This window comes from Rana temporaria, chromosome 11, assembly GCF_905171775.1.
Source record: "Rana temporaria chromosome 11, aRanTem1.1, whole genome shotgun sequence".
NCBI classification, from domain to species: Eukaryota; Metazoa; Chordata; class Amphibia; order Anura; family Ranidae; genus Rana; species Rana temporaria.
In genome coordinates, this window is record NC_053499.1 from 117285683 (window position 1) to 117574040 (window position 288358).

A 288358-nucleotide genomic window follows, 5' to 3' on the forward strand; every position below is an offset into this window, starting at 1 on the left:
AAAAACTGAATAAACGTATATTGATTGGTTTGCGCAAAAGTTGTAGCGTCTACAAAATAGGGGATAGTTTTATTGCATTTTTTTTTTTTTTTTACTAGTAATGGCTGCGATTTATTTATTTATTTATTTATTTTATTTTTATTGTGACCGTGACATTGCGACAGACAGATGGGACACTTTTGACACATTTTTGGGACCATTCACATTTATACAATGACATAAGTGGTGAAACAGTGCGGCGCAAACAATACAATTGCAATAATTAAATATAATAAGAGTCAATGAGTGTCTATAAAAAAATATATATAAACAGTAAAAAAGTGAAAAAATCAAGTAATCCAAAAAGAAGTCCATCAGTGATGAAGTGAAATAGAAATCCAAATGAATTTCATTAAAAACGGTGCAGATTCCAATCTAGTGACCAAAGAAAGATCCTCCACCAAGAAGAAACAGATGGCCTCTCACCTCAATGATTGGACCCTCAAGGAGTCACACAGCGTTGTATAAAATCAGGAATCCAGATGAATGGCATTCAGCAAGTCAATGGACAGCTCCAGATGTCAATCATGAACTCAGAAAGATCACAACATGTGTGGACTCCTCTGCTGCCACTTCCAGCAATGTCTTCTCTCTACTTCCTCCCGCTATAAAACTGCACTGAATACTGTATAAATGTGACTGCGGGAAAGGGGTTAACAGTAAGGGCGCTGAAGGGGTTAAATATGTTCCCTAATGTGTGATTCTAACTGTAGGGGGAGGGGGACTCACAAGGGGAGGAGACCGATGTGTGTTCCTTTGTACTGGGAACACACATCAGTCTCCTCACCTGACAGGACCGTGGATCTGTGTGTTTACACACACAGATCCACAGTCCTGCCTTGATTGCGGGCAATCGCGGCTGCCGGGCACGCGCACCGGATCCCGCACGATGCTGCGGGCCTACGCCCCCTAGACAGCCGGGAAGCCCAGGACGTCATATGATGTCCACCCAGGATGGTAGATCCCATCTGTGGATGTCATGTGACAATGGGCGGTAGGGAAGTGGTTAAGCTGTGGCAGTAAAACCTGGAAGCTGAGCGCCACCTGATTTTGCACACTCCAGTGTTAGTAAATATCCCCCGCAGTGATTATTCGCTGGCAATAATCGCATTAAAAATTTAACAGGCTGGTTGTACCCAAGTTGATTGATCGATGAACTTGGGTACAATCAGCCTTCCCATACATGGGTCGAATCTTGGCCGGTCTCTGGTGAACCGGCTAAGATTTGAAACGTCTATGGCTGGCTTTAGGGGGTTGAGAGACAAACCATTTACCACTGACAGGCGTGCTTACAGTCATCAGCTTTTACGTGAAACTTTTATCACAAAAGGAAGAATCTGTTTGCTGTAACTGCTTATACATCTAACTCTAGTCTACTCCCAGACAGACAATGCTGCTGTCCAAAGTGTCTTTTGTTCCTTCATCCAGGGTGTAGGCACTCTACAGAAAGTGTGTTACTGACCAGATTACCAGGTGAAAATAGAGGGGAAAAATGCCAGAAAAGAAAACGAATGCAATCGCCACATCTAATGATTGATACATTTTTGGTTTTACTACAGCTTTAAAATAAATGAGTGCAAAGTCTAGTGGAGGCTATGTGGTCCTCGCTTGCTTTACCTGCCACAGGTGTCCATATGGGGAAGCCCAAACCCAATATTGACTTGGGATGATTTTGCTGTCTTCAGATTAAAATGACCCACCAAGCTTCCTTGGGTAGGTCCGGCCTTCAGAGGAAAGGGTTCCAACAAGATTTTTTGAGGTAGGTCAGGCTTTCAGAAAAAAGGGTTCCAACAAGCTTTATTGAGGTAGGTCCGGCCTTCAGCGGAAAGGGTTCCAACAAGCTTTATTGAGGTAGGTTCGGCCTTCAGAGGAAAGGGTTCCAACAAGCTTTATTGAGGTAGGTCAGGCTTTCAGAGGAAAGGGTTCCAACAAGCTTTATTGAGGTAGGTCAGGCTTTCAGAGGAAAGGGTTCCAACAAGCTTTATTGAGGTAGGTCCGGCCTTCAGAGGAAAGGGTTCCAACAAGCTTTATTGAGGTAGGTCAGGCTTTCAGAGGAAAGGGTTCCAACAAGCTTTATTGAGGTAGGTCCGGCCTTCAGCGGAAAGGGTTCCAACAAGCTTTATTGAGGTAGGTCCGGCCTTCAGAGGAAAGGGTTCCAACAAGCTTTATTGATGTAGGTCAGGCTTTCAGAGGAAAGGGTTCCAACAAGCTTTATTGAGGTAGGTCAGGCTTTCAGAGGAAAGGGTTCCAACAAGCTTTATTGAGGTAGGTCCGGCCTTCAGAGGAAAGGGTTCCAACAAGCTTTATTGAGGTAGGTCAGGCTTTCAGAGGAAAGGGATGACTAGGCTTCATTGAGGCGGGTCATGTCTTCAGATGAATGGGACCCACCAAGCTTTTATTAGGTGGGTCAGATCTTTAGAGGAAAAGAGACCCACCAAGTTTCATTAAAGTGGGTCAGGTCTTTAGCGGAAAGACACTCACCAAGCTTTATTGAGGTGGGTCAGGTATTTAGAGGAAAGGGGTTTCTAACAAGTTTTATTGAGGTGGCTCAGGTTTTCATAGTAAAGGGACTCATGAAGCTTTAACGAGGAGGGTAGGGTCTTCAAACTAAAGGGACCAACTAATCTTCATTGAGGTGGGTCAGGTCTTTAGAAGAAAGGGGCCCACCAAATTTCATTGAGGTGGGTCAACATTATTTTGCCCCTTCCATAACCATTATACTTCAAACTGTCAGGGTGATAGGCCACAGTTACACCATGTGAACCTTTTTGTTCAGTACTTACACTGAGCACTTTTTTTTGCACTTGTTTGATTTTTAGAGCATGCAATGGTGGCTTCAAAAAAATAAGTCAATATATATTTTTTTAATTATTCCTAAATATGCAAAGGATTGGTCCCTTTTGGGCTGAAGTTGGGAGTACATTTTAAGGTCTCCATAGTTAAAGAGTAGAATGCATGAGCCTGAGTACATGATTCCGTATAATATTCTTATATAAAGGGTTTTTTTCTGAATTGTTTTCCCCTTGTGCACTGGAGCTGTGTCTGCACTTTCACAGGTTTACTGCTCATTTTATTCTAGGGGAGAGGACAGCAGAGCTCTACTTACCTGAACCTCCAATCCAATTCCTGCACCCCCATGCTCCAGCAGTCATGAAAATGGACTGCTCCTGACATCAGCACACACAGAGCATGCTCCATAGATAGGAACAGTCCACCACTGGGCCATGGGAGCGTGATTTGTTTGGAGGATCAAAGGATCAGGTCAGTATAAAACTTTGTGCTCACCCCTAGAACAAACGAGCAGTTGACCCGTGTAATGTGGGCACAGCCCCACTGCATGGGAAAAAATGACTGGAGTTGGGCTTTAAATTTGTAAATTGTTGTGATGGGTAGTGGATGGCAAGAAAAAAAAAAATTATTATTGGAAAGACATGGTCTAGCTGTAGTGTGGTGTCTCTGGGGGTCTCGACTGTATTTTTGCAGTTTTATTTTTCTGCTGTAGTCAAATGTATGTAGCACTACCCCCCGGAGGAGCTGCTGGTTTGTTTTGGGTGGCACATTTACCTCGTGGCTCTCCGAATTCCTAGGGGTGAATGGTGCATATAGCAGAAGTAAAGGAATGTCCGCAACAGGTGTCTTTTGCTGTGCTCTTTATTACCCAGCCGGGTAAAAACAATAAAACTTGTGGTGAAGAAGGTAGAGTTGGAGAAAGAAGGAGAATAGCAAATTCAGGTGTAGCAATAGGGAAACAGTCCTGCTCCCACGTGTAACACTTCTTGCGCCACTCCTCCTTGAGTGGGAATAGCGTACCCGGACAGGCCTCTCTCACTGACCTGGCAGCCAGAGTATCGCTCGAACCTTTGAGGATAAGTCTTTGCCACAGACCCTCCTTAAATGACCTGGAACCTTTTGGGGAGAAGTCTCTGCCACAGACCCTCCTGGAATGGATTCAGTGAGAAACCTCTGCCACAGGCCCTCCTGATTGTGGGTACGGAGATGAACCTCCTTGGTAGAATTACGCCTGGATCTCCTTCAAGTTGCTTTCAGGTACCGACTGACAGGTGACCAGCCTCTCAGTGTCCGGATACCTCGATCCCTGGTGGATTGTCGAGACCCTATTGGATCACCAGTCTCTCATTGGTTCTCCTCAGATGGACTCCCCTGAACAGCTATACCGCTTGGGATCTTCGGGATTGGGAATTCAGTCAACCACTGGGCTCCCTGCCACAGCTCAAATGTTCCGCACCAACATGGTCCCGGAACCAGGAAGTCCGCGTGGCACTCCCGCCCCGGCCAGGTAGGCCATAACGCCGGGGCGCCGTGGTGCAGACACCCTAAAAAAGAAGAAGAACCAGAACCAATGGCATCTGCCCCACAAATACCCTCCCCCAGCATGCACAGCAAGGCTCAACCCTCCTGATTGGCGCTGGGGAAGAGCACCCAAACCTTGACTCCGCTGCTGCCATCTACTGCCCTGGGGTGGGAAGAACACCCCAGTACAACAGAATGAGCCCACAGCACAGGCAAGCTGAGACAGAGACCCAATTTGAACATATCAACCAGATCAGAGTTTAACTATACTCTGATCTCTCTCTAAATTTAAATAGCACCGGTACTTTGAAGTAACCAGTCGCTACATTTATAAAGAAATTCAGTAGCTGTTTGGGTGAATAAGAATGCATGAATTAGGCTTTGTAGCTATTCAGAGGGGATAAGGTACTTGAATTTTGTTATTCTCAGGTGGAGCCCAGGTTCACACTGGGTACGATTTGAGATGCGATTTCACATGTCAAATCGCATCTCAAATCGGCGGCAATTGTCGGCAATGGCACCGTCCTAATCGGTGCGACGCCGCATCTGCGGCGCTGCACCGATTTCAAAAAGTAGTTCCTGTACTACTTTTTGCGATTTTGGGCCGCGATTTACATTGAACCCTGCACAGATGTCTCTTAAATCGCGGCAAAACCGCAGCAGCGAAATCGTGGTAAAATCGCAGTGTGAACCTAGCCGGAAGAATTTCGTATTTAACAGCAGCAGACTCCCTTATCTGAATGTTAAAGTATATCAAAAGCTGTGTTTTTTTCATCATTTTGGACAGCCCTGTAATTTTTCGCCATCTGTGTCTAGTTGAGGAGATTTCCCTTCACTTCCTGTTGATGGAACATCCTCTCCTAAACAGGTGGCGCTGGAACAAACATCCCTATTGAAAGACAACTCAAAAATTTTGCTTTTTCTCTCACTATTAGACCTAGGCAAAAAGATTGTCAGGACTACTAGAGAGAACGAATCTCCCAAGCAGGCACAAGGAAAGCAAATTAGCTGACAAACGGTTTCTGCACTTTGCACAGTCACCATAATCCATGATACACAATCCAAGGGGATGGGCAGACCTTTATTCTCTATGGCAAGCACATATACAGAAATGCGCAAACCCCAGTCTGCAAGAAGGATGAAGAGTGCTTGATCCAGGGAGACAGTCAAGACCTTATTCTTTATGGCCAGTACAGCCCTAAACCAAAAGAAGTCTTCTAGAACAGGGGTCTCCAAACTTTCTAAACAAAGGGCCAGTTTACTGTCCCTCAGACTTTAGAAGGGCCAGACTGTTGCCAGTGAGGGTAGAAAATGCCCCAGCTTCAGTGGGAGAAGACATTGGGCCAGATTCACGTCCGATCGCGTATCTTTGTGCGGGCGTATCTGATTTACGTTACGCCTCCGCAACTTAGACGGGCAAGTGCTGTATTCTCAAAGCACTTGCTCCGTAAGTTGCGGCGGCGTAGCGTAAATCGGCCGGCGTAAGCCCGCCTAATTCAAATTTGGAACAGGGGGGCGTGTTTTATGTAAATGTTGTGTGACCCGACGTGATTGACGTTTTTCCCGAACGGCGCATGCACCGTCCGTGGAATTTCCCAGTGTGCATTGCTCCAAAGTACGCCGCAAGGACGTCATTGGTTTCGACGTGAACGTAAATGACGTCCAGCCCCATTCACGGATGACTTGCGCAAACAACGTAACTTTTTCAAATTTCGACGCGGGAACGACGGCCATACTTAACATTGGTACACCGCACTTACGCCACCATATAGCAGGGGTAACTATACGCCGGGAAAAGCCTAACGTAAACGGCGTAAATGTACTGCGTCGGCCGGGCGTACGTTCAGGAATTCGCGTAACTAGCTAATTTGCATACTCGATGTGGAATTCGACAGAAGCGCCACCTAGCGGCCAGTGTAAATATGCAGTTATGATACGACGGTGTAACACAGTTACGCCAGTCGGATCTACGGGAAATCTATGCGTAACTGATTCTAAGAATCAGGCGCATAGATACGACCGCGCAACTTAGAGATACGACGGCGTATCTTGAGATACGCCGTCGTATCTCGTTTGAGAATCTGGGCCAGTGTCTCAGACTTGGTGATCAGCAGGAGTAAAAAAAGAAGAAATAATTTCCCACTGTTTGTGTCAGTGGAAGGAGAATGGTGGCTCAGAAACGGTGCACAATGGGCAAGCAAAGGGCCACATCCAGCCAATGAGCCACAGTTTGGAGACCAGTGTTCTAGAAGAATAAAGGGGGATTGATCCAGGGAAATAGACAGTCCTCTATTCTTTATAGCCAGCAAATATACAGCAATACACAACCAAAAATCTGATATGATGAAGACTGCTCGACCCAGGGAGACATACAGGGCCAGATTCACATAGAACTGCGGCGGCGTAACATATCGTAGATACGTTACACCGCCGCAAGTTTTCATCGCAAGTGCCTGATTCACAAAGCACTTGCAATGAAAACCTACGCCGGCGTAAGCCCGCGTAATTCAAAGGGGCGTGTGCCATTTAAATTAGGCACACTCCCGCGCCGGACCTACTGCGCATGCTCCCTTTTAAATTTCCCGCCGTGCTTTGCGCGAAGTGACGTCATTTTTTCGATCGGCGACGTGCGTAGCGTACTTCCGCATTCCCGGACGTCTTACGCAAACAACGTGAATTTTTAAATTTCGATGCGGGAACGACGGCCATACTTTATACAGCACATACGTGTGCTGTGTATAGTTAAGGCACCAAAAACGACGACTAACTTTGCGACGGGAAACTAGACTAGCCGTGGATTGCCGTAACTCCTAATTTGCATACTCGCCGCTGGTTTACGACGTGGTACTGCATTTTAAGATCCGACAGTGTAAAACAATTACACCTGTCGGATCTTAGGGATATCTATGCGTAACTGGTTCTATGAATCCGTCGCATAGATACTCTGAGAGATACTCCGTCGTATCTCCGTTGTGAATCTGGGACACAGGTCTTTATTTTCTATGACCTGCACGTATACTGTATATATCAAACATCTCAGTGGAGTTAAAGGGGTTGTAAACCCTTCGTGTTTTTTTCACCTTAATGCATCCTATGTGTTGTCCTGTTGCAATTTGCTGCCATTAGGTCCCATGTTGCCCTCTTCTTGCTCTTATAATTCGAGATTTTCCTAGCTTGTGACGGAAAATATTAATTATATGAAGACAGGAGGCGAGTATCTTATGCATTATCTTTCTTTAATAATGCCCATAGCAGAAATACAACTTTTTCAGTGATTTCAAATACAAAAAACGTTTTAACTGAAGAAAAACTACAATACCCAGCAGCCCTCAGGCTGGGTCTGCCAATCATGAGGCAGGACAGCCGGTATATAAGGGGCTGCCCCCTTAGAACCTTCCTCTTTCTTGAGGCGAATCGGCAGGGAACCTGGAACAGCAAACAGTTCGAAACACCGGGGCCTGACAAACTGGAACTTCGGTACAGGATTCAGCCGACGGCATCTCGACTCTGGATCTGGAACGCAGTAGGAGCCTCCATATTTGGTCTGCGGTGAACTAAAACCCGTGGATCGAAACGGGAACATCAATCCCAATGGGGATAGCGGAAAAACGAACTTCCGGGACGTAACAGCCTCCGACTTGCGGGGTGTGTGGTTCAACAGCCTAGAACAAGAGAGAAATAACATCGTGACAGGGTTGGGTCGGGAGGGAAGATACTCGCCTCCTGTCTTCATATAATTAATATTTTCCGTCACAAGCTAGGAAAATCTCGAATTATATATCAGACAGGAGGCTCATATCTTATGCAAGTTCAAAGCTATAACCATGTATATATATATATAAATGATAACGAATGAAACAACTACAAAACTGACATAGATATGTGTTCCTCCGGTCTGAAGCAGAATTGGCGGAAGATGGTCGGGACGACCAGTCCGCCGCTAGCCGCAGGTCCTAGAGGGAGCCGGCCGAGGTGACGACCGTAGTAGCCACCGCTCCACTGAAGGAGAGGGCAACCAACGGGGTTATGTCAAACCCTGCCATTTCCATGACCGACCGTAGCCCTCTGGCTAACATAGCCGAGGAATCCGGAAGCTGAGGTTTAACGTAGGAAATGAGGAGTTGGGAGAATGCGAAGATCGCAGCGGGGCCGTCAAGGACTCAGAAGCCTGTATACAGTGGAGCACGCACAGTTGTGGATGCGCGGAGAAGAACGGATAGAAACCGATTGAGTCCCGTCGCTGTCCCCCGCACAACGGAAAAGCCTGACTCTCCGAGGCGAGATCCGATGCCTGGATATGTCCAACGCCGAGACGCCTGACACACGTTTGACGGAATCAGACACGAGAGGATAGGAAGCTTAAAGGACAATAACCTCAAGACAGAGGGAGATTGTCCCCCCAGTCCGAGCGTGTGGTCAGGACCTCGATCACCTCCCAAGAGTGCTGAAACCTTGGGTGTGGTGGGCGTGGAAACTTAAACGCCTTTCCCAGTTGTTACACCAATGGATGTTTACCCACCGGTAGCAAGTCTACAAGGGAGCGGTAGGCTAAAATCGCAGAGCGATAGACGTTAAGGAGCTATAGGACCTCCTGACTACAAAAGAATCCGCCAGATAGGTGGTCACTACCGGTAGACGCCTGTATGGGATCAACCCGTCGTTGATCATACCACCTAACCTAGAGTCCCCAGGCTGATCGAGATGTCGATCTGGTCCCGGGGTCCAGGCCAAGGCAAGGAGATCCCCAGCCGTACATGAAAGGTCGCTGTCTGCGACCGGCACCCCGAAACCCGCCATGCGAGGAGAGGAAGGATGTGTGTCGTGAGTAGAGGGTGCAGATCCCCGTTCGGACTGGTGAGGAGACGAGGGGAGTGAGGAAGCAACCTGGGGAGATCCACAGTCATCCGGAACCATGGTTGTGTCGGCCACCACGGAATGAACCACACGACTGATGTTCTCAGGTTCGTAATGTAAAGGAGGACCCTGAGGATCAATGAGAACGGGGTAAACGCGTAATGTGTCCCCTGTGACCAGGTTGGCGGAGGGCGTCCAAAGCGTGTCCCTCCGAATCCGGCCGTAGGCCGTAAAAGCGTGGGAGTTGACGGTTAAGACGAGAGAAAGGATCCTATAAGTGAGCGGGGCCAAGAATGCTGACCGGCGCAGTCGGCAATCGCTGGAATCGGTCGGGTAACGAGAATTCCAATTTGCCACCATAGTGGGAATGCCAGGGGTGCATTCCGCAAGCGGAACAATGTTATGTCCCAGGCAGAAGTGTCAGAAGTCTTTGCCAGATCCGCTAGGATTTGGATCTGGGACCCCCCAAGCGACGGACGTACTGGACCGTGATAACGTTGCCCATACGCAAGAACACACCGTGGTAGGACGTGTGTGGCAGTAGACTCCTGATGGCGAGAAGGTCGCCAGGAGTTCCACGTGTAGACCTGCAGCAGGGACTCCACCGCGGACCACGTCCCTCCTGTGGACGCGGGACCACACCGAGCACCCCAGCCGAGGCGGTTGGCATCCAACTCTATGACGAATCCGTTGTGGAGTTGAAAGTGGTCTTGCCGTTCCGTTCGCCGGCCTAACGTAACCACCACCGTAGTTCCAGCATGGTTTCTGCGTCCAAGCGGTTTAGACTGCCCAGCGAAGCCCCTAGCGAAAACGCAGGGTTCTGAGTCTCTGAAGGGTTCTATAGCGAAAAGGGGGGACTGGAAAAATGGCCTGGATTAACGCCGATAACGAGCCGACCAGGCGAGCCAGTCCGCGTAAGGATCCCCGTCGTTTGCCCGGCACGATACTGATCTCTTGCAGATGGTGGCCAAATGGTCATAGGTTGCCGAAGGATCGCTCGGTTGGTGACCACCAAGAATCCCAAAACTCCATCACCTGAGATGGGGAGAGGATAGATTCCCCGTGATCTATGGGGAGTTGTCTGGGAGGCGTGTTCACTCGCCGGGCGAGGGGGGGACGAGCCATTAATAGTAGGTCGTTCGAATGGATAATCAACCTTGCCCCTCTGTTCCGCAGAGTACCGCCACCGGGTTCAAGAATTTGGTGAGGTTTCCCAAGTTACCTCTGGGCGATAACCGCCACCCTTTCCTGACCAGGAAGATGTTGCTGAGGAATCCCGGAGGGAGCGGGTCCGCCTCTACTATCGCTTGCTTGATCCAAAGGTCCTGCAATTCGCTGTTTATTAGGGCGGTGTTCAGGTTTGAAAACCGAGGGGAAGAGGGGCCAGGTCCGTGTCTGGCACTATAACTCTGATAGACAGTTACTGTACTGTGTAAGACTTATTAATGATGTTTGGGCTTTATCCTGGCTGGAATAGAGCCCTACCATCTAGAAATACGTGTAATCAGCGTGAACCCGAGTAACATGCCCTCGGTGGTCGGTCCGGGGTCTGATTCGGTTAGGTGGGGCAGCTGTTGATCAAGTCTCTTTAAGATTGATTGGCGGTGTCCTGTCGGGCACGTAGTGTTCGCGCATCCCAGGAGGCAACTGCCCGTTGGGCCCAGCCCCTAAGTTGGGATAGATCAATTGGTTGTTCAGCGTTGGTAGCCTGCTCACTAAGGCGTAGGATGTTGGTGCTAGGTCCAAAAGACCCAAGACCCTGGCCTGTATGGTCCGAAGGACCTCTCTATTCCCTTCTTGGGATACTTCCCGTGTTTGGTGAGATACCTCCAGAGTATGAGGACCACCCCGGGAGTGTGTACAATCTCATATGGCAATGGGAGGGGGTATTGCGCCCTCAATTTGTTGCGGTGGGCTTACCGACCGGTTTCTGGGTCCAGTATAGATATATGTTGGGCCACCTCGGGTAGAGGTGCCCAGTCACCGGAGTGTGGATGGCAAATCGCCCCCGGATCGACCATGGCTCTCCACGAAAGTCCAATAATGTGTCAGCCTGGTATACAGGGTTGGCGTCGTCATGAAGCGCCATGTGCCCACTGCCCTAACAATTATCATCATCCTCAGACTCAAAGGTGTTAGCCGCCTCGGACTTCGCGGGTGACTCTGGAAGAGCCCACGAATGGGTCTGGCTTAGTCCGTCTAACGGATCGCTGCCTCTGTATGCGCATCTCCCCGAGGCTCTGGGGTCGATTGGAGTCTGGGAGGGCAGTGGGTCGGCAGTCCTGGGAGGGTACTGCCTGGAGCATGTTATTTACTTCCCCTGCCGGGGAGTCGGGGCCACAGAACGTGGCGGTGTTTTGGGGCACCTCGCCCTTCTTAGGGGCGGTAGACCGTTGTCGGCTGGTCTGGACATAGGGGTTGCAGGCGGGTTGGTATAACCGACGCCATGGCCGCTGGACGGATCTACCGAACAATTTTGAACCCCTGCAGCCTTGTCGAGACTGGGTCTACTAGGATTGTGTCCACCACTTCAGGGACACAAGCAGGATAAGGTCCTGTCGTCAGTTATAGGAGAGGGTCTGCGAACAGCACAGTAACACAGCATAGTACCGGAACAATGCTGTGATTTATTTACGTATATGTATAATATATTTATATATATTTTGTATAATTTATATATTTATTTGTATAATCTATTTAATTATTCGTATAATTTATTTATACATTAATTTATTTATATATTCGAATAATTTATTTATATATATTTATATATTATGTATACTTTATATATTTATTTGTATACTCTATTTAATTATTTGTATAATTTATTTATACATTAATTTATTTATATATTCGAATAATTTATTTATATATATTTATAATTTATGTATTTATTTGTATATTATTGTTTTAATTTGTATTTATTAATTATTAATTAATTTATTTATTTATTAATTTATTTATTAATATTAATTTATTCATACAATTGTAATGTATTTATATATATATTTATATTAGTATATTATTTAATTTATTATTTATATATTATTTATGTGAAGCTAGATTCCAGGGGGGAATAAATTCCCAGAAACAAGAACCGATGTTTAGGAGGAGAAGGTGAGGGGAGATAGCCTATCACAAGTGAAGAGGACGTAGTCTCGCGAGACTACGGCCTCAACGTGATTTGAGTAGATCACCTGGATCTACACAGAGCGCTCCGACCCATACAGCCGCACGCTCACACTGGCGTAGCGGCGATGGGGAGCGACATCCTAGCTCATGGGAGCGTAATCTCGCGAGATTACGTCTCCCGAGCTGGGATAGGATGATGCGGGGCCTTCAGGACACGCCCGCACCAATCGCGCCGCCGAATCGCGCCGCTATAGCGCGATTGGTGGAGACAGGCCCGCACTGCCACGCCCCCCTCAGAGACGAGACGCTCTGAGGAGAGGGCGCGCGGCGTCCGGAGAACAAGAAGGAAGGTAGGAAAAGGCGCCAAGAAGGTAAGATGGCGCCGTCCTACCTTCAGTCAGAAACTGGGTAGAAGTGTCAGAGCGCACCGGATGGGGTGCGCAACGGCCGGAGCCCCCAGGGAGGCCGTGAATAGAGGGGGCAAACGAATGCAACGAAGCAGCGTTTTAGTTTTTGTTTAAGCAGCCTAAACAAGCGCATAAATAAGCACAATAACTGTACGAAAATGTACACATTAGTGGGGGGGGAAAGCGTCCCCCCCAAAGGATAGATAATAAACGATATATATATATATATCAGTAAATAAAATTAAAACAACAATTAAAATAAATCAACATAAGATTAATATTAAAATAAAATAAATAAGGCGCACCGCAGATAGTGAAATACTATCCACGATGCCACAAATGTCGATATTATAAAGTAAGACATTACCAGCATGAAAGAACAAACAATAACACATAGAAATACTTATCTCTGCCATGAGCAGAAAGAAAGAGGAAGGTTCTAAGGGGGCAGCCCCTTATATACCGGCTGTCCTGCCTCATGATTGGCAGACCCAGCCTGAGGGCTGCTGGGTATTGTAGTTTTTCTTCAGTTAAAACGTTTTTTGTATTTGAAATCACTGAAAAAGTTGTATTTCTGCTATGGGCATTATTAAAGAAAGATAATGCATAAGATATGAGCCTCCTGTCTGATATATAATTGGAATCCAGCTGTCTCTCTTCTGTGTTCTTACCGCCAGCCCCCAATGATATGCATCTGCAATAGATTGCCCGTTTCCTGGGATTCATAGATTGAGTATTCCAGGAAGCTGCCAGGCAGCTCATTCCCACCTAGGTGAAAAAGGCAGAAGCCCTAGCCAATTACGAATAAAAATTAAATCTCGTATTGGGTGAAAAAAGAAGGGAAGCAGCAGTTGCATGAAAAGTAGAAAAAGATGGTGAAATGTTAGTAAAGGAATTTTATTTTTGTTATTGTCCCACTTACCTGTGCAGTAGTTTTGCATAGATCAGCACCTATATTCCTCTTCTCTGGTCCCCCACCGGTGCTCTAGGGCCCTCCCCCTTGCCGAATGCCCCCATTGCAAGCCACTTGCTATGGGGGCACTCGTGCATGCTCACTCCTGACCTGCCTCTGTGTGTCCATAAGACACAGATAGTGTGGCTAAGGCCGACCCCTGCTCCTTCCTCACTGGCTATTATTGACAGCAGTGGGTTGCACCTCAGCCAATGAGAAGGGAGAGACCCAGGAGAGCCATGTGCATCGCTGGATTGAGACTAGGCTTAGGTAAGTAAGTATTAGTGGGGGCTGAAGGGGGAGCTGCACATAGAAGGTTTTTTACCTTCATGCATAATGAATGAAGCTAAAAAACATTCAGTTTTTAGAACCACTTTACTAAATAGGTCCGTGATCCTTTGCCACTTTGTCTGATCCAATATATGTCCTCGGTTTAGACGGTCTCATTGTTTATATGTTGCCATAGGAACAATTGCTCTGTGTCAGTACTCAGTGACACTTTCCTGAAGCTGGATGCAGTCAAAACAATAAAAGTATTTTAAATGCATTCTGATGTTGGCAAAAGATCAGTGAGGGCTTAAACCTGCATTTACTGTAGAATTGTTCATTAAGTTGAATTATTGAGGGCTCATTTTTAATCCAAATTATTTATAAAACTGTATAACTATATAACAGATCACACTCAGCTTTTCTTTTTTACCTTAAGATGACTTTTTCATGCGTTGCCAGTATCCGGCTCGGCTCACACGTGTGTTTGCAAGTGTAAAGTGCCTAGGAAGGCTGCATACTTTCATTGACATAAATAGCCGACATCTAGAGACCTGTGTCCATGTCTGGAAGTTGGTTATGCATCAGGACATTTGAAAAACTGAAACCGGTTATTATAAGCAAGCCTATCACTGGGCTTTGGCCTCACATGCCGTGACATACCTGAGGAGAAAGAAGCGAGACAGCGTGAGAATAACAAAAAATTGCACCTTATATAATATATGACAGAAAATAGTAACATATGGTTTTTGTGTGAATAGCAAAATACGTGTTATTGTTTTATATAGCATATGCACTGTGTAAACAGCAAAAAAAAGAAAATTGACCTTATCCTAACCAAGAAAAAAAACCATTACAGTCTCTTGTTGTTTTTAACGGTCTGTTTACACCATATCCATAAACGCGGAGTTCCACCCAAAAATGGAACTTCCGCTTTTGGCATGTCATTTTTTTGGGGGGTAGGGAGCTGGTACCCAGTTTGACAGGCACCCAGCTCTCACTTGCTCACCTGGCACTGCAGCGCCAAAAGGAAGTTCACCTCTCCCCCCCTCCCTCTCTGCAATCTTCTGGGACATGTCACAGGTTCCAGAATATTGAACGTCAATTCACAACGCGCAGTGCGGTTTGCGCATGGGCAGTGCGCGCCTGTCTGTGAAGCCACAGCCGGGCGCCCACAGTTACAGTGCTGGCACCACGGAGAGGAGCAAGGCTTCTTGCGCCCGCATCGCTAGACCATGGGACAGGTGAGTGTCTGTTTATTAAGAGTCAGCAGCTACACTTTCTGTAGGTGCTGACTTTTAAATGGGTGGTACTCCGCTTTAAGCTGCGTTTTACAGCACACCACCACACACGGACAGTTTTAACAGGGCACATTGTGGTGTGAACAAGCCCTCAAGGTGAACTTCAGAAGAAAAGGTTACCGCTCTAGGCAAGTGCGTTGTAGGTAACACGCTCCTCAGGGTGGAAGCAGCTGATCCGGCAGATGACAGGAGCGGTCCCTTTTGGGGGGATCGGATGAACACGGACTATCTGTCCGTGTTCATCCGATCCGCTCTGCAGACGGATGGAAAATAGGATTTTCCTCTGTCTGTAGAATCAGACCATAGCGGGGAACGATGACATCGGGTGTCAGCGGATGTTCATCTGCTGACACCCGCTATCCCATAGGGATTAATGTATGTCCGTATTTCATACAAAAAAGGATGGATGAAATACGGACATACTGTCCGCATGTATGAAAGGGCTCTTATCGTGTAAAATAACAAATTCATACAGCAGCAGGGTACAGGATGAAATAGCTGATGTTTTACACTCTCAATAGTGCTTAACCACCTGCCTACTGTGCACATACACCCCCTTCCTGCCCAGACATGATTTTAGCTTCCGGCACTGCGTCGCTTTAACTGACAATTGCGCGGTCGTGCAAAGTGGCTCCCAAACAAAATTGACGTCCTTTTTCCCCCCCACAAATAGAGCTTTCTTTTGGTGTTATTTGATCGCCTGTGCGGTTTTTATTTTTTGGGCTATAAATAAAAAAAGAGTGTCAATTTTGAAAAAAAAACACTATTTTTTACTTTTTGCTATAATAAATATCCCATTTGAAAAAAAAAAAAAAAAGAATTCTCAGTTTAGGCCGATACGTATTATTCTAGATATTTTTGATTAAAAAAAAAAAATCGCAATAACCAGGTTTGCACAAAAGTTATATTACATACAAAGTAGGGGACATAATGATTTTTTTTAATTTATTTTTTACTAGGAATGGCGGCGATCTTTGTTTTTTTTCGGGACTGCAACATTATAGCGGACACATCGGACACTTGACACATTTTTGGGACCATTCACATTTATACAGTGAACAGTGCTATAAATATGCATTGATTACTGTATAAATGTGACTGGCGGGAAAAGGGTTAAATGTGTAGCCTATTGAGTGTTCTAACTGTAGGGGGAGGGGGGTGACTGGGGGAGGTGACCGATCTGTGTCCCTATGTACAAGGGACACAGAACGGGGCACGCCGGGCACGTGCATTGTGTTCCCAGTGACGCGACGGGTGCGCGCACGTGCCACTGGCGGCGCGCACGCGTGCCCTAGAGGCTTTAAATGACAGGACGTCATATGACGTCCTGTCAGAAAAATAGGGTATTCCACCCGCCGTCATTTGACGGTGTGCGGTACCCTAGTGGTTAAAGAGGAGGTCCGGTAAAAAAAATATAAAAGCCAGCAGCTACACATACTGCAGCTGCTGGCTTTTAATAAATGGACACTTGCCTGTCCTGGAGTCCAGCTATGTCGGCAGTAGGGCTTCCGGCGTGAAACCGAAAGGCTATACTGCCACCGCGATTGCGGGTAAGGGAACCTGGCAGTGTAAGCTTTCAGCTTCATGCCGGGAACCCTACTGCACATGCGCGAGGCCCTGCTCCTCTCCCCTATTAGCCCGGTGGCCTAGGGAGGAGGAGGAGAAGGGAGTCCCGCAGTGACGTCACGGCCGGACTCCTGAAAGTGGGAAAGGATACCTGGTATCCTGTCCCCCCTCCCCCCGAAAGGTGCCAATTGTGGCACCGGAGGGGGGGGGGAGGAATCCGATGAGCCGAAGTTCCACTTTAGGGTGGAGCTCCGCTTTATAGCTACACAACCACAAAGGTTTGCCACAAAATATATACTAGTATGACATAGATCATGTGATCAATTATAAGGAATTAAATAGCAAACAGGTGTGGTTAGAAAAAAGAGCACACATAACCAGGAAAAAAAACATGGAAAAGAACCATGTACATATAACAACAAGAGTATAATAACTAACTTAAAGGGGTGGTTCACCCTAAAAACTACTTTTTTTTATTACACTGCCCCCCCACATTACAATACGATTAAGGCAATTTTTTTTTTTTTTTTATGCTGTACATACCTTTGTACAGCATATTCACCCGTTGCTTCCGGCTTGCGAGTCCCGCGGGAGTGGGCATTCCTAACATGTCTGTGATTGACATTTTGACCAGAAAAGAGCTCCCCCCCCCCCCCCGTCGCGTAAGCCGCGTCACGATTGGCGAAAGGAGCCGAACGGCGATGCGCAGTATATCGTCGACTCGCCATTCGGCTCCTTTCGCCAACCGTGAAGCGGCTTACGCGACGGGGGGAGCTCGTTTTTGGTCAAAATGTCAATCACAGACATGTTAGGAACGCCCACTCCCGTGGGACTCACAACCCCGAAGCAACGGGTGAATATGCTGTACAAAGGTATGTACAGCATCAAAAAAATAATAATAGCCTTAATCGTATTGTAATGTGGGGGGCCAGTGTAATAAAAAAAAGTAGTTTTTAGGGTGAACCACCCCTTTAAACAAATCAAAAAAGTTTTATATATAAAATTATATATAGCAACTCCTGGATTTAATGAGCATATATTATACCTTAAAAAGTGCTTATAAATAGACATTTTAAAACGTATTTTTAGTGGTATCCAAGGCCCGAAACAACTAATCGATTAATCGACAACTAATCGATTATGAAATTAATCGATTACAATTTTCATAATCGATTAATCGGCCAGTAACATATTGGGGTTAAAAAAAACTAAAATTAGCCCTCTATAGTACAAAAAAGCAAATCGCTACTGTAAATATTCTTTCACTATCCCACAGTAAAAAAATTAACCCCTTACAGTAGCGATTATTTGCTCTTTTTGTACTTATTTTTGTTTTTTTAACCCCATTATGTTACTAAACATCTCAGGCCTGGGTTCACACCTCCTGTTTTTTTTTGGTGCTTTTTGCAGAAACACACTACAGTTCATTTACATGGTTTCCTATGGGACACGTTCACATCCATGATTTTTTTTTCAGCTGCTGTATATTTGGAAAGGGCAAGGACTTTTTAACACAAAACTAATCGATTATGAAAATAATCGTTAGTTGCAGCCCTAGTGGTATCAATAATATATGGTGCATTTATGTGTGGAAGGAGGATATACATATAGGATTTTCCTCCGTCTGCAGAAACGGAGCATAGCGGAGACCGATGAGATCGTTCATCCGCTGACATTTGCAATAGGGAAACATGTATGTCCATTTTTCATCCAAAAACGGATGGATGAAAAACTGACATACGGCCCGCAGGTGTGAAAGGGGCCTTAGAATAACTGTGGTATTTATCTCAAAATGAATCTATTCACTAAAAAACATGCGTTGATTAACAAATACATTCAATATTTAGGTTATGCAATGTTTAGCACTTAAAAATTAGTATTATTTTGTTACATTTTTCACAACTTTTTTTAACATACCAGTGCTGCACCAGAGGAAGATAGTTCTGTAAATAAATGTACACCGAAACTGTGAAAACATTCTAGTGTGCTTTCATTTACAGAACCATCTCCCTCTGGTGAAATGTTACAATTTATTTTTATTCCTGAGCTCAGTGCAGAACATTTTCACACTGATACATTGTATACTGTACATTTAATTTCCTGGCCAGTGCAGAGTTCCTCTCCATTATTTTTGCTAAAATACCGTCTGCCTACAGTCAAGTGATGGATAACAAACGTGTGTGTTCTTTAGTTAGTTGACTGTAATGACTTATCGTATCTTTTTGCAGTATTTACCCCACCTTTAATATTTTACTTTTTTATTATCTCATGCAATTTTTTTGAAAAATTAGTCACGTGACCTTCATATCGCATGCAGAATCCTTTAGTGAATTGACCCCATTATCTGTTATCGTTTTTAAAAAAGTGGGTAAAAGGATTAAGCCTAGTACAGAGGGACCAAATGTTGCATGGAAGCCAGTCAGACAGCTTTGTTCGAAGGCTCCTGACCAAAAAAAGTCTGCCAACTGACTTCTGGTCAGTCTTGTACACGCGACCAGTTTTCCCGTCGGGAAAACTGCCATGACAGCTTTTGGCCGGGAAAACTGGCCATGTGTATGCTCCATGGCAGTTTTCCCGGCAGGAAAAGCATATGAAGCATATACATGGCCAGGATTCCCGACCAAAGCTCGCATGGCAATTTTCCTGTCGGGGAAACCCGGCCGTGTGTAGGGGGAAAGACTGACCAAGCAGGTTCTCGGGTTTACCCACGGTAAAAAGTCTGCCAGGAAACCTGTACGTGTGTACGAGGCTTCAGAGCGCTGACCGGAGTGTTTTGGCAGGGATGCCATTCCCCTGTCTTTTTTTTTTTTTTTCTTTCAAGCCAGTGGGTTGAACGAAAAAAAAAAAAAAACTAGTGGTGTGTACTAGGCTTTAGGATGCCTATACGGTTTCTATTGCTAGAGAGTGAGATTGATGTAATAGGATTTAGGATCTGATCAGTGTAGTTAAAAAGCGATTATCTTTATCCCTTCAGAAATAAAAGCTCCTGTTGAATAAATAATCTTAAATTTCCTTTTTGTTTTTTAATACATCAAAATAGCCAAAAACGAAAAACGCTCGTAAACTAAACTAAACTTTAGCTGCGTTTAGAAGCGATTGGCGCCTGAAAAATGCCTCCCAATTTAGCTTCTAAACCCATTTTTTTGCGTTCCGATCGTGTGTACGCAGCATTAGAAGTGCTATATGTGTAGTCTTGTAACCTCTAGGCCAGGGTTTCTCAACCAGGGTTCCATGAAACCCTAGGGTTCCTCTAAAGATTGCTAGGAGTTCCTTGAGCAATTTCTGCCTTTCGGATAAATTCCCACTAACACCAATGATCTTTTTAGCTATTTGTAAGGGGGTAAGTCTTCCCAATGAAGATATAGTATTTTTTTTTTCAGGGCTTCCCTGATACCAGAAAGGGTCCCTCTGTGTTTAAAAGGATAAAAAAGGCTGCTCTAGGCCTTTTGGGATACTAGCAGAACAGAGACAAACAACTCAACTATGCTTTCTTTATCAGCTAAAAAAAACAATAAAAGAGTGAAAGCTCTTCTTCCAACACTTTACCACTCTTTAACCACTTAAGACCCGGACCATTACGCAGGTAAAGGACCTGGCCAGTTTTTGCGATTCGGCACTGCGTCGCTTTAACTGACAATTGCGTGGTCGTGCGATGTGGCTCCGAAACAAAATTGCCGTCCTTTTTTTCCCACAAATAGAGCTTTATTTTGGTGGTATTTGATCACCTCTGCGGTTTTTATTTTTTGCGCTATAAACAAAAATAGAGCGACAATTTTGAAAAAAAAAAAAAGATTTTTTACCTTTTGCTATAATAAATACACCCCAAAAATATATAAAAAAACTATTTTTTTTCTCAGTTTAGGCCGATACGTATTCTTGTACATATTTTTGGTAAAAAAAAAACGCAATAAGCGTTTATCGATTGGTTTGCGCAAAATTTATAGCGTTTACAAAATAGGGGATAGTTTTATTGCATTTTTATAAATTTTTTTTTTTTTTACTACTAATGGCGGCGATCGGCGATTTTTTTCTTTTCGTGACTGCGACAATATGGTGGATACATCGGACAATTTTGACACATTTTTGGGACCATTGTCATTTTCACAGCAAAAAATTCTATAAAAATGCATTGTTTACTGTGAAAATGACAATTGCAGTTTGGGAGTTAACCACTAGGGGGCGCTGAAGGGGTTAAGTGTGACATATGTGTTTCTAACTGTAGGGGGGCGGGGCTGGACGTGTGATGTCATTGATCGCCTTTCCCTATATCAGGGAACAGACGATCAATGACAGCGCCACAGTGAAGAACGGGGAAGCTGTGTTTACAGGGAACGATCGCGGGACCCCGGCGGCGATCGGTTCCGCTGGTCCTGTGGTCACGGAGCTTTGGACTGGGTCGCGGGCGCGCGCCCGCGACCCACGGCTGGGCACTTAAAGAGGATGTTCAGGTACGTGCTTGTGCCCAGGCGTGCCATTCTGCCGACATATATGTGCAGGAGGCGGTCCTTAAGTGGTTAAGGAAAGTTTAGCTGGTTGACGAGAACAAAAATTAATTAATCAGCAGTGACCTGATTATCAGTGCAGGTTATCATTACCCATCAGTGCCGTCCCATCAGTGCAGTCTCATCTGCATACATCGGTGAAGAAGAAAGCTTTGTCTCAAAAAAATCACAAATATTTAATTTGGTTACAGCGTTGCATGACTGCCCAATTGTAGAATAGGGCACTGTCCCTGACTTCAGTCCTACTCAGGAGCTTCCTTATGACACAGAAACTGCCATTTATAGCACGTCGCCCCCCAAAATGGCTGCTGAAATCTCATGGCAACCCTGTGTCTCATGGCTCCCCATAGTGCCAGTGTCAAAGCGGCAGTCACTGGATCACACTGTCGAGGCTGCCTTAAGGGAAGAGACTGGGAGAAAAAGACCAGCACTCAACCCCCTCCTACCTGCTATATCGATTTTGTGTTAAATTTTACCGTTGGGACCATTCTTGCATTTGTTAATCTATAGCACTTGTGTGATGTCATAAATTAATGGGATGAGTGGGGATTACTTCCCAGAACACCAGGTTAACAATAGCCAGATCATTTTTTATTTTATTTTTAAGTTTAGTGTAATTGAGAAATGCCAGGATGAAAAAAAAAGCCCTCTTCAAGTAGGTTGAGTCCCATATATGAATCACTACTTTACATTTTAGGGTATGGTTGACAGTGTTTAAAGCAGACTTTGCATTTAAAGGAGGGTCCTGTACCATGCTGGGTTATAGAGCTTTCCCAGGAAACCGCGCTATAGCACAGTGATGTTACCAGCGCCTGCAGGAAAAAAACTGAAATTGGGATCCAGTTTAAATGCTTAAACTTTTATTTTTAACAGATTTTTTATTATTTTTTTTTAGATTTTCTCTTTATAATATAATTTGTGCAAACACCTCAAGCATTTGCATAGCTGTTACAAATATTTACCGTAATCTGTCTAATATGTTTGTCGCATGTTCATCAGTGCCATGCATTGACCATAATGTTGTATTTTTCTGAAACACTTCAATCAGGAAAGTACTTCAGTATGGCCACTAGATGGAGCTGATATAGGAAATAAACATATTGGCAATTTATAACAGCGAGCATTTGCACAGCAACATTTTTTGATAAATACTGTTAGTGTTGTTTGTTCAGGGGTGGGAGACTCCATAAAAAGAGAATCCTGTATATTCATTTAAAAGAAAAGTATAGCCAAAACTTTTTTAGCCATACTTCTCGTGGGTTACAGGGGTACACTTACTTGTGCTCTCCTGTGACTCAGAATCGGCCCAGGCTCTGGAAGGATCCTGACAATCCATCCAGAGACCTGATTTGCAGCTGACTCAGCTTCTCAGCACACAGCTGAGAGCCTGGGCCAGACCCTCCCCAACGTGGTATGCCAGTAAGCTTTTAGGCGGGGGGGGGGGGGGCAGAGCAGAGAGCCGATGATTGACAGTCATCGCACTCTGCTCTGAGCGGACCAAAAACTGAGCAATCGGCGGTCATGTGATTTTTGGGCTTAGAGAAAGTGGTGGACAGCTGCAGCATCATACTATAAAGATGTTTTTTTTTTTTTTTTTTTTTTTTGTATTCTCAAACTTTTCCTTTTAAGGTCTCATGGCAGTTTTCCTGCCAGGAAAACCGGGCATGTATAGGGGGAAAAAGCTGCTGAGCAGGTTCTTGGCTTTCCCCGGGCGGAATTTTTAACCGCCGGAAAAACTGATTGTGTGTGTATGGGGCATAAGAGAAGAGGCAATATACTAACCTTTTCAGTGGCTGATGTAGTAAAGCACTGCTGGCTTCTCCCTGTCACTTCCAAGTATTCAACTCTTCAAAGCTGTTGAAGGCATATATAGTGAAAATAGCGCCTATGGCAAGCACTGAAACTGCGCCCCTGTCGAAAAACATTTGAAACCCATCTTTCAGATAACCTTAAAGCGGAGGTTCACCCTTTAAAACATTTTTTGACATCACACAAAGTCGCGCCATCCTACCGACACAATGCCAGTGTTTTTTTTTGTCAGCACATGCCTCTTAATCCCAATTTTCACCTCACGGCGATCCCGCGGGAGTGGGCGTTCCCAAGCACTGCCTGTGATTGACAGGCTTACGAACGGCACATACTGCGCGTCACAGGTTGCCGAAAAAACCCGAACGTCGGTGCGGCTCTATACGGCTCCTGCTCACCGACGTTCGGGTTCTGTCGGCAACCTGTGACGCGCAGTATGCGCCGTTCGGAAGCCTGTCAATCACAGGCAGTGCTTGGGAACGCCCACTCCCGCGGGATCGCCGTGAGGTGAAAATCGGGAGTAAGAGCTATGTGCTGACAAAAAAAAAAAAACACTGGCATTGTGTCGGTAGGATGGCGCGACTTTGTGTGATGTCAAAAAATGTTTTAAAGGGTGAACCTCCGCTTTAACAAAAAAAACAGCTAATAAAACTAGTGATATGTATCATCCCTTGTGATACCTTGGGTAGTGACATATCCTCTTTATGGAGAAATCTGGGGTTTATTAGACCCCTGATGCCTCCTATGCCCTCCAAGGCCAGGTAAATGCAGAACCAATACTGGAAGTGATGAAATCTTCATCACTTAAGGTCTCAGTTTTCACAGAGGAGAGGGAGAATCTGATGGTCCTCCTTCTTCTTTGTGGGCTGCCAATCCAACCAGATGGAATAGGAGAGCCTGGGAGAACAGGGGAGGGCTGTGGCTGAACGCAGCAGGGATAGCGCTGCCATTGTCCATTAGCAAAGGTGCTGAAAAGGAGATCCTGCCTATGTTCGCTGTTGGGGAGGAAGGAAGAAGAGACCCTCAGACCCTGGTAAGTGCTTTGCTGCCCAGCCACTCAACAGCGCCCCCTTCATATGGCGCCCATGGCACTTGCCATACCATAGATACACCACTGAATACCTTCTTCCCCCACCAAATGCAGTGGTTGCTCCTGGCAGCTCAAAAGTCATGTAGTGATGTATGAGCCAGTGGGAGGAACCACTGCATGCAGCGGGGAGGAGATATTTCACACACGGAACTGTGGAGACTTGCTGTATCTGTGGGGAAGTGAAGCAGCATTTTTACACAGGGGTCGCTGAGAAGCTAAGTGTATTCTCTCTCTTTTTTTAGGGTGTTTATTTTGTACAAGTAAGTCTATGGTAACAGGGTTACTTTTAAACCTTGTTTCTGTTACTATTATTACATTTAAATCTTATATTTCAAAACAGAGGTAACTATAAATACCGTGTTGTTACTTGAAATTCAAGATGGCCTCTTATTTATTTTTAAGTCAAGCCGGCAATAGAACTGAGTTTGTATGAAAGTGCTGGACGGAAAAGCTGTCTACTTTGGCAATTTGGTTTACTAACCTCCAGTGTGTTATAAATGTGTTTTAATATATGTTTATGTATCATCTGCTGTATTACACACTATAGTTACTAGTTAATTGTACCCTATAAAACATTTCTTTGAAATTCCGCAAATGCATCTATTTTGTTCACTTCCTGTCAGTTATTTATATGTTGTATACATGTACAAATACAATATGTGTGCCAAAATACAACGCATACTACAAAAATGCTTTCAGAATTGTCTGAAGAGTATTCATATCCCATCCTTGTAAGGATCTCAGGAAATGAATGTAGGAAAAACATTCTACTTCTGTGTTCTCCATCATGTTGGGTATGTACAGTATATAGTTTGTTTCTGGAAAGCTCTGCTGTTCAGAAGTATTTTTTCAGCCAGGCTTTCCGTCTGAAATCCGCTCATAAGATTTGTGAGGTTACTACAAAGCCTGTAAGGTCTTCCTTTATTAATAGACCTGGACTGATTTTTTTTTTCTTGTGATAGACTAAGCTAGTTTAAAGCAAACCAATGTTTTTTTTAAACCTTGCAATTTGACAGTGGAGTACATGCATGTTCAGTGTTTTTTAGGGTGACCAGACATCCCCAGTTTCGGGGGTGAGTCCCTAGCAGGCTGTCCCTGGTCAAAAAGTGTCATTGTTTGTTACTCCAACCCCCCCCCCCCCCCAACACCTATGCTGACTAACCTGTGTTAAAAAAAAAAAAAAAATATATATATATATATATATATATATATATATATATATATATATATATATATATATATATATATAGTGGGGATCGAAAGTTTGGGCACCCCAGGTAAAAATTTGTATTAATGTGCATAACGAAGCCAAGGACAGATGGAAAAATCTCCAAAAGGCATCAAATTACAGATTAGACATTCTTATAATATGTCAACAAAAAGTTAGATTTTATTTTCATCATTTACACTTTCAAAATTACAGATAACAAAAAAATGGCGTCTGCAAAAGTTTGGGCACCCTGCAGAATTTATAGCATGCACTGCCCCCTTTGCAAAGCTGAGACCTGCCAGTGTCATGTATTGTTCTCAAACATCGTCTGGGAAGACCAGGTGATGTCAATCTCAAAGGTTTTAAATGCCCAGACTCATCTGACCTTGCCCCAACAATCAGCACCATGGGTTCTTCTAAGCAGTTGTCTAGAAAACTGAAAATAGTTGACGCTCACAAAGCTGGAAAAGGCTATATAAGAAGATGGCAAAGCGTTTTCAGATGTCAATATTCTCTGTTCGGAATGTAATTAAGAAATGGCAGTCATCAGGAACAGTGGAAGTTAAAGCAAGATCTGGAAGACCAAGAAAAATATCAGACAGAACAGCTTGCAGGATTGAGAGAAAAGCAATTCAAAACCTACGTTTGACTGCACGATCCCTCCAGAAAGATCTGGCAGACACTGGAGTTGTGGTACACTATTCCACTATAAAGAGATACTTGTACAAATATGGTCTTCATGGAAGAGTCATCAGATGAAAACCTCTTCTACGTCCTCACCACAAAAATCAGCGTTTGAACTTTGCAAATGAACATATAGACAAGCCTGATGCATTTTGGAAGCAAGTTCTGTGGACCGATGAGGTTAAAATAGAACTTTTGGGCCGGGAATGAGCAAAGGTACGTTTGGAGAAGAAAGGGCACAAAATTTAATGAAAAGAGCCTCTGTCCAATTGTTACGCATGGGGGTGGATCAATCATGCTTTGGGGTTGTATTGCAGCCAGTGGCACAGGGAACATTTCACGAGTAGAAGGAAAAATGGATTCAATAAAATTTCAGCAAATTTTGGATGGTAACTTGATGCCATCTGTGAAAAAGCTGAAGTTAGAGAGGATGGCTTCTACAAATGGATAATGATCCTAAACACACCTCAAAATCCACGGGGGATTACATCAAGAGGCGTAAACTGAAGGTTTTGCCATGGCCTTCACAATATCCTGACCTCAACATAATTGAAAATCTATGGATAGACCTTAAAAGAGCAGTGTGTGACAGACAGCCCAGAAATCTCAAAGAACTGGAAGACTTTTGTAAGGAAGAATGGGCAAAGATACCTCAAACAAGAATTGAAAGACTCTTGGCTGGCTACTAAAAGTGTTTACAAGCTGTGATACTTTCCAAAGGGGGCAGTACAAGATATTAACTCTGCAGGGCGCCCAAACTTTTGCAGACGCCATTTTTTTGTTTTCTGTAATTTTGAAAGTGTAAATGATGGAAATAAAATCTAACTTTTTTTGACATATTCTAAGAATGTCTAATCTGCAATTTGATGCCTTTTGGAGATTTTCCATCTTTCCTTGGCTTCGTTATGCATATTAATGCACATTTTTACCTGGGGTGCCCAAACTTTCGATCCCCCCTGGATATACTTCCTCAGCAACTGCAGTAGGGTGAAGAGGGTTCTCAACATCTGGGAATGCTTAGAGCGGAGACGTCACCTGTAAGTACCAATGGCCTATTCATTGTTGCCGCTCCCTTATCTCCCCTGCAGCCACTGCTGACTGACACAGGAGAGTCCCATCACATGACTGAAACAAGCTGAAAATAAGTATTTACATCTTTCTTACAAGGGTTGGTTAGCAGAGGTGTTATGAGGGGGCATTTTTAAAGTGGTTGTAAAGTCTACAAAAAAAATAATAAAAAATGCTTACCCATTATGAAAGACTTACCTTAAAACAAAGTCCTTCAGTGGGGCGCTGTCACCACTGATAGGGCTTCCATTTTCACATGGTCTTCCTTCCGGACTCGGTTCACGGACTCTGGCTGTTTGAATGGCTGAGCTGCAATGACGTCCCTTCTCAAGGAGAGGTATGTCTTGGGGGGGGGGAGGGAGTTGGGTCACAATGTCACCATGTATGCCATGATTAAAGTTTGCATAATAAGGCAACCTAGGTTTAGGGCCTTTGAGGTGCTATGAAAACCTTCACCCCACCCACTTTCCATCATTGTACTCCTTTCACACAATGTGACATTCATATTTTTTTCTAATACTAGCGTCCTGCATCCCACGAGGTCTTGGGGTACTTTTCATACAGAAGATGGGCCTTTGGATTGTTGCACACAGAGTTCCCATTTTTGTAATATCTCTATAAAACATTCCTGCTAGCAGCACTTGGTGCGTTTTTCTTTATCCCAGCAGTAGCTGTTTTTTTCTTTTTTTTCCATCTGGTGCATTTACCTATAAAACTTACCTATACCTATAGAACTGTATCTGTCTAGCTAGATGAGTCCTGACATTCATTGTATGGTTTGGGCACAAGTTTTTTTTCTAATACAATTTGGTCTTCAGCTTCAGAGATGTTTTTCTCCTGCTGTAAATCTCGCTGTGCTCCAGCAAGTGTTTCACTGTTTGATCCTAAAAGCTTGGCAATTGTTAGCAGAAGTTTCATGCAGTCTTTCTGCTCCAATGGGCTTATTTAGACAGGTGATAGGCTGTTGCGTTCAGAGGTGGCCAACCTCTGTCTCTGGGTGCAGCAGCAGTCTGTGCTGTGGGTGCAAACTGTCTGTGTCCATCCAGGGCCACTCAGAATCCCTAATTGTGTGAAACTGCTTGGATGAGCGGTTACATGCAAACAGTGGCGACCCCTGTCAGCCAGTCATTGATTTGTACAGGCCGCTGGCCAAGGCTGTGTGCATGCCTGATGGCGAGACTTGCAGGTTTTTGCCAGCATCCACCCCACATCATCAGCCTGAAAGAGCCCATTGTATTCTTATAATGGTGAAAGTCATAATATGAATTGTGTTATAGTAAGCATGAGGCTTTTTTCCCTGAATGCATTTTTTTTTTTTTTATATAACCTTGGTTTCAAAAAGGATTTGATGGTCCGGTTGTTTACATGTACATTGTAAGGCCACTCATTCACACCTGCATGAAAGGTGGGGCTGTAACTCATCCTCGCATGCAGCCAGACACCAGTACTTAGGTGCAGGGTGTCACAGATCCTTTAGCCCAAACCAGGGGCAGACTGACAACTCATGGGCCCCCCGGGCAATAGAAGATTATGGGGCCCCCGGGCTTACAGATGGCCACCATGCCAGGAGGCAGTGCAGAGGCGGGGCAGCTAAAATCTCCAAGATTTTCACATCAAAAGCATGTCGGTTTCGGACATATCAGGGACAGATGTAAAAAAAATAGGGCTGTTACTGATCAAAAATTTTCTGTTCGATTAATCGTTTTTTTTTATTATTTTTTTTATCGATTAATCGACTAATTTCGATTAATTATAACGCACATACAGATCCAACTACTTTTAGCTGATCTCCTTGCAGGCTGATTCCCAGTGCAGCTACCAACCACTGGAAAAATGGATAGCAGGATACAAAAAACACACAAAGGCAGCGCTCGATGGGAATATCATTAAAACTTTTATAGTCTTCAAGTAGGTAACCAAATAAATATTACACTGGAGATAAAATCGATGTAGCTACATAAACTGTAAAAATGGTGCGACTAATACCAAACAGTAGCAAAAGCAGTCATAAAAACATGTAGCTAAGTATGATACTGGTATAAAAATGTGTACAATACCACTGCTGAATGCAGATGAGGAGAGGTTAACATCAGTCCGTCGGCATGTAGATGTCCCATGAAGGGAACTATCACAACTCCCAGTGGATGGTTATAGAATCCCAGGTTGATAGAGGGAAGTGATAGAGAGAAGTGTAACAGCCCTTGCGTGTGGCGGATAGTAAGGTCCCGCCGGCAGGCAGATATGAAGGCACAGCAAAGGAGCCCTTCAGATGGAAACGGCAAGCCCCGCCGGTGTCCGTGACGTTTCTGAATCTCTGACGGGAACTCCCTGAAGGCCCAGAAGCCGGCGGAGAGGTGAGTACCAATCAAAAAAATTTTGATCGATCAAAAAAATTAAAGATTGATCGATTAATTAAAAGTTCATTTGCACAGCCCTAAAAAAGAACACAGATTTTTACATACTGAGCCTGGCAACCCTGATGGGGCCCCCTAGTGGCATGGGGCCCTCAGGCAGTGCCCGAGTGCCTCAATGGTCAGTCCGCCCCTGGCCCAAACCAATACTGCCCCGCGCACGAATGGTGACCTAGGCCTAAACTTCCTATCCTCCTAGCCATTGGACAGTTTGTGCAAGTAAATGCAACTCTTGCTCCATTCCCAGTTATTAGCTGTTGAAGGCACTTAACATTATCCGAATAATGGCTTGAGGTCAGAGATGCATGGCACCAGGTTCATTGTGGCTTCTGCTAGCTGACTAAGTCCCGTGATGTGTTTCCTGCACGGTTTATACTACTTCTCATTAGAGGGGAGGAAAAGGAGAAACGCCAAACATGGTTTCTCTACAGAATTCTGCCCCAGTCGCTCTCTCCTGTTGGCCCTTCCTGTAGCCGGTCTCCAGATTAGACTGACCCTGTGCCAAAGCTCCGTCCACCTTATATGAAAGCACTCTACAGTGGAAGGGGCAACCCTTCAGGGGATCTCTGCCTAACTTCACCTGCCTAGACGTGTGCCTGTCAAACGAGGGCAGACAGCTGTCGCGTCCCCATACACTTACATGGGCTGTCTGCATGCAGCACCTGGTGGCTCGCGCTGCAAAAACAAAGGGCCTGTTTATGGAATATAGGCCTCAGCGCCTGTGTGAATGAGGCCCAAGAGTGCAGCCTGCCATTGTAGTGGAAGAGTTCAGCTTGCTCATTTTTTTTATTGTAGTGCTCTTGATACACAGTAGACTTATTTTGATATGCGTGTGTTTTTCAAAAACTTGAGCTGAGTAGAACAGAGGCTGAGTTTTCTTCAGAAAATACTGGTTGCTTGGCGGTGACACTGTTCCAATGCCTTCAGTACTTTGAGCCGCTGACTCACTATGCCTTCACCTGCTTCATTATTCATTCCAGACCAGTGTCTAAGGCCCCGTACACACGACCGGATCGATCCGCTGGGATTGATCCGCGGATCAGTTCCAGCAGATAGATCCGGTCGTGTGTACGGCCTAGCGGACATTTTCAGGCGGACATTTGTCCACCCGACGGTTTTCAAGCGGATACAAATTTCTTAGCATGCTAAGAAATCTATCCGCTTGAAACCTGTCCAGCGGACTTATCCGGTCGTCTGTACAGACTCACCGGATAAGTCCGTCTGATCCCATCCCTCGCATGCGTCGTAATGATTTGACGCATGCGTGGGAGTATATACCTTCCAGGGTCGCGCACGTCGCCGCGTCATCGGCGCGGCCACGTCACCGCGGATGTATTCCGCTGGGATTTTGATCTGATGGTGTGTACAGCCATCAGATCAAAATCCGCCAGAGGATTTATCCGCTGGAAACGGTCCGGCGGACCGTTTCCAGCTGAAATCCTCTCGTGTGTACAAGGCCTAAGAAAGGCTCAGCACATATGCGAATGCCTTCTCAATCCCAGTTTAAAACCCTAATTTAAATTGCTTTAATTTTTTGCTGCAGTCTGTTAACCACTTAACAGACCCCGGACCATATTGCTGCCTAAAGACCCAAGGGGTTTTTACAGTTCAGGACTGCGTCGCTTTAACAGACAATTGCGCGGTCGTGCGACGTGGCTCCCAAACAAAATTGGCGTCCTTTTTTCCCCACAAATAGAGCTTTATTTTGGTGGTATTTGATCACCTCTGCGGTTTTTATTTTTTGCGCTATAAACAAAAATAGAGCGACAATTTTGAAAAAAATGCAATATTTTTTACTTGTTGCTGTAATAAATATCCCCCAAAAACATATATAAATTTTTTTTTTTCCTCAGTTTAGGCCGATACGTATTCTTCTACCTATTTTTGGTAAAAAAAAATCGCAATAATCGTTTATCGGTTGGTTTGCGCAAAATTTATAGCGTTTACAAAATAGGGGATAGTTTTTTTTGCATTTTTATTTTTTTTACTACTAATGGCGGCGATCAGCGATTTTTTTTCGTGACTGCGACATTATGGCGGACACTTCGGACAATTTTGACACATTTTTGGGACCATTGTCATTTTCACAGCAAAAAATGCATTTAAATTGCATTCTTTATTGTGAAAATGACAGTTGCAGTTTGGGAGTTAAACACAGGGGGCGCTGTAACATTTAGGGATCACCTAGTGTGTGTTTACTAGTGTAGGGGGGTGTGGCTGTAGGAATGACATCATCGATCGGGTCTTCCCTATAAAGGGAATCACCCGATCGATGCGCCGCCACAGTGAAGCACGGGGAAGCCGTGTTTACACACGGCTCTCCCCGTTCTTCAGCTCCGGGGAGCGATCGCGACGGAGCGGCTATAAACAAATAGCCGCGCCGTCGTCCCGGATCGCTCCCCGAGGGGACCCGACCGGCGCAAGTCGCGCGGGGGGGGTCCCGATCGGACCCCCCACCCACGTCTAGGCAGGGACGTACAGGTACGCCAATGTGCCTGTACGTGCCATTCTGCCGACGTATATGTACATGCGGCGGTCGGGAAGGGGTTAAAATGACCTGTGCCAGCAGCATGCTGCAGATTGGGACGAGGTCTAAACACAGAGGGCAGCGGACTGGCATTCTCCCTCCAACCAACCATGCTCATGCTTCCTGAGACTCATTAATATGTAAGCATTGAGAAGGACTCCATCCAAAGTGAGGGAAAATGTACTTATAGACAATTTTCAATGTGACGAATGTCCCTTTTAAAAATGTCTTCTCTACTTGAGATACGAAGAGAGGAAATGGATAGCCGCACTCCAATAATCAAAAAGGTTGTCTTTTTATTCAAACTAACAGCAAATACATCACTTCACAAGGTCACAGCAAAGGAACAGGGGAACACCGACGCGTTTCGCACTGAGCTAGTGCTTAATCATGGCTAGAGGTGGTTCAGTGACAACTTTATTGTATTTTTCCGATACTTTGTGACAACCGAGGTCAGGGTAATATCAAATTAAACCTCTATTTTGGGGTTTATTATAAGCTGAATTTTCTCTTTGCAAGAGAATTTTCCCTTAGTTTAGTGAATAAGGAGAGTAGCTTTATAAAATTTAATCATCCTGTTTTTTTTCTAGTGATTGGAAAATTCGTTTTCAGGAAAATTTCCTTGCTAGCAGTCCACTTTGTTGTTTATTGCCGAGTTTTGTGCATAAACGTTGGTGATGAGACCTGTAGTGATGTAGAGAAACTAAATGGTACACTTACAATGTGGAAAGGGCCAATGAAAGCTATGCGAGACTGTCTGAATGTATTCTTCTCATTTATCACACTTTAATACAAAAAAGTCTATGCAAGAGCTAAATAGCTTTACAGCCCTTAACCATCACTTACACATCACATTTCTGAAGGCCAAGTCATGGACAAGAGAGGATATTACAAGTGCATGAAACTGCATCCTGCTACTCTACTTCCTCCATGCTCTTCAAGGGGTCTTCTAAATCATTAAAGTCCTGCTCACAGCAATCATCTCTGAGTAACGCACTGATGTAAGCCTGTGCAAAGGTAGAAGCAGCAAACCTTGTTGCATTAAAAAGTAAGCTGCCATTTAAGCACAAGCTTCCCAGGCAGAAGCATGGCCACCTTGGGCAAAACCACAGCTAGATGTTCTTTAGAAAGGAAGGCATGAAGCAGCAGCCATAGTCAGAGGCGTATCTAGTGAAAATGGCACATATGGCAAGCAGTGAAACTGCGCCCCTGTCAAAATATTTGAAACCCATCTTTCAGATAACCTTAACAAAAAAAAAAAAAAATCACTGATGATCTGGCACACATTGCCATGCATAGAGAGACCGCTCCACATTGCCCTGCTCCACATTGCCCTGCACAACCACAGAGAAACAGACTGCTCCACATTGTCCTGCACAACCACAGAGAGACAGACTGCTCCACATTGTTCTACACACAGACTGCTCTGCATTGCTCTGCACATCCACAGAGAGACAGACTGCTCCACATTGCTCTGCACAACCACAGGGAGACAGACTGCTCCACATTGCTCTGCACAACCACAGGGAGACAGACTGCTCCGCACATCTACAGAGATTCAGACTGCTCCGCATTGCTCTGCACATCCACAGAAATTCAGACTGCTCCACATTGCTCTGCACATCCACAGAGAGACAGACTGCTCCGTATTGCTCTGCACATTCACAAAGACAGACTACTCCGCATTGCTCTGCACATCCACAGAGAGACAGACTGCTCCGCATTGCTCTGCACATCCACAGAGAGACAGACTGCTCCACATTGCCCTGCACAACCACAGAGAGACAGACTGCTCCGCATTGCCCTGCACATCCACAGAGAGACAGACTGCTCCACATTGCCCTGCACAACCACAGGGAGACAGACTGCTCCACATTGCTTTGCACATCCACAGAGAGACAGACTGCTCCGCATTGCCCTGCACAACCACAGAGAGACAGACTGCTGTGCCCCCCACAGACCACCCCCCCTCCAATAGTACAGACCTTCCTGAACAAAACACCCCCTACATAGAATATAGCTCTGTCCAGCAGCAAAAATAATTCAGCAACCCCCCCCTCGGGCAGCGGAGGACATTGATACTGCACCAGCAAGTGGCTTATATACACAGAACACCCAGGCAGCAGCTGGAGAGTAGAGGACAGTGTGCAGCTGTGCTGCCTGGGTGTAAAGCAGATTGTGACAGGCTTGGGAGTGAGAGACAGAAAGGAGGACACATGCAGGCACAAGCTGGAGGTGTGTTTCCAGCTGTAGAAAAGAAAAAACTGCCAAAGGTAACAATGCCACTGCTTACTTACTGGTGGTAAAGCACAGAAAATGGTTCAGACGTCAGCCCAGCGCTCCCCCCATACAGTACAGTCCAACTTTCAGCTATCCATATCTTCTTCATCAAATCTGGCGGGCTGTGGAATGAGGTGGGCAGGTTATAGCAGGCATCTGAATGCTGATTGGCTGATAGTCGGCTGGGGAGATCAATTTCTGCAGAGGCACAGATAGGATCATGTTGGATTGGCTAACCGTCAGGCATCCTCAGAACATCCTCAGCCACTCACGAGCGCCCCCTTCATGTTGCGCCCATGGCACTAGCCATATGAGCCATAGCCTAGATACGCCACTGGCCATAGTTGAGCTAGGAGTTTTGGAACAAGCTGCAGAAAAAAGTCCATAGTTTTATCCTGACCACCTCTGATGGCCCTACAGAACAAACATTGCAATGTGTTCTAAGCCAGAACTATGACAATGCAATCACACAGAAAGCTTCTAATCTTAGGCCTCATACACACGACCGTTTTCCTCGATAGAATCCATCAAAAAACTTGGTGGCAGAGCTTTTTTGCCGAGGAAACCGGTCGTGTGTACGTTTTTCATCGAGGAAACTGTCGACGGGAGTCTCAATTTCCTCGTTGCGTTCCTTGTCGGCCTGGTTTTCGATGAGAAACTCGATCGTGTGTATGCTAAGAAACCCGCGCATGCTTAGAATAAAGTATGAGACGGGAGCGCACCTTCAGTAAAAGTAGCGTTTGTAATGGAGATAACACATTTTTCACGCTGTAACAGACTGAAAAGTGCAAATCGTCTCTTACCAAACAAGGAACTCGTCGAGGAAAGCAATGTGTCTTTTCCGACGAGTTCCTCGGTCGTGTGTACGAGGTCTGACACACAATGTTACAGAACATCCATCGGTGCAAGCTACAAATTGTCTCAAAATCTCCTGTGACTAGGTGTATGAGTCGTGAGAGACACGCTACAAGACCCCCACATGCAAAAGCATTCCTGGACTGAACCCATCAGCTACTTTTTTCCTCCCAACACATCAGGTAGCCACTATCACTATTTACAGCAAAAGTGAATGAACAACTGTGATGACAAGGCCAGAGAGAATAGATATATTAGATCTTTTTGGAGGTCTGCGTTCAAGTAGTTTAAGACCTTGGCATCCCATCTATGCAAGAGCGTGATCTGTTCAATTAAATGGTTAGGCCCTCAATATTTAGACTGTTAAAAAACTTAAAAGTGTTCACGCCCATGAACCAAACTTGCATGGTCGAGATTAAAACTTTAAAGTCATTAAACCTGCTTTATTCAAATGCTATCAGGACTTTACTAAATTATCTATCAGGGACAATTTAAAGTTCCAGGATCTTCTTTCTTCTCAAACTGGAAATTGCAAAGAATGGGCCACACTTACCTCGGCCCTAGATACTTAAACACTGCACATGGTGTAAACCTAGTGGTTGCAAAATAGCTTTACTGCATTCAAAAAAAGTAAGCAAAAACAGGTTCAAGGTATGAAAGGCAACATCAAGTGTTCATTCCACCCTTTTCCTTTTTCTTTGAGTTCATCTGATTTATAGCTTAGGCCAAGAATGACCCAAGCTTCTCGGTTGTTGACATAAGGGCAGCAGTTTATCTTTCTGGCAGCTGTCCATTGCAGCTGTGGTAGAGGGAGGTGGGGTGCGTGATTCAGCCCTGAACATTAGAAGTGTCACTTTTGTACACTTCGAATAAAGACTTCTCAGCCAGGTTAAAATCTTGTCAGGTAAGCCATGAACAATCATCTGTGACGGTCACATTGATATGTAGTGAGTTACTTGATGGGGGACATCGGGGAAGACTCGTGCAAAAATATGTTTTTGTTTATGGTACTTTCCCCAAGAAAGTCGTTAAAATATATGCTCTCTTCGATGACCAAAGCAGTCATTCACTTGCAACTTCAGAATTGATTAACTTGTTGAGCATAAGGGGATGTTTTGTCCTATACACTGCAAACGTGCTGGCTCAGTGGAAATTTCAGGAAGAAAAACTTATACTTCTCATTATTGTGCCTGTTGGAGGAACTGAGTGGATTCCTTTACCTATATTGATCAAATGCACTCAATTGCCTAGTGGTAAGGAGGAAATGTCTACACTAGAAGAAGCGCTCTGTAACCTTACCTAAGCCATTTAGTTGACTGCATCCCACCACTTGACAATGATGCCATAATCATGCTGGGTGGAGACATGAAAGTATACAAGATAGGTCTTCAGTACAGTGGTTGTAACAACACTCTCTATGCCAAAAGACTGACCCAGGTTGGATAACTATTGGTACCTTCCAAAATGCAAACCTTAATTCTCGGATGATGTACTGTTCAATACAACTATCATACAGGGAATTCAAGGCTGCTTTAGAGGACAACTTTGTGATAGCCCTGGTGAGACTATACTCCAGACTGCCACCAACATTAGCAAGCCTGCCTCTTCTTCAGACGATCAAAGATCCACTGATCTAGAGATCCAAGTTAACACCACTGTACCTGGAATCTTGTGAACAACCAAATGGGCCCGGCAGAAATTTCTGGCCTAGTTATTGTGAAAGAACGTTAAAGTTTTGAAAATTAAACTTCACAAGGATGGACTATCTACGCCACTACGCCACATTTGCAGCCAAGAGACTATGCAAGTCTTTCCACCGTTTGAAGAAGTGACTTGATGTTTCTAAGAACTGCTCTGGGTATTTCAAGTCCTTCACTGATGAAGACTCATTGTAGACTTCACTATACGATGTACTGTATGCATTTATTTGTTTTGCGTGTTCCTGCTCTCTCTGTGTATTTTTAGGTCCAGGAGGAGAGTATCCATTGTGTCTTTGTGCGATGGAGTAAATTGCTCCCCCTCAGAGTTTAAAGGCAAATAAGGGTCTTTCACCTTCAGGAAATGTTTAAAAACTTCTTTATAACCTGATATGCCTTGAATGAGCTATACTGAAATTCACACTGAGGGCCAGATTCACAAATGAGATACTACGGCGTTTCTCCTGTTTCTATCTATGCGACTGATTCATAGACTCAGTTACGCATAGATAGCCAGAAGATCCGACAGGTGTAATTGTTTTACACTGTCGGATCTTAGGATGCAGTACCGTGGCCGCCGCTGGGGGGAGTTTGCTTCGTAAACCAGCGTCGGGTATGCAAATTAGGAGTTACGGCCGATCCACAACGGTTTTTCGCGTTCGCTACGTCACTGCTAGTATAGTTTCCCGTCGCTAAGTTACACTTTTTTTTGGTGCCTTAACTTTAGTCATTGCTGTCTAAAGTATGGCCGTCGTTCCCGCATCGAAATTTAAAAATCAACGTTGTTTGCGTAAGCCGTCCGGGAATACGGAAGTACGCTACGCGCGTCGCCGTTCAAAAAAATTACGTCACGGCGCGCAAAGCACGGCGGGAGTTAGGAAACAGAGCATGCGCAGTAGGTCCGGCGCGGGAGCGCGCCTAATTTAAATGGCACACGCCCATTTGAATTGGCCCGCCTTGCGCCAGAGGCCGCGGGCGTAGGTTTTCATCGCAAGTGCTTGGTGAATTGGGCACTTGCGATGAAAAATTGCGGCGGTGTAACTTATCTAGGATAAGTTACGCCGCTGCGATTCTACGTGAATCTGGCCCGGAGTCTTTTGCGAGTTGAAGCTGCCTGTGGATTCTGCCATATAATCAAGTTTTCATACTACCCATACAGACTGGGTTGTATGAAGTAACATTTGAAACCAAACACAAAGTGAACATCCTGCTCCACTATAGCACATACTGAGAAACACAGAGCTGACAGGTTTTGATGCCGCAAATACATGATCATTTTTCGGCATGAAAAAAAACTTTGTTTTTCAGCATGTCCAAAAAAACAAAGTTTTTCCAACCTTATCATTAAAAACAACGTAGCCCACACACCATCGTTTTAAAAAAAATTATGAACAAAGCGCGGTGACGTACAACACTCTGAAGGGGAAGTTCTATTCGCCTTTGTGCTGCTTTTAGCTGATTCCGTGTTAGTAAAAGACGATTCTCGCTTTTCTGTCTGTTACAGCGTGATGAATGTGCTTACTCCATTATGAACGGTAGTTTTACCAGAACGAGCGCTCCCGTCTCATAACTTGCTTCTGAGCATGCGTGGGTTTAAAACGTATTTTTATCCCACAGACGATCATTTTTTACAACCCGAAAAACTACATTTTTTAAAACGATGTTAAAAAATGCAGCATGTTCTAAAAAAATTGTTGTCGTTTTTCAGAAGCTGAAAAACTATGTGAAGCCCACACACCATCATTTTAAATTACGTTTTTAAAAACTTTTTTTTTAATGCCGAAAAATGATCGTGCGTACGCGGCATGACACTTCTCAGTCTCTATCAAAATACTTTGTTTGCCTTTTGATGCACTTTAAGGCCTCATGCACATCGGCTTCTGGTCTGAAAATAAGCAGCATTTTCTTTCTGCCAGAATCTAAAAATGTTGCAATATGCTTGCACATTTATGTGTGTATGGTGTTTGAGCGTAAATGCATTGGAATACATTTACGTGCATTTTTTCCAGCTTAAAAGCACCTCTAAAGCCACATGCACACGATCGGACTTCCATCAAACTTTTCTGTTGATTTTGCTCTAAATGGGCGTTGCCCGTGAACTTTAGTATGCATACACACGGCCAACAAACACAAACGTATTGACGTAATGGACGTACCACGTCGTTTTTCTGCTCTTTACCGCCACCCTTTGGACAACTTCTGCTATTGTTGTCTCTGATCTTTAGCTTTGGTTCTGAGCATGCGTGTTTGGACTTTAGTCCGATGGACTTGTGTACACACGATCAGATTAGCCGAGGTAGGACATTTGTTGCCGGACAGTTTGTCTGTTCTCACAGTGAACATTTGTCCGTTTGAAAAAGTGAAAAAGTTTGTCCGATAGAGCGTACACTATTTTTAATTTAATGACATGTATTCTATTGAAGAGGCTAGTAACTAATTTAGAGCGTACACACAGTCGGATTGTCTGATCAAATGGGTCCGTCTGACCATTGTTGTCAAAAAGTCTGATCTTGTGTATGGGCCTTTAGAATGTCCCTTTTTGTGTTTTTTTAGGTGTGCATTGCTGCATAGGTTAACCTAGAGGTGCTTTTACTGGCTAAACCCCCCCCCCCCCCCCAGAGGAATGCCTGTATAAGTGGCATTTTTTAAGCGGCTTGTGCATGAGGCCCAAAATATATATATATATATAACCTAGAAGCTGGCAGAAAAAAATTCCAACCAGTTTTGTGTTGATAATTTTTCAGGGGAGGAAGAATGTTCAGAAAAGCTGGTGGCTGTCTTTTATCCCTAGGAGCTGATGGTGACATCTGGGACAAATAGAAGGACAAGAAAATCTAGTCAGGGGGTGTGGTTATGTAATAAAACAGCTTCCTCTTGGATGCATAGCAAGGAACTTCTATAATAGAAGGGAAAATCATTTTTCTACAAATTAGAACATAGGACAGGACAATTCTAATAAGGCTACATTTGGCATTACTTTGTGTAGGCATCCTGCATGAATTCCTAGAATACAAAACTGACAAACACCCACATTATATTATCATTGTTGCCATAAAAAGTATCAAACTTTAATCAGAATGTATTGTATATTTCTTGTAATTTCACATTATTATGGTAAATGTTTGAAATCTGTTTTTATTGCTCATTTTTTTTTTAAATTATAGGATGGGCTGGTGTACTGGTCATAAGTAGATGGGAACATGGCAAGGGCTAGGTTTATAACCTGGTTTGGACCTGGCATTGTGGCCATACATGCTTCGATAAATTATCAATTTCAATTTTCTGACCAATCTCCCCCCAGTGGGAATAAACAATCTATAGTATCCAACCTATTCAAATGTTATGCTGGATTTTGGTTGATAGTTGAAAAATAGAGATTCTATTTTCACTATGCAATCTCGCAGTCCATTCGATTTTTAAATATGATCAAATTCATGACCAAAGCATCTCAATACTGCCAATTGATGTAAAGCAATCCAATAATTTTCCACCCAGGCTGAGCAACTTGAATTTAATCTAAATCAAGCCTAAGGCAGGCCAAAACATTTTTTTTGGGGAAGGGTTAGAAATTCTGTCAGGTTACTACATATTAACTTTGCCTCTCTAGCTTCCTGAAATACAACTTACCTCATTGCTTGTCATGCTCTCACAGGATAAGGAAGTGAGTCAAAATGTCCCTACCAGGGTCACAGTCGGCAATAAAAATTCAGAAAAAAATAAAATCATTTCATTTGCATCTTCCTTTGATTTGGAACAGGCCTGCAATCGTTGAAGTCTGCAAATTCTCATCTTCCTTGCTGCATACTTTTCCAGGTCACTAACTTATTAAAGCGGGGGTTCACCCTATTAACCACTTGACCACCAGGCCTATTCTGGCACTTCTCTCCTTCATGTGAAAATCACAATTTTTTTGCTAGAAAATTAATCGGAACCCCCAAACATTATATATTTTTTTTTTAGCAGATATCCTAGGGAATAAAATGGCAGTCATTGCAATACTTTTTGTCACACCGTATTTGCGCAGCGGTCTTACAAGCGCACTTTTTTTGGATAAAAATCACTTTTTTGAATTAAAAAATAAGACAACAATACATTTTGCCCAATTTTTTTATATATTGTGAAAGATAATGTTACGCCGAGTAAAATGATACCCAACATGTCACGCTTAAAAATTGCGCCCGCTCGTGGCATGGCGTCAAACTTTTACCCTTAAAAATCTCGATAGGCGACGTTTAAAAAATTCTACAGGTTGCATTTTTTGAGTTGCAGAGTAGGTCTAGGGCTAGAATTATTGCTCTCACTCTAACGATTGCGGCGATACCTCACTTGTGTGGTTTGAATACCGTTTTCATATGCGGGCGCTACTCGCGTATGCGTTTGCTTCTGCGTGCGAGCTCGTCGGGATGGGGCGCTTTAAAAAAAAAATTTTTGTTTTCTTATTTATTTTTATTTAGTTTTATAATTTTTTACACTGAAATAAAAAATAAATAAAAAAATTGATCACTTTTATTCCTATTACAAGGAATGTAAACATCCCTTGTAATAGAAAAAAGCATGACAGGTCCTCTTAAATATGAGATCTGGGGTCAAAAAGACCTCAGATCTCATATTTAGATTAAAATGCAAAAAAAATAAAAATGTCATTTTTTCAAATGACAAAAAAAAAAATGTTTCTTTAAGAGGCTGGGCGGGACTGACGTTTTGACGTCACTTCCGCCCAGCAGAGCTATGGGGACGGGCGAAGGAGATTTCTCCTTCAGTCCCGTCCCCGCTCAGCTGCCGGACACATCCGATCCCCTCCGCCGCTACCGACGGCTCCGGTAAGCGTCGGAGGGCGCGGGAGAGCGGCGGGAGGGGGGGGCCCCTCTCCCGCCACCAATAACGGCGATCTCGCGGCGAATCCGCCGCGGAGACCGCCGTTATCGTGTACACCACCGCCCCCTGAAAAGATGAATATCTCGGTTGTGGCAGCAGCTGCTGCCGTTATCGAGATATTCAACTTTAAAAACAGGACGTCTTTTTGACATGGGGCGGTGGTCAAGTGGTTAATAAAAAAAAAAAAAAAATTTCCTCTAGCATAAAATGAGGCATAGTAGCGCGAGCTACAGTATGCCTGTCTTTATTTTTTTATCCCCGTACTCACTGTGCACTCGTAGAGACAAGATTATGACTCCCAGCGGGGAATGGGCGTTCCTATGGAGAGAGAAGGTGATTGATGGCCGGCTCTGGCACGTCACGCTTCTCCGGAAATAGCCGAAATAGGACTTGGCGCTTCACGGCGCCTGCGCATAGTCTGTGCGCAGGCGCCGTATACCACCGTGAAGAGCCGAGACCTGTTCCGGCTGTCTTCGGGGGGCGTGACGTGCCAGAGCCGGCCGTCAATCACCTTCCCTCTCCATAGGAACGCCCATTCCCCGCGGGGAGTCGTAATTTTGTCTCTACGAGTGCACAGTGAGTACGGGGATAAAAAAATAAAGACAGGCATACTGTAGCTCGCGCTACTATGCCTCATTTTATGCTAAAAAGTTGTCATGGAGAGTGAACCACCGCTTTAAGTAGTGAAGGTATGAGCAGGATGAACGCCGCAGAACCAGCAGTATGTTTAATGATTCTGTCATTAGTGGGGACTATCATTTGATTTTTTTCCACTATCCACATCATATTTTACAAGTGAAATGCCAAATGTCAACATCTGTTGGATTTAGCCACATGTAATAAAGAACGACGCGGTATAAATTGGAGAACAAAACCGGATATAATAGGCCACCCAACAATCAAGCCAAAAGTCTCAATCTGGTTATTTATGACAATCTTAAAATAATCCATAATAATGTATGTGCTCCTCTACAGCCCTTACAGATGTTATGGTTTTACGTAATTAGATGGATTGTATTAAAAATTATGAACAAATGAAATGGACATTGTTGTTGAAGGATGAGAATATCCCTCATGATGAATGAAAGATAAGCCCATTATAACTCCACATCATATCTATCCCATTCTTTATCTTTTTATTGAGTATAAAACATACAAACCAAAAACAGTAGACCTGCCACAGCATTGGGACTAGACCCACGCAGGAGTCGGTAGCAGCCGGAAATTGGGCTTCTTTCATCATTCGTAGCATACAGCTGTAGCATGTCCACAAGAAAAAAAAAAACAACCTAGTGCCGTATTGGCTAATGCTCAATTGAAATGTCTAATGCCCTGTACACACGATCGGTTCGTCTGATGAAAACGGACCGATGGACCGTTTTCATCGGATGAGCCGATCGTGTGTGGGCCCAATTCGTTTTTTTCCCATCGGTGAAAAAAATAGAACCTGTTTTAAATTTTTCATATGGTTAAAAAACCGATAGAAAAAAACGATCGTCTGTGGGGAAATCCATCGGTCAAAAATCCATGCATGCTCCGAATCAAGACGACGCATGCTCAGAAGCATTGAACTTCATTTTTCTCTGCACGTCGTTGTGTTTTACGTCACCGTGTTGGACACGATCGGATTTTTTAACCGATGGTGTGTAGGCAAGACTGATGAAAGTCAGCTTCATCGGATATCTGATGAAAAAATCCATCGGTTCGTTTTCATCAGACGAACCGATCGTGTGTACAGGGCATTAGGATCAAATCTTTCAGTTGCGACCCATTATCTATCCCATTCTTTAATGGTTAATCACAATAAGCTTTAAAATCTACATACATTGGGGCAGATCCACAAAAGGATTACACCGGCGTAGCTACTGATACGCCGGCGTAAATTACACCGGCGTAATTTTAAATTTACCCCACGGACGGCGTATGCACAGTTAGATCTTAGATCCGACGGCGTACTAAGACGTACACCTGTCGGAACGATCCCAGATGCCGTCGTATCTTGTTTTGTGGATACAAAACAAAGATACGACGCGGGAAATTTAAAATGTGAAAAAAAATAAAAAATTATACTCACCCGAAATACCTGTTGCTATGCAGAAGTTCGTAATCTGCCTCTTCCGTAGCCGCGGTCAGTCTTCTTCTTTATCTTCTCCTAGTGAATGGGGCGTGCTGCTTTCTGGGAACTGTGTGTGTTCTCAGAGAGCAGCCGCCCATTCACAAGTCGGCGTGAGACTCGCGCATGCGCAGTAGGAAATGGGCAGGCGCGGGACTTGCATCGATCGTGGCATCGGCATCGGGGGGGCCATCAGCGCGGGCAAGTAGGACAGGTAAGTGTCCTTATTAAAAGTCAGCAGCTACACTGTTAGTAGCTGCTGACTTTAAAAAAAAAAATTTGCGGGTGGAATCCCGCTTTAAGTTTGGCTATCAGTTTTTGTAGACCATAGTTGGACATAGTCTGACTTTAACTTTAGAAATTCTGAGGTTTTGAGGCTTTGCAGATTTAGCAATTGTTTAGTAACAGTAACTCAGAACTTTAAATGTACTGTATGTATGTATCAATGTTGTTAGGCTTGCAATTTAAAAGAGTTTTTATTATGGGTTTTTGTGTACATGGTGACCATACAGTTACAGTATAGTTTGCCCAGAATCTTCACACTGTAAAGCAGGTTCATCATTTATGAAGAAATGTACCTGCCTCTATGAATGGTCAAATCGGGTAAGTGGATATTTTGGACTGAAGCGGTCTAGGCTGTCTAGGCAGTCTGGGATCATCAGTTACCAGAGTGTGAACATTTTATTATTTGTTTCCACTGCTAGAATGAAAATGAGGGCACAATTAAGGGCCCACCGGCTTGAGACTGTGGCCACCCTACCTCAGGTTTAGCTAGGAACATTGTTATATGTGTGTGTGTGTGTGTGTGTATATATATATATATATATATATATATATATATATATATATATACATATACAGGTTAGTTATTAGGGTTACTGTTTTTTTAACCAGTTCAATACCGGCGTATTGTAAAATGACGGCCGCAAGATGCCTCTGCCATCCTGGGCGGCCGTCATATGACTTCCTCGGGCCTCCCGCCCGCTAGGGGGCGCGCTTTCCATAGCGGTTGCGATGTCCGCCAGGCACCTGCGATCGGCAGTTACACAGCCAAGGACGTGGATCTGTGTGTGTTTGACCTGTCCTGTCAGGGACATCATTCGGTCACCTCCCCCAGTCAGTCCCCTCCCCCCACAGTTAGAATCACTTCCTAGGACACGCATTTAACCCCTTGATCGCCCCCTAGTGTTAACCCCTTCCCTGCCAGTCACATTTACACAGTAATCCATGCATTTTTATAGCACTGATCACTGTATAAATGCGAATGGTCCCAAAAATGTCCGATATGTATGTCGCAGTCACAATAAAAATCGCAGATTGCCGCCATTACTAATAAAAAAAAAAATGCCATAAATCTATCCCCTATTTTGTAGACACTATGGGCCAGATCCACATACAAATGGACAGGCGCAGCGTATCAGAGATACGCTACGCCGCCGTATCTTAGCTGGCTTTAAGTCAAATCGAGGAAGATTTTGCGCCGTAAGTTACGGCGGCGTAGTGTATTTCTGGCGTCGGAATTCAAATCGGCGGGTAGGGGGCGTGATTCATTTAAATGAAGCGCGTCCCCGCGCCGATTGCACTGCGCATGCTCCGTTTAGAAATTTCCCGGCGTGCTTTGCACGAAATGACGACGCAACGACGTAGAAGAATACATATCGGCCTAAACTTGGGGGGGGAAAAATATCCTATCCTATCTATCTATCTATCTATCTATCTATATATATATATATATATATATATATATATATATATATATATATATATATATAAATGGTCATATTTATTATAGCAAAAAGTAAAAAATATTGTGTTTTTTTTTCAAAATTGTCTCTCTTTTGTTTATAGCGCAAAAAATAAAAACCGCAGAGATGATCAAATACCACCAAAATAAAGCTCTATTTGTGGGGGGGTTCATTTGGGTACAGTTTTGCATGACTGCGCAATTATCATTCAAAGTCTGACAGCGCTGAAAACTAAAATTTGGTCTGGGCAGGAAGAGGGTAAAAATGCCCAGTATTGAAGTGGTTAAGAATGAGGTATGAAAATTCCAGGATCCAATGGGAAGCTTTGGAATTCTCTGGAAACCAGGATAGGCTATTTAAGAGACCAGAGCAGCAGCACAGGAACTCCCTCCCTCCCAGTCACTATTTATGTGATCGGGTCACCCAGTTTGTTTATGGTACAATGTTGATGCCTTGCTGCTCAGTTCTGATAACTGGGCAGCTTAATATTTGTTTTCATTAAAGTTATGCTAAAAGTTATTATTTACAATAAAATTGTAATGTTTTGAAATCTGTAAACCAATAAAGGTGCCGCGGCCAATCATTTTTCCAAAATTCAATCTTTAGTATTTATTTGGTGGTATCTGGGGAAAAGGTTTATTGAGGTGTGTGTGGCCTTCAGTCTCATGTTTTGTGGGCAGGATTTCATTGTAAGCCAAATCTGGCTCAACATTAGTGGAGAAAATTGGGTTCAAAGTATGTGTATCAATTATGTTAGTAGATAGGAGGGGTTGAAAATAAGTGCTCTAGCAACATAGAGTATATTGAAGATATTAGGCCAAGGGAGTGAGGGTCTTCTTCACACTACTCATTTGTGGTGATTGTTGTAGTATGGGATTTTTCGCAGAAGAAAATGATTAACCTGAAGGTATATGAATATTACAGTGTTTGGTAAATTATAGTGGTCTTTCGGGCTTTAAAAATGCTTTAAAGCCATTTAATGTGACCAGAGAATGCAGGTGGATGAGGCCCAGGGAAGAACAGATTTTTCATTTTTGTTTAAATTTTTAACACACGATCGGGTTTCCCCGGCGATAAAATGCCTTTTGGCTTTCCTGCACTTTGCACTTTGCAATAGACTTCTATTATATTCTGCAGGTTTGGTACACTTTCAGAAAGCTCACCAAACTCGCAAGTAATAAAAGAAGTCTATGGCTCAGTGCAGGGAACCCGCAGGTGCGCTGCTCTGCATCTGCGGATCAGTTTGAAAGCAGCCCAGTAACTACTGCAGAACCGATATGCCCATATATACACTGTGATTTTAGTAATAAAACTGACCTTTAATAACAGTATTCTATTTTATCCCAGAGCAGGAGGTCGCGGGCCACATCAGAAGGCTCCGCGGGCCACTGGTTGGGCACCCCTGAGAGAGGTTGGGCACACCTCTCTCTTTAGGCTAGGTTCCAGCACCCACAGAAAAAACGCGATGCAGTTTAATAGATGTGTGGGGTACCTAATGGTGTCCAAATGCACTGGAAACTGCAGCACGGTTTCCCGCACTGGGAACAACACTGCACTATGCAGTTTCCCTGTGGCCACATTTTCTGTAAAGGTGTAAGGACCTTTTTCCTGTATTTTACATGGGTATTGTAGTCCATTCAAATGACTGGGCTTCTGTGCCTGAGCAAATGCAGCTGCGGGATAACTGCATACAGTAGGTGTGAACCAAGTCTTCATGTGCTTCTAACATCATTATACCTTACAATTGCATATGGGACATACAAGGCCCAAAAGCAGTCCAATCCCATAGTAGCATATATAACAAGTACTTGCAAAGCTGCCTGATCATTTCACTCTGCAGTGCCACCAATTTCAGATCACAGTCACCTGGACAAATTTTCCCTCTTTTAAAACCAAATTCCTCTGTGCCTCTTTCTTTGGTTTGATATATGGAGCTACATAAAAATGTATTCTTTAAAGTGGAGTCCCACCCATAAATATAACATTACATCAGTAGTTTTAAAAAAATGTCATTAGTCCTTTACGATTTTTTTTTTTTTTTTAGATGCCTTTAAAGTGTTGTTGCTAGGCAGAATAGTTAATCTTCCCACTTCCTGCACATAGGTGCTTAATGCTTCCTAACCTACACCGCACAGACTCCTGGGAATGTAGTGGGTGTAACTTTCCAGGAGTCTGTGCACTCCCCAGTCTCAAAGAATCATGTGACTTGGACAGCACAGGTGCTGAAACCTGATCTGACACTGCTTGTGCAGCACTGAGCATGTGCTAGATCTGCAAGGCTGAAATCCAGGAAGTCATACAGTCTGGCTTCATGATGCCCTCACTTAAGATGGCCCCAGTCAATTTCTATTTTATAAAGTGTCTAAATTCTGTAACAACCTAACAAAACGGACCTTAGTTTACAGACTTACTTTACTAGAATACATTAAGCTTGTGTATTACAGGGGTATTTATATTTAAAAAGTGAAATTGTGGCCGGAACTCCGCTTTAACTTTGTTATACTGTTCTACTACACACAATTTGCCAGTCATTTTTGTGTATTAATTCTTCTATTTAGATGTATAATATATTTGTTCATAATATAATAGTAGGCTTTTTTCTTCTCTTAATATTACAATTTATTTTTAAAAACAATGTTACTTACTTTGCCTGAAATATGAAGTGATTCAGGCCATTGATTTCAAAACTTTTTTATATGTATTTTGTATTTCTTCTTTCTGATCTTTATGCACCTAGCCTCAAGAACTGTCAGGATTCTGCCACAAGATACATTGATGGTGTGAGATATTGTCTACATAAGTAGATATTTCCTCTAATATACTGATTGGTTACTACTACGTTTTATTTTCAACTGATCCTCATTTTGATATTTAAGTGGAAGTTAAAGTTAAAATTTACTAAGCTTGAAAACCGCCCTTGCCAACCCCCTCCCCCTTTCTAACACCTATACAAACTAACCAATAAAAGAAGGATGCATATACGTACCTATTCTCAGAGTGCTCTGGCTTACTATGGGCTATCCTTTGTCGAATGTCCTTCTCCTCTGAAGCTGGCAGCTGAGAACAGACTGTGACCGGAATTGTTCACTCTGAGAATAGGTAAGTTAGTATAGGTGTTAGAGGTGGGGGAGGAGGTCGTTGTGGGAGCTACTGTTTGCCCCCCCCCCCAAAAAAAAAACACCAGTAGTCACCGGACATAATCTCACCGGATGTAGTCATGTCATTTGTCTGAGGGGAGATAAAATCCTGATCTGATCTTCAATCACAACTGTCAAGAGTTACATAGCCCCTTTATAGCCCTGACAGATATTACAGACCTATTTATAATAATACATTTAATAGATTTGATTAAAGTTTATGAGCAAAGGAAATAGCCATGGGTATCTTGTAGGAAGATAAAATTGCTGAACCCTCTGGATTTTCTCTCATAATTGTATATTATTATTTGCGTGAAGTTGCTTCTATGCCCCAAAGGCCACTTAATAGTAAAGAGAGCACCAGACATATTGATGAGGATCCATTAATCATACGTTTTATGTGATAATAGGTTTACTGTGTCTCTTCTTTGGACCTTTCAAATCTTTAGAAAGAGGCTGCTTAAAGAGTAACTTCACTTTGTTGAGAAAAAGCATTCCCTTCTGGATGATCTGTGTTAATTTCAAGGGTTTTAACTAACTTTGTTGCAGATTCCTATCTTTTGTCATTCTGAAGCAATCCTTGTGTGTTTGTCTGTATCCATGTGGGAAAGTGAGTCTAATGGGAGCGGTTTCATAATTATGAACCAGCTGTGCACCTGCAGGGCTCTAATGAGGAAAATTGCAGGGCCTGCATCCCTTTAGAAGTGATTTCCTATTGGATGCCTGAAATCTGATTTGTATCTTAGGGCAAACTTCTGTCAAAATTGGTGAGCCAATCACACAAGCAGGAAATTATGTTTCTAGGGGTGCTCTATACATATTCTGTGTACAGAACAACTCCAGGTAGCCATATTACATTGCATTTTCAGAAAATTACAGAGCAGCAGATTGAAAAGGAAAGGATTTTTTTTATAATATTCAATTACAACATGACTTGTATCGCAATTGTATATGCTATATTTTTTCTTTATGTAGCACTACCCCCGGAGGAGCTGCTGGTTTGTTTTAGGTGGCACATTTACCTTGTGGCTCACCGAAATTCTTAGGGGTGTATGGTGCATATAGCAGAAGTAAAGGAATGTCCGCAACAGGAGTCTTTTGCTGTGCTCTTTATTACCCAGCCGGGTAAAAACAATTAAACTTGTGGTGAAGAAGGTAGAGTTGGAGAAAGAAGGAGAATAGCAAATTCAGTCGTAGCAATAGGGAAACAGTCCTGCTCCCACGTGTAACACTTCTTGCGCCACTCCTGCTTGAGTGGGAATAGCGTACCTGGACAGGCCTCTCTCACTGACCTGGCAGCCAGAGTATCGCTCAAACCTTTTGAGGATAAGTCTCTTCCACAGACCCTCCTGGAATGAACTGGAACCTTTGGGAGAAGTCTCTGCCACAGACTCTCCTGGAATGGATTCAATGAGAAACCTCTGCCACAGGCCCTCCTGATTGTGGTTAAGGGGATGAACCTCCTTGGTAGAATTACGCCTGGATCTCCTTCAAGTTGCTTTCAGGTACCGACTGACAGGTGACCAGCCTCTCAGTGTCCGGATACCTCGATCCCCGGTGGATTGTCGAGACCCTATTAGATCGCTAGCCTCATATTGGCTCTCCTCAGATGGACTCCCCACCGAACAGCTATACCACTTGGGATCTTCAGAATTGGGAACCCAGTCGACCACTGGGCTCCCTGCCACGGGTCAAATGTTCTGGACCAACATATTCCCGGAACCAGGAACTCCACGTGGCACGCACGCCCCCGGCCAGGTAGGCTATAATGCCGGGGGACCGTGGTGCAGACACCCTAAAGGTGGGTGCCGCACTTGAAGAAGAAGACCCAGAACTAATAGTGTCTGCCCCATAAATACCCTCCCCCAGCATGCACAGCGAGGCCCAACCCTCCTGATTGGCTGCCGGGGAAGAGCACCCAAACCTTGACTCCACTGCTGCCATCACGTCGGAAAAAATGCACGGTGCCATGTGGAGTCCCCCAAGGATCCCCCCTGTCACCGGTACTGTTCAACATCTATCTTCGCCCTCTCTTTGATATTATCAGTAGCCAAGAACTACTTTATCACTCTTATGCAGACGATACGCAATTGTATTTTCGCATCTGCAACAAAAAGGATCATCATCTTAGTTTAGAGAAATGTCTCTCTTCGATAGAACACTGGATGACTAAGAGTTATCTTAAACTCAACAGTTCCAAAACAGAACTTCTTATGTTTCACGCCAGCCGAAAGAGTCAACTGGCAACAACCTGGACACCGCCGCCCATTCTGGGCCAAAGCATCACCCCTAGCTCCAAAGTCAAAAGTCTCGGAGTCATTTTTGACACCTTCATGACAATGGACGCACAAATAGGGTCAGTAGTCAGCGGATCGCACCATTTGTTGCGCCTACTACGCAGACTTATTCCATTTATCCCCAAAGAAGACGTAGCAGTCGTGGTGGGAACAATCGTGAATTCCAGACTGGACTATGCAAATGCCCTTTACCTCGGGCTCCCAAAGTACCAAATCGCTCGTCTGCAAGTCGTACAGAATACGGCCGCCAGACTGGTGACTGGGAAAAGGACATGGGAATCAATCTCACCTTCGCTGAGAACCCTTCACTGGTTGCCAGTAAAAGACAGAATTGTATTTAAAGCACTCTGCCTGACACATAAGTGCATCCATGGGAAGGCACCGCAATATCTTTGCGACAAGATAGAACCTCACAATTCTAATCGCGTTCTGCGATCCACTGACCAAAATCTGGTCAAAGTGCCAAAAACCAAATACAAGTCCAAAGGAGAAAGAAGGTTTGCTTTTCAAGGTCCGAGACTATGGAACGCTTTACCAACCAGCGTTCGGTTGGAGGAAAACCACCTGACTTTCAGAAGACAGATTAAAACTCTGCTCTTTTGATGTCATGAGACACGAAACATCAAGCGCCCAGAGGCGATTCAGTTCGCATGTGCCGCGCTATATAAGTTTTTCATTCATTCATTCATTTAAGCCTCCAGTGAAGTTCATCTAATGCAGTTTAGTGTGACAACGATGCTGCACTGCTCATAAATTCAAAGCAAAGTTGCCACTCTTAATTAAGACTGTGCTGAAATATTGCAGGACATGGCTGTTGGCATTGTCACTGTTGAAATGCAAGCCTGTAGCTTGTCAATTAGCACCTGGCCACACCTAGTCCTGCCCACTATTTTCTGGATTGAAAGCACTCTGTTGCTGAAACCCTTCTACTGTAGGCTGCAGTGTCTGTGAGGGGAAGCATGGGAGACACAAATGAAGAAACATTTTGCTCAGTCAGGGAGGGTAAAGGAGATTTTTTTATTTTTTTTATGAGGCTTCTGCATCACATAGTAACTCGTTGTGGGACTTGGAAATGCTGTCATACGGGAACCTTTAGTTATATTTTAAAATAACAAGAAGTTTAAACTCCTACCAAAATCCTGATTTAGTGCCCCACCAACATAGCCACTTGACTCTGGTTCCTTTGGGGTAAAAGATTTTACCGACTGGTTTGAAAGTTGGGTATATTGTAGATACTGGGCCGGATTCAGATACATTGGCGTATCTGTCCGGCCCGCGTAACATATCTCCGATACGTTACGCCGCTCTAACTTTGGGCGCAAGTTCTTTATTCACAAAGAACTTGCGCCCTTAGTTAGAGTGGCGTAGTGTATGTTGCGGCGTAAGGCCGCGTAATTCAAATGGGGATGTAGGGGGCGTGTTTTATTTAAATTTATGTTGACCCCGCGTTTTTGACGTTTTAGTTGAACGGCGCATGCGCCGTCCGTAAAATATCCCAGTGTGCATTGCTCTAAATGACGTCGCAAGGACGTCATTGGTTTCGACGTGAACGTAAATTACGTCCATCCGTATTCGCGAACGACTTCCGCAAACGACGTAAAAAATGCAAAATTCGACCCGAGAACGACGGTCATACTTAACATAGGATACGCCGCATATAGCAGGGGTAACAATACGCCGGAAAAAGCCGAACGCAAACGTCGTAAAAAAAAAAGGTCGTTCGTTTCTGAATCGGCGTAACTCCTCATTTGCATATTCCTCGCGTATACAAACGGAAGCGCCACCTAGCGGCCAGCGTGAGATTGCAGCCTAAGATCTGACGGTGTAAGTCAATTACACCTGGCGGATCTTAGGGAGGTCTATGCGTAACTGCATAGATACGACGGACGAAACTCAGAGATACGACGGCGTATCAGGAGATACACCGTCGTATCTCTATCTGAATCTGGCCCACTGTGTGGTAGTGTGTGTTAGGAGATCAGTTATTGATCTATGTTATTAAAACATGTATTACCAGATAATGGGGCAAAGCTAGTAGACTTGGCACATGCAAAAAAACACCCATGTTGCAAATAAATATAATGCTGAATATAATGCATCCAATAGTAGGTGCTGTATTTGTATCCAGTATAGTTAAGAGACAAATCCATCAACTTTTCATTTTTTTTAGATTTGGATAGAATGAGGAAGGAATGGAACACCATTCAGATCTTTACCGCTGTGTTCCCTGTGGGGATATTTCTTCTCACATCTTGTGCGTGGCAGCAATAAAAGCACTTTTTGGATGCAGAAAAAAAATAAAAGCACTTTTTAGCAGAGTACAGAGAATCCCTGCCAGGAACATACAGCCTTTGGACACATGACTTTTTTTCTAGCTTTTGTTCACAAAAAAATTACAAACTAAAAGTTGAGCTCCAGGCAAATGGTTAACTACACAGCTGGAATGCAAATATGGGAGCTGTTGCCTGACGGCATTGCCAAGGTGCAGGGTGGATACAATTTGGTCACCTTCTTGCACCCAGTTGTAGTTTCCATAATTCACCCCAGCTATTGCAAAGGGGAGGTACTAAATGTCATGTAGCTGTATGTGATGTCATTAGGCAGCAGTAATTATTTATATTTCTCTTCTGAACATTGTGTTTTCAGAGTCTGCACCTGTACTCTTATGCCGCGTACACACCATCACTTTATGTGATGAAAAAAGACGACGTTTTTAAAAATGTCAATTAAAATGACCGTGTGTGGGGGAAAACGTCGTTTTATGTCTTGTGAAAAACGAAAAAAAAAATTGAAGCATGCTTCAATTTTTTGTGTCGTTTTTCAAAACGTTGTTTTTTGTTTCACAAAAAATCACTGTGTAGCAAAAACGACGTTTTTAAACCCGCGCATGCCCAGAAGCTAGTTATGAAGCGAGCTTCAATGGAAAAGAGTGGTGAACGTAACCTCGATTTGCTAGAGCATTGTGAAAAAACAATGGTGTGTAGGCAACGTCGTTTTTGAAAATTGAAGTTTCAAAAACTTTGCTTTTTACTTCACAAAAAATGTTTTTTTTCATCACATAAAGTGATGGTGTGTACGCGGCATTAGCCTATGTGGGGACGATTTCATCGAAGACTCAGTTTGCAATGAGTTACCCTAATGCAGTTTATTTAAGGAAGTGTCTCCTAAGGAATCTTCATTATCATCCTTGGTGCTTATGGGTTAATAATTCATGCAAAGATCACACAAAAAAAAATAGATTTTTTTTTAATTCCTCTCCTTTACACAGAACATTGAATTGTATCTAAAATTGTTTTTTTATTATTATTGTGTAGTAGAAAATGGGTTTTCTTCTTCTTCCTTTTTTTTTTGTAATAAGGTGTTGCTTAAAAATACACAGGTTTTGACAGTGACCTTATTAAAATATAACCCCCCCCCCTTTTTTTTGGACCACCTATTCAATGTGTCGGTTCATTTGGAAAGATCATAAAGATCTAAGAAGGCAATTCGAAAAACACATCTATTTCTGATTTTTAGCTTTGAATAACACGGGTATGGGTTACAACATATATCAGGTTTTACTGGTGTTGGGGAGGTTTACCTTTCGCCCCTGTGTCTGTGATACTGGGACAAAAAATAAATAGAAAATGGATGTCAACAAAACAGAAGAACAAAGGCCTCTTTCACACGGTCGGACCCTTCAGGTCCGACTGTCAGTTTTGTCGGTGGACCTGAACAGCCGCTCCATGCAGTCCTGTGGAGCGTCGGATGTCAGCGAAGACATGTCCACTGACATCTGACCCGATCTGATCCACCAAAATCAGACGGATGGCGATACGTCCCCATCCGTCCAGGCAGATCGGATCGGGTGAGATCTGATGAAAACAGACATGCTGTCTGTTTTCATCAGATCTCTCCATAGGAGACAGAAGCGCTGCACAAGCCCCTCCCCACTCAGTGAGCAGAGAGGGACTTGTCATCCGCTGGCTCAGCGGAAGAGGCCAAAGACGGCAGTATAAATTTAACACATCCAAGAACTTTTTTCCTACTCTGCTATAAAGAGTGTTTTTGTTGGTGAGTTTGTGAGAGATAATCATTCCAAAGGGGATACAGACTATAATAAAAACTTGACAGAAATTCTAGTGCATTCTCAATATTTTTATTGAGGTCTTCAAACAGTTGGTACTCAAAGATATTGAGGAATTACCTCTAAAAAAAGGGGTTAACCCCCGTTACATCAAAGAGGGTATTGAATCTTTGGAGGATAAGAAGGATATTGTGATCCGACCAGCGGACAAAGGGGGAGGGGTGGTAGTCCTGGACAAGGAGTTCTACTGTACCCAATTATCCCATATGTTGAGCGATACCTCCACATATAAAAAACTACCATCAGATCCTACTGAACCTTTTAAGGTACAACTTGATGCGTTGGTAGATTGGGGATATCACATTGGAGCTTTAAGTCTTAAAGAGAAAAAATACTTAGCTCCTTCAGCGTGCAGGATACCGGTGATCTATACTTTGCCGAAGATCCATAAGAATGAAACCATTCCACCTGCTCGTCCAATAGTCAACGGGATTGGATCAGTTACAGCCAGACTGGGAGAATATCTCGATAGGTTTCTTCAATTGAGTGTGCGGACCACCAAGGCATATCTGAAAGATACCACTGACCTGCTACAGTCCCTGGACAAAGTGAGCATCAAGCCTGATATAGACATCTTTTTGGTGACAGCCGACGTGGCGTCACTTTATACTATCATTCAGCATGATGATGCCGCACTGGCATTGAACTGGGCTCTTAGCAGGAGGGATGATTTATCGCACATTCAGAAGAGATTTATGGGACATGTATTAGAATTCTGCATGTCCCATAACTACTTCTGGTTCGATGGCTCTTTCTTTTCCCAGCAGGTTGGCGTGGCTATGGGGGCTAAGTTTGCCCCCAGCCTCGCCAACCTGTTTATGGCTGAGTGGGAGGACAGGCACGTTTTTTATAACCGGAGACCCCAATTATTATTTTATCGGAGGTTTATAGACGATATTTTATTTATATGGGAAGGATCACAACAAGAAGCACTCCAGTTCCTGGGAGAACTCAATAATAATTCCAATAATATTAAACTGGAATACACGATCAGTGGAAATACTGTCAATTTCTTGGATGTGACTATTCAAAGAGAAGGAAATAAATTAAAGACTAAAGTGTATTTTAAAACCACTGATCGGAACAGTTACCTGTCCATTAATAGTGGACACCATCCAGCGTGGATTAAAAATATCCCTAAGGGGCAATTTTTAAGAGTTCGACGCAACTGCTCAGATGTCACTGACTATCTCTCACAAGCACAAATACTCAAGAATAAATTTGTTCAAAAGGGATATGATGAGCCAGCTTTGAATACTATGATTGAAGACATTGCTGTTATCCCTAGAGATAAATGCTTGGAGAAGAAGGCAGAAGAGCCAAACAATAATCAACACCAATGCGGATTCCTGTCTGGGTTTCATGCCCAATATAGGGAGGTAGAGGCCATTTTTAAAAATCATTGGCACATCTTGGGCAAGGACAGACACCTTGCCGAAATTCTTCCGAGTCAACCACGATTCATCTACAGGAGGGCTCCTAATTTCGGTGATAAGGTGGTTCGTAAGATTTTAGATCCCCCAGACCAACAGGCCCTTAGAATAGATCTTAAAGGATTTTTCTCCTGTAGGAAATGCATCTGCTGTAGAACTGTACGAACAAGTAACAGGGGTAAACAACAGGTCATGAGTAGTGATGGGAAGAGTTTTTCTATTAAAGAATTTATTACGTGTAACTCTTCTTACGTAGTATACCTGATCTGGTGCCCCTGTGGGCTACTTTATGTAGGGAGAACCAAGCGGTTATTGCGGATTCGAGTGGCTGAACACCTTGCGAATATTAAGAAAGGCTTCGAGTATCATAGTGTGTCAGTCCACTTTAAAGAAAAACATAACCAAGACCCCTCGTTAGCTCAGTTCTGCGGCATTGACTGTGTGTACCCTTCGTGGAGAGGCTCAAATAGGGTGAGAGACCTGTCGCAGCGCGAAACTCAATGGATCTTCCTGTTAAAAAGCCATTTTCCGAGGGGACTAAACATAGAACTGGATGTGAATTGCTTCATTAGCAATGCCTAAATTATGAGCAATAGATTTGAGACATGCGTTTTTACATATATAGGATGATCATGAGCTATGTTTATATAAGGGGGCCAAACAACTGGGCTACCCGTCATGATCAGAGTTTTGATGAGTGCATGCATATGGGGATGATGTAGTACACCCACTTACGTCTAAACCAGAGCATTTATTTGTTTTACTAACGTATATTTATACACATGTCATTTACAGCTCATGGCCCAGTTTATTATCTTTTTCCAGTATTCATTTTAATATAATGTTTTTAAATAATTTTAACATTTTTAAAAATATATGTATTATTTTATATATATTGTTTATTCCTATTAATATCTTTTAACTAATATTTTTATGCATTTTTAATATGGATAACAATATCTGCAACTCTTTTATATACAATTTTTAAAATATCATTTATATTTTGTATATACACTTATTGTCTAGAGATGTGTTTGTAGATTTTAGAGTGCTATATAATATATATTTTATATATGTATACATGTCATTCATAACTATACACACCACTAATTGGCTGGCTCTTGTGCTTAAATAATGAGAGCCAATGTACTCTGTGTTTCTGAATTTATATTGCTATACTCTGTATGCATAGACCCTAGAGGTAACTTGTGGTCATAGGGACATCCGAAAAGCTGACAGTCAGCAATATTTGGTTTTCATCCCTCCATTATGGAATACACTGCAGGCAGGTTGAGTGTCATACCCCAGTTTAACCATCGGGGTTAGACATTACATTCGATACTAGGCAGTGGGATGTGGTGTAATACACCAACGTCGCCACTGAGGGCCTCCACCACGTTGGAAGAATGCCAGCTACAGCGTCATGACGATGATGCTGCTCTGATTGGATGAGCGGATCAGCTGCATGTTAGCATGGCTGGGAGGAACGCAAGTCCACTCAGCTGCAGCTTGTTATGATGCGTGACTACTGATTAACACAAGGGGGGAGGGAGGACCCTGGCAACTATATAAAGCGGCACTAGACAGCTGGTAAGTAACCCCATGAAGAAATCATTTCGATGAAACATGTCGGGGAGTGATTACTGAAGTCACAACCGCACACCTAACTTTCTAAGCTTGAACGTGGAATGGTCTAATCTGCCACCAGCTCAATTACCTAAGCAGCAGCTCCAGTACACCTGCACAAGGGCTGTGAGTAACACTTGGGCTATTCGTTGGTCCGCTGTGACCACTAGTTCACCTGGAGGATATCTTTATTTTTTGTTTTACACCGTGTCAGTTTTTGGATTTATACACTGCTTGTAACAAGAGTTACCTTTGTGAGTGCATTCTTTGGGAGATTTGTAGTGTGTTATTAAAAGTTGTGTTACAGTATCACACTATTGTGCTCTCTTTTTCTTATTTGCATATGGCTGTTATCTTGGAGTTTTCTTTTTGCTTCGGATCTCCATCTGTTTAACTGAATGCTCCACCCTATATGAAAAGAAGGAGTTCTATCAACTAAACTGAGGGGGTCAGTTAACAAGCCTGTGTGCCTAAACACGAAAGTGTCAGGCCATTTGTTGCGGTGAGTTTGCATTTCTGATGGGTGGTGGAAGCACGCAGTCACTGTGGTGTGGTGAAAGCACTTATTGAAGATCGGGAAGGATTTTTTCTTTTCCTTTGCTCTCCATTTATGAACTATTTATATATATTTTTTTGTTCACTTAGACAGTTCATGGACTTTATTTGCCAACCTGGTATTTTTTGATGCGATTTTTGCACGGATTTTTGGACACTTATATATTGACTCACTTAGAGGGTGGATTATTTATTTATTTTTCACTATGTCACTGTACCAATATTATATTTGTTGATATTTACATTTTCACATATTTTTTTGAGCGCTGTTTAATATCACATTTGGCACCTTATTTATAATAGGTATCACTGTATTTGCATATTAACTATTTTGGATTCTATAATTTTTAAAGCAGCAGCTCTTGCATATTTATTAATTTATTCATTTATTTTATAAATATCACTAGTGTTCACATTTATTCTCCAGCTACGCGCAGTGAGGGTGGCTCACATTAGACGGCCCTTATCTCCACCCCTTTTTTCTATAATAAAAACTTGACAGAAATTCTAGTGCATTCTCAATAAAGTGTGCCTTCAATTCTAGCGTGCCTAAAAAGTTTAAAACATTTCTTGAATTGGGTTGTAATAACTTACCTGGGTTCTTAAAAGTAAAAAAAATGGGGGGAAATTAATTTAGTACCTGTATCCAAAAAGTTGGCTTGTATGGTGATGGCCAGTAGGATAACATTTCTGCCCAACCTGACCCCAAAAAATGGGTCATGTAGGTAATGATCAGATTTTTAAGCCTGGTACATTTTCATCGGACAAATCGTAGGACTTTTGCCTGAAGGGCATTGGCTGTAAACTTGTATTGCATACAAATGGCAAAGAATTGTCGGTTAACAAACACCAAACTACGTGGTTTCTCAGCTCTTTAGCGCCACCCTTTGGGTAACTTCTGCTAATGTTGTGTTATGGTTAGCATTGCTTCTGAGCATGAGTGTTTGTACTTTGGAGTTTTGTGCAAAGGACTTCTGTACACACGATCGGATAATCTGACAACACACATTTGTTGGACAATTTTAAAGCATGCTATCCAACATTTGTTGGGGGGAAAATCCGGCAACAATTGTCCGATTGGAGCATACAAACGGTCAGGCCTCGTACACACGACCGAGTAACTCGTCGGGCGAAACACATAATTTTCCTTGTCGAGGAACTCGACAAGCTTGCTTTGCGTACACACTGTCAAGACAAAATCTCCTCGTTCTCAAACGCGGTGATGTACAACACATACAACGGCAGGGGAAGTTCGATTCCACTGGCACAACTCTTGGGGCTGGTTTTGCTAATCTCATGCGTGTTAAATAAAAGCTTGGTAAGAGACGATTTGCACTTTTCAGTCTGTTACAGCTTTAAAAATGTGTTGTCTCCATTACAAATGCTACTTTTACTCCCGTCTCATACTTTATTCTGAGCAAGCGCAGGTTTCTTAGCATACACACGCTCGAGCTTCTCATCGGAAACCAGCCAGACCAGGAACTCGACGAGCCAATTTGAGACTCTCGTCGAGGAAATGGAGAACTTGCTCTTTTTTTGGCTCGTCGAGTTCCTCGACAGTTTCCTCAAAAAAAAACGTACACACGACCAGTTTCCTCTGCAAAAAAGCTCTGCCACCAAGTTTCTTGATGGATTCTGCCGAGGAAACTGGTCGTGTGTACGAGGCTTTAGATTATCCGACAACAGCCTGCCATCACACAGTTCCCATTGGATAATCCGATCGTGTGTACGAGTCTTAATATTTACTATGTTGAGATAGCATAAGAAGGTTGTCAAAAAAAAATTGGGCTCAAATTAGATCCAGGTAGGATGTGGTTGTGGGGACAACATTTGGGTAAAACAAACTTTTTATTTAATCAACCATCTTTAAAATGTTATTTTAATTGCAAGATTTTATTTTTTGTACATTTAACCTAAACATTAGAGATTGTACAGTCAGATTGTAGCATGCAGTCAGATTGTAGCATGCATAGCTGACATACAAGAAGCAATATTAAAGTAACCGCTGTCCATAGGGACAGACAAGCAGCATCTTAAGTGATCTTGCTACTGGTGATTGACACTAGAGGTAGAATAGCCCACCTGACATCGGCAATCTAGAGCAACACAACAACATATACCAGTGATGGCGAACCTTGGCACCCCAGATGTTTTGGAACTACATTTCCTATGATGCTCATGCACTCTGCAGTGTAGTTGAGCATCTTGGGAAATGTAGTTCCAAAACATCTGGGGTGCCAAAGTTCGCCATCACTGAGGCCCCGTACACACGGCCGAGTTTCTCGGCAGAATTCAGCCAGAAACTCGGTCGGAGCTGGATTCTGCCGAGAAACTCGGTCGTGTGTACACTTTTCAGCGAGGAACCCGTCGAGGAACATGTTCTCTATTTTCTCGTTAGTCAATGGAAAAAGTCAGCCCGCCGAGTTCCTCGGCGGCTTCCACACTGAACTCGATGTGTTTGGCACGTCGAGTTCCTCGGTCGTGTGTACGGGGCCTGACATATACTATCAGCTGCAGAAAAAGCCTGATTCTGGTACTTTGGTATGTTTGGTGGTGGTTGGGGTAGGTGTGGTGGGAGGTTCTCTGCAGCTTACATTTGATTTGATCATCCATATGAAACAGAATTACAGGTCACGCTGTCCAGAGACTATTCTGAGCAACATACTGACTGCTGCGTAAACTTGTGATAATGTGATGTTGGGGCTTAATTAGCTTTCAGTGAAGTAATCGTACTGGAACCAGTAAGAGCAAGAGTTCTCTAAACAGGACACTTCTAGTTTGCATTATTATTTGTATAATATGCTGTTTTCTGAAAAGGGTTGGACCATTTTACAGCCTAAACAGTGTGGTGCTCTCTGCCGTGCATGCTATACTTGATTAAAGTATTCATGTTTAATGATTTAGAGAAAGCGGAGGCGGTTTACTTTTGCAGGAACAGCTGTTGATCTGGCCATTATTACTACTTAAGCCTCAGCAGGGGGTGCTTATAATGGAATAAAATAGTTTTAAAAATAAAAGTACACTTTTATATGGTGTAATTTAGCTTTGTAAAGCTGAGAGAAAAGTCTATTATCGTCCTTGGCAGTTGTAAATGTGATTGGGCATTATTTGAGAATAGCAGCATTTCGTGTGATACTGTTTTATCAAAACAATTCCACAAAATAACTTAAGTGGGACTAAAATGTATAGGTGTTTAATGCAAACACACTGAAATGTTATGTTAAAAATGGTGCATCCCTATTGTACTTGCAAATCTGTGTTTTGTGACTTTCACAGTAGGTTTTCTAGCTGCTGTGCAGGCATCATTGCAAGCTAATAGCTCCCACTGCTGCCTATGAGCCTTTTGCCCTGTACAAACGACCGGTTTTCCTGACATGCCAAAACCCGACGTTTTTCCCGACGTGATTCCTCTCAAGCCTGCCTTGCATATACAGGTTCAGTCAAAAAAACTCTTGACCAAAGCGCGGTGACGTTCCATTCAAATGGCGCCACCCTTGGGGCTGCTTTTGCTGATCCTCTTGTTAGTAAAAGTTTGGTGAGAGACAATTCGCGCTTTTCAGCCTTGTGCTTTTCAGTCCGTTACAACTTGACAAATGTGCCATCTCCATTACAAATGCTAGTTTTACCAGAACGAGTGCTCCCATCTCATACTTGATTCTGAGCATGCACAATTTTTCCCCTTGGAAAAGCATACACACGAGTGAGTGAGTGAGTGAGTAACTTGTATAGCGCAACAAATGCGAACTTAATCGTCTCAAGGCGCTTGACATCCAGAGTCGTAACGGTCCTTCAGAAGAGGTGGGTCTTTAGTTTTTTCCTAAAGGCCCGATGGTTTTCCTCCAAGCGGATGGTAGAGTGGTTTTCGGGACGAGAAAAAGACTGATGGGAAAAAATAGAGCAGTTCTAATGTTTTTGCGGGCAGTTCTCTTGTCGGGAAAACTGCTATGGAGCATACAATACACACGACCGGTTTTCCCGACCAATCTAAAAAATTGCATTTTTCGTGTTGGGAAAACCGGTCGTGTGTACGAGGCATTTGAGGTAGGAGGGTGCTGAGAGAGCTGCTGCTGGATCGAGATCAAGCTCAGGTAAGTAAAAGGGAGTGAAAGAGGGGGGGGGGGTGGCCCAGGAGGGTGGGCTACATACTGTTTTTTTTGTTTTTTTTTGCAGGGAATGCATTAAAGGAGTTGTAAAGGAATTATTTTTTAAATAACAAACATGTTATGTTATACTTAGCGCCACTGTGCAGTTCGTTGCATAGAATGCATTAAGGTGAAAACAATTTTTTCCTTTAAGGTAAAAAAACCTCCAGCCATTAGAACCACTTTAAGAACAAAATAATCAAATATTTTTGGGGAAAAAAAATGTTCATGTAATATTTTTTTCCATAGGAGCTTCTATCAGTGAATGGTGGGTGCACTGTTAGGCTCCCATACACTTCTTTAGCTCTCTGCCCATACCTCTGTATGGGCTTTTAGTTAGAAAGCTGGAGGAAGTCATCGGACTGAGCTTGCTGCACTCACAGTCTATTAACCGCTTCCTGTCATTAGGAAATACCCATATGTCCTTGGATTGAAAGGGTGATATCTTGGTCATGGCTGCAGCTGCAGCAACGATCAAGGTATCATTTTTTTAAACTTTTCTGGAAGGGGTGGTGGCCGATATTCACTCTATAGGCAAACTACGAGTTCCCTGTGACCCGCTACCATTGTTACTAGGTATTGTAGACACATTGGCGGCAACACAGGCTAAAAAACTGTTTGTATTCTACACAGCTTTCTATGTGAGGAGAGCGGTCCTCCTAAAATGGAATGACTCTGCTCCCCCAATGGTGCAACAATGGAGAGCCCTAGTGGATGCAGCCCTGCCACTCTATAAATTAACCTATCTAGGATTTACTTGCCCCAAGAAATTTGAAAAAATCTGGGTGCTGTGGATTTGGGAGAGGCGGCTCACTTTGGAATAAGGGTTGAGGTCATGTTATGATTGGGATGGGATTGACTGAAATCTCACTATTGGGGTGAACCTGACCCCCACCCCCCTTTTCAATGTCCGTATCACAATTGGAACATAGATCCTCCAGTTCACGGGGGATCAAACCCCCATTCCCTCCTGTGCCTTCTGTGTAATATGCACCACTGTTAAAATGTATCTGCTGTTCTACTTGTGGAATAGTTGATTTCACACAGGCAGGGAGATATTGTCCCGATGCTCGGCTGCAGAGATCGGGAAATGTCTCCCTGCATGTGGTTAGCGGAGCGCTGTGCAGACTTCCTGGTGGACTCTGCACATGGAGTGTGCGAACCCCTACTCCTCAGTGTACTATCTGCAGTCACAGCCATTTCTCAGTTTCACTGTTATCCCCAAAAAGAAAGGAGAGGAGTGGAGATTGCCACTGAGGAGTATACAGATGCGTGACTAGACCCACTGGGGTTTTAGATGGAGTTAAGAGGCTGGAGCACACTCTATGTGGATTGTAAAAGGGGATCTACCCTGAATTTACCCTGCACTTAGACACTTCATGCATCCTTTTTTTGCACATTTGGAGAGAATATTTTAAATTTTATTCTTATACACTTTTTTGCACTGGATTGATTGGATTATTTTTTTTTTTATCAATTTTTTCACATTCAGAAACTGCACTTAGTTCATGATATAAGCTTAATCCCAACATCACAGCTCTTTGCAGTCTTTGGGATAGACTTCTTTCTTTTTCCTATTGTTGTTCTTATCCACATACTGACCCAAACGAATATTGAACGGACAGTAAAGATATACAGGTGGTGTAACACTATATTTATGTTACGTAAAATAATTTTTCATGACCATTGGTGACTGTGTATTTAAGAGCGACATGCTAGGTATCCATTTACTCGGCGTAACATTATACTATGTTTGTGTTCACCTTAAATTATTTTAAGTGTTATTTTTTTTTTTTTTTTTTTTTCTGAAAATCTGGAAAACCGCTGCAGAAATATTGTGTGACATAAAAAAATTGCAGCAACAACAACCATTTTATTTTCCAAACTTAAAAAATATATAATGTTTGGGGGTTCTAAAAAAAATTCTAGTCAATAAATTCTGATATTTACATATAGGAGAGAAGTGTCAGAATTGGCCCTAGCTGGAAGTACAAGGCTGCCTGCTACAGTAGCGGACAGGACTTGAAGTCGGACATTGCCACCCCATCCTCCCTCCCGTTGTCGGTTATCCAGCCCCGCACTTACCCCATCTAGGTCGTGGGAAGGCAGCGCTCCTACAGGCATCGGCATCCATCGTGTCTCCTCCTCCTCTGCATCACAGCGGCTTCTGCTGTGCATCTTCTTCTCCTAGGTGTCCAATAGGATCACCTGTCCTTTCAGCCAATTGGGTGAGGGGTCTCAGGACCCTCTTCCTGATTGGCGGGGAGGAGAATTAGTGTGACAATAGCAAATATTCATTCACTATTGTCACACAAGTGTGTGTGCTCGGGGTGCAGTGCTCCTTCATCTTCCTGTTCAAATACACTCAACAACAGAAAATTCTGTAAATACATGGTATGGAGATGCACATGCTATTCCTCTCTTTATACAGGCCTCTCAGGAACAGCCATTTCTAGGTGGAAATTGAGCATATCATCTCTTCCGCTGTGTGTACAGTGATTCTGGCTTCCCTGAAATGCTGTGACCGGGCAGCACGCATTGGCATCTGCCCTACATTTTTGCTAGGAGTGTTTCTGTGGTTGTTTTTTTTTAAGGGAAAAGGGATATTAAGGCTATACAGAAAGGTAAGCTACCATTTTGGGGAAACTTTTATGGTGAAAATAGTTTTAGCTTTATAGTGGTAACAAAGAAGATCAATTCCCCTGTTGCTTTTCATTAACTCCATATTTGAAATGGCACTGCTTTTATGGGGTGGCTTTGTTGGATCTGCCATGTCACAGTCCAGTAGGACACATAAACCCCGCCTTGACTCATTACTGTTGTGTCTGCAGTTTAGCTTGGAGTCTGAAAGAGGTCAAACGAAGTGTGCATCTAGGATATCAGTGGAATACTTCACAACCACAACATTTTTTAAGGTACATTTGCTGCCAGACTCCTGGGGTTTGTCCAGCCCAGGGTTAAGTAAATGATGTCATTTTGCTTGACTAGAGAACCAGTCTTTGGTTGCCTTAAGTGGCTCATTGTCTGAGATAGAAGCAATCTAATGTACTGAAGAGGTCTCTAGCTGTATCAAATTAAATATTGCTTAATCAATACATTTTGGTGGGGCGCCGCACACATTCTTCACATGTGAATAAACAGTTTATGTTTAGCAGCTTGCCTCTGATTCAAGACCTTTGAGTGCCCGGTTATCCCGCTTTGCTTTATATTTTTCAAAATATTGTTTTGGGATTCGATCAGCTATAAGAATGTATTTTTTTTTTATATGTGCTGATTTTTTTTTTTAAACGAGCATTACATTTTGAGTTACAATGAGCTACTACCTCTTTTTAGATATGTAACCTTTACAGATACAAATCAAGGAAGGAAGATGGCATTAATTGGTTTAGTAATGAGCTGAAATATATTTAAATTTCATGTGGACGTTTTGTCTTAAAGCGGGATTCCACCCGCAATTTTAATTTTTTTTTAAAAGTCAGCAGCTACTAACACTGTAGCTGCTGACTTTTATTAAGGACACTTACCTGTCCTAGGCGTCCGCGATGATGGGCCCCCGACGGCGATTGCTCAGTCTGGCTCCTTTGTCCTGACTGAGGGAAACAGGAGGTGAAGCCTTACGGCTTCACTGCCCGTTTCCTACTCTGCATGGACGACTAGCGGAGGAGGGCGGAGGACAAAGAAGAAGAGGACCGCAGTGGAGGAAGAGGCAGAACAGCTACTTCCGCATAGCAACAGCCCTTTCTGGTGAGTATAATTTTTTTTTTTTAGGTTAAAAAAAATAAAAACAAGTGGAGCTCCACTTTAATTTAATACACATCTGGCATACTTGCTGCAGACTAAGGCACTGACAGGGTCTGTTATGTACTTGCCTTTCCTGAAGAGACTATTGCCCTGGGCTCTCTCTGACAGTGGGTCACATGACCAGTGGTATTGCGTGTATTCCACAAAAGCGGCTGATTGGTGAGCTTCACCTAACAATCTTCCTTTTGGAAGGGACAATGTGAGCAAGGACAAGGTGTTGGTTGTATAGTGACAGCTCTTTGGATCTCATATTAAGAGTTGACAGCAACAGATTCCAAATGCAAATAGCACACTTGAAATGAGCTCTGGACCTTTTTTTCTGCTCCTTGTAAATGGGATAATGAGGGAATAACACACACCTGCCATGGAACAGCTGAGCAGCCAATTGTCCCATTACTTTTGGTCCCTTAAAAAGTGGGAGGCACATATACAAACTGTTTTAATTCCTACACCGTTCATCTGATTTTGATGTAAATCCCCTCAAATTAAAGCTGAAAGTCTTCAGTTAAAGCACATCTTGTTCGTTTTCAAATCCATTGTGGTGGTGTATAGAGCCAAAAAGTTTAGAATTGTGTCGATTTGGCGTTATATAAATCCTGTATAATAATAATGATGATATTGGCCCATCTGTAGGCCTGTGCTGGTGACCCCCTAAGCCCTCCCCGTATACTTCCATATTGTTTACCTTGATTGTCCCTAATAGCTTCCAGGACACAGCAGAGCTTAAATTCTTGTTTTCCACATCACAGCAGCACGCTTTTTTTTCAAAGGCTCTTTTCCTATCCCGGCAGCGCTGAGCCTCTGGAGAGCGTGCACTGCAAATGCATCGGGGAAAGAGCACACTCTGCTTATGCGCTGCTTCTGAGAAAGCTTTTTGGCTGAAGTTCAGCTTTATGGTGGATAATGATTTGCTGCTCTCTTGTTTGAAAAATTGTCAAAAGGGGGTTTTATTCAACAACCGCAATGTGTGAAAAATACTTGCTGTCTGCTGAATGTCCCAATGAATTGAAAATCAGTAGTAGCACAATAAGACAAACTGTTATCCTTATATTGATGAACATTCCGTCTTACTGTAAATGTACAACAGTTTGGATGATCAGTTCTCAGTGTAAAACCACAAAATCTTCTTTCTGAGCATTTAGAACAGAGATACAGCTCTTGGGGTTTTGCAGCTTCCTGATAAAGAGGAAGTAGCAGCTAAAATGAAGCTGCTAAGGTGTGTGCAAAACTAAGGTCGCATAATTAACTGCTTCCATGCTAAACTAGTGTTGGCATTAATGGTTCAGTTTACTATTCCTTTGCTCCAAGACAGAAGGCTGAGAAAGATAGCAACTGGACATGCAGATTATAGCAGTCAATTTGCATGACTTGTTTTTAATGGGAAGTTCCAGACTTTTTTTATGTTTATTAAAAGTCGTCAGCTACCAAAAGTGTAGCTGCTGGCTTTTAATAAACATACACTTACCTGTTCCACGGTCCAGCGACGCACCGCCCGGAGCTTCGCTCCTCTCCCCCTCCTTTTCCGCCAGTGTAACTGTGGCACCCGGCCGTGACAGCTTATGGCTTCACGGCCGGGCACTCACTGCGCATGCGCGAACGGCGGGACAGGCGATCGCCTGGGGCCTGTCACGTGTCCCAGGTGATCGCTTACAGGGAGGGGCCACCAAAAGGCGATATGACGTATCGCCTAAGCAGTCCCTGGGCGGAAGGAGGACAGGAAGTCCCACTCCTACTGAAGCCCCCCCCCCAAAAAAAAAATTACATGCCATGTGGCATGTAAGGGGGCAAGGAGTGGTTTAAGCGGAAGTTCCACTTTTGGGTGGAACTCCGCTTTAAATTGTGAGAAATAATCAACACAGTTTTTGTTTGAAATGTACTGTTTGAAATGGGACATATTTCTGCCAATTCCAATGGCGGGTTACTATTTGCCAAATTTTTAATTCTGTATTTATGAACTATACTCAGTTAGTTTAACTAACTGTATTCTGCATGTTTTGTCTACTCTATCCATTCCCAGTCTGTCTTTTCCACTATTTTCCTACTCTGTCCTGTTAGTTTCTTCCTACTCAGTCCCCTCCGCTTTCCTTCTACTGTGTCCCCATTGCTTTCTCAATCCACTCATCTTCCTTCCTACTCTTTCCTGTCTACTTCATTCCTATTCTGTCCTTTCCACTTTCTTCCTATTCTGTTCTCCATGCTTCTTCTTACTCTGACCTCTCTGCTTTCTTTTTTGGTTGGCCATAAATGGCCAAATTTTAATCCATCTATAAGCACATAGCTCCCAACTGTCCCTGATTTCGAGGGACTGTCCCTGATTTGGAGCAATGTCCCTCTGTCCCTCTTTCCTCCTCATTTATCCCTCATTCTGGTCTGATCTATATTTTTGTATATAAAATGCACTTTTTATCTTTCAAAACGTGTTTCCCAGTGCTAAATCTTTCATCCAATTTCTAAATTGCTGCATTTGTACATTTTAAAACACAATATAAAGGAATAATAGGAGTAAAAAAAAAAAGCCATATGGATTTAATTAAAGTGGATGTAAACTCAATTTTTTTTCTTGCTGTCACAATGTAAAGTAAAATATTTCCTATCATCTGTGCCCAGTGTTGCCACAAAGAGTTAATCCAGCTCTAAGCAATCCTCTTTTCTTTTTTCAGTGAAATAAACGGACAAACAGGAGAAAACTTTTGTCCGTTCCTCCCTCTTGCTGTGAATGACAGGTTAAATTCCCACTCCCACTCCTTTTCTGAAGTCATGTGGTTACTGTTCTGGATTTTGACTGGATGTTAGTGATCATAGCAGATTTTAGTGTAAGGAATACACAGGAAAAAATGCATGTTGACAAGGGGAGTGTAAAGGTGGGCGGGGAGTCTGACATCACAACTCCACCCACAGATCTCCAGACAACAGATCCACCCACAGAATCTGCAGTTTTTTAGTTCTTATAACAGACAGAGGGAAGACATTTGACAGGTAAGGATACATGCAGGATTCATGTATATCCTTATAGATCAGCACTATGGCAGTAGTTTAGAAAGGATGAGAGTGGGTTTACATCCACTTTAACCTTTTTTTTGCTAATTCTCCTTTAAGGGGGTGTGGCAGGGTGTGTGTCCTATACCTACATACATTTCCTAGTAGGTGTCCCTCATTCCCATCTCAAAATTTTGGGAGGTATGTAGGCAGGCTGGTTGTACTCACGGAGATCTATTGACTATCCAGTACAATCAGCCTGTCAGGTTTTTCTCGTGCGATCAGTGCCGGGGGCTATAGCCACATGAGCACTGGCTTTAGTGATGAGGAATTGAGTGATTTTCTTTCCTTGAACCTGTGTTTTAAGGAAAGAAAATTGCAGTCAAAATTAGAAGCGGCGCGCCCCCCACAGTTGCGGAATTCCGGCCGCCCACATACCAGAAGTAGTGTGGCTACTTTATGGGGGCGCTAGACTAATTTGCCTCTCAGTCCAGTCCGCTCCTTAAAGCGGTGGTTCACCCTCCTTAACATCATTATACCATTACATTCGGCATCGTAGCGCGAGCTACGGTATGCCGGTCTTAAATTTTTAATCCCCGTACTCACTGTGCTATCGATCATTGAAGATTTCGGCTCCCGCGGGGAATGGGCGTGCCTATGGAGAGGGAGGATGATTGACGGCCGGCTCTGGCACGTCACGCTCCCCGAAGACAGCCGGAGTAGGTCTCGGCTCTTCACGGCGCCTGCGCACAGGCTATGCGCAGGCGCCGTGAAGAGCCAAGCCTATTTCGGCTATTTCCGGAGAAGCGTGACGTGCCAGGGCCGGCCGTCAATCACCTTCTCTCACCATAGGAACGCCCATTCCCCGGAATCTTCAATGATCCATAGCACAGTGAGTACGGGGATAAAAAATGTAAGACCGGCATACTGTAGCTCGCGCTACGATGCCGAATGTAATGGTATAATAAATTTTTTTTTTTTTTTTTTTTTTAATAGGGTGAACCCCCGCTTTAAGACTGGCGCTACACTAACAGTGTATTACAAGCCGATGGGACTCTTTCCGTGCTGCATCCCTGCAAAGTGCTGCCCTAGGCCTGGGCCTTGTCGACCTAGACCAGGATACAGCGTTGCTTGTGCCTACTTTATACTGTTTTCTCCACCTGACCACTCTGGCCTCTCTGCCTTAAGCTTATTTTGTCCACTCTTCCGTTGGCCTTCTTTGTTCTCTGTACATTCTGCCCACTTTGTCCTTTCCTCCCCCTGACTACTCTGTCCTCCCTACCGCCTGCTCACTGACCACTCTTTCTGCTCCACCTCCTGCCCAGTTCGTGAGCTATGCATTTTGCCCACTTTGTCCTCTCCACCTCCTGCCTGCTTTGTCCACTCTGCCTATTGCCCTCTCTGTCCTTCCTGACGTATGCTTACTCTGTCCTCATCACCTCCTGCCATCTCTGTCTTCTGCCAGGCTTGATTATGTCTTCTCTTCCTGCTGTTGTCCACCTTCTTACAAAAATGTTTGGGCACACAAGATAAATAAGCTGATCCTGCCCCAGAGAAATAATGACTCCTCTCCCTCACCTTCATAGAAGCAGCAAGTTGAGGCTGAACTAAACCCAGTGCTTCTGAATTTGACCTCTCAGCATGGTCACAATAAGCAAACTTCCCTGATATAAAGTGAAATATACACACAGCAGGCAGCATTCGACCACCAGTCTGTGTGGCCAGGCATGGAGCTTGCTTACACCACTCTTCTGCTCCTAAATGTCTCTTGTAACCAGCTAACAGTCTTTCTATTTTTGCTTTTGGATTTTTCCCACACCTTTTTTGTAGCAACTGTTTTAGTCTAGAAATGTTCTCAACCTAGCTTTGCATGCTCTGTATGTTTGACATCTACCCACAGGTTTCTAATAACTGATGATGCTCAATTGCTATGTTGATACGCAATTTAATTAACAGTTGCACACATATGCCAATGTTAGGTTTGTCACCTGCAGAAATAGTTTGTGTGTGTGTGTAGCGCACCCCACATAGGAGCTGCCGGTGAAATGGGATCCCCCACCCTGCACAGCCAGGCATACCAAATTTCCACAGTCTGCCAGGGTCAGAAAACAGGCCAGCATTTTTTTTTTTGTATTTTATTGAGAGGATAAAACTTGGATGGGGAGTAGGGGTATTATGGAATGCTCACTTGACTTCAGAGAACTTCAGGGACAACCTTCCTATATACAGTCTATATCCACTCCTCTTTAGTACACTTGCTTGCAGAACTCTACTGGCACACTTGATAAAAAAATGATCCTGACACAGCACTTTGTTAGATCTAAAGCCTCATACACACAATCGGACTTCCAATGGACTTTTCCGTGGATTTTGCTCCGAAGGGTGTCGTCCCTGAACTTGGTATGCATACACACGGCAGGACTTTTTCAGCCAACAAACATGAACGTAGTGACATAATAGATGAACTATGTGGTTTTTCTGTTCTTTACTGCCACCCTTTGGGCAACTTCTGCTATTGTTGTCTGATCTTTAGCATTGGTTCTGAGCATGCGTGTTTGTACTTTGGACTTTAGTTCGATGGACTTGTGTACACCCGATCGGATTAGCCGACGTAGGACATTTGTTGCCGGAAAGTTTGTCTGTTCAATAGTGCGCATGAAAGGGGTCAGCGCACCGGCAGCAGGCCGGGGTTCGGTTTTGGCAAGGGCCGGCGGAACACCTAGGCAGGGGCACGCTCAATCGCCGTGGCACATGGGAGTTTGTAAGGCACCACCTCCACTCCGCTGGTTACTCCCAGGTAGCCTGGCGCCCGGGGGCCGGGTGCATGTCACGGTCAGCGCCGTGTGTGGTGAGGAGGAGAACAGAGGATGACTGCGGGGAGGTGGGGAGCTAATACTGTGCCCCAGAGCAGATACCAATAGGTGAGAGGAGGGGGGGACCCCGCCACACAATACAGCACTCCGATGCTACACGGGATCGCCTGCTCTGATGGTGTCACAGGGGAACAGTGGTCAGTGTGAGCCTATGGGGGGGCGGGAGGCACTCGGGAGTGTACGGCATTCGGGTTATTCACGGTGGTCCTCTCCAGATGCAGCCCTGGGTCTTCTCCTACTCCTCTGCTGGCGTGGCTGCCCCGGAACTCGGTATACGAAGGGGCCCGATCTGCCGGCAGGTTGCGGGAGTGCCTGGAGCCAGTCTGGTACCGGAATCGGGTCTGTGTCCAGGAAGCAAAAGAGCGATGGGAGATCCGCCGGCGTCTGCAGGGTGAATGCGGATCCGTCCTTCCGAAACGACACCGCTAATGGGTATCCCCACCGGTAAGTGAACCTCTTCCTCTTCGCAAGCTCCAGGACCGGTCTAAGCAGGGCTTGGCGCCTTAATGTCGCCCTGGAAAGGTCAGGTAGAATTTTAATTTGTGCGCCCGCCATGGTCACCTCTCCCTGGTCCCAAGCTCTGCGCAGGATAGTGTCTTTTTGTGCATATCGGAGTAGCCTGCACACCACATCCCTAGGCCTGGCCGGGTCCATCGATCTGGGGCTGAGGGCCCTATGCACCCTGTCAATTTCGACTGCAACTGTCGGACTCTCCAGGACCTCCCGAAAGAGACCCTGGACTGCTTCCCCCAAATCCTCCACCGTCTCCGGTATCCCCCGGAGCCGCAGGTTGTTGTGGTGGCTCCGGTCCTCTATGTCCTCCAAATAAAGTTGTAGGGCAATGGCGGTGTCTCGATGCTGGTCTCTAGAACGCTCCAGTTCCGACACTCGGTGTTCCAATGCAGTAAAAGAGGTCTCCCCCGAGGTCACCCTGTCCGTCAGGCTGGAGACCTCAGCCCTCACCTCCTGGAAGTCCCGGGCGGTATGTCTCCTCCAGGCAAAGTATAAGCGCCTCAATGTCCGACCTAGTGGGGAGAGCCTGTAGCAGGGCACAGATGTCCTGGTCCACCGGATCACTCTCGGGGGACTGTGCAGGGGATGCCATGTCCCCGCTATGGCAGGCAGTCAGGAGAGGTGTGGGTGTCGAGTGACGAATCCCACTCACTTTGCTCCTGGGCCTCTGTAGGATCGCCACGTGGTGTGCCTCGTGGTGCCGCCGCTCTAGCCCCAGGTGAGTTTTTCTGTTTCAGCTTAAAGTAGCGCTGTATGTCGCTCGAGGTAACTGCTCTCGTCCTATGCTTTTTAGTCGATGGCATACCTATTTAAGTGGTATATTTGCCGGTGATAGAGGGTCGGGGCCAGGAGCTCCAAGAAAAAGCTGCTTTACTCAGCCATGTCCAGGACACGCCCCTCTAGACGTATGCTTTTGTAGAAGATCCTTATGTGCTTATTTTCTATATAGGGTGTTGTTTTTATATCTCCACCATGGTTCAGACCTAGTTGTTCCATGTAGGGTCTGTTGGGGCTTGTGTTTTTACTTGTTGCTGTCAAGTTATCACATGGCGTTCTTCACTTGTCCTGTTTCTTTGGCCATGCAGGCTTTAGGGGCATTTTACTATCATTAGTTGACCAGGGCCTCACTAGAGCTGTTTTTTTTATTACTGATATTGATTTTTTTTTGGAGTCAGTCCTGTGTAGCTTTGGGCTTTTATTGATATGGCTTAGTTTTTCTGTGTGCATGCTATAAATTCTGCAGGGTGCCCAAACTTTTGCAGACGCCATTTTTTTGTTTTCTGTAATTTCGAAAGTGTAAATGATGGAAATCTAACTTTTTTTTTTAAATATTATAAGAATGTATAATCTGTAATTTGATGCCTTTTGGAGATTTTTCCATCTTTCCTTGGCTTCGTTATGCACATTTAATACAATTTTTTTTTTTTTTACAAATTTTTACCTAGGGTGCCCAAACTTTCGATCCCCACTGTATATCTATGATGACAATTACAGGCCTCTCTCATCTTTTTAAGTGGGAGAACTTGTACAATTGGTGGCTGACTAAATACTTTTTTGCCCCACTGTAGATTTATTTTGTTTAGTCTGCAAGCTGAACAAAATAAATCTTATGCCACGTACACACGATTCCGACAACAAAACTGTGGATTGTTTTCCGACGGAATGTTCACTCAAACTTGTCTTGCATACACACAAATGTTGTCGGAAATTCGAACGTCAAGAACGCGGTCACGCATTCACACCTGAGTGTATTATTTTTTCTGTTGGAAAGTCGTGCGTTTATGGCAAGATTTTTACTGTGTTTTCGCAATTTTGTACAGGTAAAAATTTAATTAATTCCCTTTTATGAGAATTTGATCTATCGATCAACTTTTAATGAAAGAGCTTGTTGGAAAATGTAGTTTTGACTACAGTGCTGATCAGTATATTCTGAACAGAAAAAAAAAAAACGCTTTACAGATTCTGCCATCTACACCAAATAGTGTAAATAAATGAATTTCTTGCTTCAGCTACTGTACTTTATGACATGTTTGTTATTTAAAAAAAAACAAGCTTTACAATCGCTTTAAAGTGGTTGTAAACTCTCATGGTTTTTCACCTTAAGGCATACTATGCCTTAAGGTGAAAAAACTTCTGGCAGTCACCGGCCCCTCAGACCCCCTGTTTTACTTACCTGAGCCCTGGAATTCACTCAGCGGAGACGCGCTATCCCTCTCTGCATGGCTCTTGATTGGATAGATTAATAGCAGTGCAGCCATTGGCTCCCGCCACTGTCAAATCACATGATGCGGGTGCCAGGGGGCCGGGTCGGCATTCGTGTCTGGACGCAAATGCTGGTATTACGCCCGCAAGGTAACCCCCCGGGAGAGCGCTTCCCCTAGGGGGGTTATCTGATGTGGGGGAGGAGCCGCGAGAGCCGCCAGGGGACCCCAGAAGTCAAGGATCAGGGCCACTCTGTGCAAAATGAGCTGCACAGTGGAAGTAAGTATAACATGTTTGTTATTTAAAAAAAAAGAAAGCTTTACAATCACTTTAAGCAGATGGTTACCAGGGTGAGAATCTACATACTGTATTTATCGGCGTATAACACGCACAGGCGTATAACACGCACCCTAACTTTAAGAGGGAAGTTTCAGGAAAAACACTTTCCACAGCCTCCTGCGTATAACATGCAGGCACCGTTTACCCTATATTTTCAGGGTAAAAAAGTGAGTGTTATATGCCAATAAATACAGTATGTTTTAAGAAATTCTTTCAGAAAATATCACAGCAAAGTTGCATCAAAAATTAATTGATGTATATACAGGTCATTCTCAAAAAATTTGCATATTGTGATAAAGTTCATTATTTTCTGTAATGTACTGATAAACATTAGACTTTCATATATTTTAGATTTATTACACACAACTGAAGTAGTTCAAGCCTTTTATTGTTTTAATATTGATGATTTTGGCATACAGCTCATGAAAACCCCAAATTCCTATCTCAAAAAATTAGCATATCATGAAAAGGTTCTCTAAACGAGCTCTTAACCTAATCATCTAAATCAACTAATTTACTCTAAACACCTGAAAAAGATTCCTGAGGCTTTTAAAAACTCCCAGCCTGGTTCATTACTCCAAACCGCAATCATGGGTAAGACTGCCAACCTGACTGCTGTCCAGAAGGCCATCATTGACACCCTCAAGCAAGAGGGTAAGACACAGAAAGAAATTTCTGAATGAATAGGCTGTTCCCAGAGTGCTGTATCAAGGCACCTCAGTGGGAAGTCTGTGGGAAGGAAAAAGTGTGGCAGAAAACGCTGCACAACGAGAAGAGGTTACCGGACCCTGAGGAAGATTGTGGAGAAGGACCGATTCCAGACCTTGGGGGACCTGTGGAAGCAGTGGACTGAGTCTGGAGTAGAAACATCCAGAGCCACCGTGTACAGGCGTGTGCAGGAAATGGGCTACAGGTGCCGCATTCCCCAGGTCAAGCCACTTTTGAACCAGAAACAGCGGCAGAAGCGCATGACCTGGGCTACAGAGAAGCAACACTGGACTGTTGCTCAGTGGTCCAAAGTACTTTTTTCGGATGAAAGCAAATTTTGCATGTCATTCGGTAATCAAGGTGCCAGAGTCTGGAGGAAGACTGGGGAGAGGGAAATGCCAAAATGCCTGAAGTCCAGTGTCAAGTACCCACAGTCAGTGATGGTCTGGGGTGCCATGTCAGCTGCTGGTGTTGGTCCACTGTGTTTTATCAAGGGCAGGGTGAATGCAGCTAGCTATCAAGAGATTTTGGAGCACTTCATGCTTCCATCTGCTGAAAAGCTTTATGGAGATGAAGATTTCATTTTTCAGCACGACCTGGCACCTGCTCACAGTGCCAAAACCACTGGTAAATGGTTTACTGACCATGGTATTACTGTGCTCAATTGGCCTGCCAACTCTCCTGACCTGAACCCCATAGAGAATCTGTGGGATATTGGGAAGAGAAAGTTGAGAGACGCAAGACCCAACACTCTGGATGAGCTTAAGGCCGCTACTGAAGCATCCTGTGCCTCCATAACACCTCAGCAGTGCCACAGGCTGATTGCCTCCATGCCACGCCGCATTGAAGCAGTCATTTCTGCAAAAGGATTCCCGACCAAGTATTGAGTGCATAACTGAACATAATTATTTGAAGGTTGACATTTTTTTATTAAAAACACTTTTCTTTTATTGGTCGGATGAAATATGCAAATTTTTTGAGATAGGAATTTTGGGTTTTCATGAGCTGTATGCCAAAATCATCAATATTAAAACAATAAAAGGCTTGAACTATTTCAGTTGTGTGTAATGAATCTAAAATATATGAAAGTCTAATGTTTATCAGTACATTACAGAAAATAATGAACTTTATCACAATTTGCTAATTTTTTGAGAATGACCTGTACAGTATATGGCATTAACTAGAAAGAAAAATATTACCGTACATTAAATTCTCTACAATTTAGAAATGTCTTTATTGTCCCCATCAAGTGACTCCAGAATCTCCTTTCTGAGATTAACTGTTTTTTTCTCTTCTTCTCCAACTATAAAGAACGCCTAGTTGAAATGTCACACTATTGTAAATTACCAGCTTGACTACATAACTGCAATTATCTATCCCTGTAATCAGCAGTGCCATGACTAAAGCACCATCATCTGTCTCTCTGTTTTGTTATACTTTAGCAATGTGTCTTACAATCACAGTTTTTACACAAGTACTTTCATATTTTTTGCAGCTGTTTATGTTGAAGCAGTATAAGTAAAATGCACCCACGGAGCTGCTTATAGTATATTCTGAAGCTTTGAATTTTTATTTTAGTTTTTTCTCTTTGTTACCCACCCACAATAGCTTTTATTTTTTCATGGTAATTATTGTGATTTAACTGTAAACTCTTAGCCTTGGTTCACACTATAGAGAACACAGACATTGCATGTGATTCGCACCCGCACTGCGATGTCTGTGTGTGAGTTTAGCCATACAGTCGCATTGGATTTGAACAAAAAAGGTGCAGGGACTTTTTTCCCCTGCACTGCAATTGGATCGCATGGGTGTTAATGACACCCCCATGCAATCCGAATCCACTGTTCGCAATGCGATCTGGGGGTGTCATTAACATTGTATTGAAACCCGCAGCAGTTCGCAGAAGGCAGTGTGAACTGCGTGTGGGAGAGATGCGATGCGGGAACCGGCGCTGTAATCATGCTGGTTTCCGCATCGCTACAGTGTGAACCCAGGATTAAGGGTTTTGATCAAATATATATATATATTTCAAATGTTTCCAGGCCTTTTTTAAATGTTATTTTTATTGCTGAATAGCAAACTAAAACAAAAGGAAAATGATGAAGATTTTTTAAATAAATGTCTGTGTCTTTTACATGTTTTTAAGACTAAGTCACTATTGGCTTCTTTACGTGAAATTATTGTATATAATGTAACGCTGCTATAACATGCACTACATTAATTGTATTCTTTCCGAGAGCTTACTCAACAATCATATTGGAATATTTGGACCCCTTTCACACTGTTGTCACTATACCGCTTTCATTGTATTCTTTGTGTGTTCGCTATACTGTGGTTAGTGTGTCCCCTTAATGGTGGTCTGTTTGCCTCCTTTATGGTCTGTGTGTGTCCCCTATTACATAGGTGGTAAGTGGTTACTTTCAATGGTAATCACTGGATGGAGAGTGTATAAATGTACACTTACCTGAGTAACACTGCACAGGTCTACTGCAGAATAACATTGGGGCTTGAACGTTAGAACCAGTGTTGGACTGGATATTCCTCTGTCCAGTCTTGTTATTTAGAATAGAGGCGGGGTCGGCAACCCGTCGATCACGAGCTACTTCTCGAATCACGGGAAGCCGACAGGTAGATCTGGTTTAGGGCTGTGCCGATGCTTCTCCTAGGTTCCACCAGCATTTCTCTCCCTTAATTAGCGCAGAGGAGCGAGAGACAAAGCCATGTTGGATAGTGGGCGGGACCAGCAGCTGCTTTAGTTAACTTTGCAAGTTAACTGGCAGATTGGTTGCTAGGTGGCTCTAGCAACCAATGATTAGCTTGTTAACATAAAAAGTTAACTAAAGCAGCTCCCGGTCCTGCCCTCTATCCAGCATCATGCAGCCTCTCAACTCCTCTGTCCTGTACAAGCACTGTAAGGTAGGAGAGAGATACCTACAGCTGTGTGTTTGGGAGCGATAGGGGAAGCAGCTATAGAGGGTCGGAGAACACTATTTGGGGGGAAGAAACAGAGGATAGTGCTATTCATAGGGGGGGGGGGAGCAGAGAAACGTACTACAGCAGGGGGGCAAAATATACACTACTGGGGGGGTTTGGCACAGAGGACATTGCTATAGGGTGGCAGAGGGTACTACGGGGGGGGGGGGGGGGGAGTGATTACAGGTACGACACACTAAGGTTGGCCATACATTATTCCATTTTTTTGTGCAATCATCGGATTGAACAAAAGAAAATGCCTTGATTCCTCCATCCACACATTCAATGTGGATGGGGAATCCCTTCCACTGTGGTATTGTATTCGGACAGTGGGGAACCTTGTGGAAAAACCCTACAGGCTGTTTGTAAACAAGTCGATTGATAGATCAACTTGTTTACCACCAGCCTGCCCATACATGGATCAAAATGTGCTTATCCCCTGCTGAACAGGCTGAACGTATAGTATGGTGCTGAGCCAGCCACCTACTAGCTGCAATTAAGTTTTTTTTTTAATGAGACTACAGTCCATTGTTATGCAACCTCTGAGATCACAGACTACAGTAATATCTTATGTGTGCTGCTCTATTTAGAACTATTTGTAGTCAGTCTTCCTTTATAGCATACATTACCTAAGCTGGTTTAATCCAGGCAAAATATACAGCTTTGTTGTCTTAAATCAGTAGAGAGTTGATGCCAAAACAGGCTGCTGTTACTGCTACCTTTTGCATTCTTATGCCGCATACAAACAATCGGAAATTCCGACAAGAAAACCGACGGAATGTTGGCTCAAACTTGTGTTGCATGTACACAGTCACACAAAATTCCGACCGTCAAGAACGTAAAACACTACAACGAGCCGAGAAAAAATAAGTTTAGTGATTCCGAGCATGTGTTGAATTGATTCCGAGAATGCATGTTTTTTGTGCGTCGGAATTGCATTCAGACGATCGGAATTTCCGACGAGAACTTTTCCCATCTGAAAAATTGAGAACCAGCTCTCAAATTTTTGCTGTTGGAAATTCCGACAGAAAAAGTCAGCTGGAGCCTACACACGGTCGGAATTTCCGACCAAAAGCTCACATTAAACTTTTCTTGTCGGAAATTCCAACCGTGTGTACACGGCATTGCATTCTTAAATGCACAATAATCTTGTATTACTGAATCTTTAACTATTGGAATTAAAATGCTTCATTATTAACAAACAGTCCTGATTTTGTTCCTTGCATTGAATAAAGTGTTAGGGAGAATACAAGGTTCTTAACCCCATACAGCAAAAGTGTTAGGAAGAGCAAATGTTGGATATAGGGACAGGGGAAAGGGTATCCGCTGCACAACAGGCAGAGGCAATCTCCTGTTGTAACCTCAGGGGCAAGACCAGGTGGGAGGTTTGAAGACGGCCGTAATATAACTCAAGTCAGGCGATGCTCATTATGTAGCAAAAGCAGAAGGTCTGTGTTTGAGTGGTGGAGTTGATGACTTGACCAAGCTCCTATATATTGTCTGTTTCACAAATCAGTAGTCAGTGGAAGCACTTTCTCTGATAAAAATTTTTTGGAAATAGTGGCTCATACCATGTGTGTGTCTTTGTCTAAGGCCCCATGTACATGGGATGCTGCTAAACGTACGTTCAGAGGCAGTTGGACGCTTTTTTCAACTGCTCCTGAACTCATTCAATGTTATCCTATGTGACCATGTACACAGTCTCATTTATTGCCGTTTTCAGGCAGTTGCGTTTAACAGCGTTTCTTTGAAAGCAAAAAAAAATGGTATAGACGCAGAAGATTTCTAAATGCAAGCGCGGCTAAACGCGTCATGTAAACGATGCAAAACAGGCGTTTTAAACGCAGGGTTACTATCTGTCAAGTTTAATAATTTAGGAGCAGTTGTAAAAATGTCCTGTGTACATGGAGCCTAATGGCCCGTACACACGATCCGAATATCGAACAAAAACGATCGTCCGAGGAAGAATCGTACGATTTTCAGATTGTGTGTACACTACCTTTGAGAGCCGATCACGACAGTTCATCCGATATTATTCGGTCGGACAAGCATGAAAATTTTCCAGATCGTACGATTTTCGTTTTTAGTCAGTATAGTTGTCGTCCGAAAATACAATACAAATACAATACAAATACATTACAACACACAACATCACTTCTGATTTTTTTTTTTTTTTCTGTCATATGAGAATTTTCGTGACTTTAGTAACCTATTCAATTTCTATTTGCGACTATTAAGCGAAAAAAAGTTGTACAATCTGTCGTACGATATTCGAATCATGTGTACGGGCCATAAAGCTATTTTTACTTGCAACCCCTAGGTATCTTCCAGGCCCAAACTTCTGTATCCCTGATACAATTGTTTAAATAAGTATGCTACTACTTCCGCTTTCACTGCTTATGGCCACATTTCTACTGGTGCCCTCTAAGCAAGCTGCCCTGTCCCCCAGAAAATACATGGGATTACATTTTTTGTCCCAGAAATGCTAACATGTGAGGGGACTTTAAGATCTACTAGAAACTGATGCTTATTTTTCTCATTTCCCCAGAGTGTGTTACATTGTTCCATTTCATGGCTCCATTATATGATCAGACAGGGCTGCCAGGAACTTCATAAACCATTATATGCACTGTTACAACATTTGCAACTCGGTTTTTGGAGCCTGCCTTGGATTTTCATTGACTTGAATTGGATTTCCATTATGCAAGTTGAAAGCTTGACATTTTTCAAAGGTTCAAGAGGACCACAACTGATTGAACTCTTTTTAAACGTTTTCTGTAAACCAGTAGAAGGTTTTATTCTTGTTCATTATGTCAAATGAACCTGCAATTTACATAAGTTTCCCAACTTTCAGGTGTCCCAGAGCACCTTAGAAGATAAATAAAGGCAAACATGGGAAGCTCTCTAGTGATATCTGTTTACCAGCTCAATTCAGTAGAGGTGCACAGTTAGCTGTAGCGCCAAGCATTAAAAATAAACTAAAAATGTCCTTTAGGATGTGAAGCAGATGTACAGTGTTTATTTGTCTCGTAATTTAGTTGGAATATAGTGGAATGGCTGGACTTGGAGTATACAGAAAGTTATCTACTGAAAACCATTTCACGAAGACTTACAGCAGAAAGAGAAGATTTGTGAAAATGACTTGTGTTTTAATCACAGCTGTTTTTCTCTAAGAGTCATGTGTTCACTTTTTTGAACAGTGATTAAATATCACACATATCTGAAGTGCTGCTGCTTTTTTTTTTTTTTGTAAAATCCATTCTTCTAACAGCCGTTCTGTAAAGACTGATGCAATGATAACATCCTTCTACATTCCTGCATAGCAGCACACCCCATTTTCATTTGAAGCATGCTTCCCTATTCTATGACAATAATGGAATATCAATGGATAGTAGCATTGCACAGTTCTGTACAGAGGGCTACAAAAGAAGTTCTTAATACCTTTATTATAAGTTTTTGCTACCCAGTTCCAACATGATGGCTGCAAACATACTGTCCTCTGTAAGAAGACCTGTCTACCGTATGGACAGTTTACCAAGACAATAAATTAATTCTCATGGGAACCAGTTCAGATGAAAACCATAACATTCTGTTTTCCATTACTTCATGTTTGTCAGACCTCAAGGAGAAAAAACATTTGGCTGCTCTTCTGTGTTGTTCAGTACCAAATGTGTATTTGTTTGCTTTCTTTTTAAACTGAATGCTTATTTTTGGCTACAGAAACTTGAATGTAAGGTCATAGCTGCCTTCTCCATAAAAAGGAAAAAACTAAAATTAGAAATTTTCCACTGAAAAAGGAAATTCAAAGCTATATATGTCAGGACAATTGGTAGATTCTTTTTGAATTTAAATAAATATGAATAAGTTCCACATGCTTAGACACAAATGTCCCAACAGTGCTATAACTGGTTGGATTTAACTTGCTAGACCAAAAAATGCAAGGTGTAGGTGGGGGGTATATTTAGGTGAAATATTCACAAATCCACTTTATCAGCAGAATTCTTCTGATGTACCGTATTTGCCGGTGTATAAGGCGACCGGGCATATAAGACAACCCCCTAATTTTACATTTTTTAATATTTTTTTTGCCTGTACTCACCGTATAAGGCGACCCTTCCCCCCCCTTCCAAGGCTTCCGACGCTTCATATTTCTTCCTTCTGGAGCCATATTCTTCTTTCTTCTTTCTGGAGCCAATCACGGCAAGCAATGTATTCTATTAATGAATACAGAGCCTGCTTGAATAGGCAGAGACTGTAACATCATCAGCCCACGCCTCTCTGACTCTCAAAGCCAATCCGAGCAGGCTACTGTATGTAGCCTGCTCCGATTGGCAGAGGTTGTTACTTTTTTAATTCATGAAACCATTTTTTTTACAAAAAAAAAGGCGTTTGAAAAATTATTGCGCAAATACCGTGCAAGATAAAAAGTTGCAATGACCGCCATTTTATTTCCTAGGGCAGTGATGGCGAACCTTGGCACTCCAGATGTTTTGGAACTACATTTCCCATGATGCTCATGCACTCTGCAGTGTAGTGGAGCATCATGGGAAATGTAGTTCCAAAACATCTGGGGTGCCAAGGTTCGCCATCACTGCCCTAGGGTGTCTGCTAAAAAAACATATATAATGTTTGGGGGTTCTGAGTAATTTTCTAGCAAAAGAATGATGATTTGTACATGTAGGAGAGAAGTGCCAGAATAGGCCGCTATGGAGGTGGGTTTTAAAGCCCTGTATTGAAGTGGTTAATGATAGACATAGCCTCTTATTGTATGGTAGCTTTTTCTGTTTGATGATCAACCTATACTGATTTTTATCTGTTTGTTTTTTTATATAATTTTACATTTTTAATAATTTTAATTATTTTAACTATTTTTGTTTATAATGCATTTAATGTCACTGTTTTATATTTTTCAACTGCTTATTTTTCTAATTGATATTTCAAAATACTGTTTGATATGTACTCTTCTGGAAAAAAAATCAATAAAAATACAATTTAAAAAAACAAAAATGACACAAATAATTCATAGAACATAATCTTTAATGATATATTTAGATTTTTTTTCTACACAGCCACCAGATAATTGTGTAGATTTTTTTTAACAATTACCAAGTTACAAATGCCTATTCAATCAGTAATTTCTTGCTGGGTGATCCTGAAATTGTTCTTAGGGCCAGTTCACACCAGATGCAGTTCTGTGCAGTTCCGTTTTTTCTGCACCAATACAGTCAGTTCGGGAACTGACTGGAAACTGACTGCACTGGTGTGAACTAGAGCCATTGGAATACATGGAAGACACTGTGCCTCTTACTAAATACCTTGGACTGTCTACTTTCCAAAAATGGGTCATTTGGGGGAAATCTTTTCTTGGAGGAAAGAGAGAAGAGTAATAAAGACAGGGAAGAGGGAAAGGGGGAGGTGCTAGAAGTAAAAGAAAAGCCACAGGGATGCTGATGATGGCAACGGGTCTCCAGTATGGAGTTTTGGGTGGGTTTATTAAAGAAGCTGAAAGAGGTGGAGGGTTTGGTCGTTCGAACTCTTACAGGGAGTAATAGTGCACGTATGGGAGTTTATATTTCTGTTGGATGTCTTTGCTATTTTTGTCATCTCTTTGTTACACTGATTATGTGCTATGTTGCTTATTAACCAGTTCCCGACCCCCGCATGTACATATACGTCCACAATATGGCACGTACAGGCACATGGGCGTACACGTACGTCCTCGCCTATTAGCGGGTGGGGGGTCCGATCGGGACCCCCCCCCGCTACATGCGGAGGTCGGGTCCGCTCGGGGAGCGATCCGGGACCACGGCGCGGCTATTTGTTTATAGCTGCTCCGTCGCGATCGCTCCCCGGAGCTGAAGAACGGAGAGAGCCGTGTGTAAACACGGCTTCCCCGTCCTTCACTATGGCGGCGCATCGATCGCGTCATTCCCTTTATAGGGAAGACACGATCGATGACGTCATTCCTACAGCCACACCCCCAAACAGTTGTAAACACATACTAGGTGCACCCCAACTCCTACAGCGCCACCTGTGGTTAACTCCCAAACTGCAACTGTCATTTTCACAATAAAGAATGCAATTTAAATGCATTTTTTGCTGTGAAAATGACAATGGTCCCAAAAATGTGTCAAAATTGTCCGAAGTGTCTGCCATAATGTCGCAGTCACGAAAAAAATTGCTGATCGCCGCCATTAGTAGTAAAAAAAATAAAAATAATAAAAATGCAATAAAACTATCCCCTATTTTGTAAACACTATAAATTTTGCGCAAACCAATCGATAAACGCTTATTGCGATTTTTTTTACTAAAAATAGGTAGAAGAATACGTATCGGCCTAAACTGAGGAAAAAAAATGTTTTTATATATGTTTTTGGGGGATATTTATTACAGCAAAAAGTAAAAAATATTGCTTTTTTTTCAAAATTGACGCTCTATTTTTGTTTATAGCGCAAAAACTAAAAACCGCAGATGTGATCAAATACCACCAAAAGAAAGCTCTATTCGTGGGGAAAAAAGGACGCCAATTTTGTTTGGGAGCCACGTCGCACGACCGCGCAATTGTCTGTTAAAGCGACGCAGTCCCGAACTGTAAAAACACCTTGGGTCTTTAGGCTGCATATTGGTCCGGGGCTTAAGTGGTTAAACACAGTATAATGTCAGAGATACCAGTTTGCTCCTATTAGTGCAATATTGGAAGAGGTCTGATACATTCTAGAAAATGTTTCATGAATATTTTTTTAATATATATCTGTCGACATACTTCCATACATTTAGGAATTCAGAAAGTAGAGCAACCCAGGAAGGAAAGAAACATGCCACAGCAAAAAAAAATAAAATGGGCATGGCTAAAAAAAACAGGGTCTGAGCTTACTCATAGTACACTTAGATGCTGCACAGTTCTTGTGCCCACAAATGAATCACACACAAATTACTGTACCATATTCAAGGCATACATATACCTAAAGGATCTTTAAAAAAAAAAAAAGACTACAGACTATTAGCTATGGCTATGTTCACACGCGTCCTGATGCGGTTTGCAGTCAGTTTTTAAAAGGTGTCCGGTGTAGTTTTGTTTACCGGTTCAGGTGCATTTTTACTTGAATTTGCACCTGAACCAGATCTAAAATCTCTTTTTAAAAATGGACTGCAGCCACCCAGACATGTGAAACGGCAGCATTGCAACAACGCATCCCATTTGCATATACTGTGTGTGACGCTTTGTCTGAGCCTTAACTTAAATAAGAACTTCATCAAAACTATTGGAACTACTTGACGAGCAAGTGTTGAGACAGTAAACACTTGGGTCAGGAGTATGCAGAGGCCAGTACTATGTAATGGACAACACAATGCACAGAGTACAGTGGTCAGCGCAGCGGTATGTTTCATAGAACTCTTATATTGCTGGTCAGCAGCAGCAAAAATGTTCTGCGCCTGTGGTCAGTGGAAGTAAAAAAATTGTTGATCAGTGAGAGAAAAAATGTCACTGGGAGGGAAGGGAAAAAAAATAACAGTCTTATAGTGCTCCCCGATAATGCTTCTCTGTCTTTTAGTGCTCCACCATAGTGGTCATATTCACTGTCAGTGACAGTGCTCCTGCCATATTACTCTTATCTTGTTTGCAGTGACAACCGCCCCCAACACCACATCTATAGGTAGAGGAATATTTATTACCCCCCCTCCATCCTGCCCCACCTCTGACCACCAGTGCTCTCTGGCATGTGAGGAGAACCTCACCATCCTCGCATACAGTGCACTACTGATGATATCAGAATAGCTTTAAGTGAAGCAATGTAACTATGCATATATCATGCCTGTGGGATGCCTCCAGGAGCTGGAAATTACTGAATTAGACACCGCTACTCCAGTGATGTCCACTTCTAGGTCCTGTGCTGAGTGGCTGTCCTGCTCCATTGTGAACACAGAAGGTCCCTTACTAGGCAATGACCCTATTCAGAGAATGGTTTGCATTTTCTCAGTGAATGCAAAGGCGTGGTGTTCCCTACTTGCGTCTCCACCTTGTTCAATCAGAGTATGCTTTACATTCATTGAGGAAATGCAACGCAATCTCTGATTGGGGCCAGTGCAGAGTGGGGGACCTCCAGTGTTTACAATTCAGCAGGGCAGCCACTCAGCAAGTAGCTATGTCTACTACTAGGATTACCACCTTTTCTTCAAGCCAAACCCGAACACTTTAGCACCCTGGGACACCTTTGGGTGCCCCAAAGAGAGTAGTAATGTGGTTCTGCAGCGAACAGTGGGTGTAGCCAAATTGCTCTTGCTGACATCATCACCCTGCCCTCAGTGATGCCAAGCCTGCCCCCAGACAGCTGTCAGATTTGTGTGTAACTATCTTGGTTACTTGGGGAGCCACAGCCTGGTCTGAATAATGTGTCTGGGTTTCAGTCCGCCTAAAACCCGAACACATAATTCGAAATCTTGACTGTCGTGGAGGATCCCAGACAGGTGGCAACCTTATCTACTACAGTGATTTCCAGCTTCTGAAGGGATCCATGGGTATGGTATATGCATAGCTACATAGGACTAATTTAAACATGTAAAATAATTCATACAGTTAGGTCCATATGTATTTAGACACGGGCACAATTTTTTTTTCAAGGTATTTACCAAATTACATTCAAGCTATAGTTATATAATGGATATGGGCTGAAAGTGCACGCTCTCATGTTTAATTTGAGGGTTTGTACATCCAAATCGGAGGAAGTGTTTAGGAATTGTAACTATTAAGAATAGTCATCCCCCCTTTTTCAAGGGACCAAAAGTAATTGTACAATTGAATCAAAAGCTGTTTCATGGCCAGGTTTGGGCTACGCCTTTGTTATTTCTTCATCAATTTAGCAGGCAAAAGGTCTGGAGTTGATTCTAAGTGTGGTATTTGCATTTTGAATCTATTGCAGTGAACCTACATCATGCATTCAAAGGAACCGTCCATGCAAGTGAAACAGGCCATCGTAAGGCTTCTAAAATGAAACAAATCCATCAGAGAGATAGCAGCAATATTAGGAGTGGCTAAATCAACAGTTTGGTACATTCTGAGGAAAGAAGAACGCACTGGTGAGCTCAGCAACATAAAAAGGCCTGGACGTCCACAGAAGACAACAGTGGTGGATGATGGCAGGATCCCTTCTATCGTAAATAAAACCCATTCACAACATCCAGACAAGTGAAGAACATTCTCCAGGAGGTGGGCATGTTCTGCAATCAAGAAAAGACTTCACGAGAGCAAATGCAGAGGGTTTACTACAAGGTGCAAACCATTCAGAAGCCTAAAGAATAGAAAAGCCAGATTAGACTTTGCCAAAAAACATCTAAAAAAAGCCAGACCAGTTCTGGAAAAGCATTCTTTGGATGGATGCAACTAAGACTAATCTGTACCAGAAGAAAAAATAGTAGAAAAGGCTTGGAACAGCATATGATCCAAAGCACACAACGTCGCGTGCATGCTTGGCATCCAGTGGCACTGGGTAATTTGTGTTTATTGATGATGTGAAAGAAGCAGCTGGATGAATTATGCAGTGTTTTGAGATATACTATCAGCCTAGATTCAGCCAAATGCAGCAAAGTTGATTGGACGACGCGCCACAGTACAGATTGACAATGATCTAAAACACACTGCAAAAGCAACCCTAGAACTTTTGAAGGAAAATAAGTGAAATATTCGGCAATGGCCGAGTCAATCACCTGATCTCAACCCAATTGAGCATGCATTTTACTTGCTGAAGACAAAACTAAAGGCAGAAAGACCCACAAACAAAGAACAACTGAAGTTAGAGCCTGGCAAAGCATCAGAAAGGAGGAAACCTAGTCTTTGGTAATGTCTATGTGTTCCAGACTTCAGGCAGTCGTTGCCAATAAAGGAAAAAATGTACATTTTATTTATGATTATAATAGTTTATCCAATTACATTCGAGCCCCTGAAAATGGAGGGACTTTGTATAAAAATGGTTGTAGTTCCTAAAATTTGTACTTGATATTTATGTTCAACCCCTTGAATTAAACCTAAAATCTGCACTTCAAGTTCATTTGGATTGTTTTTATTTTATTCTGGTGGCATACAGAGCCAAAAGTATGAAAATTGTGCATGTGTCCTAATATATATGGAACTAACTGTACCTGGAATTTATTCTTTAAATTTTTTTTTATTCAATTGTAAAGGATAAAGCAATATTGCAGCTAGTATAATGTTTTCCACATAGTAAATAGAAAACTTAGGGCCAGATTCACAGAAGAAGTACGCCGGAGTATCTACTGATACTCCGACGTACTTTCAAATTTGCAGCGTCGTATCTTTAGTTTGAATCCTCAAACCAAGATACTTCGGCGCCCGCTGGGTGGAGTTCGCGTTGTTTTCAGCGTCGGGTATGCTAATTAGCTGTTTACGGCGATCGACGAAGGTACGCGCGGTCGTCGCATTTTCTTACGTCGTTGCTAGTCGGCTTTTCCCGGGGTATAGTCAAAGCTGCTATTTCTTGGCCTATCTTTAGACTTGCCATGTTAAAGTATGGCCGTCGTTCCCGAGTCGAATTAAAAATTTTTTTTTTTTTGCGTAAGTTGTCCGTGAATAGGAAAGGACGTAGCTCACGTCGACGTTCAAAAAATCACGTCAGTGCAACGTAATTTCGCACAAAGCACGGCGGGAAATTTCAAAACGGAGCATGCGCAGTCGGTTCGGCGCGGGAACGCGCCTAATTTAAATGATCCACGCCCCATTTGAATTAGGCGGGCTTGCGCTGGAGGGATTTACGCTACGCCGCCGCAACTTTACAGGCAAGTGCTTTGTGAATCAAGCACTTGCCCGTAAAACTTGCGGCGGTGTAATGTAAATGCTATACGTTATGCCGCCGCAAATGTACATGAATCTGGCCCTAACATTTTAATGTTTAGTGTAAAAACGTGTTCTAATGTTTCCTTCTCTATCTGATTTCACCTAAAAACATACTGGAAAGCATTAATGTGGTGTTCTATTTCACTTGTGGATAATGTGAAAACATTAACATCAACCATCAAGTCAAGCTGCATTTAATATTACCTATTAGCTCATGGTATTTTTAATTTGTGTTTCATTCAGACCCCCCTGGAGTCTCTTGACGAATCCTAGAACCGGCTGTATGCTCAAACCTTCCACAATTTTTCTTATGGACTGCAAGAAGCACAGGTATGGGTCTTGTATGTACCATGGCTTTTGTACTGTTTATTGGCATGGAAAGTTGGATCAGATTCTGAAAAGGGAGGCTGGATACCAAGGAGAAAAAATGTAAATGGCGTCATTAAGACTGGTTGCTGTTTCAAGATGTAAGTAGATTATTTATACACAAAATAGTTGTTTTAACCTCACAGACTGTAATGCCTGCAAGTTATTGGTAAATCTCGGTTTACACAGGGTCAACACAACTTCCAGCACGACTTTGGGAGGCAACTTGGACATGACTTGAGTATGAATCAGGCAACTTACAAGGCAACTTCAAGTTGCCTCCAGGACAGTACAAGGCAACTTCAAGTCGCCTCCAGGACAGGAGACTTTTTCAGTGGCCAATCAAACAACAATCAGCTCTGTGGAAGGGAGGGAGTGGTTTGCCTGAGAAATGTATGTTATCTTCCTGTATTGTTGCTTCAGTTAAGACAGTGATCAGACTTCTGAGGCAACTTCCATTGAAATCTATGGGTACAAGTTGCCTACAAGTCGGATTAAAGTAGTACAGGAATCTTTTCTGAAGTCGGAGCGACTTCAGTAGTGTACATTAAGACGGCTACATTCACTTCTATTGATTTTCTCAACCGCGCGACTTGGGACGACTTCGGGAGACTTCAAGTCGGATCCAAGGTCGCCCCTGTGCCAACCGGCTCTTTGACTTAATGAACAATAGACACATTACTGGTAACAACCTCAGTCATCATTAACCACTTAACACACGCCCGCCATCAAATGACGGCGGGCGGAATGCTCTATTGTTCCAAAAGGACGTCATATGACATCCTGTCATTTAAAGCCTCTATGGCGCGTGCGCACCCGTTGCGTCACTGGGAACACAGTGCGCGTGCCCGGCGGCCGCGATGGCCGCCGGGCACCCGCGATTGCCCAGTAACTGAGCAGGAACGTGGAGCTCTGTGTGTAAACTCAGAGCTCCACGTCCTGTCAGGAAGAGGAGACCGATCTGTGTCCCTTGTACATAGGGACACAGATCGGTCACCCCCCCTCCCCCTACAGTTAGAACACACAATAGGCTACACATTTAACCCCTTCCCGGCCCCCTAGTGGTTAACCCCTTCCCTGCCAGTCACATTTATACAGTAATCAATGCATATTTATAGCACTGTTCACTGTATAAATATGAATGGTCCCAAAAATGTGTCAGATGTGTCCGCTATAATGTTGCAGTCCCGAAAAAAATGCATATCGCCGCCATTCCTAGTAAAAAAAATAAATAAAAAAAAAATCATTATGTCCCCTATTTTGTAGGCAATATAACTTTTGCGCAAACCAGGTTGTTGCAATTTTTTTTTTTTTTACCAAAAATATGTAGAATAATACGTATCGGCCTAAACTAAGAAAAAATTATTATTTATTTTTTAAATGGGATATTTATTATAGCAAAAAGTAAAAAATATTGTGTTTTTTTTTTTTTTCAAAATGTACGCTCTTTTTTTGTTTATAGACCAAAAAATAAAAACCGCACAGGCGATCAAATACCACCAAAAGAAAGCTCGATTTGTGGGGGAAAAAAGGACGTCAATTTTGTTTGGGAGCCACGTCGCACGATCGCGCAATTGTCAGTTAAAGCGACGCAGTGCCGGAAGCTAAAATCTCGTCTGGGCAGGAAGGGGGTGTAGGTGCACAGTAGGCAAGTGGTTAAAGAGGAAAAATTACAAAGGAGGGAGGAAAAATAAAACTTAAATATAATATTAATAGTTTAATAATTAACACAGCATCAGGTAGAGCTATGGATTGCCACTGCCTTGTATAAAAAAATAAAAGCCTGTGAAGTACAACAGAAAAAGACTTGCAAAAATACAATGTTATAAATGGCAAAATCAACAATAACAGAATTTTTTTTTTCAAATATTTACGGTAATTTTTCTTTCCTGATGAGCCCCATGTCAGCACAGCTGGGTACAGGCTCTGCCCACCGCACGCCCACAGGACTTAACTCGTATACATTTTTCCCTCACCTCAGCCTCAGTCTTTCGTAACTATTACTACTTAACTAGGTGGGTTCTGTGCTGACATGGAGCTTGTCAGGAAAGGAAAATTACAGTAAGTATTTGAATTCAATTTTCCGTTTTTTCTGACAGCTCCATGTCAGCACGGCTGGGAATTCACTAGCAAAAACAGGGGAGGGATAATGATACATACTCCTCAAAGCCAAGAATCTGAATATTTTGGTGTCCACATAGCCGCATTGCAGATAGTTTGAAACACCCGGCCTGCTGTCACTCTCATGGTCTGGACCCTTCTAGTGAGAGTGCCGTGATTCTCCAGGCCAAGGAGATGAGGTTACCAACCAAGAGACAATAATCTTGCTGAAAGCCGTAAAATCATTATGTGTTCCACCTGAAAATGACAAACCGATGCACAGACTTGCTGATGGCAGGAGTCGCTTTGATTAAATATTTTAGAGCTTAGCCCACATCCGATGGGCTAACTTCTTGAGTACTCCCCAAAGGGAATGTAGGAGAAACACCTCTTGAGGCTAAGGTGAGGGAAAAATGTATACGAGTTAAGTCCTGTGGGCATGGGGTGGGTGGAGCCTGTACCCAGCTGTGCTGACATGGAGCCGTCAGGAAAAAGGTCAGTTCATGTGATCCAATTGAAAATTCAAACACTGCATTCATGTAATGTAATGACTTCACAAGCGCTTGACAGAAGCAAAAAACAAGCACCTGTGTACAAGTAGGTAGCTGATAAAAACAAGCAATAAATTACTTTTAAGCTGAATCTATTGTGCTTTTTTATATTTTATAGTGTTAAATAAATGTATATGTTTTTTTTTTTTTTTTAATTACCACATGCTGCAGTCAGATGAGCATGCTACTAATTTACTACAATGTTATAAATAGCCTGTATACGTTGATCTCTTGCCATTCACTTCTATTTACAACATGCACAATTGAATGAGCGAGTCCAAAGAGTGACACCTCCCACCCTTTCCTATCTGCTAGCTTGTACATACCCATGCTTCCTTATTGGAAAGTCCAATATGCTTTGCCAAATCATGGAAATACCTTTTTAATAAATGTTTATTTGTTAAAATAATGCAAAAAATAAAGTAAAAGAACAGTTTTAAAACCTAAATGGCAAAACCCCATTATAATTTCCTTTTTAAATATGATTTTGTCTGTGCAAAGTTATGTTGAGGAAGAAAACAATAAATGCACAAATAAAAAAAAAACACTCCAGTAGTAACATACCTGCAATTGTTGGTTATTATTTGGTGAAATTAAAATGCTTATAAAAGAACACACAAATGTGTTTTAGCAATCGCAGTATGGAAGTATTGCAGTTACCTTGGTATCAGTTTACAAAAGTCATTTTTTTTTTATAATTTGCTACCAATTTGTGCAGATACTATTTGTAGCTGTGTTCATTGTGAAGTAGAGACCGTAGACGGTGCAGGAAAGAAATTTGCACGATTCCCCCATCAACACGGACAGTGCTGACATGGTAGTCCCTCTTGCTGAGACATTGTATTCCCCCAGGGGGGGCCGCTAGCGATAATTGCAAATAAATCCAGCAGGCTGGTTGTACCCAAGTTGCTCGATCAATCAGCTTGGTACATTCAGCCTGCCCATTCATGGTTTGCATCTTGGCCGGTTCCTGCTGAACCGGAGAAGATTTGAACCATCTATGGCCGGCCTAAGTGTTCTGGTCCTACATGATTTCAGGAATTTGATTTAAATTATCCTGCTATTGAATGGTTAATTTGAACATGTCTCATATTAGAATAATGTTTAGTCATGCTTTGAAACTTTCACCCTTATTATTTTGATGTAACCTCCATTGGGCCCAATCATTTCAATGGCATCTTAACTGAAAAGAAAAACTGAACACTTTTAAATATTCAGCATGAGAATAATCATCCTCGTCCAGGCTCTTGTCAGTATATATAAGTGCTGCGTGGAATTTTGAATGTTTTCATTGTGTACACTTTCCAAACATTCATAAACAGTGTTTGCTTTTGTTTGATATTTGTGGGTTGCAGATGCTGAGCCTCCAGGCTGGCGCTATAGAGAGTGACTGTTATAACATTTGAACAGCTTGTGTACAGGGACACCAACAGAGTGCCCCACCTTCGCAAGGTCCAATCTGAAGCCATTGAAGTAAAGCCTACTATAGTAAATTTAAAGGAACCTTTTTTTGAGAGAAACACGTGCAGGCTGTCATTGCTGACATCTCTGATAATGCTTGAAATCTGGCTTCACCAGAACAATATGCAGATAAGGACTTAGTGACTCTGGGGTTGATTTACTAAAGGCAAATAGACTGTGCACTTTTAAAAATGCAGTTGCACTCTGCAAGTGCAGTTGCGCCAGAGCTTAGTAAATGAGGGGAAGCTCTGCTGTCTTTCATCATACAATCCTGTGCAAACAAAAATGCGCTTTGCCGGTAGTTCAGTCGCGCTGCCCATTCATTTCAATGGGCAGCTGTGGTGGAGGTGTACACCGCTCCTTCACCACTCCAAAGATGCTGCTTGCAGGATTTTTTTTTTAACATCCTGCCAGAGCATCGCCTCGGTGTGAAAGCCCTCAGGTTTTCACACTAACTCTGCAGGAGAGCCGTTTTTCAGGCGCTATTTTTAGCCCAAAAGCACCTGAAAAACGCCCCATTGTGAAAGGGGTCTTATGCACTCACCAGATGGCTAAAAACAATGGTGTGTATAATAGATAGTTCTGTTTTGCCAGACAATCCTCGGTACTCCACCTACAGGCCACAGCATCAAGCTCCTAGCCGTAAAAAAAGCTCACACCGTGAATCCCAGAGATGGAGCATATAGTGCAGTATTTTTATTGTAAATAAAATCGCCAGTACATAAAATATCCGCATGGTAAAACACAAAAAACAGTCCGACACCCGGAAATGGCGGTGTGATGTCCGCATGTAAAGGCCCTTTCCTTTTTTGCAAGCTAAATTTCATCCATTTAAAGTTTAGATCCACCTTAAAGCCCAACTTTGGGAAACTTAAAAAATTATCGCGCAGCTGCACTGCAAGTGTTATTTGCTCGTTTAAGTTTAGTGGACTTGTTAAAGGTGATTTACTTACACAATCCTCTGTGCTACTAGATGAGTCCCTGCAGTGTCTTTTCCCCTGCGCTACAGCGATCTAAGGTCCTAATGTCATCAAGACCAATGAAGGGTTCATAGTCCTGCACTGGATGTGATGATGCAGAGGGACAGTTCCCGCTGAAGCATGGGGAAGCACTATCTTCTAAGGGATCAGAGGATCAGGTAAATAAAAGTGCTACCCCCACTGTAAGGGATCATTTTCACAATTTGTGGAGGTAGGCTTTAGGTGTGCATATATAAAAAAAATTAGCGTGACAAGTGAGAAATATATTTCCTTTATGTACTAGAAATTCATAGATTGAATTTGGATTGTGATGTCCTAATTTCAACCAGAAAAAAAAAACCATACAATCTTATGCCCTCAGTTGATCCAGAGAAAACAGGGTTGGTGAGTTTTAAGAGTTGTAGTTGAATGTACAGTGTTTGAAAAGATTGAGAATGTAACATTTTTTTCGACTGTTTTGTACAGATATTCATCTTTCACCCTCCTTCTTTTTTTATTATTTTCTCTTTGTACTAATTCTTCTGTTTTGTACGTTATTTTAAATCAAGTTATGACAAATACAAAGCTTTTAATATGGGTTTTAAGTTATATTTGAGTTAATAGCATTTGGTTACTAATTATGCAACATATGCGTAGAAGGAAGGTGATTGGTAGGTAGTGATATTTTTAATTGTTGTATGTCCCAATGACTAAGCACTGTTACATGAAATGTATCCGAGTTGTTCTCAGCAGTTCTAAATAAATCTTTAAAGAGCAGCAGAAGTAATGTGTGGGGTGTTTCTATATTTGAAGCATTGCCCTCCTGCTTGATGTCACGGAGGGAGCTGACTGGACCGGCATTCTATTTGTAAATTGGAAGGATTGTTGTGTGTATTCATTTTTGTAAAATTCACTATGCCAATTGTTATTTTACTTTATTTATTTTGATAATTTGTGTTTAGTCAGAGCATTCATTTGTAGTGGTTTATTAGGGAATTTATTCGCTGTTGATTTCTCCTTTGCTCATTGGTGGACACAGCTGTTTGATAATCACCAACTGGGTATATTGCCACCTGCAGAAGTAGGGATGCTGTTTTCACTAAAAGCAAAAAACAGCCCACTGCTGTGTTAAGATACAGATTTTGTTTCCTCTTGGAAATACAAAGTTCCTTTTGTTTCTTTTCTTCAAACAAGTCGCTGGCTAGGTGGCAGACCAGATAATATATATCCTGGTAGCCCCCCCCCCATTACAGCCATCACCTGCATGCAGGTTCAGCTGTGATGGCCCAGTTTTTTTATGACCAGCCTGTGTGGTTTTTACCCTAGGCAGCACATGAATCGGCAGCCTGATGGTCTGTCAGTGTCTCCCTTACAGGCCTACAGTACCTCAGTTCCCACAGATGTTGGTATTCATTCACCATAACAGATGGCCATGGCTACTCCAATCCAGTGACGGCTGGTGTTCAAAATTTTTGGGGGGTGCAAACAAACTGAAAAAAAAAAAAAAAAAACATCAATTGCAGCCACTGTGCCCATCAAACGTAGTCACTGTGCCCATGAAATGTAGCCACTGTACCCATCAAACACAGCTACTGTACATATCAATTGCTGCCAGTGTGCCCATCAATTTTTTACACTGTGCCCATCAATTGCTCCTAGTGTGCCCATCAATTGCCACCAGTGTGCCCATCAATTGCCACTACTGTGCCCCAACAAATGCTGCCCGGCTTTTACCTGTCTCGCAGCGGGTCAGCGGCGGTGTCCTGCACGTCCTCCATGTCTTCTTCCATCCTCTCTCAGGCGTCCAATCACAGCACCTTACGTTTCAGCCAATTAAGTGACAGGTAACAGACCCGAGCACCTGATTGGCTGAGAGGCAGTTCAGTGTTAGCAAAGCGAATTCCTGAAAAGGGGGTGTCAGCGGCGACCATAAATAGATTCATGCATTGCATGAATCTATCTATGGTGATAGAGCAGTGCTAGGAGAGAGGGGGCGGCGCCCATGTGCCCCTTGTGGACGCACTGCCACTGTTCCAATCCAATCATCTACCTGCTCTCTTTTAATAAACAGGGGATGTTAACTACTTCCATACCGGGCATTTTCACCCCCTTCCTGCCCAGACCAATTTTTAGTTTTTCAGTGCTGTTGCACTTTGAATGACAATTTCGCGGTCGTGCGACGTGGCTCCCAAACAAAATTGACGCTCTTTTTTTCCCACTAATAGAGCTTTCTTTTGGTGGCATTTGATCACCTCTGCGGTTTTTATTTTTTTCCGCTAAAAACAAAAGAAGAGCAACAATTTTGAAAAAAAAAACACGTTTTACTTTTTGATTTAATAAATATCATAATTTTTTTTAAAAAAAAACAGTTTTTCCTCAGTTTAGGCCGATACGTATTCTTCTACATATTTTTGGTAAAAAAAAAAAAAAAATCGCAATAAGCATATTTGATCTGTTTGCGCAAAAGTTCTAGCATCTACAAAATAGGGAATAGAATTATGGCATTTTTATTTTTTTACTAGTAAGGGCAGCGATCTGCGATTTTTATTGAGACCGTGACATTGCGGCGGACACATCGGACACTTTTGACAATTTTTTTGGGACCATTCACATTTATACAGCGATTAGTGCTATAAAACTGCACTGATTACTATGTAAATGTGACTGGCAGGGAAGGGGTTAACACTAGGGGGCGTTGAAGGGGTTAATATGTTCCCTAAAGTGTGTTCTAACTGTAGGGGGAGGGGACCCCACAAGGGGAGGAGACCGATGTGTGTTCCTCTGTACTGGGAACACACATCGGTCTCCTCACCGCTGACAGGACATGGATCTGTGTGTTTACACACAGATCCACGGTCCTGCTGTGATTGCGGGCAATCGCGGCTACCCGGCGGACATTACGGCCTCCGGGCACGTGCACTGGGTCCCGAGCAATGCAGCAGGGGCGCGTGCGCGCCCCCTAGCCGCCCAGGAAGGCAAGGACGTCATATGACATCCACCCGGAGGGAGGGAGGGTTCCTGCCGACGTCATTTTAAAATGAAAGTGTTAATGTATGGGGAGTATGGAGGCTCCAGGGTTCCCATTAGTGGGGTGATTGTTGGAATTAGGGTCACTGTACTTTCGAGGCCTCTGCCCCTTGAAGTGACAGTGGTATTGCAGCGGATTTGATTTTGGTTGAGCGGTTCCCCCAAGTGAGGTTACTGTTGGGAGCTGATGCACTTTTGGGGTGCCTGCCCCTTTTAAGTCTTTGCTATTCAGACAGTAAGTGATCGCTCAATTTACAACAATCTGCTCTGTTTGATGGTGATAGGATGTGCAGCCATTATTACTGTCACTGAGGGTAGTGGGTCATTACTGTTTACTATTTTCTGGGGCTAGCAGTATGTAAGCTGAAGCTCCCAGCCATGTAGCATAAACTGCAGCCACCATGTTTGTACAGGGCGTATGCCCAAAGTACTGTCATCCTGTTGCTGGCTCTTAGGCTCCATTCACACCTCCGCGACAACGGCGTACGGCGTACGCGGCGTATTTTGCCGCGAGTGTGAAACTTTTTTTTTTTCAAATTCTTCCCATTGCTGTCAATGGGAGAACGCCAATGTCGCCTGAAAAAAAGAGTCCGGGACTTTTTTTCAGGCGACAGGCATACGGCGTCTATGAGATGTGAACCATCTCCATAGACAGCAATGGGAATTCCCCCCTCTAGCGGCACAAGCGTCCGGCGTCGGGCGTTTTGTCGCATAGATGTGAATGGAGCCTTAGTGTGCCTGTAGTCATGCCTGTTTACTAATGCTTAGAGGTGCTACAGAGTTTGGTGGGGTGCATTTGTTTCCCTTCTCTAGTGTTTGCTGGTCTCAAGAATGCTACAGGGTTAAAGAAATGGCACTACCTTTACTTATCTGGTCGCCAACTGCTGGGTCCAGGACCATGGGCTGTGATCAACCCCCTGCTGGAGGCTGAATCCTGCACTGTTACAGCTCATTGCCTTGAGGGGGTGACATGTCAGAGAATGGTATTCAGGCTTTCATGGGGCCCTGCATAACAGAGATCCCCTTTTTTGTCCCAAATGTACAGTGATAACAGGTGAGCCATTTTGAAATACCTGTAAACCATTACTTGCAGTATCATTGCTGTCATTCAGGTTACCTTCTCTCACTTTCAGGTAGGGATGGGCTGAACAAGCCCCTTTTCGGTTTGCACCAGAACTTTCGAACACCCCAAATGTTCAAACCTAAATAACAAATCCCATTAAAGTCAATGGAATCCGAACATCAAAAATTAAAAGTGCCCATTTAGAAGGCTTATATGCAAGTAATTGGGCATACAATGGTTATAGGGGTCCGGGTCCTGCCCGGGGGACATGCATCAATAAAAAAAAGTTTGTATAATATGTCATTTTTAAATGAGCAGTTATTTTTGGATTTTTAAAGTGAATACATGAAAATGAAAAATTCCTTCCAATATAGTGCCTGAGGGCCCCCTTAGTTTACCTGTAAAGTGGCAGATCTGTACCATGTCTAGAATCTGCTGCAGCAATAATTGCATTTATAAAGGCAAATAAAATATGATATTTGATCAGCAAAAGTTGGGGAGCCAGTGTGTATGATGAGGCCACAAGATAGTGCACTGGGAACAAGATTTGAGATATTTTGGATACATTCTGGTGTCACTTTGACTTTGGATAGAAGTAACGGGTAGGGTTGTCCCGATACCACTTTTTTAGGACCGAGTACAAGTACCGATACTTTTTTTCAAGTAGTCGCCGATACCGAATACCGATACTTTTTTTAATGTCATGTGACCGTTTTCAAACCACAATACAGACCAAAGATATTTTCTTTAGAATTATGAAGAACTGGTACATCATGGTGTGGGGCTGTTTTTTAGCATACGGTACTGGAAAACTACATCTCATTGAAGTAGTGATCACTGTCAGTGCAGCTCATCGGTGCCAGTGCCCAAAAGTGCAGCTAGCCAGTGCCACCTATCAGTGCAGATCAGTGCCCATTAGTGCATCAGTGCAGGGAGGCAGCTTATTAGTGCACCTATCAGTGCCATCCATTTATGAGTGCAATTCAATCAATGCCAGTGCCATCCAATGGTGCCATCCAATTTGTGTTCGATGTCACAAAAAAAATAAAAGTATTCTATTTTGGTATCGGGAGTATTTGCGCGAGTACGAGTACTAGCGCAAATACTCGGTATCGGTACCGATACTGGTATCGGTATCTGGACAACCCTAGTAATGGGTATAGAAAACTTGGTCTTTGGGTTTTGGTGGCGCCTTCCCACCGTAACCCTATAGAGGTACTCTTGATGAAAGCAAGAATTGACCTTGCTGTAAAAACTTGCAATGATATGCACCTGTCAAACAGGCGCTGACAAATTGGTCTTTGGGTGTTAGGGTCCTTTCACACTAGCGGACCGTTCGTCCGCTCATTAGAAGTCCGTTAACGGACTTGTAATGAATCCCTATGGGAACGCGTCCGTTAGCGGATGGAGCATCCGCTAGCGTCCGCGTCAGTCGGGATCCGCTTTTCCGAACGGAAGAAACCCTATTTTTCTTCCGTTCGGCGGAACGGACCGGATGCAGACGGACAGACGGTCCCATAGGGGACAGCGGAGCAGAGACAGGGCGGTCCCTGCACTGTGTGCGGGGACCGCCCTATCCGCCGACAGCTGAGCGGGGATCCCCGCGGACACACCGAGCGGACCCAGAAACGGTCCGCTCCGTGTGAAAGAGCCCTTAATTGTACTCATGAAACCTATACCAAAAACATTCTGCCAGATTAAATGATTAAACACCCTCAAAGCTAGGCAGCCTCAAAGTCCTGCAGAGATTTCACATCCAAAAAGACTTATGCCGCATACACACTTTCGGAATTTCTGATGGAAAAAGTCAGTTGGGAGCTTTCCATCGAATATTCTGACTGTGTGTATGCCCCATCTGACTTTTTCCATCTGAATTTCCGACAGACTTTAGATAGGAATAAAGGATCATGGGTTCAGATGCAATATGCACAATCCAGATCTTTTGTGATACTAGCAATGCAGTACTTTCACATACAATGGACATTCAATCGACTATACAATCAGGGTGGCTGAGGCGTAAGTTCTTGACAATTGCAGTGCTTGAAGTTTGGGTTCAACCAACTAGGCTAATTTATTGGCCCTGCAACCGAGCAATAAGAAACCACTATGAAATAGTGAGATTGTGTAGAAAAGGTTGAAGAACATCGACGCTGCTTTGCTGTAAAAATCAATAATGAAAGCATCTGAACCAAAGCAAGACATTTCAAATATACAATTTGAAGAAAAGGAAATTATCCAAATTGCCTTGTATGGACATCACCGCTGTCTGTTTAATGCAATACAGAATAGTTTATACATTTATGGTTGTGATTTAAGAGCTGACAGTTTAATTAAATAATGGTTTGGTGGCCATCATCTCTGGTTTCACCTTGCATAAAGATTACATCCAAACATGAATGCCTTCCTAAATAAGCTAATTTACTGGTGATGCTCTTGTGCATGGGTGCTCAACCTGTGGCTCTCCAGCTGTTGCAGAACTTCAAGTCCCATCATGCCTCTGCCTTTGGGAGTCATGCTTGTAACAGTCAGTAGCTTGCAATGCCTCATGGGAATTGTAGTTCTGAAACAGCTGGAGAGCCACAGGTTGAGCACCCATGCTCTTGTGATCTTTGATTTATTATGCAATATATTTATAAGCATGCTAAGGAATCCCATGATGAAGTAAGTGGAGGCAATGTCTTTCAGGCAGCCAGTGAGGATGCAAAGACCCAGGGGGGCAGCCGATCTCATGCATGGTGATCAGCTTCAGGTAAGTATTTTTTTGGAGGGGGAAGCTGCATCCTGAATGTTTTTACTTTCATACATGGAATAAAAAATAAGGTGGCAGGGTAGCTCTATTGCACGAAACAACGTATCTGTACATTCTTTCATGCAATAGGTAGTGTGGGCGCGTGCACCCTCCCGATGCACAAGGAGGAGCCAATGCGCGTGGCCGATGGCCACCCGCGATCGCTTTACAGAGAGGCAGAACGGGGACCTGCCTATGTAAACAAGGCTGATCCCCATTCTGACAGGGGAGAACATGGAGATTTTTTGTTCCTAGTAATCGGGAACAGCAATTTGTGTTCAAAACTTGAAGAGAAAATATGGACAGCCGCACACCAGAAAAACCTTAAAACTGACCGCGCAATTGTCAGTTAAAGCGACGCAGTGCCAAATCACAAAAAGTGGCCTGGTCTTTGACCAGCAATATGGTCCGGGGCTTAAGTGGTTAAACAGTGCCTACAGATGAAGATGGTATACTTGAATAAGAACATTAGAAAAATACACCTTTTTAAATCAGTTATTTAACAAAAACAAATTAACAAATGCTATAGTGTGCTGTGGAAAAAATAAGTACACAAATTAAACCAAATGCTAGTATTGCCCCCATGGCAGAAATTACCTTTGTAGGCAATTTGAAAAAACTGCCCACCAGTCTTTGATATTAAAACTTGAAGAGAAAATATGGACAGCCGCACACCAGAAAAACCTTAAAAAGGTGGCCTTTAATGGTAAAAGGAAAAAAGGCACTACAAAGCACAGCAAGCAGTGGGGTATGTAGCTGATGCATTTCGCACTAGGGTTCGGTGCTTAGTCATAGCTCTGTGAATGGTCTTCTGTGACCTGGCACGTGTCCCAGAAGTCTGTGGGAGGGAGAGGCAGGAGGAGAACTTCCACTTTCAATCGTCTAGTCGGGTTGAGGTGAAAGTGGGAAATCCTCCACCCCTCCTTCCCAAAAGCTCCATTCCACAAACAGGAGTGGGGAGGATGCCTTAAAGCGGAACTTCCTTTTTTGGGGAGAGCTCCGCTTTAACTCTTTAAAAGTCCATCATTCATCATCGTGTCAGTGATAAGTTAACAAACCTGTCACTGTATTTTTTTTTTTTTAGGTGCACCCAAACCAAAGACAAATAATAAAAGTAGTAAACAAAAAGCTCAAAAAACAAAAAAACTAAATGAATGCAGCTTGAGGGGCTATTTTTTTTTTCATTATTACATTTTTATTAGGATTAAACACATCCATTAAAATCAACATCATTTCACATATATTCCAATTTCTCAAAAATGAAAACCTATTTATGAACATCCTTATCGACATTACTTATCTCCCTCCCCAAACAAAACAAACAGACAAAAAAAATAAAAACATTAGTTATACATTTTCCCCTACTCATAGCCCTCCTCTCTCTCCCAAATATGCCATGTTCATTGTGCCTATATCCCCCTTTCTATCAATAAGCCCCCTTCACTCTATTACAAAAGTCTTTCAAAGGGTCCATCGTTAAACCCCCCCCAAAAAAAGACCAGAATAGTTTATAATTTCAAAGATTATGAGACTTCTGTAAGCCATATCTGAGTTCCATGGAATAGATAATTTAAGGGCGTTCATTCCATGGATAGCCTTTCAACCCATTGGTCGATCGCTTCCCAAAATATTTTAATCATGGGGCATGACCACCACAAGTGGAGAAAGGTACCTTTTTGCCCGCACCCCCTCCAGCATCTGGCATCTGCAGTCCGATACATTTGTGCCAATCTATAGGATAAGAAGAATGGATAGCCGCAGTCCGATGACCATTAAGGTTGTCTTTTATTCAAACGAACAGCAGGTACATCACATCACAAGGGTACAGCAATGGAAAAGGGAAACAGCCGACGTGTTTCGCACTGAACTAGTGCTTATTCTTGGCTAGAGGAGCGGTGATCTCTCTTTTCTCACTTTGTGCCAATCTAGCTGGAGTTCGGTACCACCTGACCTTGAGTTTGTATGACATCTCTTGGACCTGTGAACTTATAGACGTGGCGTGTGTAGATTCAATAAGCTTTTTATTCGTGCTGGGGTAAAGCCCTGATTTAGTTCTCCTTCCCATTCTCTAGTAAAATAGGGAACTGTATTGTTTTGTGTCCCGAGGACCAGTCTATACATTTGTGACAACAAATGTCTGGCACTTGATATATGCACACACATAGATTCAAATAGAGTGAAGGAGCTCAAAGGCCTTATTAAAGCTTGCAGCTTCTTAAAAAAACACACCAGTTGATGGTATCTCCGTTGAGGGGCTATTTAACCACTCGCGTGCCACAGGTTCGCCATCACTGGCCTAGGGAATAAAATGGCGGTTGTTACAATTTTTTATGTCGCACAGAATTTGCATGACAATTTTTCAAACGCGTTTTTTTCTAAAAAAAAAAAGTTTACGACTTAAAAAATAACAAAACTTTTTCTGTATGATGTGAAAGATGATGTTACACCAATTAACTAGATACCCAACATGTCACGCTCTAAAATTGTGCACCCTTGTGGAATGGCGCCAAACTTTGGTATTTAAAAATCTCTCAACAGGCGACAGTTTAATTTTAATTTTATTTTTTACAGTTTACCAGTTCAGAAGGTCTAGTGCTAAAATTGTTGCTCCCGCTCTATCGCACGTGGTGATACCTCACATGTGTGGTTTTAACAGCGTTTACATATGCAGGCGCGACTTACATGTGCATATGCATCTGTGTCGGCGCACACGGTGGGCGATTTACATTTTTTTATTTATTTATTTTACTTTAACTTTCTCTTTTATTCCTATTATTAGGAATGTAATCATCCCTTGTAATAGGAATGGTGCATGACAGGTCCTCTTTATGGAGAGATGTGGGGGTCTTTTTTCCGGGTCCCCCGATTGCATGGGGGCGAGCCCAGAGAAGCACCGGAGGGAGGGGGGATGTCCCCTCCCGCCGCCTGTAAGAACGATCAAGCGGCTGAACTGCCGCTATGATCATTCTTACAGTGCACAGAAGATATCTAAATGATGTCCTTAGGCTGGAAGTGGTGAACTGGAGTCTGCTCACATAATTGATTCTGTACTTGCCAAATATGCTGCAGAAATCTCCCTCCACTGAGTCTGGCTGCAACCATTTTAACTGAGCAGCTGAGGCTGCTGCCTGTTCACTTCCTGAATTTACAGAGGCACACTTCCAGCTCTGCAGTTCTCATTGGCCCCCTTATGACTCACCCCCCACCCTTCCTGGCAAACTCTCACGAGAGTGAGAGAGCTGTGCATGATGTCATAAGCCTAGACTTTTTACCAGACAAGAAACAGGAAGTGGGCTGTATAAGGTATTTACTGGCAGAATTTTTTTTTTCTACTATCGAAAGTTAAAACCACAAGGGCAGAGGATTTAATAGATGAAAAAATTACTGAAGTTACACTTTAAAGTCTTATGCAGCGTTAAAAACACTATAACTCTACCCTGTTACTATTTAAATAAATATATAAAATGAAGATTGCAAAGAAGATTGGTAAAAGTCATCTGTCTGGTGCTTGTAATGATAAACCCTGCTGCAATGAAGAAAAACTGTTACCCAAAAAATCTTCCTCTGCAAGGGTCGAATTCTTGACCACCACTGCACTCCCGGTTCCTCCCTGTCTCTGAGTAACTAGAGCACACTAGGGATGGGCAAACGGATTGGCTTGAGCATGAGTTTTTAGCCGAAGATTTGCCTGTTCGATCTTTCACGAAACACCTGAATTTGCAGTGTGTTCACCCCGACGAATACCCTGCAATGCATGGAGCACTGCACAGTGCATTCTGTTCCCTGATTGGGCAAAGCTTTGGTTGTTAAAGTGGAGTTCCACCCATTTTTTTATGTTTGTCTGTGCTGCATGCCCTAATCTCATAGGGCCAGATCCACAAAAGAGATACGCCGACTTAACTCGATTTTTCTAAATTTACACGGCGTGTATCTTTGCGCACGATCCTCAAAACGAGAAGCGCCTGAAATTCCGGCTTTTCCGTCCTACCTAAAAATATTACGCCGGCGCATTCTCGTGCGCAAATTACGCTAGGCACGCCGCTTTATTTGATAGGCAAAGATGCAAATGAGGGAGATAGGGCGATCCACAGAATTAAGTGTGTGCGCCGTAGATTACGCCCTGTGCGCACCTGTTAGTTTTCTGGTGGGAATTTACACTTTATAAAAGCAGCCCTAATTTTACACATGCCGTCTGAATGTCTGCTGAAGCAACACCATTGCTGAAGAGCTCAGCACACACACGTTCAGGACTGAAATCTCTCTGCCAAAATGCCAGGACCATCAATGATACTAGCTGCATTAGTCTCTATAGAGGCACAAAGAAGGATGAGGGCACAGAGGAGGAGGAGGAGGGCACAGGAGAGGGTATACCGCCCACGGCAAGATTTGTTTGGCATGCCTGCTTCTGAAGTTTACCGCAACTACAGATTTACCCGTGAGGCCATCCTGGAATTAACAACAATACTTCAGGATGATCTTACCAGCCCAACCCAACGCTCCCATGCACTGCAGCCACTCACCAAAGTACTTGCCACTTTGCATTTTCTGGCCACTGGCTCATTCCAACGCACAGGTGGAGGCGTGGCTGGGATGGCACAATCCTCCATCAGCAGGTGTGTGCACCAAGTGGTCCCTGCAATCCTGCGGCGCATGGGAAATCAGTTTCAAAAACCCACCCAGGAGGATCAGCGTTTAAAGACCATGACCGACTTTTATCACATTGCCAGATTTCCACGCACCATCGGGGCCATTGATTGTACCCATGTGGCACTACAACCACCCCATGATACTGAGCACATGTTCCGGAATCGTAAAGGCTGGCATTCCATCAATGTGCAAGTCATCGTAGATGCCCATGGCCTCATCTGGCACGTCTGTGCTAAATTTCCGGGATCCTGCCATGATAGTTATATTTACCGGCAGACCCAGATCTCAAGAGATTTTGACCAGAACATGTATGGAGACAGCTGGCTGATTGGTGAGTGACATGTGTGTCAGGTATGTCCCCCCCATGATGCTGACATCACAAGGGGCACATGCATGACTAATATCCTCCTGTCTTTTCCCTTACAGGTGACTCAGGATATGCCTTGGGACCTCATCTAATGACCCCATTCAGGAACCCCCAAACCCCAGGAGAGCAACGCTACAACCAGGCGCACATACGAACCCGGGGAGTGGTTGAACTGACCTTTGGGCTTATGAAGTCCCGCTTCAGATGCCTGGATAAGTCTGGGGGTACCCTGCTGTATTCCCCTGACTTTGTGTGCCAAATAATTGGGGCATGTTGTATACTCCACAACTTTGCCCTCAGAAGGGGACTGCATATTGACTTATGTGATGACCTGACCCCTGACCCAGGCAATACTCCCCCAACCAACTCTACCCGGTCTGCTGAGGGCACAGCAGCCAGGAGAGGCCTTGCCGAAGGCATTTTTTCCCAGTAAATGTACATGATTAATGTCACAATAAGAATGTATCTTTTCCCTGTAAATGCACATCAATAAAGTCACAATGATAATGCATGAATGCACACCACTGTGGTTCCTTGCACAGACACATCACATGCACATCGAATTGGATTAGATCCAAGTCCCCCCCCCCCCTTTGGGACTTGGGAGCAGTAACGCCACGCCACGGCTCCAATTATGTCACTGTGCATTCATACACCATTCAGGAACCTGGGATTGCACTTCTCCCTGGTCCTGGGGATCCCTTCTCCACCAAAACTGAGGGTGACACCCTTAATTAGGAATGCCACCCCCCCACATTCACACATCATTCACACACATAAATCAAATCATAAGTACAGAAGACCAAATTCAAAAAATAGAAAAAAAAAAAAAAATTGCAGAAACAAAAAAACAAAAGTATCCCAGCAAATTAATTAGCGCCGGCGATTGCTACGCCTTGGCTGGGCAGGGGCACGGGCAGGGGCACGGCCACGGGCACGGCCACGCCGTCGCGGAGGATGTCCATTGGGGGGGGGTGAGCTGGGGAAGGAGGAGCCTCCTGGGGGGGTAGAGCTGGGGAAGGAGGAGCCTCCTGGGGGGGTAGAGCTGGGGAAGGAGGAGCCTCCGGGGGGGGTTGAGCTGGGAAAGGAGGAGCCGCCCCTGCTGGCCTGCCCTCCATGGCCCCTGCAATGCGAGTGAGACAGGCAGTGAGGGCAGCCGCATTGGCCTGGCCAGACCTTGTATTGTCCTGCACAGCCTGGGTCAGGGCACTCAGCTCATGGGCCACGCGCGTTGTGGCGGTCTGTATGTCGTTCAAACATGTAATGACCGCCGTTGAGTTGGTGGCCACATCACCGAGTGCCTCCATCATTTCACCCTGGCTGTGCTCCATCTGCGTAAGTTTTTCCAGGATTTTTCCAAGAGTGCGGGTCTGCCGGGCATTGTCCTTCACCACACTGGCCGACAGACGCTCGCCCACAGCCACGGTCTCCTGGGTTGGCCCCCTGGCTGCCGCTGAGTCTTGCGGGCCTGGAGGAGGGGAGAGAGTGACCCTGGTGACTGGAGGCCTGTTGGGGGAGAAGTGGGAGGGGCTACCCCTGATGGTGGCCTGACTGGTGCCAGCCTCAGGGGTAGTCTCAGGGGAAGACTCAAAGGTCATCATATCAGTGGCCAGGAGGACTTCCCGGCCAATCTGCATATTTTCCTCCTCCTCCCCCTCATCATCCTCCTCCCACTCAACCTCCTCCCCCTCAACCTCCTCCCCCTCAACCCCCTCCCCCTCAACCTCCTCATGAGTGGAGGTTTGGCCAATCCCCTCCCCTGGGGAATCCTGCCCTTCTTGGGACTCATCATCAGCCTGTCTTGGGGGTGGTGCTGCAGCCTGGCCCGATGGGCCTGCAACCTCCTGGCCTCCAACCTCCTGGCCTCCAACCTCCTGGCGTGTAACCTCCTGGCGTGTAACCTCCTGGCCATCTGTGGAGGACAGAAAACAATCACATGTTTGAGGAACCACACACTTGGCACATCTTCTCTTCCCCCACCCACACATGCTAATCAACAGAGAATAAACAACAAAACCTACCTGTCCTCCTAGGAACATCTGACGTATAGCCAGGCAGGCCCACCACCTGCTGTGGGTGGAAACACTGGGCCACTGCCCATTCCTCCTCCGTCAGTCTGACTGGGCAGGGTCCCCCTCCTCCAGTGCCCCTGGTATGGGCGTCGATCCTTGCCATCTTATTCCGGACGACGCTTCTCAGATCATTTATTTTTTTCTGTATGCCAGCGGGGGTCCTAGTCTCCCCCCCCCCCCCCGCCGCATTGATCTGGTCGGTGATTTTTTTAAGAAGCTGCCTCCTCCTGGCCGGGGTGGTGTTCTGGCTCTCAGGGCCATGCAGAAATCGCCCATATTTCACAATGCCCCGAGCAAGAATTTGCTTCTCTCCCAGGGTGAAATTAAGCTTCCTGCGTTTGGGGGGCATCACATACACCACCCAGCAACAACAAACACACCCGACAATCAATCTACAATACACACCCAAAAACCAGACAAAATTATATACCACAAAAAACTAACCAAAATCTAAACACACAAGGACACAACTAATAGTAATTCAAAAACAAACACGCACCAACAAACAACCAAAAAACAATCACCAAAAAACAATCACCAAAAAACAAACACCAAAAAACAAACACCAAAAAACAAACACCAAAAAACAATCAGCAAAAACAATAACAAACAAATTAAATAAAGACACTTCTCAAAAACAAACAACAACTAGACTCTCCAACTCCTCAAACACTTTTCTCACAAACACAACTTACCAACACACAAACAAACAGAGCAGAAGCAAATTGCTCATGGAAGGGGAACAATGGGATATACTTTTGCAAGGGAAGAGTGTGTGTGTGGTGCTTTTTACACACAGGGCGATCCTCAAACTAAGTACACTTGGCCTTTTACCTATCTCACTGATTGCGCCGAGACCAGTTCTGCACATGCCCAGTGAGGTCCCGATTCGTGCGCGCATGCGCAGTACGGCCGGCGCCTCATTTGCATGGGGTCACGGCTCATTACAATGAAGCACGCCCACTTCCTTCCCACTTGCAAAAACCCCGCCTTACGCCTCTGAATTTAAGTTACGCTGGCGCACATTTAGACGCAAATGCGCTGTGGATACGGCACTTACGACACCAACTTAGGGCAACGTAACTTAAATGACATAAGTTAGGACAAACTAAATTTGCACCGCTGGCTGAGGATCTGGCCCATTGTGTTTAGAATGAACAATTTTTATTTATTTTATTGCTTGTAAATATCTTTATTTTGTAGTCCTTCATTACTTCCTCCTCTTTATTAGCCTAGGCTATTAAGTCACAAGGCTATTCGTAAGGGTTTCTGGGATAGGCATCATGTATCCCAGTAGTCCTTGCAAATAGCCTATTTGCATAGAGAAGGGGCGGCAACTTCCTCTGACACTCCCGTTGCTATGGAAACCTGACTGAAACCTATTACATCGCTTGTGCAGCACTGAGCATGTGCGAGATCTGCAAGGCTAAAATCCAGGAAGTCATACAGTCTGGCTTCATGATGCCCACACTTAAGATGGCCACGGTCTATTTCTAGATTATAAACTAACTAAATGCTCTAACAACCTAACAAAACTGACCTTGGTTTACAGACTAACTTTACTACACTACATTAAGCTTGTGTATTACAGGGGTATTTATATTTAAAAAGTGAAATTGTGGGTGGAACTCCCCTTTAAGGAACGGTGCCAGGAAGCCGGCTGCCATTTTCTTAACTGATGAGTCGTCATCTGTCAATGGGTTTCCCCCTGACAATTTCCCAAAATTCATACAAGCACCTTATCTGAGTATGCAGCCTGGCAGGTCAGGAAAAGGGTAGGGGACGAGCGAGCGCTCTCAACCCCCCCGAACCATACCAGGCCACATGCCCTTATGGTTGTTGGGAAGAGGCCATTGTCCCCAACATGGGCACAAGGTGCTTTGGGGTGGGGTGACAGCCCCCCTGCCCCAAAGCATCCACTCCCCCATGTTGAGGGCATGTGGCCTGGTATGGTTCAGGAGGGGGGAGGCCGCTCCCTTGTCCCCTCCTCCTTTTCCTAACTAGGGATGAGCTTCATGTTCTAGTCGAACGTATGTTCGACTCAAACATCGTATGTTCGATCGTTCATCGAAATACGAACAAAACGGGTCGTTTGTGCCAAATTCGAGTGACGCGCCACGGCCCATAATTCACTGCGGCATTGCGCGCTGATGATTGGCCAAGCATGCTCTATGACTCGCATGCTTGGCCAATCACATCGCTGTCAGTAAAGAGAGCCGTAATTGGCCAAAGCCAATTATTATGGCTCAGGGCTTTAGCACACGCCCCACACTATAAAAGGCAGCCTGCAGGGAAGCCTCGTGTAGTGTTCTGGGCTTGTTCTAGATCAGACAGAGAGAGAGAGATTGTGTTTGTCTTTTTCTCTAGCTAGATAGAGCAGGCAGGCTAGTCAGTTAAATTTACAGTGTGTAGAGGATATATATACATCCCAGGTGTTGTACATATATTTATACACTGTATAGTTTAGTTAGATTAGGTCTTCCTAATCTGTCAGGCAGTTGATTGTGCTAGCTGCAGTGTTCTCACGTGTTGTATTGCCCGTGTGCTCAGTGCACCTAAATCCACTTTCTGTATACTGCAAGTTTGCTCATTACTTTGCACCTAAACCCACTTGGTGTATAGTGCAAGTGTGCTCATTACTTTTCACCTAAACCCACTTGGTGTATAGTGCAAGTTTACTCATTACTTTTCACCTAAGGCCCCATGCACACGAGAAGCAAATGCAAACTCATCTAAACACAAGTTTTCAAACGCAAAAACCGGCGTTTACCGCGTTTTAACCCGTTTGCGTTTATAAGCATTTGGTTAAGAAACATCATAAGACCCTCCCTAAGCTCAAAAAACAATATTATTTAACCATTTCAGCTATTTTGTGAGACCAGAGCAGCTGAGAGCAGCAGTGTACGTGTATTTAGCGTGTCACTTGCCACGTCACCTGGCCACGTCACCTGCCACATCACCTGCCACGTCACCTGGCCACGTCACCTGCCACAAGTTGTGGATTGTCCACTGGCCACGTCACCTGCCACATCAACTGGCCACGTCACCTGCCAAGTTGTGAATTGTCCACTTGCCACATCACCTGGCCACGCCACCTGCCACAAGTTGTGGATTGTCCACTGGCCACGTCACCTGCCAAGTTGTGAATTGTCCACTTGCCACATCACCTGGCCACGCCACCTGCCACAAGTTGTGGATTGTCCACTGGCCACGTCACCTGGCTATGTCACCTGGCCACGTCACCTGGCCACGTCACCTGCCACAAGTTGTGGATTGTCCACTGGCCACGCCACCTGCCACGTCAACTGGCCACGTCACCTGCCACAAGTTGTGGATTGTCCACTGGCCACGTCACCTGGCCACATCACCTGCCACATCACCTGGCCACGTCACCTGCCTCAAGTTGTGTATTGTCCACTTGCCACGTCATCTGCCATGTCACCTGGCCACCCCACCTGCCACAAGTTGTGGATTGTCCACTGGCCACATCACCTGGCCACGTCACCTGCCGCAAGTTGTGGATTGTCCACTTGCCATATCACCTGCCACATCACCTGGCCACGTCACCTGCCACAAGTTGTGGATTGTCCACTGGCCACGTCACCTGCCACGTCACCTGGCCACGTCACCTGCCACAAGTTGTGGATTGTCCACTGGCCACGTCACCTGGCCACGTCACCTGCCACATCACCTGGCCACGTCACCTACAAGTTGTGGATTGTCCACTTGCCACATCACCTGCCTCAAGTTGTGTATTGTCCACTTGCCACGTCATCTGCCATGTCACCTGGCCACCCCACCTGCCACAAGTTGTGAATTGTCCACTGGCCACGTCACCTGCCACATCAACTGGCCACGTCACCTGCCACAAGTTGTGGATTGTCCACTGGCCACGTCACCTGGCCACATCACCTGCCACATCACCTGGCCACATCACCTGCCTCAAGTTGTGTATTGTCCACTTGCCACGTCATCTGCCATGTCACCTGGCCACCCCACCTGCCACAAGTTGTGGATTGTCCACTGGCCACGTCACCTGGCCACGTCACCTGCCACAAGTTGTGGATTGTCCACTGGCCACGTCACCTGCCACATCACCTGGCCACGTCACCTACAAGTTGTGGATTGTCCACTTGCCACGTCACCTGCCTCAAGTTGTGTATTGTCCACTTGCCACGTCATCTGCCATGTCACCTGGCCACCCCACCTGCCACAAGTTGTGGATTGTCCACTGGCCACTTCACCTGGCCACGTCACCTGCCGCAAGTTGTGGATTGTCCACTTGCCATGTCACCTGGCCACGTCACCTGCCACATCACCTGGCCACGTCACCTGCCACAAGTTGTGGATTGTCCACTGGCCACGTCACCTGCCACGTCAACTGGCCACGTCACCTGCCACAAGTTGTGGATTGTCCACTGGCCACGTCACCTGCCATGTCACCTGGCCACGTCACCTGGCCATGTCACCTGGCCACGTCACCTGCCACAAGTTGTGGATTGTCCACTAGCCACGTCACCTGGCCACGTCACCTGCCATGTCACCTGGCCACATCACCTGCCACGTCACCTGGCCACGTCACCTGCCACAAGTTGTGGATTGTCCACTGGCCACGTCACCTGCCACATCAACTGGCTACGTCACCTGCCAAGTTGTAAATTGTCCACTTGCCACGTCACCTGCCTCAAGTTGTGTATTGTCCACTTGCCACGTCATCTGCCATGTCACCTGGCCACCCCACCTGCCACAAGTTGTGGATTGTCCACTGGCCACGTCACCTGGCCACGTCACCTGCCGCAAGTTGTGGATTGTCCACTTGCCATGTCACCTGGCCACGTCACCTGCCACATCACCTGGTCACGTCACCTGCCACAAGTTGTGGATTGTCCACTGGCCACGTCACCTGCCACGTCAACTGGCCACGTCACCTGCCACAAGTTGTGGATTGTCCACTGGCCACGTCACCTGGCCACGTCACCTGCCATGTCACCTGCCACAAGTTGTGGATTGTCCACTTGCCATGTCACCTGCCACGTCACCTGGCCACGTCACCTGCCACAAGTTGTGGATTGTCCACTGGCCACATCACCTGCCACATCAACTGGCCACGTCACCTGCCACAAGTTGTGGATTGTCCACTTGCCACGTCACCTGACCACGACACCTGCCACAAGTTGTGGATTGTCCACTTGCCACGTCACCTGCCACAAGTGGATTATGCACTTGCCAAATCACCTGGCCACATCAACTGCCACAAGTTGTGGATTGTCCACTGGCCACGTCACCGAGCCACGTCACCTGCCATGTCACCTGGCCACGTTACCTGCCACAAGTTGGGGATTGTCCACTTGCCATGTCACCTGGCTATGTCACCTGCCACGTCACCTGGCCACATCACCTGCCACAAGTTGTGGATTGTCCACTGGCCACGTCAACTGGCCACGTCACCTGCCACAAGTTGTGGATTGTCCACTGGCCACGTCACCTGCCACATCACCTGGCCACGTCACCTACAACAAGTTGTGGATTGTCCACTTGCCACGTCACCTGCCTCAAGTTGTGTATTGTCCACTTGCCACGTCATCTGCCATGTCACCTGGCCACCCCACCTGCCACAAGTTGTGGATTGTCCACTGGCCACGTCACCTGGCCACGTCACCTGCCGCAAGTTGTGGATTGTCCACTTGCCATTTCACCTGGCCACGTCACCTGCCACATCACCTGGCCACGTCACCTGCCACAAGTTGTGGATTGTCCACTGGCCACGTCACCTTCCACGTCAACTGGCCATGTCACCTGCCACAAGTTGTGGATTGTCCACTGGCCACGTGACCTGACCACGTCACCTGCCACATCACCTGGCCACGTCACCTACCACAAGTTGTAGGTTGTCCACTTGCCACGTCACCTGGCCACGTCACCTGCCACAAGTTGTGGATTGTCCACTGGCCACGTCACCTGCCACAAGTTGTGGATTGTCCACAATGCAATACAAGCAATTACATTTTTTAGGTTTTTTTTATGGTTTTTCATCATTTGCCATCATTTTTGAGATTTCTAATGTAAAAAAATAGGTCACCTTTAAAAACGCCTATAGACGAAATCGCGGCAAAACGCCGGTACCGCGTTTTGCCGCGATTTGCGTCTAAAACGCGAAAGCTGAATGCTTCTGAACCCAAAATTTTGGGTTTGGAAAAACGGCCCTAAACCCAACTGCTTTGAAACGCCAAAAAACGTGATTGTGTGCATGGACACATAGGATAACATTAAATGTGTTCAGGGGCAGTTGAAAAAAATGCCCAAATGCCTCTGAACTCGAGTTTAGCAGCGTCTCGTGTGCATGGGGCCTTAACCTACTTGGTGTGTACTGCACGTGTCCTCTGCAGTTTGCACCTAAAGCTACAAGGTCTGTGTACTGACTTTGTCCTTTGCAGGCCATTATAATGTCTGGAAGGACAACAAAGAGAGGCAGAGGGTCACAAGGGCAAGCAGGCTCTGCGCTTAGAGGCAACAGTGCTGGTGGTGGACACCGTGCACCCTCTTCAGCACGTGGCTGTTTGACACGCTCTTGTTTTCGGGAGCTGGCCGTGATGAGCCTCAACATGCAGACAAATTGGTAGAGTGGATGCCCAAGCCATCCTCATCCTCCTCATCCTCTCTCACCCAGGCTGAGCTTACTTTGTCTGGCAAAGTACCTGCCAAGGCGTCCTCTTCCCTCTGCTCAATGGCATCACTAACTCCTTCCCTAGTCCCACCATGTCCTCCTGAGGAGTCCCCCGAACTGTTTGAACACAGTGTTGGGTACATGTTGCATGAAGATGCGCAGCGTTTTGAAGGCTCCGATGAGGGAACACAGATAGAGGAAGACAGTAATGTGAGCCCTGAGAGAGGGGGTGACAAAGAAGGACAGCAATCTGGCAGTCATGTTCCACCAGCTGCAGCATACTGCCAAGTTTTCGACAGTGATGAGGAGGGAGGGGATGATGAGGTCACTGACTGTACGTGGGTGCCTGATAGGAGAGAGGAGGAGGAGGCACAGGCACATCTCCAAAGAGGCAGCTTAAGGACAGCACACCAACTGCATTACATCGCAGAGCTACGCCTGTGCAGGGCGCTGCTGTGTCTCAGCGTTACTGCAAAAGTTCTTTGGTGTGGGCCTTTTTTGAGACGTGCATCAGATCGCACCATTGCTATTTGCAACATATGTCTTAAGCGTATCTCGCATGGCCAAAACATCACCCGCTTGGGCACCACATGCTTGACCAGACATATGTCGACCTGCCATGCAGTTCGTTGGCAAGCATACCTGAAAGACCCACACCAAAGAACAAAGCGGACCTCCCCTTGCCCCTCATCAGCTGGGATCTCCAACCCCACTATACCCTCAGTCCTCTCTGAAGCCTGCACTGATAGGACTGAAGGTGTAGAATTAGGTGTGTCACAACCTAGTAGTACATGCGGGCAATCTACTATCGGTACACTGATGGCAGATTGTACCAGCCAAATTTCCCTGCCCCAGCTGCTGCAGCGCCGAAAGAAGTACTCTTTGTGCTAGAGCTGGTGTGCTTGGGAGACAGGAGCCACACTGGGGCAGAGGTTCTGTCAGCTCTGCAGGGGCAGGCTCAGAGGTGGTTGATGCCACGCCAGCTTAAGCCAGGAATGGTGGTTAGCGACAATGGCACCAACCTCCTTTCTGCCCTGCTACAGGGACAACTGACCCATGTGCTTTGTTTTGCTCATGTTCTGAATTTGGTGGTGCAGCGGTTCTTGGGCAGGTACCCGGGCTTACAGGATGTCCTGAAGCAGGCCAGGAAAGTCTGTGTGCATTTCCGAAGGTCATATAATGCCAGTGCTCGGCTGACAGACCTCCAAAGGGAATACAACCTGCCCAAGAACCGCCTAATCTGTGACATGTCCACCAGGTGGAACGCTACGTTGGCCATGCTGCAGCGGCTGCACGCGCAGCAGAGGGCCATCAATAAGTATCTGTGCCAATATGGCAGCAGAACTGGGTCAGGGGAGCTTGGGTTTTTTCCCCCACGCAAGTGGGCCTTGATCAGGGATGCATGCACCGTCCTGTCACCATTTGAGGAGGCCACGAGGATGGTGAGCAGTGACAGTGCATTCATCAGTGAGACTGTCCCTCTTATTCACATGTTGGAGCACACGCTACGTGGAATAATGGACAGGGCCCTTGAGGCAGAACAGAGGGAGGAAGAGGAGGACTTCCTTACCTCTCAAGGCCCCCTTTATCCAGACAATGGTCCTGTTTGCCCGCCTAGCACACAGGAAGAGGAGGAGGAGGATTGAATCAGCAGCATGGAGGTGGAGCCTAGCACTCAGCATAAGCAGCAGCAGTCTTCAAGGGATCAATTACAGTCCCAAGGAACCCATGGACTTTTACGTGGCTGGGATGAAGTGGCTGCGGATCCTGTCGTCCTTAGTGACCCAGAGGACTCTGCCCCGAATGCCTCAGCAAACCTATGCTGCATGGCCTCCCTGATCCTGCAAAGCCTGCGTAAGGATCCTCGTATTCGTGGTATCAAGGAGAGGGATCATTACTGGCTGGCAACTCTCCTTGATCCACGTTACAAGGGTAAGGTTGCGGACCTTATCTTGCCCGTCACAGAGGGAGCAGAAGATGAAACATCTTCGGGAGGCCTTGCAGAAAGGTCTGTGCAACGCGTTCCCAGAGACTGGGGGGTTACCAAATCCTGGACAACGTGTTGCTGAGGCTTCAGTGAGTCACAGAAGGAGCGGTGGAGAAGGTGGCCGTCTGACTGATGCGTTCCGCCAATTTTTTAGTCCGCAGCCCCAAGGTATGACCGGTTCCAGCAACCATCGCCAGCGTCTGTTTTACATGGTGCCGGAATACCTAGGGGCAAGATAAGACTTGGACACCTTCCCCACCGAAAATCCTCTGGCTTACTGGGTCTTGAGGATTGATCACTGGCCAGAGCTTGCACAGTACGCAATTGAGCTACTGGCTTGTCCTGCATCCAGCGTTCTTTCAGAACGCACATTCAGTGCTGCTGGAGGCTTTGTGACCGATCACAGGGTGCGCCTCTCCACCGACTCCGTCGATCGACTGACCTTCATAAAAATGAATCAGGCTTGGATCAACACCAGCTTCCAAGCACCTGATGCTGTCAGATCCCTTTGAGACTGCCTATGCTGATGCTGAGTGACTGTCCTGTTATGCTGATTGAATATCCTTTTCCTCCTCAATGATCTTGCTAATAGCTAGTAAGAACATTGTTGGTTCTGGGCACCGCCACCAGGGCCTAAGGCCCAATTTTTCTGCCCCTGTTTATCAGGGGCAAATAATAAAAAATGTTGATGCAATACTTTGCATGTGGCTCTTTGCTGCACTCCAATTACAGTATCTGTGAGTGGTTGTAGTGTTGTGGCACCAGCACCAGTGCATAAGGCCCAATTTTACTGCTCCTTTTCAACAGGGGCATGTAATTACAATTCTTGATCTAATATTTCACAGCAGGGCGTTCCAGCACCCACCAAGACTAACTGTGAGGGCTTACAGTGTTGTGACAACACCAACACCTATGGCCCAAATTTATGCAGAGTATATAGGGGAGGCCCCTACTTTCAAACATCCAACTTACAAACGACTCCTACTTGCAAACGGAAGGAGACAACAGGAAGTGAGAGGAAATCTACCCCTAGAAAGGGAAATTCTCTTCTGTAAAAGGTGTCTCCTGTCCACTGATGCTTTATCACCAATCCTTGTTTCACAAAAAAAAAAAAAAAAAATTTTCATTGGGACAGAAAGTGAGGTGCAATCTTCTGAACAGATGCACACAGACAGCAAAACAAATGTTACAGGGGTGATAACCCTTCTCTATGTTTTCAGAAAAGCTTTAAAATAGATTTTATGGCTGAAGCTACACTTTAAAGAAGTACCAGTTGAAAATTACAAACAGATTCTACTTAACAACAAACCTACAGTCCCTGTCTTGTTTGCACCGCCTGTATACTGCTGTTCAAAGTATATATGGCCAAAGGGACTTGTAATGACCTGGGGGAGGGGGACGGGAAACCCATGCAATAGTGATTTTCATCCATATTGCAGGGACCAAACATTACATTAAAGCCGCAAGCAAAGACTTTTTTCTAGTAATCTCATTTTGTGAAGGGACAGTTCTAAACACGTGCCACCTCATAGGCATACTATAGACAGCCAGCAGGTATGATATTTAAAGGAATTTTTCTTATTTTTTTTTCACTTTAAGCATCAATAAAATCGCTGCTCCAGAAAAAACGACTGTTTTTAAAACTTTTTTTCCATTGATACATGTTCCCTGGGGCAAGACCCGGGTTCTCAAAGACATTTTACGACAATAACTTGCATATTAGGCTTTAAAATGAGCACTTTTGAATTTGAACGTTCGAGTCCCATAGACGTCAATGGGGTTCGATATGTTCGCGCGAACGTTCGGTTCGTTCGAAGGTTCTGGTGCGAACCCGACGGGGGGGGTGTTCGGCTCATCCCTATTCCTGACCTGCCAGGCTGCATGCTCAGATAAGGGCCTGATTTTTGGGGGCGATCCCACGCCTTTTTTTTCACATTTTGGCGTGGGGTTCCCCTTAATATCTATACTAGACCCAAAGGGCCTGGTATGGACTGGGGAGGGAGGGGACCTCGTGCCGTTTATTTCTTCATTTTTTAATAGCCGAGCACCGGCAATTGTAACCGTCATTTTACATGGGATGTTTGCTTTAGAAATGTCAGTTTTGCTGTAGCATGTTCTGTAAATGCTACAAATGCGCCACTTTACAGGTACATTAAGGGAACCCTCCCAGGCATGATATTTAGCCTAGGTTCACACTGCTGCGAATTCAAAATCGCGGTAAAATGCTAGATTTTACCGCGATTTCGCGGCTGCGATTTTGCCGCGATTTCGGCCGCAATTTAATGTAAATCGCGGCCCAAAATCGCAAAAAGTAGTACAGGAACTACTTTTTGAAATCGCAGATGCGGCGTCGCACTGATTAGGACAGTGCCATTGCCGACAATTGCCGCCGATTTGAGATGCGATTTGACATGTCAAATCGCATCTCAAATCGTTCCAAATCGTACCCAGTGTGAACCAGGGCTGAAAGGAATTTTTCATTTTCTTTGTTGCACTTTAAGCATCATTAAATTCACTGCTCCTAAAAAAATTATTGTTTAAAAAAATAAAAATAAATGATTGATACATGTCCACCAGGGCAGTACCCAGACCCCCATACCCCTTTTATGGCCAATTATTTGCATATAAGCCTTCAGAATGGGCATTTTAGATTTTTCTTGTTCGGCTCCCATAGACTTCAATGGGGTTAGCTATTCAGACACGATCATTTTTCGGGTTGTAATTTTTATTTTTTTTAAATGTCATTTAAAACGATTGTGTGTGGGCTTCAGAGCATTTTTCGGGTTCTGAAAAACGGGCAATTATTTTTTCGAATATGCTCTATTTTTTCACAACGTTTTAAACGTTGTCGTTTTTCGGGTTGTAAAAAATGATAATGTGTGGGCTTTAACGACGTGAAAAACCTGCGCATGCTCAGAAGCAAATTATGAGACAGGAGCGATCGTTCTGGTAAAACTACCGTTCGTGATGGAGTAAGCACATTCATCACGCTGTAACAGACAGAAAAGCGCGAATCGTCTTTTACTAACACAAAATCAGCTAAAGCAGCCCAAAGGGTAGCGTCATCCGAATGGAACTTCCCCTTTATAGTGCCGTTGTACGTGTTGAATGTCACCGCGCTTTGCTAGAGCATTTTTTTTTCACATGCAGAGTTCATTGCACACACTTGAAGGAAACCCAAGCTGTTATTGCTGACCTCCTACTGAAGTTACAAATTTACTGGCTGTAATGATCAATGGTTTCAGTATTTTTAAGTATTTGGCAAAGAGCAAATTATAGATAAGGCAGTCTGACTTCACTTTGAGTTTTGGCCAGTGGCTTAGAAAGTGTTGAAGCCACAAACAGGCAGGCAATTATCTTTTTCAAAAAGAGGTCAGCAATAGTAGCAAAAAAAAATCAAGTAGTGGACCAACTATTGCTCTTTTCAGAGATGAGGATTCTTGGTAGGGCAGTCTTAAATAAATTAGGGCATTCATGACTTATATTCAGAATGAGGAAAGAATGAGCTTACAGGAAACAAGAAGTACCTTACATCAGTAGATCTTCTGTGCATCAATTGAGTCACGGAGAACTGATGACACACAGTTTTTATATATATATTTTTTTAATTTCAGGTACTTGTATAGCGCAGTCAATTTATGCAGTGTTTTACACATTCATATTGTACATTGACATCAGATTTGTTCACCGAAAATTGCAGGTAAAAAAGTACCATACAGCGGAAATATCAACATGTTTCTGTGCATTATTAGCGTCCAGGGGCGGCCCATCCATTAAGAGTGCACAGGCGCCGCCCAATCTGTCACACCACTCCACTATATGACTTCTATGCATTGCATTAAACTATCCATGGACGCCGCTTCCACCCCCTATTCAAGCGTCTGGGCCCTTTTCAGACGCCGGATGCCTGAATTACAGTGGCAAGGGTGTTTTTTTTTTTTAAGCACCTGATTAGAGCCACTGGCTAATAGACTTAAAAAAAAGTGGACTCGGAGCGCAGAGCATTGCTCTCGGAGTCCACCCAGATGTGTTAGAAAAGCAAATTAATATTTGCTTTTCTAACACTGAACCGCCTATCAAGAAGCGTGGGTCTAATACCCGTCACCTGATTGGCTGAAGGCGCACGTGGCCATATTGGACAACTAGCAGAATGGAAGAACAGAGGACACAGGAGCTGTCCCACAGCTCGCCGCTGTCACCCGCTGCCTGAGCCACTACTAAGATGGGGTAAGTGCTGGGCAGACAGCGGGCAGGCGGGGGTCAAAGTGGCTGCATTTGATGGGGCACAAGTGGCTGCATTTGATGGGGCACAAGTGGCTGCATTTGATGGGGCACAAGTGGCGGAATTTGATGGGCACAGTAGCTGCATTTGATGGGCACAGTGAGGCTGCAATTGATGGGGATTTTTTTCAGTATATTTACAGTTTTTTTGCGCCCCCCCCCAAAAAAAATTGACCACCAGCCGCCACGGTTGGAGTGACAACTGATAACAGACATTATATAGATTTTTTTTAACTGAAAATTGATAGTAAAAAAGTCAAAGCATAGGGATAATGTATGGAAAACGCTTTCACACTGCTGTATGCAATGGCTTGACTGACTGCAAAATGACCAGCACCACAGCTGAAGAATAAACTGCCCCATCCCCGATTGTGGGCAGGAGTTCATATGTGTAAAATGCTTTGATGTGAACAAGCCCTCAGCCAAGATGTGCACAGTCCTTTTCACAGTTCTAAATTGATTAGCGGACTTTTGTTTAGTTCATCCCGTATTTTTGTCTTTGTTATAGTGAATAATTAGTCTGATGTGTATATAAAACCTTTACTTTGTATATGTTAGTACAGTTCAAGATTTTCTAGACAGATTTATGTGGTTTTACAGCCCTTTGTGAATCACTGGATGTGGATCATGTCATCATGGGAACTTTGTCCTGCACATTAAGCACAAAGTAGATGAAAGTCATTGCACGAGGCCTCCCTCCCCTTCTAGTCTCCATAAATGGCCGTCACATTGGAAATCGTCCCACACACATTTCTGTCCATTGAATCACACTGTCCACTTCCCAAACCTCTTATAAGCCATCTGAATAAAGAAGATGCAGGAATGAACTGATGCAGTAAATACAGCTTCCTGTATCGATTTTCTTTTTTTTGCTACATAAGGATGTGTACAAGCGAACAAAAAAAATAGTAGTTTGAGCAGCCCCTGACTATCATTGTAAATATACTGTATTAAACTGTATCTATATGCAAAAAATGCTAAGCTTTTTTCATTTTGCATACAGTGGAAAGGTTAGAGCCTCTGTCAGGTTTTTATTGTCCTCTGTGTCCCTTTTAAAGAAGTGCCCCCTTGTTATCTCAAGACAGGGAGTGATGCATAATGTCTTGAATGGGCACACAGGCAAAATACAAAAACATATTTTAGCTTAAGGGTCAGAATTGGTGTGCAAATATGAGAGCGCCATAGAGAGATGGCAGCACTAAACAGGGCACATGCATTGAGGGAGTCTGCCAGAGCCAGAAATAAGGTATTATACCTGATCCATACACCCCCTAGACCAGACCTGGGCAAACTACGGCCCGGCGGACCTTTTAATCCGGCCCCCCTCACCGCGGCGGGGAACATTACAGACAGCGTTCGTTTGAACAGCTGTTTTCCCCGCCGCGCATAAACACTCCCCCTTGGACGGATCTGTCCAATCGCGAGCAAGGGGGAGTCACATAGACACTCCCCCTTGCTCGCGATTGGACAGATCCGTCCAAGGGGGAGTGTCTATGCGCAGCGGGGAAAACAGCTGTTCAAACGAACGGCACCTAGCAAGCAGAGTGATCAGGACATCAGGAGGAGGAGCCGCGGACGCCCCAGCCAGCCAGCCTCTCAGACACTGAAAGAAAAGTAAGTATAGCTGTGGCATGTGTGCTGGGGGCCTGGGGCCTGGGCAGCTTTTACTTCCTCATGGTACTGTGCACTGTCTGTCTGCATTAGTTTGTCCAGTGGCCTGCGGCTGGTGCTCAAATTTTTTTTTGGGGGGGGGGGGGGGGGCAGACGAAAAAACAAACAAAAAAATTGAAGCCTCACTGTGCCCATCATATGCAGGCAGCCACTGGGCCCATCAATTGTCACCACTATGACATGCCATCAAACGCAGCCACTGTGCAATCAAACACAGCCACTGTGCCATGCCATCAAACGCAGCCACTGTGCCATCAATTGTCGCCACTGTGCCATGCCATCAAACGCAGCCACTGTGCCATCAATTGCCGCCACTGTGCCATGCCATCAAACGCAGCCACTGTGCCATCAATTGTCGCCACTGTGCCATGCCATCAAACGCAGCCACTGTGCCATCAATTGCCGCCACTGTGCCATGCCATCAAACGCAGCCACTGTGCCATCAATTGTCGCCACTGTGCCATGCCATCAAACGCAGCCACTGTGCCATCAATTGTCACCACTGTGACATGCCATCAAACGCAGCCACTGTGCAATCAAACACAGCCACTGTGCCATGCCATCAAACGCAGCCACTGTGCCATCAATTGTCGCCACTGTGCCATGCCATCAAACGCAGCCACTGTGCCATCAATTGTCGCCACTGTGCCCATCAAACGCAACCACTGTGCCATCACATGCAGCCACTGTGCCATCACATGCAGCCACTGTTTAATCAATTGTTATTGATTAAACAGTGGCTGCCTGTCCCCAGCGTCTGTCCCCCTCCTGTATCATGTCCCCAGCGTCTGTCCCCCTCCTGTGCCATGTCCCCAGCCTCTGTCCCCCTCCTGTGCCATGTCCCCAGCGTCTGTCCCCCTCCTGTGCCATGTCCCCAGCCTCTGTCCCCCTCCTGTGCCATGTCCCCAGCCTCTGTCCCCCTCCTGTGCCATGTCCCCAGCCTCTCTCCCCCTCCTGTGCCATGTCTATAACAAGTACTCGTACGAGTTGTCCAACAATGATATTTACTGCTTTTTATAAAGAAATACAATTGATTTTATGCAGTATTGAGTTTAGCCTTTTGGCCCGGCCCTCCAAAATATTTTTAGTTTCTCATGTGGCCCCATCGAAAAAATAATTGCCCACCCCTGCCCTAGACACTGACCCCTTGACCGTTGCAGTCCAGGGGCCCCACAGCAAGGGTACATTTTGTATAATTCCTAAAGTTCAGCTTTCTGTACACAATAAAAGTAGATTTTGTTAACAGAACAAACAGAATATGGCAGCTGCTTAGTCAGTTTAAAACCATCATTGGCAGCATATAATACAATAAAAAAAATTCTTGCATTTGGCTCTACTAGCCAGTAAACCGGGCTTATCTAGTCTGCTTCTAATTTTTAAAAAAACGTGCTCTCTGTTGCATACATTTTCAAATATATATCTGAAAGCAGCATACTGCCTCTGTATTGTGCAGTCCTTCTCTATTTGTCTGGGCTGTGCCATACTAGGGGTATTTTTTAATTAGGTTTTGATAATAATCGTGTTTTAGTTTGACGTTCCTATCGGCTAGCTTTGAGACTTTTTCTGCGCCCTCAGTATGCAAAAGCAGCATTTAATGGGCTGAGTTATTTATGCATGTGGTTGAAGGGAGGAAAGAAGCCTAGCAACAAGGCTGTGTGTGCAGAGTTTGGAGACGGCCCCTCCTAGAATAAATCAAGGCATCTCCTAACAGTGGATAGGACCATGTCTGCTAAGCTGTTTCCACTGAAAAAACAGTGCTTCACCAGAAGTGACTTCAGGACAGTGACCTGGCTTGTGGCTGTACAGGTCAGCTCTGTAAGAAAACAAAGTGACTTCTTATTAAAATAAATATACATGGAGCTACAGAGTTGTTGGGTCACTCTAATAAAGAACTTATATGACCCTAGGAAAGTAATACATTTAAGGGGTTAAAGTTTTGGAGTCGGACTCACTTAAACATAAAATTAAAAAGTCTGTTTGTGCCTGAGGTTTTTGGATTCCTTGCTGTGATGGATTACAGATCAGGAAGAAATAAGCTAACTTGGGAAATATCCAAACCACTGTGTATATTATACATTCATACATAGCTTTTCACAAGCAGTAGCTCTCTGTTGGCATCCATTCAAAGCACTGGCCAGCCATGATGTCATCCTTTGGAGATCTGGTTTGTCAGAGTCTCACCTAGTTTTAAGCTGCTCTTTGTGTTTATCTTCTTAGGGATAGGCCTGGATGGTTTCATGTAACTATTGTGACACTTTACTACAGTGTGTATAGCCTTGAGCAATGCCATGGCACACCTTATAAAACCAGTGAGGTTATATAATTAATTGGATTGGTAAATTCAGATTCAGAATACTTGATTAATATACATTCAAGAATGATAAATCTATGGCATCCTGTGCAGAACATAACCACCGCCATCCCTAGCTTAGATCAGGAGAAGGTGGAGTTGGGTTTCCTACATACTGTAGAAAAGAGAGAGAGGATTTTACCCCTATTTGAAAAGGCTTGGTCCATTGATAGCACAGAGAAAAGCAGATATTTTAATACCCTGACGGTTTAATAATAAACACCTAGGGGTAGATTCACAAAGGCGTATCTCCAGATACGCCGTTGTATCTCTGAGTCTGGCCGGTCGTATCTATGCGCCTGATTCATAGAATCAGTTACGCATAGATTTCTATTAGATCCGACCGGCGTAAGTCTCTTGCGCCATCGGATCTTAACTGCATATTTACGCTGGCCGCTAGGGGCGTGTACGCTGATTTACGCCTAGAATATGTAAATCCGCTAGATACGCGAATTCACGAACGTACGCCCGGCCGACGCAGTACAGTTACGCCGTTTACGTTCGGCTTTTCCCGGCGTAAAGTTACCCTGCTATATGAGGCGTATATGCGGCGTACCAATGTTAAGTATGGCCGTCGTTCCCGCGACGAAATTTGAAAAATTTACGTTGTTTGCGCAAGTCGTCCGTGAATGGGGCTGGATGTCATTTACGTTCACGTCGAAACCAATGACGTCCTTGCAGTGTACTTTGGAGCAATGTACACTGGGAAATTCCACGGACGGCGCATGCGCCGTTCGTGAAAAACGTCAATCACGTCGGGTCAGGGTTAATTTACATAACACACGCCCACCTCTTCACAATTTGAATTAGGCGGGCTTACGCCGGCCTATTTACGCTACGCCGCCGCAACTTTTTTTTGAGAGTACGGCACTTGCCTGTAAAAGTTGCGGAGGCGTAACGTAAATAGGATACGTTACACCTGCACAAACATACACCATTCTACGTGAATCTACCCCCTAGTGGTTGATTTATGAAAACTGGTTATTGCAAAAACCAGTGCAGCTCTGCATAGAAACCAATTCGCTTCCAGGTTATTTTTTTCAAAGCCTAATTGAACAAGTTAAAGTTAGAAGCTGATTGACTACCATGCACAGCTGCACTCGAGTTTGCACTCTCCAGTTTTAGTAAATCCACTCCACAGAATCCCCTTTGTCAGAATAGGATCAGGTGTGAAGATTTTTTTTTATACATAAGGGCCATTTATGAAAACCAGAGAAAATAATATTTTTTCTTCCCTGTCTATCTAGAATAATCATATAATGGAAGCGATGGGAAGAATATAAGCATCCAATGAATTTTGCAGAAAAGATGGGAGCATAAAATAGTATATCTTACGACAGACTCGGCGAGAGAGAAGAGAAAAGAGAAGTAGTTGGAGGTTCTTAGGGAAGGGAGGTGGTTGATAGATGTGTTTTGAGTACTAATTTTTGTATACTGTATTTATTTATTTATATATATATATATATATATATATATATATATAAATCTCAACGTGTGTGTGTGTGTGTGTGTGTGTATGTATGTTCCAGCATCACGTCCAAATGGCTAAAGATATTAACATGAAACTTGGCACACATGTTACTTATATGTCAGCAACAAACATAGGATAGGTGGTTTAACCCTTACCCACCCCCATTTGCCATGGTCGGGGTTTTTCTTTAAAGTCCCATTCAACTCTATGGGAAATACATGTTACTTCATAACTTCCAAACGGCTGTACATATTTCGATAACACTTGGTCACATGTTACTTATATGTCCACTTAAACTATAGGATAGTTAATTTATCCCTTAACTACCCCCATTTGTGAGGGTCGGGGTTTTTGTTTAAAGTCCCATGCAAATCAATGGGAAATGTATGTTCCCACATAACTTCTGTACGCCTGGAGAGATTTCAATAATACCTGGTACACATATTACTTATAAATAAAAATATATGACAGTTAAATTAACTCTCACCTACACCCTTATATAAAAGATGGGTATATTTATATTACAATGATTTTCCTCCCCAAAAGGTTAAGATAGGAAGACCGGGCAACGCCGGGTATTCAGCTAGTATATATATAGAAGTTGAAAAGAGAAAATCTTGTACAGTAAATATTTTGTACACTGGAAAAATCAATAAAGAAATATAAAAAAATAAAAATAAAACATATAGAATAATCAGAATACTACTTATATGATATATTTGTAGTTTCCTTTGCTAGATTGCTATGAATCCAGAGGATCAAGCAAATTCAGGTAGCCTCTACAAAATAATTATGAAATTCATAATTAATTTCCGAATGTGCAACATTGTTCTTTGAGGGACATATATGTTTTTAAAGTTGGCTTTCTGTGCAGTAAATGTGTTATATATGGTTCACGTATGTACATGGTCATCCAGCACAATTTTAAGCAGTTAACCATGCTACAATAAAGATAGTTTGTAGACAGCATAGATATTTCAAGCAATGCGGTGTTAAATATTTTGTTTATTGGTGACGAGTAAGGGCCCTTTCACACATGTGGACAGTATGTCCGGATTTCATCCATCCGTTTTTGGATGAAATACGGACATACATTAATCCCTATGGGATAGCGGGTGTCAGCGGATGAACATCCACTGACACCTGATCTCATGGGTCCCCGCTATGGTCCGATTCTGCAGATGGAGGAAAATCCTATTTTTCCATTTGTCTGCATAGTGGATCGGTGAACATGGACAGAGCGGAGATCTATCATCTGCCGGCTCAGCGGGGATCAATGGAGCGATCCCTGTTGAGCAAGCGGATAAGAAAGGTATGGATCCTCACAGGATCCGTATGTAGGAAAGGGCCCGAACTATAAAAAAAAATATTCAGGTGTCTATTATGAATGTGAATAATTTCTATTCTTGTTACTTGTTACTAGGCTTGTATTAATATGCTATCCTTTACTGCTTTAGTGAAAAAACACTATAATAGTGTAAGCTGAAAATAATACAGATGCAAGTAACGGCTCATACACACTATAATAAAATCGGGCGAACATTTACGTCCAAAGAATTTTTGTATGATTTTCATATAGTGTGTACACAACTTTTGACAGCGGATTCTGACTTTTTGTTCCAAAATTCCCGAAGGGACAAACTCCAAAAAATTATCGTATGGGAACAGAACAAACGATTTTCGTTTAATGTGTACTGATTTCTGATGATTTTTGTACAAGAAGAATCATAAAAGAAAGACTGCGCATGATCAGAAACAATAAAAAAAACTTTGTCATATAAGAATTTTCATTCATTGGTTCCGATTTGCTGTGAAACAAGAAGAAAAATCAGACGAGCGTTAGCTCGATTTTCTTCTAGTGTGTACCCCACTTAAATGAGTAAAAGCATGGACTTGTCTCCTCTCTCTCCCTCCATGGTTGCTATTGCTGTAATACTTACCTTCTCACTGGCATTGTCCCCAAGAGACACGCTCTGCTACAGGTTTCCAGTCTTCTACGTTAACCAGTTCCCGACCCCCGCATGTACATATACGTCCACAATATGGCACGTACAGGCACATGGGCGTACATGTACGTCCTCGCCTATTAGCGGGTGGGGGGTCCGATCGGGACCCCCCCCTGCTACATGCGGAGGTCGGGTCCGCTCGGGGAGCGATCCGGGACCACGGCGCGGCTATTTGTTTATAGCCGCTCCGTCGCGATCGCTCCCTGGAGCTGAAGAACGGGGAGAGCCGTGTGTAAACACGGCTTCCCCGTGCTTCACTGTGTCGGCGCATCGATCGCGTCATTCCCTTCATAGGGAAGACACGATCGATGACGTCATTCCTACAGCCACACCCCCCTACAGTTGTAAACACATACTAGGTGCACCCTAACTCCTACAGCGCCACCTGTGGTTAACTCCCAAACTGCAACTGTCATTTTCACAATAAAGAATGCAATTTAAATGCATTTTTTGCTGTGAAAATGACAATGGTCCCAAAAATGTGTCAAAATTGTCCGAAGTGTCCGCCATAATGTCGCAGTCACGAAAAAAATTGCTGATCGCCGCCATTAGTAGTAAAAAAAAAAAAATTAATAAAAATGCAATAAAACTATCCCCTATTTTGTAAACGCTATAAATTTTGCGCAAACCAATCGATAAACGCTTATTGTGATTTTTTTTACTAAAAATATGTAGAAGAATACGTATCGGCCTAAACTGAGGGAAAAAAATGTTTTTATATATGTTTTTGGGGGATATTTATTATAGCAAAAAGTAAAAAATATTGCATTTTTTTCAAAATTGTCGCTCTATTTTTGTTTATAGCGCAAAAACTAAAAACCGCAGATGTGATCAAATACCACCAAAAGAAAGCTCTATTTGTGGGGAAAAAAGGACGCCAATTTTGTTTGGGAGCCACGTCGCACGACCGCGCAATTGTCTGTTAAAGCGACGCAGTCCCGAACTGTAAAAACACCTTGGGTCTTTAGGCTGCATATTGGTCCGGGGCTTAAGTGGTTAAATGAATTCCAGAATTTTCTTTCAAAAAATTGGTTGCAAGTGGAGAAACCATCTATAAAAGAATGGATACAGAGAGTAGATCATATATGCCAGGTGGGAGTACCTCTGCAACAGGGAAAAGAGGAAAGATATCGGTTAATCTGGAAGAAATGGCGCGAGTTTAAGAGAACAGAGAAATATGCAATAGCTATGATAAAAACGGATGGGCCCGAAATAAGCTAAAAAGGCGAAAATATCAGATCGTGGGGGGGAGGTAAATAAATATAGGATGTTTGTAAGATTTTAAAATGTTTATGCATTCAGTAGTGTATCTAAAAACCTTCTTGGAATAAAATAAAGTTTAAATAGAAAAAAAAAGAAAAAGATCATGTATTAAAAAAAAAATAAAAAAAAATTGTCTTTTTATGTAAAGGACCATGCTGAGTAACACAGTCATATGGAATAACCCCAATAAGAAACATTTATTTTTCTTGGGCTTTTCTGGACGACCGTGTCCAGTTTTAGAAGTAGAAATAAAGGGGCAAAATGTTGAATTTTTTCCTGTAGCTCAAATAAAATAAAAAAACGAATTCCAGAATCATTCATGTGAGTCTGTTAAGTGTTGCTGTGTGGTGGATTACAGAACGATGATATCAATATTAAATTAGAAACTTATGCTAGTTCTAGATATGGAATCAAATTGAATAAATTCATGAAAGTAGCTCTTTATATCCGTCTGTAGATTACTTTTAATTCTGTTTCCACAACCTTTCCTCAACATAAGATTTATAGTTTACGCTCCTGGTGAGAGCCAGTTTTCCCATTCCCCATAGAACATGGCTCATTGTTGGGTGTGCAGCCTCTAAAGTGAAGGTGGTCATAGATGGCTTGAACTGGCTAAGCAGGGACTGGCTGAATTTCGATCAGTGTGTCACCATCCCTGTTCGACAGAAGTTGGTTGCTAGATTGACTGTCCAATGAAAAAGTTGGAAAAGTTTTATTGATCAATGGGTGTGGGGGGATCAGAAGATGAAGACTTCAAGGAATCCAGGAGCTAGCAGCACATGGGGCACATCTTATTTAATAGGAAGTCATGTTCCTTGTGCTGATTTTTTATTTTTTTTTGTCTAAACTTAGGCTTTAAGACCCCCTGTTTTTTTCTTTCTGTGTCTGATCTGGAATAATTCCTTAAATATTCTGATCGTGACAGACAATGGCAAGTGAAAGTAAATCTCTCCAAAGCCAGGCAAAATCCCCTCATTGACAGTTGTCCCTGGTACATGTGTGTAGGCAGCTCTCATTCCCTGCTAACAACGTTCATGCTGGCTGAGGCCCCACCGTCTGTCCTCTTGCAACAGGAATGAGATAGTGTATGCACACACAATCACCTGGCCTGAGGGCGTCCTCCAGAAATAAGGATTGTCTACACGTACAGCCTTTTAACATTCATATTGGCATATTGTACAGTCCATTACAACCTTCATCTTCACACTTCCAGTTCCAACATACATATTCTGCCTAGGTCATCTCCAACACAAACTTAGAATGGCTGCCCCACTCTTCTAGTGTCCTCACTGCAGGTCCCCCATAGGTGGGTTCTACAAATGAGCTTGTAAGGGCCCACCCTGAATTGTTCTTTTCCTCAGGCTACAGGCTCACATGCTAGTATACCAGGTGTAGCTTATTTCCATCACCCTCTGCCCCAGGCTTTTCCGGCTCTAGCTTTTAATACTAGCTCCACCCATTATACCCACCCAGGGGAGGGACTTCACTAAAAGGGGTACTCGCCTCTACGCACAAGTGGTTCTATTGGATGATTTCTCCACAACTCCTGTTACAATGATATCGCTAAAATCTCATGTCACGCTTTGTAAATATAGTCACCAGGAAAATATAGAGGGTGAATCTCCTTGGCACAAACACAGGGGGCAATAAAAACCTGACAGCGCTTTTATAACCTCTCTCAGGTTTAGATTGCTGTCAGGGCAGAGTCTAAATAAGTGTAGCGCTCGCCAAATCAATTAAACGGAAGGTCTCTGGTATGGAATTTTATTTCTGTCTAATCATTAGGGTGCTGTGGTGCTATTCAAAATAAGTGCCACCTCAGTACAAAGGTGTTTAAAGCAATATTAAACCCCAAACTAAAAATGTTTTATATTGCAGCTTACAAATTCTTAGATGTGGTGGTTGTATTGCTTTTCTTTTCTTAGGCATTTTTGCCTTTTATTATCCTGGTGTTCAAGTTAGTAAGGTCCTGTTCACATCTGGACATAGCGGAAACAAGCTTACAGTGGCATTATTTCTTAATAGCACCCCAAACGCAGGTAACAGTCACGCATCCTGTTGCGCATAAAACACACAAAAATGCGTGTTGCAAAACACACTTGGCTCATTGACAAAATTTGATACATGAATTTTTTTGGCATGTTTCTGGAGAAAAGAGTATGTAAATGAATAGTGCCACTACAAAAATGCGCAAAAACTCAACATGGAGCATTGCTCAGATGTGAACAGCACCGGAGTTCTTTTTCAACTTCCTTTCTAGCTGTCAAGCAAAAGTGGCAGTCAGGCCCCGTACACACGACCGAGTTTCTCGGCAGAATTCAGCCAGAAACTCGGTCGGAGCTGGATTCTGGCGAGAAACTCGGTCGTGTGTACACTTTTCAGCGAGGAAGCCGACGAGGAACTCGTCGGGCCGAAAAGAGAACATGTTCTCTATTTTCTCGTTAGTCAATGGGAAAAGTCGGCCCGCCGAGTTCCTCGGCGGCTTCCACACTGAACTCGACGAGGAACTCGATGTGTTTGGCACGTCGAGTTCCTCGGTCATGTGTACGGGGCCTTAGAGTTAAGACAAACCATTTAACATTGACAGGGGTGGTTACATTGGTCAGCCTTTATTCATAAAAAAAAAAAAAACCTTATCCCAGAAGAAAAACTGTTGCTGTAACTGCCTAAAAGTCATAGCAGGAGTTTGGCTTTAATCTGTTGGGCAGCCCACAAAATGAATCCAGTTTTTTTACTCTGAACACTAGATCAGAATAAATGTACTAAATTTCCCTATCCACAGACCTGATGTGGATGGGGGAATCCTCCCCCCTGAGCTATTGTATTCTGAAGCAGTGAGACGTTCCTGCTATCAGAATACACTGATAAATGTTGCAGGCTAAAGCCTGCAGTGCTGATCGAGCAGCAAAAATTAGACAGGGTGGTTGTACAGGAGCTGATCGGTAGATCAACTTCTGTACAACCACAGTACCCTTACAAGAGTCAAATATTCGGCCAGTTGCTGCTGAACCAGCTTAAGTCAAATCCATCTAACAGTACCCTTTCCCCAAACTGACAATTCTGCTGCCCAAGGGTGTTACTGGCTGAATCACCAGGTAAAATAAAAGGAAAAAAGCCTAACAAAAAACAAACGCAGTAACACAGCCATTATACTTTGGGTTTAGTTGTGTTTTAAACCCTAAGGCTACTTTCACACTCACGGCGCCCGGGTGTCGGTGGTAAAACACCGCTATTTTTCGACCAATAGCGGGGCGCTTTTAACCACCGCTAGCGCCCGAAAAAGGGTCGAAAGCGCCCGCAAAGCGATGCTACTGGTAGCGCTGCCCATTGATTTCAATTCACCGCTCCAAAAGCGCTGCAAAGAAGCTGCTGGCAGGACTTTTTTTAACACCCTGCCAGCGTAGAGCCCCAGTGTGAAAGCAGGGGCTTTACAGGCACTATTTTTAGTGCTATAGCGCCTGAAAAATGCCTCCAGTGTAAAAGGGTTCTAAATGTTTGTTATTTTTCAGTGGGTGCCTGATTTTATTTTTTCTGATCACTTTACTAAAAAAATCTTTTGGTGCAGTAGTGTTCTGTTCTAATACCTTCCATGATGAAAAATATAGCTATAGTGTGTTTATTTTATTTTTTTTGTTCATTATTAGACTCTGACATGAAGAAAGACATTGAAACTATAATAGCCCAAGAAAGAGCAGAAATCATCAGCAAATATGAGAAGGTATGTGTTAAAATATAAAGACAAGTGACATATATGTTATTGGTATTAATAGTAATCCTTTTATAAATGATATAATAACTGTTGGCTTTTAAAGGTTGAAAAAGCGCATGTACCAAAGGGAACCTGTCCTTAGTCCAGTAAATGAATATTGAAAGGCCCATTTGTGTTCCAGCACCCTCTCTTGCATTCTTCTAATATAAATGACAAATCTAACAGGTAGAGTTGGAGCCCCGCATAGCAGCAGGTGTGTAGACTAAAGAGGACTGTGGGTGCCTCTGAATACAACAACCAGCACTGGAGATTCCTCTATCCAAAAGAGAGAGAGAAATGTAGCCATGTGTGGGTAGCAGTAGGGACTCAGGAACAGAGATCTCTTTACTAGTGTCCCAGATAGGAACTGTCAGACGGTTTAAACTAGATGTAAACCCTCCATACACCCAGTGAAGTGAACAGTTTCAGACGATACACTGAGATGAACCAAAGCTCCCTACATAAGTTTTACATGTTAATCTGCTGTCTTCACATTTATATACTGTTTAGAAAGTTCAGAGCTTGTTAGGAGATTTTCTCTTCTTGTTTAACATAGAGTGTGATGTCTGAACATACAGCCAAGATAGCTAACATTGCTGATTGGAGGAAAGGCACACACCCCCTCTCCTCATAGACGGAGACTCTCAGAGGTGTTTTGTAACAGGGCCAGCTCCCTGCTAATATATTTTAGCAACCTCCTCTGACAGAAATTTCAGATTGCTTTTATCTGATGTGTCTGAGAATTTGTCAGGAGTTATCAGGCTGATAACAGAGGAATGGGCCAGGAGAGCGCTAAGGGACTTGGCTCTTTGAAGAGAGATAAAATACTGCAGATATATGTGCCCAGCTCATATTTCATGAATTGGGTTTACATCCACTTTAAGTCTCCAGGATCTGAATCCTGAGGTCGGGATCTCTATCACCGTGCTAATGATGTTTTATTAAAACCTTTCTGCTTTCAATATATACTTTATTTTGGATCCACTTGTCGTCACTAGGTCCCTCTGCTTTTCTATGCAATACAGGCAGGCAATGGCTTAGGGTAGGAGCTGTACTGCACATAGCTTCATGAAAGCATCTCAGCACCTTGCCTCATTACTTTTTGTAAAAACCATCAGCGCTGATGCACGCAGTGGGCTGGCTCTTGGAAGGAGTTTTAGAAATATAAAAATGCCCTGACGGGAGCATACTAGTCTGGAGGAAAGTTTCAAATGCAGATTTTTTTTGCATGTAGACTGCCCTAAGTAATACCCATGTATGATGTAGAAGAAGACATGAAGAAAATCTTGCATTGTAGCAAAAATGCAGTAAGCTAATTCAGTACAGAAGCTGAGTGAAGGTAAGGCTGGAGTTCAGCTTTAAAGGGGTTGTTTCACCTTAGTGCATCCTATGCATTAGGGTGAAAAAACTTCTGACACTGACCAGACCCCACACCCCCCCCTCCCCACCATGTTTTATTTATCTGAGCCTGTTCGTTCCCACAGCAGAGACACGCTCTACCTCTATGGCCGGGGTTCTCGGCTCTTGATTGGATAGATTGATGGCAGCGCAGCCATTGGCTGACGCTGCTGTCAATTCAATGATGTGAACGCCAGGGGGCAGGGCAGAGTCCGGCATTCTGTGTCTATGGACGCAAATGCTGGACAGGGAGAGCACTTCTCCTAGGGGGTTTACCGATGCGGGGAGGAGCTGTGAGAAATGTTGGGGGACCCCAGAAGTCGAAGTTAGGGGCAACTCTGTGCAAAACAAACTGCACAGCGGAGGTAAGTATGATATGTTTGTTATTTAAAATAATAATTAAAAAAACGAGGGTCTACAACCCCATTAAACCTATTTCACTTTACATAAGGTGGATGACCAAACTAGCATGCAGCCCACAAGTTAGAAAGTTGCTGCTGCCACTAGTGTTGAAGCCCAACTCGAGTTTTCATGCATCTCCGTTGCCCTTTTCCCAAATTTGAAGCAGAACTTGATGTTCACTCATTGCTCCATTGCACTGTGACCCTACCTCTCACACGGACTACATTTGACTGTCTGCAGCAGGTTTACTCTGATGGTCCAGTGTACTCCACACTAGGTGGTGCTTTGCAAGTGTCTCTGGATAGCCATGTGCATGTGCAAGCACCTGGTCCATATTGCCGTTGAGATATCGGACCATTCATCAAACTTTTTAGACACACCTCGTATCTCTCTCTGGACTCTAGAACACTCCACAAATGACAAAATCTCTAGACCCATCCTCTCTCCATATATATATTCTCCAGTCTGCCAATAGGTGATGCTAGTGATGCAAACATTGTAAAAAATCCCTTCGTATAGGTGGGTCTGAATAGATTGACAAGAGAAAATTGGACAGTGCTAACTGCCCTCAGTCCAAACAATGTGATGTGTTCTCAACTCAAAAACTGAGTTACTTTCTAGCAAATCAACCAGAATTTTTCTGTACTTGCAAGCTCTTTAAATTCATAACACATGGGTAAATTAGCATGTATTGCAGAGACATAGAGCATATGATTTTGTTGCCCTGGCATACACTTCAAAGAGGTTGTAACGTCTAAACATATTTTTTACCTTAATGCATTCCCTGGGGGCAGGACAGAGACAACACAGCTCAGGATCGAGCCCACAGGAGTGCCACCATAGGAAGCCACTTCCTATGGTGACACACCAAGAAGAGTTGGGGCTAGGAGTGCTGGCAGGGGACCCAAGAAGAGGAGGATCAGGACCCTCTGTGCAATACCATTGTGCAGAGCAGGTAAGTAGAACACTTGTAATTTTTAAGGAAAACAATTTACTTCTGAACACTTTAAGTTGATTGTTCTTTCTAAATGTATTCACTTTATGTAGTGTATTGCGTTTTCAAGCTGGTTTGTGGATAAAATGGATTCCTTTGCAGAGAGCTCAGCACCATTTGCCATAATATTTTAAATTTATGGTGCAGAAGTCAAAAACGGGCATGGGCATAAGGATAGGATCTTCTCTTTTGGACATCACATTGTTTGAGAAGCCAGAGGGGGTTTGAAGTAGCAGTATCCAATTAAAACAGATGACAAACCAAAAGGTGACATCCCAGTATATCATTCTTTTGTGAGAATTTTAAGATCACAATATATTGTACAATGTTGTGTTACTGTAACGTAATGCCCATCAACTCATCAAGCTCAGATGCAGACGCAGGCCCCTTTAACTCTATTTCCCACAACACCCTGGGTTTCTGGATATTCCCAGGGAAGATCTGTTTCTCTCTCCTCCCTTCCCCAAGAGTTATTCACACTTGATGAGATGGAGGTAGCTGGGCAAGTGATCTGCAGCAAGGTGAGATGCCCTTCACTATCAGAACAAACAGTCTAATAGCACAGCTTTTCTGGAAAACTCAGCTACTGGGGGAACATCTCCCTGATTGCTACCGGGACTGCAGTTCGAGTAGAGTGTCCCTCCTGCTCTTCACCTGTGTCACCAGATCTACCTTTGATGTCACTGTCTGTTGTTGGAGACTATGGGGGTTATTTACTAAAGGCAAATCCACTTTGTACTACAAGTGAAAAGTGCACTTGAAATTGCACTGAAAGTGCACTTGTAAGTGCAGTCGCTGTAGATCCGAGGGGGATATGCAAGGAAAATAAAAACCAGCATTTTAGCTTGCACAAGTTTGGATAGTAAAATCAGCAGAGCTTCCCCTGATTTCAGATCTATCCCTCAGATTACAGCGACTGCACTTCCAAGTGCACTTTCAGTGCAATTTCAATTTCTAGTTTGCACTTGTAGTGCAATGTGTATTTGCCTTTAGTAAATAACCCCCAATGTTATGCAGCCACATGTTGCCCTGATTGAGCCACATAGACATTGCTCTGAAGCATATATGTTTATGCAGATTATTAATCTATTTTGTATTATTCTGAATTGTAACCATGCTTATTGCTATCCTGAACCTGTTTTGCATTATTGCTTCTAACTTTGCACCTCTTTCTTAAACTGCAAGCTACAGTTACTTTGTATCTGATCATTTGATTGATTGCTGTAAATGTGGGTGGGTGATGATCCAAGACTCCTTGGAGGCAAGGTGAGAATTAAGAGCCCTTGGGCAATCATGCGAGGAAGCTCCTTAAAGAAACCTGGAATGAGAAAACCATGTTGACTTGCATTACTGACCTCTTTCTAAAAACGATCTACTGGCCTCCATACTTTGAGTCACTGACCTTGATTAATTATGAAACTACAGTCCTAATGTTCATATTTGTTCCAGATTTGTGTTCAAGGCAACTAACATTTATAGAGCAGGAGGTCAGCAGCTGGAGCCTCTGTGCTTCTGTTATGACAAGATTCCTATTATTGACTTCATGCAGAACAATTTTAGCAACTTTTAATAGGAAGAAACCAAGTTTCAGAAACAAAATGTATACATAACTCTGTTGGCATGGAAATACTTTAAGAGGAACTGAACTCTAGAAGTCTGTACCGAGAATAGCCTGTAGTCTCCTTTACCCATTACTGACTTACCATGCTTTGTTTTGCACCATGTCTCTGTATGGAGATGGCCATCTTGATAGAGACAGGATTGTGCTTCCTTGTGTCAAAACATCCAGCAAAGAGAACAGCAAAGAGAACAGTGAGCAACACAGTAGTGATTATAAAATCTCATTCCAAATATCCTACGAGTAGGAATCATTTGCAGCATTGACATTGTGATTTGCACTGCAGATATCTCTTAGGTGTAATTAACATGGCAGTCTAGTTCAGTTCCACTTTAAAATATATATTTAAAAGAGTCTACAGTAGGCAAAGTGAAGTGTTCTGGCCTTCTTTCTGTATGGTATTCAAATAAATGTTTGGAAAATTACGAATATTATAATTGCGTTACAGAAGAATTTTATTCACTCAAAATGGTATGCTTTTCTGATTTTGACACTGCCCAAAATTTGAGAAATGTCAGCTGGTGCAGAGTTGTAATCCAGCCAAACCTATTCATGGCTTTCATTCTGCACTATGTATGTTGTTGAATGTGCATCCGATAAAGCTTTTCATTCTTGAAAGTGCAATTGAAAAAGCATTGCATTCTCAAATGTACCACTGATAAGGTTTGCATTCTTGAGCGTGTGGTTCATAAAGCTTGGCATTCCTAAAGTCGTATAGCATATTGTGTACTTGCAAGTTCTAAAAAACAGATCTTGTGCTTCTTTCAACTTTTTTCCACTTTTTCCCTCTAGGGAAGGCAGCCAGGGACTCAGATTGACCCTTGGGAGGATGCAGACTTTGCTCTGTATAAAGTCACTGACAGATTTGGATTCTTACAGTAAGTTCAGTAAGCCTTTTTGTTAAAGAAGAAACAGACTAGATGACCTTTAATTTTCTTGAATGTAGAGTGATTATATTCATGCACAGAACAGCTATGCACAATTCATTAAAATCCCCAAAACAAAAATACCAGCTCTAAAAACATTAGGGCATCAAAGCCTTTAGTTGTAATCTAGTTAAAACCCAACTCCAGCTAAAACTGTTTTACCTAGCTTTGACTAGAGAGGGAAAGGGATGCTCTGTCTGGTTTGTATTGTTATTTGTGTAAATATTGGGGTTACTTATGTCCTGTAAGGACTGGAAGTTGGGGGAGCTCTCCAATGGGGGACACAAACAAAAGCACATTTTTTCCATCAAAAGGAAGGGTTAAATCTTCTGGCATTATGTTTATTGCCGTCTATGCCTTCCTGTCCTGCTGACAGTTGCTTAAGTGATTTCTTGTCCTGGTGTCACAAGTATAGACAGCGAGGGAAAGTCTACACAATGAAGTCCAATACAGTAAAATAAAAACCTAGAAAAAATGTAAGCGCTGATTTGTGCTTCTTTTTATTACTTTGAGAGAAGCTTTTATTTCTTTTAGATATTAAAGCCCAAGTTCATCACTGATACGAGCCATACATAAGAATGTCTATGCTGCAATGTGCTCCTATAATCATTCTGATAAACAAATGGCAGAAGAAGTCTGTTCCTGCATACATTTAGCTAAGCCCGGCATATTTCCAAATTACGTGCGATTCTAGACATCCAATTGTGGAAAGCAGAATGTACTGACTTCTAGAGGGATCCCTGATGCTTCCTTTTCTCAGTCCTGGTCGGGAGATGTACTCTCTACATTGCAGTTAACTTGTGCAAAGGCCATATAGGCTAGTATCATTGTCAGTAGAGTCACAAATAATGATAATAGGAGACATCGGGGTTGATTTACTAAAGGCAAATAGACTGTGCACTTTGCAAAGTGCAGATGCACTCTGCAAGAGAAGTTGCTCCAGTGCTTAGTAAATGAGTAAAAGCTCTGCTGACTTCCATCAGGGGGAAAAATAAGGTTGCACTAGGTGTGTGACAAAAAATTGTAAAGAAAAAACCATGAAGGATATCCTGCATCTGAACAATATAGCCCAGATATGGGGCACAAAAGGGTATAGATAATAAAAAGAAATGCAGCGCTGGATAATATAATTATGTAAAAAACATAACCATCATACAATATATAGTGTGTTCGTAGTGATCAAAATATATGAAAATATATGACCATAAAAACAATGGTTATATTGTGCCAAATAAATCCACAAAAGAATTACTCCATGTGTAATGAATGGTGCATATATGTAAAAAAAAACACAAATATAAAGTTCATAGATATAGATATCCAATAGATAATTTCCAGTGTAGATGTCCAATATGTGATTTCCAATGTATAAACATTCACCACTTGTGCTGCCCGTCACCTTTAATAAAGTTGGAGGCTTACGAGAAAGCCTCCAACCGCCCTTATTCAGGGGGGTCAGAACAGGCTTAGTAGAATGACAAAATCGCCAATGAGACGTCAGGAACAGCCTTTCATGGGTGACCAGCTGGCATCTATGGATACAACCTCAAAGGCACATTTCCTAGAAGCTATCTGTACACATCCGGTGGATTATCCCTTCCGCAAGTGAAGCCCAGGCATCCTATGAGTTTTCAGGTGTTTTATAAAAGGAAAAAGAGAACTCCAATCGTATAGAGGTTCCTTCAATTCTTTATTTTAAAGTTTTCCAAATAGGATCTAGTCCTAAGTACATAAAAATGTTCCTTGCAAGGAGTAAAAAAGCTCTATTCGTGTCAGTGACAATTACTTCCATCTTGATCATATATCCAGCAAATGATCTGATCTAAAACTTACTGATATCTAAATACAACCCCTATTCCAAGTTGGGACACTGTGTAAAATCTGCATAAAAGACAGACTGCAATGATCTCATAAACCCATGTTTTATTCACAATAGGAAATTCAAATCATCAAATGTTTAAACTGAGAAAATGTAGCATTGTAAGAAAACATAAGGTCATTTATAAATTGATGGCAGCAACATGTCTCAAAATAGTTGGAACATTGCAGCAAAAAGCTAGCGAAATAAGTGGTACTAACAAGGAGGAGGTGGAAGAACATTTTGCAACTAATTTGGTTAATGAGCAACAGGTCCGTAACATGATTGGGTATAAAAAGAGCATCTTAGAGAGTTAGAAGTAAAGGTGGGCAGAGGTTCACCAATCTGTAAAAAACCTGCATCCAAAAATGTTGAATTTCAGAATAATTTTCCTCAACGTAAAATTGCAAAGACTTTATCATCATCTACAGTACATAATATCAAAAGCTTCAGAGAATCTAGAGAAATCTCTGCCCAAGGAACAAGGCCTAAATGCAAAATGTGATCTTCAAGCTATTAAAAACATGATGGACATAACTGCATGGGCTCAGGAATACTTCCAAAAATCACTGTCTGTGAATGCAGTTCTCTGTGCCATCCAAAAATTCAAGTCAAAGCTCTATCATGCAAAGAAGAAGTCTGATATCTGAACATGATCCAGAAATGCCACCATCTTCTCTGGACCAAATCTCATTTAATGTGGTCTGTTGTAAAGTGGAAAACTGTTTTGTGGTGAGACAAATCAAAATTTGACACTCTTTTTTGGCAACCATGGGCGTCGCTTCCTCCGGACTAAAGTGGAGAGGGACCAGCTTGTTATCTGTGCTCAATTTAAAAGCCTACTGAAAAGGTGTGTGTAAAGGCCATGTTGTTCAGGTCCCAGGTCACCCATGCCATTTTGTCATAAAAAGAGACAGAGCAGCAGCAGTTTATACAATGGACAAACTTTTAACGACATGCCAAACACCCTTATCAGTACTTTGATACGATTAGCAGAATCTAACCCCAATACATGTCTCTGCTCTCATAAAACCGTCAAGTGTCAAGCTTGAGTAACTAGAATTTTAACAGATACCTGTCCTGGTTTCAGATGTATTAGTCGTAAATAGCTCAGCTGGTAGAATGGCCAATACACATTATTGACTGGTGTAATGGAACTATGTATTCTGCCGGGACATTTATAATCATCATGCAGTGAGGCATACCAAGGGTTAATTGTAGAGTGACCTTTGGGCACAGATTGAGCCAGGAGATGGGGTGGCAAGTGAATCATAATCCATGTTTGCAGGATGTCTGGAGATGTCACAAGTTGTGGGCTATTCAATGTGGGGACACATTCTTTTGAAAGGTGTTAATTGCATAGACTCCTAGACATTTCATTGTCCCTTGTGTAAAGGTGTTATGGATGCTAAATACTGTTTATGTGTGGAATGAACTTATCGGAGACAGAACGTCTGTTGTGGATTGGAAGGAGATCATTGTGTTTGAGTTCTGGTAATGAAGAAATGTTTATAATTGGCTCAAAGAATGTGATTGAAGCTTCCCCACGGTGTGATGTGTGGGTGGGGACAGTTTGATTGTTCATGTGCCTTGAATACTGTATAAAATCTCAGAGTGAACCATTAAAAATCAGTCCTGCTTGACTCTGCACAACGTAGCCTCGTCTCGTTCTTGGAAGGGCGTTCGATGGGATATACCGGCGGTACCTGCATATCGCAGCTTGCCAGGGAAAAGGACTTCTCCAACGGCTGATACCCTCTCACTACCTGGGTAGCCGTTACAACTGGTTATTAGCAAAGAATCGAAAAGTTCAGTTTATTTCATAACTCCTGAGATAATAACTGTACAGCCAGAATAAGGACGTAATTACCTATATCCATTAGATATCAGCATTTTAAGGCCAAACACCACTATACTAGGAGGTATGGGAAGCGGATTCCGACCATTACCTCTCCTAGGTGGAGTAGACATCTGACACCCTTCATATTTATATTCATTCAAAAGGTAATTTCACAATGATATACAAGTAAGAAGACTGCAACCTGGAGTTATTCAAACATAATACCTATAGAAAATGTACCTGTGGCATGGTGCTAAACACGGTGACATCCCAACAGTCACACCTTAGACCTGGTGATTGTCCAAATCAAAAAGAGGGGCTGCCCTTGGAGTTGCTTTATCATCAAAGCAGGGAACAACTATCAAGCTTTATGAGAGGCATTGCATCTTGCTTATTGATTGGACTCTGCTGAACAAAGATTTGATAAGTATTTTTCACTCTTCAACCCTTTGTGTCTTTTTTTGCATTATTGTCTCTTTGCTTCCTTGTAATAGCTTTTTTCTGTAAATATTTTATTTGCATTGTTTTTTTGTTTAACTGTCTTTTTTTTTAAACAATATTTTCAAAATCGTTAATATTGCCACTTATGCACTAAGACCGAACTTAAAGTATCCCTGTCTCTTTGAAGAGTGCTACTACATAGTAAATCTGTAGATATACCTGTCTGTGGTGACAATGTGTGTTACAGATGTTTATTTTTAAGTCATAATTGCTATTTCTAATATTGTGGACGTTTGAATTTGATAAGCCATTTGTCACAAGTTGGTGGTCTGCCGCTGCATCTTTCACACCTGTAGTCCAGACCTTTCACCAATTGAAAATATATGGCACATTTTGAAATGAAAAGCAGGACAAAGAAAACTCAGGACTGTTGAGCAGTTAGAATCATACTTTAGGCAAGAATGGGGCATCATTCCTCAAAACTCCAGAAACTGGTGTCCTTCGTTACCAGATGTTTACAGAGTGTTGATTAAAGAGAGGGGATGCTACACCGTGGTAAACATGCCCCTGTCTCAACTTTTTTTAGATACATTTCTGGCATCCATTTGAAAACTGCCATACCTTTTTCTTTAAAAAGGTACATGACAATGGATGCACAAATGGGGTCAGTAGTCAGCGGATCCCACCATCTGCTGCGTCTACCAAGCAGACTCACGCCCTTTATCCCGAAAGAGGACATTGCAGTCGTGGTGGGAACAATCATCAATTACAGACTCGACTACGCAAATGCCCTCTAACTAGGACTCCCCTAATACCAAATCACTAGTCTGCAAGTCGTTCAAAATACAGCCGCCCGACTAGTGACCAGAAAAAAACCATGGGAATCAATCTCACCTTCACTGAGATCCCTTCATTTGTTGCCAGTAAAATACAGAATCACTTTCAAGGCGCTCTGTCTAATACATAAGTGTATTCAAGGCAACGCCCCCCAATATCTATGCGGAAAAATAAAAGCCCATAACCCCATTCGCATTCTGTGATCCACCAATCAAAACCTCCTCCAGATACCCAAGGCCAGATACAAGTCCAAAGGAGATCGAAGATTTGCAGTCCAGGGACACCCCGCCTGTGGAATGCACTACCAACCACCATCCGACTGGAGTCGGATCACTTGGCCTTCAGGAGAAAGATTAAAACCCATCTCTTCTGAGGTCAAGGGGTTCCTTACCCATGAAATGGATACAGCGCCCAGTGGCGATTCAGTTCGCATGTGTTGCGCTTTACAAGTCTCTCACTCACTCACATTTTCTCAGTTTAAACATTTGATATTTCTATGTTTCTATTTTCTATTGTGAATATAATATGGGTTTATGAGATTTGCAAATCACTGCATTCTGTTTTTATGTAGACTTTACACAGCATCCCAACTTTTTTAAATTGGGGTTGTATATGAGCAGTGTCAATGCTTGTTCTCAATAGTCGTAATAAAACGTTTACCAGTTAAGAGAAAAAAAATGGCAGATGTTTAATTTATTTAAAATGAGTTGGTGCACAATTGGAGGTAATGCACCACACACACTGTATAAGACAAAGATCCCTGACGCTAGCCTTAATAACCAGCAAATAGGACGGGTATAATCTTCCTTTAAAAAAATGAGTTTTCAATTGCAAACTTTTGCAATTATATTTGAAAATTGTGCATCATACCTCTGTGACCTGAAAATCATATGCTCCTGATGACGTCATCTTTGACAAAACTAGTCCGAGCAGATGAAACACACGCCATTACACACGTGTGATCCCACCATGGCCAGCTTGGATTCTGGAATATGAGTTGTTTACTGTGCCTTTAAAAAAGTATTCACACCCTTGGAATTTTCCACATTTTGTCATGTTACACCAAAAACGTAAATGTATGTGATAGACCAACACAAAGTGACACACAATTGTAAAGGGGAAGGAAAATGATAAATGGTCTTCAATTTTTTTCTTATAAATAAATATCTGAAAAGTGTGGCATGCATTTGTATTCAGCTCTACTTTGAAGAATCACCTTTTCGCTGCAATTATAGCTGCAAGTCTTTTTGGATATGTCTCTACCCGCTTTGCACATATAGAGAGTGACATTTTTGCTCATTCTTCTCTGCAAAACAGCTCAAGCTGTCAGATTGTTTGGACAGCATCCGTGAACAGCAGTTTTTAAGTCTTGCCACAGAATTGGATTTGGGTCTGGACTGGGCCACGATCGGACATTCCCGACATCAAAACCGTGGTTTTTTTTTCAACGGATGTTCGCTCAAACTTGTCTTGCATACACACGCTCACACAAATGTCTGAAATTGTGAACGTCAAGAATGCAGTGACGTACAACCCTACGACGAGCCGAGGAAAAATAAGTTCAATGATTCCGAGCATGCGTCAAATTGATTCCGAGCATGCGTAGGATTTTTGTGTGTTGAATTGTTTACACACAGTCAGACTTTCCGACAAGAACTTTTGTTGTCGGAAAATTTGAGATCCAGCTCTCAAACATTTGTTGTCGGAATGTCCGACAGCAAATGTCCGATGGAGCATGCACACGATCAGATTTTCCGACAACAAGCTGACATTTTGTTGTTGGAATGTCCTATTGTGTGTACGCAGCATAACACATGAATATACTTTGATCTAAATCATTCTACTGTAGCCTTTGGCTGTATGTTTAGGGTCCTTGTCCTTGTCCGCCCCAGTCTCAAGTCTTTTGCAGACTCTGACAGGTTTTCTTCTAAGATCACCCTGTGTGGAAAAAACACACGCATGCTCACAATTAAGTCGACGCATGCTCGTAAGCATTGAACTTAATTTTTCTCGGGTCATCATAGTGTTTTACGTCACCGCATTTTGGACGGTCGGAATTTGGTCTGACAGTGTGTATGAAAGGCAGCTTGAACGGAATTCCGAGGGAAAATTCCATCTGATTTTATCCCATCGGAAATTCTGATCGTGTGTACAAGACATAATAGTTGTCCTGTCAACATATTCTCCCATCTGAGCTGTGGATCTCTGCAGCTCCCCCAGTTACCATTGCCTCTTGGCTGCTTCTTTGATTAATGCTTTTCTTGCCTGGCCTGTCAGTTTAGGTGGTTAGCCATATCTTGGTAGGTTTGCAGTTGTGCCATACTCTTTCCATTTTGTGTTGATGGATTGAACTGTTCTCCGTGAGATTTTCAAAGCTTGGGATATTTTTTTTAAAAATCACAATAAAAAAAAACTAAATTAGTGGGGTCCTGAGGACCAATACCGGTCAATTCAGGTTGCAGGTTACCGACTCACCTAATAGGGTGGTGTTCTTTATCAAAACAGGAGAAGTAGTCAAAATAAAATGGGAATGGGAATAGGACCCAAGGTGTCCTTGCCTTCAATGAAGGAAAAGGAACAAACTGCGGTTTAACCTGATATTACTATATTAGAACAATTAGTAGGATAAATATTTTATCATTGAAAGGAAAGCATAAACAATAGGAAATTTCACATGGTAAAAACTGACAACGTTGTCACTTAACCACTTAAGGACCGCCTCCTGCACATATACGTCGGCAGAATGGCACGGCTGGGCACATGTACGTACAGGTACGTACTGTACTAGTACCCAGCCGTGGGGCGCGCGCCCGCGACCCGGTCCGAAGCTCCGGGACCAGCAGACCCGATCGCCGCTGGAGTCCCGCGATCGGTCCCCGGAGCTGAAGAACGGGGAGAGCCGCGTGTAAACACGGCTTCCGTTCTTCACTGTGGCAGCAGCATCGATCGTGTCATCCCTTTTATAGGGGGACACAATCGATGTCACACCTACAGCCACACCCCCCTACAGTTGTAAACACACTTCAGGGAACACATAAACCCATCAGCGCCCCCTGGTGGTTAACTCCCAAACTGCAATTGTCATTTTTACAATAAACAATGCATTTTTTACTGTGAAAATTACAATGGTCCCAAAAATGTGTCAAAATTGTCCGAAGTGTCCGCCATAATGTCGCAGTCACGAAAAAAATCGCTGATCGCCGCCATTAGTAGTAAAAAAAACAATTAATAAAAATGCAATAAAACTATCCCCTATTTTGTAAACGCTATACATTTTGCACAAACCAACCGATAAACGCTTATTTTTGTTTATAGCGCAAAAAATAAAAACCGCAGAGGTGATCAAATACCACCAAAATAAAGCTCTATTTGTGGGGAAAAAAGGACACCAATTTTGTTTGGGAACCACGTCGCACGACCGCGCAATTGTCAGTTAAAGTGACGCAGTGCCGAATCGCAAAAAGGGGCAAGGTCCTTTAGCTGCATTTTGGTCCGGGTCTTAAGTGGTTAAAAACACATGCACATGAGCTCAGCCATATCCAAATCATCCACACGGGTCAATCACCTCACGTTATTTAGTGTGACTTAACATATGATGCTTACGTACATTAGGAGAGGTGAGTTCTGGGAAACCTTGGTAGCACAGACCGGTATCCGTATTGTGCTTAACCATGGACCTCCAGACTCCCTATATGCCTATAGAGCTGCTGCATTAGGTATTTACAGTATTGAAAAGGGCATTAATCATCACAGACAAATAAATGCAATTTTGGCTGGAAATTATCCCTGCTAGTCAGTAAACAAGGCAGGTTTAGCCACTTATGCCCCGTACACACGATCAGTTTTCCCATTGGAAAAAGTCTGATAAAAGCTTTAGGTCAGACTTTTTACCAACGAAAAAACTGCTATCGTTTGTACAAATTCCCACGCGCAAAATTCCGACGCATGCTCGGAAACAAATCGACGCATGCTCAGAAGCATAGAACTTCATTTTCTTGGCTCGTCGTAGTCTTTTACGTCACTGCATTCTTGGCAGTCAAAAGTTCACCAAACTTTTGTGTGACCGTGTGTATGCATGGCAGGCTTGAGCAGAATTCCGTCGGAAAAAACATCGCTTTTTTTTCCAATGGGAAAACCGCTTGTGTGTATGGGGCATTAGTGTAGCACTATCGGTCATAGAGATGGTAGAATGGTAGAATGCAGCACACAGTGACGTAGACATGCGTCTTGAGTCAAGGAGAAACAGTAGATCCACAGTAAGTTTCCATGAAACATTAAGGACAGCACCACATATAAGTTTGATAAAAGGTATAGTCAGTTGAGTCAAATCAAAAAGCCTCAAAAAGTGTTTAGGCTGTGATCGCTTGCTGGATATACCAGCTTGAAAAAGATTTACTGTTTAGACCAGGGGTGCCTAACCTTTTGAAGAGCGAGGGCCACTTAAGCAACTTGGTAACCAGTCATGGGCCACAATGAGCAGAGCGGACGGATGACAGGTCACGACGACTCTATAGGCCCTCTGATCTGCTCAGATGGAAGGGGATGAATTCCCTTTTGTTTTTCTGATTGGAGGTAGGCGGGCGTAAACTGACATCTGTCGTTCTATAGAGGTGAATTGAGGGTCCCATTTGGTCGGGCTGATCGTGTGAAAAGGGCCTAAGACTGCTTTCACACTGATGTGCTGCGGTTTACCCACACAATGGGTGCAGTGTAGGAAACCTGTGTCTATCCTGCGGGTTAGCTTTACTTTGCCATAGACTCCGCCTGTGGCAAAAGCCAGTGCTGTAGAGGAAGCATCGGCTTATGAGGCTCTGCTCCACTGCCACTTTCTTCCTCTACCACAGTGATGGCGAACCTTGGCACCCCAGATGTTTTGTAACTACATTTCCCATGATGCTCCACTACACTGCAGAGTGCATGAGCATCATGGGAAATGTAGTTCCAAAACATCTGGAGTGCCAAGGTTCGCCATCACTGCTCTACCACCAGCTTCATTCACAACACTGATGCTGTGGTATGGCGGGTTGGGCAACCTGCGATCTGGGCTTGCCAACCCGCCATTCCAGAGCAGGAGGTCGCGGGCCACATCAGAGGGCTCCCCCGGGCCACTGGTTGGCCACCCCTGGTTTAGACAATATTAAATTGGTCTTCAATTGCAGCGACAAGGTGGTGAATCCAAAGTCCTTTGCAGGGGTCCACGGGTATGCAGGATGCGAATCTCTGTATGCCTAGTCCTGGTGATCGGCACAGGATGTCATCCACTCAAAACCACTATTTCCAGTTTTCGGTTGTTCGTGGATTTACAGTTTGCGGAGATAGGATGAGGGCTAAAGAGTGATGAAAAGCCCAGACGGCTACCTTTTTAATATTATTATTATTAAACAAGTGTGATTTAACTATACTTCTGTCTCGGTCTGATTCATGGTTTCTGAGAGGTTCTCTAACAAACCTCTGAGGGCTTCACAGAACATCTGTATTTATATTAAGATTACATAACACACAGGTGGACTCTATATACTAATTAGGTGACTTCTGAAGGCAATTGGTTCCACTAGATTTTAGTTAGGGGTATCAGAGTAAAGGGGGCTGAATACAAATGCACACAACACTTTTCAGATATTTATTTAAAAAAAAAAAATTAAAACCGTTTATCATTTTCCTTCCGCTTCAAAATGTTATGCCACTTTGTGTTGGTCTCTCACAAGGATCTCCAAACTGCGACCTTTGAGCTGTTTTGCGGAACCACACATCCCATGAGACATTGTAAATCTCTGACATTCACAGACATAACTAGGCCTGATGTATATTTTAGTTCCTGAACAACTGGAGGGCCATAGTTTGGAGACCCCTGGTCTATCACACAAAATCCTAATAAAATACATTTACGTTTTAAGGTTGTAACATGACAAAATGTGGAAAATTTCTAGGGGTATGAATACGTTTTCAAGGCACTGTATATGATATGAAGTGCCTTCATTGTAAGTGCATTTTTATTTCAATTTGTGGTGACCAATAATAGTTTTTTTTTTTTATATTTGCATTACACTATTGTATTGCATATACTATTTAATTTATCTTAGTGTTGTACTATTGTTTTGTACTGTATGACAGCACTGACAGTGAGGAGGGAACACAGTTACTTGGAGACTTTAGATCCAGTTTGACAGGTCCTCTATACTGGCTAGTTGAGATTTTGTATTTTTTTTTTAATTGAAGTTGGTTGTGGCATTGGATCAGAATTAGCAATCAGGTATTTTTAATGACAACGTATCAATAACAATAACAAGCGCGGAGGATGTATCCGCTATCAAGCCCATCCAATTCTCCGGTTTTAACCTGACTACTTGTAAATAATTGAAAGTATTACTAAAAAAATCTTAAAGAATGACAGAATGCAGAGTGCAGTAAGAGTGAGATCCCCATTGCCTTTAGCAGGAAGGTGGCTGTGAAGAGTAGCAGATAATTAATGCAGCAAGGGTCTATTTGTGGAGCCTAAGATGTATTGGAATCCAGACACAAAGTCACACACACATATACAGTATGTGTTTGTTTATGATGAGCTAACCATTTATAAGGCCAAAGCCTGTTAAACCTAGCTATATAAAATATTATATGTAAGAATTATCATAAAACATTATTTGTTTGTTTCTCTGAAGCACTGCATTAAAACCAAAGAATTTTAGAAGAGCGCTTCAATGCTTTGGTTCTGTTCAGCAATACTTTTTGTGCCTAATATTAATGTCTCTTGGTCTCTGTTTTTGTCAGTGAAAATGAACTGCCTTCACGGACAGCAGCGGAGGAAAAGGTAAAATATAGCTTTTTTTTTTTTATGAAAATAATTTCCATTGATTACTGTAATTCTTGCTCCCTTATGATGTTTATATACATCCACTTCTTTTACTTATCGTATACTGTATGTTCCTTTTGGGGCGTCTCTCAAGGCAGATTGTGGATGTAGTTGAGCTGTTATCCATGCCATTCATTCAATGATTTTCTTCAAACAGCAAAAGCAGCAGGAAATTGAACGTGTGGACAAATGGTTGAAAATGCTGAAGAAATGGGCAAAATACAGGAACAGTGAGAAGGTGATGGCAATATTAATGTTAAAGTCAAATGGCATATCCTAAGGATTTTTTTTTAAATCATTGTAAAATCATTATTCCAACCCCATATAACTTAGCCCAATACCTACACACGCTGTTTTTGAATCACATTTTGCTTCCGTAGCACCAAAACATTTCTTTTAGTTTTAGATATAGTAGGAAACAGTCCCGTCACACGCTAAAATAGCACTTGTAAAGCACCTGAAAAATGTCTCATCTGCAATCCTGAGTGCTTTCACACTGGGGTGCTGCGCTGGCAGGACGTCAAAAAAAGTCCTGCAAGCAGCTTCTTTGAGGCCACACCCCTGAAGACAAAACTAGTAGGGAGGAGCCTGTAACGTGTGATGCAACACTTGTACTGGGACACAGCGGCCATCTTTATGGTTAGAAGCGCTGGACATTTCTTCCGATTTTTATCTGCTTGATATTCACTTCATAAATTTGAGTTTATCAACTTCTTTATCCATTATTAAACTACTTCTTGGGATGTCTGCACTATGAAGTGTTTTCTTTTCTTTGCTGAGTTCTGCGCTAACCAGGTCGATTAAGGGCCTAATTATGCTCATGCTGCTGAGGATCCTATCTTGGGAGGCATCCAGGATTGCTGACTTGTACTAAAGCTGCTGCCTTTTCTCTACACCCTTTGCTGTTGAAGAGCCGCTATTGATATTTTGTCTTGCAAGTTTTTATCTTCCTTTTGGTAAGAAGCAGTGTGTTTGGGTGATGGTGGCGGTGTCCGAACCAGTGATCTCCACAAGAATTTTTATATGGACTTTATTATTGTTCAATTACATTTAATGTTATGAGTGATTCAGTTCCCATATAAGCGCTGCACCATTTTCTACACAGCTTCTTTGAGGTGCTTGAGGAGCAGTGTATACACTGCTCCTCAAGCGCCCCTGCCCATTGAAATCAATGGGCAGCGCCGCCGAAGCGCCAGCAAAGTGCAGCAGCGCTTTTAACTCTTTATTGGGTCACTAGCGGGCCCTGTTAGTGTCCGAAAAGCGCCGCTAAAACAATGATGAAGTGCCCCACAAATCTCCCTATATAAGTTTTACATGCATATCTGCTGTCTTCAGCTTGCTATATTTTTTATATATGCTATATTTTTTACAATTCTTACATTGTGTTAGAATTTTTACTTCCTCATTCAGCAGTAGGAGTGGATTCTTGGCATACACTGTGTGGCAGCTGATTGGAGGAAAGGCACACACCCTCCCCCCTCCACATAGGCAGAGGAAGGAAGATACTTTCAGACAGTGGCGGCTGGTGAAGTTTTAGGATGGGGGTGCCAGACTCCGCCCTTTCTTTTTAACCCCTCCAACTTCTCATAAGCCCCACCCCTCATAGAATCCACTCACTCCGTCCCATGTATTCCACTTGCTTCCACCCATAGTGTTAGGAGTATACAGCCTGAGCATCACAGCCTCACATATCAGGGTATATAGCTCAGGGTATACAGATCAGGGTATACAGCTCATGGTATACAGCTCCGCATCACAGATCAGGGTATACAGCTCAGCCTCACAGATCAGGGTATACAGCTCAGCCTCACAGATCAGGGTATACAGCTCAGCCTCACAGATCAGGGTATACAGCTCAGCATCACAGATCAGGATACACAGCTAAGGGTATACAGCTCAGCCTCACAGACCAGGGTACACAGCTTAGCTTCACAGATCAGGGTATACAGCTCAGGCTATTCAGCTCAGCATCACAGATCAGGGTATACAGCTCAGCACAGAGTATACAGCCCCAGCCTCACAGATCAGGGTATACAGCTCAGCCTCACAGATCATGGTATACAGCTCAGAAACACAGATCATGGAATACAGCTCAGGGTATACAGCTCAGGGTACACAGCTTAGCCTCACAGATCAGGGTATACCACTCAGGGTACAGAAGGGGAGAACAGGGACGCACTGGAGCCCTGCTGTGAGCCGCTTCTGCACACAGTGTGAACCCAGCCTCAGTATCTCTACAAACAACACCTAAATCCTGACATTAAAGGGGTTGTAAAGGTATTTTTTTCCCATTACATTTTTATTAAGGTTTTCAAGTTTACAGAGATCACAAGAAAGGTTACAAAGGGTGAATGGTAACGTACAAAATATAACAGTCAGTATAACAATGACAATGGCATACAGTTTTAAAAAAACATTCAAAAAGAAATGAGTTTATGGTAAGACCAGTACATTAAAGCATTTCATATTCACATTGAGGACATTTCGTTGTTGAAGGCCAGAGTCGCATAGCATTCTCAAAGTCTCTGTGGCGAAGAGTGAGGTTTGTTATGTAATGTGAGTGGGGCTCCATGCACAATGGTGGTATAAACCAAAGTACGCCACCATAAAACCCAATCACCCCTGATGGGATCTATCTGTGAATGGATGGGGGCCATAAACGTTTAAAGCCTCGTACACATGATCAGTCCATCCGATGAGAACGGTCTGAAGGGCCGTTGTCATAGGTTAACCTATGAAGCTGACTGATGGTCCGTCGTGCCTACACACCATCAGTTAAAAAAACGATCGTGTCAGAACGCGGTGACGTAAAACACAGCGACGTGCTGAAAAAAAACGAAGTTCAATGCTTCCAAGCATGCGTCGACTTGATTCTGAGCATGCGTGGATTTTTAACCGATAGACGTGCCTACTAACGATTTTTTCTCATCGGTTAGGAATTCATAGGTTAATTTTAAAGCAAGCTTTTTTTTAACCTAAGGTTAAACAACCTATGGGGCCTACACACGATCGGTTTGGACTGATGAAAATGGTCCATCAGACCGTTGTCCTCTGGTTAACCTATCGTGTGTATGAGGCCTAAGAGTGTGTGCTGATTTTATTCAGTTTATTTGAAGCTGAGATGAGCCCCCTCTGAAGGGTATGTTAGCTATATATGGGTCCTCTTAGTGTCCTAGGAGGTTTATTAGGGCTAATTTAGTGTGTGAGTTGGTAAAGAACATCGTGGGATGGGGGTTTGGGTGTGGACAGTAGGTCGTTCAAGTAGCGAAGGGGGGACAGGCTAGGGAAGGGGGGTAGAGGATGGCAGAAGCAGCAGGGATCCGAGGTGTATTTTGACAGGGTCAAAAATGTTCACCCTTAATTGGGTGTGGCAGTGTTAGAAGTCGGATCTTTAGCATCTGCAGAAGCTCTATAATGAATCCAGCATGCCCATGTGTCCTTGTATTTCGTCGGGCCATCTTTGGCCTGGTGTATAAGGTTTTCCATTTCGGCTATTTTGTCTACTCTACGGACCCATTGCGGTATCATAGGAGGATTGGCACTCCTCCAGTGGGTAGGTACACATTGATTGGCTGCATTAATGAGGTTCAGGATGAGGGATTTGATGTAACGTGAATGAGGCAAGGATGTGTGGTGGAGTAAGTATTGTGCTGGGGTGAAGTCTGGGGTGTATGTTGTGATTAAAGCAATTAAGCGGTGAATTTCCACCCAGAATGGTTGTGTGAGCAGGCAATCCCACCATATGTGGAGTAGTGAGCCTGTGACCGAGTTGCTGTGCCAGCAAAGCGGAGAGACAGAGTGATGGAATTTATGGATCCGGTCGGGCGTCCTGTACCATCTGGAGTAGATTTTATATCTATTTTCTTGAGTAGAGAAGTTCATGGATCCTTTGTGGATATGCGTTCCCAGTCTTCTTTGGGAAGGTCTATATTCAGGTCATTTTCCCAACGTCGTATGATTTTATCTTGTTTTAGGTTGTAGTCCTGGAATAGAAGCGCATACACAGCCAAGATTAAATGCCTCGGGTTCTATAGTGTTGCATAACGCCTCAAATGGTGTGTGGTCACGGTGCCATTGAGCGTTTGGGGTGGTACTAAGGAAGAAATTTCTAAGTTGTAGGAATTAAAAAAAGGGGATGTGTCGATCAGGGAATTTAGAGGAAATCGCTGAATAGGGCAGGAGATCGCCATTGTGAAAGAATAGTTAAGATCTGGTCGGGGGGTCATTAGATATGTCACCTGGGTTGTGTAGGAATAGGCCAGGGTTTTTGTCCAGCGGGGTCATGGGGCCGCGCAACGAGGTCAGTCTGAGAGTTTTGCAAGCAGATCTAAAAGTCAGTATGGTGGGTCCTATTAACGGGTGAGTAGTGTATTCCTTATGGGTGGATTTATGATTGATCCACGGTAAGTGAGAGCTCAGTGTTTTCGCAAAAAGTAGTGTTCAAGTCAAGCCCAATGCTTGCTGCTTCTATGTACGTGCCAGTCAACAATTATGGTGAGGTGGCATGCCCAATGGTATTTTTGGAGATCAGGGAGTCCCAGTCCCCCTTTCAGTTTAGAAAGCACCAGTCTGTCCCAGCTTAGTCTGGGGGTTTTAGAATTCCAAATTACATTTCTGCATATCCTCTTATAAGAAGAAAGAAGGGGGAGATTAATGGGGATAGCCTGAAATAGATAGAGGAGTCTGGGGGAAAACATTCATTTTTAAGATGGCGATTCTGCCGAACCACAAGAAGGGGCCTGTATGCCATTTACGAAGGTCTCCCTGAATATTCTGGAGGACGGGTAGAAAGTTTACAGTATAAAGGTCGTTCAATTTGGTAGGGATTTGTGTGCCCAGGTATGTGATTTCCAAAGGGAAATTTGCTTGGCATTGTGTTACTAACTCTGTTGGGTGTGTAATGTTTAGGGCTTTCGATTTCGTAAAGTTAATTTTGAGATTCGATAGAGATTTAAAAAGCGATAAAGTCTTTGAGAAGGTTGGGGATAGTGGTAGGGTCGGAGAGAAAAAGCAGAATATCATCACAATAAGCTGCTATTTTATACTGTTTGCGATGAATATCAATGCCCTTGATATCTGGGTTCTCTCTCAATTTATGAAGCATTTGTTCCATGGTGAGGACGTAGACAAGGGGGGATAGGGGACATCCCTGGCGAGTTCCGTTCGAAATTGAGAAGGCATTCGACAGGCGGCTGTTAACTCTAATTCTGGCCGTAGGGAGGACAAGTATAATGCGAGTATCATTTGAATTAAGTGGTTTGGAAAGCCCATTACTTATAGTAACATGTAGTCCCAGGCCACTCTGTTGAACGCCTTCTCTGTGTCAAGGGAAAGGAAAGCCCTTAGTGGAGGATGTAGAGAGCCAGTGATGTATGTAAATGGCCTTTATGGTATTATCCCTGGCTTCCTTGCCAGGGATGAATCCAACTTGGTCCAGCGAGATTAGACTGGGTAGTAGGAGAAGAATGCGGTTTGCTAGGATCTTGGCATAAAGTTTGAGATCTACATTAAGTAGTGAAATTGGGCGGTAATTTGATACCATTGTAGCGTCCTTACCCGGTTTAGGAATGAGGGTTTCTATGTGGGAGGTCATTGAATGCCCGAACAAACTGAGGGATGAGAGTGTCAGCGAATGATTTGTAATAACTGACCGTTAGGCTGTCCGGGCCTGGGCTTTTACCCGTTTTCAGTTGTTTCAGGGCAGTCAAGGTCTAGGTTTGTCGATTCAGTGATGGTTAGTGGGGATGGGCAGTATTGTGATAGGAATTCGGTAATCTTCTGTGTTCGATCTGGGGTTGTACCCGACGGCGATGGGGGGTTGATTGAACAATCGTGAAAAATAACCTACAAATTGGTCAGCAATGTCTTCAGAGGTGGCTTTTATGTTGCCGGAGGGATCTTTAATGGTAGGAATGGTATACGCTGCTTTTTTGACTTAAAGGGCTCTTGCCAGCAAATATTCCTGACTTATTACCGAATTCGTAGAACAGTTTTTGGGTTAGGGCGTATTTTTGTTTTAGGGTTTTGTGTAATTCCTCTAGGAGTTCCCTAGCTTGTGGTAGTTTGAGTGAGGATGTGGCTAGTGATAGTTTATGTGCTTGTTCAAGCGAGCAAATGTGTGCTGTCAATTTCTTGATGCATGCTTTTCTAAGTTTGTGTCTTTTTGGCTGCCAAGGAAATAAGTTCGCCCCTGATCACACATTTATGGGCAGCCCAGATAGGTAAAGGTTTTTTAAATAACAAACATTTTACACTTACCTGTTTTGTGCAAGCGGTCCCGATCCTCTGAGTAAGCACTGATTGTAGTGCGAAACGTCAGCTGTATGCCCCTGTCTTTGCTGTGATGTGTGGTGTTTGAAAACTTTTATCAATAAAAGGCAACCAAGAAGGTTTTTCCAGAGTGCGGCTGTCCAAACATTTCTTTCTACTATTGCTTTGTGCATTGCCAGCACCTAGGTTTCTCTGAGAGGATACGGATTCATCCACATACCATATTGGAGCAGTGACTATCTTCTTTCGAATATTTTTTTGCCGTTATCAGAACCTGAAAAATGATGTGATCATTTTAAATGACGTTTTTTAAAAACAACGTTTTTTTCATGCTGAAAAATGATCGTGTGTACGCGGCATTAGAATCCAAGACAGAACCTTCAGATTTTTTCATAATCTTCCTAATTGAACTGATTCTTTTTCAGAGTGAAAATGGAGGACATTCACAATAAGGAGGGGGAGGGGACGACAAATGCTGAATCTTGGCAGTTTTCGAACTTCATCTAAACACAGCATTTTGCAAATTGTGTATTGTACAAAATATAAAGCCAGATGCATTTATGTATTATAAATGGTTATTTTCAAAAACAATATTTGTATAGGAAGCAGCAATTGCAATCTTTAGCCTGCACAAGTTTAAAAACATTTCCTGATGTGGGAAATGCAAATTTACTACTTTGGATTGACGGATTCTCATATTTTGTGTTAAGAGTTTTCCATTCTGTGCCTAATTTCCGTTGTATTGATGTGTGTATGGCGATGGCTGCCGGGCAATCGGTAATCCAGAACACTTGGTATTATAATTGAAAAATTAGCCCTTAAAGTCTGTTCTGTAAATTGATCCCCTGTTCAAGACAAGGGATGTTTTTTGTTTTATGGTTGCAAAAACAGTCTGCCTAGTTAGGTTTTCGGATAAAGAATACCAAAAGCAAAAAGCAACCTGGATATGCAATGTCTTGGCATTTTGCATGCTCCTAAAATCGGACCTCGTTTTTCCTTTTTATTAAAATAAACCGTCTTAATCATTACAGGTTTTCTTAAGGTTCTGTACCACATATTTAAAATGTGAATAGATGCATTGTATTGTATTTCCTGTGCCAGTTTAAAATTCAAGTGCCCCGAGGCTTTTTCAGTAAGCAACTACAGTATGTTCTGTGTTCAGATTCTTTGTCCATTCAAGACTCTTAACATAGAAATTTGTTCAGCTTCAGCACCCTCTGCTGCTCATTGCACCACAGCTTTCTCTTTTCTAGTTCAGTACTCAAATACAACTGATTTAAAGTCTAACTCCACCTGCTGCATGTACACAGCCACTGCTCACAATATGACATCTGTGCAGGTCTACGACATGGATGTTATATTGAGAGCTGTGTCTGTGTACATTCAGCCGCTGTATCCCAATAAACCGCAATGGGACTGACAAAGGGGATTCACACAAGACCTTACATTCTCTGTGCCGATAAAACGCAGCATGGGGTATGGATTAAATCGCACCATGTGAACAAGGCCTAATAAGAATTTGTAACCATCAGAAACATTTTCCCTTTTCCAAATGTTGGAATATCTCTGTCCTAGAGCACACAAATTGTTGCTTCTTCTATAAGGAAATAAGCGCAAGGTCTTGTGTGCAATAATCACCCTGGCCGAGTAAATGTCTCACCAACTTTACTGTCAATAAAACCGAGGCCTTGAGCTATTCTGTATAGCAGTGGTCATCAACCCTGTCCCACTAACAGGCCAGGTTTTATGTATTACCTTGGGTTGATGCAGACTAAGATACTGCAATAACTGAGCAGCAAATCATATCACCTGTGATGCATTTCAGTTATCTTGTAAACCTGGCCTGTTGGTGGGCCCTGATGACAGGGTTGATGACCACTGCTGTATTAGATGCACAGAGCAAGTGCTGGCTCAATCTGCACAGATGTGCTAATTTTAATGTGCATATTCTATTACCAGTGTTTGGAGCTGTTGCCATTTAGAGGTAAATCATGTGGAAGTCATCTGCCTTTCTCTCACTCCATTTTTGCTTTTTCAAAAAAGTAAACGATAAAAGGTGCACAGAATATTGTGTAGAATTTACAAAGATTATGTTCCTAGTTTTGAACTCCACATTGTCCAAAAACAAAATAAAACCCTTGAAATTTCGATTATGGTCCCAGACGTCACTTGATCTCCTGGATATATCATTTAGCCCAGGTTCACACTGGGCTGCGGGAGTGAAGCCGTGCGAGTTCAGCTGAACTCGCACAATTTCACTCCCGCTGGCAGTCCTGATTTTAGAGACATCTGTGCAGTAGTAAAGAAACTACTTTTCAAAATCGGTGCAGCGCTGCAGATGCGGCGTCGCACAGATTAGTACGGTGCCATTGCCGGCAATTTGCGGCAAATACCACCGTTTTGACATGCGATTTGAAATGCTAAATCGCATGTCAAAACGCACCAGTGTGAACCAGGCCTAACTGTGAGAGCAAAGGAGATCCTAAGCCTACATTTAAATAGAGATGAGAGCATGTTCTGAACATACCCATTTTCCAGTCCAGTGGAAGTCTGCTCTTTAACTTACAGCCTTTTCTAAATTCATTAGATACTTGATAGGGATCATGAGGAAAGTTAATCACACTTCTGATCTGGTAAACATCCCACAGTATATGCTTTAAAAAAATAGAATCTCTAATTCAATTGCCCAACTATAGATTGCATTATACCCTTTTTTCTGTGAACCCATTTAATTCCCATTAAAGAGTGTTAAAAAAAATCACTTGGTCCATTTGACTAAAGAATTTCTGCACATTTTATCTCAATAGTGCTGGTAAATAGTGTCCCTATTTCTATATTACAGTGACAACACTAAATTTGCTTTGGTGTACAGTCACTAAGCCAAATGTAGTGCTTTACCCCCCAAAGGAGCTGCTTGTTGGGTCCCCTATTGCTGTGCTCACAACTCTGCAAATGGTATCACATACTCTGACACACCTGGCTGGGTGGGGGTATTTAATGCAGATGTACAGATGATAAGAGATATGAGATCAAAGCCAAAACACAGCAAGGCGTGTGTATGTATGTTATGTGTACATACACACATATATATATATATATATATATATATATATATATACACACACACAGTTGTGCTCATAAGTTTACATACCCTGGCAGAATTTATGATTTATTGGCCATTTTTCAGAGAATATGAATGATAACACAAAAACATATTTTTTTTCACTCATGCTTCGTGTTGGTTATCAATCAACTGTTTTTTTTTTTTTTTTTAAATCATAATGGCAACATAAACTACCAAATACTGTGTATTGCCCCCTTTAACATCAATGACAGCTTGAAGTCTTTTGTGGTATTTGTGGATGAGGCTCTTTATCTTCTCAGATGGTAAAGCTGCCCATTCCATTTGGCAAAATGCCACCAGTTCCTGTAAATTCTTGGTCTGTTTTGCATGAACTGCACGTTTTGGGATCTCCCTAGAGTGGCTCAATGATATTGAGGTCAGGAGACTGAAATGGCCACTCCAGAACCTTCACTTTAGTCTCCTGTAGCCAATGACCGGTCGACATTGCCATGTGTTTTGGATCATTGTCATGTTGGAATGTCCAAGTATGCCCCATGCCCACCTTCCTGGCTGAAGAATGCAAACGTTCCTCCAGTATTTCTTGATAACATACTGCATTCATCTTGCCAACATTTTTGACCAAATTTCCTGTGCCTTTCCCAAAAACATCATCGATCCATCTCTGTGTTTCACAATAGGAATGGTGTACCTTTCATCATAGGCCTTGTTGTCTCCTCTCCAAATGTAGCATTTATGGTTGTGGCCAAAAAGCGAAATTTTGGTCTCATCACTCCAAATGACTTTGTGCCAGAAGGTTTGATGCTTGTCTCTGTGCTGTTTGGCGTATTGTAAGTGGGATACTTTAAGGCATTTGCGTAGTAATGGCTTTATTCTGGCGACTCGACCATGCAGCCCATCTTTCTTCAAGTGCCTCCTTATTGTGCATCTTGAAACAGCCACACCACATGTTTTCAGAGAGTACTGTATTTCACCTGAAGTTATTTGTAGGTTTTTCTTTGCATCCCAAACAATTTTCCTGGCAGTTGTGGCTGAGATCTTAGTTGGTCTACCTGACCGTGGTTTGTTTTCAACAGAACCTCTCATTTTCCACTTCTTGATTAGAGTTTGAACACTGCTGATTGGCATTCCTTATTCCTTGGATATCTTTTTATATCCCTTTCCTGTTTTATACAGTTCAACTACCTTTCCCAGCAGATCCTTTGACAATTTTTTTGCTTTCACTATGACTCAGAATCCAGAAAAGTCAGTGCAGTACTGGATGAAAGATGCAAGGGTCTGTCAGGAGTTCAGAAACGCATTGACCTTTTATACACACACAAAAATTACAAGCAAACAGATCACAGATGAGGATGGTTACCTTTTAACCGCTTAAGGACTGACAGAATGGCATGGGGGAAAATGGACGTACAGGTACGTCCCCTTTAATTTGCAGCTGTGTGGTCGCGCGTGCGGAGCTGAAGAACGGGGAGATGTCGGTGTTAACACAACCCCTCCCTTTGGAGACTGGGCCGCAGGGCAGTATTCCAACATAATGACCCGAGACACACCTCCAAAACAACCACTGCCTTGCTAAAGAAGCTGAGGGTAAAGGTGATGGACTGGCCAAGCATGTCTCCACACCTAAACTCTATTAAGCATCTGTGGAGCATCCTCAAATTGAAGGTGGAAGAGTGCAAGGTCTCTAACATCCACCAGCTCTGTGATGTCGTCATGGAGGAGTGGAAGAGGACTCCAATGGCAACCTGTGAAGCTCTGGTGAACTTCATGCCCAAGAGGGTTAAGGCAGTGCTGGAAAATAATGGTGGCCACTCAAAATATTGACACTTTGGGCCCAATTTGGGAATTTTCACCTAGGGGTGTACGCACTTTTGTTGCCAGCGGTTTAGACATTAATGGCTGTGTGTTGAGTTATTTTGAGGGGAAAGCAAATTTACACTGTTATACAAGCTGTACACACACTACTTTACATTGTAAATGTGAGTAACACTAAAAATACTGCACTGTGTGAATATAAAACCAAAAAGCAGCAACGGTAATGTGAGAGATAAACACAACAAACAATGAAGAAATAAAAAAAGTTGCGCTACATAAGCATAAATGTGAACACAGTCCAACACATAATTGTAAATAAGAACAGCAGTCTGGTAGATTGATCAATAAATACAACTATTCAGAACAAATGCTGTATAAAGTGCTTAGAGCAAATAGACTCCAACGATATCGTCCACCAAGTGCGTCGCCAACATAATGTAAGGATGTACTTCCGGGGCATATTCTTGCCCTGGAAGAAGTCTAATCGTGACGAAACCGGTCGGGCGAGGAGATGCTACACCAGTCACTGTGACTGTTTTTTTTTATCTTGTACTGCAGTTCTTTTATATTTGATACACTTTATGTATAGTGCTTATAATAAACACCTTCAGAGTTTTTTTTACACTATTGGAAGCCCCATTTGCTTTATTTGGGGTTTTTGCCCAGCTGACATGAAGTCTTGATTTGAGTGCGGGAGAAACGGCTGGAGAGACGTATATTACCTGTACATTGCCTTATTGATGTCTGGAGCTAACAAATTTTCAATGCGCATTTGACCATCCATAATAGAGGGTCCACCCTGTGTGGTAAGAGTACATCCTTACTTTATGTTGGTGTCACACTTGGTGGAAAATATTGTTGGAGTCTATTTGCACTAAGCACCTTATACAGCATTTGTTCTGAATAGTTGGATTTATGGACAATCTACTGGACTGCTGTTCTTATTTACACTTATGTGTTGGACTGTGTTCACAATTTTGCCTATTTAGCGCAACTTTTTTGCCTATTTAGCACACATTTTGTTTTGAGTGTTTGTACAGGCATTCTTGCAGGTGTCTGAAGGTTGATCATGTCTCTTTTTAACAGATTTCTAATCTACAGAAAGCTAGTTATTAGGGGAAAAAAATTTAAATATGTGTTCGTATGGTTTTTGGGTGATCACATTGAAGTCTATTTGAAACAAAAATGCTTGAAGCTTGTAGATCAGAAAAGCTCATATACATTTTTAAGCTACAAGCTTCAATCAATGCTATGTAAGGTTTCTGATTGCCCAGTTGTTTGTGCCAAATAACCCAATTTCCCGCCCTGCTTCTACTTGGAAAGGACTAAAACTCTCTGCTGATAGTTCTTAAACTTTGCCTCTTAGGCCCCTTTCACACACTTGGACCATTCAGGTTTGCCTGTCAGTTTTTTTAGGCGGACTTGAACGGACGATCAATGCAGGTCTTCGGAGTGACAGATGTCACCGGTGACATGTCCACCTACATCAGCTCCGATCCGCTGAATCCGATGGAAACCCTATTTTCAATCTATCTGTTGGATCGGATGAAAATGGACAGGCGGATCCGCTTTCATCCGATCCCCCAGAGGAGAGCGGCGCTCTGACAGGTCCGTCCTTGCACAGTGAGCGGAGACGGACCTGTCATCTGCTGGCTCAGCAGGGATCAACGAAACGATCCCCACTGAGCAGGCGGAGTCCGCTAAATTGGACGTGTGTGTGTGTGTGTGTGTGAAAGGGGCCTTAGATTGTAAGCGCTAACGAGCAGGGCCCTCTGATTCCTCCTGTGTTAAATTGTATTGTAATTTTACTGTCTACCCTAATGTTGTAAAGGGCTGCGCAAACTGTTGGTGCTATGTAAATCCTGTATATTAATACTATTGTTCCCACTCCTTGCCATAGACATGGACACTGCTATAATCTTTTTATATTGACTATATACTGAAGGACTTATGAATAAATGGTTGTGGAACGAATCATCTGAGTTTCCATTATTTCTTATGGGGAAATTTGCTTTGGATTATAGGCATGTTTCCGAAACGAACTATGCTTGTAGTCCTAAGGTTTTACTGTATTTATTTTGTGGTAAGACCTAGTCTTATTTAAAGGTAATCAGCAATGACAGGCTTCATGTTTGTTACCTGACAAGTTTTGCTTTAACTTTATATTTTGTGAACTGTGAATTGATATCCTTTCATTTTCTCACATTTACCTCACAGATGTATCGCAGAGTGTACAAAGGAATTCCTTTACAAGTCAGGGGGCAGGTCTGGTCACTGCTTTTGGATGTTGACACAATGAAGTCTGAAAATGGGGGGAAATATGAGGTATGTTTTTTTATTTAATTTAAATGTCCTGAATTAAAACTGTTTTTTTTTTCGTGGTCAAACATTCATTTTCTTCCTATGGGCAAATGATATCAAGTATTTTTAAATAATTAAATATTAATTTACATAATGAATAGGTTCCTTTATTGTACAAGTGAATTACATCCATTCACCATAACTGCACAACTTTTGTATGTCGTCCAGTATTGAAGATGAAAGGGTTACATTATTTACATCTGGTCAGTATCCTGGCAAATACTCAGCACAGATTATATGTAGAAGACTGCCCCCCTGTGGTAGAGTATGGGTTTCCATTCTCTACATCTACAGCATAAATAAAAACAACTCTCTGGCTGCCACAGTTCCATACTACAAATATAACCATCTAAAAATGTGTGTATATGTATATATATATATATATATATATATATATATATATATATATATATATATATATATATATATATATATATATATATAATATAAAAAAAATATTAATGATAATGCAGTATATAATCCTATATTTTATATAATATTCCATACATATACATACATTTTAAAAATCAAGAAAGCATAGCCAACATAAATGTATATGGACTCTGCTGTGTGGATTGTAAACTTTTTACTTCACTGCAACACTAGCAAATTATTTGGAGCAAGGAATAAAGAAATCTGCTAGTTTACAAATATTTAAATTTATGCCACTGGCTGGATGGCTACCTGAGATTTACAGTTTACACTTTCACTGAGAGCTGACAGTATAGCTTTTGTGATAGACTGCTCAAACAAATTAAAGCGACACTTTTTATTTAGAGTATAGCATCAAGCCAATTAAACTACTGGGCTATTGGTCTGGTCAGTTAAGTATCAGAGGGGGTTGTTAATCAGTTTCAGCTGCTTTGGTGGTAATGAAATTAACAACAGGTGCACCAGATTGGCAACAATGAGACAATTTACAAACCGGAATGGTTTTACAGGCCACAATTTGTTCCCTACTTCTCTTTTCTGTCAGTTTTTCATTAGTTTTGCATTTGGCTAGGGTCAATGTCAATATTGGCAGCATGGGGCGATACCTGGACCCCCTATAGAGGTTTCACAGGCAGTACAACCCATCCAGGATGGCACATCCAGGGCCAGATTAAGAACATCATGGGCCTGGTGCTGAGGATTTTGGTGGGGCCTTTTAGGCTGCATTCACACCTCCGCGACAAGTAACGCCGCGTACGCGGCGTATTTTGCCGCGAATAGTGTAACTTTTTTTTTACAAATCCTTCCTATTGCTTTGTATGGCCGAACGCCAATGCCGCCTGAAAAAAAGGGTCCGGGACTTTTTTTAATGCCGCAGGTGTACGGCGTCTATGAGATGTGAACCATCTCATAGACAGCAATGGGAATTCTCCCCTCCAGCGGCACGAGGGCGTTTTGTCGCAGAGGTGTGAATGGGGTGTAATAAATAATAAATAAATGCGTGGGAATGACATGAACGCAGCCCAGCCAAGGCAAGTGACCAAAGGCACAGAACCCAGAAGGAAGACCGGGTGAAGATGTAAGCGCCCGGGCCCCGCCTGATTCTTCGCAGCACTGGAGGGCTCAGTCTGAAAATTGAAGTGTACACTAATGTGCTAATATGCTGTGCATACTTGTACGTTGTGGCATAACCTACCCCAGGGCCTCTAAAAAGTAGTAATGTCAGGAAAGTTTACTACCGCTTTATTATCACAGGATCCCAGGAGCCTCTCATGGGGCCCCCTACTGACCCGGTGGACGGTGGACCTTGGGCGGTGCCTAAGTGCACAGTTGCCAACATTTAAAAAATATTTTCAGGGCCACTTTTTTATATAAGTGCTATATTTAGAGTAGCTGAGATCCCCGATGTTCCTCTATACATCATAGTAGTAATCACAAAATTAAATGAGTACTAATAATGGGGCAGAAAAAATATGAGAACTGAGATTTCCTTTAGTTGAACTAACAAAAGTGTGTCCATTCTAGAGCTGGTAACATTGAGGATATTCAGTATAATTTTAAAGAACTGTTTTTGTGGGTAAGTGACATAGGGGAGGAGTATGGACGGTATATAAGTGGGAAGTATGTGCAGGTGAGGGAGAGGAATGTGGAGGGTCTAACAGTGGGCACTATGTACAGGAGACGAGTACAAAGGGTACGGAAAAAAGCACTATGTACAGGAGAGGAGTGTGAAGGGTATGACAATGGGCAGTATGTACAGGAAGAGTGAGGGGGTATGACAGAGGGTAGTACGTACCAGAGAGAAGTGTGGAGGGTATGATGGGGCAGTATGTACAGGAGAGGAGTGTGGAGGGTATGACAGTGGGCAGTATGTACAGGAGAGGAATGTAGATGGTATGATAGTGGGCTCTATGTATAGGAGAGGAGTGTGGAGGGTATGACAGTGGGCACTATGTATAGGAGAGGAGTGTGGAGGGTAAGACAGTGAACGCTATGTATAGGAGAGGAGTGTGGAGGGTATGACAGTGGGCACTATGTATAGGAGAGGAGTGTGGAGGGTATGACAGTGAGCAGTATGTACAGGAGAGGAGTGTGGAGGGTGCGACAGTGGGCACTAAGTACAGGAGAGAAGTGTATGACAGCAGGCACTATGTACAGGAGAGGAGTGTGAAGGGTATGACAGTGGGCGCTATGTATAGGAGAGAAGTGTGGAGAGTATGACAGTGGGCACTATGTATAGTAGAGGAGTGTGGAGGGTATGACAGTGGGTACTATGTATAGGAGAGAAGTGTGTAGGGTATGACAGTGGGTACTATGTATAGGAGAGAAGTGTGGAGAGTATGACAGTGAGCACTATGTACAGGAGTGTAAGGATATTTAGGGACTGAGTAGTGGTTAAGCGGGTCATACATGGATTGAAATTACGCCAATTATGCAGAGACCAGCCATAGTCAATCTATGTATGGGCTAGCTGGTTTTACACAAGTCAATCTATTAATCAACTTGAGTACAACCAGCCTGTTTTTTTTTCTTAAAACAATCAGTGCTGCCAGCTAAAGTTAGCAACACTGATCATTGTACGCACTGGCAGAACACAATAACACTGCAGGAGTGATTCCCCCATCCACAGGTCAGCAGGTGAGAGGGTGTGTGGGGACAGGCTGGGGAGAGATACTAGTCAGTGGCTGGGTAGGCACTGGCTAGTATCAGAGCCAGATACACACAGGTTACATACGCCACGATCGTTAGAGCGAGAACAATAATTCTAGTACTAGACCTCCTCTGTAACTCTAAACATGTAACCTAAAAAAATTTAAAGCATCGCTTAGGATACCAAAAAAAATTGTGCTAACTTAACTAACTAACTGTTTTTTTAATGAATGAAATTTTTTTTTCCAAAAAAACATGTTTGAAAAATTGCTGCGCAAATACCGTGCTAGAGCTGCACAATTAATCGTTAAAAAAATCGTGATCTCGATTCAACCCCCCAGACGATCTTCAATGCAGAGTTTGCCGATTCTTTCATATAACAAGTGGAGATACTTTCAGCTGTCAAAAGAAAATATCTGGGCAGTCTGCCAAGTTTTTAACAGGAAACATTGGGCCAAATCCTCAAAAGAGATACGACGGAGTAACTGCTGTTACTCCGTCGTATCCCTGGTCCTAACTATGGAACTGATCCACAGAATCAGTTTCCCATAGTTAGGACGAAGATCCGACATGTGTAATTGAATTACACTGTCGGATCTTAGGATGCAGTACCGCATCCGCCGCTGGGGGCATTTCGCGTCGAAATGCCGCCTCGGATATGCAAATTAGGACTTACGGAGATCCACAAAGCTTTTCAGCTTCGTTTTTTCTCCGTAAGTTTTAGTTTGCAAACGCAAAATTAGGGCTGCTTTTACATGGTGTAAACTGTTTACACCTTGTAAAAACAGACTTTTCTTGCTCGCGATGCGATTTTTTTTAAATTTCACATTTTTTTTTGGCGCCGTATCTTTTTTTTTAACCGACGCAACTTTATTGTCCCGTCGCAATCCACAAAGCCCGACGTAACGTAATTTCGCGCTATGCACGTCAGGAAAATTACGTCACGAGCATGTGCAGTACGGCCGGTGCGGGAGCGCGCCTCATTTAAATGGTAATCGCCCCCTGGAGAAGAGGAACGCCTTGCGCCGGCCCGATTTAAGTTATACCGCTCAAAATTTCTAGGTAAGTGCTTTGTGGATCGGGCACTTAGTTAGAGATTTTGTGGCGGTGTAACTTAAATGGAAAAAGTTACGTTGCGCCAGTTTTTTGAGGATTAGGCCCATTGTAACTGACACTTCCTTCTTAGATCAAAGGGATACACTTCTGTGTGTAAAGAACAAATCTGGGCAGTCTGCGAAGTTTGTAAACAAAATGAAACATTGTAACTAACTAACATTGTAACTAAATGTAACCACTTAAAGTCCAACACTTGTTTCTTAAGTTAGAAAGCAATATTATTTGCTAGAAAATTACTTGGAACTGCCAAACATTATATATATTTTAGCAGAGACTCTAGGGAATACAATGGCTATTGCTGGAATATTTTATGTCACACTGCATTTTCCCACTTCAATGAATAATAAAAACCATAAAAACAAAACAGTGAAGTTAGCCCATTTTTTTTTTTTTTTTATGTGAAAGATTATGTTACGCCGCAACAATCGTGAGAGAATCGTGATCTATCTTCTAAGCAAAAAAATTGCAATTCTCATTTTAGCCAGAATCGTGCAGCTCTGTACCGTGCAACATAAAAAGTGCAAAGACCACCATAGAGTAATTTTCTAGCAAAAAACAAATGATGATTTTTACATGTAGTAGAGAAGTGTCAGAATTGGCCTGGGTGGCAAGGGGTTAATTACCATGAGTAATATACAAATAATTATTATAAGCCCTGTGATCCTATCAGTCTGCTGTAGTGTGTCAGCTTGTATTTATATTGGCCGCTCTGAATGTAGCTTCTGACAGGCTGTGCAAGCAGGCCCGTATCTCCGGAACCATAAATGATAGCCGTCCCATATTTTAACCAGTTGTGGGGTAGCTCTTCCCATGCCTACCCCCAAATGTGGGGTTTCTGTGACCTCTGGTCATCGAGCTACAACCCCCCAAATTCGATCTTAGAAAAAAAAAATCTTAAAAAAAAAAAAAAAAAATTTTTTTTTTTTTTTTTTGGGCAAATGGGCCTATCTTGAGAAAGGGGCCTGGAGCTGCAGCTCCATCAGCCCCATTGTTAATCCGGCCCTGGGCACATCAATACGTGCCATTCCCAGAAGGTTTGCTGTGTCTCCCAGCACAGTCTCAAGAGCATGGAGGAGATTCCAGGAGACAGGTAGTTACTCTAGGAGAGCTGGACAGGGCCGTAGAAGGTCCTTAACCCATCAGCAGGACCGTTCTCTGCTCCTTTGTGCAAGGAGGAACAGGCTGAGCACTGCCAGAGCCCTTCAAAATGACCTCCAGCAGACCACTGGTGTGAATGTCACTGACAAAACAATCAAACAGACTTCATGAGGGTGGCCTGAGGGCCCAACGTTTTTTAGTGGGTCCTGTGCTCACTGCCCAGCGCATTTAGCTCGATTGGCATTTGACACCAGAATTGGCAGGTCCACCACTGGTGCCCTGTGCTTTTCACAGATAAGAGTAGGTTTACCCTAAGCACATGTGACAGACATAAAAGGCTCTGGAGAAGCAGTGGAGAATGTTATTCTGCCTATAACATCGTTCAGCATGACCGGTTTGGTGGTGGGTCAGTGATTGTCTGGGGAGGCATATCCATGGAGGGATGCACAGACCTCTACAGGCTAGACAATGGCACCCTGACTGCCATTAGGTATCGTGATGAAATCCTTGGACCCATTGTCAGACCCTACGCTGGTGCAGTAAGTCCTGGGTTCCTCCTGGTGCATGACGATGCCCGGCCTCATGTGGCGAAAGTATGCAGACAGTTTCTGGGGGATGAAGGAATTGATACAATTGAATGGCCCCCACGCTTGCCTGACCTATAACCAATAGAACACCTCTGAGACAGGTTGCACCTCATTCTGTTCAGGAACTCAGTGATGCCCTGGTCCAGATCTTGGAGGAAATACCCCAGGACGCCATCCGTCATCTCATTAGGAGCATGCCCCGACATTGTCAGGCATGCATACAAGCAGGTGTGGGCCATAAAAACTACGGAATACCATTTTGAGTTGCTAAAATAAAATTTCTGCCAAATGGACTAGCTTGCTCCATAATTTGTCTTTGAATTCAGTCCTCTGTAAGTAATTTTTTTTTTCATTTCCATCAAACAATGTGGCATCCATTTGTTCCTAACACATTACCCAGTCCATATCAGTATAGATATCCAGCATGATATGTTTCCCCATTGAGATCTGATGTGTTTTTAAATTGTTCCTTTAATTTTTTTGAGCAGTGTACTTTTGGCACACCAACGGAAGACTAGCAGCTGTCCTGTCATTTTCCTTTCCCTTCTTTCCTCTTGTTCAGTCGCAGATGCTTTGTGTTCTATAAACCATTCCCAAAATACAATGTGTGCTACAGTGGGTATAGAAAATAATCACCCCCCCCCCCCCTCTTTAAAATAATCACATTTTGTTGCTCTGCAGCCTGAAATAAAGACAGACACGGTTTTTGTTTTATCCAGCTGTTTTTACAAGTGAAACTTATAACATCCAAATAAAATATATGACACCAACAACAGAAAAATAAAATAACATTGAAAAAAGAATCGCTGAGTTGGAAAAAGGATCACCCTCTTATGTCTGTATTTTGTTGGACCACTTTTTGCTTTAATTACAGCCTTTAGTCTGTTGAGATATGTCTCTACTAACTTTGCACATCTAGACGTCGCAATATTTGCATACTCTTCTGCTCAAGTTCAGTTAAATTTGATGGTGACTGTTTGTGTCTGGGCTCTGATTAAGCCATGAAAAGACAACCAACTTAGTGATTCAGTTTGTAAAAAAAAAAAAAAATGTCTGACATGTTGGTTTTATATCTTTCACTTGGATGTTATAAGTTATCACTAGTAAAAATAGCTGGCTAAAACAAAAACGGTATCTGTCTTCATTACAGGCTGCAAAGAAACAAAATGTGATTATTTTGAAGGGGGTGATTCTTCTTCATGCCCACTGTGTATTTGGATGGGGGGAGGCTTGCAGGAAAAGTGCTGCTCGTTTTAGCGGCGCTTTAGTGCTGCTTAAAATGCGCTTTTCTGGGGGTTAAAAACTCCCCCGTTGCGGCGCTTCAGAAGCGCTTTTCAGGCACTACGGAAGCGCTACCCATTCATTCCAATGGGCAGGGCGTTTTGGGAGCACTAAATACAGCGTTCCCAACCCAAAGATGCTGCTTGCAGGACTTTTCGGAACAGGTGCACTGCCCCAGTGTAAAAAGTCATACTTGAATGAATGGGAGGCGGTTTTCAGGCGCTTAGCAGAGGCTATTTCCAACCCTTGAAGCGCCTGGAAACCGTCCCAGTGTGAAAGGGGTCTAAGTGTGTTTGGCATTGATTAAATCAAAATAAGCAATACTTCTGTACCTTATTTTTTTTATATATATATATATGTATATATATATATATATATATATATGGTAAATAGAAGATTAAAAGAATTTGAGCAAGTGGCTCTAAAATATATTTTTTTAATGTTTTTAGACATTTGTGGCAGAATAAAGTACATTTTATTAACCCAGCATTTTGAGTATATATATTTGTTTTCAATAGTTATCTTTGTAATACAGAACTGTGAGAGAAGTTTCAAGTCGTCTCCAGGACAGGCGACTTTCCTGTGGCCAATCAAACAACAATCTGCTCTGTGGGAGGGAGGGGTTTGCCTGAGAAAACAATTTTCTCTTCCTATATTGTTGCTTCAGTTAAGACAGTGATCCGACTTTGGAGGCGACTTCCATTGAAATCAATGGGTACAAATCGCCTAGAAGTCGGATTGAAGTAGTACAGGAACCTTTTCTGAAGTCGAAGCAACTTCAGTAGTGTACATTACGAAGGCTCCATTCACTTCCATTGATTTTCTCAACAGCGCGACTTGGGGCGACTTCAAGTCGGATCCCAAGTCGCCCCTGTGTGAGCCGGCTCTTAAAGTCGCATATAGTGTTTGTTTTTTTCTTTGTTTTTTTGTTTTTTTATGCTGTAAGGCAATATCTGCTTACTTCAGTTCATATCATTTAATTTGTGAATAGGTATTGAGTGAATAAGTATAATGCATTTATTTTTCTCTACTGCAGTTTTTTATTTATTTATTTTTTTTATTTTTTTTGTATCATGCATTGCAAGACACCGTATACCGTTGTTATTCACTTTTAGTTTGTTCATTTACATGAACTTCTTTAAAAAATGGGTTTTGCTTTGTATACATAATTTACTAATGATTTTTGCTGTAATTTAATTAATATTGTGATATTGTATTCTTTTAACATCGCTGCTGTTCTGCGACATAGAAAATGAAAGATCTGGCCAAGATGTATTCAACAGAGATCAAGCAGATTGATTTAGATGTGAATCGTACATTCCGCAATCACATTATGTTTCGAGAGCGTTATGGAGTCAAGTGAGTAGTGAAGGCTTTGATGCACAGTATTCTTTTTAGTCTGATAGATCTGCATTTGAATTCTGTCTGTTACTTCAACTTGCTTCCATCTGCTTTTGTGTTCTCATTTTAAAGATGGGGAGAAAAGCCGTTCTGATGCTAATGAAAGTCACTCAATAGCGAACACCTTTGTCTGATCCTACCTTTACAAAAAAGCTTCAATAAAATAGCTAGGAACTACATGGCAACCTGCAATTATTGAGACAATAAACACCATGGTGAGGAGTATGTATCTATACAGCACAACTTACAGAGTGCAGGGAACTACATAACATACATCGCAGTGTTTACAGAGCAGTATTCAGGAGTATATAAGAAGAATATAGATAATAGAGTGCACACAGAACAAAATACAGAGAGAAAATGTCTGGAGTATGTAACACCGTTCTACCTGCAGTTCAGAGGAAGACAAAAAGTCACAGGGTTGGCAGTCAGAAAGAAAAAAAATGCAAGACCTTGGTAGTCCGTGGAAGGTAAAATGACTGTGTTCAGTGGGTAAAGAATTTGTCAATGAGATAAATAATTCCTCCCCTCCCAGTATCTGTATGTATAAGAATCCCCTGGTGTTCAGTGGATTGACCCCACTTCTCCCCTTCCCAGAGATTGGGGACACATTCTCCTGGTATGTGTATTGGTGCATTGCAGTGTTATTCACTGTGAGTTGCACCCCACATACTTCCCCAACACAACTGCTGGGCAGTAGACCACAATGCAGGATAACGCACTGCTGTGCAATTCAGTAGCCTGCACTCACAAAACTTGGTGTATGTCAGATTTTGGTCAATGCACTGCAGCAGTCCGCCGTGGTGTGAATGGGCCCTGAATGTTCCCACCATCCTGTACAGGCATTGGGGGTGAGTGATGTTTTACCCCCTTCCCCCAATGGCATTGGCGATCAGTAGTGTTTACTTCCATCCTCCTAATAGCATTGGTGCTCAATTATGTTTTCTCTTCTAATGGCATTAGTGGTCAATGATAACACTTGACTTCCCTATCTCCTGTGCTGTGTCCTGCACTACTGCCTGTGCAGTAAAATTCTTATGCTTATTTCTTCAGGCAAGAGATCACTTTGCCTGTAGTACTGTATATGCATAGGTGTGGTGCTGAATGCCAGAATGAGCATTCTGGCACTTGGCTGCAGGACTAAGCCCAGATTTGTGTGATGTTAAGATTTTTTTTAAATCCCAGGATAGAAACAAGAATGGGTGGGGGTATGCCTTATAAGGTGCTGGTCTCTTATCTTTGAAAACTTGCACTTAGGTAGCCCATAAGGGATGCGGCTGTGTTGTGTTTTATTGTTATTAGCATTTCACTATGTCTGGAAAGCTAGGGCTGCAGAAATTGTCCAGGGTGTATTAAACAGCCAGTATGGTATTATATTGGCCATTCTAAGCTTATTTAAATGACCTTTGATGGTGTATATGTGAACTTACACTTTAAGGGCACTAAGCTGACAAAACCTTTGTAAATGGTTGCTGTTCAGATTAATGTCAAGCTAAAACCTGTGTGAACTAGGCTGACTGTAGATGAACAGACTTATTTAAAAAAAAGATAGTCGGGAATTATCTTCCCCTTGTCATTGTCTCCTGCCCTCTGAAAGCAGTGATGTTGTGTTTTCTTTCACCTTTTTATAGGGAAGAATGAAGGTTCAGTCCTGCTTGCAAGAGGATGTAAAATCCCCTGTGCAATAACAAGAAGCTTTGCTGTTATTTATAGTGTTTATAGGTAACCTTAGAGCCCATTCACACAGGGGCAACACGACTTCCAGCACGACTTTGGGAGGCAACTTGGACACGACTTGAGTATGAATCATCAGGCAACTTACAAGGCAACTTCAAGTTGCCTCCAAGACAGTACAAGGCAACTTCAAGCCTCAAGGCTTTCCAGTGGCCAATCAAACAACAATCAACTCTGTGGGAGGGAGGGGGAAGGGAGGGGTTTGCCTGAGAAATGTATGTTATCTCCCTGTTTTGTTGCTTCAGTTAACTGCTTGCCGACTGCCCACCGTCATATTACGGCGGCAAGTCAGCTCTCCTGCGTGAGAGCCCGTATTTCTATGTCGGCTCTCGCGCAGGCCACTGGGGCACGCGCTCGCCCCCGACTCCCGTGCGCGTGCCCGGCAGGCGCGATCGCCGCCGGGCACCCACGATTGCTCTTTACAGAGCGGGGACCGGGAGCTGTGTGTGTAAACACACAGCTCCCGGTCCTGTCAGTGGGGGAAATGCTGATCTTCTGTTCATACAATGTATGAACAGAAGATCAGTGATTTCCCCTAGTGAGGCCACCCCCCCTACAGTTAGAACACACCCAGGGAACATAATTAACCCCTTCCCCACCCCCTAGTGTTAACCCCCTCACTGCCAGTGGCATTTTTATAGTAATCCAATGCATTTTTATAGCACTGATCGCTATAAAAATGCCAATGGTCCCAAAAATTTGTCAAAAGTGTCCGAAGTGTCCGCCATAATGTCGCAGTACCGAAAAAAAAAACGCTGATCGCCGCCATTACTAGTAAAAAAAAATATTAATAAAAATGCCATAAAAATGCCCCCTGTTTTGTAAACGCTATAACATTTGCGCAAACCAATCAATAAACGCTTATTGCAAATTTTTTTTACGAAAAATATGTAGAAGAATACGTATCGGCCTAAACTGAGGAAAAAAAACGTTTTTTTTTATATATTTTTGGGGGATATTTATTACAGCAAAAAAGTAAAAAATATAATTTTTTTTCAAAATTGTCGCTCTATTTTTGTTTATAGCGCAAAAACTAAAAACCGCAGAGGTGATCAAATACCACCAAAAGTAAGCTCTATTTGTGGGAAAAAAAGGACGCCAATTTTGTTTGGGAGCCACGTCGCACGACCACGCAATTGTCAGTTAAAGCGACGCAGTGCCGAATCACCAAAAGTGCTTTGGTCTTTGGGCAGCAATATGGTCCGGGGGTTAAGTGGTTAAGACAGTGATCCGACTTCTGAGGCGACTTTCATTGAAATTAATGGGTACAAGTTGCCTACAAGTTGCCTAGAAGTCGGATTGAAGTAGTACAGGAACCTTTTCTGAAGTCGGAGCAACTTCAGTAGTGTAGATTAAGACGGCTCCCATTCACTTTTCTCGACTGCGCAACTTGGGGCAACTTAAAGACGGATCCCAGGTCGCCCCGGTGTGAACCGCCTTACGTGCTGGTTCACACTACAGTTACTTGGGGTCCGACTTGTGTCGCCCCCCAAGTGGCGCGACATGAGAAATTCCTTTGAAGTGAATGAGAGCCGTCCTAATGTACACTACTGAAGTTGCTCCGACTTCAGAAAAGGTTCCTGTACTACTTCAAGGCGACTTCTAGGTAACTTGTAGGAAACTTGTACCCATTGATTTCAATGGAAGTTTCCTCCAAAGTCGGATCACTGTCTTAACTAAAGCAACTTTACAGGAAAAGAAAATGGTTTACTCAGGCAAACCCCTCCCTCCCACAGAGCTGATTATTCTGTAATTGGCCACAGCCAAAGTTGCGTGTCCTGGAGGCAACTTTAAGTCGTGTTGTAAGTTGCTCAAAGACGCTCTGAAGTCGCCTTGCAAAGTCGCGATGTAAGTTGGGTTGCCCCTGTGTGAACCGGCACTACCTGTGCTGAAGCTAGCCATCTATTATTGAAGTAGCATTATACCCTGTGCTATTACCTAGTGAATTGTGTTGTCATACAGCTGTATGGTGTGTTTATTACATTTATTGCATTTCTTTACAGGCAGAGGGCATTGTTTGATGTTTTATCAGCTTATTCTGTTTACAATACGGTAAGACAATATGTATATAATAAGTGCTTAATCTCTTGCTAATTACACTGTAAATAACAACCAGTTTGAGGCTTCATGTACATGAGACGTTGTTTAACCTCTCCTAAACGATTTAACTTGACAGCTAGAATCCGACATTTAAAAATGTCCGTTTAGCCATGTTTACATGCCACGTTTGCATTTAGGAGCATTTAAAAAAAAAAATATTGTTTTATTTTTTTATGAAAATGTCTGTAAACGAAATGCTGCTAAACACGAATTTCCGCATTTACCAGCATTTACAAGCTGTTAGACATTTGGCCTTTCAAATGCCTCTGAACATCGCTCCTGAACAGATTTTTTTGCATTTCAAAAAATGCTTCTTAAATCAACTGCCTACAAATGACTATAAACGACCCTGTGTACATGTACTGATAAGGTAACATAGAGGAGAGTTCAGGGGCAGCGTCCGTTTACCAACAGCAGTGTACATGAGGCCTAATTCTTGGCAAAAAATATATCTGAAAAAATTCTGATTATTTTGTAAGGCATATAAAAACTGCAGCACATGTTTTTATTACCTGTGGCAGCCGATAAGATTTTATTTTTATTCTTCCATTGAAGTTGAGAATAAAAGATAAGATTTGGTTCACAGCAGAACATGCGAACAGGCAAAAAATTTGTTCGAACACGCGAACACCGTTAAAGTCTATTGGACATGAACATGAAAAATCCAAAGTGCTCATTTTAAAGGTTAATATGCAAGTTATTGTCATAAAGTGTTTCGGGTCCTGCCCCAGGGGACATGTATCAATGCAAAAAATGTTTTAAAAACGTTAGTTTTTTCGGGAGCAGTGATTTTAATAATGCTGAACGTGAAACAATAAAAGTGAAATATTCCTGATGGGGACAAGAGCCTCCTCCCCACAACCCTTGCCCTTGCCCGGTGGTTGTGGGGGGTCTACGGGCAGGGGGCTTATCAGAATCTGGAAGCCCCCTTAAACAAAGGGGACCCCAGATGCCGACCCCCCCTATGTGAATTGGTAATGGGGTACATTGTACCCCTAACATTTCACCCAAAAAAGTAACAATAAAGGTAAACAAAACACACACAGCTTGGGACAAGTCCTTTAATAAAAAATCCCCAAAAAAATTCCAGTGCTGTAATCTTTCTACGACCTGGACCCTCCGCCATAAACGATACAGCCTCCACAGGAGGCGCCCGGCTGAATGACGCGTGACCCGTCTGACAGCTCTTAAATAACCGAGAGCGGGTCCACCCGTGATGTGGACAGATGACCCCCGCCCCCCTCTGATGCCACGGGGTTTCTGGTGGTTTCCCCGTAATACCTATACCAGACCTGAAGGACCTGGTAATGGATTTTCGGGGGACCCCCACACATTTTTTTTATATACTTTTTGGTTCTGGTTTCCCCTTAATATTCATACCAGACCCAAAGGGCCTGGTAATGGACGGGGGGGGGGGGGGACGTGGGCATGTCGTTTTTTTCAATCACTTTTATCTGTATTGCCGGAACCCGACAATTCATTATAGCCGCAAGTAGTTTTAAATTACTTTTTTTCCTTTAGAAGTGTAATTTTGTGCAGGGACTGGTATAAACATGCACTACTTTACAGGCATACTGTAGACACCCCCCCCCCGGGTGCGAAATTTAAATGAATATTTCACTTTTATTGTTTCACTTTAAGCATTATTAAAATCACTTCCGAAAAACTGGCCGTTTTTAAAACTTTTTTTGCATTGATACATGTCCCCTGGGGCTTTCTAATTTGCCACGAACACCCCAAATTGTTCGGTATTCGGCGAACGGGCGAACAGCCAATGTTCGAGTTAAACTCATGTTCGACCTGAACATAAAGCTCATGCCTATTATTAATCAATTAACAGACATTTTAACTTTCTCTTTGGTTTGGTACCCCTGTATCATTTATCGATATGAATGTCTTTCAATCCAGTTGTTTTTACTGGATTAGAAAACCAACAAATGCCCCTACCCCCCCTCCCCGTGGGGGGTCCGGCACTTGCCCCATCTAGATGACAGCGACTCCTGTGTCCTCTCCTCCAGCATGGCGACTCTTCTCTCCTCAACCTAGGTGCTAGGCATCCAATAGGATCGCCTGTCCTTTCAGCCGGGAGGAGGATTGGTGTGAGAATAGCGAATATTCATTCACTATTCTCACACAACTGGGTGGGCTCGGAGCGCAGTGCTCTTCGCCCGAGCCCAACCTTTTTTGAAGCCTATTAGAGACTCTGGCCCGGATTCAGATACAATTGCGTATTTATCGGCGGGCGTAACGTATCTCAGATACATTATGCCGCCGTAACTTAGGGCGCAAGTTCCGTATTCAGAAAGAACTTGCGCCCTAAGTGTAAATGTGTCGGCGTAAGCCCGCCTAATTCAAATGTGGATGATGTGGGCGTGTTTTTTATTTAAATTACTTGTGACCCCACGTATTTGACCTTTTTTACGAACGGCGCATGCGCCGTCCGTGAACGTTTCCAAGTGCGCATGCTCCAAATTACGCCGCAAACTTTCAATGCTTTGGACGTGAACGTAACTTACGGACAGCCCTATTCGCGAACGACTTACGTAAACAACGTAAAATACGACGCTGTTCGTGTGTTTCCGACGTCCATACCTAACATGACTTACCCCTGCTTTATGAGGGATAACATTACGCCGGAAAAAGCCTTACGCAAACAACTTAAAAAAATTCGCCGGTCGGACGTACGTTTCTGAATCGGCGTATCTACCTAATTTGCATATTCCTCGCGTAAATCTACGGAAGCGCCACCTAGCGGCCAGTGTAAATATGCAGCCTAAGTTACAACGGTTTAAGAGACTTACACCGGTCGGATCTTAGGGAAATCTATGTGTAACTGATTCTAAGAATCAGGCGCATAGATACGACCCCGCACACTCAGAGTTACGACGGAGTATCAGGAGATACGCCGTCGTAACTCGTCTCTGAATCCGGGCCTCTGCCTCTAATCACGTGCTTCAAACCCCCCATTAGAATCTATGGTCCGGCGCCCTGTATGTAGATCAGGGGGCCGGACACATGTATGGGGGGGGGGCGCCCATGCGCCCCTAATGGATGGGCCGCCACTGTACAGTATACCTGGCCAACTAATTGGATTATGGCACCGATGTTTGGCTTCACTCCCTCGACCTTAGAGCTATTTATGTTGTTTGACTCAACCTTATGTTACCTTGTCTGTTACAGTTCTTTTTTCACTATAACAGGACTTCTCTGATATCTACTTGTATTCACTTTTTACATCGCTTTGGTGCTTCTTGGGAACTTGTTGGGCCTTATTGGGTTTTAAAACATTTTCTTTGGCTACCAATCACATACCTAAGATTTGATTATCTTTCTGTGGACATCGAGGGTTGTACCTTTGGTGAAACTAGGATAGTCAGGGATCCCTGGATTATGTTTTATGCACTTTTTGATGCACATTTTTCACCTTTTGTTTGCACTATTGTTTTTGTATTATTATTATCAGTTACTGTCTCTTTTGACAAAAATAAGTCTCTCTGGGTTTACTTACATCTTCATCTTAAATCTCTAAAACTGGTGTATTTACACCCTTTATAGACCCTGCAATAAGGGAAGCATAAACATTTACCAACCCCTAACTTATAAAACCTTTAGCGACTGTGTTGGGTATACCATTTCATGTTTTATGCCTCTTATAAGGGATGGCTATATATGTTGTTTGTTTTACTCCATGTTGAAACAACCTGTTTCCTTTGCGATGGCACTTCAACACTTTATCTCATCCCCTATGGGACAAGTCAATTATGGTTTGTTTCCACTTCCCTAACCGGCTGTCTGGTTATTTGGCTGAACCCCCTGGTCAAGATTTTAATCCTGACCTATGGGAGGTTATTTAAACACAACCTGCTTCTCTCACTAGATAGGAAGCTTCTTTTTCTACCTTCACCACCTTCTTTCTGCTTATACATATAAATCCCTCCCCTCCACCTTTTTTTCTCTTTTCTTTATTTTACCCACATTCCTAACCCTTTTCCTTTTTTTTTTTTTTTTTTTTTTTTTCTCCATCCCTTTAACTTTCGTCACTATTTGCCTTTATTATGTTTTTGAGCTTTGGTTCAATCATTCTGATGTTGAATGTGTCCAGGAAACCTGCTTGGCTGCCTTCTTCCCACCTCAGTATTGCACGCTTGTTACCTGCAATTCTATACCCAAAGCGGGGGTACGACAATCGAGTGTACATAAACCCGTCAATGAGTCCTATTGTTTGCACTTGCAAAATAAAATATCTTACTCTGAGATATTTATTCCTAATGAGCAATATTTAAGATGTGACTGTCACTATAGTAACATATTATGATTTCAATTCTGACCAGCACCATCACACTTTGTGTATATTTAAATCTAACTTTGTTCCCAATTTTAACACCAAAAACTCCACAATCCTCATGTGGCAGAATCATTCTGCACAAAACTAGATTATTTTTATTGTTCACACCCCCACATGTACGGACTGACAACTCATGGGACCCCTAGACAATAGATCATGGGGTGCCCCAGGCAATAGGAGATCATGAGGCCCCCTGTCCCCCCACACTCAAGCCACATCCACACAAAGCCCCAGCTACATATTGCTCTGCCCACATTACATATGTCTGTGGCAGCCATCCTCCACATATTGCAGCTCAGCTGCACAGAAGGGCCCATCAGCAAACTGTGGAAGATGTTGGGCCCTCAAGTTAAAGAAATGGACCAATGCCAATTTTTTTGTCTGCCGCTTAGGCTCACAGAGATTCCTGTTGGCATTGCTTGGAAGCCACCTAACACCTAATAAATTCAAAGGTGGCGGTCGTCTAAGAACCTGTCGGGTGCCTGATGGCTTCCCAACCATGCTTCCAGGGACCTCCATGAGCCTAATTATTTAGTTATTGCAGCTCCGTTGCATAGAGGGGGCATTTTAAATATCTACCCCAGCATAGCCTGCATAAAAGTACCCAGATTCTTTCTGTAGAAGCCACTGAGCACTTCCATGTTTAAAGATGGCTCCCGCACAGCAGCTAACTTTATGATGCAACTGAGGTGTTTTATGAATGAAGTGGGCCTGTGTGCAAGATCATAATTTGGGCTCCAATGCCAGAGAAGTACGTGCAGTGCAACGCACCGCAGCAAACAGTGGGAGTGGTTTTCGGGGGCTGAAGGTATCACCTGCTGGTTACATAGTACAGTAAAGGTGCCTGATTACCTTAGTGGCTAATTGCCTTGTGCAGCTGCAGCTCCCACTCCGCTCCTTCCTGACAGGGTTGCAACAACTTTTTTTTCCCTCTTCCGTTCATGGACGGATACAGCAGCAATCTTGACTTGTGGGCATTAGCCTTCAATCAGGAGAGGACTAGGCAGAAAACATGTTAAAAAGTGTTAATCACATAAAAAACTGTACAGTACTGCCTAGGGGCCATCCCTCTGGGTACAACCCCTCTCTCTGCATCTCGCAGCTCAGTTTTTTTCTGCCTAGCATAGGAGAAGGACATGGCTCTCTTCGGGCACATGGGTCCTGGAGTTTTTTCTGTTTTTTCCTACTTTTCTTTTTGTTTCCTGAGATCTGCTGACTGGGCAACAGGCTGGACATCAGATCCTTGGAGTCTCCTCAGTTTCGGCCATCAAGCGTGTGTGTCGGTCTTTAGCTACGCGCTGGGCCTTCCATGCCATGCCCCGTTGCTCCAGGGGTGGCCCGGTGAGCTACATGCTCCTGGGCCAACATATGACCGGGCTACATGCACGAGTCACAGCGTGCCGGGCTGACAGCAACCTCCGTAACCGTACGGTAGATGGTCTGTCTGGGATGCTTCATGCAAGTCTACGCAGGAAGGGTAAGTAGCAGTACCCTTGCTTCGGCAGGGGGACATGGCTGGACATTCCTGGGGAGGTCAATTAGGGGGTTCCCACCCTTCCTTTCCTCTCTCCCTTCCTCCCCACATCCCTATGCTCTGGGTAGCTAGGCTGGCTGCGTCTGACGGGGGTCCACCTAGGGGGGCTCCATCCGCTGGTGGGGGCTGTGCTGTGTGTGTCCCCTCTCCTGGGGGTGCTATTAACTGCCTGTGTGGGGGGGGGCTCGGTGCGGGGGCTCCGGGTGTTCACTGCTGCGATGTATGTGTTTTGTTTTATTTGCATGCGGCCGGTGGCCATTTTGGTGGCTATGTTGTTCTCTATCTCTCATTGGCGGGCATTTTCTTGTAGCCGTGCACCTTTTTCTACAGGGCGGCCGCTCGGCGGCCATTGTGGGAGGGAGTTTGACCTATAGTGCTGGTCAATAAGGTGCGATCAGCTGGGATACATGCAGCAGAGCAGCAGAGTGACATGGGCGGCTGAGCACCTCGAGACAGATGGCGGCTGTTGCAGTGACCGGCTCAGGTGGCGAGTCCTCTGGGGGGGGCCCTCGTTCTCTGTGGCAGCTAGGAGGGTGGGCTGTGTGCTTATTTTACGTCCCTACTGGTGTCAGACACATGGGTCAGCATGGCGTCGGAAGCAGACGCCTCTTCCCCTGAAATCCCTAAGTTAGCAACTGGTGACCCTGCTGGTATCTGTGGATGCTATGTCGGCGGTCCTGGAGACCTTTGTTGCCAGTGTGGAAGCGGCGGTGGGAACACGGGGGTACAAAGCGTCCCCTCCCCTTGCCATTCTTCCAGGGACAACTCTGACGTGAAGGCCCTGATTCTGATGTGTCAGAGGATGCGGACCGTGACTGTTTGGACAGTGAGGATGACTCCAGGACCGGGTTGCTGTGTGATGAGAAACTTGTAGGAGCACTTATTACCGCAGTGCGGGATACTCTTAAAGCGGGGGTTCACCCGAAAAAAATGTTTTAACATTAGATTGAGGCTAATTGTGGGAAGCACAATCGGGTGTTTTTTTTTTTAAATCAATGCAGTACATACCGTTTTAGAGATAGATGTTCTCCGCGGCTTCTGGGTATGATCTGCGGGACTGGGCGTTCCTATTTGATTGACAGAATTCCGACCATCGCATACAGCGCGTCACGAGTTGCCGAAAGAAGCCGAACGTCAGTGCGGCTCTATACGGCGCCTGCGCACCGACGTTCGGCTACTTTCGGCAACTCGTGACGCGCTGTATGCGATGGTCTGAAGGCTGTCAATCAAATAGGAACGCCCAGTCCCGCAGACCATACCCGGAAGCCGCGGAGAACATCTATCTCTAAAACGGTATGTACTGCATTGATTTAAAAAAAAACACCCGATTGTGCTTCCCACAATTAGCCTCAATCTAATGTTAAAAATTTGTTTTTCGGGTGAACCCCCGCTTTAAGCTGGAGGATACGGCAGAGGCGACAGAGATGTCAGTCCTTTCGGATTCCGTAAGCCAAACCGCACTGCTAAGGTGTTTCCTTGTGTATCCTATTTGGATAAGCTTTTGTACAAGGAGTGGGATAGGCCGCAAAAGTTTTTTCGGCCCCAAAAAGTTTGTCGGTCCGTTACCCCTTTGAGGAGAGTTTCCTGAAGAAGTGGACTTCTCCCCCCGATAGTGGACCCCCTGTGTCCAGATTAAACAAGGTGACCACGCTTCCAGTGGAAGGAGCTCCTGCTTTCAAGGACCCCGTAGACAAGGCAGTGGCCCGCTACCTGTACATGGTGGTGGGCTCAGAAGTGCGTCCTGCTGTGGCTGGGGCCCTGGTGTCTCAGACACTTACTGAATGGGCAAAAATGTTACACCAAGGGTTAAAGGAGCATCAGGCTCCCACGAAATGTGTGGCTCTGGCTGACCAGTTGGTACAGGGCCTTAAGTTTGTCTGCGAGTCAGCCTTGGATACGATTCCCTTGCTGTCCAGAGCTTCAGTCTATACGGTGGTCTTACGCCGCCTGATCTGGCTAAAGTGTTGATCCGCGAACCAATCTTCTAAGAAGGCCCTGATAGATTTACCTTTTAAGGGCGACAGGCTTTTCTGAGCCTCTCTGGATGACATTATTAAAGATGCCACAGGGGGTTAGAGCACTCTACTTCCGCAATCCAAAGAGGTTAAGGAGCCACGCCGTAGGCAGGGGCCCTCCTTCACTGTGCACAAGCGTTTTTTTTTGTCCACCCGGTGCTGCAGGTAAATGCTCCCAGGCCTGCTGAGGGACAAAAGTGTCCCTGGTTTTTCGCAAACCCAACAAGCCTGCAGAAAGATCTGCGTCCGCATGAAGGTCTGCCCCGCCGGACACTTGGGTGGGGGGCCGTCTTCGCAGATTCGCGGCTCGGTGTACGTGTCTGCTTTCCGACCGGTGGGTTTGCAAAGTAGTTTCCTCAGGGTACAAGATAGTTTCTCTCTTGCCCCCTGTGACGGTATCGGTATGATATCCCCGTCAAGCATTCCCTCCTCTCCATACAAGAACATCACAGGATCATCACACATGAGTCAAGACTGAATGCTGGAACCAAGACTGATTTATTGGCAGCTTGCTGCTGGTTATAAATACAGTTTTACAAGCTAAATCCTTAATCAAGGAACAATGGGAGCTCCACCCCCTTTTCACCCACTCTAGGGTTTCTCATACAGAATATAGCCAGACAATTCGGAGCCGACCTGAGACACATTTTCTTTAAATAATGACATCAGGGAAGTTAATTACAAGGTGTACAGAACAGATTAGCTGGACAGCCTGGCACCGCATAATTAAGCAATCAGAATACATAACATGAGTCACCTCTAATCACAGTAACAGGTTTAACATCCCTTTGAAAGAAGGAGCTAGCTGCAGACGGGTCATTAACATGTCAATAGCTTGTAACACATGAATCCATTTTACCTCTAACCCACAATTTAACCAAGCAGGGAGATTTACACTGACATATCCTTCACAATGGCCCCCCTTTTTCTCCCTGCTCCGGCAAATCCGGTTGGACCTTCCCTGGTCCAGTAGGGTTGACGGGTTCAGAGCTTTTAGTCCGAGGTTAACTCCGTTTGGCGTGACTGACCTCCATTGGTAACTGCTTCCGACTCAGGTATGCCACCGGGTCGTCAGATCACACGCCGGTCAGTCCGCAAGTCTTTGTGCGATCTGCAGAGTCACCAGAAGTCAGTGTGAAGACGGCGAATGGGTCTGTGCGCCGCCGTCTAGGTGTCCCACTATAGGAGGGGCAGGTTATGGCTCTGAAGTGACAATCACAGGAGATTCATAAAAAGGAAAAGTTATATTTGTTGAAATGCTGTAGCACTGGTGCTCAGAGTCCGGGGGGGGGGAGGGGAATCAGAGCCCCATAAGGTCAGCCACCCCCTGCTCCCTCCGCAGCCGCCGGTTCTCCTCTTGGAGCTTCTCCAGCTCCATCTCCAGTTCATGAAGCCTGGGGGGGTCAGCCTGCTGTGACCTCAGGTGGTTGTTCTCCTCCTCCATGCGGCTTATGCACTCCTCCAGCTCTATGTATTCACGGATCAGCTCCTGCTTGCTCATGTCCTGCAGGCTTTCCACGTGGTCCTTCATCATCAGGAACTGGGTGGTGGTGTAAGGGGCCACCGGTGGGCCCTTGGCGAACATCTCGGCCCGCATCTGGGGCGCCCGCTGCGATTTCATCTCCTCCAGTCGCTTCTTCTCCTCCCAGGTCCGCTGGTTATACGGCTTCCAGGACCTCTTCTTCTTGGGGGTAGCCGGCGGTGCCTCTTTCTGCCCAGCTCCCTACAGGGCCCCTCCGGCTCATGGCTGTCACCCATGACCAGCTGACAATGGTGTTCCCTGTTGTCCGTAATAACAGATTGTACCATGAGGGCTTCGTAAGGGGTGCCCAATGGTCCTTCCTGACCCAGCTCCTGGGGATCCCAAGCCGAGTCTACACAATGGGCTGCTGCTGGTGGGCGGTACCCAGGTTGAGACCAATTTGATCTGGTGTTGTCATTCAGGGGGCAATTCTGCTTGAAGTGACCCAACTGTTTGCACCGGAAGCAGCGTTGTTCGTTGTCCTCCTGGCGTGGATAGCGAGGGCTCGATGTCATCGGTCTGTTAGGCGGTTGGTATCTAGCGGCTGGTGGGTGTGAGGGCGCCGTTGGTCGTGGAGGTTGTACCCGTGGTGTGACCTGGTTTGTCTTGCGAGTATCCGCATATTCATCCGCCAACTTAGCGGCCTCTGGTAGAGTCATGGGCCTGCGATCTCTCACCCAATCTTTGACGTCTGTCTGGATGTGATTGTAAAATTGCTCCAGGAGCATTAGTTGCAAAATGTCCTCTGCGGTGGTGGCCTGGCTGCTGTTAACCCAGTTAGAGGCCGACAGGGACAACTGGCATGCCCATTCCGCGTAAGAGTCTTTCGTGGTTTTGCGTGAGTCCCTGAACTTCTGTCGGTGGGACTCTGGGGTTACTGCATAACGAGCCAGGAGCACTTCTTTAACCCGGGCGTAGCTATGGATATCCTGATCTGGCACGGTCCGGAAAGCATCAGAAGCTTTGCCTGACAGTTTGCCTGACAATATTGCAACCCAGTCTCCTCTAGCTATTCGGTGCAGGTTACATTGTCGCTCAAAATCTGCCAGGTAGTTATCAATCTCATAGTCCTTTTCATCAAAAGCTTTAAAAGCGCTAAACGGAATCTTCCTTGTGTCTGCTGTGCTGTACTCACTGTTTGGAGGATGTGCGGCTGCTTGTTGGACTGCTGCCAGTTTTAACTGTAGCTCTGCATCTCTTATTTGTTTATCCTTCTGTAGCTCTGCGTCTCTTATTTGTTTATCCTCCTGTAGTTCTGCGTCTCTTATTTGTTTAGCCTCCTGTAGTTCTGCGTCTCTTATGTGTTTATCCTCCTTCGCTAACAGGTCCATCACTTTCAGCACCACATCCGGCGTTGGGTTCGGGCCGAACCACGCTAGCTTCTCTCTCATTAGCTTGTTGGTTGGTGACTCCTCCTGAATCACTGGTGTCTCCATCTCTTGTACTGCTGGCGTTGCTGCAATCCCGTCCTCCTGGTCCATCTCCATTAATTCTGCTATGATGACCCGCTTGGTTTTGTTGCTAGCAATCCTTCCACGAACTTCCAGTAGTTCTTTTAAGCAGGGTGTAGCAGCCTTCCATTCACTGTTCCCAGTGTCTGCTTGGAGTCCTGGTGTAAGGGAGAGTAGAAGGGAAGATCCCGCTGCTGCCAACCAATTGTGACGGTATCGGTATGATATCCCCGTCAAGCATTCCCTCCTCTCCATACAAGAACATCACAGGATCATCACACATGAGTCAAGACTGAATGCTGGAACCAAGACTGATTTATTGGCAGCTTGCTGCTGGTTATAAATACAGTTTTACAAGCTAAATCCTTAATCAAGGAACAATGGGAGCTCCACCCCCTTTTCACCCACTCTAGGGTTTCTCATACAGAATATAGCCAGACAATTCGGAGCCGACCTGAGACACATTTTCTTTAAATAATGACATCAGGGAAGTTAATTACAAGGTGTACAGAACAGATTAGCTGGACAGCCTGGCACCGCATAATGAAGCAATCAGAATACATAACATGAGTCACCTCTAATCACAGTAACAGGTTTAACATCCCTTTGAAAGAAGGAGCTAGCTGCAGACGGGTCATTAACATGTCAATAGCTTGTAACACATGAATCCATTTTACCTCTAACCCACAATTTAACCAAGCAGGGAGATTTACACTGACATATCCTTCACACCCCCCAAACAGATTTTTTCCCTCCAGCTTCCCCCGACCTGTCGGGAAGCCCTGTTTGGGGCAGTTCGGGATCTGCTGGTACGCGGGGTGATCATACCTGTTCCATTGCTGGAACGGTTTCAGGGTTTTTACTCAAATCTGTTTGTGGTACCCAAGAAGGATGGGGTCCGTCCAATCCTGGATCTTAAGGCCCTCAATTGCTTTGTGAAAGTACGAAGGTTCCGGATGGAATCGGTTCACTCTGTTGTCGCTACACTCCATCCTGGGGATTTTCTGGCATCCTTAGACATCAAGGACACATACTTGCATGTCCCCATATGCGCCAGCCATCAGAGATTCCTACACTTTGCGGTCGGGGAGGATCATTATCAATTTGTGGCCCTCCCTTTTGGTCTTTTGTTCACCAAGGTGCTCGCCCCGATTCTGGCCCTTCTGGGCTTCTGGGACAATGTTCTTCTGAGAGCCACTTCAAGCTTAGACTTAGAGGAGGGCGTGTCTATGACCTGTCAGATCCTCTGAGACTTTGGTTGGGTGCTGAACATTCAGAAGTCAGTATTGGTACCGACTCGCCGCTGATGGGACAAGCGCCCATTGTCCCTGGATTGGCAGATCCGGGTGAGCCACCTGGTCAGGGCCTCCCTGGTTTGGTGGCTGACATCACCGACACTTCTGTCCGGGAAGTCGTTCCTTCCTTTCCACTGGACGGTGATCATGACGGACATCAGCCTTGCCGGTTGGGGGGGAGTCTGGGGGGTTCAGTCGGCACATGATCGCTGAACTCTGGAAGAATCCCGACTGCCGATCAATGTTCTGGAACTTTCGGTCGATCAGGCTTTGCCTCTCCGCGTGGTCTCGGAGGCTACAGGGGCGTTCAGTCAGGATCCAGTCAGACAAGGCCACAGAAGTGATGTATGTCAACCATCAAGGAGGAACAAGAAGCGCGGCTGCTGCGTCTGAGGTCGCTCACATCCTGAGGTGGGCAGAGCGGAGCGGCTCTTTCGGCCATATACATTCCGGGTATGGAAAACTGGCAAGCGGACTACCTGAGTCGCCAGATGCTGGACCAAGGAGAATGGGGTCTACACCCGGATGTGTTTCAGCTCCTGTGCCTAAAATGGGGCACGCCAGACGTGGACCTACTGGCTTCTCGACTCAATCAGAAGGTATTGAGGTTTGTGGCCAAGTCAAAAGACCCCTGGGCGGACGCGTCAGACATGTTTGTGGCACTGTGGGGCCTGTATCGGCTAAACTATGCCTTCCCTTCCCTGAAGCTTCTTCCCCATCTGCTTCGCAGAGTGGAGGCCGAGGGGATTCCAATGATCCTAATTGCTCCGGATTGGCCTCGGCGTCCCTGGTACGCCGACCTAGGGCGTCTGGTAGCAGATGTCCCTTGGCGTCTGCCGATGCAAGAGGACCTGCTGTCGCAAGGTCCCATACTGCATCCTGCTTTACAGTCGCTGGCTTTGATGGCATGGCTATTGAAAGCCAGGTGCTATAAGACCGGGGCCTGTAAGATTCAGTGATTTCTACCATGCTTTTCCTCTAGGAAGATTTACCATCGCACTTGGAAGGCCTACATATCCATGTGTGAGGAGATGAGGTGGCATCCGCGTACTTATTTGGTTTACAGGGTGCTGCTGTTTTTGCAGCGTGGGGTGGACAAAAAGCTTGCCTCAAGTACGATTAAGGGGCAGATTTCTGCCTTGGCTGCTCACTCTTTGGTAAGTATGTTTGTGCAGGGGGTTCGGCATGTGGCCCCTCCGGTCCTTCCTCCACTACCTCCGTGGGACTTGAATCTGGTCCTCTCGGTGCTTCAGAACCCGCCATTGGAGATGATTAGGGAGATTCCCTTACTGACGCTTTTTTTTAGAAGGTGGCCTTTTTGGTGGCTATTATGTCAGTCAGACGGGTTTCTGAGCTGGCAGCCTTGTCCTGCAAGGCTCCATATCTGGTCTTCCACGAGGATAAGGTTGTGCTGCGTCCACAGCCTTCATTTCTCCCTAAGGTCGTTTCGGCTTTCCATCTCAATGAGGACATTGTACTTCCATCTTTTGTGTCCTCGTCCTTCGCACCCTAAGGAGGCTGCACTGCATTCCTTGGATGTTGTCCGAGCTCTGCGAGTGTACTTGTCTGCTACTGCTCCGTTACGGAGGTCGGACTCACTGTTTTTTTTGGTGGCTGGTCCTAAGAAGGGCCTGGCGGTCTCGTCTGCCACCATCTCTAGGTGGATCAGACAGGTCGTGATTCAGGCTTATGCCAAAATGGGGCGGGCGCCCCCCTTTCCTGTCACGGCGCATTCAACCAGGGTAATAGTTGCCTCTTGGGCTTTCCGACATCAAGTGCCTGTTTCCCTTGTGTGTAAGGCGGCGACCTGGTCGTCCGTTCACACTTTCACAAAATGTTACAAGTTATACAGTAAATGGATGTGACCTGACACACACACTAATAAAACACATAGCGGCCTCCATCCCTGATTTGGTATATAGAAAAGAGGGGTTTGTGGGACTTTAAATGAGGGCGTAATAACATAAAAATTAAGTTAAAGTACATGATTTATTTATTACAATCTTAAATACATGTCAGATATTTTGTATCAAATAGATAGGTAGTCACAATACTTACTCTAAATATGCTGCTCATAGCATGCAATGCAAAAATAAAAAACTGACATAGCAGATATACATGGTAAAATGAATCAATTAAATAACATATGTAATATAGACAGGTGACTGTTGGCATCTAGTGGCACTCTACGCGTTTCCTGGCATTTCAGCCATTCATCAGGAGTGTTTTAAAGTAGTATATTTACAGCCTCAAGACCTGGTCCAGTATCTGCCAAGGAGAAGGGGGGGGGGGTTCGGCATGATATCTCCCCCCGGGGTTGAGACAGGGAAACCCTTCAAGGACGGGGAACAGCGCCCGGAGCATAACACGGTGGTCACAGCTTGATCCAAAATACTATGTGTGCACGTTGAGTGCATAGTGTTCCAAGAGATGGTGACTAAGCTCCTAGCAATAAGGGTGACCTGTGTATAGGATCAAAAAAATGTTACAAGGTTGATGTGAGTGCATCTTCAGATGCTTCCTTCAGCCGCAAGGTTTTGCAGGCAGCTGTTTAAGGTTGCAACTCCTCCGTTGAGGAGCTCTGGTTGTTTGGGAGTGAAGTTTGTTTTAATGCTGTTTTCCCACCCCTCGTTTTTGACACTGCTTGGGGACGTCCTACAAATCCAGATTGCTGCTGTGTCTGTCCATGAACTGAAGAGAAAAAGGGATTTTTGTACTCACCGTAAAATCCTTTTCTCTGAGTTCATGGACGGACACAGCACCCACCCCTCCTTTTTTTGTTTGTACTGCTTTTTAACGAACTGAGCTGCGAGATGCAGGGAGAGGGGTTGTACCCAGAGGGACCAGAAATCATACAAAAACTACTGTTAGAAACAAAGAGGGGTGGAGGGATAGAGACAGAAGGAGGGAGGGGGAAATGGGTTGAGCAGGAGGAGAAATAGGAATATGAGGGAGAGAGAGATGGGGAGATGGGAAAGTAGGAAAGAGAGGGAGGAAGGGGGAAGAGGGGGCTGAGAGAGAGGGGTGAGAGAGAGAGAATTGCTACTCACAATTATGGCCCAGACTGCTCTCCCCTGGATTCAGGCAGCCAGGAGCTAGAGCTGCTGTATGCTCTGAATTTAAATCTGCTGCCTCCATAACCCATTTCACAGCAGTGTGTGTACTGTATGGGAGACCAATATTATTTTTCCCACATGATTTGCACTGTGTGTGTGTGTGGAGGCAAAATGCTTCCACACACAAGACCATCTCCATATCCTCCCAGCTGGAGACACAACAGAATGAATGGCAGATTAGGGCTGCAGAGGAGGCGATGGGCTTGCCATGCATGTCTCTCCTGGAGGGGTGTTCCCTGTTCTGTGGCTAGATACTGGGCTCTCCACTTTGAATGCTCTCCACTACCTCTGTCCTGTCCCCAGGAAAAAGGGGATGTGCGCGCGGGGAGGATGGGAGGACCAATCACATCACTGATCTACCGGGACTGACAGGAAACTAGATTGCTGAAGAGAACAGCATGTACAGGGACCGCTCTGCAGGTACTTTGCAACAAGTAAAGGTACAGTGACAGAGCCTCTCATGGGGCCCCCTACAGAGCCTCAGGCAGTGTGTGACTGTCCGAATGGTCAGTCTGCCCCTGCACCCCCCTGATACCCTAACTAAAGTGTATTCTGATAAAATCCTTCCCATCTCCTGGTCAGATCATAAATTTATTTTTGTCTCTCATATCATCTTTCATTCCAGAAAAAACCTGGTTACCACTAAACCTATAATGACTCACTATTCAGCAATCCCTCTACAAACTTTGCCATTCAGTCTGCTTTAACTGAATGCTTCAGTTAACACTTATTTTGTTAAATCCCTAGGCTTTCTGTGGGAAGCCCACAAAGCCACTATTGGGGGCAGGATCATTCAATTACCCCCCGAAAGGAAGAAAACATACAATGTTTAAATGGGGGGTGTGTGTTCGAAATTCCTGGTATGGATACAGCACCTCATCCCAAAGTTAATGTTAAAATTTCAGCCCTTGACCAAGAAAATAATAAATCCATGGCACAACACAAATTGACTTCTATTGCAGACTGTAAACTTGGCAACATATAAAAAAGTCTGGCTCAACACTTCAACTCGCAAGCCTAAACTCTTTTTCCACCATTTCCCTAATAATTTACAGACCCAACTTGATAATTATTATTTAGCTAAAAGAAACTCAAGAACCCTAAACCCCACAAACAACCTAGCCCAGGTGGTTTTAGCCTCTTATTACAAGAAATTTGTAATACTCAAGTGGCTTTTGTAACAGGGTTCAGGCAAGATTCCTTGACATCAACTAATAGCATGCTCCCAAAACCGGCCATGGATGGCACCAACTGATCTAACTATAGACTGATTGCACTCAATAACGTGTACTTCAAATTTCTGGCAAAAGTTCTTACCAAGTGGCAAAATTGTGTCCATGTCTCTCTCTTGATATTAAAATAGGCTATTTACTTTACATATTAAGAAAATGGGTATTTGACTTTAATTTTACCAGATGGGTTCAAGCCTTTTTGCTTTATATACGTTAAATTCAAAAGATTTCTAATATTCAGAGGAACTCAAAACGGTTGTCCCTTATTCCCCCTATATTCTGTTTTCGCCCCCAAGTCTTTGGGCATACTAATTAGGCACACACCTGACTCACTGAATTAGATGTGGTATGTGGGATACCAACACAAATTGTGTGCATGTATGACAATTAAATTCCCTTTTCCTAATTCAACACTTCAATACAATCTCTGCACTGCATATTAGCAATCAAAAATCTAAAATTTTAGATATTTCCAGCTCTGCTGACACTTTGCAGATCATAAAGAATAATTTTGATTTCAGTTAGTCCTCCAACAAGCTTAGTTATTTAGGCATCAACCCAACCAATGTTTACGATTCCCATTTCCAAACGAATCAACACACACTAATACATCACAACCAAACCTTTTAAGTGACTAGAAACCACATCCTATCTCCTGACTAGGAAGGATAGCTGCAGTCAAAATTACCATATTGCTCAAACTGCTATACGTTTTCTGCACCTTTCCAGCACATGTTCCTCCACACACATTCTCCATTTGCTACAATGCAATTTTTTTAAGTTTATCTGGTGTTCAATTAGACCTAGAGTAGTAAAAAAAAAAAAAAAAAAACAGATCTCAGAGAAGCCTGGGATTCCCCACTTTGAGTGGTTTCGTCCTGCTGTGCTGGAGTTTGGCTGCAGAGCAAGTGTATCTGCGGGTTTTGTGCAGTTAACCTGCCATTTCCCATGGACTTTCTATTATGTCCTGTGTTTTGGGTGCATTTTCTGAAAGCGCACCAAAGATGCAGCATGCAGGACTTTTGGTCCAATTTCAGAAAATAGAAAGTCTATGGGAAAGTGTGTGTAACCTGTACCAAGACTGCAGGTTAATCAGAGCTAATCAGAGCTGCAAAGTGAAACGGTCCTTAACCAACGTCTATCATGCAACACCAATCACTCAGTTGACACTTGTTCGGTATTTGGCTTTGGGCTAGCCTAAAGGCATACACCATTTCCTCTATTTCCAAAACTTCTATCTCCTAGACCCTCTTGCCTAAAGGAAACATTTACAGAGCCTTGTGATGCTACATTCCTATAAGCTCTGGAATAATGTCAAATTCCCAGGCAGATTTAATTCTTCTCATCTACCCATTTCTTTAACCCTAGAAAATCCCCCCAAATTAATGCTAGAATTTATGGCAAATATATATATATATATATATATATATATATACATACATACATACACACACATATATATATATATATATATAGTCGATCAATGTCTTGGCTGCCAAAACCAATTATAAACAACCTATGAGGTGGTAATTGTTCCTGACTCGCATCCCACATGCAATTTCAGGATACACCTCAGCAGGGGCGGACTGACCATTGAGTCACTCGGGCACTGCCCGAGGGCCCCATGCCACTAGGGGGCCCCATCCGGGTTGCCAGGCTCAGTAAAACCAGGGACAGTATGTTAAAATCTGTGTTTTTTTTAGATCTGTCCCTGATATGTCCGAAAATGACATGCTTTTAATGTGAATATCCCAAGATTTTAGCTGCCCGCCTCTGCACTACCTCCTGGCGTGGTGGTCATCTGTAAGCCAGAGGGGCCCCATAATCTTCTATTGCCCAGGGGCCCCATGAGTTGTCAGTCCGCCCCTGCACCTCAGTGTTTTAGGAGTTGCAATACAGAGGAATCAGTATAAGCTGATCAATACACTTCAAAATAGACCTGTGGAAAGGCCTGGTTAAAACTTCACTAAATGAAATGTACAAAAGTGGCATTCCACTTACTAATATATTCACAGCTGCAATGTAAATAATATCCAGGTCCTGAAAAAAACAAAAAACAGTCCATCTCTTTCAAGAAAATTGAACTAAAGGCAAAAAAAAATATTTTTAATTTGGATGAGTGAGGGAATCCCTGGTTGTCAATGGAGTCACCAGAACTAGTGTCCCCCTTAGAACTTTTCACTCCTATTGCTGTTTTGGTGACTCAAAATGTGGTGTTTACTTTCACTTTTGCTTATAATGGTAAACCATACAAAACGAGAGAGTGAATCTCCCTATCAGAAGCGCAGACAGCGATTAAACGTGATGCATCCTAATCTCTCTCAAATATATCCAAATTAAAATTTAAAAAAAATGTTGCTTTTAGTTATCATCTAAGTCCACTGTTAAGCTCTGTATGACATTTAAAAAATGCCAGCTATCCTTGATGAACAAATTCCCATATTTTGCAGGGTTTGAGACCCTTGGATTATACACTGCCTGCTTTGACAATTTAAATCTGCACCTTGATAGGTCAGCTATCCCCACCATGATTACAAATAGACCCTACTTTACCCTTACGTTCCCTGTTTCCTTCCTACCTGTTCTCATCTTCCTCCCACTGCCCTAGCTCCTCATTTTTCTTTCTTTCTCTCTTTTTTTTTCCTTTTTTTTCCAAATTGCTTCCACTTCTATCATTCCGCTTCCCACCCTCTATTCTATTCATTTGTTGTGTATGTCTGTGATCATACCATTTGTACTTCACATGTATTTTAATTGATCCTCTTATGTCTATACTGGATTCCTTGTAACTTTGTTAAAACTAGTAAAAATGTCAAAACAAACTTTGATCACTAAAACTATCCGCCTTAACTACCTTCTACAATTTTCATATTTACAAGCCTAAATACCACTTTTATTTGACTATTTTTGACTTGTATTGAAGTATATCTAAAGTCAAACCTGTGTTTTTTTTTTTTTTCTCATTTTGGATAGAGATGGGGAATGGTAAACTGGGTAAATTGGGGAGATTTCACTTCTTGTCCTGTACACAAATTGAGAACTGAAAGGAATCTCTCCTTGATGTCTACCACAACTCATGTTTTATTAACTGATAAAGTGTGCCTTGCAAGCAGTAACAGTGCTAGTGAGGTAGTAAGGTAATATGGTAGGTGAATTAAATCTGAAGTCTAAATTGCAGCCATATGGACCAGACACTTGGATATCTTTTGAGAGTGCATGGATCTTTCTGTACTGATCTACTATTTGTATCCTAAGAAATTTCTTAAACTTTCAATAGTTTTTTTATTGAATTTTTTCAGAGATAATAGAGCCATTGGTACATTCTTTTACATAGTGGAACATTAAATCCATAGTAAGGCAACATATAAAATATTGTGTTTCAAATATATATATATATACCTGTGGTTGGTGGGCACAGGGTCAACAATCAAACATAAGGATGGGAAGTGCCACCCATCTCCGGAAACATAGGGGGGAGGTTGAAGGATATAATTTTGCGAGTCTAGTGGGAACCAAGTACCATCTAGTTAGAACATTTAGGTTTGCCTCCATCAGAGATACGTTGAGTATACCTCGGTTTGACCATGTGATCACTCTGTGCCATTCGTCCAACTCCCATTCCTAAGAAATTTGTTTAAACTTTTGAATAAAAACCTATTGCAAATTAAATCTGAAGTGAGACAAGGTTATGTTGCCTTAGCATTTCTGTCGCTACACAGAAGTTTTATTAACAATGGTAGCTGTAGGCATGCTATGGTGCCTCCTTTTATCTGTAACATTAGTTGTAACATTTCAACGTATAAAAAAATGCTAAATTGGCCCTCCTTTCTTAGCACAGCTCAGCACTCAGGGGGTTAAAGTGTGCGTGATAAAACAGATATAGTTAAAAATGTCATATAGATGAACCCCTTAAATCACACCTGAATGTATAGCAGCCACTTAAGTTGTAAAAGATATGTATAAAAACAATGAGTAAAGAGCAAACAAAATGTCCAATAAATATTGTAGTAGCTCTTTGAGATGAACAAACTTCTTTATGCGTTAATCTTCATAAAGGAAATCAATTGAAAATGAAATGAAAGAGAGGTGCTCAAACAGTGCAGTTCATTAGTGACAGCGATGCAAGGATCTTCTTCACAATCCACCGTTCACCCATACAACACCTCGTGAACACAGCAAGCCCCTCTCGGGGATGCACTTACCCCAAGGATAAATATTTATTGCCTTGAAATCACAAAGACCTTCCTTCTCCCTTTTGAACCTCCGTACACCGTCATACAGGGCACATATATAGATAGGATCCAATGGGCTCATGCAAACAACAACAGAATAAACACCATAGCATAATATTGTTTAAAACTTTATTGTCCCGCATGCGCTCCCCTCTCAATATATACATACTATGTACAATTTTCAATCCAGCAAAAAAGTGCGTGTGCTTTGGTGCTCGTCATTCAAGAGACATAAATACCGATTAGGACAGCCGCCTGTGCGATGACAACCAAAACTTCCGGGTATCGCTCTATGGAGCGCAAACGTCACTTCCTGGTTTAGCGTAGAGACCACAACCTTGGCGTGTTTCATCACTTCTGGGTAAGTGCATCCCTGAGAGGGGCTTCCTGTGTTCACGAGGTGTTGTATGGGTGAACGGTGGATTGTGAAGAAGATCCTTGCATCGCTGTCACTAATGAACTGCACTGTTTGAGCACCTCTCTTTCATTTCAATTTCTATTGATTTCCTTTATGAAGATTAACGCATAAAAAAGTTTGTTCATCTCAACCAGAACAAAAAGCGATGTTACATTTCAACACCTGACAAGTTAGTTAATTGTAAAAATTTTAAAAAGTCTTTAAGTGGTGTTAAAAATTTTCATCTGCTGTATTTTCCGGCGTATAAGACGACTTTTTGGATGCAAAAAAATGCATCCAAAGTCGGGGGTTGTCTTATACGCCGCTGACAGTCTCCATCTGCTGCGAGCGTCCATGATTTAAAAGCCGCTCCTTCTCCTCAGAGTGTCCTGTGATAGGCGGAACACAAATCTTCCCAGCAGCGCCTCTGTTCTGTGTTCCTCCTATCACAGATGCCTTCTCATCCTCGGACGAGAGGACATCCGTGATAGGCGGAACACAGAACAGAGGCCCTGCTGGGAAAATTTGTGTTTCGCCTATCACAGGACAGTCTGAGGGGAAGGCACGGCTTTCAAATCATGGACGCTCGCAGCAGATGGAGACTGTCACCAGCCTGGAAGTCAGAATGAGCAAAACGTGAGTGATGGCACAGTGGGGGGAAGGTGATGGCACAGTGGGGGCAAGTGATGGCACAGTGGGGGCATGTAATGTAATGGCACAGTGAGGCATGTAATGTAATGGCACAGTGAGATTTGAAAAAAGCCTGTTTCTGTCAGCGGTTCTGGCTACCCCTCAGCTTCCAGAAAGACTAGTGGGAAGGGGGTAGTCTTATATGGCGAGTATATCCCAAAACCAACATTTTTCCTGGAAAATTAGGGGGTCGTCTTATACGCCGGCAAATACGGTATATTTCCAGACTGGTTTCATACTGTACAGTATTGACTTTCCCTGTCTGTCTTCTGCAGGAAGTCAGTTACTGCCAGGGGATGAGTCAAATTGCAGCAGTGCTGCTCATGTACCTGAATGAGGAGGATGCCTTTTGGGCTTTAGCTCAGCTGCTAACCAACCAGAGACATGCAATGCACGGTAAGTTGAAGAAATACCAAAACGGGACTGCTTAATTATTCATGTCCTTTTAATGAATGACAGAAAAATCAAATTTCTTATCACAGTGAAAATGAGAAGTGATGGCATCCTAGTAAGATGCATTCCCATGACCAAGTTATCAGTCATAAATAATAATTGTTTTATAACAAATATAAGTTAGATGTGTATGGGGCACTGGTAGTTTTAGTAGACAGATACAGTATCTATTTGAATATCATTTGGCCAGAATTTTTAATTATTCTGTTGGTTGAACTGGATGTGTCTTTTTTCAACTAGATGTAACCACAGTATATCATTCTGTTTAAATATTCATGAATATATATGCTTCAGTCCCTGCTGAACCATACAAAAGCATAGTTTGAGATCTAACCTACAGGGCCTTCCATGTGTATAGCTAAAATCTGTTAACATATCAGGCCAGTACAAACATTTCTGAAAAAAAATATGTTCCCAATTGTTGCATTTTCAGAGGTCTCTATTTTCTTGACATCCTAAGCAAACATTTAACATCCTGCTTTACTTTCCTGGGGTCAGATTCTCTGTGCAGAAGTCTCTGGTCTGACATCTCCTGAGCACACATTTATCAAGGTTGCTTACTAGAAAGCAGACAGCTTGGTCCTAGGGGGTCAATTCAGTTTTAGCAGAGGACATCCAAATACAGAAATTTACATTTCTCTGTAATCATATAGTCCCAACGTTGTCACACAGCGGTTTTAGACCGCGGTTTAGTGCCTCCTCTGATGTATTACTTGTAGATCTTGCTATTCTCTGCCAAAAACATCTTAAACAGTGAGTCTTTTGCTGAAATAAATATGTAGATGTATTGCAAATATATGTGGGCTTTGCAGTGTGTCAAGAGAGAATTTTATTGTGCATCATACGTGATTCTTTTAATTTTTTTATGTGATATGATTAATAAACCTGGAAATATTTATTTATATTCATTTATTGAATTTATATCCTTGGGTGCCATCCAAGAAAGTCCCTAGATCTGCTGTAATCATTTTACAAAGATGCAGTGTCAGGAATCTCCCTCTCAGAACATATAAACAAAAATAGTGTAGCACTCAAAATTATGAAACAAAGATATATAAATACCCGGATGACCCAAAGTACATTCAATAAGATCGCAAAAGGTGTGAATGATGAAAAAATATTAGTAGACAATTCATAAATGAATATATAAAGTGAAATGTGTTCATGAATACAAGTCATTCCTAATACATAAGTGAATGTCATGTGATAGTCCATCTTTACACTCTGAAGCCTGCCTTCTGAAGTTGGATCCTCTCATTCAACATTGGATGGGGCTTATTCTCCAAACGTTGGCCTTGCTATGTCGGATTTGCCGAGATAATTTCTCATGACTGCCTGTTTGACTCTTATGCTGTACAGTATACAAGTCCACCATTTCTGGAAAGTGTGCCAACCTTATCACATTGCACCTTTAAAGATCAAGTTTCGTCCACTTGAACAATATGGAAGTCTCTTTCTACATTTATGGGATCGATTTGTTTAAGATGGACTATCAAATGACATTCATATATGAATTTTGAATGACTTTTTTTTATTATTTATTCACTCTTTTCACTTTATATATTCATTTATGAATTGTCTACTAAAAATGTTTTCATCATTCACACCATTTGTGATCTTATTGTATGTACACTATTTTTGTTTATATGTTTTTTGCACTGTGTGTCTAGTGGAATGTTGGCAGCTTGTTAATTTCTAAGCACAGTTTTTTCTATTTTTTCCATCACCCTCTCAGAAGCCTTAAAGTGGAGGTTCACCCGGAAATGTTAATTTTTTACATTAGATTGAGGCTCATTTTGTCTAGGGGAATCGGGTAGTTTTTTTAAAATCGAAGCCGTACTTACCGTTTTAGAGAGAGATCTTCTCTCGCCGCTTCCGGGTATGGGCTGCGGGACTGGGCGTTCCTATTTGATTGACAGGCTTCCGACGGTCGCATCTATCGCGTCACGATTTTCCGAAAGTAGCCGAACGTCAGTGCGCAGGCGCCGTATAGAGCCGCACCGATGTTCGGCTTCTTTCGGCTACTCGTGACGCGATAGATGCGACCGTCGGAAGCCTGTCAATCAAATAGGAACGCCCAGTCCTGAAGACCATACGCGGAAGCGGCGGAGAAGATCTATCTCTAAAACGGTAAGTACTGCTTCGATTTTAAAAAAACTACCCGATTCCCCTTGACAAAATGAGCCTCAATCTAATGTTAAAAAAAAAATTTCGGGTGAACTCCCGCTTTAACGATAAGGAATTTTTTGTTTTTTGTGCTCTGCCAGGTACAGATGTATCATGCTTGTTCTAACATTTAATCGTATAGTGTAATAATCCAATCTACCAATGTTTTCTTTGAAGGTTTTTTTATTCCTGGGTTTCCAAAGCTCCAGAGGTTTCAGAGTCACCATGAACAAATTCTCAGCAAGTTCTTCCCAAAACTGAAGAAACACATGGTATTGCCATTTCCTGAACAACTAGCAGTTAAAATCTTCTTTTGTGTTTGAAATAGCACATGCTGGGAATATAACTATATATCACTGTAGATTTACACTTCTGTCTAGTTCATCCCAAAGTAGCTCCATGAGCTCTATGTCTGGAGACTATGCTAGCCATTCCTTGATTTTAAGGCCACTATCTTTATTTTGCAGTGAACCCCCTGACAAACTAGGCATAGACCATAGAATATAGCATGGCACTGCAAAATACTATAGTAGGTCTTGATGTTTAAGGGTGCCAGTCCCTCTGTACAAGCCACTACTCTGAATCCAGCAAAGAAGCCCAAGACCATCATGCTTCCCCCTTCAGGTTTAAAGGAGAAGTATGGGCAAAACAATTTTAAATGGATCACAGAAGCACAGTTTGTTATGCACTCCTGTGAAGCGTTTTCAGCTGACAAGGCCTTCTTTCAGTTTTAGTAGTCCACTAGAGGTCGTTTCTGGTACAGGAAAACCTATTTTTTCATTGTAGCAATGGATTTGTTACTGCCACCTGACCTGCCAAACATGCAGTGTGAGGTCTTCTCTTCAGAATGAAAGTTAGACCTGTTTATTTTACCACTGTGAAAGGAACACTAAAGATGAAAAAACAAAAAACAAACATGTTATACTTGCCTCCACTGTGCAGCTCGTTTTGCACAGAGTGGCCCCGAACCTGGTCTTCTGGGGTCCCTCGGCGGCTGTCTCGGCTCCTCCCCGCAAGAACTAACCACCTCTATGCGAGCGAGCATGATATAGCCGCTCACTGTATCACTCGCCCCCCCCGGCGCGCCGGGTCATTTGATGTGATTGACAGCAGTGTGAGCCAATGGCTGCGCTGCTTTCAATCAACCAATGAATGAGCCGAGAAGCCTGCACGTTCATGGGGCGGGATTTTTGAGGGGTGAAAAAGGTGAAAAAACAATTACCTTTACAACCCCTTTAAATTGTTATCCTGTGAGGTACCTATCATGCCTGTACTGTTAAAGTAGTGTTTCAGGAGAAATGTTATTTTTTTTTAAGTCGGCAGCTACAAACACTGTAGCTGCTGACATTTAATAAGGACACTTACCTGTCCAGGGAGCCTGAGATGTCGGCCCCCCAAGGCCGATCTGTTCAGCGCCGACATTCCAACTAAGGGAAACCGGTAGTAGAGCCTTGCAGCTTCACTGGCAGTTTCCTACTGCGCATGCTCGAGTCGCGCGGTGCTTTGTGAATGGCCAGCTTGCCAAAAATAGGTGAAACTCCGCTTAAATTATGTGGAATCAGGGCCGCTGATAAGCCAGTACAACTGGCCCTGTTGTAGGGGGCCCCAGGCCAGCAGGGGCCCGGATGGCAACCCCCTTTAAAAAAAAAAAAAATTTTATTTTTTTTTCCAGGGGTCCGTAGGTCCCCGGAGGCCCATAGGGTCCTAGATGACAACTCCCCTTTTTTTATTTATTTTTTATAAAAAAAAAATATATTTTTTTTAATATATTTTTATTTTAATTTGTATTAAAGGTCCCCAGGACCCCGGATGGCAATCCCCTTTTTTTTTATAAATTCTTTTTTTTTTTCATATTATTTTTCTCCATGTGGCAAACCCCCCCTTTTTTTTAATCAATGTTTTTTTATTTATTTTTTTAATTAAAGGGCCCAGAGGTCCCCAGGGCCCTGAATGGCAACCCTATTTATTAATAATTTGTAAAGGGCCCCCCTCCGCTTCTCAATTTGCGGCAGATCCCCTCCCCCCCCCTCCCGCTTCTCAATTTCAATTTCAGACGGCAGCCCCCCCCCCCCCGGTTCTCTGCTCCAGGTGCCTACCAATGCCACCAATCCCGTAACGTGCTGCAGAGACAGTTTCAAGGCGGGGCCAGGGGTGGAGCTAAAGGCGGGACCAGGGGTGGAGCTGAAGGGGGCTCCGTCAGGTAGGCTGTACGGGGCCCCATGATTTCCATCAGCGGCCCTGTGTGGAATCATAAAACATATGGGTGATACTGGAAAACTTTGCATTTTTCCAGCCATAAAACTGCGGTGTCATATATTGTGTGAAAAGCTAGGTAACATCACACCAATCGATTTGTTTAAGACTAATGCTTGACTTTGGGTGATTAAGCCCTATGAATTGTGCCACTTGTGAATCACTTCTACAATATGATATTGTGACTGTAGAAAATATAAGAACTTGCACTTAATTTATAGCAGTGCTTGTGGAGATTTAATACAACATGCCTATTTTTTCTTAGGACAAGGAAGATATGTCTACTGGCATTTATACAACAAAGTGGTTTTTGCAGTGCTTCTTAGACCGGGTAAGTACAAATAAATGTTCAGACTTTCCCATTAACGCATATAAGTACAGTAATAACCTTGGATTACGAGCATAATTAGTTCCAGGAGGAATGCTTGTAATCCAAAGCACTTGTATATAAAAGCCAGTTTCCCCATAATGGAAACTCCGAAAATCCATTTCACAGCCACTGCTTGTCTATTTTTAATCTATACAACGGTGATTGGTGCCCGTAACTTTCCCACGCACTGATCACCGCTGACAGTACAAGTATCGCGTGAAGCATCGGGAGCATTTGCCCCAGTACAAGTATTCGGGCAAATGCTTGGTATCGGCCCCATAACCATACTAGTATCGGGACAACCCTAGTTATAAAAACATTCAGATCTTTGCGAGAATCCCCTTTTTTACAGTTAATGTTTTAACGCTTACCTTCTATTCAGTACCTATTTGGCCATGTTCTTAGTACTGAAGACAAAGCAACAGTAAACTGCCTTGTATCATTTTTGCTTAGTCCACAAAAAGCAAAAGTGAATTGGTCATTTTATGACCAGTCTGGTCCTTTAAGGTTCCCAGCTCAGACCCTTTCTGCTTTATACATGGTTGAAACTTGAATTATTCTGATCTCTGGTGTTGCATGTATTGGGTAGCAATCCCACATGTACTGTACCCAGCAGCAAAAATGTATACTTATGGTCAGAACGTACAGCTGCATCGACAGGACAGTTTAACCTCATTGCTTTCTATTCATTTCCAGACACCATTTACACTCACTCTGAGGCTGTGGGACATCTATATTTTGGAAGGCGAGCGAGTGCTGCCAGCCATGGCTTACACCATACTGAAACTGCATAAAAGTAAGACATTTCCATTAATCAAATCTAGTGTAACCCATGTTAAAGGAGGTTGCATTTCTCAATTCATATAATTATACATATTTATTATATAGAATATATTGGCAGGGATAGAATGGCATTGTATTTTCTAAACTTCCTAATTATAAACAATGTCTGTTATTGGTATAATATATATATATAGTATCACAGATTTAAATCAATGTATGTTGGCATCTGTTGGCAAGCAGCATCTCTTGAACCTATGTTATATCTCTGTGCATAGAACGCTTGTTGAAAATGTCAATGGAGGACCTTCGGGAATTTCTCCAAGAGAAGATTGCCCGTTCCTTGAGCTACGATGATGATATTGTGGTTGAACAATTACAGACATCGATGGCAGAGCTAAGGAAAATGAAACTTGAGCTGCCTCCTCCAGGTACAATCTTTTCTATTCATTAATAAGTGCTTATTGTTACGTGCTAATTCTTGATCTAACATTCCCTGTATGTGCCTCCCCTGCAGCTTTGCAAGATCCGTAAGCTCCCTCGCTAGCACTGACATTTTTGCCCGGCCTTCTTCCAGGTTTGGCAACTTCAGTTCTCTTGATGGCCAGCTTAGGATGACATAAATCCAGCACATAAGTGTTCATTTATTGTGAGAGCAAAACATGACACTGGGCTGCTCATGCTCTGCTCAGTGTGAATTTATGGGAACCACTGCTGGAAGGCAGAGGAGAAACTTAAGGAGACATACAGAGTATGCAATAAAAGCCTAAAGTGAGTACACCCCTAGGTGAAAATGTCCAAATTGGGCCCAATCAGCCATTTTCCCTCCCCGATGTCATGTGGCTATTTAGTGTTACAAAGTCTCAGCTGTGAATGGGGAGCAGGTGTGTTTAATTTGGTGTTATCGCTCTCACTCTCTCATACTGGTCACTAGAAGCTCAACATGGCACCTCATGGCAAAGAACTCTATGAGGATCTGAAAAAAAAAAAAAGAATTGCTGCTCTACATAAAGATGACCTAGGCTATAGGAAGATTGCCAAGACCCTGAAACTAAGTTGCAGCATGGTGGCCAAGACCATACAACGGTTTAACGGGACAGGTACCACTCAGAACAGGCCTCGCCATGGTCGACCAAAGAAGTTGAGTGCACATGCTCAGCCTCATGTTCATAGGTTGTCTTTGGGAAATAGACATATGAGTGCTGCCAGCATTGCTGCAGAGGTTGAAGGGGTGGAGGGGTCAGCCTGTTCAGACCATACGCTGCACACTGCATCTAATTTGTCTGCATGGCTATCGTCCCAGAAGAAAGCCTCTTCTAAAGATGATACACAAAAAAGCCTGCAAACAGTTTGCTGAAGACAAGCAGACTAAGGACATAGATTACTGGAACTATGTCCTCTGGTCTGATGGGACGAAGAAAAACATATTTAGTTCAGATGGTGACAAGCGTGTGTGGCGGAAACCAGGTGAGGAGCACAAAGACAAGTGTGTCTTGCCTACAGTCAAGCATGGTGGTGGGAGTGTCATGGTCTGGGGCTGAATGAGTGCTGCCGGCACTGGGGAGCTACAGTTCATTGGGGGAACCATCAATGCCACCATGTACTGGGACATACTGAAGCAGAGCATGATCCCCTCCCTTCGGAGACTGGGCCGCAGGGCAGTATTCCAACATAATGACCCCAAACACACCCCCAAGACAACCACTGCCTTGCTAAAGAAACTGAGGGTAAAGGTGGTAGACTGGCCAAGCATGTCTCCAGACCTAAACCCTATTGAGCATCTGTGGGACATCCTCAAATGTTAGGTGGAGGAGCACAAGGTCTCTAACATCCACCAGCTCCGTGATGTCATCATGGAGGAGTGGAAGAGGACTCCAGTGATAACCTTGTGAATCTCTGGTGAACGCCATGCCCAAGAAGGTTAAGGCAGTGCTGGAAAATATTGACCCTTTGGGCCCGATTTGGACATTTTCACTTAGGTGTGTACTCCCTTTTGTTGCCAGTGGTTTAGACATTAATGGCTGTGTTGAGTTATTTTGAGGGGACAGCAAATTTACACTGTTATACAAGATGTACACTCCTTTACATTGTAGAAAAGTGTAATTTCTTCAGTATTGTCACATGAAAAGATATAATAAAATATTTACAAAAATGTGAGGGGTCTATTCACTTTTGGGAGATACAGTATATATTAAATACATTATTATAAAAATAGGTGTCAAATGCCAAGACCTGACATAAAACCAAACTCAATCCACAGTTTTGACTGAATAGAGTTAGGAAGATAAATCGAATGGAAATTCTTTTTGTTTTTTATTTTTAGACCATGTTCTTATGCAAGAAATCACCCCCCTACTTACTTCCAATTCTATCTGGCTCCTGGAGAGGATGTGAATAGAATTCTCCCCAAAGGGTGCGCACATGGTAAAAAACTTGGTCTAAAACCAAAAAATAAAAACTTTTGGTTAGAGTTGGGCTTTAAATTCCCAGCATCTTGCAAGGATACACAAATTTTAACAAAGGAGGCTACCTTTCTCTAGGTTAACTCAAAGCAATCCCTAAAATAAGATATGTACTTTTATCTGTACTGAAGACCCATGCACTCAATAGTTGTATTGAGTATAAATGTATACATTTTTAATGCTGATATCTGTGTTGTAAAAAAAGTTATTTGTAACTTAAAGAGGAGCTCCAGTCTCTCTCAATTACCCCCCCCCCCCCCCCAGCAGCTACAGACATTGTAGCTGCTGGCTTTTAATATAAGGACTCTTACCTGACCAGATAACCAGCAATGTCCTCACCTGAGATGATTCTTAAATCGGCCTCGTGTGTAGGTGCCAGCATCTTAGGTAAGGGAAACTGGCAGTGAAGCCTTCCAGCTTCACAGACGGTTTCCTACTGCGTATGAATGGTCCTACAGTCTTCTGGGACCTGTGATGTCTCCCAGATGGCTGCGGGGGGAAGGAGGGGAGGCAAGGTGATCTGACGGGAAATGGGAGTGGATACCTATCAAAACCATATACCATCTGCCCCTTCCCCCAAACAGTGGCAAATGTGACAATGGAGGGGGAGGATGCAAACAATCAGAACTTCCACTTTTGGGTAATGTTCGGCTTTAGGTGCTCAGTACTTAAAGCGTAACCTGCACCTACAGGTTTATTTTTTTCTGCTTTTTAACAGTGTGTGTTTTTATTTTTTTTAGGTAAAGCTGAAGAGTTTCCCAAAACGACTTTGGGTCAGGATATTCCTGTACATTTACAGCCAGTTAAAACAGTTGCAGAGCCCAATGCTCAGAAAAAGGCGGATGGTGAGAATTCCCAACAAACCACCAAACCCCCCATCGACATTAATGATAATAACTCGAATGCAACTGATGGCATCAAGCCTCAAATATGTGCCCTACAGCAAAATGGCACTTCCAAAGTTACTGCGGTAGAAGGGACGAGTAGCAAGGCAGAAGAAGCTACTTCTGCAGAGGTAGTAAACACTCCCATGGATGCGGACCAGTTTACTGTGGAGCATGTTTCTACGAAAGCTCCTTCAGATAAGTCAAAGCTTCAAAATGTCACATCTCCCAACATTTCCCTAAACAATAAAGCAGAAAACATTTTGTGCCAAGAAACCCTTTTGCAGTCAAATGATCAGCATGAAAGTGTACTTGAACCCAGTTCTGCAACAGAAGGATCATCTGAATTTAAAACAAAAGTCAACAGCCTTAATGTACCAGTTATCAGTTCCCCTATTACAGAATGTACGCAACAATGTGATGAGGGCAAGATAATGGTCAGTTCCAAAGCCACAGATGGTGCTGACAATAGTCAATCACAAGACCTGCAGCCAAATGACATAACAGAAATGGTCACACCAGTAATAAATGCTGAAGTAATATATTCTAATGAAAACATCCATTCCTCACAAAGTGAGAGTGAAACATTGTCTGTTATTAAGAATGATCCTTCTTCTGACTCCTTGACCTTCTCTCAAACAGCAGAATGTATTCTTCCTACTCTAGAAGATGAAAGTAAGGCCACCATTAATACAGGACAACAGGGTTTCCTTCTGCCCCCAGAATTAGAGACCAGGAGATGTTCTTCACAGTATGATAACATGTCTGATTTAGACCAAGAAGAATGGCCTCCATGTCCTACCGATTCATCTTTGAATGAATTAGAAAAACAAACATTGCAGTCTGATATCTGTATTGTTCTGGACTTGTCTGATGAACAGCACAAAAGTTTAGGAAAGCTCCCACAGCTGAAACCTACATTTTGCTACCAAGGACCATCCGGCAGTGTGCCTTCATTGCTTACTAGTCATTCTGGTATGAAAGAGCCACTCGGTTCTCGCACAACTTCCTCTCCTTCTTTAAATGACAACTTTAGTCCCTGCCAAGTTATTAAGACTTGTACCTCAGTTCAAGTCTGTCACGGTACCATACAAGGATTTGAGGACAGCAAGCAGATAGCATGCCCTCTGCCTAATAGGTCCAAGACCAAGTATGTTTCTTGTAACACACAGGAAAATCAAGGTGACCAAACTGATTCTGAAAGCCAAATAAAATATGTAAATGGCCCAGTGACTTCCCAGGAAGACCTCCCACTTCCAACCAGAAGTCCTAAGCCGAAAATACCAGAGAAACCAACAGCTATTCTTAAAGCTCTTTCTGATAACAACTTTTACTCGTGTAAACAAACTGTGTCTCAGATGACCAAGTCCATAACATTCTAGGCAAGAATATAGCAAGCATGACATGCCATCTACTACATCATGTTGTGTGGCATGTGAGCCATTTTTATGCTGGACATAAAAATAGGCACGACCCATTGAATAGACTTGTGGAATCAGGACCATGCATAGTATTTTTCAGCTGCGCTGGTTTGTCTGGCTGGATTTTAACATTTTTTAATTTCTATTCTTTTTAATATAAACAAATCACAAAGTGCTTATTTTTTACTATTTTCATGTTTTTGCTTTTATTTTTAAGAAGTCTCTTGGCAAATCTGGTATTTAATAATATTGCTTACTCAAACGTTGCATAATCTCCAAGTGGTACAAAGTGATTGTTGCAATGATTGCAGTACTAGCACGTGGTCTTTTTTTATTTAATTGTTTTGTGATTGCTTTGTGTTGTGGCTATGGAAGTATTAAATGCAAGCTATTTACATTCTCTTGACTAAATATACATAGCTTGTTAAATGTTTTTAACATGTAACCTCTAGACAAGTTATCGTTGTTCTGTTACAATCATCTAGTAGCTTCCTCAGCCAGTTAAAGGGTATTAACGGGATCAGAATTCAGTCGGTACATTTCATCCTTATGTATCAGGGCTCATTTATAATATACCTGGAGTTTCGGAATTTAGCAGATATTGGCAATGTTCCATCTAAGTTCACCAGTTTGAAAAATTGTCTTGTCAGTGGTGTGAATCAGGCAGATTTTATCCTAATTTGCACACTTCACAGTAGACATCAGACATCAGCTCAGCCGAGAGATAATCAGCTCAGCCGAGAGATAAAAGGAAATAATTTTCCCCATGGGCACTGAGAGTGATATTTTATTTGCATTGCATCCGTAAAGTATTCACAGCGCTTCACTTTGTCCACATTTTGCTATGTTACAGCCTTTTTCCAAGATTTTCCTCAAAATTTTACAAACAATACCCCATAATAACAATGTGAAAGAAGTTTGTTTGAAATCTTTGCAAATGTATTAAAAATAAAAAATTGAAAAAAACGCATTCACATACAGTAAGTAATCACAGCCTTTGCCATGCCACTCTAAATTGAGCTCAGGTGCATCCTGTTTTCATTGATCATCCTTGAGATGGTTCTACAACTTGATTGGAGTCCACCTGTGGTAAATTCAGTCTTTTGGACATGATTTGGAAATGGACACATCTGTCCAAATGAGGTCCCTCAGGTAACGGTGCATGTTAGCGCACAAAGCAAGCCATGAAGTCCAAGGAATTGTCTGTAGACCTCCGAGACAGGATTATACAGAGTCACAGATCTGGGGAAGGGTACAGAAAAATGTCTGCAGCATTGAAGGTCCCAATGGGCACAGTTGGCCTCCATCATCCATAAATGGAAGAAGTTTGGAACCACCAGGACTCTACCTAGAGATTGGGGTAGAAGGGCCTTAGTCAGGGTGGTGAAGAACCTGATGGTCACTCTGACAAAGCTCCAGCATTTCTCTGTGGAGAGAAGAGAACCTTCTAAAAGAACAACCATCTATGCAGCACTTCACCAATCAGGCCAGTATGGTAGCTTGGCCAGACTGAAGCCAGTTCTCAGTAAAAGGCACATGACAGCCCACCTGAGGTTTGCTGAAAGGTACTTGAAGGAATCTCACAAACAGAATTCTGTGGTCAGATGAAACAACGATTGAACTCTGGCTTGAATTGCAAGCCTCCTGTATGGAGGAAACCAGGCACCGCTCATCACCTGGCAAATACCAACCATTTCAGCAGTAGGAACTGGGAGACTAGTCTGGATCGAGGGAAAGATGAATACAGAAATATACAGAGACATCCTCGATGAACCTTTTTCAGAGAGCTCTGGATATTGGACTGGGGCGAAGGTTCATCTTTTAACAGGATAATGACCCTAAGCACACAGCCAAGATAAGAAAAAGGTGGCTACAGTACAACTCTGTGAATGTTCTTGAGCCAGCCAAAGCCCAGACTTGAACCTGATTGAACATCTCTGGGGAAATCTGAAAATGGCTGTGCACCGATGCTCCCCATCCAACCTGATGGAGCTTGAGAGGTCCTGGAAAGAAGAATGGGAGAAACTGCCCAGAAATAGATGTGCCAAACTTGTAAGCATCATACTTAAAGACTTGAGGCTATAATTGGTGCCAAAGGTGCTTCAACAAAGTATTGAGCAAAGGCTGTGAATACTGATGTACATGTTATTTTTTTTTATTTTTAATAAACTTACAAAGATTTCAAACAAACTTCTTTCACATTGTCCATATGGGGTATTGTTTGCAGAATTATGAGGAAAATAATTACAGTGGAACCTCGGTTTAAGAGTAACTTGGTTTGAGAGTATTAAATTTTTTTAAATTCTGACTCGGTTTGAGAGTGTTGAATCGCAAGACGAGCATAATTCAAGCTAAATAGGCCTGCAATACCTAATTTGGCCTGAGGTACGGGGGCGCAGAAGCCGAGCAGAGCCGAAAATAGGCCTGCAGTATATCATTTGGCCTGAGGTACGGGGGTGCAGGAGCCGAGAAAAGCCGAACATTGGCCTGCAGTACTTCATTTGGCCTGAGGTACAGGGGCGCAGGAAACGAGCTGAAGTGTCCTCAGGCCTTTTTGGCGCTTTCTGGCGCCCCCACCTCTGGCCGCGTTCGGTATTGCATCCCATTGAAGTCAATGCGGAACAAATTATTTTAGTTTCCATTGACTTCAATGGGAAAATTCACTTTGATATGCAAGTACTTTGGATTACGAACATACTCCTGGAACGGATTATGCTTGTAATCCGAGGTTCAACTGTAATTTAATCCATTTTGGAATAAGTCTGTAACATAAAATGTGGAAAAAGTGAAGCGCTGTGAATATTTTCCGGGTGCACTGTACCATTTTAACTAGTTTATCTGCCCACACCTGAAAAGAGCAATCTACAACCATTTTATGCCGAGCTCATGCAACTCTGCAAAAGTGATTCTTTCTGTTTAAACTGATGTATGCTTTATGACCTTTCTCAAACTGACAGCTTGATATCAGGGCCTGCTTTAATTTTCACCAGAGCAATTGCAGAAAAGAAGCATCTTTTGTGTCCTCTTGGCAGAGAAAAGTGTCAGTTATCTCAGAAACTAAGGGGATGTCTCTGATTTTATTCCTAGCTCTGATCATACTTCTGCGCAAAGCCAATCATACAAGCCGAAAAATTCATTTTTCAGTTGTGTTCTGTAAATATGAAATTTGCAGAAGACCCCTGGTTACCATATTTAGGGAAAGCAACATTAAAATGTATAAAAGTGGAGTTTTCAATCTCTGAAAAATAATAGGTAGTATTTATAAGAGCACTTTTACTCAAGCAGTGGATTTTTAATATACCCAGTAGCATGAGATTATTGTTTTTTTCATGACATATGTACAATTTGCAACACATTTAAAATGATAGGGTGAGTTTATGGGGTTTGAATTTAACTTGCTTTTTTTTTTACATTTCACAATTTGATTTATAATAAAAGCTGGTTTGAGAGATATATGAAACATTTCATGGGAGAAACATAGGTGGCTATTGCCAACTTCTCATTCTGCAAATGCCTGTTAGGCTGAGCTTCTGGTGCCAATACTTTAACCATGTAAAGTACGAGCATCTCTATACCCTTCTATTGCCAGGTCATTTTTCAATGCAATGATAGTTTGACAATTACATGTTCATGATATGCTGTACACTAAATGGGTTTTATATAATTCTTTGAGACAGATGTATCTTTTTTTTTTTATATACAAAAGGAAAAAGGACCAACATTTTTAAAAGTTAAGTTGTTTCCCTTGCCTTATGTTAAAAAAACATTATAAAAAAATGTGGGGACAGTAAAATTACCCCTAAAATGTTCCCTTTTTGAAAGACATCCTATGGTAATTTCAGTCTTTGTTACAAATTGTTTTGGAAAGAAACATGCTGGTCATGCCGTTATTGAGGTGGTAAACCTTGGATCTTGGTAATAGTGCAATAGATACAGCACAATATTAATGTGCAGGTCCTACACAACAGGAGGTGAAGGGTTTAATATGCATGATGAGGGAGATGAAGGAGGTAATTATACAGGTCACATAGGGAAAGAAAGATGGGGGTAAATGGGTGAACAAAATACCACAATCAATTAAAACCCCTCATCAAGGATCTGCTGCTGCCTATGATTCCTTCCTTTATTGACTCTTCATTGATAAATACTACTTCCTCCATTGTGAGAGGAAAAGGGCTCTCAGCTTTTTAGTGATTGCTGTGATTGATCGTTACAGTGATCACAAGGTACAGAGCCACTCTGACCAACTCTGTACATTGGGTTTGTGATCTGAGCTGTCTGACAGCTAGGATTATAGCCATTCACAGGCACGCTCACCACCTCTATTCTTTATACAGTGCTGTTTATAAACTCACTACAGGAATGCATGTACATCATTCTGCCATTTTTAAAAGTAATAAAGTGTTTAAAGCATATCTGAACCCAAAAAACAAGAATGTAATGTATTGCAACTGACCAGTTCTTAGATATGGTGGAAATATTCGTTCTTTTTTTAAACATTTTATCCTATCACCTGGTAATTCTGCCAGTTTCACACTTCCCGACTATGGATAGCAAAGCTTGCTCTCACTTTATTGTATAGGGACAACAGGAACAGAATCGGACTACTGGGAATTCCCTCTACTCTCTTTTACATAAGATAGATGTGTAGGGTTCTGTAGTCCTCAAAACAATGTCAACTCATAACAATAGGATCAACAGGTATTATTAAACAGATATAACAAAGCACTTTCAATGGTATATTTAACAGACCAAAAGTGAGCAAATAAAAAAGATTAATCATTATGTTCTGTACTGCAGACGGGTGGCCTGTGCAGGCAAAGCAACATACCCATACTGCTACCTGCTTCCGGGTTTAGGGTGCGCACGCCTGCCGACACCCGCTGTCTGAGACCTGCTGATCCACTTTGTGCAATCATAGCCTAGAGCCCTGTGTTAATTGTCAACTCTGTACAGGGGGAACGATCTCGTTCACATCCCTGCATAGCAGGGATAAGAAAGAGAGATCTGTTAGTAAAAGCAGCACACATTACACATTGTTAGGCTCATATTTAACCTTAGGCACACATATATACCATAGTTTGTAGATGCTTTCACACAAACCAATCAATATACACTTATTGGGATTTTTTTAACAAAAAACATGTAGCAGAATACATTTTGGGCATACCGTATTTATTGGCGTATAACACGCACAGGCGTATAACACGCACCCTAACTTTAAGAGGGAAGTTTCAGGAAAAAAAACATTCAACAACCCCCTGCAAATAACACGCAGGCACATTTATTTTCAGGGTAAAAAGGTGAGTGTTATACGCCAATAAATACAGTAATTTCTGTAGAAATTCAATTTTTTTAAATGTTTTATTGGATATGTTTTATATATTGTTTTTTCATTTATATCGTAAAAAATAAAACCCATTGGTGATCAAATAGCACAAAGAGAAAGCTCTATTTGTGGGAAAAAATTATATAAAAGTTATTTGGGTACAGCATTGCATGACCGCACAATTACTAGTTAAAATAGTGCAGTGCTGAATAGCAAAAAATGGCCTGTTCATGAAGGGGGTAAAACCTTGCGGAGCTAAAGTGGTTAAACCACAGACTGTAATACAGAGACATTTCTGACTTTCCTGATCTGCATACTTATTTTGGTTCAGTGATTCAGATTGGAGTCAGTAGAGCCACAAGTACAGCCACAGTAGGCCTGGGTCTATAGGCAAAGTGGTGTTTTTTTTGCTGTAAGAGTATTGCTCACATCTTTTTTTGTCATTAACAGAAGGGTAAGCATCTCATATTGGCTTATTGCACATTATCGCAATATTCTAAGCCAGGTTAGAACTGAACCTTAGAGAGAAGTGACGTTCCGGACACCAAAATTAATGTTCTTGCAGGCTCCAGCGATGTCAAAACTAGTTGTCAATATACATTCTAGGCAACTAGCATTGTCAGGAAGCATTACCTTATTTCTCTCATGTAGTGTTCATTTTAACCCATTAGTTAAGCAATTATTGGTTCCACTAATGATATGTTTTCTGTATGCTATGAAGCTAGAAAACAGGAGTTTGGAAAAAATTGAAAAAAATCATTTGCACTGTCACCATGTTCACCAGCCTGTAGATCAGGGGTCTCCAAACTACGGGCCACATCTGGCCCACTGGGACGACTTTTCCGGCCCGCAGCTTGTGTCCTCACACTCACTTCAGGGATCGGTCTCTTTAAATTTTGTCTGGGTTGCAGGACTTTGACTGCATACTCCACTCCTCCCGCACTGCACAGAGCAGGTCCTGCAACCCGACACAGCCTTCCCCTCCCAGCGCCGTACTGTGCTATTGGTTGCTAGGATCGCCTTGCAACCAATGAGGTACTTCATTAGAGTCCTTCTGTTACAATGTCTTTTACACAAGGTGCCCATGTTACAGCAGAACCAAAGCTGGGAGGTACAGCAGATCTGAACTGGATCTGGTGATTTCTGATAGGGAGGCAGATGTGCTAGGGGTTTTCTGAGGGGCATATAAATAAGGGGTAGGGTGCAGTAATGGGGACATGAATGTGCATGAGGGGCTCTGAAAGAGACATAAATGTGTGTAAGGAGGCTCTGAGGGGGGACAGCAAAATTACATGGGGGCTCTGAGGGGGACACAAATGTACATGGGGGCTGTGATGATTATATAAATGTGCCTGGGGGGCTGTGATGGGGACATAAAAGTACATGGGGACTCTGAGGGGCATATAAAAGTACATGGGGGGGCTCTGAGGGGGACACAAATGTACATGGGGGCTGTGAGGATTACATAAATGTTCCTGGGGGGCTGTGATGGGGACATAAAAGTACATGGGGACTCTGAGGGGCATATAAAAGTACATGGGGGGGCTCTGAGGGGGACAGAAATGTGCATGGGGGCTCTGAGAGGGACATAAAAGTACATAGGGGGCTCTGAGGGGGGAGGGGGTGATGGGGACATAAATGTGCCTGGGGGGCTCTGAGGGGGACACAAATGTACAATGGGGGGCTGTGATGAGGACAAATGTGCATGGGGGGGGCTCTGAGGGGACATAAATGTGTGTGAGGGGGCTGTGATGGCGACATAAATTTGCACGGGGGTGGGGATTATTAATTTCTAAATAACAGATTTTTTCCGGCCCACAAATTAGTGTCCAATTTACAATGTGGCCCCTTAAGTTTGGAGACCCCTGCTGTAGATCATCACTATAAATATTTTTGAAATGCATGGCGGAAATTGGCAAATGAAAAGTTAAATCTGATTACATTCAAATCAAGTCCCAATGCTTTGGAGATGATAGTATTTTCCCTATAGAAATATAATGCTATTAAGCCGTTAACTTTGCTTTATAATTGAGTCCACAAGATGAGGCTTATAGGAGACCATTTAAGTGTCTCCATAGGCAAAACATTTTTAGTTTCCCTGTTGCAATTTTTTTCTTACTTCCTGTCTGGTAAAAGATTATCCCAGAACAGTAAGTGAGGCAAAATGTCTCTGACCTTGCCCCTTTCTACACAAAACTAAGAAAAAAGTCTTGGTTATAGATGCGCTTAAATCCTATTTTTCAATCTTTGTGCTTAAGGAGGGCTAGCTCTCGGCTATTACAACCAAATTCAGCTGTTCATTTGCATTTTCAACTTGTTTTTTTGTATCCGCCTTTCTGCCGTTTTCATATTTAAGGTATGTATTCTATTTTGTTTGCTTCAGGAAAGCAAAATGATTAATGTTGATTATATATGCTTTGATCAACTTTGTTAGCTTTGTTTGACACAGATCTTAACTCCCAAAATACAAAAACAGTACAAACCATACAGGTTTTTTTTTGGGAGGTCTTCAATAGAGCTGGGGGAAGAAAAATGGAGATCAGGTTAGATTTAAAGCTGAACTCCAGGGGAATTTGAGCATTATTCTTGCAGTGGCGTTTTCCCCACACTGCAAGGCTCAAATGCTTGTTTTTGTCTAGATAAACTGTTTTATATACCTTATTGATCGCACATTCAGTACTCTCCTCTACTCTTCAACGCTCCAGGTTGTGGTTGGGCCCTCAGTGTCCTCACTTACATTGTAGGACTATTGGACTCGCATTGTATGTGATGGTTTCAGAGAGCTGCCAACCAACAAAGCAGTGAAGGCAAGACACTTCGGGAGACTAGAGAGGAGGAATACTGCGGGAGCGAAGGACAATAAGTATAACTGAGTTTTTAAAGATGAACTCCAGGCATGGTATATTTTTACATAGTAACATTGGTCCAGCTTGGGCCAATGTAACTAGGTTTATACCATACCTGGCCAATACCCCTGGAAGCTGGAAATCGCTGAAGTAGACACTGGCCTGATGCATTTTGAATACAGGATGTCGGTCGCTCAGCATGGGTACAATTTTAAATATTGTGCCCATATTCTGAAATATTGCAGGGCATTTCCTGACTAGACACGGTTGAGAGGCGGGGCAGAATCACTGAACCAGCAGCGTTGGCTTTAGTGATTTCCAGCCTTCAGCGTTATCGGCCTGGTATGGTTAAAATATACCACACCTGGAATTACTCTTTAATGCTCCCCTAGACAAGAACAAGCAGTTAAGCCTTGCAGGGCCAGAGGAGTCCCACTGCAAGTTTAACTTTAGATTTTATAAATTAATAAAAAACAGTGCAGCACAACCAAAATCTACCATGTACTAAAATTGTAACTAAGAGAAGAATTAATATGCTGTACAAATGTACTCAAAATATGTAGTGTACAACAAAATGTATTGATAATCCAAAACGTGTAAAATATAAAGTCCAATCAACAAATGTGCAATAACCACTGTGATACTGTAGACCAAATAATAGAAGTGCTCAGTGTCTCCACCACCCATATAAATTGGCCGCCAACTTCAAAGCCATGACCCCTGCATTAGCAAAGCCCTGCTGTTATCTATGGGGAAAGCGGATGAAAACGGATAGCCTGTCAGTTTTCATCCGAGATCCGCTGGACGGATGGTGAACGTATCGCTATCCGTCTGTTTTCAGCAGATCTTGTCGGAATCAGATGGAAGACGGGTGTCAGAGGACACATTTCCGCTGACATCTACCGGCCCATAGAAGTCAATTGGTGGCCCACTGGGATCCACCTGAAAAACGGACAAGTGGATCCAAGCAGGCCAGTCATGTGAAAGGGGCCTAATTGGTGTTAGCTGGCAACAATATTTTGAAGATTTGAGCACAGGTTAGATAATTTATTATTGTGGTTTACTAATTGGTAACTTTAACTGTAACTTTGGATTTTCCCTGAAGTTCTGCTTTCAAGTAAACCTGTTTTAAATTAAATATGGGGTTTGCATTGCTGATTTCCTTCTAAAAATGTTTGATGCTCAGTTATATAAAAGTTTTGACTTTGATAATTTGAGTCATTGACCTTGAACAAATACTCATATTAGCAATCAGAACAGACTTGGAGCGCTTCATCTGCATACTTGTTCTGGGTTAGTTAACATGACAGCCAAGGAACTAGCATTTTCAAATGAAAAGGTTGGCATGGTGGCCTCCGTGTCTGGCTTTATTGGAAAGATTACCAATCATGTGATCCTCTGACCCCCCTGTCACTAAAACAGAAATGAGGGAAAATCTACCTAGAGGGAACACACAGCAATTGGGACCCAACAGGTGCTTTAACCTTTTTATCATTTTGTCCAAAACATAAAAAATACTCCAGTCCAAACTTTGTCTTTAAGTTTACATTTTCTAGGCTCACCCCAGCTCAAATTACTATTTTTTATTGTCTCTACTTGAACAAATTTTTATCTTAAAACTATAACATTTTAGGTAGGACAAGCAAACAGAGCAGATAAATTATGGTAACTGTATTTGATGCAATAATGGTTTTTAACCTATTTATTCCAACACCAGTATTTTTTCCCTAAATATGTTTCTATATACCAAATCTGTTTGTTTTATTTATTTCTTAACTGAGACAATTTTCAAACACAAAGACAAAATGTAATGTGTTGACTAATGAACTTTAGGCCTGCATTCCCGAAGCAGTATTCTCCAAAGAGTGAGATGTTTACCATTGTTGGCACCATACCCTCCCCTTTAGGTGATGCTCTGCAGGGATTGGTACATTCTGCAGAATTTCAGTATACAGTGTGTCAGTTGCCAGTGGGAGGGTCAAATTAATGTGGACCTTGCACTAAAAAGGAAGTTCCGTATATTATAGCGAACTTCCTACCCATATTCCATAATACCAAAAACCTATAGATAAAATCTAGAACATAAAATGACCTGTCACTTTGCTTTGGTAAGTATTTAAAATCTGATGGGAAAACACCCCTGTGCAGTGTAGTGTCTTTTCACAATGTTTGGGATCCACCATGTTCCCAGGATCTTGCCGTAAGGATATTGCCATCACCCTTAACTCGGGCGCCCTGGACAGAAGCTGGTGACCCAAAACAAATGTACAGATCAGTCAATAAAATTGTAAGACACCTGACTGCATAATTGTTCTGGGTCAACAATTCCTGATACCAGCCTCCATACTAGTCTTCGGTAAAGGGTGCGTCAGCACTCTGAGTCAATCAGGGCTGTACTTCTTTGAAGGAACATGCTGCTAGGAGATGAGAGCACAAGCATGACATTATCAGAGTGTTGCTGTTCCTTCACTAGCCAGTTGATGGCTGGGACCAGGGTTGAGCCTGCGCTAAGTTGTCTAACTAAAGTGTAGTTTGTATAGACTTCCAAGCCGAGTTGAACATGAGTTTGACTCGAACATTGTCTGTTCGCCAGCGAACAATTTAGGGTGTTCACGGCAAATTCCAAAAGCCACGGAACACCCTTTGAAAGTCTATGGGAGAAATCAAAAGTGCTCATTTTAAAGGTTAATATGCAAGTTATTGTGATAAAAAGTGTTTTTTAGTGAAATATTCCTTTCAATTTTCTGGGGGTGTCTATAGTATGCCTGTAAAGTAGCGCATGTTTCCTGTGCTTAGAAAAGTCCCTGCACAAAATGACATTTCTAAAGGAAAAAAAGTCATTTAAAACTACTCGCGGCTATAATGAATTGTCGGGTGTTAGGAATACAGATACAAGTCATTAAAAAAAAAAAACAGCATGGGTTCCCCCTTAGTCCATTACCAGGGGGGTGTTCGGCTCATCCCTACTCCTTCCTGAGACTAACGCCCCATACACACGATCGGAAATTCCGACAGCAAAAGTCCGATGTAAGTTTTTGAACGGAAATTCCGACCGTGTGTATGCTTTATCTGACTTTTGCTGTCAAAATTTCCGCCAACAAAAGATTGAGAACTGGAAAATCCGACGCGCAAAATTCCGATGCATGCTCGGAAACAATTCGACGCATGCTCGGAAGCATTGAACTTCATTTATCGGCTCGCCGTAGTGTTGTACGTCACCGCGTTCTTGACGGACAAAGGTTCAGAGAACTTTTGTGTGACCGTGTGTATGCAAGCCAAGCTTGAGCGGAATTCCGTCAGAAAAACCATACAAGATTTTTCCGATGGAAAATCCGATCGTGTGTACGCGGCATTACCCTAGCCTGTGATTGGAAAAATAAAAGAACATTGAGGCTGCTTTTGTATACTTTCCTCTGCTCAAATTGAAACCATTAATAGCTGCTTACGAAAGCATCAACAATGCAACTATGGCAGTGATAAAGGCCAATAATATGAACTGTACAGCATTACAGCACTTTTCACCTTCATTTTCCTTTCATCTGCCCATTATATAGATTGGTAAAAGTGGATCCTTCATCTGCTCAACATTCAACACTTGCATAACAGTTACACTGTGCAGCAGTGGTGTTGCAAAAGGTAAATTCTTCTTCTCTGCCTGGTAGTATTTGTTTTCTAATGTGTGCAGCTCAGTGTACAAGGCTGGCATGCTGCTGGTGCCAGTACAAAGAAACTGCTGTGTGCTAGCTGTGGTGGAAAGCAAATTTGCACATTAAACAAAGGGATCTATCTAAAATGAAGAGGTGTACTGAAAAGAAACCTCCTTTGGGACCGTGTATGGCTCTAGTTTTCCAACACATTTATGAAAGATCTCCATACAGGAAAAGCAATTAACTGGTGTTTGAAAATCTGAAAAAGAGCTTAAAAATAAATAAACATGACTGCCAAACTGGAAAAATATGCCAAACCTGAGGTTGAGGGAGAGGCTAAATTACGAATTATACATTCACTGTTGTCAATCAGTACTGAACTAACTGGCGGCAGAATTCAAATCGCCGATTAGGGGGCGTGATTCATTTAAATGAAGCGCGTCCCCGTGCCGATTGAACTGTGCATGCTCCGTTTCAAAATTTCCCGCCATGCTTTGTGCGAAATGACGTCGGAACGACGTCATTTTTTGAACTTAGACGTGACTTACGTCCATCCCTATTCACGGACGACTTACGGGAAAAAAAAATTCAAATTTCGACGCGGGAACGACGGCCATACTTTAACATGGCAAGTCTATATATACGCCGCAAAATAGCAGCTTTAACTATACGCCGGAAAAAGCCGACTAGAGACGACGTAAGAGAATGCGACGGCCGCGCTTACGTTCGTGGATCGTCTGAAAAATCTCATTTGCATACCCGACGCGGAAAACGACGCAAACTCCATCCAGCGGACGCCGAAGTATTGCATCTGCGATCCGAAGGCGTACGAAGCCGTACGCCTGTCGGATCGAACCCAGATGCCGTCGTATCTTGGTTTGAGGATTCAAACTAAAGATACGACGCAGGTAATTTGAAAGTACGCCGGCGTATCAGTAGATACGCCGGCGTACTCTCTCTCTGGATCTGGCCCTGTATCTAGTAATGGTTATTCACATTCAGCTTATCTAAGCCACTTGTTCCGTTCTAATGAGTGTCAGGAAAATATCCCAGTATTTATTTACTGTAACTAGAACCTGGCAACCATTCTCTCTGGTTAAACAGGTATCTGTGCCACTTGGTTGGAAATAAATGCTGGGAAACCTCATTGTAACTGAATAAGTGGATTGAATACGCTACAAACGTCTTTAACATTGCAGAACATGTCCAGATAAATAGCTACTACTAGATATACCATGACCTGGATAAATAAGAATCTGCACAGGACATACATGGTGACTGAAGTCAACAGACTCAATTTTCATTAGGAAAAAAAACAAAAACTGCCAAGCTGTACGGTGTATAGCATATATACTTGTTTATATTTTATTTAAATATTTTTTATGTATTTTCATACATTTCTGCAAGTTTGGTTATATCACGTTAAACTGTATTTTATCAGATTATGTTTCTGCATTTTGTTTTATAAGTGAGTTTGTTGCTTACATTTTACAAAGTGCTGTACATAGCGCTTGCTGTGACATCAAATTGCACCAATGAAAATAAAAATATTACTTTCTACCGACTTTCTTTCTTACTTTTTTCTAAAACTCCTGTGGGTTTTATTGTGGGCCCCCTTTCATCATTGTTAGCTGTGCAAACCACAGATTAGACCACAAGGCTCTAAGGGCCAGATTCACGTAGAATCGCGGAGGCGTAACGTATCGTAGATACGTTACACCGCCACAATTTTTCATCGCAAGTGCCTGATTCACCAAGCACTTGTGATGAAAACTACGCCGGCGGCTTCCGGCGTAAGCCCGCGTTATTTAAATGGGCGTGTGCCATTTAAATTAGGCGCTAACGCGCCGGACCTACTGCGCATGCTCCGTTTCGAAATTCCCGACATGCTTTGCGCGCAGTGACGTCATTTTTTCGAACGGCGACGCGCGTAGCGTAATTCCGTATTCCCGGACGGCTTACGCAAACGACGTGAATTTTTAAATTTCGCCGCGCGAACGACGGCCATACTTTATACAGCAATACGATTGCTGTGTAAAGTTAGGGCACCCAAAACGAAAATCCGTCGTGGAACGCCGTAACTCCTAATTTGCATACCCGACGCTGGTTTACGACGCGAACTCCCCCCAGCGGCGGCCGCGGTACTGCATCCTAAGATCCGACAGTGTAAAACAATTACACCTGTCGGATCTTAGGGATATCTATGCGTAACTGATTCTATGAATCAGTCGCATAGATACTCTGAGAGATACGACGGAGTATCTGAGATACTCCGTCGTATCAGCTGTGAATCTGGCCCTAAATTCACAGTAAGGCCCCTTTCACACTGGGGTGGTTTGCAGGCGCTACTGCTGTTTCTCCAGTGTGAAAGCCCGAGGGCTTTCACACTGGAGCGGTGCGTTGGCAGGACCGCTTGAAACATCCTGCTAGCAGCATCTGAGGAGCGGAGTGTTTATCGTTCCTCCACCGCTCCTTCCCATTGAAAGCAATGGGAAACCGCAGCTATACCGCCGGCAAGAGACGCATTGCGGGCGGTAATTAGTGCTAATAGGTCTTCCAAAGTAAATAGTAACAGATGTCAGATAAAATTGTGGTGTGAAAGGTATATATGGTATCCCAGAACTAGGTGGATGCTGCCTTCCTCAGATGGGGTAATGCGAAAGGAACTACAGTGGAACCTTGGATTACGAGCATAATCCATTCCAGGAGAATGCTTGTAATCCAAAGCACTCGCATATCAAAGCGAGTTTCCCCATAGAAGTCAATGGAAACAAAGATAATTTGTTCCATATTGACTTCTATTGCATAAAATACCACATGTGGCCAGAGGTGGAGGGGCGCTGGAGAGACACCGAAGTACTCGGAGACCGCTCGGATGCACTCGAAAATCCTCGGAAAGGCTCGGGAACAGAGTATTTCCGAGCGGCTCTGAACGTCTCAGAGTGTCACCAGAGCCCCCGCACCCCTGGCCAAATGCGGTACTGCACACCACAGAGGATTGAATCTTGCTTGTTTCACGAAAACAACACTCGCAAACCTAGTCAGGATTTTTAAAAAAAATGCTCGTATTGCGAAACGCTTGTTAACTGCGTTACTCGCAATCTGAGGTTCCACTGTACAAGAAAAACAGGGTTGGAGGGCGCGCACACCTAGTGCATTACCAGAGATAATTTAATAATAAGAAACTTTTGTATAAAAGTGAGCACTCACAAAATGCAACTGACAAAAGGCCATAAACACAGTGCATCGACATGCACAGAACACGGGTACAGCTGTACCACATGTGAAGCACCATGGCAAAAAAATAATCAAACAAAGGTTAAGATGGCAGCTTCTTTATGTGTAAAGCATAGGAGGGTTTATTTCCACTTTAAGTTAGGTAATAGAGGGGTTTTAGAAAGGATCTTTTTTTTCTTTCTATCGATCAGATACAGAGATTAAAACAATCACAGAGTAGGGCTGTTTGGATAGGTTGTATAACCATGCCTAATTGTTATTGTTTTCTCCTAATAAACTGGTGCTGGAATTGTCTAGAACAGTGGTTCTTAACCTGGGGTCGGGACCCCCTCGGGGGTCAAATGATGATTTGCCAGGGGTCCCCAAATTCTGGGCTGTTCCTGAAGGCCGCACCACTCTCCCAGCTTTCTTGCGGCTGCTCAGCAGGGCTGTTTTGGAGCCAGTGGCCACCCAGCCGGGCTATTCCTGGAGCACATAATCGCCCACTCAGCCTCTTCACAGCCGCCCATTCAGTTCACAGCATGGCTGGGGGGCAGAGACTAGAGGTCCACTGACTGGTGAGGATTGTGAGGTGGGAGGGGCTGGAGGAGACCCAATCTCCTGATTTCAGCATAGGTGTCACTGCTACGAGACACCACAAAGTCGGAGACACACTAGGTAACACTACCTATGATTATAGTTGCCAATAAAAGTCCCCACTACAGTTCTCAGATCAGCAGATGACCTTGATCAAGAGCACCTAAGTTGGCTGATCAGAACTCCCCCCAGCATTGCCACTCATCCCATTCCCCCTCCACCAAGGAGTAAGAGAAGGAATTAAAATAGAGAATACATGGAAGGGAGAGGAAAAGAGGAGGAGGAAGAAAGAAAAAGTGAGAGAAAGAACAAGAGAAAAAAGAAGAGAGACGGCTAGAGAGATGGATGGGGGAAAAAAAACAAGAAATTAGGATAGCGAGAGATAAAAAGGAAAAAGAGGAGAACAAAGAGAAAGAGTGGTACATCCTAAAATGTACCATATGAGGTTTTAATACTGTACGAGTGGAGGGGACTCAGGGAGCCCTAAATTTCCGTGGGTTAGGGTCGTAAATTACTTGTCTTGCCTTGGGTGCTGACAACCCACGCTACAAAAATAATTTTACTGTTAGGGGTCCCCACAACATGGGAAATTTTATTAAGGGGTCACGGCACTAAAAGGTTGAGAACCACTGGTCTAGAATGAAAGTAGGACTATAGGTAAAACTTTTTTTCATTTTGGATAGAGCGAGGAAGGGTTATAACCCCTGTCAGGTTTATTTTTTCGTCATCTGTGTCTCATTTTGGAGACTTTCCTTCACTTCCTGTCCTATAGCCAAACAGGAAGCGAGAGGAGATCCCGGCAAATTAAGGGAATTCCTTGGAGACCCCCCAGGTCACGAGAACTAGTGTGGCCATTGGAAGATTTCCCCTCTATTACTTTTCTGCGGACAACAACAAATGTGGGATTTTCTTTATTTTCACTTTCAATGATAATGGTAAACAGGACAAATAAGGGGGGATCGCCTTAACCACTTGCCCACTGGGCACTTATACCCCTTTCCTTCTCACATTTTGAATGACAATTACTTGGTCATGCAACACTGTACCCATATGACATTTGTCCCTTTTTGTCACACAAATAGAGCTTTGTTTTGATGGTATTCAAATTGCCACTGTGGGCCGGATTCAGATACATTGGCGTATCTGTCCGGCCCGCGTAACGTATCTCCAATACATTACGCCGCTCTAACTTTGGGCGCAAGTTCTTTATTCACAAAGAACTTGCGCCCTTAGTTAGAGCGGCGTAGCGCATGTGTTGCGGCGTAAGGCCGCGTAATTCAAATGGGTATGTAGGGGGCGTGTTTTATTTAAAAAAAAAATTTACGTTTTACTTTAAAGGCGCATGCGCCGTCCGTAAAATCTCCCAGTGTGCATTGCTCTAAATAACGTTGCAAGGACGTCATTGCTTCCGTCGTGAACGTAAATTACGTCCATCCGTATTCGCGAATGACTTACGCAAACGACGTTAAAATTTCAAAACTCGGCGCGGGAACGACGGCCATACTCAACATTAGCTACCCCTCATATAGCAGGGGTAACTATACGCCGGAAAAAGCCGAACGCAAACGACGTAAAAAAAAAACGCCAGGGCGGTCGTTCGCTTCTGAATCGGCGTAACTCCTCATTTGCATATTCCTCGCGTAATAATACAGAAGGGCCACCTAGCGGCCGGCCTGGAATTGCAGCCTAAGATCCGACGGTGTAAGACACTTACACCTGTCGGATCTTAGGGATATCTATGCGTAACCTGATTCTATGAATCAGGCGCATAGATACGACCGTCGGAACTCAGAGATACGACGGCGTATCAGGAGATACGCCGTCGTATCTCTTTCTGAATCCGGCCCTGTGTTTTTTATTTTTGTGCTATAAATGAAAAAAAAGAGTTATAACATCTTGCAAATAATAATTTTTCTTCATACATTTTTGCTACATATCTTTGGTAGAAACAATAATCAAAATCAGTGTATATTTGTAGCAAACCCCAGAGGTAGATGCTTTTGTTTGTTCAGGTCGTTACTCTGCCTTTCAACCCCAATGAACTGTCCCAGCCCCTCTGGCACACCTAGCAATGTGATTAACCCCCCTGGCGGTATCCCCGAGCGTGACTCGGGGTTGATTTTTTCTGCTATAATCGGTATCCCCGAGTCACGCTCGGGGTAGATATGCAGAGCCTGCAGCGTGCGCTGGCTTACCTTGTCCTGGATCCAGCGATGTCACCGCGCTGTGTGAGCGAGCGGGACCTCGCTCGATTCACAAAGCGTCCTCCTGTGCCGCCGATCTCCGTTCCCTGCGACGTTACGACGCACGGGAGCGGAGATCGGCGCCAAATTCAAAAAGGTAAACAAACACAGTACATACAGTATACTGTAATCTTATAGATTACAGTACTGTATGTAAAAAAAAACACACCCCCCTTGTCCCTAGTGGTCTGCCCAGTGCCCTACATGTCATTTTATATAATAAAAACCTTTCTTTCTCCCTGCAAACTGTAGATTGTCCATAGCAACCAAAAGTGTCCCTTTATGTCAAAAATGGTTTTGGATCAGCTAAAAAACAGCGATAATAAATTATAATCACTTGCAGAATTGTGCGATAGCGATTTGTGGGGAAATTCGTCATAAAAAAAAAATGACAGCGACAATTTTGCAACTGAGAAAATTTCAGTGATTTTGATTTGATTACATTATTGAATAATTTTTATTAGAATTATATTATTATTTGTTATAATTATTTATTATATTATAATTTATAATTTTGTTTTTAAAAACCTGTCATACCCGGGATGCCTATTAGATTCTTGTTTGGTCAGATTTAAGTGAGTTATTCCTAAGAATTGCAGGCCTACAGTACAAATCACCAAATTCCCTTGCAAATAATTGTACCGCTTTTGGTACGTAATTCCAGACAGAATCATACCGCCAGGGAGGTTAATGGAATAACTCAGCAGGAATACACAACACAGTTGTTCTTGTAGTTTGGCGGTGGTGATAAACGAACTGCTTCTGATAGGGGCAGTAGATGGTTGCGATGCCAAGTCTTCAGCGGGCCTGTCCCCTCTGGTCAGATTTGGTACACTGGCAGTTGCTTTCAAATGACATAAGGCTGTGACTTCCAGTGGTCAGCCAACTTGTGCTTTCCGGGGACATGCACCCAGATTCCTTAGAAGCACCCAGTCACCTGGTTGCAAATCCTGCACTCAGACTCTGAGATCAAAGTTCCTTTTATTTCTTAGCCCTCAGGCATCTAAGGTAGCTTGGGCCTTGTCATAGGCGGTCTTCAGACTTTTCCGCAGTCGGTCTACATACCCTCTGTGGAATGTTGCTGAAGTATGATCTAAGGATGTGCCAAAATCCAAGTCTACTGGCAACCGGGCCTCCCGTCCAAACATTAGATGGTAAGGGGAGTATCCTGTGGCATAATTTGCGATGCTGTTATAAGCGTGCACAATGGCAGCTACATGCTTGCTCCAGTGCTGCATCTTCTCTGAACTCAAAGTCACAAGCATATCCAGGAGGGTTCGGTTGAACCTTTCTGGCTAAGGATCTCCTTGAGGATGGTATGGGGTGGTTCTGGACTTCTTAATGCCTAACAAGTCTAAAAGTCTCTTGATGAGGCTGCTTTCGAAATCCCTCCCTTGATCAGAATGGATGCATTGGGGCAGGCCATAGTGTACAAATGACTTCTCCACCAAGACCTTGGCCACCGTGGATGCTTGTTGATCCTTTGTGGGAAAGGCTTGGGCATACCTAGTGAAGTGGTCAGTCACTACCAGGATATTTCCCTGTCCACTCATATCAGGCTCCAAGCACAGAAAGTCAATGCACACCAGCTCCATGGGTCCCTGATTCTGAAGATGACCCATTGGGGCGGTTCGGTGAGGCAAGGTTTTTCTTTGGATGCATCTGATACAGGAGTGGCAGTAGCCCTCGACTTCAGCCTGCATGCAGGGCCAGTAGAATTGGTCCCTCACCAGGTGGAAAGTTCTCTCAGGCCCTTGGTGGCCATGGTTGTCGTGAAGAGAAGTCAATATTGTCTGCCTCTGTTTTTCCGGTAGAAATAGCTGCCATTTCTCTTCCTGATCATCAGAGGGGCCCCTTCGGTAGACCACCCCTTGATGCAGTTGCAACCGATCCCAATCTCGGTGCAGTAGGCGGGCCTCCTTTGGGGAGTCAGTGAGGAGCATGTTGGGGAATTGGTTCTCCAAGGCCTTTAATGCCAAGTTACAGAGGGGATCTTCCAACTGGTCCCTCCTCAAATCCTTCTTAGAAAGCTTCGGCAGACCTTTATCCCAGACTTGGGTGACATTGCAATAACATTTGGGGACACCAGCAGCTGAAACTCCAATGTCTTCGGCCCTGGATCCTCCTCTAGCTTGGTGTTCTGCTCCCTGACTCAAGGCTCGTACTCCTTAAGGTGTCAGCCGGGCCCACTCTTCTGGGGGGTCACTGGAGCAATGGGGCCTTTTGACAGAGCATCTGCATCCTTATTCCCGACCCCCAGTCAATACTTCAGGCTGAAAGTAAACTCTGATAGGGCAGCCATCCATCTGTGACCTGTGGCATCCAACTTGGCAGTAGTGAGGATGTAAGTGAGAGGATTATTGTCAGTCTTAATCATGAACTCCACTCCATATAGATAATCCCTCAGTTTATCCACTACTGCCCACTTCAAAGCCAGGAACTCGAGTTTATGTGTGGGGTAGTTCTTGGCTGGTGCCAAGCTCCGACTCACATAGGCAACAAGCGGTAGGTGGTCGTCATGTTCTTGATACAGCACCTCACCTAACCCATCTCAACTGGCGTCAACATGTAGTTCATATGGCTTGGTTGTATCTGCATAGGCCAGAACTGGGGCAGTTGTTAGATTCCACTTCAGCTGCCTAAAGGCCTCTTCGCATTGGGCAGTCCACTGTTCCTGAATGGACTCTCTGGGTTTTCTAGGCCCTCCAGCTGGTCTGACAGGCCTTTTCGGGTCATCATCTTCCTTCTCACTTTTCAGTAGCTCATTGAGTGGGCGAGCTATCTTAGCGAATCCCTCAACGAATCTTCTGTAGGAGGAGTAGAACCCCAGGAATGACCTGAGTTCAGTCACATTAGTGGGCTTCGGCCAGGAAGTGGGGGGCTTCCAGCTTCTAGGGGTCTGTGGCAACTCTGTCGGCAGACACGATGTGACCAAGGTAGTTGACCGAGGGTTGATAAATCTGGCACTTCTCCAGAGACAGTTTCAACCCCTCATTCTAGAGTCTTTTCAGGACCTTCTCCAAATGCTCTTCCAGGGTCCTCCCGAAGACGATGATGTCATCGAAGTACACCAACACCTCTATAAGTTTCATGTCACCCACAGTCTTCTCCATGAGCCTTTAGAAAGTGGCTGGGGTACCGGACAAACCCCGAGGCATGCAGTCGAACTCAAAGAACCCCACCGGGGTGATAATGGCAGTTTTCTCCCTATCCTCAGGATGCATGATCAGTACGCTGAACCACTTCGCTCCTGACAGGCTCTGCAAAGCGTATTCTATCCGTGATGTGGTGTACTGGTCGGGAATGGTCCTTCTGTTCAGTGTTCGATACAAAGCCTCAGTGATCCATTCTTCTTCCGTACCACCACTATCGGAGAAGCTTATGGGCTCTGGGACTCTCAGACGATACCTGCTTTCTTAAATTCTGCCAATTGTTCACGCAGGTCTTCCAAGTCCCCTAAAGGAATTCGTCGGACTCTCTCTCTGAACGGCTTGTCTTCTTGCATATGGATCCGGTGTTGAGCACTCTTTGCACACCCCACGTTGAATTTACTCTTTGAGAATTTCGTCTTTCTTTTCATTCCAGAGAGAGGAGAGTGTTCTTCGGATAGAACTCCTCTACAGGCATCCCATCCTTTTCTCTGCCCACCAAATCAGACGGTGAGACTGGGGTTGCCGGGTTCACTTGGCCCAACAACATCTGAGCCGGCATCTTCACAGGTGAGGTTATGTTGCGAACACTAACTGAGATCTTCCCGTGACTTCTCTGCAATGCCTTAGGTGGAACCACTTCAGGAATTATCTCCACCCCCATGTCTTCTTTCAGCTTCAAGAACGACGAAAGGGCCAGGTTGCTTCCCACTAACCTTGACTGATGCTCTCAAACAGACTTCCTCCCCTGGCTGCAACGCTTTCTCACTCCGGTCCAAGTGCCAGATCTTTCCCACTCCTTCAGCTGGGGCCTTCTGTTCTTGCACCAGGCGCTGATAGGCTTGTCTCAACATGGGGTGCACACTTGTGGTTGAAGTGTCCTGCTCTTGGACAAGAGGTGATAACAGTCTTCTGACAAGGTCAGTATTAGTCCCGATGAGGGAACTTTTACCAGCCCCTGGTGGGCGAGGACAGACCACCGCCAAAGTGTCAAAGGTCTCAGCCTGCCCAGCTACTGAGGGGTCGAAGGTCAGTTTGACTGGTAGATAGCCATAGTAGGGGAAGTTCTGAGTCACAATACCCCATATCTCTAGCTCTTCTAACTTATGTAATGGCAGGTGTTTGAGGTGCTTGTCGTAGAAGTCTCTGTAGAGGAGAGTCACTTGAGCTCCAGTATCCAGGAGGGCCTTGGTATAGATTCCTTCCACTTGGATGGAGACAACTGGAGAGGGCTCCACTAGCTTGGCAGGGAATTTGTGGGAAGTGGCAGGCTTGCCCTGTTCGGTAGCTTGTATCCGCACTCCTTTCATTTTGGTAAGTGTGCTCCAACTGATAAATAAGATCAGAAGCTTTCTTTGTGTGCCCAAATACATCTTGCAGAATGTTCAGATAGTCCTGATCAACACAATCTCGCTTGCTGAGCTTCAAATTGCGGATGGCTTTCAAGCTCTCTGTGATTCTCTGTTTCTTGTGGGTCTCAGGAATGTCCCATTCATCCAAGGCTTGTGTGGCCTGGTCCAGCCACTCCTCAAAGCTTTCCTCCCCTGTAGGCACTGGTTGTCTTCCAGAGAAGACCCTGAGCTTCTGATACCCATTTGCCGAGTTTGTTGGAGGGTCTCTCTGACATTTTTAAACAAAGTCTCCCAGGGCAGCAAAGAGTTCTGGTCCAATCGTGGCCAGAGGTGATGGGGAGGTAACTTCTTCTTTATTTGATTTAGCTTGACTGGAGGAGGTAGGGCCCTCCTCTGGAACCTTCAGATGGATTACACAAAGCTCCGTCTTGTTAGCCAATTGCACACTGGCACCTTTGAAGTTTTCAGGGATTCCTTGTTTCCGCTTTAGTAGTGCATAGGTGCGAGAGGTCCCATGGTCTGTTTTGACAGCAATCACCCATGCCTTCCTGTCTGGAGATAGTGTCTAGGGATGAGCTTCGTATTCAAGTCAAACATTGTATGTTCGATCGTTCGTCGAATTACGAAAGTTTTGGGCCGTTCGCGCCAAATTCGAGTTACGTTTCACAGCCCATAATTCACTGCGGCATTGCAGTGCATTGCTGGCTGATGATTGGCCAAGCATGCACTATGACCCGCATGCTTGGCCAATCACAGCTTGCAAAAAACGGAGAGCCATAATTGGCCAAAGCCAGGGTGGCTTTGGCCAATTATGGCTCAGGGGGTTTAGTACACGCCTTACACTATAAAAGGCCGCCTGCAGGTCGGCCTTGTGTAGTGTGTTGTGTGTTGCGGTGGTTAAAAGAGAGAAGACAGAGAGAGAGAGAGAGTGTGTCATTTTTAGTAGGTAGAGCAGGCAGGCTAGTCAGTTAAAGTTACAGTGTGTAGAGGATATATATGCATCCCAGGTGTTGTATATATATTTATACACTGCAGGGCCGGCCCTATGATGGGACCGGGTGGTACCATGGTACCAGGCTGCACTTTTAGGGGGGCGGCAAAGCGACCCCCCCACAGCCAGCTTGTTCTGCCACTGCGCTGTCTGAGGAGCCCAGCGCCGCTGCCTTTGAGGACACTCGCAGACCCCGAGGGGGGAAGAAGTCAGGCGCTGCGAGGAGCCCGGCGCCGCTACCGTTAGTGGTGGGGGGCGGGCGGGCAGAACACTTTCACCGCGGGGGGGCAGCCAGCAAGTGAGGCACCGCTGCCTGCGAGGAGCCCGGCACCGCTTCCATTAGTGGTGGGTGGCGGGCGGGCAAAACACTCGCAGTCGGGGGGGTTAGTCAGCAAGTGAGGCGCCGCTGCCTGTGAGGAGCCCAATCCATAGGGATGATGGGCAGACAAAACACTCGCAGCCCGTGGGGGGGGGGGTTGAGAGCAGTCAGTGAGTGAGCTGGCAGGGGAGCAGAGAGATGATGTTCACTCTGAAACACAGCAAGTGACAATCCGCAACGTGTGGCAGGTGACGTCATGACAAGTGACAACCCGGAGTCCGAAGCAAAACTGTAAGTACAAACACACATTACAAGTTATATGAGGCCTGAGAGGGACTTGCCTTTCCCAGCCCTGATTAACCACTTAAGGACCGGAAGGATTTGCCCACTTAAAGGGGTTGTATGGCTTTGTTTTTATTTTTTTTAAATAACAAACATGTTATACTTACCTCCACTCTGCAGTTCGTTTTGCAGAGTGGCCTCGATCCTGCTGTTCTCGGGTCCCTCGACTGCTGTCTCGGGTCCTCCCCACATCAGCTAACCCCCTTCTGATTGACAGCAGAGCGAGCCAATAGCTGCGCTGCTATCAATCTAGCCAATCAACGGCCAGACTCCGTGAAGAAGAGTACACCAAGGTTTGCGCACAGCAGGTGAATGGGCTCAGGTAAGTAAAACAGGGCAGCTGGGGGGGGCCGTCAATGCCAGGTGTTTTTTCACCTTAATGCACAGGATGCATTAAGGTGAAAAAACACGAACCATTACAACCCCCTTAATGTCCGGGCCATTTTTTGCAATACGGCACTGTGTCGCTTTAACTGACAATTGCACGGTCATGCGACACTCTACCCAAATAAAAGCGATGTCCTTTTTTTCCCACAAATAGAGCTTTCTTTTGGTGATATTTGATCACCTCTGCGGTCTTTATTTTTTGCGCTACAAACAACAAAAGAGCGACAATTTAAAAAAAATATATATTTTTTTACTTTTTGCTATAATATCCCAAAAATTTGAGGCCTCTGCCACAGGCTCAATGCTGACAATGAACAGCAGAGCGAATCTTCCCAATAAGTCATGTTAAGGTCACCTTCTGACAGTTTCAGCGTACCTGTCAGCAGTGTTGCTCATCTTTCTTTAAAAAAGTAATTAGTTACAGTTACAAATTACTTGTCCGAAAAAGTAATTGAGTTAGTGACTCAGTTACTTCATTGGCAAAGTAATTAGTTACTCAGAAAAGTAACTGACTTTTTTTTAATATTCTACAATGCAATCACGTTGGAGTGTGATGATATTGATATTGTACAGTATTGCTGGGCATGTGGAGTGTGATGAATGATCATGTAAAGTATTGCTGGTGGGCAGCCCAGCAATACTGTACAATATCATCATCACACTCCACATGCCCAGCAATACTGTACAATATCAATATCATGACACTCCACCTCCGCTCCACATGCTCAGCAATACCCCATGATCAAATGCTGCCAGTATGCCCATCAATTGCCGCCACTGTGCCTCATCAGAGTGCCAGTGTGCCAATCAATTGCCGCTACTGTGCCCCATCAGAGTGCCAGTGTGCCAATCAATTGCCGCTACTGTGCCCCATCAGAGTGTCAGCGTGCCAATCAATTGCCGCTACTGTGCCCCATGATCAAATGCTGCCAGTGCCAGTGTGCCCATCAATTGTTGCATGCGACTGTGACACTGTGCCCCATCAGAAGCTGCCATTTGTCACCTGATCATCACCAGTTTCATTTGCTTTACTAACCTTTTAATCTGGACTGTCACTCTGGTCTGGTGAGGCAGACTTCAGCCAGCGCCGGTCTTCTCTTCTTGGTTCCTTCCCTGGTCCGGGCACAGGCAGGCAGTCGGCTGCTCGGGTGGGAGGAGGAGGAGGAGCCTGGAGTAGGTCGGATGTCGCGCATACCCAGGCTGCAGCCTAAAATGCACTGTGGCCTGCGGGCGGGCGGGTGATAGAAATTAGGTAAAAAATAAATAAAAATTATATTAAACCCCCCACCAAAAAAAATAAAAAAAAAAAAATTACTTGTGATTTGCAGCAGTGGTGGTTGGGTGGGGATATGATCAGTGGCAGCGGTGAGGGAGAGATGGGATGAGTGGCAGCGGTGGTGAGGGGATGGGATGAGTAGCAAGGGTGGTGGTTGAGGGGATTGAATGGGATGAGTGGCAGAGGTGGTGGGGGAATAAGATCAGTGGCAAGGGTGGTGGTTGGGGGGGCATTGGATGAAATGAGTGGCAGTGGTGGTGGGAGGATGGGATCAGTGGTGAGGGTGGTGGTTGGGGGAAGATGGAATGGCATGAGTGGTAGTGGTGGGGGGTGGGATCAGTGGCAGGGATGGTGGTTGCTGGATGGGATCAGTGGTGGTGGTGTGGGGGAGTATTAGTGGTGGGGGTGTTATCAGTGGTACTAGTGGTGGTGTGTGGGGGGGGTGTATCAGTCTCACTAGTGGTGATGGTGGTGGTGTGGGGGGTATTAGTGGCAGTAATGGTGGTGGGGGGTATCAGTGGGGGTATCAGTGGCAGTTATGGTGGTGGGGGGTATCAGTGGGGCAGCAGTGTCACAGGCAGGGGGACAGTGTCACAGGTGGGGGACAGTGTCACAGGCGGGGGAGCAGTGTCACAGATGGGGGCACAGGTGAGGGGGCCAGTGTCACAGGCGGGGGAGTAGTGTCACAGGCGGGGGCACAGGTGGGGAGCAGTGTCACAGATAGGGGGGCAGTGTCACAGGCGGGGGAGCAGTGTCACAGGCGGGGAAGCAGTGTCACAGGCGGGGGGCAGTGTCACAGGTGGGGCATCAGGTGGGGGGAGCCAGTGTCACAGGTGGGGGGAGCCAGTGTCACAGGTGGGGGGGGCAGTGTCACAGGCGGGGGGCAGTGTCACAGGTGGGGCATCAGGTGGGGGGAGCCAGTGTCACAGGTGGGGGGAGCCAGTGTCACAGGTGGGGGGGTCAGTGTCACAGGCGGGGGGGGCAGTGTCATAGGCAGGGGGCAGTGTCACAGGTGGGGGAGCCAGTGTCACAGGTGGGGGGGTCAGTGTCACAGGTGGGGGGGTCAGTGTCACATGTGGGGGGCAGTGTTGGGCTTACCTTACACTAGAAGTCTAAAAATGCAAGAAACAGCAGCCATTCTTTCCTTTGTGGTATCTGCAGGATGTCCCTCCAGCCAGCACAGCTCACTTCCTGAGTGTCAGTGTATACAATGGAGAGGGGAGGGGCCTCTGACCCGAGCATGTATGGAGTGGACAAACAGAGGGACAAACTTGTGCATTGAATTTGGTGCCTGCACGGGTCAGAGGCCCCTGCCCCTCTTGATTGTGTACACTGACACGGAACTGTGCTGGCTGGAGGGACATCCCACGGACATCACAGAGCTGCTCTCTCCGCTGCTGCTGCTGCCGGAGGAGGAGAGGAGAGGAGGTGGGTCGTGGGCGGCCATAGCAACCAGTGAATTCATTGTTTAATTCAGCTGACATGACCCCCACTGCCCCCCCCCCCCCCGTGCACGCGGTAAATGTAATTACGGTAACGCCGCCCAAGTGATGGGAACGGCGTTGCCGAGAGAGGAATAGTAATCTGGTAGATTACTAGTTGCCCTCAAAAGGGGCTGCGTTAGGTAACGGCGTTTATTTAAACGCCGTTACTTACAACACTGCCTGTCAGTAACCGGTCACCAGATCCTTGATGGTTCATTCAAGCCCTTTTGGATAACCTGCCTCCGGGTTCTCCTCAAGCCATTCCCCCACTGAACGGCACACAGCCTGGGATCTCCTCAGTAGAAGGGGGGACCCAGTCAGTCACTGGGGCCCCTTTGTGGCATCAGTTGCTCTAGGCCAGGAAGGCCCAGAATCAGGAACTCCGCGTTGCGCGTGACGCCAGGCCAGGTAGGCCATAGTGGTGGGGCCCGCGATGTGCGCACACCCTAAAGGTGGGTGCCTCACCTGCAACCAGGAACCCGCGAAGAACCAAGAACAATGGCTTCCGCCACAGAAATACCCCCTCCCAGCATGCACAGCGAGGCTCAACTTCTCTCATTGGCTGCTGGGAAGAAGCGGCTCCGCCTGGACCCCTCTGGCGCCACCTGCCGCCTGGGGATGGTACCGCATCCCTAGAATGCAGTCTGACCCAGAAAGCAATCCAGATTTGGCGACAGCCAAATTTAACACAATCAAGAATGAGAGCAACTTGTGCCTCTCTTATTCTCCCACTAACCTTAGCGTAGTGCCCTTACTAAAAGTAAAGGGGGCGCTACAGCTTTATACATGTATAGGAGTAAAAAGAGAACCTGGCATGGCTCTATACATGTATAAAGGAGTATAAAGAGGACATGTCATGGCTCTATACATGTATAGAACTATGTCAGGTCCTCTTTTTACTCCTATACATGTATACCATGATGGGTCCCCTTTAGTCATCATGATATAAAATAATGAATGTGGGGGGCCTTTTGGTGTGCGTAATTTTTTTTGGTCCCAGGCAGCACAATGGCCCAGATTCAGGTAGATTTGCCCATTAGTTGCACATGTGAAGAGCAGCTGATTTGCTCTGCGCTGGGGCAAATTGGAAAGATTGCCACCTGATTCAGGATTCCTTTTGTCTGCTAACTTGCTCCTTTGTAAGGCAAAAATCAGGGCCTAAGGCAGCGCAAGTGAAAGTGGGTGTGCCCTATGCAAATGATCTTTTTTCCACTCAGCAGTGGTTTGCGCCTATTTTCAGGGCAAATTTTGCCCACCTGCTTGCACTGAGCAAATAAATAGGGGCAGACCTGCGCAGGTCCTGTGCAAAATTACATCCTGCTTGTTCCACCCCCCCCTGAGCAAGGTAATTTTGCCCTTTGCTGCGAGATGGCACCTCCCGGCCAAAAAAAAAGATGAAGGCTAATTTTGTGGCAGCGGAGAAGGAGATCATGCTGGAGGCACTGACGCGCCATACTGCTGTTCTGTATGGCGCTGAACGCCAAAATACTACCGTAGCCCAAAGGAGGGCAATATTTGAGGCGATAACCTTAGACATCAATGCCCTGGGCTTTGAGGACCGGACTTGGATGGACATCCAGAAAAAGTTCACGGACATGCGGCGTCGCGTCCGGGAAAAAATTGTCCTCGGATGCGACTCAATCCGGAGGAGGAGGTCATCTCTCAGAGTCTAGCGCTGGAGCAGGTGGAGGGACTGCCAGGCTATGACTCCACTGTTGGGGACTTGGGGACTGGTAAGTTTTTTGTTTCTCATATCTGCTGTGTATCATGGGAGGGGGTAGAAGTGAACATATGAGGGGGTAGAAGGGAACATGTAACACGTTCTTGTTTCTCATATCTGCTGTGTATCATGGGAGGGAGTAGAAGTGAACATATGAGGGGGTAGAAGGGAACATGTAACAAGTTTTTGTTTCTCATATCTGCTGTGTATCATGGGAGGGGGTAGAAGTGAACATATGAGGGGGTAGAAGGGAACATGTAACAAGTTTTTATTTCTCATATCTGCTGTGTATCATGGGAGGGGGTAGAAGGGAACATGATAAGTGTGTTGCTCCAGCAACATTTTTGTTTTGTGTCATCCACAGATGTTGATGATGAGGCTGGGCCGTCGTCGGCTGTAGGGCGACCCACGCCATCCCCAGAACATCATGGGGTGCAGTCAGGCCCCCTGCAGATCCTGGGCATGTTGGTGGAGGAGGATATCGGCCAGAGTCCATCTAGGGAGGAGGAAGTGGTGGAGGAGGCTGTTATCCTCAATCTGGAGGAAGCAGTGTCCCTCCAGGAGGATCCCACCATCCCTGACCAACCCACCACCCCCCGACCATTACATCATCCCCCTCCAGTGTCCCTCCCTCCAGTGTCCCTCCCTCCAGTGTTCCCCCCTCCAGTGTCCCCCCCTCCAGTGTCACTCCCTCCTGTGTGACCCCCTCCCCTTCTGCTCCCTCAGTTCGTGCCCCAGCCTCTCCTCCAAGGAAGGCTCTTTCTAAAACTAGGGGTGTACCCTCCAGCCTCCGTGAGGGTCTGCAGGAGGAGCAGGCCCGGCAGACCCACCATATAGGGGAGATGGTGGGAGACCTGAGGCGGGTGGCGGACAGCCTGGCATCCTCCTCCTCCTCTGTCCAGCAGGCCCTCACCCACCATGCTGACCGGGGGGACCGACAGAATGAGACCCTGGAGGATGTTAGTGGCAACTGCGCAGCCATTGTGACCTGTCTGGTTGAACAGCAGGATGCCACTGCATTATTAACTTCGGAGGTGAGCAGGTTGGCAGGTGCGGTGGAGGCCAACACTGCTGCTGTGCGGGAGGAGGGGAGACTTACCCGACGGCAGTTGAGGATCACCACCACATGGCAGATGAGGATGTTGGGACAGACCAACACCGTCCTTAACCGCCTGGCCAACGCCATGGAGGGCTTCCAGGCACCACCTGCCAGGAGAGATGAAGTAGGGGTTGATGCTCCCCCCCCCCCTCCATCCCCACCCCATGCTCCAACACGGCGTCTGAGGAGCCAGAGCCCGGGCACCCTTGGGCCAAGGATGTCCAAAAGAAAAAAAATAATTTATGACCATCTTTTTTTTTTTGGTGGCTCAGATTATGAGCTTGTTTTTTGGTTATGCTCAGATTTTGAGTTTTTTATTTTTTTTTATTGATGCTCAGATTATGAGCTTTTTTTTATTTTGTAGCTGCCCCTGGCATGTTGGCACACAGATGTGAGATCCAGAAAGTGTGGGTGCTCTGCTTGTTCAGCTCGTCCGTCTTGGTGCTGCTGTAGTTGCTCTCCAGCTGACCTGTGGCCATCTGTTGCTAACTTGCCCCTGCTTTTATAAAGTGCAAATTTGCCCCGGCCAAACAGCTTGCGCGCTTTGGGAGCAAAATGCTCCTCACACGCGCAAGTTTATGAATCAGTGGCAGTTCCTCATTTGCATATTTGCTGAGGGAAAACCATGAGAGCGCAAGTTGCTCCCTGAGCAAAATTGCCCCTTAATTGCGCCGGGGCAGAGAAACTGCCTCCGTGCAAAAATGGCACATTTCAGGCTTAGCTTGCTTTCTGGGTCACCCGCAAATTTGCCTGGGAGCAAATCCGTACTTGCGCGGCGCAAATCACACTTGCTCCCGCGCAAGTCGTACCTGAATCTGGGCCACTGTCTTGGGCCGACACTGGGTGTGTGTAGCACCCACTACCTTTGGTAGGTGCTAAAATAGGGTTTTTGTGTTCTAGTATAGACAAATTTAGGCAGGCTTGTGCATTAAACTAGGCCTGTTTGTTTTGATCTGGGACTGGGAGTGTTCTAGTGCAGCAGTGGGTGTGGCCACCTGTGCTCAGACTCAGAGACACCACCCCTGGTTTCCAGTTAGTAAGTTCTGGAAAAGGGGTTGGACTTGAGGTTCTGGGTGACAGGCAGCTTGTGTAGGAGCTTTGACCACTCCCCAACTAGGATTTGCAGGGGGCGGGCCTCCTATATAAGCTGAGGTAACATGCCACTGGGGAGGAGTTTTGAGAGGAAAGAAGATGGAGCAGCAGTGTTCTCTGTGTGAAGGCCCCAGGTGCTGAGAGGAGGACTATTCTTTATTCAACACCGCAGAGGAGGAATTCAAGATTTAGAGAAAGGAGTATTGTAAGGTGACCAGATTTTTAAAATTAAATCCGGGGACATATTTTTTCTTTACTAGTAATGGCGGTAATCAGCGACTCTCTGCCCGTCGCCGCCCGCCTCACAGCCTCTCAAGTCTTATGCCGCGTGCACACAACCGTTTTTCAGGTTGTAAAAAACGACGTTTTTCAGGCTAACAAAAAAAACAACGTTTTTTTCAACTTCTTCATTAAAACGGCCACGATCGTTAAAAAAAATGCTCTAGCAAAGCGCGGTGACGTACAACACGTACGACGGCACTATAAAGGGGAAGTTCCATGCGGATGGTGCCACCCTTTGGGCTGCTTTAGCTGATTTTGTGTTAGTAAAAGACGATTCGCGTTTTTCAGTCTGTTACAGCGTGATGAATTTGCGATCTCCATTACAAACGCTAGTTTTACCAGAACGAGCGCTCCCGGCTCATAATTTGCTCCTGAGCATGCGCAGGTTTTTCACGTCGTTAAAGCCTACACACGATCATTTTTTACAGCCCGAAAAACGACATAGTTTAAAATGGCGTGAAAAAATAGAGCATGTTCGAAAAAAAATGTGCCCGTTTTTCAGAACCCGAAAAATGCTCTGAAGCCCACACACGGTCATTTTAAATGACATTTTTAAAAAACGTCGTTTCTTACAACCCGAAAAATGATCGTGTGTACGCGGCATCTCTCTTCGGGCCCCGGCTACTACTGGATGGGGAGTGGAGGAAGATCACTCCACCAGGGAAGGCAAGGCTATAAGCAGGTGACTGGCCAGGATTTGAGCCAAGGCAGAAGAACATGCAAGGGAAGCTGAATGGGCATGCGCCCGAAACTGAAGAAATATTCCCTCCGCTCCGACCAGCACATGATCATCAGAAAGGGGCACAGATAATGGGAAAAATACAACCCCCCTATGCTAGTAGGCACGGCAGAGCTGGGGGGTGTAATTCTAATTTTTTAATTTTAACTCTGCACTGATTGTCTTTGAAATTGCCCCTGCCCCCTATTAAATCCAATCTGGGGACAAAACTGGGGACAGACTTGGTCCAGGGACAGTGTCCTCAATCAGGGGACTGTCCCCTGAAACTGGGGATGTCTGGTCACCCTAGAGTATTGGGACTGTTACTGCTGGACTGTGCAGTTTTACCACGTTTCTTCTATGGACCGGGGACCATGGAGAAGGTCAGTGGGTACACTTCAGTAAGTGATGGAACCAGAGGAAAGTCAGGAAGCTTGTGAATATCTGCTGTTGCCCCCTAGTAATGTAACGCAACAATGGGGTGTCTGATGGGATTTTGCACGGTCAGTCCCACACAGTAGGATGTTACAAGGAGAAACTTTAAGCTTATGGCTGTAACCGGGGGAACAGTCTCTGCAAAATTTGGACTATCTGGGCCTAGTAGTTCACCAGTTGCTATATGTTGTTAAGGTACTGGGTCGTCGGGGGGAGGTGTGTGGCGACACCTCTGACGCAGTACCAGCATTTTAGTAACTGTCCATGTGCTGAAGAGTTATTCAGAATAGCTCTTCACAGGAAAGCATGAAATTCAGGAGCAAGGTTTTACTCAGGAGTACTAAAGTAATATTCTGCAGGGGACATCGCAGCAGTTAGGCTGCTTTCACACTGAGGCGTGCAGCCGCGGTGACGGTATAGCCGCGCTATTTGTAGCGCGGCTATACCGACGTATTTACCGCGATATTCGGGTGCTAGCGGTGAGGTTTTAACCCCCGCTAGCGGCCGAAAAAGGGTTAATACCGCCCGCGTTGCGGGCGGTATTACCGCGCTTTCCCATTGATTTCAATGGGAAGGCGCGGTATAGGAGCGGTGAACACACTGCTCCTATACCGCGGTAAAGATGCGGCTAGCAGGACTTATGGTGCGCTCCTGCTAGCGCGCCGCTTCAATGTGAAAGCCTTTGGGCTTTCACATTGAACACTACAGGGCATGATTTTTCATGCGGTATAGCAGCGCTATTTTTAGCGCTGTACCGCATGAAAAACGCCCCAGTGTGCAAGGGGCCTTAAAGCGGAGCTCCGGTCAAAAAAAAAAAAAAAAATTAAAAGTCAGCAGCTACTAACACTGTAGCTGCTGACTTTTAATAAGGACACTTACCCGTCCTAGTCGCCAGCGATGTCAGCCCCCGCCGAGGCCGATCCTCGATTCTGGCAGCTCCAGGCGCAGCCATCCATAGTAAGGGAAACATGCAGTGAAGCCGTTGCGGTTTCCTACTGCGCAAGCAGCGCTTTGTGAATGGGCCGGCTGTTTTCTGGGATACACACAGTTCCCAGAATGCAGCGCGCCCCATTCACAAGAGGAAACAGAGTGTAGGAGGAGGAAGAGAATCGACCGCGGTGGATGAAGAGGCAGATTCGGCACTTCCGCACTTCCGCATAGCAACAGCTATTTAGGGTAAGTAACAATTCTTTTTTTTTTTTTTTCTTTTTTTTTTTGGATTTTTGGTGAAAATATTTTTTTCAGGGTGGAACTCCGCTTTAAGGAGCAATAGTCTGCAGTGATGCAGCACCATTGACTGATCTTTATATGTCCTATCTTTAGAACTTAAACAAGAAATGGATGAATGGATGGTCAGACAATGGGGTGATGTGTGGATCTTCTTAACCTCGTGCTCAGTGCACTGCTACACACTCATCCACTCAAGGCTGCAGTGTGTATCAACTGAAGCCCGTGCCAGGAGCCTGACCTGCCACTGTGAGTTATAGAGGATTCTCTTCTGTGGAGGGAAGAGAGCTCCGTGGGGGGGGGGGGTGGGGATTGGGTATGCATACTGGCATAGCACATGCCTGGATTCTGCACCCTGTACATAGCACGCACCTGGATCCTGCACCCTGTACATAGCACACACTTGTAATCTGCACCCTGTACATAGCACACGCCTGAAATCTGCACCCAGTACATTGCACACACTTGTATTCTGCACCCTGTACATAACGCACGCCTGGATTCTGCACCCTGTACATAACGCACGCCTGGATTCTGCACCCTGTACATAACGCACGCCTGGATTCTGCACCCTGTACATAGCACACGCTTGGATTCTGCACCCTGTACAGAGCGCACGCCTGGAATCTGCACCCTGTACAGAGCGCACGCCTAGAAATCTGCACCCTGTACAGAGCGCACGCCTAGGAATCTGCACCCTGTACAGAGCGCACGCCTAGGAATCTGCACCCTGTACAGAGCGCACGCCTAGGAATCTGCACCCTGTACAGAGCGCACGCCTGGTATCTGCACCCTGTACATAGCGCACGCCTAAATCCTGCACCCTGTACATAGCGCACGCCTAAATCCTGTACATAGCGCACGCCTAATTCCTGCACCCTGTACATAGCGCACGCCTGGATCCTGCACCCAGTACATAGCACACGCTTGGAATCTGCACCCAGTACATAGCACACGCCTGGATTCTGCACCCTGTACATAACACACGCCTGGATTCTGCACCCTGTACATAACACACGCCTGGTATCTGCACCCTGTACATAGCGCACGCCTAAATCCTGCACCCTGTACATAGTGCACGCCTGGATCCTGCACCCAGTATATAGCACACGCTTGGAATCTGCACCCAGTACATAGCACACGCTTTGAAACTGCACCCAGTACATAGCACACGCTTGTATTCTGCACCCTGTACATAACACACGCTTGGATTCTGCACCCTGTACATAACACACGCTTGGATTCTGCACCCTGTACATAACACACGCCTGGATTCTGCACCCTGTACATAACACACGCCTGGATTCTGCACCCTGTACATAACACACGTTTGGATTCTGCACCCTGTACAGAGCGCACGCCTGGTATCTGCACCCTGTACATAGCGCACGCCTAAATCCTGCACACCCTGTACATAGCACACGCCTGGATCCTGCACCCAGTACATAGCGCACGCTTGGAATCTGCACCCAGTACATAGCACACGCCTGGATTCTGCACCCTGTACATAGCGCACGCTTGGATTCTGCACCCTGTACATAGCGCACGCTTGGATCCTGTACATAGCGCACGCTTGGATTCTGCACCCTGTACATAGCGCACGCTTGGATTCTGCACCCTGTACATAGCGCACGCTTGGATTCTGCACCCTGTACATAGCGCACGCTTGGAATCTGCACCCAGTACATAGCACACGCCTGGATTCTGCACCCTGTACATAGCGCACGCTTGGATTCTGCACCCTGTACATAGCGCACGCTTGGATTCTGCACCCTGTACATAGCGCACGCTTGGATTCTGCACCCTGTACATAGCGCACGCTTGGATTCTGCACCCTGTACATAGCGCACGCTTGGATTCTGCACCCCATGCATCTGATGTATGTAGTACATACTGATTAATAGTACTGACTTCACCCTTGCAAGCAGCAGTAATAAATGCTCATTTTCATTCTTCTCTAGGCAGTGGAAAAAACTTGAAGAAAATGTACAACCATTCTGATTGTCTTTCCACGGTTCATAGCAAGCCGTCTGTCTAACAAAAATTGTGGAAAGAAAAAAAAGGTAATGGCCCGTACGGGGATCGAACCCGCGACCTTGGCGTTATTAGCACCACGCTCTAACCAACTGAGCTAACCGGCCATTTCATGTATATTATTTCTGCAAATGACTGTACATACATACCTACAAAATTAATAAGCATTTATAATGTTAATTGAACACATTTTACAGTTCATACTTGCTAGTTATTTGATTCTATATAATAGATAAAAATAATAGTCTTGACAGCAGTACCATTATCAGCAAGCAGAGCTCTGACCATAATGCATCCTGGGTATTTTTTGTCTATAAGGGAGGGATATGGCGGCTATTGTATTTATTGTTCCTCTGCAATGCACACTGATCCTATGTACATCGATCCCCTGCCATACACACTGATCCCCTGCCATGCACATTGATCCCCTGCACACTGACCTCCTGATCCCCTGCACACTGATCCCCTGCCATGAACATCGATCCCCTGCACACTGACCTCCTGATCCCCTGCACACTGACCTCCTGATCCCCTGCCATGCACATTGATCCCCTGCACACTGACCTCCTGATCCCCTGCACACTGATCCCCTGCCATGAACATCGATCCCCTGCACACTGACCTCCTGATCCCCTGCACACTGACCTCCTGATCCCCTGCCATGCACACTGATCCCCTGCCATGCACACTGATCCCCTGCCATGCACATCGATCCCCTGCACACGGACCTCCTGATCCCCTGCCATGCACATTGATCCCCTGCACACTGACCTCCTGATCCCCTCTCATGCACACTGATCCCCTGCCATACACATTGATCCCCTGCCATACACACTGATCCCATGTACACTGATCTCCTGATCCCATGTACACTGATCTCCTGATCCCCTGCCATACACATTGATCCCCTACACACTGATCCCATGTACACTGATCTCCTGATCCCATGGGCACTGATCTCCACTGCTTGTGGCTATGCTGAGGGCTGTAAAGGAAAGAGAATCGTTGTAACTTGCTGCCATTTAATCATAGAAAAATAAAGACAGCATAAGGTTTAATTGCTTAGTACTTAATCCGATGGGTCATTCCATCTTCTACATATTTCTAATAGCAGCACGACATAAAAAAAAAAGTGGAGATGCCGGGGATTGAACCCGGGGCCTCATACATGCAAAGCATGCGCTCTACCACTGAGCTACATCCCCTTCTGTGATTATATCTTGGTTGCTCGCTTTTGTAGGTGTGTAGAATGTACACTGTGCACATAGCTGGATATATTTACAGTGTGCCCACAACTGGTTCTCTATCATCATTCAATTGGAACTTATTTATGTGCAATTACTTTATATCGATAGATCAAAAATGTTCATGCAGTTTGGAATTGGACAAAAATTAATCTAATAGATTTCTTTATAAGGTTCCATGGTGTAATGGTTAGCACTCTGGACTCTGAATCCAGCGATCCGAGTTCAAATCTCGGTGGGACCTTTCCTTTTTTTTCTACATAAATTAAAAGTTCCTAAAGTTGTGATGTCCCGGGGGAAAGGAATTGTTTTTGTTTTCTTTGGCCTCATTTACACCAGATGCAACTGAGCTTACACTGCTGCTGTTTTTTCATGTGCGTTTGAAAAAAAGCACAGCATGCTTGCATTTTTCACACATAAACGCACTGGAATGCATGCAATTGCATGTAAATGTAAAAAATAAATAAATTCTTGAATTAAGTCATTACTCATATAAAGTGCATGTGAGACTGCGGGGATTGTGGTATAAACAACTGCGGTTATCTGACGAAAGTCCAACAAACAGAACCATATTATACTCCGTATACACGTTTGCAATGCAGGAACACAAGCACAATCATGCACATTCCTATAGCGCACAAAAACTTGCATCCTTTTTTTGCACGCGTGCCATGATGTTATTAGGCTGGGTTCCCACCAGAGTGAAGCGCCACGTTTGTAGCACGTTTACACTGTGACAAAACGCATGGCAAATGCACACCTGCTACCCACAATTTTTGGCACTACAAGCATGCCACAAGTTTCTAAAATGCATGGCATGGGATTGTACCGGTCCCGCATGTACGCGGGACCGGTACAATCCCCGTACATGTGCAAGTTTCCGCCATTATCCCATTGATAAAACCGGCATGCTCAGTGTGCCTGCGCCATTGTCTGCGGCGCGCATGCGCTGTAGACATCAGTGCAGTCCTTTCTGCAAATATTTACTTAACCATGTAGGTTAAGGAGATATTTCTTTCACCTACAGGTAAGCCTTAATCTAGGCTTTCATTTAGGTGCAAGTGGTAAGAGAGGGTTTGCAACCACTTTAAGGGGGCAGCGCCCCTAATGGTGTCTGCCACTGTTGTGTCAGGAGGGGGGGGTGGGGAAAAAAGATTTGTGCTAGGAGGGGATTTGGGGGGAATTTGTGCTGGGGAGGGGTTGAAGCGGGGGAGTGGGGGGTGGACGGAAATTTTTGAGGTAGAGGATATTTTTGGGGGGCATATTTGTACGAGGGGAGGGTTGAAGTGGGGGAGGTGTACACTAGGAGTAGAAATTTTAGAGGTAGAGGATTTTTTTTTGGGGGGGGGGCATTTGAGTTGCGGGGTGAGGGGGCAAAGACTTGTTCTGAGAGGGGGGATTTGGGGGGAATTTGTGCTAGGGGGGTTGAAGCGGGGGAGGGGGTGTGTACTAAAAGTAGAAATTTTGAGGTAGAGGATTTTTTTGGGGGGATTTGGGAAATGAGGGAAAGACTTTTTCTAAAATAGGAGATTTCAGCAGAGGGGTGGATTTGTACCGGAAGGAGGGGGAAATTATGCTTAGGGGGCAAGCATGCAGATTAGTGCGAAATGTTTTTGTGGGGAGATTTTTGTTGACACGTAATGCTCAAACATCTGGGGGGCAGTTTGGCAACTTTGCCCTGGGCTCTAGATGACCTTATCCCATCACTGCCGTCCCTCACCAGTGCTGGCATGTTCTCCTGGGTGCGGTCTTCATTGCATGCATTGCACGTCTCTTCCGCAATAAATAGCCTGCAGGTGACCGAGTACCATGTGTTTTGGTGCAGTGTGATTTAAAAAGTGTGTCATGCTCTGTCATGTGCTTCTTTGGGAGATTAAGATGCGGTAGGTGCCCATTCAAATGACTTAGCTGTCCTACCGTAATGCATGGTAACACGTAAACATATCGCACACATGTGCCCCCAATCTGTTTTAGTTTCTGTCATAGTTTACAACAAAAAAAAAACACCATCATGATTCTATTGTTTACTTATCTGAAAAGCACTGGTTTAAAGAGGGGTTCCGGGCATCATCTTTTTTTTTTTGGTAAACTAAAATTAATCACATTAAATAGTCCCTAAAACATATTAATAGCTCCCCAATCATTCCAAAAATCATTGCAAACACTTACTTTATATCCTCCAGCTCATGTTGTGGCCGTGTTCATCATATCTGTGGGCATGTGAAGCCCAGTTCCTTTTTCTTCCTGGCTTTCAGGGAGCGGTGCATGCTGGGTGATTTTTAGGCACAGTAATGCCCATTGCCTCCTGGAAAATGAATGTCATAATTTCCCAGGAGGCAATGGGGTTTTAGGACTGGAAGTTGAACAGCCTAGAACCAGGAACCAGGCAGATTACGAAATCTGCCTAGTACCAGCTAGATAGAAGTGAGTAAAAAAAAAAATTTTTTTTTTTACTTTAAAGGCAAGTTGTTAATAGAAAGTTCATGTGTAGGGTGAAACTTTGCTTTAATAATAATCTGTGATTTGTTTTATTATTTATTCAGATAATCCCTGTAACATAATAGTTAAGGTCCCACCGAGATTCGAACTCGGATCGCTGGATTCAAAGTCCAGAGTGCTAACCATTACACCATGGAACCTCTATATTCAATGGTTTTTGGAAGCACTTCAAATGCAACACAACTGGGAATATTCTACCTATACATCTGGCAAATTTCTGTGATTTTGTATTAAAACTGGAATGAGAAAAACCATAGAGACTAATGAAAAATGTATCTTTATTTTATTTTTTCATCAAAATTTACAAAATAAAGAGTCAGAAGATAAGCACTGTACACTATCATGAAAAATCACTCATCACAGTCAGTTTATGTAAGTCAACAATACTGGTACAGTTTACCGTTTTTCTTTTGTAAAATTTTTTTTTATGAAAAACAAGTACCAGGGTACAAAGATATGCATAATATTATTTGCTCAAGAAAATAAAATCACATCTTTTCATATATAACTGAGCATATAACTGAGCAAATCCTACAAAGGCCAGCAGGAGGCATATGTCTAACATAGAAAACATATCAGAGCTTTATTTCCTGTCGCATCATGGCAGCATACACCTATGGGTTGTGGCTCCGCCTCCACAACCTGATAGGACCTCATAGCTACTAAACCCAGAGAGGGCCCCCGCCCAGATATTCTCCTTTTTTTCCTCACCTGATCAGGACTGGAATCGCGAGGTATCCCTTAACGGTTGTCGCCCCAGCCAGGTTCAGCCTCTCCTGGGTGGAAGTCCTTCCTGTACAGCCTCTAAATTAGCTATATGGTTGGAGCCCCATTCTGGTGGTCTGGGGGGCATATTTCAGCCTCTTCTGGGTGGAAGTCCTTCCTGTACAGCCTCTAAATGAGCTACATGGTTGAAGCCCTATTCTGGTGGTTCAGGCTTCTCAAAGAAAGCTTTAAACAAGCTTTGACTTAAGTGACAGCGTTTCCTTTTGCTTTCCATATGCTTTTACTTCCTTTCTCTATGTTATGGGCGTTTGCCATTACCAAGATGGCTGCAGCAGTGCAAGTACACTGAGCTTGAGAGGCAGGAAGTGATGTGGCCTCTGTGTTTCCTGGCTAGAGCTTTCCAGCATGACGAAGGAGAATCTTGTCTTCTGGTTCTGTTGGGCCTAAGCGCAGCCTTCGACACAGTAGACCACAAGCTTTTATTGACTCGGCTAACTGAAGTAGCCAGAGTCGCAGAAGGCAATTTATCTTGGTTCTCCTCTTTTTTGGAAAACCGATCGCAAATAGTGAAGTTAGGACCTTTCACTTCTGAGAAACGCACATTATCGTGCGGAGTCCCTCAAGGATCCCCCCTGTCGCCGGTGTTATTCAACATCTATCTTCGCCCTCTTTTTGAGATTATTAGCAGTCAAAAACTGCTCTACCACTCATATGCAGACGACACGCAACTATATTTCCGCATTTGCAATAAAAAGGATCATCACCTCAATCTAGAGACATGCCTCTCTTTGATAGAGGACTGGATGACAAAGAGTTATCTTAAACTCAACGGAGCGAAAACAGAACTTCTCCTGTTTCACGCCAAGCGTATGAATCAACCTGCAACAACTTGGACACCCCCGCCCATTCTGGGCAAAATCATCACCCCTAGCGCCAAAGTCAAAAGTCTTGGGGTCATCTTCGACTCCTAAATGACAATGGATGCACAAATAGGGTCAGTAGTCAGCGGATCTCACCATCTGCTGCACCTACTACGCAGACTTACTCCTTTTTTCCCAAGGAAGACATAGCGGTCGTGGTGGGAGCTATTGTAAACTCAAGATTGGACTATGCAAATGCCCTTTACCTCGGACTCCCCAAGTACCAAATTGCTCGTCTACAAGTCGTTCAAAATACGGCCGCTAGACTTGTGACTGGGAAAAAACCTTGGGAATCAATCTCACCTTCACTGAGAACCCTTCACTGGTTACCAGTAAAAGACAGAATCACCTTTAAAGCACTCTGTCTAACGCATAGATGTATCTATGGGAATGCTCCCCATTATCAAATTGGAAAGTTTGCCATGGGAAGAAAGCATTAAAGGGGCCACAAGCTTTGAAGCTTGCCCAATAGAGACCATTTTTCTGCAAGGGCAGTTAAGGACGCAATGGGGTGATATGGAGTAAACTCTCCACAAGGTTAGAACACTAATTTCCTTCACTGAACAACTGGAGGAGTTAATCCAGGAAGACTTGAAGGGATCAAAGTAAAATGCCCTTATAAACAGGCTGTCAACACTGTATACCCTGAAAAGGCTAAAGGTCACCCTGCAGCAGTCTCCTGCATTATTAATGTAGCCGGCAAGACATGCTACTTTACTGTCACATTCAAGGAGGCTCTAGCCCAAAGATTTGATCTGGATCTGAAGTGCTTCTACATACTGTAGCATCTGCAGGTGCCGGAACACCAGCAGTAACCAGCCCATGTGCTGAGTGAGTCTAATGGGAATGGTTCATAATTGTAAACCAGCTGCTGCACCTGCAGGACTCTGGAAAGTGGCAGGGTCTGCATCCCTTTAGACATGATTCCCTTTGGAAGTATCTTATCAAAAATTAAAAATTCGCAGTATATGACAAAATCTGGCTTTTATCTTGGTGCAGACTTCTGGGAAAATCAGTGAGCCAGTCATACAAGCAGGAAATGATGATTCATTGCTTTTTACAGGAAATTGCAGCTCTGCAAAAGTGGAGTAATCCTTTTAATAAGCCTGTCTGGAAGAAGTGAAGAGACAAGGTGGTAACAGCTTTGTAAGAGCTGAAATTGGCAGCATACTTTGTGGTGGACCTGTCAGACGTCAATCGATGTTTTTTTTTCAAGAGCGGTGTTCCCCGCGGTCATGGCAAGGAGTGCATTATGGCTGAAGCCATGGTTGGTGGATCCTGTTAAAAAAAAATGGTGCAAGACACCAGAACACCGATCCAATCTATTTGGGAGTAGACCGGATACAGCCAAGGGTGACCATTAGCAGGTCAGGGCGAATATCGTCTGGAAAAAAAAAAACAAATCTGAAAATTCCAGCATACAGGTGGTGACCCGCAAGTGGATACACGGATGCAAAATCCTACGGACTGGGGAAAAAAATTAGTAATGAACTGGAGAAGTACCAAATCTTCATTATTGAAGCCTTAAAGGTCTAAGGCTCCTGTCTTGAAAGAATGGCGGAAGTCCCTTTAGGGGCGCACTAATCCAGAGGGTGCCTGTGTGAAGCTTCACACACATACCTGGATGGAAAACCTTCAGGATCAGTGGGCCATATCAGCTATATTGGTGTAACACTGGTGTAAGTTTAAGGCCTTGTACTCACGAGCAGACATGTCCGATGAAACCGGTCCGCGGACCGTTTTCATCGGACATGTCTGCCCGGGGACTTCTGTTCGATGGCTGTACACACCATCGAACAGAAGTCCACGCGTAAACAATACGCGGGGCGTGTCCGCGGTGTCGCCGCGTCGATGACGCGGTGTCGCCGCGACAATGGCACGGCGACGTGGGCGGGCCTGCCTTTTAAATGCTTCCACGCATGCGTCAAAGTCATTCGACGCATGCGAGGGATGGCGGGCGGCCGGACATGTATGGTAGGTCTGTACAGACGACCGTACATGTCCGATCCGCCCAAAAATGGTCCGCTCGGGCCTACACACGGCCAAACATGTCTGCTGAAACTGGTCCGCGGACCAGTTTCAGCAGACATGTTCGGTCGTGTGTACGGGGCCTAAGGGAGGTTAACCTTTCTAGTACAATAATTTTTTTTGGAAAAGTATAACACCATGACAAATTCACCCATGCAGGGGCATAATTCAATGAGCATAACAATCGTATAACTTTGAGAGATGGAAAGTTTACCTTTCAATCTCTTCCAGTCAGCCAGGCTACCAGCGTTGATGAAAAAGTAAAACATTCTGGTCCAGTTTTAGCTGTTTAAAAAAAAACAAAAAAGCCGTTGGCCATTCGAGACACAGGAGGTGGTGGTATTGAACATCCTAGAAATGAAAGCAGCATTCCAAGTCCTCCTGGCCTTCAGTCGTCTTCTGAAGGGGAAAGAAGTCCTGTTGAAGATGGACAACAGGATGGCAGTCGCCTATATCAACAGGCAAGGTGGCACTAGAAGTCGCTCCATGATGCAGGAAGTTTGCCCAGTCTTCGAGTGGGCGCAGCTGAACCTATCGTGGCTAAGGGCGATGTATGTCCCAGAAGCCCAGAACCAGCTGGCCGAAATGCTAAGCATAAGCTTTGTTTTCCAACGACGAATGGACTCTGAGCCACCAAGCATTTTCCCTCATAACCAAACTTGGGGCATGCCGGATATATATTTAGCAGCAACACCAGACAACGCGAAGTGCCAGGGGTATCTGAGAAGAACCCCTTGCCCATTAGCGGAGGGGACGGAATGCCTACACCACGACTGGAACCTTCGTCTGGGTTACATCTTTGCCCAGACACCTCTCATACCAAGATTTCTTCTCATGCTCAAGGGGTCAGCATCTACAATAATAGCAGTCCTTCATTTTGGCTGAGGCGGCCATGGTTCACAACTCTTCTTCGGCATATTTACGCTGGACGCATCTGGCGCTCCCATTGATTTCCTATTCAAATATGCAAATGAGGGAGATACGGCGATTCACGAATGTACGCGCGCGCGACGCAGGCTACACGTGGTGCGCGTAAGTTGTACGTCCAGCCTAAAGTTATTCCATCAAAAAAGCTGGTTTATCTCCGCACCAGACGTGCACATGTCAGCTGGAGAGCAGCTACAGAAGCACCATCACGGACGAGCTGAGCAACCCCACTTGCAAGACAACACATATGTCTGCCAACATGCCAGGGGCAGCCGTGGTCCTAGCACTACTAATGTGTCCACCGACACGTACGAGGGCACGGGAGAGCATATACCGCACACGCATGAACGTCTTTGGCATGGGTGATTCAGAGATGTATCGCATCTTCAGATTCAGCCCTGCTGCCATCTCGGAATTAGCCACAACCCTGCATGATGACATCACCAGCAAGACACATCGCTCACATGCAGTGGAGCCACTGGTCAAGGTACTGGCAATACTGCATTTCCTCGCCAGTGGATCTTTTCAGCGTACAAGTGGAGTAGTGGCTGGGATGTCACAATCCACCATGAGCAGATGCGTGCACCAGGTTGTCCCCGCAATCCTCAGACGCATGTCCCACTACATCATCAGATCCACCCATGAGCATCTGCGGCAGAAGGCAATGCAGGATTTCTTCAGAATTGCAGGATTCCCACGCACCGTGGGGGCCATTGATTGCACACATGTGGCACTATGGCCTCCCAGTGCCACACAGCACATACACCGTATTCGTAAGCATTGGCATTCCATCAACGTACAGGTGATAGCCGATGCCCAATGCCTCATATGGCACGTCCGTGCCAAACACCCAGGGGCCAGCCACAACAGCTACATATACCGTCAAAGCAACATCCCAACAGAATTCGAACAGAACGTGTACGGGAACAGCTGGCTGGTTGGTGAGTGACATGGGAGTCAGGCATGACTGTCCGAACCCATGATGCAGACATCACAAGGGGCACATGCACGACTAACATCCTCCTATCTTTTCCCTTCCAGGTGACTCTGCATATGCACTTGGGCCCCATCTCCTGACTCCATTCCGGAATCCCCAAACCAGAGGAGAGAGAAACTACAATGCTGCACACATACGTACCCGTGCAGTGGTGGAACGCACATTTGGCCTCCTGAAGTCCCGTTTCCGATGCCTGAATAAGTCCGGGGGGACCCTGTTGTATTCCCCAAACTTTGTGTGCCAGATCATCGGTGCATGTTGCATGCTGCACAACTATGCCATGAGAAAGTGCCTGGAGACTGACATATGTGATGACCTGACCCCCAACCACACAGTCCCCCCCCCTAACCGAGGCTACCCCGTCTGCTGAGGGAAGAGCAGTCAGGAGATGCCTCGTGGTAGGCATCTTTGGACGTTAAACACACACATTCATCATGGCACACAGACAATGCACGCATGCACACCACTGTGGTCCCTAGCTCACACACACCACATCCACATCACATTGGATTAGCCCAAGTCCACCATGCAGGACTTGGGAGCAGCAATGCCACGCCAAGGCCCCAATGGTGTCGCTGTTCATTCATACCACATTCACACGGTCGTGGGGATAACTTCTCCCCGACGACCCAGGGTGACACACCTTACTGGCAGGTATGTCACCCCCACATGCACACACCAGTCACACTGTAGCCTGCACTACTGACCGTGTGCAGTCATAAATAAAATAAAAGGCTCATGACCTGAGCATAAATAAAATAAAATAACTCATATCCTGAGCACATAAAAAGAAAAAAAATCATATCCTGAGCACATAAAAAACACAAAGAAGCTCATACTGTGAGCACAAAAAAAAAGGCAATCATTTGCCCTGCCGTGGGCTGCGCCTGGTGCCACCTCTCTGGCTCCTCAGCTGCCTGGGGGGAGCCTCGGGTGGGGGGGGTGGGGCATCTGGAGGTGGCTCATCCCCGGGTCTGCTACTCCTGGCAGGTGATGGCTGCCTGCCCTCCAAGGCCACGGCAATGCGGCTGAGGAACCGATTGGTGTGGGCCTGCATCCTCAGCTGGTGGGTGATGTTGTGCCGCTGGTTGTGCTGCCTCTGCCTCTGCCTCCCCTCCTCCTGGATGGCAGCTGTGTTGGCCTGGACGGCCCCAGTCAGGGTCTGAACCTCTGCCACAATGTTTTCTGTGGTGGCCTGCAGCTCCCCAAGGCAGGTGACCACTGCAGCACAATTGCCGCTGACATCCTGCACTGCATCTGTAATCTGTGCCTAGGAGGCCAGGCTGTCAGCCACCTGGTGCAGGTTCCCGGGTATTTCCCCCATATGCCGGGTCTGCCGGGCCTGGTCCCTTGCAATTTGTTCCTGCATGGAATTAGGAACACCCCTGGTCTTCCGTGTCGCCTTCCTGGGGGCAGAAGATGCTTGGGACTGGCTGTATGGTGAGGCGCTTGAGGGGCTTCCCCTGATGGGGGGGGGGTGTGAGAGGGCCCAGGCAAAACAGAGGCCTCCTCTATATAGAGGCAAACCTGGGCAAGGTTCACCGTCTCCTCCTCAACCACCTCGAGAGGAGAGGTGTGGGCAGTCCCCTCCACCGCTGGATCTTGGCTTCCTAGGGGGTCAGGCTGAGGATGTTCCCGGGGAAGATGGCGTGGGATGGCCACCGGCAGCAGATGACCCCGCTCCCTCCTGCACATCTGTGGATGACACAATGCATTCACATGTTGGTGGACCCACACACTTGTCACATGTTCCCTTCCACCCCCTCACATGCTACACACCGGATAGGGGATAAAAAGCACTTGCCTGTCCTCGAGGCCTGATCAAGGGGATCAAAGCCCTCCATGCCCTCCAACTGCTCCCTCTCCAGACAGCGGGCAATCACCTCCTCCTCCGGGGTCAAGCTTACCTCACATGGTGGTCCGCCACCCATGCCCCTCTGGTGCTTGCTGATGGCGGCCACCTTATCCCGAACCTGGCGCCTCAGGTCATTAATTTTTTTTTAGATATCCTTGGCGGTCCAGGACTCATTGCCAAGGGCACTGACATCACTTGCGATGGTCTCCAGGATGACCTGTTTCCTGGCCCGGCTGGTCTCGCGACTCTGGGCACCATGGAGGAAGACGTCAAACCTCTCTATGGCAGAGATGAGGACTGCCTTCTCCTCTGGCGAGAAGTTCTTCTTCCTCCTGTCCTTCTCAGAATCTACAGCAGCCATCGCACAGCAAAAGTACCTTGCTGAGGGGGGGGGGAAAAAGCAGGATGTACTTTTGCATCGGACGGGCGCATGTCTGGGAGCGTATTTATGCGCTCGGTGTAAGCCGGTGGGCCGGCGTATCCCAGGAAGTTGCGCCGGCATAGTTGTGTTCATGCGCACAGGGAAGCGAACATACGTCCACGTCACTGCGTATGCTCCGTTGATACGCCGGCGTAAGCCACTGCTCCACGCTCAAGCCATCATTAGCATAAGGTCACACCCACTTACGCCGGCTTACGCCTTCAAAATTACGTTACGCCGGCGCAACGTTGGGAGCAAGTGCTTTGTGAATACTGTACTTGCCTCTCTAGGTTACGTCGGCATAGCGCATATGAGCTGCGCTACGCCGCCACAAAGATGCGCCGATCTACCTGAATCTGGCTATATATGTATATAAATAAATATATTCATTTTTCCGTCTGAAAATTTCAAAACCAGCTCTCAATCTTTTGCTGGCGGAAATTCCAGCAGCAAAAGTCAGATGGAGCATAAACACGGTCAGAATTTCTGTTCAAAAGCTCACATCAAGCTTTACTGTCAGAATTTACGATCGTGTGGCATTAGGCAAATATAGGCAGTGTGTTTTGGGTCACCACAAATTTTAGGGCCCTTGCAAGAGAGAAAATACAAGTATTTGTAAATACTGACAACTTCCTCCTTTTTTTAAACCAATTTTTTTTTTTTCTTTCCACCTCAGCTTTTACCAAATTCTAGAGACCAGCTCATGAATCGATGCTTCTTACGTCTCTTATTTGCGGTTTGCATCATGCGTGGTATTTTTGCATAGCCAGAGTAAGGCAAAAGTAGCCATAACTTCCATTAGGCTTCAAAATAATTTTTTTTTTTTTTTTTTTTTTTTTTTTTCCCCCTCACTTATACAATATATTCACCGGTAATAAGTATAAGTATCGGCATCCGGCGAGGGGCTAGAATCTTATCCATGCTCTAATTGTTTCATGTCCCCTCTGGGATGACGACACTTCACTACCATATAAAGCAGAATATCCCCCCCCTCCCCTCCCCCCCCCCACGTGGCGCCCAGGGATCTTGTCTTTTTCCATCGCTGAAATGTCTGTGGAATTTTACCAAAAATGCGTATGATTTGAAAATAACAGTCTAAACGATCGGGCTTGGTTTCGAGGCCGCTTATACCCCATATCCTCAGAATCGAAGGAATTAGGGTACTCTTAGACTCTCTACATAACTCCCTGTTTTTTTGTACTCCTTCCATTTTTCCCATTTTTTCTTAAAGTCATTGCTTGTCTCTGAAAAACTTTCCTTAAGCTCTTCCAACCTATAAGTTTCCTCCACTGCGTCTATCCAGTTCCACAGGGATGGACCTTCCTTTTCCTGCCACCTTTTTGGTATGATTCTCTTCGCTGCATTTAACAGGTGTGGTAATAAGGACTGCTTATATTTTTTTATACCCTCTTGACTCCCGTGAAAGAGCACTACCCAGGGGTCTTTCTTTATCTCCTTACCCGTAATCTCTTTTATTTGACTTATTATTGTGTCCCAATAGATTTGGATTTTCGGGCAAGTCCACCAAATATGTGCCATTGTTCCTCTCTCCGGGCATCCCCGCCAACACTCAGCGGGCTGGTCAGTTCTAACCTTGTTAGCTTTATCAGGGGTAATGTACCAACCCGAAATGCATTTATAATTTGCCTCGGCTGTTCGTATATCTATTGCGGAGGAGTGTGTTAATTGCATAATCCTCAGAAAAGTGTTTGTCCCTCTCGTGATTTCTAGCTCCCTTTCCCATTTGTGTATAAACGGTGCTTCATCCCGTGCTCCTATCTTAACCAGTAACTGTGGTAGAGATTTTTCATATCCATATTTCTAAGATTTGTATGAAGAGGTATATGTCGTTCGGTTACAAGATTTTTTACTAATGTGATTTGGGTCTGTCTTTAGATTACTCTGTGAGCTGAGGAGCATGTTTTTGACCATATGTCAGCATATGGATGTTACCTCAATGGGGGGGGGGGGGGTGTGATAGGAAATGCCCCCTCATTGTATTGAAAGAATTTTCTGTCATCTCCTATCTGATTACAGACAAGGCGTCTCCATAAGCCAGGGGTCCTGTGATATGCAAAGGGTGGAACTGGATGAGATAGTGCTCACACTAGAAGTTTTGTTGTTGATAAATATGCAAACTCCAAGACAGTCCCTATGTCAAGAGGATGTGATAACAGGGGGATGCACACTGGGGGGTCCTTTTGTGTCATTATGAAAAGAAACATAAGTCATCCAATCGTATCCGCGGGAAACTTGAGTTTTGGCAGGGAGGAAAATGCAGGCTCAGGGGTATAAAAAACAGTCAAGTCAGCTTGACAATAGTTCAGTGTATGATGCCTTGACCAAGCAGACTGAAGCATGATGAAGGAGCTGACCTAAAAGACTGGTGATGTAATCTCTCTCTCTCTGTCTGTCTCTCTGTCTCTGTCTCTCTCTCTGTCTCTCTCTCTCTCTCTCTCTCTCTCCCTCTGTCTCTCTCTCTCTCTCTCTCTCTCTCTCTCTCTCTCTCCCTCTGTCTCTCTCTCTCTCTCCCTCTGTCTCTCTGTCTCTCTCTACCACTTAGTATTACTTATTATTGAATTCTCTATAGCCATAAATGTATGTTGTATCAGCATTCAGCAATATCCTCTCTGTTTTAACAAGTGATATCCTTTATGTTATAGTTGTAAATATTAGAGTAATACAAGTTTCTTCTCTGTATCAATAAATGTAATACTTTTCTCTTTTTCGCAGCGCTATTCTTTGTTTTAATTTTTATATAGACAAAAAGATTTTTATAGCTTATCTTAATTATTCACGTGCGATATTAATATTTCTCTGATTATTGATTATGTACGTGCGTTATTAATTTTTCTATGACAAGATGGTGCCCCGTGTAGTGAGGAGGGTTTAAAGTTTGGATAGATATGATTTATTGTATGGTAGACAGAACTGGTTTAGGTCTATTTTGTTTTAACCTGTCTGAATACCTAACAAACTTACTCTTCAGAACTTAACCTTTTCTTTTTGTCTATGCGAATGGGTTGATGAGACTGATTTTGAATAATGTAGATATATATATAGAATGAAATTGTAGCAGGGATTTCTGTTTGGAATCTTGGAGACAGTGGCCCAGGTTCAGAAAGGACTTAAAACGGCGCAACGCCAGGTGCGCAGCCGTGGGTCCTAATCCGAGCCGTCGTATCTATGCGCCTGATTCTTAGAATCGCTCACGCATAGATATCCATAAGATCCGACAGGCGCAGGTCTCTTACACCGTCGGATCGTAACTGCATATTATTATTTTTTTTTTTCCTGACCACTAGGTGGCGCTTCCGTCGAATTCCGCGTTGAGTATGCAAATTAGCTAGATACGCAAATTCCCGAAAGTACGCCCGGCCGACGCAGTAAAGTTACGTTAGGCTTTTCCCGGCGTATAGTTGCCCCTGGTATATGAAGCATAAGTATGGCTGTCGTTCCCGCGTCGAAATTTGAAAAAGTTACGTAGGTTGCGTAAGTCATCCGTGAATGGGGCTGGACGTCATCTACGTTCACGTCAAAATCAATGACGTCCTTGCAGCATACTTTGGAGCAATGAACACTGGGATTTTCCACGGACGGCGCATGCGCCGTTCGGCAAAAACGCCTATCACGTCGAGTCACAGTAGATTTAAAAAAAAAATATAAAAAAAAAAAAAAAACACGCCCCTGATCCAAATTTGAATTAGGCGGGCTTGCGCCGGCTGATTTGCGCTACGCCGCCGCAACTTACAGAGCTGGTGCTTTGAGAATACAGCGCTTGCCCGTCTGGGTTGCAGAGGCGTAGCGTAGAGCGGATACGTTACACCCGCACAAATTTACCCCGCTGACTGTGAATCTGGGCCTGTGTGCGTCTATGCAGTTGACCCTTTGAATGAGATTAGGCCAATCTTTGTGAGTGAAACACACCTATGCTTTGGTAAATAAACAGTGGGGCGATGGCGCCGCTATAATGATTAATATTCAATAAGGTGTGGGTGTAGTGGTTATTAAACCTCTCTATTATGTACAGGGGCCTTGAATGTTGTTTTTTTCTCAGAGGCTGGGGTTTATTTGTTTTGCACGGTGGACATCTCTGGCATCCGTGGAGTCCTTCAGGTTCTGGACAGGTGTTCGCTTCCCTGGGGGGATCGAGTGCATTGTGGACGGGGTGTGTTAGTGGTGTTGGTGCTCTGCGGTGGGTGAGTCTGGGTCGTGATGGCAATACCGCTACTAAAGTTCTGTGCTCTCTGAAAATGGGCCAATACTTTTTGAAGATCTTTTCCAATTGTTGGTATTGGTTGCTGTATACTGTGATAAAGGCCAGATCCATAGTAGGTGCTTAATGAAGCTTTTTCTTGTTGAGCAAAGCTTCCCTATCCATCTCACAAATGTTAATTTTCAGTTGTTGTCAGCACCTATGCTTTTGGGCTGCGTTTCCACTGGTGCAACTCCAATGTGGCCTGATTCAAGGTGCGATTTGGAAATGCAGCTTTAGTGCGACTGTGGTGTGGCTTTGAATGCGTTTTTTTATCCAGAAGTCGCATCAAAATGGTGCAGGTACCTTTATCGGTCGCTGCAGCATTGAGCCACATAGATTGGAATGGGTGCTATTGAAATCAATGGGCTGCGAGTTGTAATGCGACTTTGGGTCCAAAGTCGCATGGCAAATCACATCAGTGGAAACAGAGACTAAAATCACACTGAATTATCTGGATGTATGTGAATCTATTCCTCTGTGTAAACAAATAACTGGGGATGGTAAGCGGTGTAATAAGATCTGTAAACACTGACTATATTGTAACTGCTAAAAATCATTATTAGGTAAGCGTCAGTTAAATTAGTGCAATTTGGTGCCTCTTGCACTGCAAGCAATCATAACGATCTAATAAGTAAGCATTTCTTTTAGAATGTTGCAGAAAAGTTCACGGGAGGACAACTAATTTAGTTGGGAAAATCCCCGGGCTAATTTTTTGAAGGACTATAGTCAGTCATTGTTCTGACAAGTAGTGAAAAAAGATCAGCAGAGGGGCAGTACCGGTCCACTCAATCAGGGGTCAAAGCGTAGCTAACTTTGGGAAAAAGCGACCTTTAAGGGTTTGCGGGATCAGCTCAAGGTCCTTCGTCCGCAAAAAGGATGGGAAATCAAATCGCTTCAAAATGGATGTCGAACTGTGGGGAGCCGTACCACTGGACTCCGAAGGAAGAAATGATAGATGAATATGGACCTTGGGTTGTGAAATATATAAAAGATTGGGATCAGTGGACAGGAAAGCAATATTCGAAAAAGGGTACTTTCAAGCCAAGCGCTTGGGAAGCCCTGTGGTGCAGTCACCACGGGAAGATGATACGAACAAATGAAAAAAAAAAGATGCTTGGAGGGCAGGGATGGTAGGATATCAGAACTGATGAGGTGAGTATTTTTAATAGGGAATCCACATCCCCAGAGAAGTGATGATGAACAGAGTTGATGGGTAAGTAGGATATAGAACATGTAAGGTCTTGAGGTCATATTTGACCTAGATAAATTTTGTGAGGGTGTGTGAAACAGCTGTATTGTCATGCAAATTGAGTGAGCCGAGTGAATGGTAAAGCGAAAGTAAGATGCCTTATGTGTATGTATATATATATATATATATATATATATATATATGTATATATGTGTGTATTTTTTTGTATTAACGGTAATCTTTGTTTCCATAGAAGTTTCTTTTTGAAGTTTTCCAATGTACTCAGAATAGGTAAGTATGATTGTCTTGCAAGACAAAAGGGAAACTTATAAAAAATGTGTTTGTTTTAAAACTGCTCATTTTTAACCATGGTGAATACATTTTTAGGGGGGAATTATTGGTATACCATAGAACAAAAATCCATATGGCATTAATATGTATTATAGTAATACATATTAATGAAACGTTGAGCTCAACAATTTTTGGTATTTTAAAAGAAAGTGCACGGTTTATGTAATATAATGTAATGTATATTTGTGTTTTATATGATTATGTCTTGTTACAGATATATAACCATTGTTTTTTGTTTCCAGGTTAAGAAAAAAATTGAATGTTTATTACTAAACTTTTATTTTGTGTTTTATCCCTCAGAATCGATAACTGTGTTTTTCAGGATTTCAGAATAAGAGGAAATCTTTAGGTTGGTTAGTCGGTCGGGTTTCACAAGGTTTAGGTTTTCATGACCATTATCTAGTTGGAACGTCTAGTGGTCAGTCCATTTGGCTATGTTTTTGGACCACCTAGTGGGGGTTACATGTGCTGATCCACTGAATAGCAGAACCAACTAACTGAGGTCCGTGTATTAGTTTTTTATGAAAAATTGAGTAAGACTGCAAGGGATAATTGGCACTCTAACACATATATTAGGCTAAGTAGCATTCAGGGGTACCACACTTAGTGTTACAAGGGTTTTGGGGTATTCTCCAGCGGTTGAAATGGATCGGCCATAGATCCGTGGCATATGGTTTTCTTATTTACCCAAGATCAGCCATGCTGACACGTGTAGTTCCATAGATCCAATAGGTAAAATCCTGATGTTACTTTGGCCAGACTTGTGTTTTTAGGACTTCTTAAACTCCCCCCCCCCCCCGCTGTTAAGCCTGGCTGTACAAGGTTGCATTGCCTCAGTGCTACAAGGGAATTTTCTTAGTCTATTGGTCAGCACCCGTTGCCTTGAGCTGGATACACATTATGCAATTCTTGTTTTCCAATTTCTTTTAGATTTACCGGCAGACATATAGTACGAGGGCCTGCCTGGTGGCATACGTGTTGAAAGTGCATAGATCTGGCCTCGGATTGTATAGTTTAGGGTTGTGTCGGGAGAAAAGGGGTGCAGGAAGATCGCATGGGGTGATACCAGCTCTTGGCTGTTCCAAAGGCCCTCACTTCCAATATATATGTGGGCATGCAGTATTCTCCTCAGTTAATATCCATATGTGTCCTTTCTATCCTAGATTACGTGTGTACCTTGATTGGTGGTCTGTGACTGGCATGCCAAGAATATCAGTGCCCCAGGGTGGCACTAGACTCCTGTCTTTCATGGGAGTCCTGTCTGAAGGGTGAGGGCAGTTTGTTTTGTAGGGGTGAAGGATAACATGGTCTAATTACTGAATTGATAGAGGAGGGAGAAAGGGTGCAGCCTCTATGAGGGATCGGGTGTACCTGGTGGCAGGTGGTTTTCAATCCGGGTATCCAGACTATTTCCCATAGTAAAGAGAGGCTCAATGGCGACTGTCTTGGGAGTGAGAGATGGGTCATTGGATACCGTAATCACCATAGAGCTGGAGATAATCAGGAACACATTGGGAGGCCCTGGGCTACATATCAGGGAAGGGTTAGGAAAATCCAACTCGTTCTATTCTCATCCATAAGGGCATGGACGGAACTTTGGGCATATATCACAGTTAGGTTAGGTACTATCCTATCAGACTCTACTGGGTTACACCCTGGAGTCCATCCTGTTCCGAGGGTTGTGAGTCCAGACAGGAATTGAAAGAAATGTTGGAATGGGTGACTAGTATGACATAAAGGTATGTGGTGCAGGTACCCAGGAGACTGACACCTATGCATAATAGGGTGTCTATTGGCCAAACTAGAGGGTGCCAGGTGATACATCAATAGGGTGAAAACTTCCTCGTAGAGGCAGTGTCTCATGCTTATCAGTCCTATAAAGAAGCTTTCGCTTACTGGACATGGGAGAGGTACACCTAGTTGATGTCTCACCTGAGAGGTTGAATCCCTGCACAAGTAATGACAGTAACTACATACAGGAACATGCCCTGTTAAATAAAGGGAATACACGCGGGCTAACAGGGTACAGAGTGGTTAATAAGACTATTACCCTGTATGTGCGGAGTATACGCTGAATCAAGTGATTGTTAAGTGACCAGTGGCTTTCTCCCAGAGATGTGCAGACACAGCATAAGGTTCACGCAGGACGCTTCTTTCTGGGGAGTAACCCAACAGAGGAGGGGGGTATTCAGCACTATATAGGGGGAATAGGAGCTGGGATGGGTGTTAGTAATAGAGTGGACAACGGTCTCCTGAGGAACAGACCCGCAGCCATGGCTTCAGACAATAAGCACGGCTTTGTTGCTCAGAGAGATTGGTGACAATTGTGACAACATGCAACAAAGTTACATGAAAACCCAGTTCAATATGGCTCACGATTTTATCGACCATGTTAAGAGGTTGGAAGAGAGTATGAAAGGGTATAGAACAAAAATATGTCATTGGCTCTGGCGTACATGCAGGGGCAGGCGGAGTTATTGACCAGGATCATGCTGAGTGTCCAAATCTCTGTATGATGAGCGGTAGCCTGAGGAGTTAGCATCACCATTTAGTAAGACTTTGACAAAACTCGTCGCGTACACTAATCCAAAATGGTAGTCAAATGCCGGGATGGGCTGTACTGGTTTGGATTGTGAGAAATGAGGTGCTGTATGATCCCATATACGGAAGTGCAGACTCGGTCTGTAGATAGGTTGGCATCAATGAGCTTACTGACTGGGGATTCTATCTTGGTGCATTTGGGGCTAAGTGACCCACATGTGATCAGAGGGCACGGAAGCTGAGAGCAGGTTGATATTTCCCCCTGTCAGAAGTGTGACCACGATGTCTTTTGCATTCCAGGTCAATACCCGGTGGTGAAGGTTCACTGTGGGTTCTGGATGGGAAGATCATTACGGGGGAGGAAACACCTAGGTATAATTTAGGACATAGGCGGGTTTTGTTTCTTTGTCCTAGAGGATACCGATGGGGTGTTAGTCATGGAACTAGGGTGTTCCTTGGACCTACCTGGTGGTAGTGGGGCATGGTCACTGAAATCAAGTCACAGGGATGGAGTTTTTGTGGGTTTTGTCATTGTTTCAATGGTATATGTGCTGTGGGACTCAATACCGAATGATGGTATCACATGTCTAATGATGCACGGTTATCAGCACTAGGTTGAACTGTACCAAGCTGGGCACGCTACCTCGGGGAGTCTATTGTACCTATTCTCTTGTCCTTGGGATGGATATAGACGGAACCCCGGGTTACACCCCGAGTTGCCCTGAAGAAAGGTTTTATAGCAAACCTGACATCCCCTTTACACTTACAGAAACTTCCTCTGGGATTTGGGGCTGAGTTAAAGGCTTGGCTGGTAGATTTTGAACAACAGGATGAAATATTAAATGTGCTAAGAGATGCTGAGAATGAAGCCACTATACGACTCACCCATGATCAAAATAAGTTGATCCAAGTATCCCACGCTTTAGAGGAAGACGCTAAGATTTCCTGGTGGGAAAGTATATTTGGGTATAGTCCTAACGCGTCAGCGTTCCTAAACATTTTGCTCCACCCTGTCGTTGTCCTAATCTGTGTAGCTCTACTGCTCTCCCTGATGCAAGTAATGATGTGCATTACTATCAGGAGAATGAACGCCAAAACTATGAGAATGTGCACCTCAACGAGGTATCTTCTCTCAAGGAAAAGCCACTAACTCAGAAACAAATTTCTGAAGAAGCCAGTTCCAATCCAGACCAGTACAAATGTACCGTTTTTTTATACTCCTAGTTTAAATTTTTATCATGTTCGTGTAATAATTTTTAGTAATTTTTATTTCAATTTTTTATTTTTATTTTTGTACTCATTTTTTATCCATTACAATTTTTTACTTTTAATTTTTATACATTTTTTTTTTAATTTTTGTAAAAGTTTTTTCTTCTTCATTTTTTTCTTTCTCGGTTTTATATCAATTTTTAGTCATTTTGAATACATTTTTTTTTCTCATTTTTATCAGTTTTTGTTGTCCGTTTTAATTTTTATATTTTTTCTCTCATTTTTCTCCCTGAAGGGTTATGGTTATAATTTTTTTACTTTTAATTTTTTTAGAGTTTTTCATTATTATTTTTATTTAGTTATTTTTTTTTCCTCTTATTTCATTCAGGTGAGAAAGGTTCCAAAAGTTTTGAACTTTTTCCACCTGAAGGGGGGAGTAGTGCATAGACCTGGAAGAGGAAAATAGTAAATAATGCAGTGTTTTTAATTGCCCTCTTGTTGGAGAACTATATATTATTTTTTATTATTTTTCTTTGGTTTGGGGAAGAGCCTCTAAAAAAAAAAATTTTTTTAGTAAGAAGTACAGTCGGGTTGGACTAAATTCTAAAAAGTTTCTTGGCAACCATTGTTTAGTCGCTCCTTTTTAATATTTTTTATTTTTGTTTTTAACCCGACTTGTACATTATTAAGTGACCATGATCATGATCACCTGTTGATCACCAATAGGGCAGAAGAGTCTATTTTTTTGTTTGTTTTTTTGTGTTTTGTTCTTTTTTTTTAAGAGAGGACCCTAGAACTATATTTTTTTTTTCCTGTTGATCTAGGAATAAGCCTCTTCAATTTGTAATAATAACGTGCGGTCAGGTTTACCCAAAGTCTACAAATTTAAATCATCTCTCTCTCGTTATTATCTGGGTACCTGACCAGCAAAAATACCACCAATTACTAGTAGGAGAGAGGAGTCGTTTTTTTGAACGGAACAATGTTCTATTTTTTATTACGTTTTTTTTGAATACCGATTCAATGCTCTTTAACAATCGAAAGTGGAATCTAAACTGGAGAGCTTGGTTGGAGCAGCATTAAATCTGTAGTTTTATTTTTTATGTTTCTCCCTTTTTCTATTCTCCATATTCTTTTTCATTACTCACCTCTCTTCCTTTCCTTCTTTAATATTATGTTATTGTTGGCTTCTATCATACATCTTCTCAGGGTAATGTAACTAGAACTTCAGTCATATTTTGTTTTTAAGGCACGTGAGCATTCCTGCCCACCAGTGCCATATTGTATCCCTGAACATCCAGGTTTTCATGTCTTAAAGTAATTCTACCTACGGCTTTATAGTTATAAAGGCCACCCCACGGCTCCTGTCTGACATTCCTCCAATAACTGTACACTGACGTTCTCCTTTCTCCTTTTGTATTCATACATGACGGTCTGGAGGCCCACCCAACCACCACCTGAAGAAACAACAACAACCAAGTCATCTTGTTTTTGGAAGACAAACGTGCCATGACTAAGACACTCCGAAACCCTTCTTCACCATGCTGGAAAAGTGCTGCCTCGCAGGCCGATCCAATGGTGACAATCAGAACACCATCTTTCCCAGATACAGGACTAAATATATAAGGATCCCGCCATCAATGTTGGAATTCCACTCCTCAAATGCAGAGGGGCGATGAAACATTGCAGTACAGACACTCAGGGTTCGGATCGGAAGTCTCAAAGGCACCAGGACTGTCTCAAGTCTACCTTGATGAGTTACGGCGAGTTCAAGAAAGGAAGAGGCCGCAGTGGTGGTGGGGGAAGGGTCGGGGCTTCTGGGCCGTTGTGGGTGGGTACCGAATCATTGAGGGAGGACATAAGTTCAAGGATGAACTTCAGGGGGAACTGTGGTAGAGATTTTTCATATCCATATTTCTAAGATTTGTATGAAGAGGTATATGTCGTTCGGTTACAAGATTTTTTACTAATGTGATTTGGGTCTGTCTTTAGATTACTCTGTGAGCTGAGGAGCATGTTTTTGACCATATGTCAGCATATGGATGTTACCTCAATGGGGGGGGGGATGTGATAGGAAATGCCCCCTCATTGTATTGAAAGAATTTTCTGTCATCTCCTATCTGATTACAGACAAGGCGTCTCCATAAGCCAGGGGTCCTGTGATATGCAAAGGGTGGAACTGGATGAGATAGTGCTCACACTAAAAGTTTTGTTGTTGATAAATATGCAAACTCCAAGACAGTCCCTATGTCAAGAGGATGTGATAACAGGGGGATGCACACTGGGGGGTCCTTTTGTGTCATTCTGAAAAGAAACATAAGTCATCCAATCGTATCCGCGGGAAACTTGAGTTTTGGCAGGGAGGAAAATGCAGGCTCAGGGGTATAAAAAACAGTCAAGTCAGCTTGACAATAGTTCAGTGTATGATGCCTTGACCAAGCAGACTGAAGCATGATGAAGGAGCTGACCTAAAAGACTGGTGATGTAATCTCTCTCTCTCTGTCTGTCTCTCTGTCTCTGTCTCTCTCTCTGTCTCTCTCTCTCTCTCTCTCTCTCTCTCCCTCTGTCTCTCTCTCTCTCTCTCTCTCTCCCTCTGTCTCTCTCTCTCTCTCTCTCTCTCTCCCTCTGTCTCTCTGTCTCTCTCTACCACTTAGTATTACTTATTATTGAATTCTCTATAGCCATAAATGTATGTTGTATCAGCATTCAGCAATATCCTCTCTGTTTTAACAAGTGATATCCTTTATGTTATAGTTGTAAATATTAGAGTAATACAAGTTTCTTCTCTGTATCAATAAATGTAATACTTTTCTCTTTTTCGCAGCGCTATTCTTTGTTTTAATTTTTATATAGACAAAAAGATTTTTATAGCTTATCTTAATTCACGTGCGATATTAATATTTCTCTGATTATTGATTATGTACGTGCGTTATTAATTTTTCTATGACATATCCCATATAATTTAGTGATTGTGCCCTTGGAATTTTCCGATTGACATAGCTTCTCGAGTGGTGTCAGCTCCGCCCCCGTCCGTAGAGGATGGGGGAGATGCCGCACAAAATGATGCAGCTGGGAGTAATGCCACCTATCGAGATTCCAATATTCTGTTCTAGCTTTCAATTCTTCGTATGTCATTATCTCTCCATCTTTTGTGATATCTCCTAGGTGTACCGTGTTATTCCTAATCCAGTTACCACCTATTTTTTTTTCCCCAGGTGCAAAATAAGCGTTATCTTTTAAAATCATTAGTGGAGAATTGAATTCCCTATTTAAAAGTGTCTGAGTTCTGTCCCACATTCGTAGGGTGTCCCGTGTTATATCAAAAGATTTGTGGCCCAGTGCTCTATATTGTGCAGGGATCCAAATAATATTATTCAATTGTGACCTAGCTTGTGCCTTTTCAATTTGCACCCATCTTTTACCTTTCCTGTCCCGTGCCCATTCCACCGCACGAGATAGAACCGCCGCTTTGTAATAGCTTTTAATGTCAGGCACTGATAGACCGCCCAGTGACTTTCCCTGTTTTAGGATAGAGAGTGATATTCTATGCTTTTTGTTTTTCCAAACATAATTCATTAAAAGGGTATTGAGAATTCTCAAAAATTGCTGAGGCAAGGCAATAGGGATTAGTAGAAATTTATATAGTATTTTAGGAACCACCACCATCTTCAACATATTAATGCGCCCAATCCACGATATAGGTTTGTTTACCGTTCTTTTTAATTCATTTTTGATCTCGTTTAGTAAAGGGACGTAATTTATTTTATATATCTTCTGTACCGTGTTAGCCAGTTTAATACCAAGATATTTTATTTCTTTGCTCCATGGGAAGGCACATATTTCTTTCACCCGGTTTTCCTCACTTTTGTTTAGGTTTATGTTCAAAATTTCGGATTTAGTTACGTTAATTTTGAAGTTTGAAATATTGCCGTATTGTTGCAGGATCTTAGAAAGCTTGGGGATGGATTTACTCGGGTTAGTTAAATAAAATAAAATATCGTCGGCAAAAGCCGACAATTTGTGTTCCTCCTCTTCGACTCTGACCCCGCTGATCTCTGGGTCATTTCGGATCATGGACAATAGAGGCTCTAGGGATAGGATGAAGAGCAGGGGAGACAAAGGGCATCCTTGTCTTGTCCCATTTTTCATCTCAAACGCCTCCGATAGCGTACCGTTGATTTTAATTCTAGCCGTGGGATGATGGTAGAGTGTATTAATCCAACGGGATAACCTGTTGCCTATACCCATGATTGTAAGTGTCTCCATCATAAGCCCCCAGTCTACCCTGTCGAATGCTTTTTCGGCATCTACCGACAGGAATAGACCTGGGGGCGCATTCATCCTTATGTTCTGAAGCAGGAGAATTGCTCTTATACTGTTGTCTTTACCCTCTCTATTGGGGACAAATCCGACCTGGTCGGGGTGCACCAAATAATGCATAACCCCTTTCAGACGCTCAGCCAGAACTTTGGCAAAGAGCTTAATGTCCGTATTTAGCAAGGATATTGGTCTGTATCCCGAGCAGAGTGAGCAATCTTTCCCTTCTTTCAAAATTAATGCCACCGATGCTGCTAACGCTTCCCTGCTAGTTTCGTATTCTGAACCTAGGCCGTTGAAATATTTACATATCCTTGGTATTAGAATCTTACTGAATCTCTTATAATACCAGACAGAGAACCCGTCGGGGCCAGGGCTTTTCCCCACTGTCGTGTTTTTCAAGACATTTTTAATTTCTTCTTCGGTTATGGGACGATCCATGTTAACTCGACCAAACTCCTCTAATCTAGGAAGTCCCGCTTTTGCAAGAAAATCGCGTATTTTGGCCTCCTTTTCCCCTTTTTGCAGCCCTGACTGCTTTATTGTGTATAATTCCTCGTAATAATTCTTAAAGGTATCTGCGATTTCTCTAGTCGTATAGACCAGGTTCCCCTCTTTTCTTTTAATTTTTCCGATGAAATTTCTAGTTTTCTTTTTTGGGGCCATTCTGGCCAAATGCTTACTGGGTTTATTACCCCAAAGATACCTCTCTCTGGCTATGCAGTTAAGTTTTTTCCTCGCTTCTAGGTCCATGATCTCCTTGAGCGCGTCTCTTTTTATGATTAGGTTGTAATAAGTCTCTTTTAGTCCCTGTTCTTTGTGTTTACGTTCTAAGCTTGCTATGTCTTTGGTCAGGGTCTCAGCCTTCCTTTTTCTCTCATTTTTTTCCCTGGCACTCTCAGCAATTAATATCCCTCTAATGTACACTTTATGTGTCTCCCAGAGAGTTGCGCTTGATATCCCCTCAGTATCATTTATGATAAAAAATTGTTTGAGCTCCGCTTCCACCCTACTCGCCACCTCTTCGTCTCGAATCAGATTGTCGTTTAATAGCCACCTCGGCCGTTCACGCTTTTGTAGGGATGTTTTAATCTTCATGGTGATTGGGGCATGATCTGAGATAGTCATAATTCCAATGTCCATCTCAGTAATCAAGTCCAATAGCCTATGATCTACCAGTATGTGGTCTATTCTGGTATACGTTCCGTGTGGAGGAGAAAAAAACGTGTAATCATGTGTGTTTGGGTGGAGTACCCTCCAGGCGTCCACTAAGTGACTATCATGAATCTTGTGTTTAATTTTTTGTAATTGCGCGTTCGTTGTCTCCTTCACCCGGGACGTACTGTCTTCTCTCGGATTCATGACGAAATTAAGGTCCCCCATCAGGATTATATACCCCTCGGCAAAATTTTCCAATTTGCCCAGGATTCTACTTAAATATTGGGTTGGGTGTACATTCGGGGCGTAAATATTTGCAAGGGTATAGACAGTGTTTCCCAGTTTTCCTTTTAAGAATAAAAATCTACCTTCCGGGTCTGTCAGCCTTGCCTCCAGGGTAAACCCAATCCCTCTAGCGAAACCAATAGCTACACCCCTAGCGCGTTTGGAAATGGCGTCCCCGTAGAACCAGGTAGGATACATAGGAGAATACAACTTTACATTAGAATCCAGAGTCAAATGGGATTCCTGTATAAAAACTACATCAGCTCTGTATTGTTCAATCTCGTCCAAAATCTTCAGTCTTTTAGTTATTGAGTTCAAGCCCTTTACGTTATAAGATAAATATTTTACTTCTGCCATTTCAAATCCCTACGTCATTTCGCTAAGCTAAGCTTTCTGACAGATCCACTGGGAGCCACGTTCACTATCCCACCCCATTTTTGGAAGAGGAGAGTCACCTCTCTCTCTCCAAACCTCCCCTCCCACTCCCTCCCTCCCCCCTTCCCCTGCCCCTGACGAGGCCCAAACATCGCCTCTGAACCGCAGGGATCCTCCCACCCCACTATCCGTCGGTTCTAGTGTAATGAGGTGAAGCTACCCAACGCCTCCTCTCTCATTCACCCCCAAGGACAAGTCCTTGGGAGTTGATCTTATATGAGTGAGGATTCGGACCTGCCCTCACCGCCCCCCCCCGATCGCCCCACCCCCCCCCAACCCCCCTTGTCCGCTACCAGACCCGACTCTCTATACCACCCAAAAAGACTACTCCACCCATCCGGGCAGTTCCACGATGGGCATATCCAATTTACCACAAAAGCCTGGTACATCTTCTGGGAATATCAGTTTTGCTGATACCCCATCTTTGTATCCAATCAAGCATGCCGGAAACCCCCATTGATATTTGATGTTAGACAAACGCATCTGTTCTAGTAAAGGTTTGAGATGCCTTCTTCTGGCCAGAGTTTCCCATGCTAGGTCAGTGAAAATCTGTATCTCCACCCCGTCAAAACACAGGGGAGGTTTCCTTCTCAATTTAGACCAAATCTCTGCTTTGTCTTCAAAATGTCTAAACCTTACTATTATGTCCCTAGGCCATTTGCCCTCACCCTCCCTGGTTCTTCCTATACGGTGAACCCGTTCTATTTTAAGGGGTTCCTCTGAGCCATTGTCCAACAGGGGTAGAAACAGATCATTAAGAATTTTCCTCAAATCTTCACCTTTCTCCTCTTTAATGAATCGAATTCTTAAATTTTGCCTTCTATTGCGATTTTCTTGGTCTTCTAACCGATATTGTAATAGTCTCTGATTTTGTTTCATTGTGTGGAATTGGTCTTTTAGTTGGTTTAATTCCAGTTCCTGTTGTACCATTTTTGTCTCAGCTTTTTCTACCCGCTCCAAAATATAGGTTAAGTCTGATCTTAACGTACCTATGTCTTCTCGAATCACCATTTCCAGCCTCTTTAACATCCCCTCCAGTTCTACCTTAGTGGGTAGGTGCGTGTCTGTTCTTGATTCGTCTATTTGGCTGACTTCGTGTTCGCCTTCAGTTGACGTATCGGCAGCTGGGTTAACCACCCCCCCGGCTACCTTTTTCGATGTCCCAGCCTTTTCGTTTTTTTTTGTTAAACCTGGACTTTTAGTGCTCCCATCTGGGGTCATGTAGTGTCTTATGGTACTTGTAGGGGGGTTATCCTTAGAGATTTTTGGGGCGGAGCCCCTTGTTGACCTGTTCATATTGTGTTTTTTAATACCTCTGATACGTTTCCCCAGTTTGAAAATACGGGGAGATCCCCCCTCCTTTTTCTCTTTCTCTCCCTCTATACACGTTTTAATATCCGTTAGAGGCTGTCAGCTCTGTCTGGGAGCTTTCTGGACTGGTATCGCCGGTCGGGGTAGGTAAGGCCCTTAGAGAGCGGCCGTCCAATATTTTTTGCCTGTGGACCCAAGCACTGCCCCCTAGAGACCCGTAAGCAAACAACAATTAATAGAGGCAAGTGCTGTGGGGCAGGGGTATCTCATGCATTTCCACCCCTCTCTCTCTTAGGTTTTATCAAAACAATCTGGCAAACTAAGTAACGTTGTATATTTGCCTCAACCCTGAGGTATCGGCAATGCACTGCACCTTTTAACATTGATACACTCCCGGGTTGAAAATGCTTGAGTGACAAATTGCTGTGGTTAGAGTATATCAGAGATGTTTATGGGCTTATACGTGGATACGGGTATTCAAGTGCCCTTAAATGGTTTAAGCTCGCAGGAACATCCTCAATTTCTCACACTCTCCCCTCTCACTGCGTTCTCGCCTTGTTATCCATCCATCCGTCTCTGTTACGCTGCGCACCAAGTTAAAGAGTTTATATACAGTGGCCTAGGGTGAATAAGGTATGTCTCATGGAATCGAGCGTTCCCGCAAGTAGTCCAACCCTGTCACACTGCAATTTATCTGGAAGAAACGCGATGCGTCTCGAGGTACTAATGCCTCTTGAATAGATCAGCGCATAAGTAAATTGAAAGGGGCCAGACAGCAGGTCCCGAGGTGTGCTTCACCTGGCAATACCGCCCGTCACTGTACGTGCACCGTCAGCAATTATAACAAAGTGTCCTGTAATCAACTAGCCATTCATGTGGTGGAGGAATTTAAGTAGAGGTGAATTGTAACTTAGCTTAGTGGATTTTCAGCTAAATGCTGAGGTTGTTGGGAGGTTGTTTTGATACAAAGCTATCACATATGACATTCCGTCAGGAAGAACAAGAAACCATGGTAAGCGGTGGAATACAAAAGTTCTTACCCATCCCTCAGTTTCCAGGTTGTTCACATTAGTTAGTTTGCCTGTACAAGCGACTTCCACGGAACAGTATATGAGCAAGCATAAATATTACCTGAGTGCTGTTTAGAGCCTATGGAAGCCGGGAGAGGGATCGGGATCCGTGGGGGGCCGAGATCCAGGAGTACCCACCAGGCGGCACCGCGGCAAGCAGCTCCTATTCCTTCCTCCTTGCGCCGCTCGGTCTGTCACCTCCTTCGGAGGGCGGAGGGGAGGGGGGGAAGAGGGGGGACCTCCATTAAGCGGCGGGAGAGAGCGGCTGTACGGAGCGATCAATCGGCGGTCTAGTGGCTCAGCAGTCTCACACCCTGCGTCGTAGCCGCCATCGCCGATGCACCCTCGGATCTTCCGGCCTCCTCCATCCCCCGTCACCTGGTTAGGTCCGTGTCACGGGCTGCTCCTCCCTCGGCGTGCGTGCCTCACGTGCACCACGTCATCCCTCTCCCAAAAGACCTGCTTTGAGGGCACCTGTTCTAATGACAATTGTCCAAACCAATTTTTTTAATCAACAGAAACCCTTTTAACATGATCCCAGATTTTATCAGTAGATGGTGCTGCAGGCAAAATTTTTAATTTCTCACTGAAGGTAATAAACAACACTTAGGCCCCTTTCACACGATCGGACCGTTCAGGTCCGCCTGTCATATTTGTCGACGGACCTGAACGGCCACTCTATACTTCTCTATGGAGTATCAGATGTCAGCAGAGACATGTTCGCTGACATCTGACCGATCCGATCTGCTAAAATCAAACGGATGGCGATACGTCGCCATCTATCCATGGCGGATCGGATCGGGTAAGATCTGATGAAAACAGGCATGCTGTCCGTTTTTCATCAGATCTTTCCATAGGAGACAGCGGCGCTGCACAAGCCCCTCCCCGCTCAGTGAGCAGCGAGGGACTTGTCATCCGCCGGGTCAGCAGAGATCTGCAGAGAGATCTCCCGCTGAGCAGGCGGGAGCTGGCGGACTCTGCTGAGACGGAGTCCACCTAGTGTGAAAGGGGCTTTATAGCAATAATGATAATAATAAATCATTTGTAATAATAGAAGTATTATTATTATAATTATAAATAATAATAATAAAGTAATTGGGGTTAACAGAATCACAGATGAACTTCAACCAATATAAAATCACCACTTAACCTATAATAACCAAAATGTGTTCTGTGTCAGAACTAGGGCTGATTATACTAAATTAAGATAATGGTAACGTAACTATTCACACACCAATAGATATGTAAAGGGAGTGGGGGCAAATAAAAATAATTTACACACCAATATATATGTAAAGGAGGAGGGGCAAAAAACTTAAATAAAAGAAGTATAAATAGATAAAGGTAGACTTATGCCCCGTACACACAACAAATGTTCTATGTGAGCTTGTTGGAAAATACTGTGGCCCAGATTCAGGTAGAATCACGCAATATTTGCGTGGGCAAAGAGCAAAGATTTTTCTCTGCGCCCACGCAAATATTTAGAAATGCCCGCGATTCACGGAGCAGTTGCTCCGTAAATTGCGCGGGCGATATGCTAAATAGCCCTGCTTAAGGGCGCCTAATGTAAATGATCCCGCCGGGGGCGGGAATCATTTAAATTAGGCGCGCTCCCGCGCCGAGCGAACAGCGCATGTTCCGTCGGGAAACTTTCCCGACGTGCATTGCGGCAAATGACGTCGCAAGGACGTCATTTGCTTCTAAGTGAACGTGAATGGCGTCCAGCGCCATTCACGGTTCACTTACGTAAACGACGTGAAATTAAAATTTCACGAGCGGGAAGCGCAGCCATACTTTAGCATTGGTTGCGCCTGCTATTAGCAGGAGCAGCCTTATGCTAAAGTCGCCGTACGGAAACTCCGTACCTTGCGTGAGCAGGGCCCGCGCAACTTTTGTGAATCGGTGGTAGTATGCAATTTGCATACTATACGCCGATCACAATGGCCGCGCCCCCTAGCGGCCAACGCAAGAATGCAGCCTGGGATGTGAAGGCATAAGGAGGCTTATGTCTGTCACATCCTAGGCTGCAGTCGGTGTAACGAGGTTCCTGAATCAGGAGCACTCGTTACACCGGAGCAAGTAAGCCCTTGCGCCGCGCAACCTATGGTTGCGCGGGCGCAAGTGCTTCTTGAATCTGGCCCTGTGTGTATGCTCCATCGGACATTTGCTGTCGGAATTTCCGACAAAAAAAGTCCTTGCCAGAAATTCCGATCGGCTGTAGCCAATTCAGACACACAAAAATCAATTTGACGCATGCTTGAAATCATTGAACTTCATTTTTCTTGGCTCGTCGTAGTGTTGTAGGCGACCACGTTCTTGACGTTCAGAATTTCCTAAAACTTTTGTCGGACCGCGTGTATGCAAGACAAGTTTGAGCGAGCAATCCGTCTGAAAAAAATCCACAGCTTTGGTGTCAGAATGTCCAATCATGTGTACGCGGCATAAGAGTTTTTCTTCGTTTTTTTTTATGTGTTAGGTATGACTGAACATGTGTTTATTTATTTATTTATTCATTTATTTATTTATTTTTGTTTTGCAAGTACTACATACAGTATTTGAATTACAGTAAGGATATATTAAGTAATAAAAAAATAAAAATAAAAACAAGCAAATAAATATTGTCTGATCTACATGAAAATTGTTTAAAGCGGAGGTTCACCCAAAAATCCACTTTTTGACATTAGCTGTAGCATACTGCTAACATCTGCAGTATGCTGTTTTTTTTTTTTTTTTTTACTTGTACTTATCGTTATATGAGCCCTTGTTTTCCGGCTCCGAGCGGGGAATCCTGCGGGGGAATGGGCGTTTCTAAGCGAAGAGGAGTTGATTGACGGCTGCTAAGGCGCGTCTTGGCCTCTGTTTAATCTTCAACTGCCATGATGCTGCACATGTGATCAGTTATGACACCAGCCATTGGATGGTTTGACAGTTTGGTTGAGAGCACAACCAATGTGACAGTTAGCATTCCCGGCATGCCAGGAATGTAACTGCTTTTTCAAACTGTTAAATTGATGGGTTTACTTCCACTTTAAGGATGCTGGAAAGTTCATTTTGAGGGTGAACCTCCGCTTTAATTCAGGTCTTTAGTCAATTGGAATTCTTGATTTGAATGTTTCTCATCAAATGGGAAAAATTTGGTTTTGAAGAAATACAGGGTTATAATTCACTTATATCTTTATATCTCAAACTTACCTATTTATCAGTACTTACAAATGTATGAGCTTCGCAAAAGCATTTACTTTGTTTTTAAAAAGTTTTTGTTTGCCGCATGTTTCTTTGTTGAGGAAAACTCAACTAAACTCAACCATTGCTGACATCCCCTTATGAAAACATTAATTATCTACTTATCTGTATTTAGTCATTATTATTACCCCTAGCACTATGTTTCCCCCTAGAAAAATATGCAAATATAATTTTTTTCAATACACATGTTAAAATGTGCATTTTAGGCCTGACAGTTACTTAATACTCCAAAACATTATACAGTTTCTAAAAGCAAAGAACGTTTAAAATTAAAAAGGTAATAGCTGCATATTTTTATTTTAAGCATGACTTTGTACAACTATTTTTCAAACCTATATTTTCAGTAAAAAATATACCCAAATTAATTTTAGCGCACACAAACACAATATAATATATATAACTTTTTTCCCCAAAATGTAAAATATAAAACAGTGTCAAATAATTAGATACCAAATATGCCAAGCCTTAAATTTGAATAGGAAAAAAATACTATACTCAATGAGCTAGATTCACGTAGCTCGGCGTATATTTTGACCGGCTTAGCGCATCTCATATGTGCTACGCCAACGTAAAATAGGGCGCTCAGACCATTATTCACAAAGATCTGGTGCTGTACGTTGCGCCGGCGTAGTGTAACTAGGCAGGCGTAAGCCAGCCTAATTTAAATGTGGAAGGTAGTGGGCGTGTTGTATACAAAGTAGCTGTGACTCCATGTAAATTTTTTCACTAACGAATGGCGCATGCGCGCGCATGCTCAGAGTCACGTCGCATATACTCCCTAAGATACGTCGGCTCAATGCTTTTGATGTGAACGTAACCTACGCACAGCCCCATTTACGTACCACTTACGTAAAGGACGTAAAATTTGACGGCTGTTCCGACGTCCATACTTTAACATTGGCTGCACCTCATTTAGCAGGGGTAACGTTACGCCGGACGTAAGCCTTATGTAAACGGCGTAACGGGCGCAAGTACGTTTGTGAATCGGCGTATCTAGGTCATTAACATATTCAACGCATAAATCTACGGAAGCGCCCCTAGCGGCCAGCGTAAATATGCACCCTAGATACAACGGCGTACTAACACGTCGGTCGGAGGAAGCTAGAATTCAGTCGTATCTAGCTACCAGAATGGCACGCATAGATACGACGGCGCATCTTTCTACTTACGCGGTGTATCAATAGATACACCGACGTAAGAGCTACGTGAATCTAGCTCAATATTAAAAACTGATAAAGCTTATAATTTTACAGATAACCATAAACAATGGCCCTAGAATTACTCCTCACTCCGGTGTGCAAAGCGAAACCCAATAGGTTATTGTGCAGTTGCGATTTCCACATAAGTGCATCCTGAGATACACATATAAATATACATACATACAGTACATACATACATGTGTTTTCCCTTGATTTGTTTTATGTGTTTTCTGTTTAAATTAATTTATTTACTAATATAAGGGGGTGACAACCTCCCTATGTGATATTATTGTGCAGTGACAAATCCTTTATAAGACATCAGGGGTCTCTAGATCCCATTAGATCTCTGATGTCTTCCCTGTGCTGCCAAACAAATTAAGTATTGACAGTACCCAAATTGTTACATTCTTGACAACAATATTTGACAGACGATAATCAGAAAGTGTTTATAGCAGTGTGATTTTGGTTTCACAAACACAAGGAGGATCTGTGAATGGCAGTGCTGCCACCCTGAACTCCTGGCATTAATCCTGAGTGTTACTTCTGCCAGGAATTAAATGTTAAAATGGTTACTCCAGGTAAAGTTTGGGGATTTTTTTTTTTTTTTTCATTAACCACTTGAGACCCGCGCTATAGACAAAAGACGTCCACAGCGTGGCTCTCAAGTGCCAAGTGGACGTCTTTAGACGTCCTTTTATGTGCATTACCCGCGCGCGCCACTGGGGGGCGCGCAGCGGTTAAACACTGTCCCGGCGCATCGCTGGGAAGCCGATGCGTGTACCTGGCGGCCGTGATGTCCGCCGGGTACACACGATCGGCGGGAACACAGCAGGGACGTGGAGCTCTGTGTGTAAACACAGAGCTCCACGTGCTGTCAGAGGAGAGGAGACCGATCTGTGTCCCTTGTACATAGGGACACAGCATCGGTCACCTCCCCCAGTCACCCCCCTCCCCCCACACAGTTAGAACACACCCAGGATACACATTTAACCCCTTCCGTACCCCCTAGTGTTAACCCCTTCCCTGCCAGTCACATTTATACAGTAATTAGTGCATTTTATAGCACTGATCGCTGTATAAATGTAAATGGTCCCAAATTTGTGTCAAAAGTGTCCAATACGTCCGCCGCAATATCGCAGTCTCAATAAAAATCAGATCGCCCCCATTACTAGTACAAAAAAAAATAATAAAAAAAAAATCATAATTCTGTTCCCCATTTTGTAGGCGCTATAACTTTTGCGCAAACCAGTCGCTTATTGCGATTTTTTTTTTTTTTACAAAAATACGTCAAAATACGTATCGGCCTTAACTGAGAAAAAAAAATGTTTTTTTTTTAAAAAAAAAATTGGATATTTATTATAGCAACAAGAAAAAAATATATATTTTTTTTAAATTGTCGCTCTTTTTTTGTTTATAGCGCAAAAAATAAAAACCGCAGAGGTGATCAAATACCACCAAAATAAAGCTCTATTTGTGGGGAAAAAAGGACGTCAATTTTGTTTGGGAGCTACGTCGCACGACCGCGCAAATGTCAGTTAAAGCGACGCAGTGCCGGAAGCTGAAATTTCGCCTGGGCACGAAGGGTGTTTATGTGCCCAGTAAGCAAGTGGTTAAATTTCAGCCCATGATATGCTTGGGCGTTAATGCCAGAGAGGTTAAAAGGTACCGTATTTTCCGGCGTATAAGACGACCCGGCGTATAAGACGACCCCCTAATTTTCCAGGAAAAAATTTGATTTTGGGATATACTCACTGTATAAGACTACCCCCTTCTTACTGTCTTTCTGGAAGCTGAGGGGGAGCCAGAACCGCTGACAGGAACAGGCTTTTTCAAATCTCACTGTGCCATTACATTCCTCACTGTGCCATTACATTACATGCCCAGACTGTGCCATTACATTCCTCACTGTACCATTACATTACATGCCCAGACTGTGCCATTACATTACTCACTGTGCCATTACATTACATGCCCAGACTGTGCCATTACATTCCTCACTGTGCCATTACATTACATGCCCAGACTGTGCCATTACATTACTCACTGTGCCATTACATTACTCACTGTGCCATTACATTACATGCCCAGACTGTGCCATTACATTACATGCCCAGACTGTGCCACTGTGCCATTACATGCCCCCACATTGCCATTACATGCCCCCACATTGCCACTGTGCCATTACATGCCCCCACATTGCCATCACTTGCCCCTCACATTGCCATTGTGCCATTACATGCCCCCACATTGCCATTGTGCCATTACATGCCCCCACATTGCCATCACTTGCCCCCACTGTGCCTGAACTTGTTGCCCCCCCATTGCAATAACACTCACTTTTTTTCCCAGCGCTGACAGTCTCCCATGCTGCGATCGCGAATGATTTCAAAGCCGCGCCTTCACTGCAGAGTGTTCTGTGATAGGAGGAAGAAAAATCTTCCCAGCAGCGCCTCTGTTATGTTTTCCGCCTATCACGGACGTCTTCTCATCTCGTCCGAGGATGAGAAGGCATCTGTGATAGGAGGAACAAAGAACAGAGGCGCTGCTGGGAAGATTTTTCTTCCTCCTATCACAGAACACTCTGCAGTGAAGGCGCGGCTTTGAAATCCTTCACGATCGCGATCGCAGCATGGGAGACTGTCAGCGCTGGGGAAAAAAAGTGAGTCCTGAGACCGTACCCGGCGTATAAGACGACCCCCGACTTTGGATGCATGTTTTTGCATCCAGAAAGTCGTCTTATACGCCGGAAAATACGGTATTAAAGTGGAGTTTTCATCCCAAACTTTTTTTTTCATTATTGTGATCATTAGACCTAAAAAAAAAATATGTCTTATTCATCTGGAAATGCCTGTTGCTATGCAGTCCCACGAAATCTGCCTTTGGAATCGCCTAGGATCCTGACATCATCTCCCTCTAATGCTCCTGGGAAATGTGTGTCATAATTTCCCAGGATGCAGTGCGCTACCCAACTATCACTCCCCATCCAAGACTTCCAGGAAGTGCTTGTGGGCTTAACAATGCCCACAAGCAAAATGACAACGGTGTGGACATAGTTTTTGAAAAATAGTAAGTGACCGGATTTATATTATAAAAACGCATGATGAAAGGACATACATTTAAAAAATGCTAATTGTGGTTGGAACCCTGCTTTAAGGGCCTTGCTTTTTCTTTGTTTAAAGAACATTACTTTGTGTGTGATGTTGCTATTATGTTATCTTCCAATCCATGTGTAAAAGTAAAACTATCCAGCTGATAGTATAGTATCGATTTTTGTTTAGTGCCCACTGTGTTTCCACAGGGGAGATTGCCCCCATTTCTTGTATCATAGACTATAGCCACATACAAATCCTCTTCAATGGGAAAACTATAAAGCAGGAAAAAACACTTTTGTAATAGGAAGTTTTAGAACCCCTGTCAGGTACCAGGTGTCTACAAACACATTCATTGTATTTTCATGAGTGCCCTGGATTTCTGAAGCCCAGGCCCTCTGTAATGTAAATTGCAATCTGAGCTTTGTTGGTTATGATTTAGACCTCTCTTGCAATTTGCAGAGTACAGCCAACCAAGCTCTGCTCCCAGTATATATAATAGAGGGTTTGAATCTTGGGATTGCCAGGTAATTCTGCAAATAAACTGAACATACATGCATGCTCTCATAAACATACATGTAGGAATCGCCTCCTCATGGTCAATTTAAAGTGCTGAAATAATTAATGTATTTTCTAAAAAGTAAAGGCTGGGACTGGGGGTGCCTTTCCCACTATGCTAGGAGTTACATTTTAGGCCTAGGTGGCCAGGTATCAGCATAGCTCCCAACTGTCCCTGATTTTGAGGCACTGTCCCTGATTTGGAGCAATGTCCCTCATTCCTCCTCATTTGTCCCTCATTTGGGTCTGATCTATATAGTTGTATATAAAATGCACCTTTTAGCTATCAAAAAGTGTTTTCCAGTGCTAAACCTTTCATCTGATTTCTAAATTGCTGCATGTGTAAATTCCAAAAGCCAATATAAAGGAATTATAGTGGCAAAAAAAGCACTTGTGGGTTTAACCAATCTTGTTTTTTGTTTTTTTTGTACGATTCTCCTTTAAGGGGGCATGGCAAGGGGTGTGTCCTATGCCTGCACATTTTTGCTGATAGGTGTCCCTCATTCCCATCTCAAAAAGTTGTGAGGTATGTATCAGTAGCCTTTCCAGTTTATACAGCTTTCAGCAAGTTTATGTAACTAATATTTCTTAGTCCCCCAAGTGTGTTTTGATCCTTTCAGCAAGGATCTTACTGTGTTTTCAGGTTATTTCATGTCACAACTTGCACAGCTTAAATTTACAATGGAAATGCCATGCTAATGAAACAAAATAAATCAATATGTGACAGTAGTTTTATATCCAATGCCAAAATATGCTATTTTGGCATTCTACAAGACTGCAGGATACATGGAAAACCTTTCACTGCACAGTTTTAAAGCCCAACTCCAGTGAAAGGCAAGACATAGAAGTATTTTTCTTTATGGCTGATTATGTCTCATTGGAGAAGGTTTCCCTTCACTTTTCAGCCTTGTAGGACCAGTGATGGTCTACTGGACAGGTATGCATACAAAGCAATAATGAAAGGCTGATGCTCTTAACGTGTGTGTATAAAACCAAGGTTGAGTATTGTACACATTGTAAATGTAGTTGTGCTAGGTAAATGGTTCATAAATACCTGTTGATCCTACCTATTGCTGATCTCTATGTGAAGCTTTGTAATATGATGACCCAGCTCCCAACTTTGCAGGACAATGGTCTCTGCTGGCTGATTGACAGCTATTCTGAAAATTTAGCAGCCGAGATAAGATATTATAATTCCAGTTGTAATATTGACTTATCTCTTCCTGAGACCTCTATGCCTGGCCTGAATAAAGCAGAGGTAATGACTGCAAACAATGTTCAACAGATAGCTGAACAATCTTCAAGCGATTGGCATCCACAAATATCTCTATTGCTTATCTGAGAGACAAAATAGAACACAGGTATAAAATGCAACAAACAACCTAAAGACACATATTCATTTTAGGGGTCAGAAAGATCTCTTCATCAAGTGCATACAAAATAAAGTTCAGTCCCCAAAGTGCATGAGCAATACAAGTTTGGTGATAGGTCTGATGAAAGTCTTCACGGTACCTTGTTTTGCAACCCTCACCTCTACTTTGCACAACCTGCCATCATCGATAGGAGTGCTCCTAATGACCAGCCTCATGGGTCAGTCGATTCTTTCAGCTAGCTGGTGTGCAGGCAGTAGTGTCAAATAGGGATGAGCCGAACACCCCAGGTTCGGTTCGCAGCAGAACAGATGAACAGGCAAAAAATTTGTTTAACCACTTGATCACCGGGTCACGTAAACCCCCTTAATAACCAGACCAATTTTCAGCTTTCGGTGCTCTCACAATTTGAATGACAATTACTCAGTCATACAACACTGTACCCAAATGAAATTTTCGTCCTTTTTTTCCACACAAATAGAGCTTTCTTTTGGTGGTATTTAATCACCGTTGGGTTTTTTATTTTTTGCGCTATAAGAGAAAAAAGACTGAAAATTCTGTAAAAAAAATGAAGTTTTCTTTGTTTCTGTTATAATATTTAGCAAATTTAGTATTTTTTCTTCATTCTTTTGCATAAATGTGAAAGATGAAGTTACGCAGAGTAAATAGATACCCAACATGTCACCCTTCAAAATTGCACACGCTCGTGGAATGGCGCCAAACTTCGCTACTTAAAAATCCCCATAGGCGACGTTGCAGGGTATTGTGGGGTATTGCAGAGTTGTGTGGGGTATTGCAGAGTATTGCACAGTATAGGTGGGTAGTATTGCACAGTATGGGGCAGGGATGGCTGAGCAGGGATGGATGGCTGGCTGGATCTGTGACTGCATGTGTCACAGATCCAGCCCACAGCACTCGTGCTGCATCTGCTCTCTCCCCCCCCTCTCCTCTCACACTGTACCGTTCGGTACAGAGAGGGGAGGGAGGAACCGGCGTCATCACATGACGCCAGTATGTTTACAAGTGATCGTTCCGCCATTGGACGGAGCGATCACGTGGTAAACCGCCGATATCAGCGGCGATTTACCATGATCCTTGAGATTCCCGTGTGCGCGCCGCAGAGAACGCGCGGGAGCGCGATTCTGGGAGGACGTCCATGGACGTCGTCCCAGAGTTAAGCAACCGCCTTGTAGACGTATATTGTCTATAGGGCGGTTGTTAACTGGTTAAACACTGTTAAAGTCTATAGGACACGAACGTGAAAAATCATGTGATAATTTTAAAGGTTAATATGCAAGTTATTGTCCTAAAAAGTGTTTGGGGACCTGGGTCCCGCCCCAGGGGACATGTATCAATGCAAAAAAAAAGTTTTAAAAGCGTCCGTTTTTCGGGAGCAGTGATTTTATTAATGCTTAAAGTAAAACAATAAAAGTGAAACATCAGGGGGATCTATACTATGCCTGTAAAGACCCTTCAGGTCTGGCACGGATTTTAAGTGGAACCCCGCACCAGGTATGAAATTTAAAGGAATATTTCACTTTTATTGTTTCACTTTAAAGGTCTAGGAGACTGAAGGCATCAGCAGTACTTTCTTCTGCATGAACCAGCAGAAATTCTGGGCCTGTGACCAGGAAGAATTTGCAGAAATACTTGTGGACAATGGACTGGTGGCAAGATTTGTAGGATTAATGTCCAATGGAAGATAATGTTGAGTTAAAAGTGATTTGTCTGACTGTATGCGTAGCCCAGAACAACTTTGCTGTTTGTGTTATACTTGCTGTTATCTTTTTGAATAGCCTTGAAAAAGTATTCACACCCCTTAAAATGTTCCACATTTTGTAATTTTACAATCAAAAGTGCATGTGGTGGTCAGGAAGCGGTTAATATTTACCAAAAAAATTGGGTATCATATTGTATTTGGGTGCATTAATATATTTTTTCCCAAAAATATGTGCAAAATCATTCAACATTAAAAAGAAAAAATTGCAGCGGCCATCATGTTATTCTTCAGGGTCTCTCCTTTCAGACAAATAAAAAAACATAAATGTACAAATTGCCCTGCACAGCAAGTTGTGCTATTATGTACCATACACATAGGAGCCACACACAGCATAAGGAGGTATGCGAATGCTGAATTCTGCTTTAAAAATGCAGCCTATAAAAGAATTCAGCTTTTACAATATGTGGCACTCGAAACACATGGATGTGTCTGCGGAGGAATCCCCTAATCATAAATGATCTTTTTGTTGTACATTTGACCTTTTTTTTTTCTTTTGAATCCTGAATAGTGTACATTCCGTTCTGTCTCAATGTATACATACTCAGTGCTAACATGTGAGGAACAAGGTTTCCCTTCAGTAAAAGAAAAAAGATGAAGGGAAAATATTAAATGTGAGCCTCCAGCAAAATAAAGTCTTTCCCTCTTTCCGAGGAAAACAATAACATAACTAACTACAGTTTTAGTGAATTAGGCAAAAAAAAAAGTAGAGCCTCCCCGTCGGGGAATTGAACCCCGGTCTCCCGCGTGACAGGCGGGGATACTGACCACTATACTAACGAGGAATGCCATGTGCAAATGTTTCACATC

General features: G+C 43.9%; 1 protein-coding gene and 5 non-coding genes across 6 annotated transcripts; 2 read left to right on the forward strand and 4 right to left on the reverse strand.

The window, feature by feature from the left end:
- Positions 1-90313: 90313 nt before the first annotated feature.
- On the forward strand, positions 90314-211186 carry LOC120917545. Its single transcript, XM_040328915.1, has 14 exons — positions 90314-90569; positions 134978-135051; positions 140286-140371; positions 152161-152200; positions 152400-152480; positions 165627-165734; positions 174183-174292; positions 178072-178120; positions 200273-200393; positions 202794-202888; positions 205135-205200; positions 205936-206035; positions 206298-206450; positions 209222-211186. The coding sequence occupies exons 2-14, from the start codon at positions 134986-134988 to the stop codon at positions 210745-210747; spliced, it is 2601 nt and encodes an 866-aa protein (XP_040184849.1). The 5' UTR covers positions 90314-90569; positions 134978-134985; the 3' UTR covers positions 210748-211186.
- Positions 211187-246604: 35418 nt separating this feature from the next.
- TRNAI-AAU lies at positions 246605-246678 on the reverse strand. Its single transcript has one exon. It is a non-coding gene; the product is annotated as a tRNA-Ile (tRNA).
- A 1026-nt stretch (positions 246679-247704) lies between these two features.
- TRNAA-UGC lies at positions 247705-247776 on the reverse strand. The gene has a single exon. It is a non-coding gene; the product is annotated as a tRNA-Ala (tRNA).
- Positions 247777-247987: 211 nt separating this feature from the next.
- TRNAQ-CUG lies at positions 247988-248059 on the forward strand. The gene has a single exon. It is a non-coding gene; the product is annotated as a tRNA-Gln (tRNA).
- Positions 248060-250382: 2323 nt separating this feature from the next.
- Positions 250383-250454, reverse strand: TRNAQ-UUG. The gene has a single exon. It is a non-coding gene; the product is annotated as a tRNA-Gln (tRNA).
- Positions 250455-288261: 37807 nt separating this feature from the next.
- TRNAD-GUC lies at positions 288262-288333 on the reverse strand. The gene has a single exon. It is a non-coding gene; the product is annotated as a tRNA-Asp (tRNA).
- Positions 288334-288358: the final 25 nt, after the last annotated feature.

What these genes read in the sequence shown, in the direction of transcription:
- LOC120917545 (XM_040328915.1), top strand. Translation starts at nt 134,986, where the DNA reads ATGAAGAAAGACATTGAAACTATAATAGCCCAAGAAAGAGCAGAAATC. An exon ending in CAAAACTGAAGAAACACATG is followed by an intron (nt 202,889 to 205,134) that starts GTATTGCCATTT and finishes ATTTTTTCTTAG; the next exon opens with GACAAGGAAGATATGTCTAC. An exon ending in ACTTGAGCTGCCTCCTCCAG is followed by an intron (nt 206,451 to 209,221) that starts GTACAATCTTTT and finishes TATTTTTTTTAG; the next exon opens with GTAAAGCTGAAGAGTTTCCC.